The 288,358-nt window shown below is 43.4% G+C and overlaps 2 long non-coding RNA genes and 1 pseudogene across 4 annotated transcripts; 1 reads left to right on the forward strand and 2 right to left on the reverse strand.

The window, feature by feature from the left end:
* Positions 1–53,692: 53,692 nt before the first annotated feature.
* Positions 53,693–195,143, reverse strand: LOC149874347 (uncharacterized). Its single transcript, XR_016443841.1, has 4 exons — positions 194,988–195,143; positions 193,081–193,246; positions 72,310–72,432; positions 53,693–53,802 (listed from the first exon to the last, which is right to left on the reverse strand). It is a non-coding gene; the product is annotated as an uncharacterized LOC149874347 (long non-coding RNA).
* A 10,668-nt stretch (positions 195,144–205,811) lies between these two features.
* Positions 205,812–254,246, forward strand: LOC149874348 (uncharacterized). 2 transcript variants are annotated; one of them, XR_016443843.1, is made up of 3 exons: positions 205,812–206,252; positions 251,791–251,874; positions 254,114–254,246. It is a non-coding gene; the product is annotated as an uncharacterized LOC149874348 (long non-coding RNA). The 2 variants fall into 2 exon arrangements; XR_016443842.1 differs by lacking the exon at positions 205,812–206,252 and adding an exon at positions 250,732–250,908.
* LOC149874349 (uncharacterized) lies at positions 206,251–222,917 on the reverse strand (annotated as a pseudogene). Its single transcript, XR_016443837.1, has 3 exons — positions 222,638–222,917; positions 221,642–222,293; positions 206,251–206,578 (listed from the first exon to the last, which is right to left on the reverse strand). The product of XR_016443837.1 is annotated as an uncharacterized LOC149874349 (transcript).
* Positions 254,247–288,358: the final 34,112 nt, after the last annotated feature.

Raw genomic sequence — 288,358 nt, forward strand, 5'->3', positions numbered from 1 at the left:
TCAGTACTTATATGAGCCTGGCATGAATATATACTATTTTTAAAGGATCACTCACATGCTTCTTCTTGAATACACTTTAACTCATGTGAATCAAAATAAATAAATAATCCTGTCATTGAAGTTTAATTTTCCCATCTTCATTCATTTAAATTAAGACTCCTAGCTAATGTGCTTCAACATGGCATTGATTAGGGTTTAGCAGCTTTTTAAACATTGCCCTTAATTTATGATGCTTCATTACCCCAGAGAAAGAAATACATGCAAAGTGACTTAAAATATAGCAGGCAGATTAAGTGAACATTGATCTGAATACTGAAACAAGACCTAGGCATTACACTTCTATTCCCTGGGTGTGGCTACATGTACATTTGATGCAGGACCAGTTTACTTGTGAGTCAACTATTCATGAGTAAATGATTGGGCAGGCATCTACACCTGCAGGGAAGTGGAAACAAATTAGCTATTCATGTCAGCAAACTGCTCCCACTTCCTGGGGCCTTGCAATGTGCCTCTGCCACCACCAGGGGAGCTGGAGGCTCCAGCCACAGCTGCCTCCAGCCAGAGCACCACTCCCTGATAGCTGCATTTTTGACCAAGAGCAGCATGCAGAGCATGGAGACAGCACACAGCAGCTCTCTTCTTACTGCCTCTGCCTCCCCGCACCATGGCTGCTCCAGTCCCTGCCCCCGGCACCAATGCCCAGCACCTGTCTCCTGCTCACCACCATGCTGACCCAACTGGCCTGCCATGACAACTGCTAGCTGGCGCATGGCCATCTAGGCCCTGCCAGCTCCCCCACATGCAATGACCATCTGCCTGGCCACACCATGCCATTCTACCACCACACAGCTGCTGCCTGGACCCTGTCCTGCCTAGACAGCCACCCATGGACCCCCGCCCCCCTGCTGACCCCAGCACCATGTTCCCTGCATACAGTTCTCAGAAAAACACTTTATTACCCTCACAAGAAACAGAACCCCCTCTCCATCCCTCCTCAACAAGAGAGCCTGTCCCCCCCCCCAACTTACCTAGCCAACAATAAAATACCCTCTTCCCCAGGTGGGCTATTTACAATGTGGTTTGTGTGTGTTCCTCCTGGGGTAGGGGACAATGGGAGTCAGATCCTGGAGACAGGCAGCCAGCACTTCAGCCTCTGGCTGTTACCCTGCAAGTGCACACAGTGCAGTGATTCCAGCAGGTGGTGGGGCTAACCCAGGGATGACAGCAGCTGCTGATTCTCCAGTGGTGGCAGCTCCTTCTCCAGCAGCTGGTGGCCAGGGGCATCTGGGCCAGCATACAGTACTGGCCCACACTGCAGGCAGCTCTGGCTTCACACCCACATGGAGCTGGAGTGAGCAATGGTGCTGGGCCCACATGGTGCAGGGTGCTGGGTGGTGGGGGACCCAGAGTGGGAACCAGGGTAAGGGCTCCTGGCTGGTTGAGCTGGCCTGCTGCTGGATGGCTGGTGCCCGTCAGGGGCCAGGTAGGGCTAGGGTTGGGGGCAGGGTAGTGGGCAGCACAAATCAACCACCAGGGTGAGGATGGTGTCCAGCCCCTAGCAGTCATCCTCCATGGCCTGCATTGCTGCATGCTGAACTCCTGGTAGGCATGGTCCTGCACCTTGTTGCACCAATCCCATGCTGTCTTGTGCTGGTCCGACGTATCCTTGCAGGCAACCTCCTCTGCCTGCCATGTCCACACATCTGCCTGAAAGTCAGCCATCACCAGCCAGTCCAGAAGGTTGGTCTGATCCTGGATCCTCCTCCTGCAGAACTGGCATATACACAGGGCCCCAGCTGTGGGTGGTGGTGACCCTGAAGCCACATCCCAGACGCCAACTGTGGCCTCTCCCCCACATGCAATTGCAGGGCCTTCAGAGCCATGAGAAAGAAGCATTTTGTGAGAGTTGTCAACACTTCTGAAATGAGATGCTCTGTACCAGGGCAGCCTTTCTCCCCCACAACCTTTCCAAACTGGGACATGCCAAGCTTCTGGCAGTACCTGCTGCCATGGCTCCACACCCCACTGCCCCCCTTATGCCACCACCTGGGGTCCCAACTGGCCACAGGAGGAGACTGGTGACCTCATGTTGCTGTGTGGTGATCAGTCACATGTTCAGGCCAGCAGGGGTCTGGAGGACTGAAAGGTAAGAATCCCCCCGACTCCCATTCTGGGCTTCCCCCTACTACCTGGGGTTCCCTGCTCCCTGCCCCCACTCCCACAACATTACTTATTTGTGGCTGCCTGCATTCTCTATCCAAAAGAAGCAGGCATGAAAAGGTTAACCTGCCTGCTCAGCCACTGCTGCTGCTAGGCTGCTGCTCTTCTGGCCCAAAGCTCAGCAGCAGTGGTGCCTGGGCAAGCAATTTAAACTTTATGTGCCTGCTCCCCCAGGACAGACAGTGCAGGCAGCCACAATTAAATGGTGGAGGGGGTTACGAGCAGGGATCTGGGGTGCTGGGCAGCAGAGAGGCAGGAGGCTCAATCTAAGCTGAGGGAAGGGGGTAAGTGGAATGTTTGCACTAAGGTGCAGCCTAGAGTGCCTGCACCTTAGAGTAACATGAGCTAGATAACATGGATCAGACATAAACCTCCCCTGAGGTGGCACAGCATTGAGCCACACAACAAGTGCTTAAAACTAATTCCAGGTGTTAATGTGTGAACAATCCAGGTGTTAACAGCTCCACAAGACTCCCAAAATCACCATATAACAAGGCCCTTAGCCAGTCTGTTTTCCATCATTATAATCCCACAACTGAGTGGGATTTCTTTCCTCCCAAATACATACTATATGCCATCTAGTGCTTAGCTTTCTGGCAAGAGAACAATTGCTGTATTAATGGTAGATCAGAAGCCTGATGCAAGAGTCAAGTGGTTAAAAATGTCTGGAGCAAGATGCCATTGCGATTAAAAATTCTGCTAGTTCACCTCTACTAGACTGCTGTACTGCAGGTTAATAAATTTGTGCCACCTTATGGCTAGCAGCACACACCAATTAGGCTGCAGCTCAACAACTAAACCTGTAGGATTTTGAATTACTTTAACATCTTCCCCCAGCATGTGTTCAGTCATGGGGATCCTGCATTTGACCTATATATAGAAATCCAATGACTCTAAGCTTTTCCTCAGAAACCTTTGACAGGAGAGTTCCTACTGAAAAGTGCCCAAGACAGACCAACCTCAAAAGAAGTTTGTGGAATAAGGCAAATCTGTATTTTCTCATTGTGTATGGATACCACACTGCTGCTGTAAAAACAACAGCTGGGGCAGGCTGGCCACCTGGTGGAAATGGTAGCAGCACTGGCCAGGGAATTTTGGAGTCCCAGCATAAATAAAACTCCTGAGTCCCTCACCTTGCCTCCCTGCAGACTTGCAATCCCTTCTCTAGTGGTACTCAACAGCACCTCCTACCCTCCACTCTACCACAGGGTTTGCCCAGGTCATAAACCCTGCTCATTATGCCTTTGCCATCCAGATCTCCTTCATGTAGGAAGGAGGTCCATAGGAATGTAGGGCCTTGATTATGGAGGATGAATCTGAAGATATAGGAAGATCTTGGGAATCCTAATAGAACTGTGGAAGACTCCCTCCTGTAATGAAACTGAAACCAATAAAGCCTTAGAGAAATAACAGTGACATTAATATGTGAGGAAAAATGCCACACAAAAAGCCAAGCATATAGACTGGATGAATGCTGGGCTGAGTAAACATATAGGGCCACTATGTCTGCTCTCAAGTAGTATGAGCTGGTATACATTAACACATAGATGTTAACTGAATGCAATGAAATGACACTGATACTGATACTGAGCAGACAATGTATGAAGATTAGAACATTGTATAAACAACTATATCCTCTAAATATAAGTGCAGGGCAAAAGAATATATTGCATTTTGTATAAACGTACCACCAGTCATTTTAGCAACACCGGCCATGTCTAGAAGAGATACTAACTGCACAGTAGCTTGTGACTACTGCACAATAGCATTGCATGGCAGCAAGCGTGATGCAATGCTACAGCGCAGTAGTCTCGGGCTACTGTGCAGCTGGTATCATGGAAAGTCTGTTCAGCAATGCTTCTGTCATCTAAGTGCTTGTTTATAGAAGTACTAAATAACTATGCAGTCAGCATCTTGTGTAGACATGGCCAGTAACACATATTTCTGTGCTTTACAGAGACACTAGTCAATCAAAGGAGCTCAATTTGCCTTTAATCAGTTCTTCAGTACTTTTTCCCTGGTGCAAGACCATGCAGACAGTTACAATGTAATTAATACTAACTGATTTAAATGTCTGTAAGTTTATACTGTGAAGCACTGGAGTGAGCAGCCTAGAGCAGGACAATATTTAGGTTTGATGAGTAAGAAAGACTTGGAGATTTTTTCATTAAAGTTAAGGGGAGGAATATTTTGTTTAAAAAAAAAAAAAAGGAAGAAAGAAAAAGAATTACGGCAATAGATGTGGCAGGCAGTTAGGCCCTGATCCAAAGCCTATTGGAGTCTTTCCAGTTACTTCAGCAGGCATTAGATCAGCTCCTTAAAGCTGGAAGTGTTAAATATAGTTTTTCTCCTTCTTTGATTCTGCAAGGAACACCTTTAAACACTGTAAACCACTCCCAAACACATCAAAGAAGAATTGGGTTGTATGTTCTTACAGCACAATGTTTTCACCTGTAACATAATGAGACATTTGTAACTGGGACTCCTAGAAGCCACTGTACTATCAAGAAAACACCAATAACTTATTTATGGCAGGCAGAGAGTGCTATTCATAGTAGCTTCCAATGCAGCGGATGTTTCCTTTAGCCACAGTTAAGTGACACAAAGGAAATCATTCTGAGCCTTCAAAAAACCACTGTTTTTAGGAGCTGATGTTAGAAACCCTGAATGAGGTGTTCTGTTGCACAGCCTCTGAAAGCTTAAAGTATGAAAGAGAAGGCGCTACAATACAATATCCTTCTCTATTTAATTAAATAACATGGGGCAGTCACCAGCCAGTATAAAAATCAGGGTTGCACTGTTGAAATCAACCAAGTTATGTTGCTCTACACCAGCTGAAATTTTGGTGTCTGAACCAAAATTCACACATGCTTATTTTTCAGGGATAATTTACGGGTGTCTTTAAGCTTATAGCACCAGATATTCTAATATGGCATTTTCTTTAGGCCTGATCTTGTGAGAACTCCCACTAATCAACATCTCAGCACCTTGGGATCTGAGCATTGCCAATTGTTATCCTTTTTGCAATGAACTGTAGACTGTATTAGGATATCTTTACTCATGCAAGGGGGCAGAAACAGATCCTTTAGCAGCTGAGAAATGGTTTCATCTTTCTGAATAAAAATATATATAATTCACTTTCTTTTTGCGATATGTTCTTTTTAAGGTAAATGTTCCATAAATAAAATATTAGCTACATTTAATGGAAACCAAAGCCTGCTTAATTTATTTTATTTCCGCATGTAGCTCAAATCCTTTTAAGCATCTATTGCTAACTCCAGGCAATATTACAATTAAAATATATATATTGTCTGCATTGAAATGCCTGCATAATACCACAATGTGTCCTGTTTGGGAGGGAGAGCATTTGCCTTCTAGAGACCCTTTGAGTACACCCCTCTGCCATGCTGCATCTATAAAGGCACTGGAGCATCCAGTAGGACATTCAACCCACTCAACCCAAGACTGTGCTGGGGAGATTTTAAAATTAAATACCAATAGGAGGTTTCAGATTCAATTTATAGAAGAATTATCAGGTTCTGGCTACACTAGAGAATTAATACATTGGTAAATATAATAGTTCATATACCAACAATGCAATATGTGCACACTATCTGTCCTGTTTCAGATACAATTCTGCCTGGAGACCGCAGTTAGGGTCTCTTACTTTGTTGTAGATGGAGTGCATATATTGTAATTCCTGGCATTTTGGCTGTGGGGTTTTTGGGGGGATGGGGAGACTCATTTGTTAATTTGTAATCGTGGCTTGTGGGACACCCAGAGAGATGTGGGGAAAAACTCTTGACATTCACTGACAAATGTCCATGAATCCCTGCACACAAGTGCTATTGATTAATCCTTTTCTCAAAGTGGGGATGAGGGTGAATGTTCAGGTCTTGCTCCATGAGGAAAGTTTCCACCAACACTTTTGAAAAGCAGTCACAAGATATATATGTTATCACTTCATAACCCCGGGCTAATTAAGACCAAGTTTTTCTCAAGATGAACACTGGTGACTGCATATCAAAATGTGGAAGAATTCTTTTCTGTATTTGTGAAGGCTGCTAGCACTGCAGCATCAAAAGGCAAGAACTTGACACATCATGTTGTGAGTTAGTGGGGAAAGGGTAGAAGTAACATCCTACTATGGTCTTATCACTTGCATAGCCTACGTGATAAAGAATCACAGTATCCTTTGGTGATTTCATCACCATTTACAGCTGTATTTGTTTGAGGTTCCTTAACTGCCATAGTGTAATTAAAGTGCCCACCTATACTGATGAGTGGTCATACTTCTGGACTGCAATACAGGCTTTAAATTATACAAAGGCACTATCCTATTGATGCATCCATATACATTTTGTAACAATGCAAATGTAAGACAGACTCACCCAACTGCTGTGAGAATCAGAGAACACACACATATAAATATTAATATTACTGTTTTCCCTTGACTGACTGTTGTTAAAAAGGGAAATTAATGTCACTTCTAAAAATTTGCTGATGTCAAGGGCTTTTTTTTTATAACATTGCTGTAAAACTGTGGAAGACAGACAGCACATTAAATATTAGTGTGCTCAGCAGCACTGACTTCAGCCTATAGTAAAAGCTGCACCAGTATATTCACATCCAATTTTTCACCACTCCAAAACTACAATAGCGTACCCATGATAGGCTTATTATTGAACATACCTTATGAATAATACAACTAGAGCATGAATACCTTTCATTTTTGTTTAGTACTCTCTGGAATGGAGCTACCAGCAATACAGCATGAAAGAAAAAAATGTTATTGGATGCATTATATTCTTGTTCATAGTATGTGGACATACAAAAGGAATTAACAGATTTACCTCATGAAAGGGAGTGTATTCTTTCAAACATATAGAATACTTCATTTAAAAATATAAGACATTTTAATGTCAAAATATTTTAATACACTTATGGTATCTAAATTCTTTTCTAGATTTTCAAAAGAAATGTCATGAAATCCATGTTAACTAGCTTACCTGAAGGGAATTATAAAGAAATGGAGGTTTTTGTTCATTTTAAAGACCATAACACATATACAAAATACTCCCAGTTGTTATCTATCGCAGTGTTTGCAGCATGAGTGCATTAGTGACTCAACATCAGGTATTAAAACCAGGTTCTGATATATCACAGAATGTGGTGGCAATTGATAGAGGCTTTATCTATAATGGATGCAATTGATTCCTCACTGAATTCAATTGAAATTTTTTCCAGTGATTTTAATAGATAATCATATCTTTCAATCTACCCTATCGAATGTCAACACTTTGAGTTTTCATATCTACCAACCCATGGGAATTTTTCTGCCCTGACATCAGTGTGATTTTGGAGCTGCTAGGAAGAGGATCTGAGATCCCTAGCCAAGTGCCCAACCTAGCTCAAACGTAAGTTGTTCAGCAATCACTCTGAAATATCACAGAAGAGGAGAGTGAATTCCATCAGGAATGAGAAAAATAAGGTGGGTTTATATGTGTTAATATTATTTAACAGTGGTTCAACATTTGGCCTCTCTTGCAGAGTTACACAGTGGTGTTTAGTTGGCTAGGGTCAACCCCTACCATATTCTAGGAGCTAGCAGTACTTAATAGGATATTTGTTAACACCTCGCCTTTGCTGAACGCTGTTTTCTCAGCACAGACACGATAAATAGGAAAAAAAATCCTGAGAGAAACAGATCTTGAACCATGGGTTGGTTTTTGTACTATAAAATAATCCAGCACAGTTTTCCTCCTGTCAGCTTCCTAAGACAGCCTAAACAACTCATTTATTTCTTGCCCTTTGGTGACCCCTTAAGTCAAGTCTCCACTTAGCTAATTTCCAAAAAGCAGAAAAGAAGACATAAATATTTTCATACATGTCGCCTTTTCCATGGGCCTGCATTTAATTTTGTTCCCTAGCTCCCCTGGAAACAGCGGTCACTGCTGTCAAGCTCCCTATAGCACTTGATCAGTTTCCCCTCTCTTTTCTTTATTTTTCATTTTAAAAAGCTCGGTAGCTTATCCCTACATTTGCTAGAAAAAAAACAGTGTCATGAAAAATAATATTAAACTTGTTTCAAAGTAAACAGGGAAAGAGAAGTTATTATCTCTTCATTTATTTCCTATATTTAAAATCTAGGTATTAAAATAAGGAGATTACAGTGTTATTTAAGGATGTGCATTTTGCAATCAAAATGTCCTCAATCCTCTTTCACTATTCTGAACCCTACTCCTAGAAATGCTTTTGAATTTTTCCATATGACTATCATGATAATTATATATTTGCATATGGTTTACCAGCTCCATTAAATAAATACAGGATTTATACAGGAACTTTAAATGGGATAAAGCTTTCTGAACACTACAGAGGAAGATTTTCAGGACTAAATGTTATTCCACTTCTAAATTAGGAATGCAAATGCACAAAGTCAAAGCCCAGCAGAAATGTCCTAAGAGAACATGCCAAGACTACTAAGTTGTTGCTGAAACACATCTCAACAATTATTCACTGAGATTTGACTGGTAAACATAAACACGCTTATCAGTCTTTTAATTACTGTAACAAAATGTCTAGACCAAATTTCATTAATATCTCAGCAAAATAGCTCTCCAGTAAATGCTGCAGATCAACAATGTCAAAATCCACAGGGTTCAAATTTGGTCCTCTCCATACTGCTGTAAATCAGGAGCAGCTTCAGTGACAGCTGGCAGGGGGTAGAGCTTGGGAGTGAGGCCGCTCCAGCAGCTTCCTGCCCTCCCAGGACTGCTGACCTTGGCCAGTACAGACACACTCTGAACCACCCCACCTCCCAACCACCAAACAGTAAATGTCTGTTCTGTTTGTCCTGCTTTAACTTGTAATGCTTTAAGTAAAGCACAATAATTAGAGTGCTTCCACCAGGGGCTTTTTGAGCATCTATACTTAACCAAAATTGGAAGACTTAGCAAGTTCCTATCATTGTTGACAATGATGTCCCTTCATTTAGCTCTTCCCCTGTCTCCAAAATACTACCAAAGGTTATTGTTATTCTGCTCCCTCACCCATGAGTTTTGATGTGATAGGATATCTCGTCTCAAACTTTTCCTCAACTGTAAACAAGACAAGGAACAAATGTACATTTTTACTTTACCAGTAAACCTAACAGAAAGTTTTGAAAGTTAAATTCAACTCATACAGTTAGTATCTCACATATCCTAAAAATAAGTTCACTTTCCATTACTGCAGTGCCTCTAACAATCAGATGATGAGCTCTTTAAATGCTACTGCATTTTGTCTGAGGGTAGGTAGGCATTGTAAAGCTCTCATCTTATTTTCCTCCTCTTCAGAATATGAAATGTATTTTCTCAAATTCAATTCAGAGTACTTCAACTTTTGATAAATATTCTTCATTCCCAAATGCTTCACTGTACCAATATCTATTGGTGATTTTTATAACTTACAGGAAAAGGCTTCTGATTTAGATCCATTTTTTTTACTTAACTATGAATAAAACAAACTTTAACTCTGATGCCATTTAAAAGTAGATAAACTTCAGCCGACTTGCAGAAAACCCACTTAGTTTAACATGACAGACAACTGAGCTAGTTTTGTTCACTATCAAACCTCTGGAATTTCTACTAAGAGCTGAGGAAAGGAACATAAATTCTAATAACTCTAATGTATCATCAACTATTTAGGCCATTTTTTGCGGAAAGCAAAACAAAACAAAAATATGTGTTGTCACTGAAGCATAGGTGTCAATACTTGTATATAACTGTTTCACAGGATAGGTTCTGGCCTACAAGGTAATGGAAATCATCAGCTCTTATTGACTTCAATTTTATTAATCTCCTAAGAACTTTCCCATTAAGCTCAGTGTGACTATGGTAATCAACATACTACTACAAAATGAGTACATTAACACATATAACTGTTTTATTTCTATCTCCGTATTTCTGGTATTCTGTATCAAGCCCTATGCTATTAGCCAACTTTCATAAAAACAATCTCAGCCAATTAACTTCAGCAAGCATGTGCTTAGGTGCTCTTTTAAATGGGCATGCTTTCCTGAATGGGGTTTTTTCATCACAGAATAATGAAAACACTGATGAAATATAATTTAGTTATTTAAAACAAGTAGATTACTTTTAAGCTCAGTCAAATTTAAAAGTATTCTTTAAAGAAAAGTAATCAGTAATTAGCAGAACAGCCACAGACATTTTGCCTCATATATAAGATAAATAGAGCTAAGTATAAGGTAAATATACATATTCCCTGGTAATAAAGTCCTTCTTTAAATGTCATCAATAACTCAAGAAAATAAATAATGTATAACCACATTCAACCCACTTGCTATCCTTTGTACATTACATGGTTGCTGATCTCTCTGATGACATTTATCTTCACTCTTGAGGAGAGATAGAATAACTCAGGAGTAATGTTGATACTTGAGAGTTATTTCTCTGTCCCTTCCCAGCCTAGGTAAATGTCATCACAGACCCACTATTATGTATTCTAGTAGGGCACTGGAAGGAGAAAGCTATCTGTATCTATTTTGCATTTTAAAGGAGAACCACATTAATATGGATGGCACTTATTATCCCCCTTTCTCCTGCTTAAAATATTTTTCTGACCTGAGTTTTTCAAACTCATGCCATATAGCAAAGCAAGAATAATAATAAAACCCAGAACTTGGGTATGTTTTTTGGTGCAACCTTGCATCTCTGTTCTAAAACTCATTTTATCTGGTGCTATACCCAAAAGCTCTGTAACTGATTCTCTAGCTAGGTTTCCTTGCTCCTTTGTCTGTTTGCTTGTATGATGTGTCAATTCCTTCTCAGCCACCTACACATAACTCCTACAAATGTCACCCAACTTAACAGGGTGATCTAGCCATATAAGGGAGGCAGACAGCTTATGGTAGAGGCCCAGCTGCAGAGCAAGGTGGAAGTAGTCCACAAGCAGGAGGTGGACTGCAACCCAGAGAGGATTGCCACCAAGAAGGGGCCAGATGAAAATACCTTTCCTGCAGCAGAGAATAGCTGCAAGTTTAAATTGCTTGTTTGTGGGAGCAAGGACTAAGTTTACATTCAAAGAACCAGCTGATCAGACCCCTCAGGGAAAATGCAGACTAGGGGCATAAGGCTCCCCAGCTCATAGAAAGACTGAGGGTGCATACACAAGGGACATTTTTCACATGATGGGGCCCCCTAAAGCACTCTACAGCTGTGATGTAACACACATGTACCATTGCAGAATGCTTTTAGAAGGGCCAGTCATGAGAAAATGTAACCCTGGTCAAATGAGGTATTACATTAAGATAGTCTAAGGCAGAGCACCTTAGGGAACTTATGTTCCCTCCAGGGTTCATTTTTCATGTGGGGGGTGGCACCGACCCAGCTCTGCCTCTGCCCCCAGGCTGTCAGGGTGGAAGGGAAGGGGAAGTAGAAGAAGCTCCTCTCTGCTTTGAATGGCCAGAGCCCCTCCAGCCAGAGGTGGGGGAGGGGAGAAATGGAGCCCCCTCACTTTGCTCCCTCAGTACCCCAAACAGAGTAGCTGGGGTAGCCCACCAGATGAGGGGGCTCTGTGCCCCCCCCTCCAATTCTCTGGCTGTCCAGCAGCTGGCAGCTGTGCTAGCTGCTCCCCCTCCTATCCCCTCCCACCACTGCTGATGGCCCTGGAGCTGGGGTGGGGGCTGGGGAGAGAAGAGGTTCAGCACCACAGCCGGCACCATGGCCAATGCATGTTGGCTTCAGCCCCCCCCCCAACCCAACAAGTAAAGTGGGGGTGGGGAGAAGAGGGCTAGAGTGGGGTTTTAATATCTGTAGGCCCTGAGTTTGCATTTAAGGGACCGGCTCAGGAATGCCACCCTTCTCACTGAGACAAAGCTAGCCTCCAAAAAAAAAGGCAGCTTCACTATTTCTCTTTCATCGACTTTGCCCGTTTACTTTGACTCATCAATGAAACCCAACAAAGCACAGATACCAGACTGTCACATATTCTGTGTACAGCTGGGCACAACATAGAAGAATCTTTGGGTTGCTTTAAACTGTGCTAAGGATCAAAGTCTAAGAGGATAATTAAAGGGCAAAGGGAATGTGAAGCCATCTTGGCTTTTTGGATCCCTCGGCAAAGATATTAAAACTTTATGACAAAGAACATAGTCAAAGACAGCCCTGGAGTTTAAAGGTCACTTTAAAGAAAAAGTGGTTGCTAACTTTACAACTGAGGGGTTAATGTATGGTATCTGTTTGCAAGTAATGAGCACTATAATTCCACTGAATTCAGTGGAGTTACACCAAGAATGAATTATGGAGACAATTTGCAATTCAATGTACCATGTAATTCACAATTTTCAAGACTGATTTAGGGAGTTCAAATAATCCAGAAAAGGATTCCACATTACATAAAATCTCTTATTATTTTCCTGGAGTCTAAAAATACCTCTAAATAGTGTACAGCTGCATCCATTTAGGCAGTGGGCTATTCTTTTAGCATAAGTACAGATCAATCTTTAATGCCAAAGCATAATTATTAGACTGATTATTAAGCATGACTTAATTATTTTAACCCATTTTTAAAGTATGCTGATAAGTTGTATAAGTTGTCAGGCACTCAAAGAGCACAGAGATATAATCATATTGAATATGAACCTTTATTTACTCCCTACTTTACTGCAAAATGTTCTTGGCTACTTTAAAAAATGTTCAGCAATGGGGCTGTGTTGGGTCTTGTCTTAAATTGATTATGGGTTCTGAACTTGAATTAAACAGCTGTGAATGTGACTTCCTAAAAATGTAAAGGGTTTATATGAACATGAAAGACTTCACAGAGCTTAGTAGGTTAAGCAAATACAACTTTGGGGGCTATAGAAAATACTGCTACAACACAGTTTCCTATAATTCAACTAATTTCAATTCTTGCCTTTACATCCTTTTTGTTATCTCTAATGAGCACCTTCTTCCAAGAGATCCTTGAAGATCTAACTGGCATGATCTTCAATGGCCTCTGATTCAGGGCTTAGATGTGCTTCTGACTGCAAGAAAAGTGGTTTATATTTATGCATTCTCCTTCCTTCTCATGAGGGCAGCAAAAATTATGACTTTGTCCCAATTTTCTTGAGTAAAGCTGATTAATGCTGAACAAATACACTCTACAAAATATTTTCCCTGACCAAAAATGCTTATAAGCGGTGCCATAAAATAACAGTCAAAATCAATATTTATGATAATTCTAACTGCAAACCAGGGCTGCCGTTGATCATTTTTATGTGTGATAAGTAAAATAGAAATCTCTTAAAAGTGATCCAAACACATTTATAACTAACTGATTTGTAAATAAAAAAAAACTGTCCAACCTATAAAAAACAAACCTCTAAGTCATCATCAACTGCAAAAGAAACCTAACAACAGGAGAAGCCAAAAGCTAAAACAAGAACAAATAAAAAACAAATGATGAAAGATGTGTGAGAAAGAATACATTAATTTTTTGTGGTGGGAAACTTATTTTCAAGTTGAGACTGACTATACAAAGCAGAATCAACATATTTTCATACTCAAATCTTTACTTTCTTCACAGTGATTATAAGGGTAATGCTTTTTTCTATATGGGGTGAATAGTCCAGTTTCGTTAGTCTATCTCCAAAAGTCAATGGGCCCAGTAGCATTCTAGAATTACCTAAGGGAATATTAAGATTTTCAGACAACCCTGTTATTATCCCTGATGGTCATAACTGGTGCATACAAGTGTTACATTTCTATCAGTAGAATTGTGTTTAGTCTGGCAGAGCATTTACAACACTTAGTGTGGTCTAAAAATGCCATGCACAGTGAAAATGTAAACCTCATCTAATAAGATTTAAGTTAGTTTGATTGGGTAAAGTTAGACTGGTTTAACAAAGATTTGTACAGGTCCCCTACTGATAGACGTTCACCTGCTGTCCTCTGACAGCCCTGCCCTTCCCATTACAACCACTTTCAATGGTAGATGCACTTGGGCCCATTTTACTATTCAAGCTGAATGCAGAGCAAAGTCCATTTCTTGGCTGCCTCAGGGGCCAAGAAATCTCAAACTCTCTCCCCAGCCCTTCCTTGTGCTCTGAGCTTCAGCAAGATGCAGAGTAATGAGACAGCTGTGTTCAGAACACCAGAAACCCCAAACCCTCATGCCCCCAAGAGGGAACCTACCCTCCCACCACTGCTGCTGCCACTATCCCCAGCTGAACCCATCCCCCATGCAGCCTGGATAGGACAGGCAGGGATAGCTTTAGATCTTCCCCCAACCCCCAGAAAGCAGGAAAAGCGGCAACTGCAGGTGGGAGAGGAGGCAAAGGGTAGGGGAGAGGATGTACCTCTGAACATGGAGGGGAAGGGGGTTGCTTAAAAAAGTCCCCAACTGCTACATGGTCTTGTCTGAAAGGGCAGTGCAACCATGCTATTGCAGCACCACTAAATCCATTCCTGGGCTACGCTATCAAAGCATGCAGCATCCTGCTGGGGCTCAAGTGATCATCTTCCGTAGAAGGAGTAGGGCATAGAGGCAGCCCCTGCCAACACAGTAATCAACGTCCCACCTCCAGCGCTGAGAGACTTTCACCATGGAGGTACAGAAGATTTACCATTTCCAGTTCCTGCAACTGTGACAGTGCCTGTCTGAGATACAGCAAGGGCAAAACTTCTTCAGTTATATCCCATGTCATCAAAATCAAAAAATCCCAAAAACCCCCAAACTGGTACATTTCACAAAGCTACAGGGACAACACCTTCATGCAGGAGGAGAGCCCATGACAGTAGCACAAAGACAAGCCACTGCACAGCTGTGAGGTGCATGAGAGATATGTGCAGGGGACATGGCAATGAAGCAGAGATGAGATGCTAAAAGCCCTAGCAGCCACTTCTGAGTCACTACTGCACCCACTGCAAACTCTTGGCGTTACTCACGAGAAAAGATTGCAGATGTGTAGGCTGGGGAATGCCTATGCCTGGTCTGCAAGATTCAGAAACAGGGACTTGAGATAGCCACTTGATGCTTCAAGGAGGCCACCTACACCTGGGCAGAACTGGGAGGGTCCCAGCAGCAGGAGAGGGAGTTCACAGACAGGGCCTTGTGTCACCTTCTGACTCATGACATTCCTGGCTGGAATCAATGCTGTTTCTCCAGAACACATGGCAGCATCCTCCACCCTCCATTCCCTGCATGGCATGAGAGCCTTCACACCAGCCCTGGTTGCTATGGTGTGCCCCACTCCAGGGACTCTTCCCTGGGCTGTGGGAAATGGGGCTCATACCTGTGGCATAGTACAAAGGGCAGGAGGTAGACCAAGGACAGGAGGGGAGGACCCAGGAATTCAGTGATCGTGGCTGTTGGGGCAACAAGACATGCCTTCTCTGGAGGATGGATGGCATGACTGGGACTGGAGCAGCACAATCCTCCCTGGTTCAGCCCCCCTGCCTCCCCCTGCAACAGCCCTGACATTCCCTCTGTGTACACAGGCCTCGTAAACAGAAGTGGGTCAATTCCAGTGAGGTGCCAGACAGACACTGTCAAGCAGATGGCTGCAGCCTGTCAACCCACCCTGCCAGACTGTCACTGGGACAGAGCCTAGAGATGTAGCATGGGGCCCTGATCTTCTCCCTCTGCCATGTCTGGAACCTGTCCAGGAGTATGCCTGAGCCCTAGAACCTTAGTCCTGTTGCATAAGAGCCTCCCCTGGTGCCTCTGCTTTCCAGAGAAGCATGGAGCCCCATTGGCAAGTCCCAGATTTCCAATTCTACCAACCCTTGAAGTTTATCTCCTCCTTTCTCCACCTTCCTGTTCTCTGATTTTGCACAAAGAGAAGAGGAACCAATTTCTAACATGGTTAACATTCAACAGTTATTATTACAATAAGGCAAACTGAGGCACATCTCTTTCCTGTGCTGTATCCCCCTGCATCCATGTTTCCACATGCTGAAGCTGTGGTCCATCTGGCTGAGGTTCTCTTCAACCCCAACAACATTGTGAAGGCTTGCAGAAAAGAGTGGCTCTATGATCTATACATGTGAGGAAACTGAGGCAGGAACCACATGACAGACAGACCCCCCACACAGGGCTATGGTTCAGCTGCTCAGAGCTTCCAGCCTCCTAAGGCCTTCAGGCATATACCTTTTTGGAACCTCCCCCCTGTCCTGGCAGTCCAGGAAATAATCTGTCAGGGCTTCCTCAACCAGGACTCCCTGCTCATTAGCCTGTCCTAGGTGCACATGTTCTGGCAAAGACATGCTGTGGCTTGCCTCCAAGTACTGTACTTTCCCAGTGTGTTGCACTTTGTCAGAAACACCACACCTTCTCCACCTACTCCTCACTGAAGACTTCCCTCTGACCTTGCAGACTGCAGCAAATACTCCTTAACTGAATTGGGGCACATGCCCAGAGCTGTCCCATGCACCCTAACATGTCAAAAGGCACACTTGGTGGTTATGCAGCACCTACTGAGTTGGAGGCTGAAGTGTTCTTTCCTGCAAGTTCTTCATGAGGCAGGAGAGGACAGGATAGGTCAGGTTCCCAGTTATGAGGGATGATGAATCCACTGACCATGATACTAGGAGCCCCAAGGGTATTGACTACATTCTCCACCAACTGGGGAGGGTGGAGTTGCAGAAGACCTAGGCACCATGCATACTACCTGCCCAGCTGGCAAGGATGTAGGTGAAATGACTACGGTGTTCAAAAATGCCCTGCAGCACAACAAAGAAGAAGCCTCTTCTTCTCTGTTGTGGCAGAAGCTGAGGAAGCTGTGGGTTCACAAGATAGGTGAAGTGGTTCACCAACACATCGTGTGTGACCCTACGCCCCTTGTAGACCACCACTCTGGCCATGGACTTGCCAAAGCCAGACTGGTTGGTGATGGAATGGAGGCTGTTGGGGATAGCAAGCTTTCAGATGGTGATGATGACTCACTTCTGCAGTCACAGATTGCTTTATACTGATGTTCTGCCACTTGATATGGGACCTAGTTAGGTGATGATGTCAGTGAAGGTGGCCCAGCACATGCATCATTTCTGCAGCTACTGTTCGTCATCCCAGGTTCACAGGACAATATGCTCTCACCAGTTGCTGTTAGCCTTGTGGCTCCTGAACCACTGCTTGATGGTCTCAAAGTGCTCCCAGAGCACCCCAGAGTCAATGACTTCCAAGAGGACCTTGGCTTCATCAGTCAGATAGTAGTCAGCTGATTCCAGGATATTTGGTTGCTGTAGGGTATTAGCCTCTCATGGGAATTCAGGCTGCTGGATCCTAGGTTGGAAGAAGCAGGACACTGTGATTATCTGTGGGGCCACCTTCAAATGGGCATGTGTAATCCCCCACAGCCTCTAGTGAGAGAGGTATGGGGTGACAAGAAGGATGTGCCTGTGCTCCTGGGTTCATAGGCTTGTGTGCAAGGGACAGGAATCCATGGCAGGATGAGTGCAAGGAAACTGATACGCTTGCAGTGAACAAGAACGGAGCATGCTCAGGGTATTTCTCTGAGAGCCTCAGAGCAGGGAGGGATCGGGGAGGGGTTACTATACCTGGGAGTCCCCCCCAAGTCAGACATTTAGGGCTGCCCTGTGTGCCCAGTTGCTTTTGGCAATCTCTGGCAGCCCAGGATTGCAATTTACTGCCAATGCAGGCTGCCTTCACACTTCCTCCCCACGTCCCAAATGCTTTTATGGTGATCTGTTGATGAGGGTTTAGGCCACTCAAACTAAATCCCACAGCTTGGACTGCTTCACTATGAGCTACAGGTGGCTACAGGTAGCACAGGCCTCCTGGTGTGGCATGGAGCAGACTGGGGAGGGGGCAGAGAGCAGAAAACAATGCAGAAGTTTGATCCCCTTCCCTTGGCCTGAGTGGAACTCAGGGAAGGTGTGAGCTTTAATTAGTGGCATGCCTGCTGAAAAGGTTGACCCCTACTGATCCACGACAATAGATTTAACAGCTTGCTCCATCCTCACAAGACACTTTAATATATGCGCTTCTGAATTGGGACAAGCTGAGCAGTTGAGGTGGAGGCAAACACTGGAAGATAACCCGTGTCTGTGTATGCCCCATTGTGAAATAGGTACTAGAGTTCTTGCAAAGGAGGCTAACAGGACATTTTCCTTCACTGCAATGCCTGAAGAGTTGGACCAACTTTGCTCCTGAGGAAAGTTGGCAGTTTTTTGTTATGAAGATAATTCTACCTCATTAATGCACTGATGTACAATCCCTCTGGGCTTCAGAAAGTTATGTAGTAGAGTCTGGATGATCCATTGGTCCATTTCTTAACAAGGGTAAATCAGCATAACACTGAGGAAGCTATATTTCAATCAATACCGTCTGAGAATCCATTAAATGAACCCTTGTCTTTTGGGATAGAGGAAAAATAACGGGGGGTGGGGGGGAGGAATAAGCAGAGAGGGAAGAGGAGAAGAAACATTTTTAGAAATAGTTTCCCTACAGACAGTCATCAATGCTCTGGATCACAACAGAATCAAAGGTATGTGGGGGGAGGAGGGCAAGGAAGTAGTTTTGCTTTGATTTTTGTCTACTGCTGCATTGCCAGTGATGACTGAAGGCAATCAATAGCTGCTTAAAATGCGAAAGGTGTTTGTCTGCCCAAGGCTACAGATTTCACACCACCAACCTTTATTTTCCCAGAATTTCTAAAATTACTTTACAACTGCCTCTCTCTTCAGAAGTAGTACTTTTTGGCATTAATTTATATGGAAATCACTTGGCCCTTTGTAGATGCCTTATGTTAACAAGTAATTAGAGAATGCATGAACTGGTTTAGAGACCTCTGAACATGATGTTAACTGCTTCTAAATGGGCTTTTTGGAGACCTTTCAATTACTGTAAGAGACTGAGGTCCCTCAATAGTGACTGTGCACAATATGTAGTTCTATCCTTGAAACCTTCTGTTCCCCTCAGCTAGGAGGAAAGCAAAACAGAATAAGAATAATAGAGAAACAAGATACCACAACAGGTACAATAAAAGAACCTCAGATCTAAAACTTGCTCCCTCATTTCTTCAGAAATTGTGTTAACTTCCCAGACTGCCATGCTTTTTTGGTGCAACTTCTTTTTTTTCTGGCAGGTCCATATCAAAACCCTACTAACTTTTCAGCAAATAGTTATATAGAAAGCCATCTCTCTGAACAACATTCATGTCTGTTGAAGACTTGCAATCTCACTGGACAAAATTATTCAATATAGCAGTTACTTGTGAGACTGTGGCTAGGGACTGAAATTAAGGGCAAGCCAGTATAAGTGTTTGGAAATCAATCTAAACCTGTAACAGAACAGAAGTGCACATAGACCAGTTTCAAAATGGTTGAATCTGGTTTAAGATAGATCTAGGTTAAGGAAGTATCAGATATAATCAGTTTTGGTTAGACTGCTCTATCAAACCTCTGTCCCAATCCCTTCCCAACTCAAGTTCCCTTGCAGTCCCCCAGCCTCCCAGGGTGCTGTGTGGTCCCAACTAATGCCCCTTCTCAGAACAGGCAGGCTGGCCTCTGCCAGTGCTCCTCTGCTTCTGCCAAGCTGGGCTGGCCCTGGCAAGGAGCCCCACACTATTCACCAGTGCTATAATCCAGTGCTAAGGGATTTTTAAAACACAATTAACTCTTATAATGGAATGTGAAATATGAATACTGACAACTCAGTGTCCTAAAATCAAAGTCTAACTTTATTAGTACAACAAATATTACCTTAACAGTTTCTGTTTTCTGAGACAGAAAAACATTTAGTACAATAATCTCACCCAACAATCCAGATGATACACTGCCCTGCAGAAACGATAGCCCATCATTTCCTGAACGCAGTGGGTGGCATCAGTGGATAATCTTTATGGCTGTCACAGACAGATGTTTTCCTGAATTTATGACAACACACACTTAAATTTCTCGCCATTTCCTTTTATGCTTTTCTTTAACTTCACTCCTCTGATGTCTCTGCTTTTGGACTGGTCTCTCCGCAGTCAGCATACTGTCCATATTTTATCCAGTCAGCATATTTCTTTGTTTAACAAACCCATTACATGTGCACCTCTTAATTTGGTCTTTTTCCATGTCTTACTTTGGTATTGTCCATTGGTCTCCCTCATCACCTTTCATTAGCAAATCTAATCATTTCATCCCTCTGATTCAGCTAGTTAGTGCCAAATTCAGTTAATTTAAGCTGGTAAGAAGATTATTACTGTGTCACGTTAAAAGAACTTCTCACATTGGTATAAAAGAAATGATACAATATATAAATGAGCACTACGAGATGTGCAAAAACAACTCAAGGCCAGCTGATAAGGAAAATGAAGAGTTCAGATAATAATGAGGCTATACAGAACTTAAGCAACAATTAAATAAGGCTGAAAACAAAACAAAAAAAAGTTTAAACAATATTGTAATTCACCACTCTGTAAACAGGTGCAACCTTAAGCATAAAATATGGCAAGCTACCCTAACAACACCATGGGGCAGCCAACACTAGGATGAGGGACTTCTTCTTCTCTCACTAATGTGGGCCAGAGACTAGTAGGGGGCAGGGATGAGAAACCCAAGCATACAGCAGGGAAGCCACCATTGGTGCAGGACACCACATAGCTAAGCAGACCAGAGCTTAGGAGGAGCCCAGGCTAGTCTGGGGCTCCCCCCACATGGACAAATGCCTGACTCAAGGGAGTTGGCAATGGTATGGGACTCAGGCATGGCTGATGAACTTAGACAGGTGGGGCGGGTGGAGCATCACACTGTATTATCCAGTTTCAAAACTTTTTTTATTTTATTTTTTCAATTTTTGTTTGTTTATGAAAACAATTCTATAAAACATGATGTATTTTTTTATGTTTATCAAAACTAAACCCCACAGGTCCCCAGCTGGAAACTCCCAGCTCCCCAGCTGCAAGCCCCCACTCCCAGGCGGGGTGCCTAGTGGGCTGCAAACCTCCCCACTCTCTCGCCCCTCAGCCAGTTCCCACCCACCACCACAACCCCCTAGCTCTCTGCAAACTCCACTTACCTCACAGGGTCCAGAAGAGAGTGAGCCTTAGCCAAGCTTTGGGTGACGACAGCATCAGGCTTTGCCCTTTCCCCTCTCCCTCCTGCTCCCCTTGCTGTTCCAGGCAGGGTTGGGGGGTTTCCGTGGCTTCCTATGTAACGGGTCTTTACCCAGGCTGGGACATCAGTACAGGTACCCTGCTACTGGCTTAAACAAATGATGATTGCCATCCATTCAAATTGTTCAGGTGTTTTTACTGCTCATGCACCACTTGGGCAGTAAGAGGATCACCCCAAGGTGCTTACTGCATATACTCAACTTTTTGTTGTGTATGGATAGTGGACAAGAATAATCATTGATTATGTTACTAGCAGACATAGGCAAGAAAAAATTATTACTTTTGTTTACATTGTTAATTCAACTGATGCTGTTTCCAATTAACAATACTATTATTTATTTACTTAGTGGACGCAGGTTTTTGTTGCATTTTGAAACTGGAGGGCCAGTGCCCAAGCACCTCCTGTTGACCAGCCACTACTGATGAGCTGGGATCCTGGTTTTTCCTGATAAAAAACCACAAATTCTCTGATAAAAAAATTGCAGATCCTCTGATAAAAACTCCAGAATCCATGATGAAAATTAAAGGCCCACAGCCTTGCTAGTTCTCCTCACTTCCCCCATAACTGCCCCCAAGCCCCACAAACACAGGCACAAACACACAGGCACAGACACTCCAGCAGGTACGTGTATGCAGTTGAGGGGAAAGAGACTTAACATTAGGGGTTTACTACAGACCTCCCAACCAAGGGGAAGAGCTCAACCAGGAATTCTTAGGTCAGCTCACGGAGGTAGCAAAGTCTAAGGATGTGGTAGTCATGGGGGACCTGAACTTCCCGGACATTTGCTGGGAAGAGCAGTCAGCCAGAACTGACCGCTCACATAGGTTCTTAGCCAGAATGCAGGACCCCCATCTAACCCAGGAGGTGCAAAGCCCCACCAGGGGAGACATCTTGTTGGACTTTGTGCTGGCCATGGGAGAGGACCTGGTGAGGGGGCTGTGAGTGCTCGACCACCTGAGTGACTGTGATCATTGCCTGCTGGGATTCACCATCTAGTGTAAGGTCGCAAAGGCCTGCAGCAAGGCAGCAGCCCTAGATTTCAGGAGGGCACACTTCAATGAGCTAAGGAAAATACTCAGGGAACCACTGAGGTCCCAGAGGGGAGGGGAGCCAGGTGTCCAAGGAGAGAGGTCACTCCTTAAGGAGACAATCCTCCAAGCCCAAAGGGAGGTAATCCCAACACAGATCAAAGGGAGCAGGAGGGCACGCAAGCCCCCATGGCTCACCAAAAGAATGTCTCCTAGCTAAAAGGGAGGTGTACACCCAATGCAAAGGAGGGGACATCACCAGGGATGACAATACTGCAGTTGCTTGGGGATGTAGGGGGGCAGTCAGGAAGGCCAAGGCAGAGATGGAACTGGGACTAGCTTCCCAGATTAAGGACAATAAGAATTCCTTCTCTAAATACATAGGGGGTAAAAAGAAGGTTCTGGGTAATGTGGGGCCCCTGCAGGACACGTTAGAAAATTTGGTCATCACACCAGACGACAAAGCCAACATGTTTAACAATTTCTTTGCCTCCATTTTCCTAAGCAGGGACCGGAACAGTCACGCCCTCGCTGGGCCCCCCTCAGGCCCCAGGGGAGGCACACCTAGGTCAAGAGTTAGTGAGGAACTAGTTAGGGAACTTCTGTAGGGACTGGATGTATTCAAGCCAGCTGGTCCAGACGATCTCCACCCTAGAGTACTAAAGGAATTGGCTGAGGTCATTGCAGTTGCCCTGGCATGGCTTTATGAGCACTCATGGTGCTCTGGTGTGGTGCCAGAGGACTGGAAGAGGACCAACATGGTTCCCATCTTCAAAAAGGGGAAGAAGGAGGACCCGGGAAACTATAGGCCAGTTAGTCTTACCTCAATCCTAGGCAAGCTGTTTGAGAAAATTATTCTGGCACATAACCACAAGGGACCAGCAGGGGTGGTCATGCTTAGGGGCAACCAACATGGGTTCATTACTGGCAGGTCCTGTCAGACCAACCTGGTGGCCTTCTATGACCAGATCACCAAATCCTTAGATGCAGGGGTAGCAGTGGACATAGTCTTCCTGGACTTTCGGAAGGCCTTCAACACTGTCTCTCACCCTGTTCTCATTAAGAAACTGGGGGAGTGTGGTGTTGACACCCACACAGTCAATTTGGTCCCCAACTGGCTGGAGGGCCACACCCAGAGAATGGTGGTGGATGGGTCATTTTCAACCTGGAGGGATGTGGGCAGTGGGGTTCCACAGGGCTCGGTCCTCGGGCCTGCACTGTTCAACATCTTCATCAGTGACTTGGACGAGGGGGTAAAAAGCACCCTGTTCAAATTTGCTGATGACACTAAGATGAGGGGGGATGTGGGCATGCTAGAAGGGATGAATAGGCTCCAATCAGACCTAGACAGGTTACAGGGGTGGGCAGATGAGAATGGGATGGGATTCAACACCAACAAGTGCAAAGTGATGCACCTGGGGAGGAACAACCAGTACCATACCTACAGGCTGGGGAACTCCCTTCTTGTCAGTACAGAGGTCGAAAAGGATCTTGGAATCATCATTGACTCCAAGATGAACATGGGCCAGCAGTGTGGGGAAGCAGTCAGGAAGGCCAACCGCACCTTGTCATGCATCCACAGATGCATCTCGAGCAGGTCCAAGGAGGTGATACTCCCCCTCTATGTGGCACTGGTTAGGCCGTAGCTGGAGTACTGCGTCCAGTTCTGGGCGCCGCACTTCAAGAGGGATGTGGACAGCATGGAGAGGGTCCAGAGGAGGGCCACTCGCATGATCAGAGGGCAGCAGGGCAGGCCCTACGAGGAGAGGCTACAGGACCCGAACCTGTTCAGCCTCCACAGGAGAAGGCTGAGGGGGGATCTAGTGGCCTGTTACAAACTAGTCAGGGGGGATCAGCAGGCACTGGGGAAGTCTCTGTTCTCCCGAGCACTGCCAGGAGTGACCAGGAATAATGGTCACAAGCTGGCAGAGGGTAGATTTAGGCTAGATATCAGGAGGCGCTACTTCACGGTCAGGGCTGCTAGGATCTGGAACCAACTTCCAAGAGAAGTGGTGCTGGCTCCTACCCTGGGGGTGTTTAAGAAGAGGTTAGATGACCACCTTGCCGGGGTCATTTGACCCTAGTACTCTTTCCTGCCATGGCAGGGGGTCAGCCTAGATGATCTACTCAGGTCCCTTCCGACCCTAGAAACTATGAAACTATGTGAGGGGAAGAGGCGGTGCAGGGGAAAGGGAAAGGGCTGGGGGGACAGATCAAGAATAGTGGGGGGAACAATGTGGGGGTATGCACGGGTGGGAAGGTGGGAAGGGACAGACTTCACCCTGTGGCACAGAAGCAGCATCTCCCTTGGCACCTTCCCATACTTTCCTTCTTTCCCAGAGAAGGGGGGGCACGCCAGGTGCCTCCAGCCCCATGTACCACACCACAGTGCCTCCACACCCCACACCTCAGCTTGCTCTCTGTGCCCATTCCCAGGAGCAGGATTGGGGAGGTGAAAGCAGCAGCACCTCTCTGTGGGCCACACATGCACTGCTCAGCTGGATCCTCAGGGGCTTCATAAGTAGCAGCCACCACTGCCCCCACACCACTGTCATCACTGCTGTGCTGCTTTCCTTCAGCCCCCATCCACCACTGGCTGGCAGGCACTCCTTCAGGAAGCTGAGGTTTGCACATGGCAGCTGCCACTGCACCACCACTGCTGCTGCTATGCCTCATGCTGCCTTCCTGTAGAGTTGGACATGTGACTGGCCACAGGAATGCAGCACAGGGGGCAGTAGTAGCAGTGCAGTGGCAGCCACCATGTGCAAACCCCAGCTCCATGCAGGAGTGCCCGCCCACCCGGCCAGCAGTAGATGGGGGCTGAGAAAAAGCAGTGCAGAGTGCAGCATCAGTGGTACTGGCCACCACATGCAAACCACCCCCCCACCGCCACACCTGGGGTCATAAATGTGTGTGTAGACAAATGACACCTGATAAGCTAACTATCTGGATATTAACTTCCAGTAGCAGCCTGACCAGAACTGGGCCTGAAGTATAATTTCTTCTCACATGCACCTCAAATGAGTGTAATATTCAATAGAAATAAGGTAACTCATAATTTTGGAAACTTTTTTTTTTTTAGGGAGAAATGGAGAATTGGAGTCAATGAACAGAGCTAATATTTACTTTTTGGTAGTGATTTGCATAGTGTTTGAGATATATATACATACAAATTGCAATGAATATAGAATAGAATTTTAGTGAAACAAGTTATAGGTAAAATCTGTGAAAATAATTATTTTTCCATTAAAAAATGATGAAATTTTGCAACTAGAATAAGTCTGTAGTCTCTAGTAAACACTACAGACAATATTCCGTACCTTATTATCAGCATCTAAATGTATGCAAGAGGTAAAATATAACTTGCTCTCCATTAGAAATTTATAAAACTAAAATCATATTCAGTTTGGATTCTTCTGTAGACAGTCATCTTTTTTAGGATCCTCAGGATTCCTCCCCCCACACTTCCACCACCCTATTTACAGGGAATTACTAGACTGATTTTTTTGTGATTGCCACCGAAGGGACTTTCATTTTTATTCCATTTTCATGTCATGTCCCAACAATAGGTCTTGAGTTTTGTACAATATATCCTAAATCTGAAAATGGCATTTTATCACATACCCAGTTACAGGCAGCAGCCAATAAATAAAGTTATATGTAAGTTTTGTAATAAATGTAAGTCTTCTTTGACAAGAAATGTGAGTCGTTACAACTTTGCAGGAGATACTAATATGAAACCTGCTTCAGAGTAAACAAAGCAGAAATTCAGATGATATTTGAATACTGATTTTTCTTAGTAAATCAGCAAAAACACATGTAGATTTCTGGATTTTTTCTTACATTTTAATGGAAGTAGCGTTTTTGGATCTGATCTGTATACTTCTGCACTTATATCACTTGAAAATGACATGTTCTAAGAGTAGCTTCTGACTCAATCCTACAGCTCCCTATTTCCAGTATAAAGCTTATTACTGGGCATAATATAAGTAAAGGTAATGGGGCCTTGGCTGCCTATACACATGCTCATTCATGTCCTAATTAGATTGCATCAAATCAAATGCCACTAATTGAGTTTGCACTATATTTTAATGAGAACACTCCAGCATCACCTTGCCATCATGTGCATTAAGCCCCCACACATCGTAAAATGTTTATGGGGGTGCTTTAGTTAAACCCTCATCAAATGAGGTTTAGATAAAGCATCCTGAAGCCATTTTTAAGTGTGCAGGGGCTTCATACATGTGATAGTGTGCTGTTCTAATTAGAGTCACTGTCCAGGAACAGCTCTAATTAAAATGCCCCCCCCCCCGCTCCCAATCTCAGAGCATGTGTATAGGCAGCCTTTCTGTTTTTGATCAATCTTTTCCTCACAGCTAACAGTACTATAGCTGCAATTAAACACTCTGACTGTTCATATTTCAGGGATCAGATGTTTAGTTTTGGGAAGTATATCTTTCATGTCATATAATCACTTACAGCATTAATGTACCAGTGGAAAAAAAATGGAAGAGCTAAAATGTAACTGTGATACAAACTACAAAGTATCTTTTATAGTTATTTCTTTATTAGCTTTGTAACTTTAAAAGACATTTGAAGATAGCTAAACTGGTCTGGAATATTTTTTTGCTGTATGTTTGTTTATTTTCCAGGGGTGTAACAATGCAGCTGGGACAGCAATGATGGTACAGAAGCAGCAGCAATTTCTGACAGCTAGCAGCATGGCAACAACAGCAGCTGTTATTTTTCCACCTACTTCCTTAGCTAGCACTAAGGGCTGCTTCTCTATGGATGTGTCTACACATTCATTAATGCACTGTAGTAACTGCACATTAAGTTTAGTACTTGGTTAACCAAGTACTAAATTAATGCTCAGTAACTCACACTACTGTGTAGTAGCACCAGCACATGGCTATTCGGTGACACTTATTGCATAGTAGCCTAATACTACTTTGCAGTAACTTATTAGCTCAGGTTTTGCCCAGCACGCTGTGAAGTGTTACTATGCTACTGCTCAGTTAACGTCTTGTGTAGATGTGCACTGTCTCTCCCATCTTGGTTACACTACTGACATTGCCTGGGACAATGGGGAATTAGGTGTCTCATGATAATGGAATATAAAAGAAGTGCAAATTCCTTTCACTACAGATGAGAATCATTGGTTCATAAGATAATTGCACATGGTACATGTGATACAAAGATAGATTTCTCCTGTTCCCAAGAATATACACCTAACACTGTACCTTAACTTATATAACAAAGGAAATGCTGGTCATTATATTCATTTTTGCATTTAAATCGATATCATTTTCATCATTAAAGTACAATTCAAATGTACTAGAATGCTACCATTCTTTCCTGTCCTTCATGTTTGCAAAAGGAAAGATAATAATATTAACAGATTAGCTGTTCAGGATGAGACTGGAAAGCCAACACTTAAGAAGTAGAAACCTGCTATACAGATAACTGCAGGAATAGTTTTTAATGGCCACTAAATTGTTTCCCACCTTATGCTGGTAACTAGAATCCCTACCTTAAATAAAGACCACTTTTATATTTATAGATACAGCGATCACATTTTTTAATAATATGTAAAATAGTATTTGAATAATCATAAAGTACTTTGAGATTTACAAAAAAGAAAAAACAGACATTTTGGCCCCTGTGGACACATCCAGATGAGCATGCATCCCTGCACACGTGCTTTGGCATGCAGCACATTGCCCTGGGTGGGGTAGGGAAGGATGGAGTCAGCACCTGTAGTCCTGGGGGCCTGCTGGGGTGATCCAGGAAGGCAGAGCCTGTCCGGCAGCCAGAGCATAGCTCTGGAAGACTAAGCTCCAGTTTCAGCTGGTACACACTGCCATGATGTGCACTGCTGCATTTTTTCTTCCACATTTTTTTTTTTTTTGACACCAGGATGTCCCATTGTCATAAAAAACCTGCCACACTGACAATTAGCAGTGCAATGAACACACAGACATTTCTGCAGCACTGCAAACTACATGAAGAGTATTTGAACCCGAAAGCCTACAAAGAAGTATTTTTCCAACTATATGAGTTGGTCTAATAGAAGATATCAAATTTACCCAAAAAAACCTTGTCTAGTCATCTGGAGACACCCTGTCGGTTTAAATTCTAAATTAGAGAGCAAGAGGGAGAGAGAGAGAGAGAGAGAGATGATCTACTGAATGACAGACCAGGCTGGTGTAAATGCATAGAGTCCATGAAAAAAGTGTGTGTTTTAAATGGAATTTGCATATAGGAAGTGGGAAGGTAAATTCATATAATGCAAAGAAGTGAATTACAAGAAAAAAAGGAATTCTCCAAGAGATGACTGTGTAAGAACAAGATAAAACATGTAAACCATTATGGCTGTACATAGGGCCCCATTCCATAGTACGGTAGAATGCTAATGTACATTTCCAGTGTAATGTAAAGTAAATGTGTGTTTAATTGAATACTGAAATAATGTAGCAGGGAAAGAATATTTCTGCAGATGGAGTGCAGTCAGCTGGCATTAACAGAAGCACACTACAGATTTCAGCATAGTGATAGGTCACTGATTTTCTCCCCTTCTAGACACATCTTCTTTATTTCAGGCATCTATCTTCCTTTTCATTTACTGTTTGATGATAATTGACTTCTTAGTGCAAGAGTTGAATAGCAAATTATTCCTGGAATATAGAAAGAGAATCTATACTGAAAAAAATAAATAAAAAAAGAATCCGGATTAGAGTCCTTCCTCAGTTGTTGTGCTTCCAGAGTAACATAATAAGTATTCCTCATAACAAATACTTTTGAAACATAGTGAAAGAAACATCCTAAAGCATAATTGCCTGAGGGCAGCAAAAACTAGTGAACAGGCAAAAATCATTGCAACCACATCTTCTGATCATGGCACTGGAGAGTCATGCTACTTGCATCCCTGAGAAGATTCTAGGAACAATTTGCAGGTGTAGTCCAGGCCAAATTCAGTCCTGATATCTACCATCTCCTTGTAAGTGAACCCAGAATTCCTCCACCAGTATTAATTGAGAGCTAACAAGAAACTGAGACCTGATCTAAAACAGTTTTCATAGATTTCATAGACATCAGGGCTGGAAGGGACCTCGGGAGATCATCGAGTCCAGCCCCCTGCCCAAAGGGCAGAAAGTCAGCTGGGGTTATAGGATCCCAGCAAGATAAGCATCCAATTTACTCTGGAAGGTGTTCAATGTAGGTGCTTGAACCACCTCCGCTGGCAGGCTGTTCCAGACCTTGGGGGCTCGGACAGTAAAGAAATTCTTCCTTATGTCCAGCCTGAAACGGTCTTGCAGGAGTTTGTGACGATTCGACCTAGTCATCCCTTGGGGTGCTCTGGTGAACAAATGTTCCCCCAGATACTGGTGGTCACCCCTGATAAACTTATAGGTGGCCATCAGATCACCCCTGAGCCTACGCTTTTCCAGGCTAAAGAGTCCCATATCTCTCAGCCTATCATCATAAGATCTGTTTTCCTGACCTCTGATCATGTGCGGGGCTCTCCTCTGGACTCCACATACTTTTTGAATTGTGGAGCCCAAAACTGGACGCAGTACTCCAGCTGTGGCCTCACCAAGGCCGAGTACAAGGGGAGAATGACGTCCCAGGATTTGCTCGAGAAGCATCTATGGATGCAAGCCAACATTTTGGTCGCTTTACTAGCCGCAGCATCACATTGCAGGCTCATGTTCATCTTGTGGTCAATGATGACCCCCAAGTCTCTTTCTTCTGTAGTGACATCCAACGTAGCGCTGCCAAGCCTATAAGGATGCTGCAGGTTTTTCCTCCCAAGGTGGAGAACCTTGCATTTTTCGGTGTTAAACACCATGAGGTTCTCATCTGCCCATTTGCTGAGCTTGTCCAGGTCAGCCTGGATCACCTGCCTATCTTCTGGCGTGGATGCTTTGCCCCAAAGTTTGGTGTCATCGGCGAACTTGGCCAGTCCACTCCTGACTCCTATGTCCACATCATTAATGAAGATGTTGAACAGTATGGGTCCAAGGACAGAGCCTTGAGGGACCCCACTGGTCACAGGGCACCACGATGAGTGAGTGCCATCAATTACAACCCTCTGGGTCTGACCACGGAGCCAATTTCCCAGCCAGTGGATCGTGGTGGAGCCAAGGCCACAACTGGCCAGTTTAGCCAAGAGGTGATCATGGGATACCAGATCAAAAGTGTCACAGGATCAAGGAGATGTCCTGTGACTAATATGGGGTTAAGGAGCTGCCAATCACTAGGGGCAGCTCAGGTGCCGGTTGCCGCAGCAACTAGACAGGTCAGGTGACCAGAAGGGGGCAGGGCCAGGCCTTTATAAACTGCCCAGGCCAGAGCCAGAGTAGCAGTTCCCCTCTGGCAGTTGCAGGAGCTGGAGCTCTGTGGGAGAGCTGAGCAGCAGAGTCAATGGAGGTAGTTTGGCTGGCTGCAATGATGTGAGGGGAGAGAGAGAGTCCAGACAGCAGTATGACTGAGAGTCAGCATTGTGTGGAGTTTGGATTATAAGCCGATAGGCCTTTTGGTTATGTTGTAGCCGGCTGGCTGACTGTTTGGTTTATTTATGGCTAGAACCAGAGGACCGGGTGAGGCTCTAGGGACGTGAGGAGGCCTCACAGGAGCACCCCAGTGGCTTGGGGGCTCCTGGTGCCCAGCAGGGGGCACGGAGTGTGTGATGCAGTCGGCACAGCAGACGAGCGTCGGAGAGGCGCTCAGCGAGTGGGGGTTGTAGCTCCAGCATGGGAAGCGCGGCAAAGGCCCCGGAAGGGGGCAGCAGGGCGCGTGAGGCACGGCACAGGCCCTAGAGAGGGCAAGAGGCGCGGCACAGGCCCCAGATATGGGCAGCAGGGTGCATGAAGCATGGCTTAGGCCCCGGAAGGGGGTAGTGGCTGCGAAGAGAGCGGCATAGGCCCCAGAGTGGGGCAGTGGGCTGAGTGGTAGCTCAAGGGTGCAACAGACCCAGGGGCGCCAGTAACAGGGCGGCGGCTATGTGCCAGGCCCAGGGGCACCAGTAACAACAGAAGTTCTAGAGAAAGGAGCCAGGGCGGGACAGCCTCGGGGCGCCAAGAGTGTGGTAAGCCCGGGGTGCCAGAGAGGGGCACCAGGGTGTGATAGGCCCCAGGGGCACCAGAGAGGGCACCAGAGGGCAAGGGAGCAAACAACGTCCAGAGAACAGCTGCGAGGCTTGGGGCGTGCTAAAGGGGAGGTAGGAGGCATGCATTGCCCATAAGGCTGGGGGCGTTGGGGCACCCCACGTGGAACGGAGGTAATACCAGTGAGGTGTCAAGGTGGAAGTAGGCAGTCTCCCATAACTGAACTTAAGAACAAAGACGTGGCGGGTGAATAGAGGGTGCTGGACCACCTAAATTGACACAGCAGGGGGCACTAGCGGGCTCACGGCTGCTTGCAGGCCCCACTCCGTGACAAAAAGCTTTTTTTGAAGTCAAGATACATGACATCAATCTCTTCTCCCTGGTCCAGGTGATAGGTCACCTGGTCGTAGAAGTAAATGAGATTGGTCAAACAAGACCTACCCGCAACAAACCCATGCTGGCTATCCCTTAGGATGTTAGCCTGGGCCAGTCCATCAAGGATGGCCTCTTTAATAACCTTTTCTAAGATTTTCCCCAGTATAGAAGTCAGGCTAATGGGCCTGTAGTTAGCCGGATCCACTCTCCTCCCTTTCTTGAAAAATCGGCACCACAGTGGCCTTCTTCCAGTCTTTGGGCACTACACCAGAGCACCAGGAGTTTTCAAAGACCCATGCCAGGGGCTGGGCTATGACACTCGCCAGCTCTTTGAGTACCCTGGGGTGCAGACTGTCAGGGCCGGCTGACTTGAAGGTATCCAGCTTCTCAAGGTGTTCCTTCACGAGGTCAGCATTTATGGAGGGTAGGGGATCCCTATCACCCGGATCTCCCTGTCCCCTAGCAGGCATGGGTGTCCCGTGGGACTTATGAAAGACTGACGCAAAGTACCTATTTAATAGGTTGGCTTTTTCCTGGGCGTCAGTTGTCAGTTGCCCCATCTGGTTTATCAGGGGTCCAGCGTTGCCCTTGCTTTTCCTCCGGCTCCCCACATATCTGAAAAAGGACTTTTTGTTGTCCTTGATGCTTGAAGCTAGTTGGAGTTCAGTTGCAGACTTGGCTTTCCTGGTTTGCTCCCTGCAGGACTGGACCAGTGCAGAATAATCCTCCTTGGAGGTGAATCCCGTCCTCCATCCTTTGTAGGCTTTCCTTTTTAGCCATAGGAGGTCTGCTAGGTCCCTGGAGACCCAGGGGGGCTGCTGTGCCTTCTTGCTGCCTTTCCTCTGTGTTGGAATAGTTTTAGCTTGTGCATTGAGGATCACTTCCTTGAGAAGCAACCACTCTTCTTGAACTCCCATCTCCCTGGGGTCATGGTCCCTAAGGGCCTGACCAACAAGCCTCTTGAGCTTATCAAAGTCAGCTTTTCTGAAGTGAAGGATTTCTGTGTTGCTGACTGACTTGCCAGCTTTATGGCAGATGGTGAAGATGATCAGCTCGTGATCGCTGTCACCCAGCTTCCCATCCATCACTAGGTCACCGATTAGGTGCTAACAAGGAATCAGTTCCTCCCACCCATGATACTGAATGATTATCCTGAGTGTTTGATTTATGCAGATGATGCATTAAAATGTCAAAAAAATCTCAGACAGGCCTCCAGAGATTATTAGATATTTTTTACAACAATATTGTACCTCAAATAGCTTGGAAATAAACACAAGGTATTGTTTCTTGGGAATGAAAGGAGGAAAGGAGTTCAGTTTTTATAAAGAAAGAAAGTAGAGTCTTCTTTTAAATGCCTTGGAATCTATTTTAGAAAATATCTAAACTGGAATAAGCACATTGAAAATGTAAACACTAAGAACTCTACCCAAAGTCTGGCTTGCTTATCCTTCTATAATAAGAAGGGCAGCAGAGTGGCTCTGGTGGCACTAAAAATTTATATATCTATGGCAGGGTCCATTTTATTGTATGGAGCAGAACTTAAAGGCACTGGCCCTGCAGTCCACCCAAAGCTCATAAAAATATTTCCAATTATTTTTAACTGACTTTTATCTCTGCCCAATTCTATGATGACTTCACATACCCTGAAATTGGTCTGATAAATGTGAGCACACTTGCTCAATGAAGCACTCTTAGGCACTGGATGAAAGTTAAATCTTTTACATCTATCAGATACTGTAAGAAATGAATTCTAGAAGCCCTTCCTTTTCCAAATAAACCCCTTTTTGGATGGTTAAATAATTTCTGCCATATTTGCCCAAATCAAAGACAACTTTGAATTTATTATGCATATTATCTAATTATTGGAGGGTTGCCTTAAATTCACTCCCTTACACACACCACAACTGCATCTGAGAAAACAGCAGCACAGAGGCAAAAAGCAGCAAGGGGGCTGGTAGTCTGACCCGCTACTTCTTGCCCCGCTACTTCTTGCCCCTTGCCTCCTGTCCCCTCTGCCAGCTATGTCCCCCCATTCTCCCCACAGGGCTAGTGCCATCTGCCACCTATCCTCACCCCCCTCCATGCCAACCCCTCCCACCCCATGCTGGCACTCCCTGAAGCCTGCACTCCTGATGCCTGTGCCCCACCTCACTTGGTGCCTGACCCTCCCCATCACAGCTTACCCTCCTGGGGTATGGCTCAGGTTCCAACACCTACATGGCGAAGGAGAAGTGGTTTTGGTAGCCCTGGCCCCAGAACTGGTCATAGTTGGACCCAGACCTGAGTAAGAGCTGCTTCCGCCACCAGTAGTGACAGTGCCACTGCTGGGCTGGAGCTGCAACAAGGGTAAGCCAGTGAAGAGGGCTGGGGGCAAACATAGCTGAGGGTGCAGAATGAAAGAGGCACAGGGCAACAGTGGCAGTAGGGCAACAGAGGTAGTGGCTGCAGCTCTGACTAACCCAAAGCCCCCCGAGCCTAAGCCCAGGCTGGGGCTTTCTCCTGTCACTCTTGCTCCTATCCAAATCCCATCAAATCCAAGATGAGGGATTTTTCCCCTCTACCATGTTGAATGCGGGACGGTGGAGGGGAAGGGGGAACCCTGATCTTTGATTTGAGGAAATAAGTTATATTCTCCTCCAGACAAATGGCTTGAGAAATTCACTGACAGTCACTGACCCAGTGTTTCCCCTATATTTAAAACAAAACTTATATTTAAAAATTGATGATGCCAGCCTGCAGACAGTCTCACTGAAAGCATATCCGTCTCAGACTTCCCTTTTTTAAAATTAAAAAAAGTACTCCTTTGGCTACAAACCTACCTGTCTGTGGTGCAAAACTGCAAACAAGAGGCCAAAAATAGATTGAGATTTTTTCCAATGAGATCTGCAGTTGTCATGAGCAGGTGGCATCAAACCCCATATTCAGACAGAATCTGTTCTCATGGGAAGAATGAGATAGATAAGTCACCATTTATGATCTTGTTTCTTCTTTGGAGAAATAAGTGGAAATTGGTTCCAAGATAATGACGATCCGGCTTCTTGCTAACAATTCAGTTTGTCTTATATTCCTTAGGTGCATTTGCACTACTTGCACAAAGAATAAAGGTCAAAATCAAGTAGAATTCTGCTGTTTTGTTTTATTGCCCACTTCTTTATTTTATCCCTTTTTATACCTTCATATTCTACGTTCTGTTTTAATTTAGTATAAGGTGGCAGAAAATATAATTTTATTACATGTTTTTAGCAAAAATTATAAACTATACAACTACTATTATACATAAGATTTATTTCTCATTATATCATATTATTGTGGTGAACATTGTAAGTAAACTACAACTACTGATCCTAGCACTGGATAATCATACTACTTGTGCCCCTTAGAAATCTCCAGAAGCCAGTTGCAGGTATATTCTAGGCCTAATTCATTCCCTAATATTTATCTCCCCCTTTGAAGTGAACCCAGAATTATTCTGTGAAGCTCTACATTAAGAACCCAATCCATATCCTATGAAATTAGTTTAAAGACATCCATGGCTTTGCCTCAACTGGAAGAAACCTCATCGCAACAAATCAGTGGATATCAACTGGTATGCAAGTGTTAAATACAGGAAAATTCACTATATTAACATCCATAAATCAGTAAGAAAAGATAAGAAAGACCAATACTGTTTAATGTTAAAAAAAAATCAAGACAAATAATTTGCAATGACCTTACGCTTGGGAAAGATAATTCATAGGTTTTTTTGTACTTAAGGCAGGGTAGATATGCACCTTTATAGACTAACTAAATAAAAATTATAGAGAGCACAAGCTTTCTTGAATTTGAGTTCACTTCATCAGATGCTTTGAAAAGATGTGCAGAAAGCAGATTATAAGGAGAGAAGAATTAGAATACAAAAGACAAGTGGATGGGGGAGGGAGGAAGACAGAGACAGGGTGAAGGTGGCAGTGCTGAGAAAGGAAGAATAGCAGTAAACCCATAGGAGCAAGAGGGTCACAAAAGCTAATCCAGGTAATAAGATAAGAATTATTCTATTTAGTCAGAGATGTATTATCATAATAAAGGAATGAAGTTGAGGAAATCTAAATGTTAAACGGAATAGGGATTGCAACGGTAACCAAATCCTAATCTGCAGTGCAGGGACAAATCAGATGCATAAATAACAAACTGCAAGGCAGGAAACAAGAACTCATGTTCAGTCCTAAAGGCACAACTTGCTCTTGATCTAGAAATGGAACACAACTTTTACTAGTGCTTTTATATGGCAGTGGAAATGTGCAGAATCAGTTACAAATGGCAAAAGTTGGGAGACTGCATCCAAAGCAAGTAAAAACATGATTCTTAATAAAAATATTTTTTTGAGTTCTTGTGTCGGACAAGTTAGTAAGGAGTACATCAAACATTTGTTTTTTAAAAAACATTGCATTTATCATTTTCTGAATTGAACTAAAAATATACAGCTGTCAACTGTATCTCCTGCCACTGACCCATGGGGTCTGACATATTCTAATTAAAATGTGTCAGAGCAGACTTGTTTAATTAGAATGCATTAGCTTGCTGTAGCGTCACGTGTATTCAGCACCCCACACTTCAAAATGGTGATGGAGTCACTTTAACCAAAACTTGTTGAATGAGCTTTAGTTAAAGTGTTCCTATGGCCATTTTGAAATGCTGAATACTGAATACACATGACACTGAAGCATTTTAATTAGAGCGGCTGTCCAGGAGCTGTTCTAATTAAAACACCCCCCGACCCACCCATGTTTATAGACACCCATACAGACTAGTTCTATTTGTGTTTGATAATGGGTTATGGCCTCTATAATGGCTTTTAAATAATATGTGTTTTTTGTTTAATTGCATAGGTATCACATATAGGTAGTAGGTTCACATGTAAGAAATTATTCTAGTGAGAAATAAATGGGGGAGGGGGGAGGGAATTCACCAGTGTCAGGCAATAGTCTCTAAAAACCTGCAAACCTAAAATTAGCATTTAGCAAAATCCAACTGCCTATACTCTGAAACAGATTTTGTTTACACTAGATGTAGGAACACCACCTGGTGTTTCCCAAAAGTCTTAAACTTAACTCACCATCAACACTGATAAAAAGATCAAGCAAGAAAACAATTTTATGAAACATTTTCAGTTGGCTTCGGCTGTGTAATTTACCCAAATTTGTAATCCCAGGGGTGTCTTTGCTAAAAATGGGTTACCATCCGGACTGGGGTCTTTATGCTTCCTTTCCTTCTACATGGATCAGTGATGAATTAAGCTGTTTTACAAGTCAAAACAAAAGGCTTGCAGGTGCCCTTCAAGAAGGAAAATGCCTAACCAGTATGTTCTCCAGTATGTTCTAAACCTTCTGCAGATTTAGGCAGCACTGCCTTACTGTTATTGCCTTATGAAAGATGGCTATCATGCAGCCATCTCTCGTAGAGTATATCATAGTTGGTGAGGAAATGGAAACCTTTCCCTTCCATATTACAAAGTTCCAGGTCCTTCAGTTGCACCTTTTCCCTAGAACTGTTTCCTCAATCCCAGCAGTCCCCTCTACCCTTTCCTAGGTCTTTGTCTAATCCAGAACTTCAGGAACTTTTTAGGACCATACCACAGAAAAGAGTTTCACTGGGTCTTAGACCTTACTTTTAGCTGGGTCTTAGACCTTACTATTGTTACAGAGATCTACTCAGCCCTCAACATCTTCCTATTTTTCGTGGTTTTAAGGCCTATTTACATTCAGAAATTTAACTAATAATTTCAGTCCCCTGGCCAGAGATGCTATTGAACCCTTGCTCTCTAATGTTTAAAGTGCTTCAGGATGCTGGACACCTTCTAAATTCCAATTTAGAGCCTATGGTGATGTCCCTATTCTAGAGTTTCGTGGGCGCCATCTCGTTCGGCTTGAACTAGCAAGTTTAGCAAATTCCTAGTGTTTTTCTTTAAAAAAACAAAAAAAAACTGAACATTACCTCAGGATCTCCATGCCTTATGTAACCTATGAGGTGAATGTAGCCTCTACAGTATTGGTCATATCATTTACCATATTCTAAATATCAAGAATGTATCTTCCAGCCTCTTGATTATTTAATTTGGCTTTTATCCAGTTTAAACTGGATCAGAATTCTTGACAGAGTCACTTACCAAAGGCCATCATTTAAAAAATTCTGGGATCAAGAAAGTTTTGTCCATGTCATAAGGTCAGTGAAATATTTCAGCAAATATTACTCATTTCCATTTCAAGACCTCTCTTTTTGTTTCAAAACTTTATTTCATAAACAAATGGTTTATTGATCATCCTAGATCTGTAGTCTTTTTAGATAATCTAAAAGATTGAGAGATCTATAAGCAAATGTAAAAAACATTTGAAAAACGCTAGCAAAAATGCACGTCTATATTATATAGAAAAAACTAGAACTTTTGGTTCCAAATTATACCTTTTATTAGACCAACTGGGAAATTGCAAAAAACTGTCCTTTTCTGCAAGTTTTCAGGATCAAAGTCCCTTCATCAGGCTCTGAGAAAAGTATAAATAATATATGCATAATTACAAACATATGCATGTAATACACATGCAGGCAAATAGTATTGGATTGTTGCAAAAGGAATTGAAAGCTTATTTTTCATGCAGCACTTTACATTAGCTATTTTCATGAAAATCTTAGCATCCAAAGAGATATTTTAAAATGTATCTTAGTCTGTTATTGAAGTTGTTTAAATCCACAAGGAAAATTGCCTTTGTTTTTACTTTGATTTTGCTGAAGATGATAGAAAAGATCTAAAAAAGACAAGTGAACAAACTATCCCCCATCATCTGCTTTTTACCTGTGGGAGGAGGAAAAGAACAAGAAAGTCTGAAACTACTGCTGTATAAAAATGGCAATAGAATAGTAATTGTTATAAATTAAGCTGCAAGTAATGTCAGCTTCATAACATAGAGGGAATAGCATAAAGAAAAAGCCAAGAACAGTGAGGAATCATATTAAAGTTATCAGTTCTCCTTTTCATAGATATAACATTCTTAATATTGCAAATAAACAGTTTTTTCTTCAGTTCCAGAAAAATCTTTAAGTCTTTCGATAACTTTTAAAATTTTCACAGCAGAACAGAAGCTCAGCTGGAGATATAGAATGTTAAGTATTGTTACTGAACATCAATTTGATAGTATCATAGGAAAGTAGGGCTGGAAGGGACCTCAGGAGGTCATCTAGTCCACCCCTCTACAGATAGCTGAATTGGCTCTGATTAAACCATGCCAGTCAAGTGTTTGTTTGATTGCTCTTAAAAACTTCCAAGGATGAAGACCCCACAACTTCTCTGAGAAGCCTGTTCCAATACTTAACCGCACTAATAGTAAGAAAGGTCTTCTTAATATCCACCCTAAATTTCCCTTGCTGTAATTTAAAGACAGTTGCTCATTGTGCTTCAGCACAAAGAATATTCTATTACCAGCCTCCATGTAACCACCCTTCAGTTATTTGAAGATTGATCAAATACTTCCTCAATTTTCTCTTCTTCAGACCAAATAATCCAAGTTTGTTCAGCCTCTCTCATAAGTCATGTTTCCCAGACCTCTCATTTTTATGGTTCTCCACTGTTGAACTCTCTTCATTTTTTCCTAATCTTCCTTGAAGTGTGGAGCCCCAAATTAAACACATTAGTACTCCAGCTTATTCCACTTCCCTGTATTTGCAAATGATGCTTTTATTAATACAACCCACTATGCTATTTCCAGTTTTTGCAACAAAAGCAAAATCTTCACTCCTACTCAGTTTATGTTCCACTGTATCCCCCCAAACCAAAAGATTCCCAATTCCAATGGTATAAAAACAGTAATAAAAAACAGGTGCTATTCATAGATATAGTTACAGTTCATAAACTATTAATTCCAATGTAAAACAGTTTTAGCATTTTAATTCAACTGGAGTGTGAAAAAAAACCCTAACATTTCAATTTCTATCAGGTCATGTAGATTATAGATTTCATAGACATGAGGCTGGAAGGGACCTTGGAAGATCATAGAGTTCAGCCCCCAGCCCGAAGGGCAGGAAGTCAGCTGGGGTCATAGGATCCCAGCAAGATAAGCAACCAATTTGCTCTTGAAGGTGTTCAATGTAGGTGCTTGAACAACCTCCGCTGGCAGGCTGTTCCAGACCTCGGGGGCTCAGACAGTAAAGAAATTCTTCATTATGTCCAGCCTGAAATGGTCTTGCAGGAGTTTATGACCATTCAACCTCATCCCTTGTGGCGCTCTGGTGAACAAACGTTCCCCCAGGTGCTGGTGGTCACCCCTGATAAACTTATATGTGGCCATCAGGTCACCCCTGAGCCTGCGCTTTTCGAGACTAAAAAGCCCCGTGGCTCTCAGCCTGTCGTCATAAGGTCTGGTTTCCTAACCTCTGATCATGCGCATGGCTCTCCTCTGGACTCTCTCAAGCTTCTCCACATCCTTTTTGAATTGTGGAGCCCAAAACTAGACGCAATACTCCAGCCTCACCATGGCTGAGTCCAAGGGGAGAATGACGTCCTGGGATCTGCCTGAGAAGCATCTATGGATGCAAGCCAGTGTTTTGGTTGCTTTACTAGCCACAGCATCACATTACAGGCTCATGTTCATCTTGTGGTCAGTGATGATCCCCAAGTCTCTTTCTTCCGTAGTGCTAGCCAGCGTAGCATTGCTGAGCCTATAAGGATGCTGCAGGTTTTTCTTCCCAAGTTAGAGAACTTTGCATTTTTCAGTGTTAAACACCATCAGGTTCTCATCTGCCCATTTGTTGAGCCTGTCCAGGTCAGCCTGGATCACCCACCTGTCTTCTCGTGTGGACGCCCTGCCCCAAAGTTTGGTGTCATTGGCGAACTTGGCCAGTTCGCTTCTAACTCCAATGTCCACACCATTAATTAAGATGTTGAACAATATGGGTCCAAGGACAGTGGGGGACCCCACTGGTCACAGGACACCAGGATGAGTGACTTCCATCAATTACTACCCTCTGGGTCTGACCACGAAGCCAATTTCCCAGCCAGTGGATCGTGGTGAACCCAAGGCCACAATTGGCCAGTTTCACCAAGAGGTGATCATGAGATACCAGATCAAAGGCTTTTTTGATGTCAAGATATGACATCAATTTCTTCTCCCTTGTTCAGGTGATAGGTCACCTGGTCGTAGAAGGAAATGAGATTCGTCAAGCAAGACCTACCCGCAACAAACCCGTGCTGGCTATCCCTTAGGATGTTGGCATTGGCCAGTCCCTTAAGGATGGCCTCTTTAATAAACTTTTCTAAGATCTTACCCAGGATAGAAGTCAGCCTGATGGGCCTATAGTTAGCTGGATCCACTTTTATCCCTTTCTTGAAGATAGGCACCACATTGGCCTTCTTCCAGTCTTTGGACACTACACCAGAGCACCAGGAGTTTTCAAAGATCCGTGCCAGGGGCTGGGCTATGATGCTCACCAGCTCCTTGAGTACCCTGGGGTGTAGATTGTCAGTGCCGGCTGACTTGAAGGTATCCAGCTTGTCAAGGTGTTCCTTCACGAGGTCAGCATTAATTGAGAGCAGGGGCTCTCCCTCACCTGGACCTCCCTGTCCCATAGTGGGCATGGGTGTCCCATGGGACTGACGAAAGACCGATGCAAAGTTCCCATTTAATAGGTTGGCTTTTTCCTGGGTGTCAGTTGTCAGTTGCCCCATCTGGTTCAGCAGGGGTCCAATGTTGCCCTTGCTTTTCCTCTGGCTCCCCACATATCTGAAAAAGGACTTTTTATTGTCCTTGATGCTCAAAGATAGTTGGAGTTCAGTTGCAGCCTTGGCTTTCCTGGTTTGCTCCCTGCAGGACTGGACCAGTGCAGAATAATCCTCCTTGGAGGTGAATCCCATCCTCCATAGGCCTTTCTTTTTAGCCTCAAGAGGTCTGCTAGATCCCTGGAGGGCCAGGGGGGCTGCTGTGCCCTCTTGCTGCCTTTCCTCCGAGATGGAATCGAATTAGGTTGTGCATTGAGTATCATTCCCTTGAGAAGCAACCACTCTTCTTGAACTCCCCTCTCCCTGGAGTCGTGGTTCCTTAGACCCTCACTGACAAGCCTCCTGAGCTTGTCAAAGTCAGCTTTCCTGAAGTCAAGGACTTCCGTGTTGCTGACTGACTTTACAGCGGATGGTAAAGGTGATCAGCTCATGGTCACTGTCACCCAGCTTCCCATTGATCACTAGGTCACCGATTAGGTTATCCCCAGTAGCCAGTACCTTCTTGAGTCAGGTAGAGGTCATCCACGCATGAGAGGAAGCTTTGCGACTGCTCAGATTTTGCTGAGTGTTCCTCCCATGAGATGTCTGGGTAATTGAAGTCATCCATGACAACCATGGTCCTGGAGCATGTGGCCTCAGCCAGTTCCCAGGTGAACTCCTGGTCAAGCTCTTGAATTTGGGTGGGAGGTCTGTAGTAGACACCCACCGTTGTGTCCCCTGTGCCATGGTCCCCATGGATTTTAACCCAGAGGGTCTCCAGTCATCCACCCTGTTCCCAACATCAGCTTGCAGGGACATGTAGCTTTCCTTAACATAGAGAGCTACACCCCTGCCCCTTTTATCCACATGATACCTCCTGTACAGGGTATAGCCATCTATACCTGTGGTCCAGTCATGGGTGGAGTCTCACCAGATCTCTGTTATCCCTATGACATCATAATTATTTGCGTTGAGCAGGAGGACGAGCTCCTCCTGCTTGTTCCCCAAGCTTCTGGCATTTGTGTACAGGCAGGCAAGTGTCCCCTTGGGGGCTCTTACCTTGCCCACAGATTGTAACCAGGGCTGGGGCAGGGGTGGGCTCCCTTAAGTGCCTTGGCCTGCTGGCTTTGCAAGGGATGTTTAGTGGGCCAGTAGTGGTGGTAGTCCCCCCATCCCCCAGCAGGTTTAGTTTAAAGCCCCGGTGGAGCAGGTCAGCCAGTATGGCTGAGAAGTGCTTCCTCCACAGGGGAGAGGTGTGGAGGCCACCTCTTCCCAGCAGCTCTCTGCCTCGCTCGCCAAAGAGTGGGCTGTGGTCATGTACTTCTGTTCAACATTTAGTCAGCTCCCATCATGTATATCTTTATAGTTTCATAGTTAGTAGGGTCAGAAGGGACCTGAGCAGTTCATCAAGTCCGACCCCCCGCCATGGCAGGAAAGAGTACTGGGGTCAAACAACCCCAGTAAGGTGATTGTCTAGCCTTGTCTTTAAGACCCCCAAGGTAGGAGCCAGCACCACTTGGAAGTTGGTTTCAGATCCTAGCCACCCTGATGATGAAGTAGGTTGGAAAAACCAGTCAAATCATTCATGCAACTACGAATTCCATCCAAAATCCTGTGAAGTTAGTTGAGGCCTTTCCATTCACTTGAAGTAGAACTGAAAACCCTAATAGCAGCCACAAATCGCAATCACAGCTCAAACACACATTCCTAACTTTTAGCAACACAGCTGAATTCAGAATTTCCTCAGTTATTATGCTGTGGTGCACATGGCATTTGTTTTCCAGTTATTCTTTTCAAATAATAAAGTAATGGTGCATCCCAGATATTGTGCCATGCTAATCGATAGTAAACATTGTAAAGCTAAATAGGTTCACTTGCACAGCCAGCCCCTCTAAAACTTGTGGCTGCTGTTTACTTACAGTACTTGAGCTATTCACAGTACTTTGAATAGGGAATGAATGATCATAAACACCACTTAAGGCATGGACAAATGTTCACTTGGAGCAGTTTCAAAAAGGGAGGAGGAATTGCTGCTGCTCTGAACCACGCAGCTGCTGCTAACACCAACACCTGTTGCATGTGAAGGAGCCTGTGGCAGTACAAATATAGCAAAAGTGTCTGATATTGAACTCTGCTTCATCTAAGGTTAAAATGAGGATGATTTAACTGACTTGTATCACTGCAGGCTCATGTACACATAGCAGCTGGAGCATACAGCTGCTGCATGCTCCTGAGCAGCAGCTCCCCTTCTCCCTCTAACTCCAAGCAAATATTTGTCCATGACCTTGATGAGTATATTGATAAATGGCAGATTTTAAAGGAAGCCTGCTGTGCATCAGAAATGATAGTCTTCTTTAGCCTGCAAGCTCCATGGAGGTAGGCTGCTGGGTGAGTCAAGAGACCTAGTTTCAAAGTTCTCAGATCTGCCACCTGCTTACTATATGAATTTTGGCATGACACTTCACTTTGCTTGTGTGCATGTGCATTCCCATCTGTAAGCGGGGGATAAGATGCTTAATGCTGTCAGTACAGCACAGTGATCTAACTAATGCAAACTCCTGGAGATACACAAAATATTACCATGCCTTTTCCCAGCATCATTAACCCATTGGGCAATGGCATTATCCCTTTGTTGAGCACATATGTAGATTTGCAGGTCATGTTCTCTACTGCAGAATGCAGTCATGACATGGAGTCTGGATATAGTCAATTGTAATTTATTTTATTTGCACATACACATTAGAAGCATGGGCAAACTGAATGCTTTTTAATACCTTCTGTTAGGAACTGGGACATGGGCAGGAATATCCCAATTTCCTTGCTGCCAGGGCAACCACACTCACCCAAGGACTCTGCCCTCCCTTGCACTAAAGGGGAAGAACCACAGCATAGTTGGCACTGCCAACGGCTTATCTATTTTACTTACAGCCTGCAATAGATCCCTGCCACCTCTGCACTTCTTGGCGCCTGATTCAGAAGTACCAGCAGGTCCAGGGTGTGCCATACTTCTCCCAGCAAAGTCAAGGCCTTCTACCACTTCCTCAGAAAGTGCTCTCAGCTCCTCTGAGGAATTGTACATAGCACCATGTACAACTATGCAGACACCGCAAAGCCCTTGCCAAGCAGTCTCCAGTATAGGTAAGTCTATAGTGAGAGAGACAGTGTGGGAGGTGTTTCTGGTTATCCAAGTATGTGCTGACACTGTGATTTGCCTGCTTTGAAAACCCACTAGAGCAGTGGTTTCCAATCTGTGGTACATCCACCACCGGTGGTATGCAGACAACCCGTCACTGGTATGTGTTAACTGATTCATTATAATTACTTTTTATGACAAAAATCTGCTGGTGGTACTTAAGGTTGAATGGAAAAAAATGCTGGTGGTAAAGTTGTATTGTAGCAAAACCCCCAGGTTTTTCTTTTTTTAACTTAAAAATGCATTCCCTCCCCTTCCCCAACCATTTCTTTCTTTCTGCCCTCTCTATCCCTTATAAGTGATTACAAGTAGTGCTAGGTATGATAAGTTCTTATACTCTCTTATAGTAACAAGCTGCTTTTATATTGTAAATAGTGTTCTATTATGTTTTGTGTTGATTTTTACTGTTTTATATTGAATTTATATGATTTAGGCCTGTGTCTGTAAAGTAATGTCAAGTAATGTCAAATTTCCAATTTCTATGTCAAGCCCCCATCTTGTATCCTCTGCCGGGGTGTAACCTATGTTGTAACTATGACTTATGTCTTACCAGTCTCATGTAAACTGGTTCCTAAATGAATGGGAATGAATGAGGGTGCTTGAGGTACAATGGTAGCAGGCCTCTACTGAATGATCAACTCAATGACAGGCCATTGCCTTGCATTGACTCACCCAGAAACCGTGGACCTTACCCAGTAACAGAACAGAAACCCAGCATTTGAAAGACAAAGAACCTACAAAAACCAGCAACCCCACCACTGTGTCCTACCAGATGATGAGGACACCTGGATCTGCACATATGCATGTGAGCAGGACTGTCCTTGCCTGGACATGTCCCTCCCACAGGAGACACTGGTAGCCCATCCCTCTTCTGTTGCCTTCAGTCCCAGCTCCACTACTCCTTTCAACCTGTCTCATCTCCTGGCTTACTGCTCTACTGCCTCTGGTCTCCCAGCCAACTTTCTCTCCCGACCCCAGCTTCCTCCATCACCTTCTGCCCCGGCTTCCCAGCTCATTCTTTCTCTTGCTCTCTCTTCTTGGTTTACTCTCCTGGGGCACCATGACCCCAAGTAACCCCAGGGCACCAGGTTACCCAAGCACCCCCTCGTGTCAACACACAGCCATGAAAGTGCATGTATGCATATGTGTGAACTCATAGTAGTGCTTGTATGTTTACATAATTTTGTATCATGCCCTTCTGTCTAACAGTGCAATATTGCAATGGGATCCTGAGTGTTGATCTGGTGTTTCAAGTCAATAGTATCATTTTAAATTGATGGTGCGCAATCTTTCAGAGTTTGGGAACCACTGCAGTAGAGGTTGGCAGTTGCGGGAGGGTATTCTGGGCCTCACATATGTTTTGCCACCCAAGGATGCTAGGTTTGTGTACTGTGGCAACCCCTGAGGCTCAGAACTTATAGTAACATGCCTCTCTCTACCCCAGGCATCACTTGATGGAGTGGAGCTGCATAAGGCACAGACATACCTCACACCTCATAGCTGACACTTCCCTGCAGGATTCTGACATTCCCTCTGCTTCAGGAGAGGGGCCAGAGAATCTCCCTTTTGCAGCAGCTCTGGCCTTTGCCAATTACAGCAGCTGGTTACTACACAAAGCCTGTATACATGACCTGGCCCTTGGCTGGCACCACCTTACAAGGTTCTGATGCCAATTCAGCTTCAGAAGAAAGGATGATGGGTGTCCCATTTGCCCTAGATGTAGCTTGTCAGAATTACAAAGTCAATTACCATGCAAAGCTCACATGCATTTCCTGATCTGATGCTCCCTCCATTTCAGAAGTGCTGAAGAATCTCCCCTTTGCCCCAGCCATAGCATTTACAAGTCATAAAAGCTTTGATTCAACTTTGAATAACCCCCATGTGTACAGGTGTTACATGTGGTACTAGAAAACTTCACACTGCCTAGAAGTTGATGTTGGAAAGGGTTCACATTTTGTCATGAAATTGTCTTTCCCCCTTCCACCCCACCCCACCCACAACAGATTGCTTAAATGCATGTACACTTCTGTTTTTCTTCTTCTTTTTTTTTTTGCAGTGCTAAAAGGGAATATTTCTTGCCAAATATGTAAGACCTGTACGTGGCCTATTTCCAAAAAAAGCAACTTTGCCTCAAAAATGGACTCTTATGAGATATCAAAATAGTTCATTCGGTGTAAAGATGTTCTGAACCTGCCTGTACATGAAAGCCTTGCATTGCACATGAGCATGTGCACATGCACGCATACATAAAAACCTTCATAGTATATCTGCCTAAGATGACATTTGTTTCCTTGTGGACAAATGGAAAATGGCATGCCATAACAACACTTAGTGACACCTTCCACAAAAAGCATTGATGTTGGAGCAGGTTACCACATATATTTTTAGAGCATTCAGTTTTTTAAAAGTGTCAGTGGGTTAGAATAAGTAGCTATGGTAAAATAGTTGTGGAACATCCCAGAATTTCCAAACTTGCTTAATTCTACTTTTAACTATTGATAAGTTTATGTGAAACTCCTAGGTTCTGTGGTACTGTTTTAGCTAACCAGAGGCATGTAAAGTTTATTCAAATTACAGAGAGAAAAAAAAAAGTCACAGTGCAACTGGTTGTACATTCTCTTTGGTATTGGTACCAAGTGATTTTTTGGGGGGTGGGAAATAACATAAGGAAAAAGAATGAAACATGAGAACTGATTAACATTTTTGGATGGAACAATTTTCTTCCCCACAGAAAATGAAGTTTTGCTGAAACTTACAATTTATTATGATTTAATTTTTAACTCAAACTCCAAATGAAGCAACTCAACCTTTTCGATTCATTTCAATAACATCAAAACATTTCATTTTATCTCATTCAGAAATCTATAATTACATTATCAGTTACATTTATATGTATGTGTTACATTTACTATTTTATGCAATTAAAGTCTCAACATAATCAAAGCAAAGTGTTTATATGTTTCAACATTGAATTTATGCTCCACAGAAAATTTTGGTGTTGAATTTTCCTCAGAATGAAGACAGAATGGGGAAAGGGGTTGTTTGTTTGTTTTACAACCAGATTTTAATAACATATCAGAAGGTGGACTTGTAGTCAGCTAAATGCATGACTGTATATTTCCATGTGTGTGCGCGCACACACACACACACACACACACACACACACAAATATTTGGAAGCTAAGAAGCAGCCCTTGTGCTGCAAAACCTTTGCCCCAATCCCTTTTAAGCTAGGGCAGACATTACACAGACTGGCTTTAGTGATCAGAAACTGGTTTAAACCTGTACCAGAACAGATGTTCAGTGCTCATAAAGCAGTTTGAAAATGGCTTAAACCAGTTTGAAATAAACCTGGTTGAATATAGTATCAGATTTAACTGATTTAAGTCAAACTGGTTTATGCAGTGTCTGTACCATACCCCTTCCTGGTTTAACTTAAACCAGAGTCCCCCAGCATCCTAGATGCCTTTCAGCCCTGGGTGGGCCTCAGCTCCAAAGAACAGGCTGTTCCCATTCCTCTGCTCATTGGCTAGAGTTCCTGCGGAGACTACAGGTAGAGCAGCATCTGCCTAGTTTCTCCCTGGTCCATCCCCTACCATTCCCTGCTCAAGCAAGAATGCCTCCCCATACCCTCTCCCACAGCATGGGCTGTATCAACATGTCGTATGGTAGCTAATGACAAGAGGTGTTTGTGTAAGGCAGGCAAGACAAAGGCAGATAGGATAGTCTGCTTAGGGCTTTTTGGAGCTAATCAACAGGTCAGCTGGTAATGTCCCTCCATTCCTTCCTTGGAAAAGGTTGTTTAAGAAGTGCATGGACTGATGGGAGGCTTTTGTTTTCTTGATGGGGTGCTAAACATTGTGTTATCAACTCTCTGCCAAGGCCTGGCCATGCCCCGCCCTCAGCTCAGCACTGTGGAAGGGAAGCAAGGGCTGCTCTAGCAACCCCCGGCTTGCAACCTGAGCCACTATAGGCATGTGCCTGCATTTTCTCAATCCAGAGGTAATTTCTGTGCATTTGCAAACAAGTTCAGCCTGTTCAGGTGTGACAGGGGGCCTTCCTGGGGCTAGATCTCATGTTAGCCCTCCCACATGCCTAGGGCAGCCTGCCCTAACTCACTTGCCAGGACTTGGGCAGCCTCCTGCTTAATGTATCAGAGTAATGTTCATTCACTACCCCAATGCCAGGGAGCACTATCCACGCCTCTGAACCATCCCTACATTATGGCCCATGCCTCACAGATGGCATCCAGATTAGTATTGCTCCCCGTTCTGAGGTTGGAGCAAACTCAGTCCTTTTTTGGCCTCTTTTACCAAACTCACTCATGCTGTCCCCCTCTCACAGGGGCCTCTTGCACTCCACCCATTACTGGGCCACACTCTACTGCCCTTGGACCCATTGAGTGACCCCCTTGGGTTTTCAGGCCCTGCTACTGATACTCCAGTACCACCACACAGCAACTTCAGATCTCACAAGTTCACTTACTCTACGTGGCATCACCTTGTGCCAATACTGGGCTGCCCTAAGCCACTTACCAGGCAACTAGTTTATACTCATACACTTGGGATTGGCCCACGCAGTGCCTTTCAAGCCACCCCTGCAGCCTTACTCAATACACCCCTGGTGCAGCCCTTCAGGCTGCCCTCTGCATCCCTACACTGCACCCCACTAGCACAGTCCTTCAGGTGCCCCACTTGCACCATACTCTGCGCAGGCCCTCAGACTTCTCACAACAAAAGTCCCTGTAAGGGGCTTCCGGGATCTCACACCCCTGTTGGACTCAGGTACTTCCCTATAAGCATGCCTAGCCCTTGCTACAACTCTCTATGCTACCCACCAGGTGGTGGGGGCCAGAGTTAAAGGGCCCCTAACCTTCTTTCACTGGGTGGTGCACCTGGTCTGATATTTCTTGGGAGCTGTCCCACCATAGACAGTTCTGCCAGAACCTCTTTCCCTGGCAGGGTGCAGTTTCAGGTCATGCCCAGGACCAGGAGCCTCCAGCCATCACCATAGCTCCTGCCCCTACCTCCAGGTTGTTCTGTGAGTAGCAGCTCTGCCTGATGTTACCTCCTTGCCTGTTAGCAGCAAACTTCTGCCTAGCCTTGAGAGCTGGGTTTTAAAATGGCTGCCTTCATCAAACACCAGCCAGCTGCTTGCTCCCAGCCCTTAAAGTGGCAGGCACCAAAGGTGCACTGCTACACCAGGTTAAACCAATCTGCAAAAATTGAATCAATTCAGGCTCAGGCTTTTGGAATGGCTGTCCCTAGCCCTAAGAAAGTAGAAGGATCTAAAAGTCCCATTTTGTTTCCTCTAGATTGTGGCTGAGGAAAAGGAAAGCAATTGCCAGAGAGATCTGGACCTTTTTCTGGGCTGACTGCCGACATGGTGTGGGGATCCAACAAACATAATAGGACAAGTCTTCCTCTTATGAAAAGGAGGTACCCATGAGATACTCAGTCCTTCCTATTCCATCAGGTATTGGTACTGCTCTGATCACGGGATAAACTGTTTGTAACTTTATAAAAGTCCATATAAAACCATATAGAAGTTGCTCTGCAGATACTAGGTTCCATGGTGGACCAGTTCTGATTCTCTTGCCTTATAAATATACATCATCAGGCAGAAAAGAGATGCAGCTCAAGTGTAGGAAAAGAGAATCAAGAGAAAATACTCGTCTGGGTTTAGGAAAGAAGAGTAAGCTGGGCTCCCCTTTTTAATAAGTCCTGGTAGCAGTAATGGGATATGGTGTATTAATTAAAGAGAAAATTGTTTTCTGGTTTCAATTAAATGTGACAATAAGCAGCTTATTGGGCTGTTTTTATTTAAAATGTCATTTGTCTTTTCATAAATACTCCAAAAATACTCTTCAATCTAATAAAGAACATGGGGTAGGGGGAGGAGGCAAATGAGATTTAAAACTGATAATGAATATTATAAACCTGCAAGGTCTGTTTTTAAGTGTTAGGAATTGTTGATTTCTATGTTGACATTCCTAAGTAAATATTTTGCTGAGGGTGCTGGTCTAACCACGCGGAACCACTATATTTGCATGTATTATGTAGATTAGATTGTAACACTTCTAGATCACATTTTTCTCTATTGAAAATTGGTATTTTACAGACATTATGTAAATAAGATGTTGCAGGGAAAGTCCATTTCTTTTTTCCTCTAGAGAAATATATAAAACTTTTTCACAAACCTGGAAGGCGCTTTCAAACAGAGTTATATTTGAACAATTCACTATGAGGAAAATATTAAAGATACTGGTTTTCTTTTTCTCATAATATTTTAACTGGTTTCTGACACTGCAGGAGACATAGCTACAAAATACTCCTCACAACCATTTCCTCTTAAAGCTAAATCCTGAATCCAGGGTAATTGAAAACAATTGTGTTGAAATGGTTTCTTTTTTAAATTAACAATATTCAGGTAGTAAAACCCTATTCCTAAATGCATGCACAGATGCACAGCCTGAGCATGCACCCAGAGTCCTTCATGGTCTTTTCCAGCCTTAACTGAAGCCTGGGATGCTGCATCTTCTCTGTTATCATTGCCCAAGCTAGCAAGATTACAAATAGTGTAAGCACGTGTGCTGCAATGATACCTCCCCGTACAGCATAGAGGTACTTCCAGTTGCATCCCCTAGAGTCCCTGGTAATGAAAACGATATAAGATATAATATTGGTTAATTAATTATGCAGTTTAAATAAATGTTGTAAACCAGTAACCTTTTTATTAAAACTTAAGACTATTCAATTTACGCTTATGGAAGATTCTGAGGAAGGCAAACAGAAAATACTTCTACCCTGAAACTTACAGACCTGAGTGTGTACAGACATGGTGGGGAACTTACTACTTGAGTGCGTACAGACATGGGGGGTGAGAAAGAAGTGCTTTACTTTCAACTCGGTGCGCCCCAGTTCCAAGCTCAGTGCATGCCCATCAGCTATTTGATTAAAGTGCCAAAAAGCCTCACTAAAGTGCTCAAGCTATACAGACATTAGGGAGCTGGGTCAAACTGATTCCTCTTCTGGTAAAGCCCAGGGGTTTTTTTATTATTTTTCCATGTCTTGTCAGCAGCCTCAGTTAATTATAAAATTATACCTCTTTCCACTCCAACATATAGCAGAATCAAACAGCTTTTCTCCTCAGATTACAGCATTTAATGCAAGCAGCTGATCAGTGTGTTGTAGAATACAGTCACATTTCTACACATTTTCAAAGCAGCATTATCAAAGTGCTTAAAAGCTGCCTTTACATTATGATAGGGTTTTTTCTCTTTTTAGTTATATAGCAAATGAGTCAATGTTTTCTGAGGGATAAGAAAGCTTTCAAGTTTTGGCAGGTAGATGTAGCAGCAACAGCAACAATGGTAGAGAAAGTATACGCTCTTTGAAGGTAGTTATGTTACATCTCTAGCTGTTCCTATTGTTTCAGATCTAATTCAAATATTTCAGATATTAAAAATCAACCTTGGCTGAGTTATCTCTATATTTGTGACTCAGCAACCAGTTGCTCAAATTTGGTTTATGTCTGCAGACTTATTTTTATAAAAAAAATCTAGATGCAACTAGACAAATTCAAATGAGAAATTAAGCAGTCATGTCCAACAGTGAAAGTAATTAAATATTGGAACAAAACTATGAAGGCAGGCAGTAGCATCACCATCTCTTGAAGTACTGTATTCAAATCAAGTTTAGATGCCTTATTTTGTAAATACTTCAGTATTACAAACCGTTTGATTTATTTGGTATGTATGTCATCACGGCTGAGTGCTTTCCCAGTCTTCAGTCCATTAATACCAGCATTCAGCTCCATCATTAGGTAGGGGTTTGTAAAGCCCAGGTCTCTGGGGTACTTGTACCTTTCCAGTCTGAGGTTTTGTTGTGTTTGTTTGTTTTGGGGTTTGGGGATTTTTCTATTGACAGCATTGGGTGAGCAATTTGGTTAGCCATGACATTATGATGTTGATATATAGTATAACCTCATAAATCCAGCATGCTCAGGACCCAGCACCTGCTGGAAATTTGAAAATTCTGGATTTTTGAAACCAGAGAAGCAGCCCGCCATGGGGGAAAGGGGGGAAGTGGGGTAGCGGCAGCCAGTCCCCAGGGCAGCAGCTTCATGCGGAGCAGCAGCACAGGGTGGTGGATGGCAGCTGCAGCCTCCATGTGCAAGCTTCCCCTTCCACTGTTCTGGAACCAGACACTGCTACTCCCAGATGTAATGTATTTTTAAAAAGTGCCAGATTTTCAAGAATTCCAGATTTTTTATATTGGGATTTATGAGGTTGTACTATACCTTGTATAGGTTGTCACTTAGCTTATGTATTTTCACCCATTCTTTTTTACTATTATGCATTAGATTAATTAACTCAATACGTGCCTGCCAGGATTTCCTGTGTTCTTCTGTGATAGCTAACATGAGCTCCTCACCTTTAATGATAGCATTTGCAGAGAAAGGGTCTAATTAGTACTGTCACCTGTACTCTTTGTATAAGCCAGTGCTTTGTGGAGTGAGGCCTGGGATGTAATTTATGCAGCAGCCCTGTGAGGTGTTCTTCTTTGTAGATTTCTGTACAGCTTTAATGAACTGGTGATAGTTCTCAGGCAATGTTTTGATGATTCTGACTGTGGGAACTGCAGTAGAACAAGAGACTTATTTCTTGTCTGCTGTGCTACTTGGGACATCAGTAAACTGTCCCTCCCCTCTTTTTCTTTGAAGAAGAAAACAACCCCTTTCCTGGAGGTGACCAAAAAGAAGTACCCTCTGAAATAAGGGTGCAACAGATTGCAGGGAAAATCTAACATGGAGAGTAAATACTTGCTGAAAGTACTAAATGACTGTGCAGTAACAACAGCACCACTGGGCACACATGTAGACACACCCACTAAGATTGTCTGAGTGAAATAAGAAAGTTGAAATGAAATAGTTCCATTTTGATGCCAAATCGTTTTGAAGCTGAAGGGGCTACTACCTGGTGTTAGACCAGTTTATGCCTGTCCACCGTTTTTACATGGCCCTCATTCTCTTCCATGACCAACAGGAGTTTTCTGCAAAACAAAATAAAGAAAAAAACTGTATTTGTACACTTCCCTCATATTCCAAATTACACAATGTATCTGCATTTGTTCTAGAAAGGAGGTCTGCTATACAGCAATGCAAAATAAAGATGTTTTAACCCCAAATCTTTTCCCACTGTAGTAATCAAGATTTGTGACTAAAGGCTCTTGGAATAATACTTTTTTAACTCAGATGAAAATAAGTGAAAACATAAACTAAGATGCTGCTTAATGTGAATACATGTCTTTAACATTTTAAGTATCCAGAATGAGGTCTATTCTGTTTTGCATTTAAAATGGCTACTTAAATACTGCTTACTAATACAGTTTACCTCTCTTAGAATTTACAGTTTATGTATTCCCTATTAGGTTATGAAAGAGATTTTTTTTGTCTTTTACATTTCCTACATATTTCAAAAATCAGTGGGGGGGGAGGAAATGTAGTTTCTAATCACATTATAAAAATTAGCTTTGCTACTTCTTATTTAAATTCACCCATCACTGAAAAAATATGAATATATTCCTTTCTGACGTAACTTTGATGAAGCCAATTCAGATACTCTTGGAAGGAATTTGCCATATCATTTGTATGTTTCCCTAATTTATTTAGGTTTTTATTATAAAGAGAAAGCTAGTCTTTTTTTGTATGCTATTGTTCGGTGATCTTATTGGGCAATTGTAGCTTAGAGGTTATGGATCCACATGTATAAGATAAAGTTCAAATAACTACAAACACTTCTTCCATGGCAATTAAATATTACAGATACAGTTTTCAAAGTGCAGAAGGTGCTCAATCTCACTGCTGTTACACTTGCCAGCTGTTCTTCACCTTGTAGGAACAAGTCCAGTTTAACCAGACAAGTTAGATGCACTGAGAGCCTCATCCATAGCTCACTGAAATGACTGACAATCTTCCAATGAACTACAGTAAACTTTGCGTTGGGCCCTTATGCCCTGATCCAACAGTTCACCCATTTTCAATAGTGCACTTAAACATGTGCTTTAGTGCTTTACTGACTAAAAAGAGCTTCAGTATATGTTTAACGCTTTCTGGAACTGCAGACTTAAACAATAGCTGAATTGGATCTCAGGATTAATTTGCTGTGACTGTCAATCCGCTGTGGTAAATTTTAAAGGTACTCTTATTTGTGCATGTCAATGGAGATGAATGTTATAATAACTAGTAAAGATAATGAATCTCCTCTGATGTATTGCATAATTTGACACATGCTATTTTCTTTTCAGAAGTTAATTTTTTGAGCACAACACTATAAAGCTTAATGGCCAAGAACACCATACTAACAGTTCCAATATTTTAAAAAAATTCTTCCTGTTTTCTATCAATGAATTCAACAAGGTAAGCCATTACAATAAAACATCTTTAATTGCAGCAATGGGTAATAAGCCATAGCTAATTAGCCTTAACTATATAAACCTGCCCTCATTAATGCTTTTATATGCAAAGCATAAAAGCTACACTACAGCAGTATCTTTAAAGGACTCAAACTAAAATACCAAAAGGACATCAATGCAACACTCAGTGTATCTTCCATAATCTAACCTCCCCCTAGACAGTCTCCAATATTTTAAATATTTTAATATTTCTTGTGGTATAATTGAAAAGTTCTAAAGTTGGCAACAAATATGCCAGCATCTGGCCATTTGAAAGAAAAAAAGACTATCTGGGTATTTAAAATGTGTTCTACCAAAGAGTTAGATACTGTGCAGTTTTACTTGTCATGCATTTTAATACTATTCAGGTATTAAGGTCTTCTCTACCTTGTTTATTCTGAAATATCTACTGTTGAGCTCATGAGCTGAGTAGTAGGTAAAACATGACTTATTTTTGTTTCACAGCAGCATTTACTAGTCTCAGTTAGAGACAAGGATCCCATTGTGCTATCTAAGGGTGCATACAAGGTTAGGCTGATCTAAATGGCCAGTTGTGCAGCATCCACAAGGCTTAAATCTCCCGAAAAATGACATACCTGACCTAAAAGTTAGTTCAACTTAGGAAGTGAACTAACTCTAGATTGACCTGGGTTAACCCAATATAAAATGGGTTAACCCTGTCTAGTGAATGCCTGTATGCATACAGCACAGCCCCAGGGTTCCTACCCACCCAATCCTGACTGGGCTATTTTCAGCCCTCTTTCTCAACCTCCCCTCCCCCCCTTGCAGACCACCAACCCCTCCTGGACCTATCAGTCCCAACTTACTTACCTTGGTCTACCCATACTGCTTATAGCAGCAGTAAATGCCTGCAGACTCCTCTCCCAGCTTAGGTTTAGGCCTCTTAAAAGCAAGCTCCCTAAACCTAAAGTAGGTCCTGCAAACACTTGTTCACACCCAAAGTAAAGAACACCAGCTACAAAGATGTAACACTGAACAGCTAATTTCAATACTCCACATAAGTTCAGGCAAAGAAAGGATTTCTTGCCTATAAGGTGCCACCCTACCCTTACTCTTGCTTATACAAAAACCAACAGAGAAACTGTTATTGTGTGAAGAACCACGTGCTCTGACTTGAGAGGGAGGACAAGTCTAAAGCATAGTTTCATAGTTTGTAGGGTCGGAAGGGACCTGAGCAGATCATCTAGTCCGACCCCCTGCCATGGCAGGAAAGAATACTGGGGTCAAATGACCCCAGCAAGATGTTCATCTAACTTCCTCTTAAACACCCCTAGGGTAGGGGCCAGCACCACTTCTCTTGGAAGCTGGTTCCAGACCCTAGCCGCCCGGGCTGTGAAGTAGCGCCTCCTGATATCTAACCTAAACCTACCCTCTGCCAGCTTGTGACCGTTATTCCTGGTCACTCCTGGCAGTGCTTGGGGAAACAGTGACTTCCCCAATGCCTGCTGATCCCCCCTGACTAGTTTATAACAGGCCACAAGATCCCCCCTCAGCCTTCTCTTTTGGAGGCTGAACAGGTTCAGGTCCTGCAGCCTCTCCTCGTAGGGCCTGTCCTGTTGTCCCCTGATCATACGAGTGGCCCTCCTCTGGACCCTCCCCATGCTGTCCACATCCCTCTTGAAGTGTGGCGCCCAGAACTGGATGCAATATTCCAGCTGAGGCCTGACCAGTGCCACATAGAGGGGGAGGATCACCTCCCTGGACCTCCTCGAGATGCATCTGTGGATGCATGCCAAGGTGCGGTTGGCCTTCCTGACTGCCTCCCCACACTGCCGGCCCATGTTCATCTTGGAGTCAATGATGACCCCCAGATCCCTTTTCGCCTCCGTGCTGACAAGGGGGGAGTTCCCTAACCTGTAGGTATGGTGCCGGTTGTTCCTCCCGAGGTGCATCACCTTGCACTTGTCTGTGTTGAAACCCATCCTATTCTCGTCCGTCCACCCTTGTAACCTGTCGAGGTCTGATTGTAGCTTGTTGCATCCTTCCAATGTACCCACGTCCCCCCACATCTTAGTGTCATCAGCAAATTTGAACAGGGTGCTTTTTACCCCCTCATCCAAATCGCTGATGAAGATGTTGAACAGTGCAGGTCCGAGGACTGAGCCCTGCTGAACCCCACTGCCCACGTCCTTCCAGGTTGAGAAGGACCCATCCACTACCACCCTCTGGGTGTGGCCCTCCAGCCAGTCTGCAACCTATTTGACTGTGTGGGTGTCTACACCACAGCCCCCCAGTTTCTTAATGAAAACAGGGTGAAAGACGGTGTCAAAAGCCTTCCAGAAGTCCAGGAAGACTATATCCACTGCTACCCCTGCGTCTAATGATCTGGTGATCTGATCGTAAAAGGCCACCAGGTTGGTCTGACAGGACCTGCTGATGAACTGATGAACCCATGTTGGTTGCCCCTAAGCATGCAGTCCCCTGCTGGCCTCTCCTGGTTGTGTGCCAGCATAATTTTCTTGAACAGCTTGCCTAGGATCGAGGTGAGACTAACCAGCCTATAGTTTCCCGGGTCCTCCTTCCTGCCTTTTTTGAAGATGGGGACCACATTGGCCCTCTTCCAGTCCTCCGGTACCTCACCAGAGCACCACGAGTGCTCATAAAGTTGTGCCAGCGGACTTGCAATGACCTTGGCCAGTTCCTTTAGAACTCTAGGGTGGAGATCATCTGGGCCGGCTGACTTGAATATGTCCAGTCCCTCCAGAAGCTCCTCCTCGCTAACCCATGGCCCACGTGTGCCTCCCCCAGGGCCCGAGGGGGGCCCAGCAGGGAGGTGGGTGTTCTGGTCCCTACTTAGGAAGACGGAGGCAAAGAAATCGTTAAATATGTTTGCTTTGCCGTCTGGTGTGACGACCAAGTTTCCCATGTCGTCCTGCAAGGGCCCCACATTACCCGGGACCTTCTTTTTACCCCCTACATATTTAAAAAAAGACTTCTTATTGTCCTTAATCTGGGAAGCTAGTCCCAGTTCCATCTCTGCCTTGGCCTTCCTAACTGCCCCCCTACATCCCCGAGCAACTCCAGAATAGCCCTCCCTGGTGATGACCCCTTCTTTCCACTGGGTATAAGCCTCCTTTTTAGCAAGGAGACATTCCCGGATTCTTTTGGTGAGCCACAGAGGCTTGTGTGCTCTCCTGCTCCCTTTGATCCTCGTTGGGATTACCTTCCTTTGGGCTTGGAGGATTGTCTCCTTAAGGAGCGACCACTCTCCTTGGACACCTGGCTCCCCTCCCCCCCGGGACCTCAGCGCTTCTCCAACTATCCTCCTTAGCTCGTTGAAGTCTGCCCTCCTAAAATCTAGGGCTGCTGCCTTCCTGCATGCCTTTGCCACCTTGCACTGGATGGTGAATTCCAGCAGGCGATGTTCGCTGTTGCCCAGGTGGTCGAGCTCCCGCAGCCCCCTCACCAGGTCATCACCTGCATGTTTGCACCTGGACTCAAAATGGCATCATTCACTTAAACACACTCTTTTCATATATTGGAGATTGGATTTTTTTTACAGTGAATGGTTTTGAGGACAATAATGTTAAGTGTTGCTTAAAGTTTGTATGCAATGACTGAGATGCAACTCTACCCTGGCAATTATTTTTATATATGAGGCAAGTTTCCTTTCTTCCAGGTCAGCCCTGTCACAGAATTTTAGGGCTTTATGACTTTTTCTGGGCCAGATCCAGTTTATGGTTATGTATATATCTAAGGAAATTCCATTGACTACATTGGAGTGACTGTTGATTTATAAAAGCATAAGGTAGAGAGCCAAATGTTTCCCTACCTTTTTAAATATATTGCTGTATTGAGTATTATTCTGCTGCAAACAATCTTCTGTTTTTGAAGAAAACTGTGCATGTGTAGCAATTTAATGTTTTATTTTCCAGTAAGTGGTAGCGAAACGGTTCGCAAGATGGTGTTAAGCCCAATAAAGAAACAGGAAAAAAAGTAATAAAAGTTTACTATGTGTAGGTACTACAGTTGCACTTCCATTACAACAACTACTTTTCCTGACATTTTCTGCTTCACATAGCATTTTATGAAGCCATTACAATACTTGTAAGTGGATTCCATGGAAACCATGTTTAAACTGGAAGGAAAAAGACGCTTTTGTTTTTACTAAATTACAGGAGCACTGACAGGGAATTGACCTACTGCATGTTCATAGCAGTATTAAAAGAATCCTGGATGCCACTCATGATTTATGTGATTGCTAATCCATCTTGTCAGCGCACATACATCAGAAAATTAATTTCTTGTCTCTCTTTCCTTTTTGGATGAACTTTAGCAGTGCTGATGCATACAACTTAATGTTCTTTTCTGATATTCCATGATTGTTTAAGGCAAACTTTAATTAACTGAAATTTCTGCATCTCCACACTGTCATATGAAATTTTCTCCTGTAGTTGAAATGCTTCAATAATTTACTGTTGCACTTGCTTCATGACAGGAAGCTTTTAAAGTGTGTGTGTGTGTACGTGTGTGCCTGTGTGTGCGCGTGCGCATTTCATGCGCGAAAACGCAGAACAAACTGAAGAAGGTACAGAGAAAAAGAGATCCAACCAAGAAAGAGCAGAGAACATGAGAGTCAAAAGTGGAAAAAAAAAGAAGATAGAAAAAGGCCAGGTAATCTTGTTATCATTTTTACTTTTGTGGTAACTTAGCAAACTGACTTTTCTAGGATTAGAGGCCCTTTTTCTTTTTCACTCATTTCAGTTTCCTCCCTCCTTTTCTCCCTCACACTCCTTTGGATACTGGGATCAGCAGCTTGGCTAATCTGTTTTAGGGCAATTTTCTCACATTCTGCAGTTGTTGATGAAGACTAATTCCTTCAGATCAAAGGCTGCATACAATTTGCAGTTGCTGCTCTAATTATTCGTTCTGAAAATTATTCCCTCCTTATTCCACGCCTGCATAACAAATATGTAGTAAGCAATGAGAAGGGGTAAACGCAACAAGAATAACAGAAAAGGTATAGAGAAACATATTTCTCCTCTGCTAAAGCTAATCTACCCTATATTAGGAAGCTGAAGATCAATGGGCTGCAAGAACTCACTCTTGATATTGCACTTTCTTGGCCATACAAGGGGTGTGTCCATTAGTGTGCATGTGCCTCTTGCAGCATTTCGAACCCCTTTGAGATGTTGCAAAACACACGTGCGGTAACAAAAGAAAATATTTTCCGTGCTGCAACTTTGAAGCGCAGGGGTAAAATTAGACCCCTGGATATTCAGGGGTGAAAAAAAACATGCTGCGAAACAGCAGAGCAAGGCACAGTCCCAGACCATGTCCTGAGGCAACCAGATGCCTGGGTCCTCCACAGAGACACTCTGGTAACCACCCAGAAGGTCCCTATGGCTGGCCCTTGCCCTGATGCTGAAGCATGCTGCCTGCCAGTGCCAGGCAAGTAGCATGCCAGCTACAGGGATCTGGACCCAGGCTCCATGAGGGGTAAGCAGGGCCGTCTCTAGGGGGGAACAATCGGGGTGGTGACCGCCCTGGACCCCACACTTTGGGGGGTCCTGTGGAGTGGACTGGACCAGCGGTGGTGCGGAGCTGGTTGGAGCAGTGGCTCCACAACCAGTCGCTCACTACTGCCTGCCTTCCCCATGCCGCCAATGGTGGCAGCAGATTTTTCAGGTCTGGGGAAATTGGAGCTGGGGTGAGGCCCCTTGTCAGCTGTTTTGCTCTGAGCCTTGTACCGTGCTCGGGTCAGCTCTGGGGGTAAGGGGTGGGGGGGGGCACAGGGGGTACTGGAGGAGGGGGATGAAGCCATGGGGGGACCCCTGCCCAGCCCCTATTGCTGCCCTGCCTGGCCCCATCCCCTGCTCATCCCCCAGCCTTCCTAATCATTCCCCCACCTGGTCCCAGCCCCCAATCACTGCCCCACATAGCTCCAGCATCCCAGCACTCAAAAAACAAAACCCCACACTCACTGGCTATAGCAGAGGCTGTCACAGCTGCTAGGGCCTCATGGCAGAGCCCCACTGCATAGTGGAGGGCAGTGGGGAGCGATCAGGGGAGTGATAGGGGGAGCTGAGGCAGGGGGCAGGCAGGGGACCTACCCCTCCCGAGATGACCCCCATGATCTCTCCCACTCCTCCAGCCCCACCCACCTCCTGCTTACCTGTCATGGAACCTGCATCCAGTTCCCTGCAGCCTGCACTATTACTTGTCATGCACAGGCAGGCAGATGCTCTGGATGGCTACCAGAGTGACTCTGTGCAGGACTGGAGCCTCCAGTTGCCCTGCTTTTTCCCCCAGGGTATTTTTTGATACCTGGAAATGTTTCTTTTGTTCTCAGCATGCATCTTACAGGATCTCAATGGAGTTCTGTCCATGGCTCTGGGAAGAAAGTATGGTCTTATGGCCTTTCCTTATCTTACATCATTTTGCATGTCCATCTATATGTGTGGATGCCATGCTCTAGTCAGATATAACTAGTGTGGGAATCCTGATGCCTTTTTATTCACCTGAAGATCCAATAATCTACTGAATTGACAAATGCTGTGGTTGCATTTCTAATCCTTGTCCAAGTTGTGCTAGCTTCTGAAAACATATGCTTTATTTAGGATGACTAAGAGAGTAATCCATTTCTCTTCACCAGAACTCTACTTTAGGAGTGACTCTTATAGGTACAAATGGCCATTAGCAGTTAAACAAAGCCTTTGCTATAGACCATACAGTTATCTACATCCTTCCTTTTCTGTCAGCTGAAGATGGATGTATATACTTATTAAGAACCTAATAAATACTAGAGTCTATTTCATTTGACATCTGAAGTGTACACAGAAGTATATAGGGTATCGTACTTTAAGCTGTATATTTGCCAAGCACATAAACCGTATAGTCACTGAATGGGATTTCTGTATGGCAATACAAAGACTGCCCCAGCAGATGAGTTAGACTTAGGGGTGCACTGTTAAAGATTTTTTGGACCAATACCAATGGCTGATTATTAATGAGCCATATCAGCTGATACCAATCTGATTGCCAATATGTAGTTCAGCAGCTTGGAGAGCAACATCTGGCTGGTAAGTCTGTTGGGAGGGAAAGGAGTAGAGGAAGGGAAGGGGTGTGGCGGGGGGTGGCAGATAGAGGCATCTGTGGTGAGGGAGGGAGTAGGGCTGTGGCTGAGGCAGGGACAGGTGCTACATAGCTGGGGTGGGTCGGGGGATGGAGTCACAAATGGTTCATCTGGGGGTCACAGGGAGGTGAAGGGTAGATCCTGCCACTACGTGCACTGCCAGGGGGGCAATGGGGGTTGTGTGCACATGGGGTGAGGGCAGGCTGCTGATGTGGGCTAGCACCAGAGGCAGTGCCAGGCTCTTCCCAGAAGGAAGTTTGAGCCATGGCTGCGCTCAGGGCAGGCAGAAGTGGTGCCAGGATTGTGGGGGGGGGGCCCTAGGATGGGCTACAGCCAGCCCAGAATTCACCATAGCTCCCCTCTCCTCCTCACAGTGCCAACGCCACCCACCCCAAATGTAGCACTGGTCCAAGCTCGTGGCTTCATCTTGTGCTCCACCCCAGCTTGGCAGTATTTCCTCCTGCCTTAGCCACGCTCCCTTCCTCACAGCAGGGTCATCGATCTAACTCCCCCTACCCCTTCCCTCTCCCCTGCCTCTTTCCCCCACAGCAGACTTACCAGCCGGGCACTACTTTGCAAGCTGCCCAGCTGGTTGCATGCATGTTGCAGCTGAGCACAGGCACACGGCATTTATTGGCAACACTATCAGCTACATCAGGCAAAAAAAGCCAATTGCTAATAATGTCAATTTTTCTTTTATCGATGCTGACACAATACAGACCAATGTATCAGTGCATCTCTAGTGAGAATGGAAACTCTGAGAAACAGGTAGAGATGATCTGTCAGGATGCTATCTATCAAAATATTGATGTAACCACTGAAACAAATTTTCATGTATATTATGAGGGCAAGGCATTATTACAAGGTTTGGTTTTCTTGTGCCTGGTGGCTCCCTCAGCTGAGAAACACAGCTATTTTTCCCCTGCTAAAATTACAGAAGAACATGGAACCATAAACTAGTATGGCTTGAAAGGACCTCCAGAGGCCATCTAATCCAATCCCCTCTGTCTAACATAGAATCCTACCTATCCAAACCATCCTATACAATCTATAATCAAATCTTTGTAAATTTACCATCATCCCTGACACAACTCAAGACACACCTCCCAAGCCTGCCATAGATAAAGCAGGTAGCCAGAGTCCTGCTTCTATAAAAGGTTATGAATGTAGGCTCCAGAGATCCTTAGTAGAGGGCCATATCTACTTGCCCCCCTCCCACTACAGAGGAAGAGGAAAAACCTCCAGAGTTCATACTAATCTGACCATGGGGTAAAATTCCTTCCTGACTTCAAATATGACAATCAGTCTGACCCAAAATGGAGGGGCAAGATCCTTTAGCCAGGAACCTCCAGCCTTGATCCCAGCAGGAGCATTGGCATATCCCAGTCAAAATCCCCAGCCAACACCCAATGTCTCTGTGGAAAGCATAAAAAACACCCTGATGTGGGCAGGTGGAATGCAACCAGAAGCACGGAAATTACCCATTGTAGGCATAGTAGGGCATATAGGCATAACTCCTAAATCATCCCCATTCAGTGGCTGTCCAATCTCTTCTTGAATACCTCTAGTTATGGAGAATCCACAACTTCCCTAGGTAATCTATTCCACTGCCTTATGCTTCGAACAGTGAAGAAATTTTTAATGATATCCAGCCTAAAACTAGTTTGCTACAATTTCTACCTATTGATCTGCATCCTACTTTCTGCAGCAAAAGAGAAAAGATGCTTTCCCTCTTCTTTATGGCAGGCCTTCAAGTATTTGAAGACTTCTATCATGTCCTTTCTAAAGCAACTTTTCTCTAAGTTGAACATGCCTAGCTCCTTCAGCCTCCCCTCATATGATTTGCTTTCTAATCCCTTCATCACTCACCTCCAGAACATCTCTAACTTCTCCACATCCCTTTTAAAATGCAGAGCGCAGAACTGAACACAGTACTGTAGAAGAGGATTAACCATTGCTGAATAGAGAGGCACTATCACATCTTGCAGTATGTTCACAATGTTTCCCAGTTTTGTGTTGTTTGCAAACTTGCTCAATAAACTTTCTGTGCCAGCATCTAAATCATTAATAAACATTTTGCTTCTTCTTAAAGAGGGGCACTATTTTGGCCTTTTTCCAGTCCTGTGGCACTTGGCCCATTTCCCATGACTTCATGAAAATCATTGTCAAGGGCTCTGAGATCTCCTCTTCTAGTACCTTCAGTACCCTGGGATGAAGTTCATTGGCCCTTGCTGACCTGAATTCATTCAAACCCATCAAAAGGTCTCTGACTGTCTCTTTTGTTATCTCGTCCCTTGGCTTGCCCCCTTATTAGATACCTGGCTGCAGCTTAATTTTTTTGTGAAGATTGAAACAAAGTTGCTGTTGAGTAGCTCCACCTTCTTTGCATCTTTTGTTAAGATTTCACCCAACCGAGTTCACAATGGATCTACAGCTTCCTTGATCCTTCTTTTCTGACGAACATATTTATAGAACCTCTTTTTGTTGCCCTTAGCCTCCCTTACCAGGTGTAGTTCATTCATTATCTTTGCCTTCCTGATTTTGTCCTTGCAGGTTCTTTCCATTTCCAGGAATGCCTCCTTGGTACACTTCCTCTGACCATTCTTCCATTTGCCTGTATGCTTTCTTTTTGTATTAGAGGCATCCTAGAAGCTCCTTGTACAGAACTCTTGCCATTGTTCTCATGCTTCCATCATGTCAGGACATTTTCTTCTTGGGCTTCCAATATTGTGCCCTTAAGAAGCTCCCAGCCCTCCTGTGTGCCTTTAGACTGTTTTTCTTCATATGAATTATTTTCATAATGCAAAGGATTTTTTGTGTGATATCTTTAACTGGACCAACCTCTGGTTGGTGGAGTTTTAGACAAAATTTGAATACAAGACATTAGTCCTTACACTGTGAGCAACTTTATTGTGAAGTATTTGAAAAAGGCCAGGCACACTGTGAGTGTTATGGCAAATTAATAAAATCAATATAAAGCCAAAAAATATGTAGGACTTGCAGTACTGCTGACACAAATATGGCCCCAGAAAGATTTTTTTTAAGTAGATAAGAACATAATATAGGTAGTTCCTGGCTCACAGGGAATCAAAATTACCTTGGTTCACCCACTATTGAAGATGTTTTCCCTCTAGCCATGCAGAATCATGTCCATTTTCAAAATGAAACTTATAATGTCAGTTTTTCTGTCAAGCAGCTATGACACCTTAGGAGCAAACTAATGCGCTGAGGGCAGGGCATCTCAGCTCTCTTTCCAAAGTCATCATGGAGGATCTGATTACTGGTAAACTTAAACATCCACCTCTAATTTCATGCACAGCTACCTTGAATAATCTAGTAGAAAACATCTCTGTTTGTAAAGCTGGCCAGCTGACTGTGTTTCAGGCATGCAGATTAGTATCTGTAAAAATATACATATGGAAATAATGATTTATCATACATTAATATTTAATGTGGATATTTAATTATATTTATTAATGAGAGAGATGTGAAAGCACAACACAGCCAGCAATGTAGGCCCAGATTTTTTAAGAAGGTTTCAAATTAATGCATATGCCTAAATCCTATTTTTTTACTGCAACCCACACCATTACATATGCAAATACTTAAGTAATTTAATTTTTGCACACATAATAGCTTTTGCAAGAATGCAAATCAAGGACTTTTTAAGATGTGCTCCATGAGTTTATCCCAAAAATAAATACAGCTTTGTGCTGTAGTTTCCTGAAATAAGGAGAGACAGGCCAGATACACTATAAATAATAATAAACGTAACAAGCCATTTGTCTGTGAGCAACAAGCATTTTCATCTCTTGGCACTCACATTTGCCAATAAGCGCTAACTATTTTACAGTTCAACTGACTACTGAGGACATCAATCTGTCTCTTGACTCCCTACAGTATTTGCCCATTTGAAGCCTCTTCCTGAGGCCAGTATTAATCCTGGCTTCATAGGTTGAAGGACAGATCCTATGGGGCCTGATCGTTCTCCTACTGAACTCATTCATCTTCATTTCAATGGGAATAGGGCCCTGCCCTTAGATTTTTTACAAGAAATCCCATTTTAGGGGGAAACCAAGTACTTTTCCTGTGCATTTTACTCAACATGGTATATTCATGAAGGACCTTGCTTTGGCAGCATTGACTATGGTGTTGGGCTCAGTCCCCTGACACCTTTAGGCATAGTAGAAGTGAGACGGTTCCAAAATAGCTATATGTGACTGTTGTGGAAAAGGCTGGGGATGATTTAGCAGCAGCCTAGCTTATAGCACCCTCAGGATTGTTGCAGCTGTACCCTGGCTGCAACAGCCATCTGAAAGCAGTTTCATGGTATCATAGAATCGTAGGTTTGGAAAGGACCTCAAAGCTCGTCTGGTCCAACCCCCTGTACAGATGCTATAACTAAATCAGCTCTGTCTTATGCTTATCTGGGCACAACGTGCCAGCTGCCTGATTAAATATCTCCAGTCCTGATTTCCAGGAATCCTGGTTTCCTTTGATAAAATATCGCAAATTCTCTAATAAAAAAACCCTCAAAATCTGTGGTTAAAATGAAACACCGCTATATACAGGGGTACCAGTTAAACACAATATTTTATTGATATATTTACAATTTTAAAGGAATTTGGAAGCCTACTGGTGCCTCAATCACTATAGTGAAGTAAATTCCAAATACAGTAAAAGCTGTGTTATCCAGCACATTAGTAACCAGCATGCTCTATTAACCAGCATGCTGACTGATGCAGCGAAAGTGAAACTGGAAGTCGCACCATGGCACTTCCGGTTTTGCCAAGTCCCAATTTGCCAACTTTGGACCATGGCCTGGGGCAAAGCAGTCTACATGGGGTCCCCCTCCCTGTCCCCCAGCAAGGAGCGAAAGCCCTAGTGCACCAGATGTGGTGGGAGGCGCGGCGGCCTGAACAGGCAAAGGTGCCTCTCAGATAATCGGCATATTTGATTAACCGGCACTCCCCATAGATGACGGATAACACAGCTTTTACTGTACCTATAAATTGGGGTATTTAATTTTGGGGTTTTTTTATCATGGAAAATTAGAGTTCCCTCTGCCGCCTTGGCTCACCAGGATGCAGGTCCAGGACCCTCACTCCCAAGCCACAGCCATGCAGCCCTCCTGGCACCCCTTACCCCCCATCTATAGCTCCTTGGTCCTGCTGGTGCCCCTCACTCTCCACCCACAGCCCTGCTGCTGCCCCTCACACCCCCCAACATTATCTCTCAGCCCTGCTGGTGCCCATCACACCCCACCTACAGTCCCCCACGCTCCCAGCTGCCAGGGCTATGGAGTCACAGACTCAGGTCCACAGACCCCTTCCCCCTAAAGCAGCAGCTAAGCCCACAGGAGTCAGTGGCTGCTGCAGCCTGAGTGGGCAGCCCAGCTCCCCATGCATCATGGGCAGCATGGCTGGAGTGGAGCCCGTCAGGGGAGCAGGTGCAGGCTGCCTGCTGTGGGCTCAGGTGAGGCATAGGGCTGGCTCCCAACCATTTCACATACTTCCAGAGGGGCAGAGAGGGAAGGTACGGGCTGCCTGCTGCAGGCTCAGGCTTCCCACCTGCTGCCTTCCCACAAGGCCTTTGCATCCCTGTGAGTGGGATGCAGCAGGGCAGGGCCAGGTGGGGAAACTCATTGCAGCTGCTGTGAGCCCCATGCTGCCCTAGCAGCATACCCCCTACCTGCCCCAAAGTAGCAAGGGGTACTACCCCATGCCACTTCCCCTGCTGCTCCAGGACAGGCAGGAGATGAATTGCCAGGGTAGCACAGGCCTCACAATAGCCACAACAAGCTTCTCCACCTGGCCCACTGCACCAGGTCCTGCCCACTGGGCTGGGGAGGCCTTGGGGAGGGCAGTAGGGCAGGGAGCCTGAGCCTGCAGTGGGCAAACCTTACCTGCCCTGCATAGAGATCTGGGGGGCATGTGCTCCCCCTGCCTCCCCCCCAGGAGCACACACAGCAGCAGGGAGCCAGCCCTGCCCCCTCCCCACCCCATGGATGAGCTGCCTGCAGCTCTGTCTTGCTCTCCACTGGGGCCCTATAGTATTTGCCCATTTGAAGCCTCTTCCTGAGGCCAGTATTAATCCTTTCTTCATATGTAGAAGGACTGATCCTTTGGGGCCATGCTTCGAGGCCCCAAGCCCCATGCATCACCTGGCTGGTCAGCAGCCCCAACCCTAGCCCTGCCCAACTCCCTCTGCCACCCTAACCTGCTGTGGGAACTGCTCTCTAGGCTGCTTGGTTGTATGTTTCTCTGTTAAAATGAAACATACACATTTTTCCTGGGTAAAAGGGAAAATCCATGTGGTTTTTTTTTTCCATGGGAAATGGAAAACCCAGATCCCTGCTGATTTCCAACTGTCTCTAGTTCCGAAGCAGCATAATATGTTATACAGGGCCTAACAACTGTTTGCCCCACATTTCAGTATGGTAGCTTTTATCCATTCAGATTTTCTTCAAAATATCATTGTGTACACTTCTAACATATTCTTACAGCTTTATATACTTAATCATTATATATATATTACACACTCTCTCTCCCTCTTTCTCTTTCTGTCTTATTAATTACCTTTACATATATTGTTTTTCCAAAAAAATTCTAGAGACACATGCTCATTTAAATTCAAAAGTAAAAACACTAAATCTGAGGAAATAAAAAAAACAAGTAATAAATTCTTTATTGCTGTTGTTAAAATGCTCTCTTACTAGCAGTACAAAGCCTGTGCCTTATTTCTAAGATGTAAATAAAGAGCAGTCTCTTAACTAGCAATTTCCATAGAGTACTATGGCTGTAAAATGAGGTCCAAGCCTGAGAGAATCCATTTAATTGACCCACAACTACCCAAAGGCAATTATTGCTGAATATTTATAGTCTTAAAGGCATACATCATGGAAAGTACCACCAAGGAGTTTCCTTCCAATCTTTGATGTGATATTTGGAGGAGCAAGTAAATTATGTGAATTTTAACTGACTGATATATTCAATCAGACCAAGTCCACAGGACACATCATTTAACTTTAAAAATATGAAGAAAACACAGGGAATTAATATTCAAGAAGAATACAAAAAATTAGATAAATAATTATCAAAATAATGATACCCTGAACATTTATGGCTACCAAAGTAATTCTTGAGCAGGGTTCCACAAAATCCTTTCATGGGTGTTGTGATGCCTATGCCCAGGAGTAAGCAATCACTCCTCTTCCTACTAAGCACCAAAGCATCGCACAGACCTGCAACATCCACAACTGCTGCCCACCTGCTATCAGTCCCAGCACCACACTCTTCCATGCCTGTGCCATAAATTCTAAGAAGTTATGGAGGGTTGCCTTGAAGCTAAAAAGGTTGAGAACTATTGGTCTAAAGCAAGCAGAGTGAAAAGATAAATATTTAAAAACTAAGATGCATGCTGCTAATATTATACTCACAGAGTAAGGGAATAATAAATCATATAGAATGATGCAGCCAAATGGAAAATAACACAAATGTCTAAATCTACAACTGAATAAAATATTTTTGGATAAAATGGGAGTAGCACCTGCCACATGTCCCCTGAGTATTCTTGTAATGTGTACTTCAAACCTTTTTTTGTCAACATCAAACCAGGGGAACTTCACAAATATCAAGACTGTTTAAGCATCACTAAAATTTGACAATACAAGATAAAACCAGATGTGTTAAAATAACAGAGTAAAAATCCGACATGCTGTGAGTATAACAAGTATATCAGGCAGTACAGGCAGTATAATCCATACTGATATTACCTGTTATATGATTTAGGATCCATGGTTGGTAAATCTGTTTTAAAAAAAGTCAAAGAACAGTTCTTTGCCAGAAAATACTTTTTTCTCAATTTTTTTACTGGAATGTCCTGGTTTTGATAAAATTTTGGACCAAAAAAAGGGTTCAAAGTATTTAAAATAGTAAAAAGATATTGTGTCATTTGTCCTGTAGTCATTATAGTTGAACACACACCTCTTTCTGATGTTCATAAAACAAAATCTAGCCTTTATGAGTGCCTTGACAGTCTATCCTGTACTTCACTGTCAGTTGTACACCTGAGTAAATAATACCACACCTGAGTTAAGGTCTTCAACTACAGCTAAAAACAGGCTGCGGGACTGTGAAATAAAGAGAGACATTACTATGAGTAGCTAACAGATAGCAAAATTGCAGAAGAAAGGACAGTTTGAAGAGTGGAACATCAAGATCATACAAAAGGAAAGGAGGTCATTAACATCTGTGGCTTGGAGAGAGATTAGCAGGAATCAGGAGGTGATAATAAGCCATGAAGTCAATTCACTCGCTTATCACTGCTCAAATGGAAATGCCACTGCCCCACCCAGGCAATTGGTTTTAAAGTTTGGGAGGAGAGGGAATCAAAGGGGGGGTGCAACTGTACCACTGTGTCCCATTCTCTGCAATGTCTGAAAACTAAAATACCTTATAGTTATACTAATTTGATGAATGAACATTCCCATTCTCACTCAGATTCCTGAGTAACCTAATCAATGGCTCTGAGATTGCTCAATTATTTTAGGTATTATGATAGTTCCCCAGAATCCCAGTTCTAGACCAGGATCCCATGGTACAAAACAAAAAGACAACAGTCTGGGCCCCAAATGGCTTATGATCTGAGCATAAAATGGAAACAGAAAATTGCAGAGAGTACAAGAATTTAGATTCAGTATTGTTCAGCATGATAAGAGGTGGTCCCAGCACATCAATTACTTTTGTGTTAACTAAAAGTTGTTGTCACAACAAAGTAGAGTTTTAAGAAGTAGCTTTGAAGATGTTTTAAAGAGTTTTGCTCAAGCATAAGGGGACTGTGTTGTTCTCAAAAGATAAAGGAGCTGTACCCTTCTCCAACCCCGGAGCATATGCAACAATTTATACATAACATTCTTAAAGGTATCCACACAGGGATCATGGGGGGAAAAAAGCCCTAAGCTACATGTAGAAAATTTAACCAGTGAATGTTGCCAGAGGCTGGTATTCTGTATCAGTCAGCAGTGGGATTGATCTCTTGACAACAGGAAATAATGAGTAGGGACAGGTCATGAAGAGCCTTGAAATGAAAGCTGGTAGCTCATGTTCAGTGTAACAGAGAGAAGGAAGATAAGTGCAGGGATGACAAGTAAAGGTTGATATGTTCAATGTTATAAACATTATATTTGTAGTAGCAATCTAACTGGATAGAGTGGATTTTTTTTTACACAGATTACGTGGATAATCAGCAATAACTTAGCTACTTAATCATTAGTCAAAGTATTATAATGCACATAGTTCCTACCTGCACTGCATTGAAGCCAAGTCAACAGAACCACCTTTCTTTTTAAACTTAATTCTAGCTACCATTTCTTTAACAAAAGCATGTGGAGCATTAAGAAAAATAAAGGTCAAATAAATATCTTTAGGGAGGAAATAAATTCCATTTCATAAGGGAAAACAAGTATTACTAATTCAATTTCTGTTTTTAAAATCCAGATCAATAGTTGTTTTTTTGGTGTTGTTTTATTTTAATCAGCATGCTACAGAATTGCAAAATGTAATCATACTAGTGGCATACTGCAATAGCAAAGGAACCACAGTCTGACATTTGTAGTGAAACACTTAGAGATTCTATGAAAATAAAGTGAAAGATATTTTAATTTTAAAAAGTGAATGATCTAATCCTGCAGTCTTTCACATGAATCAAAACTACTCTCCAGTATAATGATCATGACATATGCTCATGGTAATCAGAAGATTTGCTTCCAAGTCTGAATATTAAACATATAGTTTATAATTTCAGTATCTTATAATGGCATGACTATTTTGTTCATAATTATACTGTGTCAGGAGTTCCATTAGGTCAGTCACTTATGATGTGGTATTTGTCATGATTGTGACAGGAAAGAAAAGGCTCAGAACCGCTGATATATACATTTAAGGCCCAAATGTACCTGCAACTCAGGAACTTTAGACATTTAAATGATTTTAGCAGTGCTTGTCACTTACCTTAAAAATGGTTGTCAAGCACCACAGCCTCTCCTACTGCATGTTATTCAATGTCCATCACAATACTTATTATCAACTCTACAATAGCAGTTCTTCTGACTTCACAAGGAAAATGACAGTCTCCTAAAAATAAAATTACAGTATTCATGAATGATCAGTCAAGCTAATATCCCTTACCTAAGTGCTTTCATGATGTAGAACTAATTAATCTCACAATATAATAAACATTATAACTGCTGAACTATTGCATATGAAGCTTGCAGTGAGGTAGGGACCAAAGTATATTAATTTTAATATAATCAAAACAATTTAAATATGTTTTTGTTTAGCAGTACATTGCTGCAGTATAAAACACTACAATATTTTCAGCATATCTGTCTTCTTTAAAGTAATACTCCAGTCACTACAGGGAAGCACTATCCTGAGAATTCAATACACACACACAATGCTATATACAATCACTGGACTGCTTTTACAGAGATTTTTAGAATGTGAGACGATCATTTACTTCAAGTGAAATTATGAGTTCATAACTTCTTTAAAAATTAGGCTTAGTACATACAAGTGCACATTTATTTTGTACATACACTGTCATATGAACATTTCTGAAAAACTGACACACAGTGTCCAGGATAGAACTAGCTAGTTATATAATGTCAAATCTTAAAATACCATTTAATTTTATATGCTGCAGGACCCAAAGCTTGCATTGCCCTATCTGTCCAATATAATCCTATATAAGGTTTGAATAATCTTTGTAATAAACTTTTCTTGATTGCTTAATTCCTAGAATGTTCTTCTTTACACTAATTGCAGGAGCCTCTTGATAATAAATTACCCAAAGATAGATATTTAAGGGCAGATTCTAATCATACTTCTTTGGAGTGAAAAGGGTACTGCATTTATAATCAAATACACTGCAATCATTGGACCAGATTCTGATGTCCCTTGAACCATATAAATCCAAAGTAATCCAAGGAGGCAACAGGGTGTTAAAACTTTCAAAGTAGCTCCAGTTTCTAGAAAGCAGCCAGAGTCATGGTTTTGATTGATCTGCCTTCTCACATGGTGCGGCTTTCACAAGGAAAGAGGCACTGTTCTTCTATTACACAGTTTTGCAGCGTTATTCAGGCTGAGTTACAGACAGTCAAAAAGGCCGAGGCTAGATCAATTCAATCTTTGCAGGTTAGTCTAAACTGCGTAGACTGAACTGATAAGCAAATGAATAAACTTTCATTTTATATTCCAAAAATGCAGTGGCCCAGGCCAGAATCTGGGGGGTGCTAGAGCATATCCCCCTGCTCAGCTGGAGCAGACAGCTTGGGCGAAGGCTAGCCCACCCACCTTCTGAGGGGAGATTCATGGGGGAGATGCAAAACATCCTGGGATGTGGGGGCACTGTGAGTTAATTTGAATCTGGAGGGGATCTGGGACAAAAGTTCAATAAACCGATTTAATCTAAATCAGTTCAGTCTGATCCCACATCCATCCAACTTTATCTTAAACCAGCTTCATCCATGTTGAAAGTGGTTTGTGCGCATTGAACTTCTGTTGTGTTTATAGATTTGAACCAGTTTTCGATCACTTAGAGCAGTTTATGTGTAACTATTGTCCTTAGCCTCAGAGGGCATCTCCTTGTTTACTTTCTCTATAAAAAGGGTCTGCAAACTCCTGTTTAAATAATACTAATCTTCAGAGGAAGGGCAGGGTGGGGGAACACACCTCCCACCATAACCACTGCTGCTGCTGTCCTTGTTCCCAGCTGAGTCCTGCCCCATGCAGCCTAGCTGGAGTGGGCAGAAGAATTGAAGCTTCCCTTGCCCTGGGACAGTGAGGAAAGCAGAAGAGACATATGGGGGGAGGGAGAAATGGAAGGGAAAGGACATTCCTGTAAGCACGGAAATGGGGGAAAGATTTTTACATGCTTTGGGGATTTTTTTAAAAATAGCCATAGGCTCCCATAGCATGGTCCAGACCAAATTGGGCATCTGCATCACTGCACCCCCTTTGAAATCTGCTCCTGGAGAGGCAGTTAATCACATTTATCTGAAATCAGGCAGAAGGAAAAAGTTGTACCTTATATATTAACTAAATCAGAGATGCATAAACTATCATAAGCAGTGACTTGCTTTATCAATTGCTAGGAACAGACTGTAGGAAGCAAAGCTTTTAAATAGAAAAAAGTGATTACTATACAAAGGGTAGGGAAGGAGGGAGGAAAGAGGAGAGAACACTGCTGGGAGAGGCAAGGTAGGTAGAAAAGAAAAACAAAGCAGTTAACCCTTTGAGGGACATAATGTTTTTAAAAGCTAGTCCAGATAACGGGATCAGAAAAGATATGGCTGTAACATAAAGCTTGGCTGTAGACAATGGATCTAGTTATGTGCTTAGGATGGGAGTCAGCTGTGCTTGGACAACGAAAACCATTCGTTCAGTACAGTCACAGGTTGGCCCTAAGGGCCTGATCCTTACTCCAGAAATGTCAATGGAAATGTTTTCATTAACATCAAAGGATTTTGGATGAGGCTTTATATCTAGTTAAAAAACAACACTGCAGACCACTCCAGTTGAGGTCAGCTCAAGGTATTAACACTGATTCTTAAATGTATACTTGGTCTCCTTGTCATCCATATAGAACATTCATTTTGGTTCATTTTTTTACTTCAGATATTCAGTAAGATAGGTTTCAAAGGCTGTTTTGTTGACTGTGGCAATTTTTTGTTGGTTGATATATTGTACATATACACGTCTTTTCAGGCTATCTAAGAAGAAAATGAATTATTTCGTACAATGGCAAAAAATGAAGAGGAAGAGGAGGAAGGGAGGGTATAGATTTAATTGTAGATCATTTAGGACTGATTTTTTTTCCCCTGCAGAAATAAACACCACAAGCCAGATGTTAAATCTTTACAGAGGCTTTCTTCCAGATGGGCTTTTTATAGAGCCCTAGATCATTTTTATAGAACAGTTTTGTATGGTTAGTGCCTAGGAAGCCACATGTTAAAAGTAAACAACCAGGGTAAGGGCAAGGAGGAGCGAATAATTGGGTAAGGACAAGGAGCCAGATGAAAAGTAATGATAATTCATAATCCTTTAGATTGAAAATTATAACTCAGATGCAAAACAATAGCCAGAGAAAACAGATTAAAATGGCAGGCTATGCTATGAAGTGCCATGAATAAAAAAGCTCCAGCATCTTTTCTATTCAGGGCACTAGGTAAATGGCACTAGGCTTCATGAACTTCAGATTTGAGAGATATTTTTAGTGTATCTTTTTTAGTGTTTCACTAACTTAAGGTAAAAAAATTGTAGTTGAGCCCAGGCTAAGTTAACAGAGAACAAACTTCCTTTCTAATTTACATTGGGGAGAGACTAATTATAGATATGATCAAATCATAGTAGTAGTCACAGCTGGGAAGAGAATAAACATTGTATTTCATAGAGATTTTAAAATTTGATTTTCCAACTTGGAAAAAAAGCCAAAACAGCCCATGAGTCTGAAATTTATTCTGAAAATATTGCTTGGTTTCAACCTTTTCAAAACACTTCTGAGGCCACTCAAGCCCACAGCTGGATGGCTCAGAGATGCTAGTTCACAACGTTTCCAAACTGCAGAGAAGTAGGGAACCCTGGAACCCCCAGCTGTCTCCTGGTTTGGCATACTTAAATGAAAGTAGGTGGATGGAGCATGCTTGAAACTAAGAAGCATTGTGGATGTGTTGTAGACATATACCAAAACAACATATGCATACAAAGAGAAGCTGTACTTACCCTGAAAAAGTTACCTTTTTGACAAACCATTAAAAGGGACTTTTATTTCATGCCAAGAATGCAAGATTGGTTCTTATGTGCTTAAGCATCAAACACTGTAATTCTCCTGACTTCCCTGTGGCACTTATCTAAAATAAAGAATGAATGAGGGAAGGCAGGTGTTACAACTTCCAGGGACACTTCTCCCAGTCCCAGTGTTGCAGGTTCATGAGTAAGTAAAAAACAGATCGCGTTTATTTCCTGTTAGTTAGCTGGTCAGTGCAACTGACAACCAAAGTACATGAATTCAGAGCCTTTCTAAAAACATACATCTTACATATACATTATTCTTTGACCAATCCACGCACATACATACACGCAACTAAATACCATTCTTCTCTCTTGCATATCAGTGCATTTCTATTTCAATCCTTTTTCCACTTTCCTTGACTGTCTTGTCATCTTTCAGGTCATTTGGAAGCCATACTCTGACTGAAGAGATGCTCAGAGACTTAAGTGTTGACACCTTCCAGTCCTCCTAGGATAGTCACGCTATATTCTTGTTACATTCCAAGGTGGGTCTCACCATCCAACAGTCCCAAGGGGGCATTCCTATCATCCTAAAGCAGTCAACAAAAGGAAGATCATAATCACCTGCACAGAAAAATTAAAAGCAGGGATGAAACCAGGTTCATCCCTGATGAAGCCAAGGATGAAACGTTGTTTCTTATTTTGGTCTCTCATTTAGATAGAAAAACAATCTTTCTAATAAAAATGGGTCAATGTTAAAAGAAGATTGGAAATGGCCTGATATGCCAATACAAAAATCCAACTTAAAAATCAAATCATCCTTTTTCAAATCTGGCTGTAAAATATGAAAAGGAACATTTCAATGATATTTTGGTCTATTTAATCATTTCCTGATGGTGTTGTAAACATCTGCCTAGTTCAAGCCTGACTAGAATATGCCAGAATCACTGGGCATTTTGAAGGTTTAGGGTTCTATCAATCAGTGTTCTCCTAAGGAAGACAGACATTTAATATCTTGATATTTAAACATTGAAGAAGTTTTTCATCCAGAACAAAGAAAGAAGATCAAACAGAGAGGAGACAAGATCAAAAGAGCATTAAGCAGGAGTAATACAGATTAGGAAAACCTTCCCAAATTTTGTAAGTAACCTAATGGGTTATTCTACAGAACTGTATGAAATTATTATAATAATTTTGCTTGTTTTGAAGTTCAAAAAGGCTGCAAAATAAGCCTAGCCTGCTATATACTATGTTCTGCATGATTAGTCTTTTACAAACCCACAATTACTACAGAGTTCCTCAGGCACTGTACAGAACCAAATCTTCAACTGGCAAAATCAGCACAGTCCTAAGTTCTGATAAAATATTTTTCCCATGCAAAAATGGCTCTGGATTCCAAACCATATTTATTGGGAGACACTTCAATTTTCTAACATGCCAGAAATAGCTCCACAATTACAGAAATTACTCCACATGCCAGAAATAACTCCACAATTACAACTGCTTTGAAATTAAATGTAGCCCTTTCAACTGGCTCCTATGCATTTGGTGATAATCATTAAAATTATCACCAAATGCATAGGACTATTGATTAATCAGTTTTCCAGTTTGATAGACAACTCTTTCTACAGTAGAGAAGGATGATGTTTCTACTGAGATGCGCACAGCAAGATTAGGTGCTGTGGATTTCTTCCTTTGCTTGCCTAATTTTGTATGTGTGAAGGATACAGGACTGTCAGAAAAATGCAGTATTGCCGAATTGTGGGAAGAATCAGTTATTCATTTGTATTGGATTGTAAACTTTTTACCCCTCTTAACATATTTCTGTTGACAAAAAATATAAATATTGTACACAACATAAGATAACTTAGCTCAATGCTGCAGTCATTAGTGCTGCATAATCTGATTCATCTGATGTTTTAATAATGCAAAACATGGCTTCTGTTTTATTACACTGCTTTAAATGCACAAATGACATGCTTACAAAAGATTTACTATATTACTATTTGCATACAGGCTTCCTTAATAAATGGGAATATTCACTGCTCCTGTAACATGAAATATTCAGTCTAAATGCTCTATCCTGAACAGAGACTGCCATCTTCTGCCATGAGTGCAAGAAACATCAGTCCCCAAGGTAGTTAAAATGGTTATATATGGGGGTTGTCCCTTTATTTTAGAGTAGCCTGTCCCCTGTTTTCTATTTCACAGAAGAAAATGAAGGTGTAAGAACTAGGCAGTAGTATGTTTCAATAGAGGATTGCAAAAATACTGTTTTTCATCCAAGATGATGCCTTTTATAGTTCAGCATGCTGTTATTCTTTCAATATTTTTAAAGTGCAAGCATGTGAGATATTGAAACAGGATACCATAAGACTTCAAATATATCTATCTAGCACATTAACCCAAGTGGAATTATAATGCATTAGAGCATTATACCTCCAACCCGTAGCCCAACACTGCATAACAGACTCCTTTTATCTAACGCACTGTTGCTATTGATTACTTAGAAAAAGCAAGTTACTTTTTAAGGTTGAATTTGTGGTAACTTAGCAACTAGGAAAAAGTTACATTCAATGCCTGCAAAATTAATGGGAGATCTGAGTTAGTGTTCTGAAATCCCACTAACCCATGGAATGGCATGCTGAAAGAATATTTTGAGTGCTAATGAAAGAAAACCGCATTTGTAGAGCTATGAAAAACTTCACTTATTTCAATACCCATGGACGGGACCTACGTTGAGATTTGGAACTCTGAATCACAGACTGAATTAGACTGTGAAAAAATTCCCATGAATTAGTAACCATTTGGTCTGAAATATATTGTGTGTCCAATATTTCTGAGGCCCAAAAGGTTTCTGAATAACATATACCTTTTAATTAGTTGGGTCAAGTCTTGAATGAACGTAAGAAACAAGCAAATTCATCACTGTGGACACATTTCACCCCCTAAACAGAATTTTGTAAAAGGCAATCAAGACTAGACCTGCTGTACGATTTTCTATCTAAACATTTTTTGGACAGAAAAAAACATTTTCCTGAAATATATTGGTTTGGCCAATTTTACTGAGACAGTTTCCTTCAAAAAACAAGCCAGGTTTCCTGGCAGATCACCTTGTAGGTGGTTGGGGATTCCAGGATTACAGCAAGGAAACTGACCTGAGGAATGTGGTACTCAAAAGCTTGTCTATCATCCACAAATATCCTTCCCTCACATTTTTCCTGGACCATCATAGCCACAACATCATCCGTACACTTAGTCCAACCTGTAATTCAGGGTTCCTAGTCTCTCTGCATTCTGGGAACCGCCCCAGGATTCTCGCAGATGCTCATTGCAAATGCCAGATGCTCATTTCAGAAAAAAAAGAAAGAAGCTATTTCAATTTTCCAAATTTTTTTTTTCCAAATTTTCTTCCTGCAGGAAGGTTCAACATTTTATAGTTTTTTTTCCATTCTAAATCAAAATAAATATTACAAGAAAAGTGTATCAGAAAGTCCTAAATCATAGAATTTCCAAGGTTTGACCAGTTCTAATCAAACCAAGAAAACAAGCAGGATGCTTTCTACTTATAGCATCTAAATTATGTGTTTATTAGCATTATTAACTCTGCTCTGCTAGACCAAATGTAGGGGTTTAACTTGTGTATATTTAGCTCAGGTGCTTGAACTGTGATGCCAAGGTCACAGATTGAATCCCTGGTTGACCTACATGCTCCCTTGCAGCCTTACTTCTCTATATAATTTACAATATTGTTAAAGAACCCACGACTATACTGATAATCCTGTGCAAAGTAGAATCCCTCAGTATTTTTGATCCTTTAACACAGGATTCTAACAAAACGCTCTCTGAGACTGGTATGTAAAATATCCAGCAGAGTAAGGATTTTTATTAGAAATCTAAAAAATCTCTAAAATCTAAAATCTCTTCCAGTATCCCAGGTATACCAGCACATGCAGTCAAATAATGGGAAACCTCAGGGGACACTGGTTCTATATAATAAGGCTTGCAAAGCAGGTATTTTCCCCAGATTGTTTCCCATTGGCCAAGCTGAATCTCCAAAGTGACATGAGATTCTAGAAGATAAACTGTAAGGCAAAGCAGAATTTGTGGGCTCAATGCAGAAAGTATTGGATGAAGTTCTATGGCTTGTGTAATGTAAGAGGTCAGACTAGATGATCATAATGATTCCCTCTGGCCTTAAAATATTTGAGCTTTTGATGCCAGGAGTATGGGTTATGTTCTGCTTCATTCACTATGAGAACAAAAGAAAACAGAAAGGGTTTGGATACAGTAAAAGATATTCTTAAAGATCAAATCAGCCTAGAATTCAGGCATTCTGATGCATCTCTTTTTATGCATGGTGACATCAATGAAAAACATTTCCATTAGCGTTAGTCAGGAACTTTCAGATGAAAAACTACTCAGACGTTATGTCTACACAAGGCGCTGACTGCTCAGTAACGATTGTGTAGTCATTTAGTACTTATTTATACTGAGCAGTCACGCTGAGGAAAGGCTTTTTCATGATGCTGACTGTGCAGTAGCTTGTGACTACTGCGCAGTAGCATCACATCACATTTCCTGCCAGGCAATGCTATGGAGCAGTAGTCATGGGCTGCTGTGCAGTCAGCGTCTCGCAGACACAGCCAGAATGTCCATTCTCTTTCAACTAGGATGGAATCTCTCTTAAAACCAAAGAGAACTCTGCCCATCTCAGAACAACCAATAACCCAAAGATTATGACAATCATTTATTCAGAGAAGGTCTCAAAACTCTCATCTAAGTGCTCTACCCGAGAGACTATAGATTCTCTCATTTTCTTTTCTCTCTATGAAAATGAAAATGTAATTATTTTTTCTTACCAAGTGGAACAGCTCCAGCAGAAGTTAGTCCCCAAAAGGACCATTTACCTAATAGCCAGTGAGACACAACTGGAGCAGGTTCCTGCTATGAATCAGGTAAAAACAAGGATTTGAATCAATGCCTCCCATATCCTACTTTAGTGCCTGATGACCAGGTTACCAGCTATTGGCTGTTCTGGGGACAGATGGACTTGAAATCATCCTACTGGAGAAAAGGAGCATTTTTGCTAATGCATTCAAGGTGCAGGAGACAGGGCAGGGTGACAATTTACAGAGCAGTAATTCTCAACCAGAGTGCCACAGCACTCTGCAGTGCCATGGGATGTTGCACAATATTAGACCTGTTAGAGATGCAAACATGTACACACAATTCATATGATAAACACAGAGGCTTCAAAAGGGAATCCATTATGTTAGAAATATTCTGGCCTCTTTTGTGTAGGGTTTTGGGGGTTTTGCTTGTTTTTGAGATAGTTTCTTTTTTAATTCTTTGCAACATAAGAATTGATCTATTATTTTTCTGTCGTCAAAAAGAGTGAAAACTAATAGTTAGCATTTCATGAGGGGTGAGTCTGAAAAAGGTTTGAGAACCACTTTTATAAAATAATAGGTTCATAAGGATATGCACTTTCATAGACTGTAGACTACTTTGTCAGCTGCTATGAATGGACTTGCAGAGAAGAAAGGAAAAAACAGGTATTTCAGTGGGCTATAACTTCAGTGGGTTTTGGATCAAGCCTTCATACAAGTGGCAAAGACAAAATCAAGAATGGGGAGACAGAGGGTACCTATATGTGTGTAAGTTGACTGCTAATTAGAATCCTACAGCAGCTTCACTGTCACATGTATTCAGTGCTTCTGCCGCCAGTTTGAAGCTCAGGACCCTGAATACTCAAGATGCTGTGGGTGTTTTAATTAGAGAGGTTCCCAAGTGTCACTCTAATTAAAATGCCCCTGCCACCGCCATGAAGCACGTGTATAGATGCCCAGAGAAAACAGCTAAGTAAAAAAAGGAGGAGAGTGGACAACCACAGAAAGAGAGAAAATAATTCCCATTAGGGAGGCAGAGATGCCAGGGAATAAGAAAAAGGCAAAGTACATAAAGCAACCATCTTTCAGCCAAGGCAGAGGACAAATAGACCTATAGATGCTCTAACTTAGACATTTGTGGGTGCATCTACACATGCAGTTAGCATGTAGCAATAAACTCCAGCACAGTTCACACCGAAGTTTATTGCTCCTGGGCTCAGTATTTACACAGGTGCCCAGGGCTGCAGCATGTTGAGCCAGAATGGAGCAGACCTGGCTGGCAGGGGGCCCTGGAGGTCAGCCTGCCAGCCCAGGGCTGCTCTACCCTGGCTCTACATGCCACAGAGGGGTTGGCTTGTGCACAAGGGTGTGACAGTGTGGGGTTAGCCAGCACGCAGCCCCTGCACTGTAGCACCCTCGTGCCCCAGACAGTCCTGTTACTGTCTACACATGCATTTCACCACACATAACTACACCACTGTGGGCAGCACTATCCTACAGATCAATTAGTTTGTTTACTATGCCCTGAATATGTAGGCAGTGATGCTCTACTGCGGAGCTAATTAGTCAGCTCTGCAATAAGGCTTCTTGGGTAGACATGCCCAGTATGGCATAAACTTAGGGTGTTACATCAGCTTTTTTTTCTCGCTTGCCTGATCACTAAAAATAAGCAAATTGGACAGGTAGAGAACAAAGAGAGCAGGCCAAACTTTGAACTGTACAAGGCAAGCTAGGAATATGAAACAAGATTACTTCCCAGTTTCCTGCTGACACTCCTTAAGCAATCTCTTTTCTTATTTAGGAGCTTAACTAGTTTTTCTTCCCAAAGCATTGTGCAATAAAAACTGTAGTTCAAGAGTTCATTATCTGCTATGGGCCAGGATCCCATTGTGCATCTGAACTAACTAAGGCAGTGCGTCATTAGAGTCACAAGACTGAGTGATCGTTCCAGATTCAGTCTAGCTCATGTACCTAGCTCGGGTGAGAGAATTGGAGCATCAGGTACCCAGATGCCAAATCTTGTGCACAACACTGGGGAAAATGTCATTTAAATTCTGCTAACTTAAAAGATTTGGGGTCACTTCAGGAAAACAGAATGTTTGACAAGTTCAAAGTTAAATATTTTGAGAATTTCCCTTAAAATTATTTTGAATTCAACCTAAGATGTAAAATACATGTCAGAATGTTCCATTTCTCGCTTGCTTCTACTACGGTGGTTCACAACCATTTCAGACCTGAGGATACCCTGTTTGACTCAAGAAGCCCATCCTTAACTTTTGTGAATTGAACAGTACCTCATTTTGAAAATTTATGTTTTATAGTTCTTACTCCTTGCATAGGGGCTAGGCATTGGGAGCAGGACAGCAGCCAGGCAGGGACAAGCCTGATCCTGCACTTTTCTACTCACACTTGTTTGCCTTCTCACATTTCACAGAACTCTTCAAAAGATCTTGTGACACCCTGGTTGAGAATCGCTATTCTAGCATACATGCATGTCTCTTGCTTTAAATACAGGTGTAGTGAAGCCAAATGGGATTCCTATTTTCTAAAGTTACTTAAGTATCTTGTTGAACTGTAGCCAAAAGAAAGGGACTTTAATTTCTCAGATCTGGCAAGGTGGCATCTTTAAAAAAAGAGGGGGCAGGGAAGAGTAATATAAATAACTGCTTTTTGTTAAGCACTCCTAATTATAAAGTCAAAATGCACAGAATGAGTAAATAATAAATATATCATACATTAGATTTTGAGCTTTACAGTATGAAATAATGCTTTAATAAGCCTAGCAGAGTGTGCAAATATTGTAAGTAACCAGAATAAGTCTTTTTTTCCCAGCATCTACTGACTACATGCAGTGAGTTTTCAATCATTCATTAAAAGTTACCTTGCATTGACTGAGCTCCTTCAGGGTTGTCAGGCAGTGATAAAGAAGAATGTGATGTCAAAGCCAGTAGTGATTTAACAGAACTGCTGGATTTCAAGATTCACTTTTGTATTAATATTCTGGTGAATTTCTACTGTGGCATTGTCAACACAGATCTTCAAGGTCAAAAATATGGCATCTTTATCTTTGGGGAACTATGATAAATTGTCTGCAGGAACTCTGAAACATGTTAGGGGTTAGCAGTGGAATGAAGAGCAAAAGCAAAAAGAACAGGTGCCCTCATCCTTGACGCTTAAAAGTTGTTGAATAACGGGGTCATTAACAAGTCCAGTGCATCAGTGGAGCTGCATGGGGAAATTTCAACAAATCCAGTCTATAATAGAGTTGAACTTATGCTCCATTTAAAGTTCATGGGAGTTTTTTCATTGATTTCAGTCATGCTAGGATTTCACCCTGTCTTTGTCTTCAGCCAGTGTTTTCATGCATCTTTTTGTACAGGAACATGAATATATTTGCCACTCATCATTCAAGTAACTCCTTTAATTCATTGGAAAAAAATATAGGGACAGCCTGATGGACATTATTTTATACTATGGTATACTATTGTGTACTATGCACAAGTCTCAGCATATTTCAAAAACTTGTACAAGTTTCCTTGTGTAAGGAGGAGCTGGAAGCTCCTGTTACAAAACAGGAGCAGACACATTGTAACAACTGTGGGGCAAGTAAAAAAAACAGGTAAAATAGGATATGCTAGCTAAAGAGCAGGCAGTAGGGAGGAAGAAATATGCTAACTTTTCCATAATCTAAAGACTATCACCTGGGGCTGGAGATAAATTGTCCACAAGTGATAATGGGAAGAAGGAGATAAGAGCTGGCTCGGAAACAGGGGAGGTGGCGGAGAAACAGCAAGCAGAATGATGTACAGCCGTGGGAGGAAGCCCTGTGGAAAAACAGAGCCCTCTGACAAGGCAGGGGAAATAGTGAGACAGTGTGCTGAGGAACCCCAGTAGGTAATTGGACTTTTGGGAGCCTGGCATTGAGAAGCTGGTGTAAATTGCCTGCACAGACTTAATTTTCCCTATTAGACTTGCTAGTTCTGTTGGCTGGAGAACTGCCTGACCCCGAGGAGGTGGGAGCTGGATTTTTAGTGTGTTTTCTACCTGGTGGTTTGGGTTTGGGACTATCAGGGGTTGGCAAAGGTCCCAATAGTTCCTAAGGGCACAAGAAGTTCTGGAGCCCTACTTGGGGATGAGGAGATCAAGACACAGGAACTTACAGCAGACCTAGCCAGAGGAATGGAGCTTAGTAAAAGAGGCTGAAGCCATGCCAGAGCAAAAGCCAGATGGAGCCAGGGGTCCAGCAGCTGAGGAGAAGCAAAGATAAGGGCCAGGGGGCCAGCAGCCTGAGGACAGCAGATACCAGTGCCAGAGGCCCAGTAGCCCAGGAGGGGCAGAGACCAGGGCCATGGGCCCAGAGTAAAAGATACAGGGGCCAGAGGCCCAGAGAGATTTATGAGTAGGGGCTGAGGCTAAGACAGCCACACCCAACTCAGTGAGCCAGGGCTTGAGGCTGAAAAGGGAACCAAAGAAAAGGGACAGAGGCTGAAAGAACCAAGGCCCAAACAAAGGAATGATTATTCAGTGACATCTGTGAGGCATGGGCATGGTATAAGGGATAGTTGGAACAACACAATAGGCTCTGAGTAATGAGGCCAAAGCTCAGGAGTAGATGAGATCTTGTTCAGGGATCCCAAAGGTATCCTCCCTTCCTAATCACTTATTGCCATCAAGGCAAGGCAGGAGAGGAGGAGAAGACAGTGCTTAAAGAACTGAAGGTACAACAAGAGAAGGGTGACCACCAGGGGGCATCCTGGTCACTCTTGTGGTCTTTTCCTGTTATACTTTGTAAATATTACAGTTGTTGTTCCTTGAAATGCATGAAAAATGTAAGAACAAATGAACAGTAAACCAATTACTTGTAACATTTGTCATGTGGCTCATTCTTTGATGAAAAGCTAAACTGTATCATGTCTGTAATTTCTTTCCTTTTCTTCTTCCCTTCTACTGTGTTTTATAGAGTTTGTCATTGATCAATGGTATGCAGGAAACCCATTTAGACTCAGGAAAGTTTGTTATAAACAATCAAGACTTCCTTGAAAATGGATTCCCTTTCAGAATGAAAAAAGAGAGTACAGTTACTCTAAATAATATTAACATTTTAATCAAGTGCATATCCTGGAAGAGGCTTTACAGGCAGTTATGAATCATGCTCATTTCCCTGCAGAGGTTACAGGCTTAGAAATGTAAAGAGAGAAAAAAAGACTACAGGAAGAAAGCTGAGGTCAGATGTATAGGATGGTTTAAACTGATTTTTGCCTATTAATGATAAATCAAAACTTTAAAAAACATAGGAAGGACATTTTTTTGGTTACTCCACTCTTTTTAACTTATTAATGAAATATATATATAAAAAGAAAGGAAACTTCCTGATTCTCCCCAGCTAAAGATACACATAGTATGTGGGGGAGGATTCCCGCCAAATTTGGAGCCAGTTACTACTTCTCCCTCTTCACCACCAATACAAGGAACTAGGGAGGATACAGGTGGTATGAGGAGCATGTGTCCCTTAGAAGAGCATACCCATCTTGTTCAGTTCAGAGCAGACCTGCATCATTCAAATTACACCAGCTGAACATCTTCTCTGTAGCGTGCACCTCCATAGAGATATTCTAAAAACTTTAAAAAGTATGTATGTAACCTAAAACTACACTTTATATAATCCAGTTGCAGGAAGAGATATTCATGTGTACTGGAAGTCAAAGGCTTTCTACTAAAACTGAATGATGGTGGTAATGTACAACTGAAATTACAAAATAGTTTTTTAAAATCTCTAGTACCGAACCTAGACTAATTCAGCATCTTTTTTTTCTCTTGGCTAAAATGTAAGTTCATGCTGATAAGAAAATGAAACAAACAAAGAGTTTGTTGGCTATTCATAGATGAGTTTACTGTCAAAGTGTCTCAGTGATTATTCAGTTATCTAGCAGGTGGAGGATCTGAGTTACATCACATTTCTGGTAAGGATATGATTAAAATGCCATGAAACCTTCATTTAACATCTATTTTTTAAAAATTAAGCTTCCTATCAGTATGGGTTAATTGTGGAAATACAAGAAGACAAAATTATATTAACCTGTATTTTCCTTTTTATTATATTTTAAACATCTTAGTCTTCCTTGAAAGGTAAACCTTATCTGATTAGATGTTCCTGTTTTCCACCCCATTCATACAATCATAAGCATTGTGAAAATGTCCTTCTTCACTAAATGCATTTCAGAGCTATTTTGTAGTTCAACAAAGTGTCGTCATTACCACAGCACAGTAGGAGATTGCTGACAATTCTGTTGACTAAGGAACACTTTAATAAAACACCATTTGCAACTAAAGGAACCTAAGGCAATACAAATGTTAAACTTGCATTAGGGTAATACATTGTAGATAAAAGCTCAGCCTTGTTTTAAGTCAATGGAAAAACTCCTATCAACTTCAAAAAGTTCAGAATTACACCCTAGGAATGTGAAGGTTACATATGTATTAGAAACCTCTACAGTTTCAGGTACCTTGTGTGGAGGTAGGAATTGCTATAATGCACCATCCATACTGGCTAGTTTGTGTCTGCCTATAGAACAACCTTTTCTACAGGCATGTTCCAAATTAGCTCCACACCTTCCCTGAGTGCCACTCCAATCCCTGTGCCCTACCCAAGGGCTTTCTTCTCCTTGCCTTCTTTTCCCTATCTGATCTGATGCTGTTTTCTGTTCCTTGCACTCCTGTGTTGCCTGCCCCTTTCCCAATCAGCTGTGCCCCTTATGCTGTCCTGCAAGTTGATTACAGCTGCTGCAAAAGATAGTACGAGACATCCGCTATGGTCATGTATTTGGAATAATCTAATTTCCATAAAACTTTGGTCCTCAATAATTAGATATTAAGTTAAACCTGACACCCAGTTGATTTAGAACTGTTAGTGAATCATAGTTATTTACATGTAGAGAATGTAGGATCCTTGTATGATAACTAGCAGTGTCTATAGTTGGCATATGTGAATGCAATCTAGAACATGCAGTTAGTCATGCATCCTGCATTAAACTAGAGTATATGGGTTTAAAAGTTTTAAAGCCATGGTATAATAGGGAGACAGGTAAGGCCCCATACCTGGTAACTTCATTTACATCCAGCTATAAAGTGGTAAGACATTCTTAGACAATGGTTTTAGTATGTTGTGTACATTTGCTGGGGTGAGAAAAGTCAAAGGCATTACAAATCTTTGTCAGTTAATAGCATGTGTGGGAGGGATTCAGTCCATTCTTTCACCTTGATTCTGGCTGTCTTAGATGTCTGTCTTACTATTGGCCATGGCCCATCATGTGCTCAATATAGATGTCTCTTGACCATTGGATAGCATTGGATACCAAGAGGTCTTTCACTGGTTTCATGTAATGGCAGAGTAATCTGCAGCAGAGTCCTGCATTGGGTTGGGTGCTCAGAGGTGTCCATGGGTGACCTGCAAAGCAGGTCAGGTTCAGGTGGAATGTGAACTAGTTCACATTTTGCAGTTCAAATGCAGGTCAGAAAAAATATTTTTGAGTTAGACTCAGGTCAGAATAAGCCTTACTATGCTTTGTGTCCAATTTGCAAGTAGGGAAACTCTATGCAAATAGATGGCCAGCCAGGAGGCAAGCCAGTTAATTAATATCTTCTTCAACTAAGTGGATGTTAAAAGCCACTAATGAAGATCAGCATGGTCAACAGCATACCAGTATCACTGGCAACAGCTAGGTTTGGCTACATTTCCCCCTGGCCTCTCTCTTCTCCCTCCTCCCCTCCACCCCCACCCCCACCTTAATGATCAGCATCCCATGCTTTTTTCAGTCCCAGATAAGCATTTTTTTCCTTGATTCCAGCCAAACCCCAAAGACAAGATTCTCCTACCCCCACAACCCTGCACCCCCCCCCCCCGATAAGGCAGCACAGCTCCAATGAGCAGCTTCCCACACTTTTTATCCCCTGAGGAAGCATTTTTTTACTTGTCTCTGGGCTAACTCTGGAGATTTCTCCCCCCACCCCCCACCACCAAGGCAGCACACCCAAAATGAGAAGCTTCCTGCACTTATTGGTGCCTGAGGGAGCATTTTTAATGTGGTATCTGGGCTGACCTCAGAGACTGAACCCCTACCTCCCCCTCCCCCACCCCACAAGGCAGGTCATGTTGCCAGTTTGCTTAAAATAGGTTGGGGTCGGTCCATGGGTAAGAAGTCTTGCTTATGTTAGTTGTGGGTTCAAGTCCAATTCTATAATGTTGGGTGTGGGTCAAAAGCAGGCCTTTAAAATCAGATCCACTCAGGTATCTAATCTGCAGACTCACAAGTTGCTCTTGTTGCTTGGGTCCCATACTCCAAATGTTTCAGTGATCAATGCCTGCAACATTACATTGTACCATTTCTCTCTTTCAGGGTAATAACCAATGCATTTGGTCAGCATTTGCTCCTGGGCTTTGGTGAAGGCCTGCCACCAATTCTACAATAGAATGGTCATTGTCCTCATCCATTACACAGTGTCAGGACTTAGCTGGCTGTCACAGTCTAGAATGGCATGGTTCATGGCTACCATCCCAGTTGATAGTGAGATAGTTTTCACCAGCTGGTTGGTCCTGGACAGTGTTTTGGCAGAGTTCTCAGGCTCTCATATGGAGCTTGCAGCCACACAAAATGTTGGCCAGGGTCTTGCTTTCATACCCACACCTCTTGTCTTAGTGTCAATAGCAGATGGTGCTAATAAGTGGGAGGCAGTTGAGACAGGCCTAGTGGATGAAGCACTGATCTGCAAAGTGCATCAAGTTCCCATGGGTCATGGTGTGATTTCTGGCATTCCACTTCGAGGTAACCTCAAAAGTTTTGTCCTGGTCAGGTTTTGCCTTTAAGTGTACTTGGTGTACTTGGCTCACATAGCATCCTTCAGGAACCTCTGCAGGGAGTTCCTGAAACAGGGAGTGACAATGTTGCAACTGGTGGTTGGGACAGGGAGTAGCAACAACCCAGCAGAAGCTCCCACAGTTTTTTGCACAATGTCCAGCAGAAGCTGATGTGCTTAAGCATATATTGTTTCCAAAAACATTAACACAACCTATGTATAATGCCTCTGGAGATCTACTCACTCATGTGATTGTCCTATCCTTTTTGAATTCTTACTAAATTCTGGATCCATTTAATTGAAGTTCCCTTTGTTGTTATTAGTTAGGAATAATAGATACTTTCTATATTCTTCCTGTAGGAAGAATTCTACAAAAGAAATGCATACAAAACTGGCATTAGTCCAGTGGTTAGGGCCCTCACCAGGAATGTAGACTACTGACCACATAAGCTGCATTTCACAAGGATCAGACAACCCCTTAGTTACTGTCTGTCACAGCCATATTCTTTGCACAACTAGGCCCATTCAGGTGTCTCGGTTTTGATTACTTTGTTGGTAACACTTTCCTTATGTTGTTATACATAAGGAGTCACCAGTTTAAAAAAATAGATATTGCAAATGTAATATACAAGGCAAACAGTTTTAATCTGAACTATTTTGAGGCTTTTGTATTGCCCTTAATGACATACAGCATTGTCATTTGCAACAGAAAATGGTTCTTAGATACCTTGCTGGGAGTTCAGAGTATTCCCTTCCAAAATCTCTGCCCCTTATGCAATTTGGAGCTTTCTTTGTCTCTCTGCCAATTTTACCTACAGCTGCCTATCTCCTGACAGGAGTCTCTATAAACCAAAGCCAGTCTTTCTTTCTTCCAGCCAGTTACTTTATAACGCATACTTGCAAAAATCTTTGAAGTCTACTTTTGATAAAACTTCAAAGCAGCTACCCCCATGCCTAGAGGGGTAGACAGGAGGATGATGTAAAAGCAATATGTTATAACAATGAGGTTTGCCTGTAGCTATAAGCACAAGGAGAACATACTCTGGCTAAATATAGTCTTACTAATTTCTTGACTGCACATTTCTTAGAGGTACTATTCACAGAAGACAAAACAAAATAAATACATTAGTGTTTGTATGTATAGAGAAGCCACTAAATACATTATTTTCTAGGACTATTTCACATACCTTCATTTTCAGAATATAATTTCATCAATAAAAAGACTGAATTTTGTATTTTAAATGAATGTTTTTAAATTCAAAGATTTTTGTATCCATTATCACAAACCTGTCCACAGGGTACCCCCTAGAACCTCAAGTTTCTCCCTGATGATTCCCTTTTTGTCCCAAGGAAGAGAACAAGGTTTTTCCTGAGATAATACCTTACTCCACAAGCCACAGCTCCATTGCCTTATATTGGATATCACAAATCCAGCAGGGGAATCTCTGCCAGCCCTGGGAAGAAATTTTAGGTCCTTCACAGTCAATCAGTATGGATATTAAACAAAAGGATGTAGAAGAAAATAATACAAGCAAAAATGACCATAAGTTTGAAGGTAGAACAAAAAGACAAATTAAATTTATGACCCTCTCATCCAGTACCAGCTAGCCCCAAGAGTACTAACGAAGTTTCCAGGGATCGGCCTTCCTGTTGATCCTGCCAGCCCTGGCTGCAGGGGACCTGAATTCCTCCACAGCCTGAGAAAGTCCAAGACACCAGCCCCCTCACAGATAGCTACTAAATTACCTCCACGCCAGTACCCTGCCATCTCCCTACCCATTTGCATTGTCCTGATTGTCTCATTATCCTCTAGAAATGTTTCACCTGGGAACACCTGGCATTTCTCTGGTTAATGAGCCTTTTCACTCAGATGCCTTTTCTAATAAGCAATATTATGTTTTTTCTATTACAATCAGACAATGACTTCGATGCCCATCTTACCAGTGGCTCCTTCTCTCTGCAATTGGGAGTGGCAGTTGTCTTTGCCCTAGAAGTTTCACCTATTACCTTTTCCTTTGATTAAAGCATGTCCAAAATCCTAATGCTATATGCAGATAGCATTATATAATCTATACAGCGACAAAGATGACAAAGGAATACAGCAAAACACTGGCTTTTCACCAAGACCTCACATACCATATCAGTGCAACAAACTAAAGAAAATAAGTATGACACCTCATCACTCCTTGCCCCTGCAAGATTTGGTCAGGTTCGTCACTCCTACGGTAAGACTGTGAAAGTCCATTAAGGAGTGACCTTGTGCTATCAAAGTTATTTATTTCTAGTGTTATTACTAGTTATTAAAATTAAAATGCACCCCTTCTGCAGGGATGTGCTCAGGGCTTATGTGACTTATGCACAACCTAATAAGGTTAAAGGACTTAAAAATAATCTTTATTAAGCCAAACACAGCAAACTGTCCTGACATGTAGGAAAGATAGGAAGCATAGTAAAAGACCACTATAACTAGCAGGGAACCTACTACAAATGTAAGACAATGACAAAGGAGAGGAAACAGCCATAACTTAACAAGAAGGCAAATCAGTATTTGATACCAAGAAGCTGGAAGCATTCAATCTTTTCTTTAATTTTGTCTTAGCACAAATTGTAATTGCAATCAAATGCTTCAAATAATTAACTTTAGCAAGTGGATTGGAACATGGGTCAGATTGGGGAAAGTTGAGTTGAATATATTCAGGGCAGCAGAACCAATACAACTCACGCAAGGATGTGTAATAAATAGCTGAAACAATCTCTGAATAATGCTTATTTTTGAGGCTACACAGGAGAGGCAATAGAGGAGTGGAGAAAGGATACCTAGCACCTACGTTTAGAAAGGGGAAAAAGGAGAAGTTAGTGGATTATAGTAACTTCAATACCTGGAAACACATAAGAGCAATCTGACAAGTAATTTATAAGCACCTGAAGAATAAGCTGATAATCAACATGGATTAAAAAAAACTAAATAGGTTAACTGGATTAGTAAATAAGAGAAAAAGAATAAGGTGTGGCATGTATAGACTTTAGTAAAGATCTACCCCAAATTACTTTGTTGTATACAAGTAAGATCTAGATCACGGCTATACAACTGGTGGCCCATTGGCCAAACCCAACCCTCAAGGTGCTAATATATGACCTTTGGGCTCCTGCTACTGTGGTGGGAAACAATTCCAGGGGGGCCTTAATAAGCTTGCTGCTTATGCAAAAGTCTCAGATGGGTAAGTGTGCATGGGGAGGTGAGCTTATATTGCTTTTGGGGTTGGAGGCTTATCCACACAGCAACAGAGGGGAGTTCATGCTGTTAATTCAGCAGCTGGGGTGGGGGCGTGGGGTTCTCCCAAGTGACAGTGGCAGCAGAAGGATCACATAGCAAGGGGCTGAAAACCTTCAGGGGCATGTGGCCCACACATGTGCAGCCCAGGGCCCATGACTAGTGTGACATGCGGCCCCTGGATACTCTGAAGTTGGCTAACCCTGGTTTAGATTAACTTGTAGGTTCATTTCACAACTATTTAAAACAATGCATTCAAAGTTAATAGATTTGTCATGAAGACTGGAAACCATGTGGAAAGGGAGAGAAATAGAGAAAAAACTCATTTAGGGATATGTTCTGGGCTTAGTTGCAAGCAGTTAGGAGGCCAGGGTCAGAAATCAATATGACCATCTCCAAAAAAATCAATAAGGTAGTTATTCAGTATTTGTGAGCCTTTAGATTGTAGCACAGCATTTTTTTTAAGCTATAGCTAAACTGCAGGGCAATCCTGAAAACATGCAAGGAAAGAGTGAAAAATCTGAAACGGCTTAATCTGGAGAAGAGAAGGGCAATGATTATAGTCTTCAAATACATAAACTGTTGCCATAAACAAAAAAGTCAAACTATTCTGGATGTTCACTGGGCACAGGAAAAGAAATAATTTACTTAAATTGCAACAAGGAAAATTTAGACTAGAAATGAAGAAGAACTTTCTAAGTACTGTACTGGGAAAGTGAAGCACAGGTAGATTACCTATGGAAGCTGTAGGATTTTGTTTATTGGATTTTTTAAAGATTATGTTAAAAAAACATCTGTCTAAAATGAAATAGGCATATCTGATCCTGCCTTATATTAGGAAGATAGTGTAGGTGATCCTTAGGCCCTGTGAACCCCTCCAAGTAAATGGTTCTGCCTCCGTTCAGATAAGAGTGATTTATTCTAAACATAACCTCTTTAAAATAGTAAAGAGACAAATGTAGCCACCTCAGCTGGTCATGGGTGGATACAGATTCTTGATTCCAAAATATAATTGATCACTCTGAGCAAAAAATAAATAAATAAAATAATCAACTGATCAGTGAACTAGATGCTAAAAGGAAAGGCAATACAGATGTTGCAGATGTTGCTCAAGGGCAAGAAAATATTAGGAGCCATGAGCTTATTTCTGATGCTGGACAAAAGTAGGAGTACAGTATTTACAGACAATACAGTCAGGTACATGGACCTATCACATTCATCCTTCAAAAATATGTGATTCTGTATGAGAGTCAGATGGAGTTTGATTCCCAGCTGTGGTAGAAGTGATTTGTGTAGTCTCTACCTAAAAACATTTGTCTACCTCCAAAAGTAGAGGAGCATGAAGCCCATCCCAGCAATGAGAGCAATGAATAATTATATAGAAACTGGTCAATTTGTCACTCCAACAGGTTTGGTAATGACAACTTTATCCATAAGAGACTAAGCATCAGTAGTTCTCCATTTTCAACATGTTGCCAGTTGTATGTTATATGCCCTACCCACTGTAAATATTGCTTTTTTACACTTATAATGAAGCAAAATATAAAAATTCCAAATGCGAATGGCACAGACTCTTGCTCATTACAGAAAATTTTGCAGTTACACAGATAAATGCTTATTGTACAATTTCTGGTTGTAAAAAATTCTAACTGCTCACTATTTAAGAATTACATAATTATGATGATATAAATTAATATTCAGATGTTTTCTCTTTGCTGTCTTCCATGAACTTATTACCATAACAGAAAATAGTTCTAGGAAATGGAACAGACGCATCTGTATCTTGGCAAGCTAAAACAACTGAAGAGTATCCGATGTTTTGTGAACATCAGCTGTATTGACAGGTGCTATAAAGGGAATAGGTTAGTACCTTTTAAAGCAGCTAATTTATCGGGAGCAAATTCCATTGTGATTTACTTTATGTGCATATTTGGAAATGACTAATTATGCTTTAACAGATAACTAATTAGCTCAAATGCTTTGTATATAAGTCAACAGGAACTGACGAGTTTTCAATGAACTGAGTGATAAGAATATAGTACCAAGTTAGCCAGATTTCACTGTAGAACTATATAGAACTTCTCATGCATAAATTTTAAAAAATTACCAAAGAAATCATTGTTATTATTCCTGTTTTAAAGGCTGGGAAGTTGAGCTATACATAGGGCAAATAATTTGCCAAAGATCTCCTGAGGCAATCAATTATAAGCAACAGAAGACAAGAGTTTATAATAGGAAGTTTAATGCAACCTCAACTACAAGTTGTCACTAAAAGCTCTGACTTTAATACAGCTCTTTTAGTACTTGGGGTAAAACAAAGAAAAAAATATTGTTGCATTAGAAAGGGGGAAAGAAGAAGCAGGTGTATTATAGACCAATCGAGCAAGCTTCAATGCCTGGAAAGAAATAAAAACAAACTGAATAAATTGATAAACATTTATAGATAATCAACATGAATACATCAAGAACAAATAAAACAAATTGGCTTTGTGAATAAGAGAAAAGCAGAAGGTGTGATATATTTTGACTTCAGGAAATATTTCCTCCATGTTACATACTATGACACCACCTTCTAAAATATTAAGACCCCAAACCGTACAGCTAACCAAATATAAGAAATGTAGGAATCTAACCGTTTACATGTGGCCATAACATCTGTTTTGCCTCACGATTTAAGTTTGGCCAATTTTGTGCAATTTTCTACTCTACATCAGAGAATACAATTAGAGCTGGCCACAATACAGGAGTTCCAGCCAGTTTATAGGGATTTTTTTTAAATGTGGTTTCTGTCCAAATCAAACAGAAGCTGTTTCTAAAAAATATCCAAGGAAATGGAAGACTCCCAGATCATGTCTTGTCTAAACATCAGCAATTTAAATGACAGGAATGTCAAGCCATTACAAAGGATTAGTAAATAGAGAGCAGACTTTCAAAGTGATATTGTCCTGGGTTCATGGACAATACAGCTTCCTGGGACCCCAGGCTTGGACCCTAAGAATCCAAGTAAGACGCTTTCAGAATCCTGCCTTGAATTAAGCACACATTCAGAACATAAGATATTTCTAATGAAATAGTCTAAATGAACTGCCATTTTCTGATAATGCCAGCTGACTTCCAGGATGTTCCACTGTATCTTAGATTTGTTTCTGTTCCTTACTTGATATCATTTCTGCAGATAATTCAAGACAGAAATTCATGACCAATCATTTCCTAAACCCAAAACCTAAAGAGCAAATAACAACCTAAGAAACTTTAATATCTCTAGTTAAAGGCACATGAAAAACTGTCCTTTATTCTATAATATAAGAATTTATATTGTGTGCGTCTATGGGCACACCAAGTAGATACTGTGATAATATGCATATATGCTATATCTAACTAATTACAATAGAATCCTCAGAAGATTAACCAATCTATGTTACATCTCATTTTAAAAGTTTACATTTAAATTATGCTAGTGATTCCTTAATAAACTAGAAAGGTGTTAAAAATGACATATTTTAAAAGTAATTTTTTTACAAAGGTGAAATCCCTAAATGGAAAAATAGCAGTAAGTGTTGATTAAGAATTCTATTAATGCAGATTAAAATAAAGTATTCTGATTTAGTTGATTAGAAATTTGATATCACTAGAAGGGAGGCGTTTCTGATTTGTCAATAATCCCTAAATTGATTAAGCATTTTGAAAAGTCTAATAGTTAATCTCAGAACAAACTCTCAGCTAGTCTAAGTCATAGTTTTTTGGGTCTCAGATGAACAATTGCTGGTAAGAGATCCAGAAGTGTTAGGAAATGTCAACGTTATGGACCTAGAAATGTTATGAGACAAAATTTCTAATCAAACTGACAAGGCACCTACATCAGAACAGAAAGCTGCTAATACACTTTCTTTTGAAAGCAAGACTTTACAAAAAGTTACACAGAATTACTTGCCATTGTATTATTTTCCTGTTCAGAAATGAGCCAGGTTTTAATGATTGGATGACTTATTCTGGTTGCAATAAGAACCCTACAGTTCAAATGATAATTTGTATTTTTATATTTATTAGAAGTGTCTTTAAGATTACGCCTCTCAAATCCATAATAAATTCTTGCAGATAGGCCAAAAATCTGGTCTCACTCTTTGTCTTTTTTCTTTTTTCCTATACATAACCTTTCACTATTATATGCAAGTGCTGTGTAGGAGGAACACACATTTAAGAGAAACAATTGAAAAGCTCTCCATGAACACAGGAAAATGGCCATTCCCCAAAAGTGTTTGTAGAACATTTTGGAATTTTACACTTTAGAAATTAACTTTCTGATAGTGATCAAAACACTAAAAGCACAAATCAAGCTAATGTCTAAGGTAGTAAATTGGGACTGTGGATATCTGGAGGGATCAGAAGAATGTCTTCCTTTTAAAAACCTGTCTAACTTTACTCCAGCCATGCAGTTGTTCCAATAAAAGATAATCAGCCGTCTCCCCATCCTTGTAATCCTTGCCTCTTTTCTCTAGGGCCACTTTTGTGTGATCTTGGATAAGTCACTTAGGTCCATAAGGTACTTAGGTACCTAACCTCCACTGAAAAAAAATGGTATTTTGTATTTGTAGATTTGGTTTTTCTGTATTTGAGTCCCTAACTGTTAAATAGGAATACTGCTGCCCTAATTTACAGGCTTGGTGAGACAATAAAGACATTAAAAATCATTGAGTTTTCAGATACTATGTTGACAAGGTCTATATAAGCACTTAGGATATATTTATTTTTAAATTATACTATTAATATTTTAAAATAAAATATCAAGGAGTTCATGTAACCAATGGGTAATTTTCCATTTACTTAGCGGGTATGGTGGAGTCCCTGAGATTTTTCAAACTCCAAAAACAGCTGTATTTTGACACTCAGACTGAAATTTCTTATTACTTTGGTGACACTCTTTACTGTTCTTTGGCCACACTCTTTAAAAGAAAAAAAAATTAACTGTTGAAATTTTACCCATTTGATCTCTCTTAAATGTTCTTTTCGGAAGACTACAGCTTCATTCTATGCTATGTTCTATTGATATAGGTCAATCATGTCATATTACAAGGATGTAACAAGATGTACCCAAAAAGTGAATCATCAAGGGATGCGTGAAGAGACACAACATGTTGCACTGGATAAGCAAAACAAGACAAAATTTAAATTTCCACTTAAATTAAATATACTTAAGGAAAAATTAGCCTCTAAATTAATTATAACGAGGTCTTTTAGTTTGTTGAAAAGAATCCAGACATGTTTCTACTCCCTATTTTTTTTTAATTAGGCAAAATGTGAAGAATTCTCACAAATCAAAACCATGGACCTATACTAGAGGTGTGTGAAGCTTCAGTCACCAATTTGATTTGGAGAAGATTCAGCCCAATTCAGAGGCTGAATCACTGAATCTGAATCAAATCAAGAGACCAAAAAACTCCTCCAAATTGATTCCAAGCCTCTGAATCAATATGGAAGAGATTCAGAAAAAGATTCAGAGATCTAGAGATTTGGAAGGCAGTCTTTCAGGGGAACAGAAATTGAGAAGAGGGAGGGGGAATGGGGGGGGGAACGAGGGGACAGACTAACATCTGTAGCTGGCCAGTGACTGTGATTTTTCCCTGAGTCCTCTTCCAATCACAGTGCTCTGGGGGTGGGGACATAGAACCAGCACATAAGCTTGTGTCTGTAGCCTTTCTGTGCCTTTTGTGAGCTGTTTCTGCCTGAGCACCAGGAAGACACCCTGTTACAGGCTACCATCCCTGACAAGGGGCGTATTGGGTAACTTGGTGCTCGGGGTTACTTAAGATCAAGTAGCCCCGGAGTTACTCGGGGTCACCTGGATTTGTTCCCTACCATCTAGTGTGTTAATTTTACCCCATAATTTGGTATCAACTGTGAATTTGGACCAAGTGCTTTCCACACCCTCATCCAAGACACTGATGAAGACATTGAACAGCACAGGTCCAAGGACAGAGCCTTGTGGGACTCCACTGCCCACATCTTTCCAAGTCAATATCGACCCATCCACCACCGTTCTCTGGGTGCAACCCATAAGCCAATTTGCTGACCTGACTGTGTAATCATCTACATCACAGCCACTCAGTTTATTTATGACAATAGGATGAGATACTGTATCAAAGTCCTTCTTAAAATCCAAGTAAGTGACACCTACTTGTATATGCGTCTATCTCCTTCACTGGTAGAGATGATGAAGGATCTTTTTTATGTTATATTAGTGATAAAGGCCACCATTTTCCTATCCGGAATCATCTTTAGTTTGTATTCTATTCCTTTCAGCCATACAGTATCATATGCAGCTGTTAGATCTACCAGCACAGTATCTACTTTTCCCCTCCTTTGAAAAGCATCTTCAATGGCTTAAGTAAGCCTTACTACCTAGTCAGTGGTGCATCTATTTTTGTGGAACCCTGTCTGTTCCGGTGGTAACTATGAATCAGTTATGTCAATGATCAATGATCCTATTTGTGATCAGTGTTTTCAGCAGTTTGTAGGCAACTGATAGCAAAGATATAGGCCTGTAACTAACAGGGTTGTCAATATTATTGCCAGGTTTAGGTTATCCAATCACTTCAGCATGTCTCCAGAATTTGGCTATTTTGTTTCTTCACATACATGATGACAGGAACTCCATCAACCAGTCTCTTAGGCAGGGCACCATATTCATTAGGAAGGACCCTGTTTTTCTCTCATAAAAAATCACAAATTCTCTGATAAAAACCCATGGACTCTTTGATAAAAACACCAAAATCTGTGATTAGAATGAAATTTTCTGTGTATATATGTATATGTGTATATATATATACATGTATGTATCAATTGAACACAATGTTGTATTGATATAATCACAATTTTAAAGCAGTTTGAAAGCCTACCAGTGCCTCAATTGCTGTAATAAAATACATTCTAAATATGTAAATATGTATACATTTTGGTATTTGATTTTGGGTTTTTTATCAGAAAAAAATTAGAGCTCCCCCTGTCCCCTTAGTTCACAGAAGGCATGTCCAGGCTCCTCATTCCCCCTCCATGGCTCCCCAGCCTTGCTGGTGCCCCTCACTCCCTCTCTACAGACCCCCAGCACTGCTGGTACCCCACACTCTCCCCTAGAGCCCCCTCTCCCTGCTGGTGCTTCTTGCCTCCCACTCACAGCCCCTCAGCCCTGCTGCAGAGGCCCCCCAGCTGCCAAGAATATGGTCTGGCCCCAGTGGGAGATGACAGCTCCTGCAATGTAGTGGAGCACTGAACCCAGCTCCCTCTGCTCCCAGGGTGGCCTGGCTAGCACAGGTATATGTGTGGGCTGCTTTCTATTTGCTTGAGGTGGGGGCACTCCCCACTGCTGCATGCAGTCCCTTGTGCCCCCCAGATCTATGTGCAGAGTGGAGGCAGGTGCAGGCTGCCCGCTATGGACTCAGGCTTCCTGCTGTGCCACGTTCCCCCTGGGGCCTCTGCATCCCAGTGGATGGGACTCAACATGGCAGTCAGATTGGGGCTGGGCTGGGAAAGCTCCTTGCCAATGCAAGCTCCACACTGCCCTAGTGATGTGCCCCCCTGTCTGCTCCACAGCACTGAGGGGTGAAACCCCATGTTGCTGCTCCCTGCTGCTACCAGATGAGCATGGGACACCTCACCAAGGGGATGAAGAGCTCTCAGTGGCAAGGATCTTCCCTGCCTGGTCCTGCTCTGCCCTGCCATGCTGGGTCCTGTCTGCTGGGCTGCAGAATCCCTGGAGGAGGGCAGCAGGGTGGAGAGCCTGAGCCCACAATGGGCAGCCCACACATACACCTGCCTCATGCACAGATCCGGAGGTCATGGGATGCTCCTGGTCCCCCCAGAAGCACACACCGTAATGGGGAGCCAAGCCCACTCCTCCCATCCCCCAAATGAGCCACCCATATCCCCATCCTGTGCCCTGCTGAAGAACTACATCTTCACATTCCAGCCCCAGGCCCCAAACCCCATGCACTGTTCAGCTGGGCAGCAGCCCCTGCCCCAGCCTAAGCCCTGATTAACTCCCTTCCTCCCTCCCTATGGGGACCTCAATTTCCCACCCCCACAACAGACTTATCTGCAGAAGCTGTTCTCCAGTCTGCCTGGTGGCCATGTGCATATATATGCACATGGTGCTCCCTGGCTGACCGCCCTCCTTCCACTCCCCTCAGTCCCTTGCAGGCTGTAACTCTGCTAGCCTAAAGAAAAGTCTTTCCAAAAGTGGAAAATTTCAGTGTTTCTTCATTAAAATGAAAAATCTGCCTTTTTCTTGGGTAAAAGGGGAAATCCATATTTTTCTCCAGTTTCCATGGGAACTGGAAAACCTAGAAACCTTTTCATCAGAAATTCAACCTACCTAACATGAGAGCTGTCTTCAAATAATGGACTCATCTACATTAGAAGCAGAATCTACTCATCTGCATTAGAAGCAGAACTCATTTCTTATAGATTGCCACATAGCTGTCAGATGGTAACACATTTGGAGCTCAACCAAAATATTCACTTTGGATTCAATAATTAGGAAATACTTAATAGAAAAGTGTGGGTGCAGAAGGCCCACATAAATAGAGAAATTGAATGGCTGGCTTGGCATATGACTGTGTTCTTGACAGTTCTTTGGCATTGTCAAGATCAAATAAAATCAAAATATTCAAGTAAAAATCAAGAATGTTATCTGGTAAACTAAACCTTCCAGTTTTGTCTGTCTAAAAAGACAGACTAGCATTAAACAAAATGTGATAACAACCCACCTCTCAACTGGTGCTATATTAAAAATGGGTATCTATATTTGGACAGTTGTTTTTCATTACTAATTTGTGATTTAGCAGTGACACCAATACAGAAAATTTTAAGCACAGACTTGCAGGTTATATATAAAATACCAAGTGTGTAATATTTCTAATCTCTAGGATCAGGAATATATCTGTACTTTTGCAGTACTTGATAACATAATGTAAACAGCTGGAAAGACACATTGTATAAAGTCAGTTAGGAATATTCAACAAAATGATTTTTCAATGGGCTTTTTCATTGGAACATGAAATATGTTTGAACATATTTCATTGGAACATATTAAAAGTGATACTTTCTACAGGAACTCACCATTTTTGATAAAGCCACTTTCATTGGGAAAGGTTGCTGAGATCCAAGATTGTGCGTTTGATCAAAACCAGAAAGCATGCACAAATCACAGTGAAGTGTGATGCTGGAGTCACTGACAGGCATGTCCGGCCCCCTTGGGTCACATCGCACCTGGGTCTATTTTCCTGCCACCACTTGTTGTTCATTCAGGATGTACTTTTGCTTGCCTGGAGGTGCTGATCAGTAGTTCTCTGAGGGTCTAAATGAGACTATTGGCATGCCTTGTGTGGGGCTCCTCCTCCACTATACCCTACCCTTTTCTACTCTGGTGTTACAATAAGCTCTAGCAGCATCCTGGCACGATGAGGCGTTTCTTCCTGTGCTGGATGCCCAATGAGAGTGGAGACCATGAGGATCCTTGGATACCTTGGCAGCAGGCTGTGTGTGTGCCACTCCCCCAGGCTTGGTGGCCCTGGTGGAAGTTGCTGAGTCCCTTCTGGCAGTGGGGAGAGTGTTCAACTTCATTTCCAGGAATCTAGCGTACTCTTCCCCTACTTCTACCTCTAGGCCTGCTTTTAGCCCATTGCCTCCAGGACACAAGCCAATCTGTAGTGCTTCATTGGCTGGAACAGTGCCAGCTGACTTGATCTTGGCTTAGCCACTTTGACTGTAGTGTCGAGGTGAGTCAGGCAGGGGTCTATCACACACAGAAAATCCAAGGGCCTAAGATTCTGCCATTGCTCTATCCAAATCAGATCAGGGACATGTATTGGGTCCCTGTGTACCTGGAGACTTCCTAGGCTACTAGCTATTCTTTGCTAACAAATGATTTCTCCATCTTTTTCTACAGTACATTTGAGAGAAACTTGTTTTTATTCCAATATGAAATTTTTAAAAAGTCAAAATTTCAACATTTTCAGGAAAATTTTCCCACCCTCCTCTTTTATTATATCATCAATCCACATTGCTTTAAATAGTTTTACAGAACACTGACATCTTCCTTGAAGGCAAAATCTAAGGAGTGCTCTCAGGAAAATAAATTACAATATAATATGTTTCTTTAATACTTACATAATATCTCTGAACCCTTTAAATGCACTCAAGGTACCCTGGATGACCCTGGATCATTCTTACCTATGTGGTTTGCAATCCACTTAATTTTCAACAAGTTACTGAATTAAGGTGACGCTCTCTTGCTTGCTGTGGCTTTTACTTCAAGGACGCTGCTTTTCCATTCAGCAGAAGCTCAGTGGTCCTGGACAGTTCACCAGAGAAGCAGAGCCCTTTGACATAAAAGATACAGCAAATGCCTCAATTGGACTCAGTGGTCCTGTACAGCTGTTAGCTGTAGATTTGCATGTCTCCAGATACTTCACAAACCCTTCGTGGTGGGTTTATAAATCTAGCATTGCAAAAAGCCTGGGTTCTAACTGGGTAAAATGGACCATGTGTAAACAAAATGTGATGGTGTATTGTATTTACTAGACTGATTGGTAGTTTCCCCAAGTCCTCTTTTGTAACCTTGGCAGAGAAGAAATAGATACTGCTTTTAAGTCAATGGGAGTTAGTATGTAAACCTATGCTCTGTTGAATTAAAACTTCGCTCTAAAATTCCTCATCCAGGAGACATGAAAAAATGAACATTTCTTAAAATCTCAGGATTTGACAAGACAATTCTGTATGCCAGATTTCAGACTGACACAGTTTGCATCATTCATAAATGGAGCAGAGACTATAAATCACCTCTAAGCAAGCAAGACTGTTTTTCTATTATATTGTACATATTCAATTTCTGTATATCCTGAATACAAGGGGATATATGTGCACGTTGATTGGCGGGGGGGGGGGAAGGCAGGGTAGGTAGGCATAGCGAAAGAGAGTTCAACCATTCTACTGAACATATAGCTATCCTTTGCCTGGCTTAACTTTTTTAAATGTGATAGGTGGGATGTGACTTGGAAGAAAACTATGTTCATATCTGGTGATTATACTCAGCACTTTTGGGAAACAATTTATTCTGAACCAGTTAGGTAGTTTAAAGTTATATTCCCCACTGACTTAGTTATATCTTTGCTAGGTCTAGTCTTCAAGGATTTTTGATGGATGAACTACTGATTTACCCAGCAGCACATTTCCAGCATTCCCTTGACAGGAATATTGTTCACAGATCTGAACTGAGAAACCCACACTGCTTTTAGAAAATGAAGTTGAGTACTCTGGCCACACGTTAAGGCGTCTGATTGTCACTATGGTTCAGGAAGACTGCAAGAAATTCATTGCCACATTCCCATGGGCCCTTTTATGCTCTGCTTTTTGTTCCTGAATTTGAATTAACAAACCTTACTGATGTTTTTTATAGATTTTTTTCCTGAGGTATTGTTCATATAGTTTGTCTTTGTGGCTTTGTTCTCGTCAATGTCTTCTTAACTTTGAGCCAGATTCTGTTACCCTTACCCATACCAAGGGGCACCTTACATTAGTTGGTATCACTGGCATCAGTAGAAGTACTCAACAGAGATGTAACTAGCAAGTTTTGTATCCCAGGCAGAGATACCAGACAACATTGAGAGCAGGGGGAGGGAGGAACAGTTGCCAAGCCCCAGATGTGGGGAGGTGTGTGTTTGTCAGTCTTGCCTCTGGCTGCTGTTGCTAAGGTACATCTTTCCAAGGCTGCCATTTGGTGTCCCTATCCTCCTCTCCTTGTTCTGCCCAATATCAGGGCCTGCCATTAGTGCCTTACTCTCTCCCCCATAGTTACACTACTGCTACATAACATACTGCAACAATGGAGCATGATATTGCTGTACTCAGTAAGAATAAAGATAGTAGAATTTGGTATAAAATTTGTGAGTGCTGTATAAGGTGTTTATTCCAATACTCTTAGGACATGTCTATAGTTATTGCACCAAGCAGTAACCATGCTTCATGTGTACAGCTTCCTGGACCCCAGAAGCAGTATAGCCATGTTTACACAGTGCTGTACTGGCACAAATTATCTCTGCCTCTCACCACTACACTAAAGTAACCACTACTTCTAGTTCAAGAGGTACCAGGCACAGTGTTTCAGCACAGTACTGCCTGCTGCTATAAGCAAGTGGTACGGAGATGCCTTTATTCATTTTGAATTGTCCCTTACTCTACAAGTAGTCACACTGTAATCAGTGACACTATGTATATCAGACCCAGGAAGAGTATCTGAATATGACCCAATGCATTCATATATATTGTATTAATTTAGATTCATTCTCTTTAAGCATGTGTTACTTGTCAACCATATTAGATTTAATATATACATGCATTTTCTGGTTCTAAGACTGTATCAGAAACCATCAATGGAAGGTAAAAGGCCTGGGAGCTATCACCATACACTCCTGCAGCTGGGAGCCCCTTCAGCTAATTCAGGATCCCAGCTGCAGGTATACATGGTGCAACTTTACAGCTAGGAGATCAGAGCAGCTGCCAGGGCTCCCAGCTGCAGGAGTTTTCTACCTTCTGGTTCAAGGGGAGCTTGGGATTGTGATCCCAGGTTGCCCCTGCACCATCAGTAAGGTGTAATGGGGTCTGATGTTCAATTCCACAATTGTGTCTCCTACCATGCACATGTGGCATGGCAGGAAACACAGTTGTGGGAATCACGCATCGGGTCCCATGGCATACTTACACATCTGCCAGGTGCCTTAGGTCCATTCAAAACCAAAAGTTTGTACTAAAATAAATCAGTTTTTACTCCCTTTGAAGTACAAACAGCTTCCTATGGAAAACTACTCCCATTTTCTTTCAGCCCGTCTTTTGGGATCCAGCTGATAGGAAGCTGGGAATCTAGAAAGCGTAGGAGTTGCAGTTGAGCCAAAGTACATGCAGTCTGGGCTGCCTGACTCAATTTGCTTTCAAAGTATAAAAATGAAATATTTTAGTTATTTCAAAATTTTAAACATTCAACTTTTTGTTCCAAAACCAAACTTTATTTTGTTAGATTTATATTTTTAGAGTTTCCTGTGGAACAAAAATATCAACTTCTGAGCAGCTCTAAGGACAAGTAAATTATTTGCCTTCTTGATTGAGAGCGAAGTGTAGCAAGATGGGGAATCTTTTATAGAAGTGTAAAGAGAATTGGCCTCCCTATCTAAGGGTTGAGATCATTACAGAGTGTGAGCACTGGAGGTAGCTCAGGTAGCAGTAGCACAAGAACATATGCATTTCAAGTGCAAACACAGACAAGGAGGAAATATTTAACTGTACTTCAGATAAAAAATGAACCATAAGTGTTTCCTGATTTGATTCATTTGAATATGAATTAAAAGTTCAGCTCAATGTTAAGTGTTACAAGAAAATAAGCAATGAGTTCTCTAAAATTGAAAATAAACTTTGCCAGAAGACCGAAGTGGCTATTCCCCATACAACTTCCGTGATATTCTTAGACTACCCTTGAGTTCAGGGTTGAATAATATTCAGGTACAACCATGCTTTTCCTTGAAATGCCTCCATATTTAAAAACATGGTTGTCATGTTTATGGTTCTTTCCAAGTACCAGGATAGACTGTAGGTATAGACTTGGTCTTGAACAGGCTGTGCCACCCCAACAAACACTGTTCCACAAGAGCTTGTCCGGTGACACAGTTGCCCCTCTCATGCTTTATCTTATTCCCTGGAGGAAATAGTTTACTGAACTCCTTGACAAGGTGGCTCTTACATCTGACAGCATGTTCAGACTAGTAAATTGGACTCAAACCCCTCTCTACCATGTTAAATGATTTAGCTGCCTAGGAAACATGACTTACAAGAAAAGGTTGGAAGGACTGGGATTATTTAGTCCAGAGAAAAGAAGGCTAAGGTGGGATTTGATAACTGTCTTCATATTCCTGAATGGGGGCTATTTGAAATATAGAGGCAGTCTATTCTGTAGAGGTCACAAGGGGCAGGACAAGAAGTAACTATCTTAAACTGGAACAAAGGAAATTTATGTTGAATGACATGAAGAATTCTCTCACTTTGGGTGCATATGGATATTTGAGTCAACTGATTGAAGGTCAACTTTAAGCCATTTGAAAATTCAACCAGTTGAAACAGGTATGGAAGTACAAATGGCTGTGTATGCTCTGCAGACAACCTGCAGTACTAAGGGGGACCCAAAGCACACATCCCAGCCTGCTTTGCAGGCTCCCCTGCCTGTGTGGTGACAGAAGCCAAGGGCACAGGTCAGCACTGATTGGCTGGTGCCCCACAGAATCATACCACCCTCCTCACCTATACCTCCTCCCGCTCTTACAGCTGTCAGACAGCAGATCCAAAGTGGGTTTGCTGTATTTCAAGCCTGTTAATTTCTCCTCCAACATCCTAGTGGCTAAGACTGTATCCCTGTGGTACCAGCTGAAGCATTGGACCCAATTACCTAGAAAGGTGGTGGAACCTCTATCCTTAAAATATTTCAGATCTGGTCAGACCATATGGATGGTTTCAGACAGGCATGAGGGTTGAACGAGATGAGGTTTTGAGGTCCCTTCCAGCCCTATGTTTCTAGGGAATTCTAACCCAGAGAAGAAGAGGTTGAGCTCCACAGCAGCCTAGGACTGGACTGTACAAAGCAAAGGATAGAAGGATCCTTTTCTCTGTCCCTTGGGCAAATTAAGCAAAATTAAACTGCTTTTGTATTTTTGGAAGGAGACTTTTCCCTCCTACTCCTACTCCTCTCACTCCTTTTAAATGAATAAGATCCTTGATTCTGACATGTTATTCTGCTACTAACTTTCCTCAGGACTGAAAAGCGTACAGCCCTGTGCCACATGCATCTTTATGAGTGAAAATGCCTGCTGTGTAAAGGTTTAGTGTTACAGCATGCGTATCTATAAATTAACATAAATTGCCATGTGGAAAGTCACTAAAGCAGTTGTTCTGCTTTGTTAAGATTGATAATTGGACTCCAAGCTATTCAGTAATTCATGGGATAAATTGAGCTACAGCCCAAATACTGTACTTGTATTGAAAATACAAAATTGACTTTTATCATGTTAACCATTGATGCAGTTTTTAGAGTTAAACTATGTCAGTTAGCTTCACTGTACTGAGTAATGTACTGAAGAAAATTTAAGGTTAGCTAGCCTTACCAGTGAAAATATTAGTAAGTGCCTGGCATGATAAACAATATAATCAACCTATTCATTCCAGGATTGCCCTTTCCAGTCAAGGAAAGCTAAACTGTCCTATCAGCATAGGGGAAAAGGGAACACTCTGACTGTCTCAATAGAAACAGAATTATCCCCAAAAAGATTTCTATTCAAAAGCATCTTTGGTTTGTAAGATTATATAAATAAAAACAAAACAAAAAATAAAAAGAAAGATATACCTCTCCACAGCAAAAATAACCAGCTGCCATGTGGGAGGACCTTCATCTTTACCCTACACAATATTCCAAAAATTATTTGTCTCTGCTGGGAAAAATCAATTCAGTTACCAGAGACTCTGTTAGTATTATTCTTTTGCGTCAAAACCTCATGTGCATTGTCTAAGAGTTGGAAGCCTTTCACCTGAACTTGAGGTCAGATTTTAATTTAGGAGTCAAAATGCTGTTGTAATAAGAAAGATCTTATAAATAAGTTTTGGAGAGATTCTGGATGCTGATGTCCACTTATTGAGTTAGCCCTTTTGAATGTCTGGTGGAGTCCCCAGACAACCTATGACATCCAATACTTGCTTAGCCTTTCTTCTCTACTTTCTTTCCAATTTTATTCTTAGAGGTTCATATTTAGAGATTTTTTCTGCCAAAGATTCAACCCATTAGGAAAAAGTATTCCATATTTTAGAATGTTTAATATTATTTAAATGGGAGTGGTACTTAGAAGTGCTAGACCTAGACTGAAATTCAGAAACCAAATCCTCAGAACCAATCTAAAATTCGTTTTACACACAAATCTTATCAGTTTGTTTTAGTCTCTATAATCCCAACACCACGTTTTACTTTCCTGCAGCATGCCACAGATCAAGGACAGATAAACTGCATGCACTAACACTTCTCATTGTTTATGTTGTTTAGTAGAGAAGGAGTTTTAAGCACTCACACCCACACCCAGAAAAGAACAGATTTGTGACTGCTGTTTCTTTGCACTTGATCTTCCACTGGCTTATTTCTTTTTCAATTAGTCAAGTGCTTCGAGAGGAAGAGTTTCTCTCACTCCTCTTCTGCCTCCATCCCTGCAAAAGTTGTGGGAGGTTTAAAAGCAGGCAGCAGAGTTTCACCAAGGAACAGAACTCATATGAGGGCCAGCACAGTTATAGGGCCAAGGGATGCTCAGATGTGAGGTCAGAAAGGGAAACAAAGAATAATAAATAGGGCCACAACAATAAAGATTTTCATGGCCGATACCTATAGCCAATGATTAATTAACCATATTAGCCAATGGTGATCCGATAACCGATATTTAGTAAAAATGCAAAATATTTTAAACTGCTGATATAGGTAAACCTTTTGTTTGGTTTTTTTCATTTAACACACATGCATGCACATGCACACATGCACATGCACACATGCAAATGCACACCTCCTCCTTGCTCCAGCCCTCAATGAGGAAGGCAGTGACCGCCTTATTCCCATGCGCATCGCCCCCTTGCCCACAGTTCCTACCCACAGCCCCACTCCCCACATACCCTGTGCTGCTGTCCCAAGCAAGCAGGGCAGACCCTCTCACAGAAAGCAGCCTTTCCCAGCTTGTAGTTTCCTGGGAGTCCATTTATTAAAGCATTTTTGTAATTTAAATAAAATTTGACTTGGTAGGCACTGAAAGAGAATTCAAGTGGGAGATATATCCTCTCATCTCTCATAAGCACACATTCTCCCTACAATGTAAGAATTATTTTACAAATAGAATGACACATTACTCAAAAGGTACTTCCTATTACTTCTAGCACATAGCTGCATGCAGCTTCAATTCCTCCTCTGCACACCTGTCAAAAGGGTAATTCTGCCTTGGAATAAACTTAAGTATTGGGAAAAGCATACTGGGAAAAGCAGACGCTATAGTTTATTCACTTCAGACTTCAAAATAAGGTTTGATTTACAATACTGAGGCTTTTAAGACTTTTCACTTAAGAATATGACCCCTTCTGCTCTGACAGTCTGCCAAATGCAGAGCTGAAATGGGGGAGGGGGGGTGATATATTTGAAAATGACAAATTTAAAAAAATTTTCAGGGGTATCAATAAAACCTCAATTTTCAGAACAGGGTACAAACCATGTACTATTTCTTACAACATGCCAGCACTGAGTGTAGTACAGTGGAGTTTTAGAGTTAATATTTTTTCAATATTTTGCCCTAATTCCAGTGGCTTCTCTATTACTGCAACAAAGGTCCAATAAAAGGGCCAATAACAAACTAAAAGACAATTAAAGGTCAATAGGGAGAGAAACTTTATTAGACTGCATATACTCAGCCATGGACCTCATAGTGATGATCAGTCAATTGCAGCAGATATGTGGCTATATACTTTTATGATTATTGACATTTGCATCCATCCAAGTGAAAAGAGCATTGAAACATGCACCTCATGTCAGAACACAAGTTGGTATCTTGCCCCTTTTCCAGAATCCTAACACCCTCCTAAATCCAATCTTTTCCCCAAAATACATCGAGAAAATACCATCATCATAGTTTTGTGTGAATACTCTTGCCAATATATATTTGTGCCAATATCTATAATACTTGTGTTAAAAATAAAGTTAATTAAATGGGTGGGGATAGAGAGCTGATTTTAAGAAATAATTACTTACTAAAAATGCAGATTTAGGAAATCTACTTGTGAATTCAGGTTAAATTCAGAGAAACATTTTAGAGAAAATATTTTTTAGAATTCTGAGATGTTAAAAGTTTGTTTCACCATTTCTGAATACTGAAATGTTTCTACTTTGGGACGATATTCACCAAGGAACAAGCTTACAATTCACAAAATGGGAGTTGCCTACCTCTTTAAGAGAATGAGAAGGAGCTCATCTTGTACCTTGGAGCCTAGGTTCAAATCCTCTCTTTGCCAGGTTCAGACTAGGGACATGAACTTGGCTTTCCCCATCTCCAGAGTTGTCCTTTGCGGGGGGGGGTGAATCAGGTGGACCACCCCAGGCCCCATGCTTTGAGGGGCCTCATGGCATGTACCAAGGGTGCCACCAGTCTGAACAACCACCACATGCCAGTGGCTTCCCGCTCCAGCTGCTCTCACCTTCCCCGCCACTCCATATCTCTTTATCTCATAATGCTTTAACCACTGGGTTACAGAATATTCTGTGGTGGACTTCTCTTGGTAACTTCTCCTATGACTGTTCCATTTTTGTCCAATTTATATACAAATATTTTACACAAACTGTTATGGGATGGGAACAGAGCAATAGAGAATACTGCTAGAGCCTCATGAGGATGGCACTTGGGAAGGAGGACTTCTTATTTTTTCTATTTTCTTTAATTTCAAACATTGTTTGATCCATTACCCCTCTATTTTTTTTCCAGTAGAAAAAATAATATATTCCTACCAAGTTTTTTTTTTTTTGGGGGGGGGGGGTTAGTTTTTCATAGATTTCATAGATTTCATACTCTTCAGGGCTGGAAGGAATCTCCGGAGATCATCGAGTCCAGCCCCCCGCCCAAAGGGCAGGAAGTCAGCTGGGGTCATAGGATCCCAGCAAGAGAAGCATCCAATTTACTCTTGAAGGTGTTCAATGTAGGTGCTTGAACCACCTCCGCTGGCAGACTGTTCCAGACCTTGGGGGCTTGGACAGTAAAGAAATTCTTCCTTATGTCCAGCCTGAAACGGTCTTGCAGGAGTTTGTGACCATTTGACCTCGTCATCCCTTGGGGCGCTCTGGTGAACAAACGTTCCCCCAGATCCTGGGGTTCACCCCTGATAAACTTATAGGTGGCCATCAGATCACCCCTGAGCCTGCGCTTTTCCAGGCTAAAGAGTCCCATGGCTCTCAGCCTGTCATCGTAAGATCTGCTTTCCTGACCTCTGATCATGCGCGTGGCTCTCCTCTGGACTCTCTCAAGCTTCTCCACATCCTTTTTGAATTGTGGAGCCCAAAACTGGATGCAGTACTCCAGTACTTTGTTGTTGTTGTTGGGTGTTTTTGGTTTTTTACCCCTTTGGGCCACCAAATGAACAAGAAATCTATTTCCACAGTTCCAGTTATGAATTTCCTCCCTTTCCTGTTTACCTCTGTTGTACCACAGGCAATTTCCAATAACTGTGATATTTTATAAATATACATATGAATTCTCAAGGCTTGGAACAGCTGACAGAACATAGATGAGCATTCATAAGTTTCATAGGGTGCAGACAGAAGTTATATTTGTCACACAATCAGCCCCTTCGAAGTGTTCTACAGCTGTGCCCTAAAAGAAGTGTATGGCTGCAGAGCACTTTCAAAGTCCCTGATCACATACAAATTAACCCTTATTATATGAGGGTTTAAATGAAGGCACTCCAAAGCAAGCACTTTCATTAACTTGTGTCTGATTGAGTGGCTGGGCCGATGCACATTGGGGTGGAGTGGAGAGGGGGAAAGAAAGGGGAGCTAGATGGGGGGTTGGTGGACAGGAGGCCTTCCACCCGCAGGCAGGGGCTCCAATCCACCCACTCCCACTCCAGCACAGGCAGAGCAAAGAACACCCTGATCTCCCTCCCATGCTTTCTCCCCCACTCGCATCATCCAGACAGCACTGGCACTGGGAATGAGGGGGTGGAGCTGGGGGAGAGAATCTGTATATCTGCAGCTCTTCGGCTAGTTCGTCTCCAAATTGGAACTTGATCCCCATCCTGACCCAACAGTGAACGTCTGTAAAGCACCATAAATTTAACTGGAGAGCTGCACATCTGTCAGCACCTGTAGTTCCCTCTTCTGAACCTGATCTCTTCCTTTTTTAGGCATCCTACAGGAAGCAAAAAAGGAGTTTTCTTTATGTATGTATCTGTGTTCAAAACCTGAGTTGCTTTGACTCCATTGACTTGGATTTTTCTTATTCTGTTTATATTATGTTTTATGAAGGTTTTAAAGGCACAAAGAGAAGGTGGATGCCCAAACTCTATTGGCTTATGCCTTCAAAAAAAATATCTGCCTGTATTATTGTAAAACATCATTGGAACAATTTATTCCCTATCAGCCACACCAGAATCTAGCCCCTGCTCCAGCCCCTTGGCACCACACTCCAGCAGCCCCAAAGATTGAAACACTACAAGAATGATAAGGGGGTCTAGGCTATAACTGCCTCAACCCGCTTGGTCCTCACACTGCATACATCATATCCAAAGCAAAACCACCGCTACCAAATACCACTCTATATACTGTAAATACTAGAATACTAGGTATATAGTGCTATCTAGGAAGAGAAAAGGGGAACTAAAAAACAAAACAAAACTCTGTCATTCCTTTTTTTCTCTTCAGAGAGTAAAATTCTATGCCTGGAATTCCATATTTGGATCACTTCATGAGACTTCGAAAAATAACTATAGGATTTAGGTAAATCTTCCCTCAAAACTAAATAAAAACCCCTAAAAATTCCTATTTAATCCACTAAACAGCTCTACAATCTCAACTATTAAATTACTCTAAAGAACTTGAAGATGAAAGAAAACCTAGTTTAAAGAATTTGAAACTAAATTTGACATAAGTTTATGAAACAGAATACTTAGAGTAAAGAGTCTTTTGGCAGCTGATGTATTTTTTAAAAATTAAAAGATTCATCCATTTCTGCAAAGGACACCATTTACTTGGCTTGAAGACTACATCAAGGTTAGCTGTTTTTCCCTAATATATTAAGCATAAAGAACAAATGTAAAGCAATACACACACACACACACACACACACACACACACACACACACACACACACACACACACAGCCTCATATAAATAAATATTTACCAAACAAACTGGGAATATTCAAGATCAAGTCTGAAAGAATCATGACTGACATCCACAGGGCAAAGCTGATGAAAAGCTTACTTTGCTGCCAGATGATTTACTCAGTATCTTCATCAAAGAGACAGAACCGGGGAGAAACTCAGCTGTATCTCAGCACTCTGAGTGCTGGGGATGTGCAAGGTCAGACAAGAACAGGTTCCCACTAGCACTTGTTACTTTCTCCAGTCTTTTATCTTTATGAAAGGAGTTTAAATGTACAGAGAAGCAAAAGGTTAGCACTCCAAAAATGTTTCAAATATAAAAGATACAAAAAGACTAAAATGATCAATTTGAAATGCACATGAATACAGTTTTTCATGTAAAATTTACCGTATTTTTTGTAGGCACTGAAAATAAAATATATACTGATATTTAAGTGCAGTCTCAGGCATGCCCAAGTGGCTAGTAATGTAACTTCCTGATGTATTCAGGATAGCTAAAAAGAATTCACAAGCAATTGCAGACCAACCATTAATATCAGTCAGCAGGACACGGTGACGTGGCCAGTCCCTACAGACTCCATGTAGGTCCTATGACAACAATGTCAACAAGATTGCTCAACCTAAATATAAGCCTAACTACATTGCAGAACAGTAGTTCTGCTGTTCTATGGTGCCACAGAACCCATGCTTCCTGGATGGTAGGGTTTATCAAGAAGGAAAACTCTCACTTTTAACTGACAACATAAGGCCTAGATCACTGATCTTGAAGCTCTTTCAACATATAAATATACTAATGTTCATGTCAAGTGCATCACAGGAAGAGGACTAAGGGAGCAGGTGGGGGTAGATCAGAGATGCAATATATTTCCATGGCTCACCTATGTATCTGTGCTTCTCTGGGACAACGCAATTTCCCAAATTCTAAATGAAGAGAGAGTGTGAAAACCAAAGATGGCGGTGATTTGGTTCAGGTTACTTAGCTGTGCAAGAAGTTTCCATGGTTATATAACATAGTTACATGACCATATTTACTTGAATCCAATACGAGGTTCATTTCCTCATTTCACATGTTGTGGGGAGGAAGAATCTCTCATCTTGGATTTGAGTACAAACCAGTGTGGGGGGTGTGAGAGGAGGGAGCAGCTGCTGCTCCAATTGCAGCCCCTACCCTCAGAACAACAGCTGCTTCACCTTCCTGCCCCCTACTCCCTCTGCTCCTCACCACTGCCTCTGCCCCGCTCCATCCCACTGCAATTTACTCTGGACAGCTCCAGCCTTGCTACAGCCCAGAGCAGAGTATGTGGTCATTCTAGCCCTGGCCCAGACATGTAAGCAGCCCTTGCAGTGGAGACAACTCTCACCCTGGTCACGGAGCCAGGCTGGAGCTACTTTCATGGCAGGGCCAAGGCCAGAACAACTATGTGTTCTGTGCCCCAGGATGAAGTGGGCCTCGAGTTGGCCAGCCAGAGCCAGAGCTAGACATTGGCCAGGAGTAGGGGGTGGCAGAGATGGCCAAGGGGAAGTAGTAGGGGAGGGAGGTGCCAGGGGATCCTGGCAATTCAAGAAAGGGGCAAGTACCAGGTGGGGTAGGTGATGCAGTGTGGGAGAAATGAGCACTGACTTAGAGGGGACGCAAAAAAGGCAGTCACTTTTGTTCCTGGCTTGGCCACTGCAACTGGTACTGACATCTCTGCTGCTCTGAGCATTGAACTTCCTTGTTTATGTCTCTGTATTCCACTGTCAGAATGGTGGATACTACATGACAAGATACTGAAGTAGAGGCAATGTTTTCTGAATAAAATATAGTAAAGTTAAAAGTCTCCTTAATAACTATGCTAAATCATCAAGAACATCATAGGGTGCATACAAACATTACATTTCTACCGGTAGAATCACAGTTCCACCAGTAGAAGTCTTTAGTGTACAAGCATTCAAGCAATTTCTACCAGACCAAGAATGAAAGGTTCAGTAGAAACTTCTACCACCTCCAACAAGGTAGAAGTTACCTCTGGGAAAGCCTGTATCAAATGAAGTGATGAAGTACTGAGTCCAGTTCTGGGTGCCGCACTTCAGGACAGTTATGGAGAAGCTTGAGAGAGTACAAAGAAGGGCCATATGTATGATTAGAGGTATGAAGAGCAGGTCATAGAAGGAGAGGCTGAAAGACATGGGCCTGTTCAGCCTGGAGCAAAGAAGACTTAGTAAGTATATAAGGGGCAAACATCAGGGCCTGGGTGAGCATCTGTTCACCAAGGGACCCCAGGGGAAGGCAAAAAATAATGGACACAACCACTTGAAGATCACTTCAGATTGGACATAAAGAGAAACTTCTTCATGATTCTGGTCCAGACCCTAGGCACTTGACTCCCCCCAGAAGTGGTACAATCACCTACTTAAAAAAATTGTCTTTAAAAAATGACTTGATGCACACCTTGCTGGGGTCTTCTGACTCCAGCAGTCTTTCTTGCCCAAGTGCAGGGAGGGCTGGACCAGATGATCTCATGAGGTCTCTTCTAGCCCCTAATATCTATTATGAATCTATGAATAATTACTTGTACACTTACTTCTCTGACCAAAACCCCTACACTTTCCTCCAGCATTCCCAGCATGCCTTGCTTTGGCCCTTCCCTCCACAGAGGCAGTCTGACTCAAGCTGCATCGTTTGCTGTAGCCACTGCAGCAAACCATTCCCCTTTATGGCTGAGAAACCAAGACCAGGCTCCTCTCCACGGCCCAGGGCTACAGAGCTGTCAACCCCATCACCCTGAGCAAACAAGAGGAACCAACCCACAAGCCTCTCTTCCCAACCCCCTAAACCTCCACCCTCCCCCATGCATGTACCCAAAAGGTATAGAAAGGGCCTCTGCCAGAAATGTAGCCCAGTGATATCTAACCTCCGCCCTGGCCCCACACCACCATGGACCAGCTCAACCCAGATCCCGCTGGGAGTGGAGCTCTCTGACCCACTCACTCCATGATAGAGCCCAATCCCAAACTGTTAGCACTTGACCAGCCAGCAACTGACCTTGACCAAAATCACCCAGCCTGCACCAGAACTAGATCTGTCAGCTAGTACTTGGGGAGTAGGCTGCTGGAAGAAAACTGACAAGCCTGAAAAGACAGCAAACTCCCTCTGCTCTACAAAAGCCTGACAGCTGGGAGGGAGAGAGGACCAGGGCATTACCCGGCATGCTTCCCGGAAGCAGACAGCCAATCTGCCTTAACCTGTGCCCTTGGATGCTGTCAGTTGTTTTCAGGCAGAAAAGGGTGCCTGCAAAGCTCACTGGGATGCATGCACTGGGGACCTTTGGCCCACTGCCATCAGCAAGATAGGCTGCCTGCAGAGCATACAGCTGGACCCTATAATGTTTGTACAGTTCTCTCAGTAGGGTTTCCAATCACTCAAAGCAAACTGCTAAACTGCAACTAGTTCGTTTGAATGCTTGTATGCACCATAAAACAGGAGAGAAGAGCACTTCACTATTAGAAAAAAAAATCATGTAAAGCATTCCAGTTAAGCTTGGAGTCAGAATAATGAAGCAACACTGTAGACTTGGTTTGATATTACTTTTCCTAGTGGGGATAGCATGGTAGAAGTTAGAGATGATGATCTAAAAACATTAACAAGTGTGGAAATGTCACTGCACAATTCAAAGTCTGAATGATCTGGTCTCAAGAGTGGATGCAGCAACACTTGCATTTTCACTGATATTTTTTACTTATCTTCCTGTTTCTATTATCTCATCTCAGTAATTTGTGCTGATTTTGTCATCTTGCAAGAAGTTAAAATAGATCCTGAATCACAAACAGAATGAATCAGCAAAGTAGTTTGTGTACTGTACAACACAACCTTTCCAGTCTCTGAGTTCAGTACATATTTGCATGCTATACAGTCACTTTTTACAAAAGGCTAGTTTAATGAGTGTTTTTTAATTAGTTGTGTGCTCGCATAGACATTTTTAACTTATTAAAACTTGTCTCATTTGTTGATATGATAGATAGATTGATAGATCGATAGATCTATCTATATCTATATCTATATTGATAGCTAGATAAGATTATTAAAACCTTTAACTTCCTAACTACTGATTGTCTTGATGTATCACTTCATATCATCATGCAAAGGTCATCAATAATGTAAGAAAGTAATAAATGTGCACACTTATAGTTACTTTATTGCATTAACAAGATGACAGAACAAGATTGATAATGCAAATTCAAATCAACCCTCTTTTCCACTTCTCTGAATGTTGTCAAATATTTAAGTGCAGCCTTTCAGGCTGACATTTTTCATGCTTGTTGTTAGTCCTGAAAGGATACACTTTCCAAAAAAAATGTGTGTTTGAACAAAAATGTGTATGTCTGGTTTTGATGTATGCATATGTAAATAAAGACACATCTTCCATGAATTTGTATTAGAATGCATGCATAATTCAATAGCAACTGAACAAATACTGTTCAAAACTTGACTTGTTCTCTAGATCCCATTAACATCTATGAAATGAGTTTTCCATGTATACATACACACATGAGTACAACATATATTAGCAGGGAAAAATATACAGCTAAAGCATTTTTTTGCATTATTTCTTAAACTGTTCTAAGTACATGTCTAAAGACATTCTGCACATTTCCTCTCTGTTTTGAAACAGCTATAACACTGTGTGAGTCAGCTTTTATTTTCACAATGTGGTTATAAATTCCCCAATTCAGCCAGTCAATTGTACTTGTCTTTTGGTACTGGTAAATTAGACAGCCCTTTCAGCTTCATAACAAAAGGTGGACAACGCAACAACTCAAGCAAATTATGAACAGCCATAAAAGAAAATCATAAATGGTCACTGTCTTTATATAACCCTTATATTAGTAAAAATGCAAATGTAAGGCATTAAACAACATAAATTCCACTGAACAAAAGGCATTGTAGACTCTCTCAATAGAAGTGAATGCTAACAGTTCTTTGGACCCAAACTGTTTTAATATTTGCATAAATATATACTATATATTTTTAGGTACATTCTGGATGCACTTCAGAGCTTAACTGAGCAGTATGTTCTGCCTTCTGTGCAAATGCCAGCATTGTATTCATTATTGTTGTATACAGATTAACTCACAGAATAATTCTGATTAACAAAGATGCTATCTTTTTATCTAGAACTTGCATGGATGGGAGGTGAAATCATATTAGTGAAGATTCAGAAAGCATATTCACACTGAGAAAAAGAGATGTACTGAGCTCACAGCAAGTGAATCTCAATAAACATTCCCCTGATCCTGCTTTTATTCAAGTAAGCAGGAGTTTTGTTATTGACTTTACCGTGAGTCTTGGCAGGACTTAATGGAATGGTTTTGAATATCCAGGAGTTATAGTAGATGATGAAAGACACCTTTTTCAGCTTCCCAGAAGAAGTCTTCTCTCAAGCACACCCCACTAGTCCATGTTCAGCCACACACACACACACACAAAACCAAGGAATGAGGCAGTGAAGCTGCTCCACAAATGTTTCCCACCCTCATTCTTGATCTCTGTCTCCAGCATGCTTGAGTGTTGGGCCAGGGGTTGCCCTCAACAACTTCATTTGCTCATTATCAGTTTGGCTTATGGGACCAGGAGGAAGGAGTGGGGCATACTTGAGAAAGGGCCACCCAGGAGCTCCAGGGATGAGATATGAGTTAGACATTCCATCACTAGCTCTTCCATTCCCTAAAGATGTCTAAATAAGCATCAGCAGGGTCCTTTCCTTTTTCATGCCCTTGTAACAAGGTATTTAGTGGAATTTTCAGATTTGTGTGTGCTTCTGCTGTGGTCTCAAAGTTGCAATCTCTAGGCTGTCAACCATGCACCTTAGCACCTATGTCACCCCAGCCCATATCATCAGGGTTTTCAAATGGAAGACTCTCTTTCCATAGACTCAGTGGAGGTATGTCATGTCCATTGATATCACCCATGGATCTTGTCAGAGAAGTAGAAAATGTAATTCAGTACATCACATTCACTCTTTAATTGAGTACGGTTAAACACAGCTACATGTATTTTTTTCAGTTGAGATATTTTAAAACAGTAGTTTTAAACTATGTCCTGCAGAACCCCGGGGTTCTGCAATTGGTCATCTGGGGATAATGACCCACCATACATGCAAAGACAAGCATCTGTGTGTGTGTATATCTAACAGATACCTGTGCAACCGCAGAGATCGGGGTTAATGGCAAAGCAGACTGGGAGGTCTGGCTCTACATCAGACCTTTAGCACTGGGGCAGGGGATTCATGGGGAAAGTAGAAGTATGAAATGTTTCCATGACTTTAAGAACTATGAAAACTACAGTTTTAAGATATACCTACTGTATTTGAGTAGGCTTGCAACATTAAGGGTATCCTGTCAAAAAGCTCTAAAATCAAGTGCAAATGAAGAATTTTTTTTAGTTCAGTTGAATGCTTAACAAGTCATTTTTATACCTTTATTATTGCAGCTATAAAGCACAAGTAAATATTATGTTTGCATCTATTTTAAAAAATAGTCATGTAAATTAACTTTAAAATTGGGCACAGTCCTCAGATTTTTTAAAGTTACTTCCTCATTTTCACAATATCTATGAATGTCTACTGTAAATGCTAAGAAATATCTCATTTGACTATGAAATAAAGATATCTCTTTGTGCACGTATGCTAGATCTACTAACAGATGCCACCTTTGCACCACCTTAAAAATTTTATGGTAGCACAAAACCAGTGTGAGCAGATGTCCTTGCCCCCTGTCAGACCACAAATGCCTACAATGATGAGCACACTGATTCCTAGGAATATCTTGTGCTACATTTTCACTGTGGACATAAGTGCCCATAGAAAGCCCACCAGTGCTCCTGGGGTTTCAGGGGCCAAATTCTTCAGTACAATGGTCCCAGCCCAGGGCATGCATCCCACCTCCCCATTATGGGCATTCAGAGGCACACCCCAGGATGCCCCTATAGGGGACTTCTTAGGGCACACATCCACAAGTACAGACTGGTGAAACCCAGAGGCAGATGCACACCAAAGGAGTGGCAGGGGCCAGATCTTGTAGGACGATAGTTTTGCATGATGTCCTTCTCTGCCCATCTCTCAGATCAGCTGTGCTGGAATATGTCACATCCCAGCATAGCTACTCCTACCACAAAGATAACATCTCTTTGGGCACGTATACACAAGACACGTTACTGTGTATTAGCCTAGTTTACTGCATAGTACAGGCATGCATCTGCACATGCATGCACATACTGTACAGTAAAAATGGCTAATAGCACCTAAATTTGATACCTGAAAATGCAGGAATCAAATTTAGGTACAATTAGTTAATGGACAGTAATGCACATGCAGACATGACCCAACACTAAGTTTAGTGCCAGGTATGCCCTGCCTCTAGGGGGCTGGCCTGAGCCCAGCCCCAGGGGTCCTGGGAGCTTCTGCTGCTCTAAGGCTGGGCTGCCTCTGTGGCAGCCCCTAGCTGCAGGCTTTAAAAGCCACCAGCCACTTAGTGCCCTGGAGCACACATACTAGGAGCCTGAAGGAGCCTGTATGCACCCCTGGACAGGACACAGGCTGCCTTTGTCTGGGAGCCAGAGCAGCTGCTTGGCCACTGCAGAGCCACACAGATGCCAGGGCACCCCCGTCGAGCTAGGTGGGTGCTGAAAAGGGCTGCAGCCTGCTGCACCCCATGGCCAGCCCTAATAGCTCCACAGGGCTGCTTGCTGGCTGCCTCTGGCAGCAGGACCAACACCAGCCCCCTGCTGCTCATTCCCAGCAGCTTTCCCTGCACCTGCAGGTGCTGTTGGGCAAAGCCCTGCAGCTCCGAGTCCCTTGCTGTGCCCCTGTGCTAGGCACTGCTGGCAGCTTCCCAGGGCTGGCAACAGCAAGACATTTCATGCAGGGGCTCAGAGAGCTGATGCAGGGTACACCAGGTCATCTACATCCTTCCCATTGAGGCCCAGCTTCACCCACATGTGCACACCTGTGCCATCCACCCAAGACCCCAGCTGGAGCCAGGATGAGATTGGGAATTTTGTGACACTGGGGCAATGCAGGGGTCCAGAGGCAGTTCAAGTGGGGCAGGAGCTTGAACACCCACATTTATTAGGCTTTGTTGGGCAGGATGCAGGTGTGAAGGGACTCCTTGTTGGCACAGCAGTGCTGCATAAAGATCAAAGCCTTGCAAGCACAGTTGGTGGCGATGACCAGTCACAATTGTTGGTCTAGTCACGCCTTCAAGACCATGCTCTTTATGAAGCAGCTGACCAGGATTTTGGTGCTCTGGGACCCAGGCCACAACCCTTAAGATTTTGCCAGCAGGGGCAGCCTGCCCAAGACCCTACCCCACCCAGAACCCTCTGGTAGGGCCCTTGGGTGCTCAGCACCCCACCCCACGTAGCTCCCTGGCTGCTATACCCACTAGCACTTTGGGGAGCCCTGGCCAGCAGCTGCCTTAGCCCCAAACCCTACCTTGAGGCCATGTCACCACTGGCTGTCACCAGCGCCAGCTCCACCCCAGGAGGTGGCCCCTAGTCGGGCTATAGACACTGGGCATAGCTGAATGCTGTCACCAATGTGGGAGGCCCATGCTGAGCCACCAGCCATTCTAGCCCCAGCTATGTAGTAGATTCTACACTGGGGGGGAGGGCCCTCCCACCCCAGTCACCACCCCTACCCCTTCCACTGCTGGCCCAACCCTGACCCTGGCCCTGGCCCTGGCCCTAGCCCTACCCCTAGCCCTGACCCCTGTCCCCCCACCCCGCTTGGCCTACCCACATATCTCTGGCCCTAGGTTTCCCCCTCCTCCCCCCACAGCACACAGAAAGGTGGGACAGAGTTAAAAACTTTGGTCAGCAGCCTGTGTCCACACAGCTGGGTGGGCACGGACCTCTCACCCCTGAGGAAGATGTTGATATGTGGCAATGTCCTCCCCAGTAGTGGGGAGCAGGGACCACAGATAGCACTGCCACAGGAAGTCCTCCAGGCAGTGGTGGAGATTGTGGGGCAGCCCATGCTTGCCCCCCACACTATCATAGCTCAGGGTCCCAAAGCAAGAGCACAGGTCTGCCCAGGGCACCAGGAGGATCAACATCAGCAAGGTGTAGTGGCTGGGACACCTCTCAGCCTGCACAAACAGCTCATCACACACCGCCACTAGGAAACATGCAGGAGGGACACCCTTGGGGTGCAGCAGTGGCACGGAGAAGACCAACCTGGGGTGCCTTCCTGGAGAGGCCCCCAGAAAAGAGGGCGGGGACATGGCCAGCGTGTCACTTAGGTGTCCAGGAGCCCCATGCACCCCAAACCTGGGTACCATGGTCTGAGCAGCAGCACAGCAGAGCAGTTGGCCAGCAAGTGGGGGTGGAGGGAGTGGGGTCTGGAGCTGCAGCAGCCTGGCCTGCCCCACCCTGGGAAGGAGGCAGGCTACCTGCCACCAGCATCCATTGGGCCACCGTCCCTAAGGGAGCAAGCAGGGATGTGAGGACTCGGCCAGACTTACCATGGTCCCTGGAAACCTATGCATGGCCAATCCCCCTATCAGAGGCCAGGCAGCACATGGCCTCTGATGCAGAGCATCTTATCTCTGAAATACTGTAAATTCTCACAAAAGGCTTTTCTCTCTTGCCTCTGCTGGCGCAGCATTTGGATATGGGGGAGAGGCCACCAGGCCCAGTGGGAATGCCGGCTCTGGATCACTGCCACCCAGTGCTGGAGCCCTCCACATGCGCCGACTATGCCAGTGGCACACATAAGGTTGTCCTGCTCTAGTGGCTGGTGGAGGTGGCAGAGGAGTTGGAGGATGCACAGGGCCAGGTAGAGCAGGAGTTCCAGGACAAGCTCCTGGCCCTGAAGCAGGAGTGCCTCCAGCTGCTCAGGCACCAAATTGCCACCCAGACTCAAGCAGTGGAAGCCATGGCTGATGACTGCCAGACCCTGGACATCATCCTGGACCTGGCTGTCACATGCATGTCCCCCACTGCCCAGCCCCCAGCCATGGCTCCTGGTACATGCCCATCACCCTGAACAGGTCCCAACCTGGGCCTGGGAGGAGGTACCCAGGTGCCCAGCCCCCACCCCACGTCCACTGCCACCCACCTGGGCCCAGGCCTGCTGCTCACCCTGGCTCCAAACAGGAATGGAGCTGGAGGTGCCAGGAGCAACACAACAAAAAGATGACACTGGCCCTGATGGCCTTGCACTCTGGCAGCCAGATTGAGAGCTGGTAACCCCGGAAGAGCCCCAGCCACCATCACCCAGGAATGAGCCCCCCACATGCCATGGCCCCTGAACCCACAAGGGAACAGCAAGAGGCCAGGGTGCAGGGTGCCTACCCTTGGGGTCTTCCCCCTAGTTGGTCCCATCCCAGTGACCCCCACTCCAGGCCTCACAAACAGAGACTGAGACTGTTGAACACAATTTTGACAATGGGAATCAGGTTTTTTTATTGTTGGTGGGTGGGGAGGGCTCTGTGTATTGGGGAAGGAGCAGGGAGGTGGCTCTGTGTGTTGAGCGGGGAGAATGGAGGGATGAGGGTTGGCTGTTGTGAGGGGAATAAGGCTTTTTTCTTGCAACATATGCCTGGTTTGAGAGTGGTGCTGAGGGTAAGCAGGGGGTAGGAGACCTGTGGGTGGCAAGGCAGGCAGGTTAGAGGAGGGAGCACTTTAGAATAGAAATTGGGCTGCCAGAGGCTCCCATACACAGTGCCATGCCCCCTGCTAGCGGGTCCACAACTCTCCTGGGGCCTAGTCAAGGGGACCCACCATTGCCACTGTTGTGTGCTGTCTCTGTGTGTGTGTCACACTACTCATGTGAACACAGAAACTGGCTACCCACATAGCACAGCATGGGATTATGTTTTAAAGATGACAGCCAAATGCTGACATCTGGGTTTTGGCTTCTGACATGGCTTCCAGCATGTGGGAAGAAATTTGGCTGGCATCTGGGGCCGAAGGCTGGAGCTCCTCCTGGTGGCCACAGAGGCACACAGCAGGGCTGGAGGGACCTAACACTAAATTTAATGCTAGGTCCCTGCATGTATAGACACCTACCCAAAACCATTTTCTGTGCATTAGCTTAATGCCCAGTAAATCTAGTCATGCCTAATTGCACATGTAGACATGCCTCTTGTAGCATAAGTATAAGAGGTCCAACTGACATTGCCAGGGGGCAAAGTTGTGCAGATATTCTGAGACAGATGGTCTGCTCTGATTTAAAGGAATTTGTCCTGCTGGTTTTTTTAAACTAGCATAAGGAAAGTAATTATAATTTAAATTTAACTATAATGTCATTTTATATTTGTTTCTTAAGAACCTGTTTAAATGCTTTAACATATGATGAAAAGTTTTCAAAAATTTTTTAAATTATATGGATAAAGCAAAAGAACAAGCACACTTTTCCCCCATGCTACATGAGGTAGTGGAAAGAGGCAGCTGAAGGTACTTTTAGAAAAGGGTGCAGAAATATTTGACAGCTAGGATTAAAGGGAATGGGAGTGGGGTGGGGTAGGGGGGAGGAAGGCAGGGGGGAAAAGTCAATTAATGTACTTTCTCCTTATAAGACGTTATGAAATTTGTAAAGCATAGAGTTGCATTGCATTGTAGGGGAATTTAGCAGGTGGAATGTATTTTAAAAAGAGGTAAGAGATGGGTTGAATCCTTTCAAATTACGTGGTTGCCTAAATCTTTCTGCATCCACATCTTAAGTACTTCTCTGGAGAGAAAGAGTAGCAGTCTCTCATCCTCACCACAAGTTTGACTTCAGCCCATTCTTGGAGGAAGGAAATTTTGTTTTGTTTTGTTTCATTTTTAACCTGTCCCCTTCTGATTCTCTTGTTTTTGTGTTGCCAAACCATTCAGGACACTCTTTATGTTCCTCCAGTTCCTCTATACATACCAAACATCAGCAAGGTATGGAATGCAGTGATTTCTTTTAATGACTCTAACTCAAGCCATCTGGGAAAGAGGGTCATAGTACTTGTAAGCTGCCACATGCTCCACCTCTGAATGACCACACAGCCAGATAATTAGCTTGAAAATAAAAGGTTGTGATTATTTTTAATATAATTACTAAGTTTTCATAATTTAATTAAATAACCCACAACATTAATTTTCTTAAACAATAAATTAGCCTTGCCAATCCTCTCAACGGTGATCATGTGGTTTCATTCTAGTTTTAAGTTACCAAACTATTTCATGTATACATACCTAAAAAGTTCAATGCTAAGTCATAAATTCAAATTTATTACAACAAATCCCCAATAGGTCAGGGAGAAAAGTTTACCAAGGGCTACATTTAGATCAACTTAAAACAGGTTAGGTCAATCTAAGTGGCCAGTTGTGCAGGTAGTCACATGGGCTTAAATCGCTGCCCCTTCCCCTCCCTCCCCCCAGTAGCATTCTGGATCTGAATTAGTTCAACTTGGGAGGTGAACTATCTTTAAACTGACCTGGGTTAAACTGAGCTAAAATGGGTTAATCCAGTCCAACAAATGCCTGCATTCATTCACAGCACATCTCTAGGGCTGAGAAAGGCCAACTACAGCTTGACAAGAGTGCTGTTCCTACTTCTCACCCAGACACTGACCAGGTTATTTTTAGGCTCACAACTACTCCTCCCATGGACCCACCAACCTCCCCACAGACCACCAACCCTCCCATGATCCCACCAGCCCCTTACTTACCTTGGGCTGCCCATGACATTTCTAGCAGTGGTGAACGCCAGCAAGCTCTGTTTCCTAAAACGGGGCTAGTCAATTTAATGCATCATAAATAATGAAAAAATGGTTCCTGCTTTGGGATTGATCAAACTGGAGGCCTGTTATGAAGCTGTACTTTATCAAGAGTCCCTCTCACATCAGAAGACCTTCATCTCCTTTCTCTTACCATCTTTCTGCATTAATTTTGCCTCCCACTACACAAATGGCCAAATATTTTAAGAGAATGGAATTCTACTACGTTTCATTTCCCATTTGTTTTCACACTTTAAGACAGTCTAGTGTTGAACCAAACCAACTTTCCCCCACTTCAATCTAAAAGGCCTTTAATTTGTCATCATAAATTATAGTGCTTGTGATACATGAGACACTTAATATTGAGGATAACCTTGAGAACCTATTTTAATGTGAAGTTTCCTATATTAAGGACCTCAAGGCAGGTCTCCAGAACAATTAGCACCCAACTTGTGTTAATCATACAAGGCATTCTGTTCACTTTAGTGGCATTATTTAGATGCATCATGTTGTGATCAAAAGATGACCGAATATACACATCACGATGTAAACACAAATCATAAACACTATAATTTCTGCTGGCAAATTAGATGAAGGCCTATTAAGCTGAAGTGTGTAATCTTGGTTTGGTTCAAGAAGATAAAGTGGAATGTGAACACAAATGAACTATTTTTCAAGTCAGTACAGATTAGGATTCCTAAACTGAAACAATTATAAAAAGGTCTGATTTTCAGAAAAAGATGAATAACATACATCAAAATTAGGCTCATCCCAAATTCATTCTAAATTGCCCATTCCCTTTGAAAAAAATTATAATGCGTATTTTTAAAATACTAGATTTCAAAAAGAACTAGTAAAATAGAGCCAAAGATTTGTTTTATTATTTTTTTCCCTACAGTACACAGCAGTAGAGAGTAAGGGCCCCTCTAGATGTTCAAGTAAAGGCATGATCTGATGTGTTATCCAAATAATCACTCCAGCTGTCATGCCACACATTAATGGCAAGAAATGTAATTGTAGGATGCAGCATTAGATCCTATCATGCCTTATTGCTGGTATAGGGGGGGCCCAGGATGACCAGCTATGGAATTGGGGGGTCCATTGTGCTAGACCAGGGGCAGGAAATTATTTTGGCTGGAGGGCTGCTTAATGAGTTTTGGTGAGATGTCAAAGGTTGGAAGGGTAGCCCCACCCCTTCACAGGTGCCCCGCCCCCTGGCTGCCATCATGGGACTGGAATTCCTACCCCCTAGCCCTTGACCTTTGCCACTGGAAGTTCTTTGCCTTGCCCCTGGAAGTACTTCTTTTGGGAAGGGAGTTTGCTATCTTGAGAGAGTCCAGAGGAGATCCACATGAATGATTGCAAGGGCCTCTGCAAGATTCTCTGGGCAATCTTGTGGTTGCCCCAGAGGAGAAAGCAGACCTCTTTAACCAATTCTTCACCTCCATTTTCTTGTGCAGGGACCGGGACTTCCCCACTGTGATGCAAGACAGATTTGAGGGGAACGCCTTCAGACCTCAGGTTTGGGAGGACCAGGTTAGAGAGCTTCTGGAGGGGCTGGACGTATTCATATCAGTGGATCCAGATGCTCTCCACCCCAGGGTGTTGAGGGAGCTAGCAGGGGTTATTTCAGGGCCCTTGGCACGGCTCTACGAGTGCTCATGCTGCTCGGGCCAGGTGATTGGAAGATAGCCAATGTGATCCCCGTTTTTAAAAAAGGGAGGAGGGAGGACCCAGGCAACTATAGGCCCGTCAGTCTTACTTCAATCCTAGGGAAACTCTTTGAGAAGATCATCATGGAGCACATCTGCGATGGGCTGGCTTCAGGGATGATGCTCAAGGGCAACCAGCATGGTTTCATTAGGGGCAGGTCATGTCAGACCAATCTGATTGCCTTTTATGATCAGGTCACAAAAGCACTGGATGCAGGTGTTGCCATGGACGTAGTCTTCCTGGACTTCAGCAAGGCCTTTGACACCGTCTCCCACCCCATCCTCATTAAAAAACTAGGTGACTGTGGCATTGATGACTACACAGTCAGATGGATTGCAGATTGGCTGAAGGGTCACACTCAGAGGGTAGTGGTGGATGGGTCATATTCAACCTGGCGGGAAGGGGACAGCGGAGTCCCCCAGGGCTCGGTCCTTGGGCCTGTGCTGTTCAATCTCTTTATCAGCAATTTGGACAATGGGGTGAAAAGCAATCTGTTTAAATTCACTGATGATACCAAAATTTGGAGTGAGGTGAGCACGCTAGTATGGGGGGAAAGACTGCAGCAAGACCTGGATAGGTTACAGGGGTGGCTAACAAAAACAGGATGTGTTTCAATACTGACAAGTGCAGGGTGCTGCACTTGGGCAGTAGTAACCAGCAGCACACTTATAAGATGGGAAACTCCCTTCTTGAGAGCATGGAGGTAGAAAGGGATCTTGGAGTCATTATTGACTCCAAAATGAACACAAGCTGACAATGCGAGGTCACGGTTGGCAGGGCTAACCGGACCTTGTCGTGTATCCACAGGTGCATCTCAAGTAGGGCCAAGGAGGTGATCCTCCCCCTCTACACAACACTGGTCAGGCCACAGCTGGAGTACTGTGTCCAGTTCTGTGCGTCCCACTTCAGGAGGGATGTGGATAACATTGAGAGGGTCCAGAGGAGGGCCACTCGCATGATCCGAGGACTACAGGGCAGATCCTACAATGAGAGATGGGGGACCTGAACCTGTTAAGCCCTCACAAGAGAAGGCTGAGGGGTGACCTGGTGACCATCTATAAACTCACTAGGGGGGACCAGAAAGGTTTGGGAGAGACCTTGTTTCCCCTAGCTCCCCTTGGCATGACAAGGAATAATGGCCACAAGTTGTTGGAGAGTAGGTTTAGATTAGACATCTGTAAGAACTACTTCACAGTCAGGGCGGCTAGGATCTGGAACCAACTTCCAAGGGAAGTGGTGCTGGCTCCTACCCTGGGGGTCTTTACAAAGAGGCTTGATGCCTACCTGGCTGGAGTCATTTGAGCCCAGTTTTTCTCCTGCCCAGGCAGTGGGTCGGACTTGAAGATCTACAAGGTCCCTTCCAATCTGACTTCTGTGATTCTATGAGTCTATGACCCCATCATAGCTATGGACCCCGTCACAGAGGTGGCCACACATTCAATTAATGGCATGATAAGAGCAAGCCACATTCTTTTTTTTTTCTCTTTTTTTTTATGGAATAGCATTGTAGTTTATTTCTTGTTTTATAACACCATTAATTGTTTGAATATGTGATTAGGTCACAACCTAAGATGTGATTAACTGGCTAATCACACCTCAATGTGTAATGTCAAGAGGGGGCCTAAGACACTGAAACATACTTTACAGCACCATTAAATACAGAACATTAAGAAAAATGTTGTTGTTGACATGAACAAAAAACACTTTTCGGTACCATTTTTACAAAACACATATTCTGCCAAACACTCCTGTAATTAAGTGAGCAGTCCCAAGGACTTTTCTGTTTCTGAGTTTATACTGAATATGTAATTTCTAAGTATGGTTTCGTTAACATCCCTCACAACACACTGATATAGTAGCAGTGTTTTGTGTTTTGTAGATGTAACTTATTGCTTCTCAAAACTTAAGAAAAATACCAGTATATAATTTTGAACAGAACTAACCAGGGTACCCAAGATGGAAGCAATTCTTACATCATTCAAGGTGACAGCTAAACCTAAGTGGGAATAAAATCATGTCTGTGTATTAACACAGAAAAAGCCAATAGAAGAAAAAAAGGATCTTAAAACTTAATAGAAAGCCTTTTTTCCTATTTTACCTACTATACAATCAGCAAATAAAGTAACCCCTAAAGTACAAAGACATTAGCAAGATTTAAAAGGCAGACACTATGTACTCAAAGTCTATACAATACCTCATAGACAACTTAGAAATATCATAGATTGAATAATAGAAAGTTTGGGTTGTAAGGGACCTCAGAAGGTTATCTAAGTAACACCCTGCTGAAAGCAGGGCAACCCCCAACTATCGTCCCAGCTAGGACTTTGTCTATGCAAATAAAAAAAAAGCATGCTCTGCTATCAAACCAAATATAACAGCATCTCTAATTGAACTCAGATAAAGCATAACAATCCTCATACTTAGAGAAATAAGCAAACATTTGCTGAACTATAAGGGATAAGCAGGACAAGCTGGATGTCTTTGTACATGTGCAAAATTGTGATCCAACAGGGATAACAGATTTGGTAGGATACTTCACATGTCTGCTTCCTTCCCACACTGCACTCCTCCTTCTCTTCCTCAGGGTGGGTTCCTTGTCATGGTACTGCTGCCTCCAACTTTGCAGCCCTGGGTCTCTTCCCAGGCTCTGAGAGCCCCTGGCCCAGTCTTGCAGCCACTGGCCAACCAACCCTCCAACACCGCCTGTCTGCTATCTTAGTTTGTCTGTCTGTCTCCCCCTCATTCTCTCATTTCCCACTTTCTCCCACTGAGTTCTCAGCTCTCAGTTCCCATTCTCTGGCTCTTTTCCCAAGAGCCTAACTCCCCTCTGTTTGTGCCTTTAGCTATGTCCCCGTGGAAGACTCCTAGCTCCCTTCCCTGGAAACCTTTTAGCTTCCTGTGGCCAGCCAATTATTCACATCTGCTGGCCCAGTCCTCCTAGGCAGCCTGCAATCAGTACCTACTGCCTGCCGCTGGGCTGTAGTCCTTGCAAGTCTGCAGAGTGCTACAACCAAATGTGTACAGGCTGCTGCAATCCTTTGTCAAACAGCCTACTACCGGGACAAAATCAGAAAGGCCAAGGCACAATCTGAGATACAGCTATCAAGGGACATAAAGACAACAAGAGGTATAAAATATAAGAGGTAAAAAATATAAATGCATTAGAAGAGGAAGACCACTTTGTGACTAAAAGGTTGTCTAACATCCCACACAGCTATTCAGTTGGTCCTAAAGATATATATTACCAGAAAAAAAATCCTTACTTTTGACTTTTTTGTATGAATTATCCAGGGATGAGTACAGCTAACAAAGATCAGGGCTAGATAATCAGCCTTCAGTAGGGGAAAGTTATTAACTGTTACTTAGCTAACTAGATGATCATGAACTAGATGAATCATGTAACACTGCTAACATTTCAGGCACCTTACAGTGCCCTTGAAAGGATCCCAGAGCAGTTCAGGGTACTACAGCACCCTGGTGAAAAAATAATTGGTATAGATGAAATTATTATATGATGCTTTCATTAACAAATGGGAAAAATCAGTGTCAAAACCAGGAAGTGGTACCAAATGGGATTCTCCACAGATCAGCCCCCGGAAATTACTTGCGGGATGGAACTGAATATGCATTTAGTAAATTTGAGAATCACACTAGCTGCTGTATATCTCCCTTTGAACTGCAAAGACATTATTTCTGGGGAACTGACACTGGACAAGATGAACCATAAATATGATCCAGAGCTTAACTCATTGTTTTCCATGCTCTGCACAGGGTTAAGTAAACTCTTTGTATTAATCAAAATAATTAGAATCATTTAAGAAATGTATTAATAGAGCATTATTTTAAAATAAGGAATGAAAAAGTATAGAGCAAAAGGAAACACAGTCATATCTAGCTTTTCTTCAAATCCATAAATTACAGTGTGGATTAAAGATGCCAAAGTGATAAAATGGTACTATTCAACTGGCACTTATGCTTCACATATTTATAGTGATTTTTTATGGCTAGAGTACTCTATTGCACAGAATTAATATGCTATAATGAAAGCTGTATATCATAACTGCCCTGAAGCAAACTTTTTTTAAATACAATACATGAACTAATTTAATTATTCTGTACAACTAAATTAATTTTCAAAGCAAAGAGTTTACATATCCATGATGAAAAAGTCTGTCAATGTCTTATCAATTAATATTAAATAATATGCATCTCTCACAAATTGTTTTCATGGTCATAAGATGATGTTTGAAGCTCGTGGTATGAATATTAAAAGTAATGTCTACTTGCTGTCTTTTGAAAACAGTGAAATAAACTAGGTATACCCAGTCACAAAGGCTTTACTCAGACAAAACTGTTATTAACACCATTACAGTTTTTCTTCAGTAAAGGCTTCAAGAATAGATGTCTAGTGCATTAAGTGTACTTTGAAAGAAAGCGAGTTGACTATTTTAATACTTTATTGTACTTTTAAAGCTATTTTCTTTGTTTTCTGCTTTTGAGACAAAATGTACATGTGCCAATCACCCCACAAATTGTTTTCTGTGCATTTAATAGATTTCAAAATATATACCATTAATGAGCCTGCTGTTTTTTACAATCTTCATGTATCATAGACATTGATAAATTTATCTTCAAGAGATCCCCCAAAAAGAAATTAAATACGTGAATACTTTTTTAGACATGAGATTTCTAGAGGCTTCAAAGACATATATGCAGCAACTAACCCAACCACTTACAATATCACTGAGATACCTCATCTGTCAGGAACTACACATCCTTGCAGAATGTATTTCATCTGTACATCTCAAGCCACAATTTTCTCAGATGTGAAAAACAAAACCCTTAATTGCTAATGCCGTTTACATCTTTATTTTTTTTAACCAACTTCTAGATTTAGAATAAGTGTGTTAGTAATCTTTAATATATCACTCTCATAAAACAATTGAAGTCAAATAGAATAATGAGTGACATTACAAGGGATGCAAGTAACACACACTGGGATTTACTTAATCATTCCGTATGTTGTATAATTATACTTAACCAGTAATTTGTCATGTGATCAGTTTAGGAAAGAGGTTTAACTCTATGATGCCAGAAGCTGGAATTTCCTGATATGATATATTATTGCAAATTACATGATTGTTAATGAACTCCCACCTGCACCTGCCACAAGCTGTTAAGAAAGAAGAGATTAACTCTACCACCAGAACCACGGCTGTGTATAAAGGTGTCGTCCCATCTGTAATTATCCTGCAGGTGGTTGCCTTATAATGAACAGGACTAGAAGGGACCTCTTGCATCATCAAATCCAGTTTGCCTATAATTGCAGAATATGTGCTCTATCTTTTTCAATCTCCATTTTCATAACTCCTCTTTTGGAAGGCTGATGTCAGATAGCATTTTAAAACAGTCTGTTTGCCTTGGAATTGGGCTATCAGCTCATCAGTTATGAAGACGGTGCATTAATATAAAGAAATAAAGCAAAATAAACAAAGTCAATTTGGAAACTCATCTGTGCATCAGTCGGCATTCCTTTATGCGTACCATAGTTACACTAAATTTCAAAATCAAAGAAATGAGAAATTAATCAGAATTACTACTACTTATTTTTACATCGAAGCAGTATCTAACAGACTTAGCCCTATTGAAATGGTTGGTGCACATACAGGAGAAAAAGAAGGTCCTTTCTCCCAAACAGGAGCTCATCCATATGTGGGGGTGGATGTGCAAAATAACAGTGAGATACTTATGATCAGTCTTACTAATAAAATTCAAGCCATCTTATGGCATGTATCCAATTCCTCCACTCAGACACAGGACTCATCTACTACTAGCACTTCTAAAATAACCAGCATGTAAAGAGGTTCCAAAAAACAAAAACACTTAAGAAAAAGTCCCATATATGTATATATGTACAATATGAATTAAGGATCAAATGTAGCATCTTAAAAACAGAAATATAAGATGAACAACTAGATTAGTCATGAAAACATATACATGTGGAAGAAAATTGGAGCATAAGGTGGAAAGGACACATACGCTTTTTGTTTGGTTAAAATCAGACTAAGCCAATCAGTCAAACTTAGATCATGATAATTAAATGTAAATATATGGTATTTTTTATTAGAAGGCATCCATACATATTAAGTAATATTTTTCTAATTTATCCACAAAATATTGCAAACTTATTTCTCAGAACATCCACTGGTATAAACCAGCATTCTCCATACCTTTGTTAGCATATCTATGTCACTTTTTATCAGGTCATACCTGATCCTTGCAAAGGTGTCTACCATTGCAATCTCAAAACAATTGTCAGCACGGTTTATGGGGTGGCTTATATTATGCAATACTGGTTTCTTTGAATTGCTCCAAATGTGGCATCTGAAACATTTGCTGCTACAAAAAACATATTGTAGAAAGTCCTTACCTACTGAAAAATATTGATGATTATCTCATCTCACCAATATAATCCTTACATTGCAGACAGCTTTTATCTCAATACTGACTAGTTTCCCCACCACATTCAGAACCAAAAATTTAAATATATTAAAAAAGCTTTGTCTTCAGCAAAGATGCTTTCAGAATGGAAATACTCAAATAAACGATAATAGGATTTTTTTTCCATCAACCTGTTCGTGTATCCATGCCACTATTTTTATTGATGCATTTTTCTTTCTAAACAAGGCTGAGTAGAAATCTACATTCTAATTAACATTTATGATATGACTGTGCTCTGATTAAAACTAAATGGCAACACATAAGAAATTTGCACTGATCATTCAAAATGAAGGTCTAATTGCTCCATGGTGATTAAGAATGGTTTTCAGTTGGGTTTCTTTTGCAATTAGTATATCCATTTGATAACCCTGTGCTTCATTTGAGAAAGGGAATTCCTTTTAAACTTTTTGATGAGATGACAACTTAGGAACACATTTACTATGCACTGCGTGTCAGTCACAATACTGTGTATTGACCCATTATTCTCCATTAATTATCAAAATATGGACTGTAGATCAGATCCTGCCCTCTAAGGCATACATTGGCTTTTAGCATCCTTGGGTAATGCACACATGCAGCTGAAAACAGAATCTGGCTGCCTTAGCCATACCAATTTAAAAGTATAAATCACCAATGGTTGATATTTGTCTGGTGAGAAAGCCTTCCAAGGTGAGTTTAGTGAAGGCTGCCAGCCCTGACAAATCCAATAGGGTCAGATCAGAACTGGTCCAGTAAATTAGCTATATACACACATATATATAGTAAAATGATAGAAGTTTCAATTATCTCCCATTCAGAATTAAATATGGTCTCCAGAATTGTGCTGAGATCATAGTGCACATTAGTACAAAATATTTTGTTGAAGACTAGGACAGCCTACATGAATTCCTTAAAGCAAGGACAGTCTTGAAGCAAGGACAATTCCACAATACTAGGACAGTCTACATCAATTCCTTTTGCATGTTCCTGTACTGTTGGGGTATTAGAAAAGGGCTCGATATACTGTAAATCAAAGGACTACTTGGGCTTAATTGTAGTTTACATAATTAGTCCGCATCAGAGCTCTTGGCCCAGTCAGTGCCAATCATTATCAGGGCAAGTCTGGATTAGTGCTTTAAAGGCTGGGCCCATCCTGCAGTACTTTGTGTAAGTACCTCTTCCTGACCCTCGTGTGCTTCCTTGCTTCCCCTATTGGATCTCTGGTTTGACTTGTGACTCCTGGCATATTCTGGTTTTGACTTCTGGCATATTCTGGACTCCTGGCATAGAACTTGGTTTTGATGCTGACTTCAGGCAAATCCTGACACTGGCTTCTGACTTCTGATTCTAGCATATGCTGATGCTGGTTTTTGCTCCAGATTCTGGTCACAGCTCCTGGCATATCCTGACTCTGGTTTGGCTCCGAATGCTGGTTTTGATGTCTGACACCTCTGGATCCCCAGTTTCCCAAACCTAAACAACCCTGCTGAATGGTCTTCAGTTATTGTCCCAGTTTAGTACCACTTAAATTGAAATCATATATCGAGGTCTCCTTCTTTAACCATATTATGGTGACTGTCTCATTGCTTTCAAGTCCACATCAACAGGTATTTGCACATTGCTTAGAACATCAAGAACCTGTTCACTGTTTGAGCATAAACTGCAATCAATTCCTGAAAATATCAAAGCCAGAAAATCCATCTCTGGGTGTGTACACATATTCAAATGTTCTTCCAGTTTTATTTTTCTGGTACAAAAAACTTAACCAGAGACACCTAAACAAACATTTGAATGCTGAGTTCTTGAAGAGTAGAGAGCTTATAGTCCTGATGTTGCACAGCCTGGGGGGCCCTGTACACATGCTCTCCAGGCTCTCTTAGTCTGCCCAGAGACAGATGGCAGAAGTGTACAGAGCAACCATGATTGGCAGACCCAGACTGCTCAGGGTCAGGCTAGGTCTCCCTGAATTACAATGTGAAGGCGGGGTGTTCTAGTCCCGGCTTGACTGGAGCAGTAGAGTTTAGCTCACCGGGGCAGTGTGGGAGAAGGGAGCAAGACACCGTGGGATGTTGCAATACCGTGCTGTGGCTTCTCTCAGCAGACAATGCGTATGGACATTTGCTCTCCTAGGAAAAACTTTCCTGGAAGGGATTAACCTGGTTGTTCCCAGGTTATTTTTCTTCCAGAACCCTTGCTCTGGGAGAAAAATCTTGAACACCTGTACACATGTGATTTCTCATGGCAAAGCAACAATTTCTCCTATGAGAAGCAGCATGTCTGTACACAGCTGCTGTCAAAATACTATATTATCTCACATACAACACACTTCAAACAAAAGACATGCCTTGTTTTCGAAAGATTGAATGCAGAAAGAAAATTTGCCTCTGAGATCCTCTGCCGGGAAGAGGAAGGGAGGTGAAGTGTCCCCAGGCAACAGCTAGGGAACCCTGCAGGCAGCTTTGCTTTCAGTTTTCCCTGAGGGAGGCTTAAGCCGCAGAAACTGTTATTGTGCATCCTCAGTTATAATGCTCATCCATATTCCCAACAACTGAATTTGGGGTGGGGAGAGGTGCATATGCAGGGGCAGATCCAGGGTTTAGCAAAGCAGGGAGAGGGAGCAGGCACCCACACAGCTGAACCCCTACCTCCAGCCTCCTCCCTGCCCTGCTCACCAGTGTGGGCAGAATGCGCGGTGGGGGCCTCTGAGGACTTTTCTGAATCCCCAGAGCACATAAGAATCTCATCTTTCCCCCCCCCTGCTCAAAAGCATGCCTCATTCCCTCCCATTCAGCCCCACCCATGCCTGCTGCTGCCTTTCACTGTAGCCATCCAAGCTGCTCCTGTCCTCTCCAGCCAGGCTGCATGAGGGCTGGGCTCAGCTGGGAACAGCTACAGTGAGAGCAGCAGCAATGGCTGGAGGCAGATCTCCCTCCCTGCACCTGCTCCTGGGGGAAATAGGCAGCATGGGGGAACCTATCCCCCCGACCCATTACCTCTGCCACTTCTGCTGTCCCAGCTGTGCCTAGCCCCCATGCAGCTGGCTGGAATAGGCAGGGACAGCTTTGAAGTGGGGAAAGCAGTAGTGGCAGGCAGGGAAGCAAGGGGAAGGGGACAGAAGGAGCACTGTGGGGAAATGGGTGGAGGGTTGGGAATTCATATAGGCTTCAGGGATTTAAAAAAAGTCCCCCAAGGCATGGTTCAGTCAGAAAAGTTCTTTTCAGGTTGATTATGTCCCTTGTGATTCTGAAAGCATAAAGCAAGACCCATTTTAAAAAGTAGTGACTTGCATTAGACATAGCTGTTAAATATATTTCAATTAAGTTGCATGAAGTGTTGAAGGAGACCGAAAACAGGAAAATAATTGAGTTTCCAGTTTAATCTCACTCACCAGTGAACGGCATATGGTATTTTTCTGCATGTAATTATAGTGGGTTCCCTGAACAATCATTTACATGTTTTTAAATGCCATATCTATGATAATTCTCCATTTGAAGTATAAGAAAGACTAGAATATGTAATTAAAATGGTAGAAGTGATAAATGACTTTTTTAAAGGTTAATATTTTTAACGGGTAGGAGAGGACACAAATCTTTTCTTTCCTTACAAACATGTTCTTAGTTAGCAATGTTAAAACCTATAGCATAGTGACTAGGTGATGCAGAAGAAACAGGCACAAGTAAATTTACTGGAGAGCAGAGAAGTTACTAAAATAACATTAATATTTTTCTCATTTTAGTGACATCATCTTAAAGCCCTTTAAAGAGTGGTCTCTCACACCTCCACTCCCAAATGGCATTCATCAGAAGCAAGGCTACGCTAAGATATAAGCTAATGATTTTAAAAGCAGCACTCCAAACAAAGCAAAGGGAAAGAAATAGATGCACATTAGAGTCTGTTCTTGCAAATAACATAAGAGGAAAAATAGTTCTTCGAAGTGTAACATTAGATAAAATCCCGCAATATGTGAAAGGATTTTGAAGAGCATGGGGTTCTTCCCAGGTACACCCCATCACAGGACTGAGTCCCTTATACAGAAGTTCTTATAAACTGAATGTGCCCTGATGTGGATGTTTATAAGCAATTAGAGCCATGCAGCATTTTCCCTACATACATAATTGTCATGGCAGCATTTGCTACATTTACAAAATGATTTTAGAGGATGGTTTATTCTTCTAAACATTCAGAGTTCTGTTAGTTATTTGAGCTTAGATTTTAACCAAAGAAAATTTAATCCGCCTTTCTATTAAAACTTATGAAGGCCCAAGAGCAGTGTGGTGATTGGCACTTTGCTGCTAAGGCTTTTTGATATTTGTTATGCAGAAAGGATACTGGAACACTTTTGTCATAGACAGCACTGAGCTGCCAAACAAAGATTAGCAATCATGGCAAAATATTACATTTCCCAGAAGTCATGGACATTGTGACTTCAGTGACAAATGGGATTTATTTCATTTCTAAATGACACTGAAACATTGAAAAGTTTTAAGCTTTGATTGCATATCTTAATGCAGAAAAGAGCAGAAAGTTCTTTTATCTTATTGTAATGAACTTCAATTCATAATTCATAATTTTTAATATTTTAATAGATAAGCTGAACCATGCAAACTGCAAAACCACAGGGCAAGGAATTGCCCTCATTGCCACTTAGCACAATTGAATAAGATTTCATAGCTCCCTGAGCAATGAAAGTTCACTTCAGTAAATTTTGATGTACCCTTTGCCTTCAGACATTAGGGAATTTTTATCAAGGAAACTATGTCACATATGCAGAATATATACTCATTCCATTCTCCTTTTGGTTTTACTTTAAAAAATTCCACCTTGGTGAAAGTTCCTCAATTTCAGCCATGGGTATTAAAAAGTTTTCATAACAAGAAGTCATCAGACAGTACACAGAAGGCACAACAAGCTTATCAGGTCCCAGGCCTTCTGTTACAGCTCATCAGGAATTTTTTGGACAAGCTTGTGTCAGAAAATGTGGGCACATCTAAAAATCATTGCAATAGGTGTGTCCCCAGAAATTCACTCAGAAAAAAGCTTTGTAACCTCCATAAAGAAAACTTGGTCTAAATCAGACCCTCTTCCCAGAATGGCCAGTGAGCTGGTGATTAAAGTGGTTGCTTCAGATATTGATGAATGACACAGCTGAGAGTTTAAACTGAGTCCCTCTTATCTCAGGTAAGCATATTAACTATGAAAGCTATATTAGACTTGATTTATCTCTTTCTAGAATTTATATGAAAACCTTTCTAATTTCTTGGTTTCATCTTGAGTTTAAAAAGGAAATGTTTTGAAATCCCAAAACGGCTTTGAGGACCATGGTAAACCTCTGTCACCCAGCTATATGTCATGCACTTAAATACTTTCTCTTGTAATCCACATCTTTTCCTACAGACTGTCTGTTACAAGGATTTTGTCTACAGATTATTTAGTGTTTTCTCATCTTATACATAATAAGAATTTCCCAGTCCTATCTTATTCCCAAGTGGTAAAAGTGGACGGAAGGAGAATGAGCAGTGAAAGGAGGAAAGTAGACAAAGAAAAATGCTGTTTACATAGGTGAGAAAAAAGGTAAAGAACCATTTCTGCTTACAGCAGATCTGTGCTCCCACCACTAGCAATTATAAAAACCCAAGTTTAGTCCAGTGAAAGATAATAGATTCAATTAGTGCAGAGGTGTTTTGTCTGTCCCTCTATACTGCTACAATTACACAGTTATTTAAAAATAATTTACAAACATCCACAATTACTCTTATTGGTGCAGCATTCCAAATACATACCAGGGCTCATGTTTTACAAATGGGGACTGAAGTAAAGTACTTGATTTGCTCAGGATCAAATTGCAAATTGATTTTTATTTACAAATTGAGTCCAACTCACTAAGGTGCAACCAAACCCTAGACCTGTTATTGCAGCATCTGTGTTTCTGTTTTCTTATCTTTAAAATAAGCCTTCTCAGAATAAGGAGCAGCTAAATGGAATTTTCCCTGCTTATGTCAAAAAAGTTTTGTAAATCACTTCCTCCCCCCCGCCTTAATTTACAAATTCAGAAAGATGAGCCAATAGGAACTATAAAGGAAAGGGGAACTATCTGAAAGGCAAATTATCAACTTGGAAGGGAGGTAACTAGTGGTTATTATCCTCAAGCATCAACACAACCCTATTTCTGTCTTGTATTCATCATCTTGGCACAAATAGGTGGGAGCATGCCAATGAAATTTGCTGATGACAAAGCTGGAAAGCATCATCAGTGCAGAGAACTGGAATATCAACATGAAGATAGGGATTTTTGTGGCTGATATCTATCTTTTATTGGATTGGCTGCATGGTTGGGATAGGCTTAGACAAAATTTCAGATGCAAAGCATTTTTCATTAAGTCTGAAGGAAGAAGTAGGCACAGCAATGATTAAAAAAAAGCAGTGTGCAGGGCTCTGAAATTGGAGAAGAGAGACATTCCTGGGGTAGCAGACAAAAAATAATAGAAGAAAATATAGTTTGATTGGTGGGATATCAAGACCAATGTCATTAACTTATCACAACACTCCCTACCCATTCTTAAGTATCTGTACTCTCCAAAAGCCTAAACTTCTTCCCTGAAAAATAACCTGACAAGATACAAATGTGTAGAGAATTAGAATTATTCTGCAGATTTCACCTGAAAGAATACTTCTACAACCAAGGCAAAACCATTTCTGACAACCTTCCTGACATAACAGATAAAGCAAACAGCAATAAAACATCAGACTGCAAACCTCCCAGTGGATGGAATTCATTGAACTATTACATAGATTGTTTCAGGAAGAATGCTAACAGTGAAATTCTCAACAAAAGTAGGAGCACAACTTCTCTCCCTTTGAGTGAAAAGCCATGCAGCCCTTAAGATCCAACAATGAAACAGTATTTGAACCAGAGGACACAGGTAGAGCTACACTATCTTTAACTACCAAGACTACATCAGTGAGGCCAAAAACGTTACAGCTGCCAAACTTTTCATGTGTTTAATAAAGAAAACCTATTGAATATTGCCTGTATCTCAGCTTGGTCCCACCTCCCAATTAACACAAACCAGCAAACCTTTGGAGGGGAAGGGGGATTGAGAAGGGGACAAGAACCTGGAAGGGGTGATTAGGATGGGAAGGAGAGGAGGGGGGTGGGTCAGGAAGAATGCCACAGGGGTTGAGCTCAACCTCAGAGTGGAGGCATGGGATGGGGGCTTTTGACCTGCCACCCTACTTTCAAGGTTTGTGGGTGAAGACCAGGGACCTCACTATGTAGGAGCTGAACAGGTATGTGATCTTGGAACCACTATTTGTCTGAGAGAGCTGTGATGTGGGAGGCAGCTTCTGGGTCAGGGGTAGGGGGGCTGTGGGGCAGGAGGCATTGCCCCAGCAGGCACCATGAGCTCTATCACAGGCTCTCCCACATGGGACCTGTGACCCCTCAGCCCAAGGTTCTGGGATCCAGTCTCCCCCTTTGAGGATCCCGGACTTACCATCACATCTGGGCTGGCCCGAACCTGAGGGCTGCCTATCCCCACCAAGGCAGCACTGCTCCACCCCAATGGGACCCAGCCCAAGAGTGGAGCCACAGAGAGTGGAAGAGCTCCCCCACAGGCCCCATGGCAGTTGGGTGGATGAGCTGGGGCCAGCGGGCTCTGTTTCCACTCGCTCTCCCAGAAACAGCCTGGCAAAGTGAGCTGATAGGCTGCACACTCACCCGCCTATTCTGAGCACTTCCGCACTCCTTTGAGACTGTCCTGGAACCACTTGGGGAGCCTGTCATATGGGGCAACCACTAGTGGTGTCGGACCTGGAAGGTGGGCAGTGTCACTGATGGCCCTGGAATTGGGTCTTAGGCAGCCCAGTCCATCTCCCTTCACTCACTGCTAATCCCCAAGTGGGCCCTGCCAGACATCTTCCTGACTATTTGGCCCATGGGTCATTGCCTCCCACGTGCCACATCTTCTATCCTAGCATCCCTTCCCCCCCCAGCATTTCCCAATCAGGGCACAGTGAGGAGCATTCCCCCTCAGCTGCCATCCAGGGGTCCCCCTATGGTACCCTCCTTCCTGTCACCCCAGGTGACCTGGTATGGCACCTCACTACTCCTGTCCAGAAGGGCTACAGGCTCTCCACAGAGGACAGCACTGATCAGTCAGGAGTGTCATAGGTGGACCCCAAGCAGTCTATGACCCTGTGCATAAACTCCTTGTCCTGGAGCTATAACTCTCTCATCTCTGCAGTGGCCTGGGGCTATCTCCTCCAAACAGTGGGTGGCCATCTGGCAACCCCATTCATGGGCCTCAGTAGTCCACTCCTGGACCTGGATAGCCCATTTCTGTGCCTTGGCAGCCCAGGTGTAAACATCCCCCAGCCCGTCCATTTCTCCTCTCCACATCTCAATTAGTTCCTTTGCTGGTCCCACTGTGCATGGGAGTCCAAAGTGCATGCCCTTAGCTCAGAAGCTGTGACCAAAATTTATACCATTTCTTCTTTATTTCACCAGCACCTCCTACACATCTCTCTAATGTGCTCTACAGATACCTGTAGAGCACATGATCAAGTGATCATCTTTGAACCACCATCCTGGCTGCTGTGAGCTGGCCTCCCTTACACAAATACAGAGTCTGCAGAGAAAGGAGATACAGAGCCTCTGTGCAAGGTTGCAATTTTTAGGGAGGTTTTGTCACCTCCCTGCCTGCCATCTGATACCTCCAGGGAAGGAATTCTACCTGATGAACACATCAAGGAACTACTCAACACAGCTTACAAAAACATTCTCATGGACCCAGAGGGACAGCCTTCCATCTTCAGCTCCCTCGGTGCAAAAATGAAGTTTATTTCCTACCTGTGGGGACTTTTTACCATCTTGTACCATCTACACTTTTCCCAGAGCCTGGCAAAGGGACTTTGATCCCGAAAGCTTGCAGAAAAGGACATTTTTCTTGCCATTTTCCAGTTGGTCTAATAAAAGGTATCATTTTGGAACCAAGAGTTCTACTTTTTTGTGTCTTTTTGTTTCAGACCAACACAGCTAGCAAGTACACCCCTGAAGTATAAAAAGAACCATTTTGGACCCTCTCACCGGAGCACTCATACAGTCACACTAAGGGAGCTATGGTGAGACCCCTCTCTGGACCCTTCACCCACCTGTGTGTCCTGGCTGTGCTGCAGGTGGGCAGCACCTGCAGTGGGGCAGAGAAGGGTTGACAGGGAGGTAGGGCCTGGTCCCATCTATAGGCACTGAAGTGAGCAATTGCTCCACTCCCAAACTAGGGTCCAGGGATCCTGGTTTCTGCAGGGACTCCAACCATCTCTGGACTGGGCAGGGACTGACCATGCCATGGAATGCCAGTGGGGATCCTCCATCTTCCCTTGCAGAAGAGATGTTTCAGTGCTGGATCCCTACGGGACGGACACTTAGATGAGGCATTTCAGGTCTGCATCCCTAATGACTTGGATCTATACTCCCAACATTCCCCCGGTGAGAGCCAGCCAGGCCCAGAAGAATGAGTTTTCTGGTTCTCCCAGGGGTGTCCCAGCCAGTGCATCATGTTCCAGGCTGGACATGGTCCTCTGGGAGCATCTAGATATAGCTGGAGAGGGGCCATCTGATTTGACAGAATACCAGAGAACCCCAAGTTGCCATTCAATGAGAATCCACCTCAAGTTATACCTGTGCCTGTGCTACAACAAGCTGACACCCCACAGAAGAGTTTCCAAATACCACTGCTATTGACATGATGCTCAGCCCTGACCTGACCCAGACCCCAACTGCCTAAAAGGAGTCCTGCCATGCACTGACCTTGGCTTTCCATCACCATTTCCAATAAGAACACTCTTGCAGGGGATAAGGGGAGGGGTGGCTTTGCAGCCAGGGGTTGCGGGGGGGGGGGGCAGTCTGGGGCCAGGATGAGGCCTTAATTGTAGGAGGAGAGTTTGGGGGTTCACCTAAGCAGTTGGTACAGTGACTGCCTGTGCTGTGAGAATACAAATCAGCTGGTACCCAATGGACTTTATCTATGGATTGGATCAGAGAAGAGGGGGAAACATGCTGGCATCCTTACTTGGGACTTTAATCATCAGAAGTTGGGGGAGGGCTGTGCATGGCTTATGCAGGTCATGCTGACACAGTAGTTGCTACACTAGCAGGAGGCTGGTAAGCACTCCATGCCTCTGGGAGGGGTGCTGTGACATGTCAGAAGAATGGTCCAGCAGCTGTACTCTTGCCCTGTAGCACCTGTTGACCTGCTCCTGGGCACCCAGTTGTCCCATTGTCCCAGGGCCTCCCTCCTCTTCTGGAGGGGGCTCCTCTAGGTCCCCAGTGCTGCTATAAGCGTGCCAGGTATCAATGAAGCTCCTCATAAAAAGGCACTGTCTACCTTTGGCCTCTGGACATTTTGTTGAAGTCAAGCATGTGGTGATACTAACTCCTCTTCACCTTGATCTTGGCACAGCACTGTGGCCAGCCCCTGCTGTGGCCTCACAATTGCATCTGCTGGGTGATGTGTTTGAAGACATCTTTTCTGAGGTGCCCTTTCTAGAACTGGTGCTGGATTTCATCCTCTCCCCAGGTAGCTATGAGATCTCTCCTCTGCCTGTACTCCCAGTTGTGTTCCCAGGTTTGGCTGGTGACAGAGGACAGGGCAGGGTCATCCCTGTTCCATGGCAATGCCTTTGGGTCTCAGCGCCCATCAGTGGATGAAGGTCTGGCTGCGAGGGGGTGGCAGGAAGGCTAGAAGGGTGGCAGGAAGTTTGGAAGAGTGAATGGCTGAAAAAGGCAGGGGACCTGCAGAGGTGTGAGTCCCGTCTCCCTCTCACTTCAGCTGGGTGTGGCCCCTGCTCCAGAGTGACTGGTGTCCTGATGATCAAGCCACCCTTACAACTTCAAACTTTCCAGGAGCTTAAAGCAGATACCACATGATTCTGACAATGCCCTTCAGCCCTGTGCCAAAAAGGCTTTGTGGTACAGCAAGTGCTCATGGGCCAGGTATTTGCCAGAAGTGCCCAAGCTGCAGAGGCCACAAGGTTGCTTCTTTGCAGGCCCAGTGCTGATTTTTTGGCCTCTGCCACTCTGACACAGCAGAAGCGAGGCACCTGGGGAAGGGGAGCCATGACAGGGTCCAGCTGACAGGGGGCCTGGCCCTGAGGCTGCCTGGAAGGGTATGCTGGTGCCAGGGCTGGGATCCCATGAGGCTGTGAAGGGTGATTCATGATGAGATGCAGGGAGGGCACAGCCTGGGGACATGGGTTCCCAAGTGCCGGGGCTGGTAGAGAGACACAGATCCCTTCCCCCTCCCCACTCCCAGCTGGCTGTGGCTCACAGCTGGCCAGTAGGAGGACACAAGGCTGGGGGCAGAGGCTTTGCTGAGTCTAGGAGTGGGGCTGGCCCAGTGCTCAGGTACAGCAGACAAACTCTAACTGAGCAGATGAGCTCTGACTAAGGCTAGAGTGCCACCCTGTGAGGGGGGAAGTTTGCGGAGTGCCAGAAAGCCCCATGGGATGCCGGAAGAATTCAACCTACCTTAACTCACATGGGATTCAGCACAGACATTCGATAAAGCATAAAGCAGTTTAGTCTGATAAATTAATCCATCCAGGGTTAACTTAAAGTGGGACCTGCCACTTTTAAAGCACTCTGTGTGTCAAGACTGGCTGCTTGGTTATGGCTGTAGGGCACTTTCTGTGCAATAAGTGTAACATCTGCACTTAGCTAGTGTTTCTACTGGTTTCTGTGATTCCACTGATAGAATCGTAACAGTTGTATATACCCACAAACTTTCAGAATATGTGGAGATAGTCACTGACTATGTGACTAAGATATTATTAACTGATCATCTTTATTTTATGATCCATTTCCCTAGCAAGTTTAACAAGTCACATTATAGGTTATTTACTATTAGTCTCAAAACTTCATAATTCAAACCATCCTCAGTCACTAGTCACTCAGTCTTTATATCATTAACAATGAAGTGCTGGGTCCCTGCTTTTCTGCAGCTTTATACACAGGTTTTAATAAATGCCTTGTCGTACAGCTTTTGGGTGAAAGGAGATTATCTTCTTTATTTTATAATACCTCAAACACTTTTGATCATTAATGACTTCAAATGTATTAATTTATCAAGACTTTTTTCCCCCTTTTAGATGTATGCTGCTACTGGCTGAAGGTAGACCAGATTTTCTTAACATGAGTATCTGAGATGGGATTTTTTTAAACTTGAAATGACCAAAAAAAAATGGATTATAATCAGAGGCATAACAAATCAGATGGGCAACAGTGGCAGTATGATGAATGGAGGCAGGGACAACTTCTGGCTGTTGCTGTGCTACAAGTGCAAATGTGCAATTCTTGCAGCAGCTGCTTTTTTTTTTGTGCCCCTCCTTCCACAAGTCAGTGCCCAGGACTACTGCCCTATTCAACTTACCACACTTTATGCTAATGGATCATTTTATCATTTCTTCTTCTGAAACAACATATGTACATATTTTCTCATCCAAATGGCTTATATATTTTCTTGAATCAAAATCAAGGAGCATTAATGCATAATGCAAGAAGACTGCAGAATGCATTACTTTGAGAAAATTAGCATCTTTGCAAATCGCACTTAATCAGATATACAATTAATAGCCTAAACTACACTTTTGACATTTTAAACAATGAAGAGAGAAAGCAGAGGCTGTAATGGAGCCCTGGGGACCAAATCTCACTAGGGGGTCTATTCTGGAGACTTATAAGCAGGCCCAATCTCTTCAGGGCCTCTTTCAAAGGTGCATGGAGCATATCAGGGAGCAAGGCCATTCTTTATCTATCTTATATACAGCACTGAGTAAAATGGCTTCCACTTTGCAGATCATTTTTCCCGCTTCCCCTCGTACTAGCCCTTAAAGTAGTCTGAGGGCTGTAGTTAAACACAGCTCATTAGGTCTGATTTTTATGGGTTTGGAGTGACCCCAGCCCTTGCAACACAGGGACATTGATTAGAAAATATTTAAGACATCCAAAAGAAAAATTTTGCAGTGTATGTACATCACAGAAAGGCTATTATGTGACAGCTTATTTGATGGAGTCTAATCATAGACTCATTACTTTGAAAAAAACAAGATTGAAAACTACAGTTGAACCAGTGCACATCTTAGTCATAGTTTCATCTTATGAAAATTAACCAACTGAAGTCCTTCCAATCAACCATTAAATCAATAATTATTTTAAAAGATTCCAGATTAACTCATTTTTGCAGTCCAGATTCTGAATCGAGAACAATAGTTTTAAAAATAACACTGTGTCAGCAAAACACCAGATGCTGCAGTGCAGAGTATTAATTCTAGTGCCAGTACCTGGGTGATGATATTGTACTGATGCAGACTCTGATAATTGTAGGATTTTGATTCAAGATACCATAAACTTTGCTTTGAATTTGTAAGAATCAGGCTGTGCCGTAAAAGCTAATCTGCACAGTATAGCCTACAAGTCACATTAGCACAAATTGTTTTATCTGTTCTCCTTTTATTTCAGAAACCTGAATAATTCATAACTGAAATATTTTAATCAGTTCTGACTTCTACACATCACTAACACCCGCCTTGAATAAAGGTATAGTATTCTAAAGTAATTGCTCAACATTAGTACAGCCAGTGATACTGCAGTATTTGTCAAGTCATTCCAGGCAAGGCTTCAATTCATGGCAGGATATAGCACAAGAAACCAGTCATAAGGGCCACAAGCAAAATAATATTGCAAAAGGCTTTAAATAATAGTCAATCAAATAGTAATTAATGCCTGCATCAGTCTCATGGAGCACCCTCCAGGGGCAGAGGGTGATTGCTTGGGACTACTTGTCTGATCTACAAAACTGTTCCCCAAAGCCAGGCGATATGGCAAGGAGCCTACTCTAGAATCCACTCTGAGAACTTGGACTTTCAGTACCTCATACTCCCTGGCTCTCCATGCCCTGACTGAAGGAGCCAGAATCCAGTTGTGCTCCCAAAAGAGAGACTTTACCTATTATTGCGGAGACCTAGTGCAACCCAAAGTTGTAAGCAGCAACCAGACAGGTCTGTTTCAATAAAGGATTTATCAAGGCAAAGACCACCCAGCCACAGATTCTCTTCCCCCTCTGCCAGGTTAAATACTTCACCTGGCTCCAATTCAGCCCACACAGCTCATAGGACCCACAATGATTGCTCTACTGTTCTCTTCCCATTTTTTCCAGGTTCTGAGCCTCAAATATCCATTGGTGTTCACTGGTCTCCATCTCCAGACCCTCGCCCCAGGAGCTGACAAGGTGCCTGTTCAGTCTGCTTTCTCATTGACATGTTTATCTCAGTCTCCCCTGGACACCTCCTAGGTTTTACCTGCAATCCCCATCTTTTGGTGACCTGTGAACAAAGTTATTTAAATGTCTGTTAATGCTAAAGGTCCATTTTGTCTTGTCCTGTACCTGGCCAGTCCTGGCACTTAACCCTTCATTCTCTATGCACAGGCCAATGAGATAAATTGAGTCAGCCAACATTATAACAACATGAACATGCTGGAAATATTGCAATCACACACACAGTTTGTCATTCAATATGTACACACAAGAAGATGGAATTAAATTGACATGGATGGCCTTAATTTTGGCATTCAAATCTTGAGTGTTCAGCTTTGCCTCCTGAATAATGTTTTTGCACGTAAGAGCTTGTAAAAATTTTAGTTGAAGGTCACACTAAAAATATAAAATCCAGTTTAAACATTTAAGTAGCTATGATATTAATATTGTATATTCTTAACATTACTCTACACTGGTGGTTTTAGAAGAGTCAAAGTTATTCTTTAAGCTATGATCATGCAACTAGGTCCATGCAGGCAGACCTTTGTGCCTATCCAGAGACCTCATTAACATCAGGAGGCTTCCAAATAGATATGAGAGGTGCCTAGCCCAAACCAGCTGCTCCTGATTTTGGTCAGTAAAACTAAATATTTCTGTCCTTCCTAAATCCCTTTTTAATTTCCTCATACACCTTTGATATAACTGAAGTAACAGAGAATTGAGTACCAATATGACATCACGAACAGATGAAAACATACCCCAGTGTGATTTACACTGGCTTTGCATACAGATAGAAAGTACAATTGGATCAGAAATGAACAGACATGCACCTATTCCAGGGTAGCTGCTTGCAGTAGGCAGCTATTACTGAATCTCATCACCAGATGAAAGAGCAGGAAGTAATAGACTGCTTCCCTTCAAACATGTACCCCAGAATGCACAGGGATGGATGACATTGACCTAATTTACACCTTCAGGCATTTTACTTCATTCTTTCAAGAAGAATCCCTGCTGAACAAAACAAGCTGGCATTACACCAATTTTAACTGTGTAGGTGTTCCAATTCTCTGGGACCTACACTTACACGTGTAGTCAAATAAAGGCAAGAAGACCAAAGCTGCTGAGAAACTTATCCACTTTAGGTTGTTAACAGTATCTCTGAAAGCCAAGGTGAATTTGAGAACAAATGAAATTTGAAAATAGGTCAGGGTTTGAAGCTTTAAATAATCAGATACAAAGGAAGTTATGCAAGTTAAAATGGTGTGTGGTAGGCCACTTTCAAGGCAATAGCAAGTATTGATACAGATCATTTTCTTAGTGGACCATCACAAATCTTTCTACCAAAACCCCACAGGAATTCCACTGATACACAGAATCTTGGATAGTTATAGGGTCATTAACAAATCAAACTTGTCCCCATTACTTTCATTCTTTTCGTAGAAGCACATATAATGCAGAACATGAATGTTAGAATAGAATGTTAATCCTTCTATAAAGACATCAGAGAATGCTTTATTTCTTTTTAAGAGCTTCAGGGATACAAAGCAGCTCAAACCATGTTGAGTAATATTGAGTACAACCAGGAAGTAGTACTCTTTTTTGTCATGGTAGTAGTGAAAGGGTATTGTTCCCCTTGTGCATTTAAGAAACAAAATAACTCATTTATAGTGGTTTGAACTGAAGTCTCTCTGTACAGCCAGAACTAATGCTGTTAGGAAACTTTTGGCAGGAGTAAAGTACTTTTGGAAGAGATATTAAAAAAAAAGATTTTCTTTCCATTTGTACTCATTAGAGATCCTGTGGCACACTTCAGGAGAACTGGGATGTGAATGCAGTGCCTGGGCCAAACTTTTAACTGTAGTAATTACATTCTATTACTTAAAATTGCAATTCAGTTGCATGTATCCACCATTTTCACTTTAACAAGTGTCCCTGGTTGCCATTCAAGAATTGCTAAGCTCCATGCCAACATATCTGAATTTCAGCAGGAGGTGAATTTGTTCCTGTGTTGCTCTTTCCCACTGAAGATTACACTGTGTTGCATAATTAGGCATTAGAACACTTTGGGGTTTTTAGCCATTTAAAGTGATAGAAAGCCAAAGAACAGGGAGGGTACATGCTGTTTAAAACATCCAGTGACTTCCCAAGGGAAAAGTTTAAGTAAAAGTAAAAAATTCTTTAATGCCTTGGGGGTGGGGAGGGTACTTCATCCTATTAGGAAGAGAAGAGATTTTAAAAGAAAACACTTTGCTAAATATGGACAAGCTTTTACTTCAACATCCAGAAATTGGGATTTACCTAAGAATTTATTACTTTTCTTTAGACAAAGTAAACTGTAAGATCAGTCAGTAAAACATAGCTTTTCACAATGAAAACCAACAATGCTGCCTTGCAAAAACATTTACGTTTGAAAAAAATTTTTGTTTATACTAACATCAAGGATATTAACATCATTTCAGAAGTTTGTCATGACCTGATAACAAGAGACTTGAGTAATATTTTAAAGGCTTACAGCACACAAGATACAGAATTCCAGTGTAGTCTAAGAGCCGTAGTGGTAGGTGAGCATCAAAATAGTCTGCATTATTTGTATGGAGACAAGTTGTGAGGAAAAGGGTGTACAGTGGTTACCTTGAATTAGTTATACACAAGCACCAAAAAATGATGTATATTAGGGTCTGTCCAACTGCTGTGCTCATACCATGTGTGGCCCATTAGGCATTAACGTGCAGCCCCCAGGCTCTCACACAGCTGCCATTTCCCCCATTGCTCTAGTTGCAATAGTAGCTGAAGACTCCAGGCCGCCCCTCACTCCTCCAGCTACCATTTTCTACCTCCGCCCCAAGAAGTGGGATAGCATAGTGGTGCAGAGAGCTGATGGTGAGTCCAAGACCATGCCCAGGGAGGAGGTGGGAGAGTGACCATGCCCATTCAGGTCAACAATGGCAGGGCATGAGTTGTAGAGTGGTGATCATGTTTGTGTGCTTCTGCAATGCAGAGATGGGGGGTGGTGCCTGTGTGGGTGCCTGACACAGAGGTGTAGGAAGCAAGGGGGCATGCATCTGCACAGTACACCTGCCTGATGCAGCCTGTGTGACATATGAGTCCCAGGACAAGTGGTCCCCAGAGGCTTAGAAATTGACAGCCCTGATCTATATGATTCAGAACAGCTATGTCAGAGGGAAAGCACCTAAAAAAGAGCATTCAAAATGCACATTAACTTTCATTTTAAATACAAGTCACTGTCTTTGAAAGGAGTCATTAGCTATTTTTCTGCAACCAGGTCATGGCTGGGTTACAACAAGGTTCAGACCAGTTTACTGTGATGATGTGTATGCTGTGTGAAGACGTACATAAAAGCAAGTGTGGGAGTTCTTTGCAGATGGTTTTATTATAATAACAGGGATGATAAAAAAGTTGCAAAAGAGATACAGAGTTTAGCAGAAAGGCTGAGAGAGGTCAAGTTTAGGAATGAATAGGAAAAATTAAAAGGTACTTGACCAACCTGAGATGAAGCTGCTAAGATGGGTATTGGGAATTTCACTGGGAGACAGAAACAGAAATGGAACACCAGCTCATTCACTGACGTTGAGAACTTTCTTTAAAAGCCCAGGAAAGCTTGATAAAGATGTCCAAAATATGTTCTTCATAGTGAAGAATAAAATACAATCAAAAGATGGTTGGATATAAAAGGGGGAAAAGGGGAAAGCAAAAGAGGGAAAATAGGGCTAACATTGTGATAGGAAGGAAAATTTTAGACAAGTTACAAATGTCATTGTTTCATAGATTCATAAATTCATTCAAAGATAGATTCATAGACTGTGAGTCTGGAAGGGACCTCAGAAGATCATCAAGTCCACCCCCTGCACCAGGCAGGAAAGATAACTGGGATCAGGTGACCCGAGCAAGGTGACTGTCCAGTCTCCTCTTGAAGATTTCCAGGGTAGGTGATTGCACCACCTCTAGAAGCAACTTAGTCCACAGCCTGGACACCTTGGCTGTGAAGAAGTTTTTTTCCTAATGCCTGAAAGGGTCTTCTAGGAGTTTATGGCCATTACTCCTGGTTATCCCCAAGGGTGCCCTGGCAAGCAGGTTTTTTTGCCAAGCCCTTGATGTATGCCCTTGATGTAGTGGTAAGCTGCTATCAAGCCCCCTCTCAGCCTTCTCTTTTTCAGGCTGAAGAGTCCCAGGTCCCTCAGCCTTTCCTTGTCTGGCCGCATGCAAGTCTCTGATCATACGAGTGGCCCTTCTTTGTACTTTCCTGAGCTTTACCTCATCCTTCCTGAAGTAGATTTCATAGATTTCATAGACATTAGGGCTGGAAGGGACCTCAGGAGATCATCGAGTCCAGCCCCCTGCCCAAAGGGCAGGAAGTCAGCTCGGGTCATAGGATCCCAGCAAGATAAGCATCCAATTTACTCTTGAAGGTGTTCAATGTAGGTGCTTGAACCACCTCCGCTGGCAGACTGTACCAGACCTTGGGGGCTCGGACAGTAAAGAAATTCTTCCTTATGTCCAGCCTGAAACGGTCTTGCAGCAGTTTGTGACCATGTGACCTCATCATCCCTTGGGGCGCTCTGGTGAACAGACGTTCCCCCAGATCCTGGTGGTCACCCCGATAAACTTATAGGTGACCATCAGATCACCCCTGAACCTGCGCTTTTCCAGGCTAAAGAGTCCCATGGCTCTCAGCCTGTCATCGTAACATCTGTTTTCTTGACCTCTGATCATGCGCGTGGCTCTCCTCTGGACTCTCTCAAGCTTCTCCACATCTTTTTTGAATTGTGGAGCCCAAAACTGGACGCAGTACTCCAGCTGCGGCCTCACCAAGGCCGAGTACAAGGGGAGAATGACGTCCCAGGATTTGCTCGAGAAGCATCTATGGATGCATGCCAGCATTTTGGTCGCTTTATTAGCCGCAGCATCGCATTGGAGGCTCATGTTCATTTTGTGGTCAATGATGACCCCCAAGTCTTTTTCTTCTGTAGTGCTAACCAACGTAGCACTGCCGAGCCTACAAGGGTGCTGCAGGTTTTTCCTCCCAAGGTGGAGAATCTTGCATTTTTCGGTATTAAACACCATGAGGTTCTTGTCTGCCCATTTGCTGAGCTTGTCAAGGTCAGCCTGGATCACCCGCCTATCTTCTGGCGTGGATGCTTTGCCCCAAAGTTTGGTGTCATCGGCGAACTTGGCCAGTCCACTCCTGACTCCAATGTCAACATCATTAAAGAAGATGTTGAACAGTATGGGTCCCAGGACAGAGCCTTGAGGGACCCCACTGGTCACAGGGCACCATGATGAGTGACTGCCATCAATCACAACCCTCTGGGTCTGACCACGAAGCCAATTTCCCAGCCAGCGGATCGTGGTGGAGCCAAGGCCACAACTGGCCAGTTTGGCCAAGAGGTGATCATGGGATACCAGATCAAAAGCTTTTTTGAAGTCAAGATATATGACATCAATCTCTTCTCCCTTGTCCAGGTGATAGGTCACCTGGTCATAGAAGGAGATAAGATTGGTCAAACAAGACCTACCCGCAACAAACTCGTGCTGGCTGTCCCTTAGAATGTTAGCCTGGGCCAGTCCCTTAAGGATGGCCTCCTTAATAATCTTTTCTAAGATCTTCCCCAGGATAGAAGTCGGGCTAATGGGCCTGTAGTTAGCCGGATCCACTCTCCTCCCTTTCTTGAAGATCGGCACCACATTGGCCTTCTTCCAGTCTTCGGGCACTACACCAGAGCGCCAGGAGTTTTCAAAGATCTGTGCCAGGGGCTGGGCTATGACGCTCGCCAGCTCCTTGAGTATCCTGGGGTGCAGGTTGTCAGGGCCAGCTGACTTGAAGGTATCCAGCTTCTCAAGGTATTCCTTCACGAGGTCAGCATTGATGGAGGGTAGGGGATTCCCCTCACCCAGATTTCCCTGTCCCATAGCAGGCATGGGCATCCCGTGTCACTGATAAAAGACTGACGCAAAGTACCTATTTAATACGTTGGCTTTTTTCCTGGGCATCAGTTGTCAGTTGCCCCATCTGGTTTAGCAGGGGTCCAACATTGCCCTTGCTTTTCCTCCGGCTCCCCACATATCTGAAAAAGGACTTTTTGTTTGTCCTTGATGCCTGAAGCTAGTTGGAGTTCAGTTGCAGCCTTGGCTTTCCTGGCTTGGTCCCTGCAGGACCGGACCAGCGCGGAGTAATCCTCCTTGGAGGTGAACCCCGTCCTCCATCCTTTGTAGGCTTTCCTTTTTAGCCATAGGAGGTCCGCTAGGTCTCTGGAGAGCCAGGGGGGCTGCTGTGCCTTCTTGCTGCCTTTCCTCCGTGTTGGAATAGATTTAGCTTGTGCACTGAGGATCGCTTCCTTGAGAAGCAACCACTCTTCTTGAACTCCCATCTCCCTGGGGTCATGGTCCCTGAGGGCCTGACCGACTAGCCTCTTGAGCTTGTCAAAGTCAGCTTTTCAGAAGTCAAGGACTTCTGTGTTGCTGACTGACTTGCCAGCTTTACGGCGGATGGTGAAGGTAATCAGCTCGTGGTCGCTGTCACCCAACTTCCCATCAATCACTAGGTCGCCGATTAGGTCATCCCCCGTAGCCAGTACCAGGTCAAGCAGTGCTTTGCCTCTTGTTGGCCTATAGACTTCTTGAGTCAGGTAGAGGTCATCCACGCACGAGAGAAAGCTTTGCGACCACTCAGATTTAGCTGAGTGATTTTCCCACGAGATGTCCGGGTAATTGAAGTCACCCATGACAACCAAGGTCCTGGAGCAAGCGGCCTCAGTCAGTTCCCGGACGAACTCCTGGTTAAACACGGGACTTTGAGTGGGAGGTCTGTAGTAGACTCCCACCGTTGTGTCCCCTGTGCCAAATTCCCCACACATTTTTACCCAGAGGGTCTCTAGCTGTCCATGCCGGTCGCCAACATCAGCTTGCAGGGACATGTAGCTTTCCTTCACATAGAGAGCTATACCCCCGCCCCTTTTGTCAACACGATCCCTCTTGTACAGGGTATAGCCCTCTATACCTGTGGTCCAGTCATGGGTGGAGTCCCACCAGGTCTCCGTTATCCCAATGACATCATATTTCTTTGCACTGAGCAGGAGGACGAGCTCGTCCTGCTTGTTGCCCAGGCTCCTGGCATTAGTGTACAGGCAGGCAAGTGTGCCCTTGGGGAATCTTGCCTTGCCCACAGATTGTGCCAGGGCTGGGGCAGGGGTGGGCTCCCTTAAGTGCCCCCTTAAGTGCCTTGGTCCACTGGCTTTGCAAGGGTCGTTCAGCAGGTCAGCAGTGGCAGTAGTCCCCCCATCCGCCAGCGGGCTTAGTTTAAAGCCCAGTGGAGCAGGTCAGCCAGCCTGGCTGAGAAGAGCCTCCTCCCCAGGGGAGAGAGGTGGAGGCCATCTCTTCCCAGCAGCTCACTGCCTCTCTCTCCAAAGAGCGGGCTGTGGTCATGGAAGCCAAAGCCTTCCCAATAACACCAGCGCCGCAGTCTTTGGTTCACCGCGTGGATCCTCCTCCCCCTCCTCAGCCCATAGCCTGAGACTGGGAGGATCGACGAAAACACCACCTGAGCTCCCAGACCCCTAAGCCCCACTCCCAACTCCCTGTAGTGCCTCATGACCTGGCTGGGGGTGCTCCGAGCCGTGTCATTGGTGCCCACATGAATAAGGAGCATGGGGTAGTGGTCTGTGGGCCAGAGGAGCTGCGGGATCCTCTCTGCAATGTCTCGGATGCGGGCCCCCGGGAAGCAGCAGACTTCCCGGGCTAAGGGGTCGGGGCGGCAGATTGCCCCCTCAGTGCCCCGCAGGATGGAGTCTCCCACAACAAACACCTTACGCTTTGTCTTGGGGAGAGTGGGGCCAGTAGCTGCGGTCAAGCCTGGGTTGCCTGCAGGAGCTGGCAACTGCGTGGGCTCTGCTGGGGCTGCAAGAGGTGCGACCCTGTTGCTAAGCTCCGGCGGGGGAGGGGCCTTGGTGCGGCGGGCCTTGGGGCCCTTGACTACCTTGGTCCATGCCCCTGACTGGGCAGAGCGGGAGGTCCCAGAGTCCTCCTTAGTTGTGGAGGGAGATGGTGCTCTCCCCTGCGGCTCCCGGGGGAGAAGGGCCTGGCAGTAGGAGTCTATCTCCTGCTCACAGTCCCTGATGCCACGCAGTCTCTGGACTGTGGCCTGGAGCTCCTCTAGCTGGCGTGCCAGAGACCCCAGTAGGGAGCAGACCCCGCAAAGGGAAGTGGCCATGCTCCCGGGCCCCAGAGCCTGAAAAAGGGACAGGCAGCCCCCGCAGCCAAGAGCCAGGGGCTCCGTCTGCATGGAGCCTGGAACCATGGGCTCCGTCTGGGCGGCCGTCTCTGAGGTGCCCAGTGGAGGGGCCGCAGAGCCCGAGGGGACCCCCGGGGTGCGGCGCGTGCCCATCCGTGTCATGCCTCTGGTAGGCTGGCTACGGCTGGGGCTGGCTATGGCGGGGGGTGGTCACAGGCAGGGTCTCGTGCCCTCCTGCGCCCTCCCCTGCGCGAACTCCGCGCTAACTCAAGTGCCTGTTTACGCAGCCTGGTCGCGGGGCTCCCTGCGGGGCTGGGCCAAGTAGGGGCCTGGGCGGGGGCTTGACCCGGCCCGGCACCAGGCAGCAGCCTCCTCCCAGCAAGCGAGGAGTTAACCCCTTCCCACCACGAGCCCGCTTACGTCCAGCTGTGCTGGGGGTCGGCTGGGGGCTCGGCGGCTGCTGAGGGGGTGTCTGGGGGGCTTCGGGGGAGTGGGGGCGCAGCGGGCTTCACACGCGCATCTCTCACCGCTCCAGAGCCTACCTGAGTGTGGTTTTTTTTTTTTTTTTTTTTTTTAATCCCCCTGGCTGGCAGGCCCTTTTAAACTACGCGCATGCGCAGTGGGCCTGCCATCGGGGAACGCTGGCTTCTCAGGCCAGGGGGGCCCTGCCCGGGATTTGGGGAGCCCTGCCCTACAGGAGGGGGACTGGTGAGTACCCCCTCCTTCACTCCTCTCTCCCTGGGGGCTGGGCCAAGTAGGGGCCTGGGCGGGGGCTTGACCCGGCCCGGCACCAGGCAGCAGCCTCCTCCCAGCAAGCGAGGAGTTAACCCCTTCCCACCACGAGCCCACTTACGTCCGGCTGTGCTGGGGGTCGGCAGGGGGCTCGGCGGCTGCTGAGGGGGTGTCTGGGGGGCTTCGGGGGAGTGAGGGCGCAGCGGGCTTCACCCACACGTCTCTCACCGCTCCAGAGCCTACCTGAATGTGCACAGTACTGGATGCAGTACTCCAGCTGCAGTTGCACCAATGCCGGGTAGAGTAGAAGAATCACTTCCCTAGTTTTGCTAGAGATGCATTGATTGATGCATGCCAGGGCATTATCTTCCCTTTTGCCAGTGGCATCATACTGCCAGCTCATATTCATACTGTGATCTATTATTACCTCCAGCTCCCTTTCATTCATGGTGCTGGTCAGTTTGGCATTGCCAAGCCTGTAGGTGTGTAGGCAGTTATTTGTCGCCAGATGGAGTACCTTACATTTCTCAACATTGAACTTCACTTGATTCCAATCTGCCCAACTTGCTAGCCAACCTAGGTCCACCTGTATCTGTAGCCTATCCTCAAGTGTGGCTATGCTTCCCCATAACTTGGTGTCATCCGCAAACTAGTAGCTTCCCTGGGAGTATTCTACATATATCTGTCTTAGTTATCTATTCATCATCTTTCGTAAATCAAAGTCCTATGATCCACTGTCTCCAAATAAAGTTTTAGGCAGCAGATTCCTGCAATACATCTTGAGAACCTTAGCCTGTTTTATTTTAGTTCAGCACCAGCAGTCATTGTTTGCTATGGGGCAACCAACCTAGTAATCAATGTGGCTATACTGAGGCCCCCTCTCCACATTACAGGATTATTCAATTCACTGGTCAGTTTGGTTTCATGCACAATTACCTTAAGACCAGATACTCATACAAAAAGTAGCTATCACATCATGAAATCTCCAACCAGCTATAAAGTTAGAACTCAAAAATTCATACTAACTTTATAGCTGGTTGCTATCAAGCTTTAATCTGCATGTATAGCAGGGTCTCCACTGTGGCTGGGAGCCTCCACAGCTGACAGGGATGCAATATACCCAGTGTAAAATCTCCAGACCTATAGGATCGCAGCAGTTGTGATTCCCCAGGGTGTGGGTGTGTGAAACCCCTGGACTTGGGGGATGGCGGCTGCTTGGGGGTGCACGAAACCCCCAGGTGTGGGAGATGGTAGCAGCTGAACTCCCCCAAAGTTCAGGGGTGTGTGAAACCTCTGAGCCTTGGGGATCATGGCAGCCACCATCCCCCAGACCTAGGAGTTTCACACTCCCCAAATCCTGAAGGATCACAGCTGCTGCAATCCCTCAGGCCCAGGGGTGCATGGTGCACTGCTGTGGCTGGCAGCCCCTTAACTGAGAGTGCTCCCAGCTGCAGAAACTTGCTTCTTGTCAGTGCGGGGGAGGGAAGGGGTGGGGACTGTACCAGCAATAAGGCATGATGGGATCGAATGCACAATCCCACAAACACGCATGTGTGACATGGCAGGAGGCACAATTTTGCAAATCCCATTGTGCCTTTACCTCCACATGTAGAGGGGGTCCAAATTACACCCCAATGAAGAAATTGCCTTTTGTGTTGTTTATGCATGTACACATGTTTGTGCATTTTAGTTGGGAAGAAAACACACTGAGTGTGGGAGTAAAGGCACCAGAGTCTCTTACCTCACCATGGAGACTTGAAGACTGCAGCCACTGCTTCTGCCAAAGCATGTGTTCCCCAGGGCCTGCCATTTGGATCTTCCTCTTAATCATTGCCTGAGGTGTATCCGCCATCACCCACCCAGAAGTATGCTACTGCTTTACTCTACCTATTAAAGCTATGCCATTAAGGAGAAAAGGATTCAAGGACCACAAAGTGTGAAGAGGCAAACGTAACTCCATAGCCCAGTGGAGGCCTACTTTTCAGTCCCTGCTCCTAGGGACTGTTCTTCATGGCCTACATTAAACAGTCACTAGAGAAAAACAAAAACACAGTCTCCTAACCATGCAGATAGCCCCATAAAAGATATCAGCCTCCCAAATCCTTATCTGTCTTTGGAACAGTCATTTAGTCTTTGCAGTTTATACAGCACATTTGTTATTGTTGAATTTCCTTTTGATTACAAACAGTTGATGGGATAAGTCATATGATATTATTCCTGCTCACCAATTGACTGTTCTTGTTCTCAGTGGGCACATCTACACAGTATGCTAAAATTGCAGTAAAGTAATTCTACTGCACATTAGCATGGCTGGCAAAAACCATGCTATATGTGCTAATGCACAGTAGAATTAATCTACTGTGCATTTGCATTGAATAAAAACCATTCATCTGCACTAATGCACAGTAGCACTGATTATGGCACATTAATATGACAATGCATTAATGAACGTGTAGATGTGTACAAACCCTTCAGAGAGAAATCTTGCATTTTCAAGTTTAAGATTTATACTCAGGGGTGGCTTTGAAAATTCATAAAAATTACAAACCTTTGTACCAGTAAGATGTTTTTGCTCTAATATAAAACATTGGCTATTTGGTTAAAAGACAGTTGCCAGATAGATTACTGCTTTATGCACAAACAATATTATCCATAGAGTGCAACTTCATGGACAAATGGAGGTATGATTGCAGCAGAGGTATGTACAGTCATGCTAGCTTTAAACTACCTAATGTAGGTTATAATTGTAGTAAAGTTGTGGTGGCTCATGTGTCAGCAGCAGATAGCAAACCAAATGCATATCCACTAAGTCCCAAGTGCACTTTTACAGAACATGCTGAATTTGATGCAACTGTGTCTTAATTGCTATTGTTACCTGTGTTAGGAAGACTGAAATTAGCTCAGGCTTCCCTACCTGTACTGCAATCACAAGTTCACTTTACTATGCAGACATTCTCCAGGGACTAGTAATATGCTGCTGGCCTATACCAAAAATGAGTTGTGCCACCAATATATCTCTGTTCAGCAGAACCTGTGTTACAAAGCAGAAAACCAAGGTTATGCCTACTGCATAGCCACTTGCCATGAGCAGCTGAGGGAGATGGGATCTACCTATCTACTAACCTCTGGGCACATGGGTCTAAGAGCACACAGGTTTTACTGCTTTGCCTGGACAAACACAGCAAGTCATTATCTAACCTCAAGAGGAAAGAACCAGATTCTAGTTTCACTTAATACTTCTGCTACCATCAAAGGGGTTGCACGGATTTAAAGACAGTGAAAATTAAGTCAAAATTTGGAACAGGGTTTCAAAACTCATAAAACTGGTCATTTCTTCCATTCTAACCCATGTTTTAACATACATTTCCATTGCTCTGTGCAATAAATGCTAGCCACAAAAAATGCACTTATTTTACATAGAAAATGCAAAGGATACACCTTCACAAATTATTGATAGATATGCCCTGAGTTAGATCGTACCAGACGGATAACTCTATTTCCTAGATATACTTATGTTTTCTGACCTTTTATGGGCATAAAAGGTCACTAGGATTTTAACCCTCTCACAATTCTTGTCTGTGATCGCAAATAACTCAAGTTACAACTTGTGATTTACTTCCACTAATTTTAAGGTACATACTTACAATTCATACATCAGATTAATCACATCTTCCTTTGATTTATATATTTTAAATTCAAAATGTCACATACTTTCAGGTTTCAGAATGGATACTTGCTAAAACATACTGCAGGAACAATTAATTATAAGCTGAAACTTTACAGTATAGATGCATCTTTCACAGATACTCAATTAGTATTCAGCAGTGTATACATGCACACCTTAATAACTCACATAATACAGAAATCTCTGAGGTCTCAAGCAAGACCATGATTACTCATGTGGACAGTTTTACTGGATATAAAGTGAAAATCTACCCTGCCTACTGCATGACTTCAGACCATCATGGCTAATGACTTGGATTCAGGTAATACAGACAACCCTAACTGTAAGACAACCTTCCCTTCCAATAAATTAGATTCTATACATGGAAAAATTATATTTTTGTTATACTTTTCTATGTATAGAATCTAGTCATTGGAGTATTGTCTTAAGTTTGTTCTCACTGTAGCAGGGAAAGCAGTGGCATGGGGGCAGGCAGTGGGGGAAGCAATAAAGGGGCAGGCTGTATGCAGAATCAGTAAGAAGAGGCAATGAAGGATAAGTGCAGGGCAGTGTAAGGGGGCAGGCAGCTTGCCCCAGGTGGTAACAGGGATGGAGCCTACCAGTGGGGCAGAGCAGAGGGAGACAGGGAAGAAGTGGGCAGCAGAAAGGAAAAGGCAGGGAAAAGGCAGCAGCTGCAGCTTCAGCCTGACCCAAGGTCAGGCCAGAGCCACAGCAGCTTCCTGGCCCCTCACCACCTTGTACTCAATTCTAAGAAAAGCACCCCTATTTCCCCCTCTCCCTCCACCCACCCACCCATGTTAAATGGGGAAATAACTTTATTATTAAAGAGATGAACCATATTTGCTCGATTCTATGAAATAACAGATTACTATAAATAACCATTATTTAAATCATTTCACTCATGGGTCTATTCATTGTGCTTGAAAATGTTTACAGAGTAGGTCCCTTTATTTTCTATTGCAAGGCTTTGAAGCTGAGTCACTCTGAGCTCATGTGCCAGGATCAGCACAGAATTGTAATGTAATTACTGCCTTATCAAACTAGCGATAATGACAACAGGATTCAACTTCAGCAGAATGTAATTGGGCTGGATGTACATTCCTGGAAAGGTGGAGCTAGAGTCTGAGACAACCTGTGATGAAAGTCCTAGGACTAGTCAGTTAGTTTGAGGTTTACATTTTATTAAATTAAATAAAACAAACTCTAGGAAGTAAGTTTTGTGGACTAGTGCATGTACACATTAGGGCTGTGCAAAACGCACCATTCCACTTCGACTACTGATTCAACATTTCAGTGGAACAGTGTTTCATTTCAAGTTTAGTTTAGTTTCAAAAGCACTGTTCCATTTTGCTTTGTTGAAAGTTTCACTGTTTCGACACTGTTTTGATGTTTCGCCCACAGGCTAGAACGGGGAAGCACAAGACTGGAGGAGGAGCCGCCTCTTGTGATCACAGGGAGATCAGGGGCCTGCACCCCTGGGAGGAGTCCGGCAGAGCCCCACAGCCCTCCCGGATGTGCAGGCAGGAGTCTGCTGCTGCCACCTGACCGGCGCTGGGTGCTGAGCCCAGTGGAGGGAGGTGGAGCACAGCCCTGGCACTGTGCCCTGGCTCCCTCCTCCGGGCTCAGCTCCCAGTGGCTGGGCTCTGCTTCCCCCTACTGGGTTGCAAACCACTGGGTGCTGAGCCCAATGGAGGGAGGTGGAGCACAGCCCTGGCACTGTGCCCTGACTCCCTCCACCAGGCTCAGCTCCCAGTGGCTTGTGTCCCCATGGAACTCAGTATAGAGATGGGAGCCGGAGTGCAGTGCTGGCTCTGCCCACCTCCCACCACCGGGCTGAGTGCCATGGGGCTGGCAAAGCCAATCAAAGTGCAGCCCGGCAACAGGAGGCAGGCAGAGCCAGTGCTGTACTCTGATTGGCTCTGCCAAACCCACAAAGCACAGCCCAGTGGCACAAGGCAGGGAGAGCCAGGGCTGCACTCCCCGCCGGGCTGAGCTACATGGGGCTGCAGAGCCACTCGGAGTGCAGCCCTGGTTCTCCCCTACCTCCCACCACCTGGCTGCCTCTTCAAAATGATTGAAAACTTTTGAAACTTTTAAAATGTTTCAACTGTCCTCATTTCATTTTGAGGCTGTTTTGAAGACCTATGTCGCGTTTCAATTTCACTGTTTCAATGCTTAAAATAAGCCAAAACAGCATCAAAACAAAACAGCCAGCAAAGCTTTGCACAAACCTCATGGATAGTATTGTGCTGAGGGAAACAGGAGGGGCACTCTCTGTTCCTAGTAATTAGTTCAAAAGATTTAATATATTTTACACTCTCAGCCCTGTAACACTCCTGGAAATAGACAGCCTATGTAAGGACAATATAATATGATCAGGGCATTCCAGCCTTATGAATTCTTAACTATTCGTTGAAATTTTTATGGAAAAGTTGGATCTAACATCTTTATTGATAGTCTAACACATAACTTGCTGCAGATAAGGTGAAAATTATTTCTACCGCCTTTCGCTTAAAAACAACCTAGAGATTAGAGTCTGCACACTGATCTGTTATTCGTAAGTAAAAGTCATGTTGTTAATGAGTCTCAGCAATTGATTATGTTCTTTCCAAAGTTTCCAAGTCTTTGTCTGAAAATTTTCTTTATCTGGTCCAGAAAGTTCTCTCTTCTCAGCACCCTTGAATTTATCTTTGCAATGTTATCAGAGAAAACAAGCTTGAAGAAACATTTAAAACTGTGCCTTTAACCCACGGGAATTCATAGATATTGCATTTAATAGGACACATGAAATGAAGTTATGCTCAACAAACTATGCTCTTGTGGTATATTTTCCCATTATATATATATATATTAGGTTTATATCCCACCCTTTCCAAAAGGCTCAGAGAAGTTTGCAACAAGCACGGCCCTGAAATTACAAAATGAAACAGGGCGGCAGGTTACAATTTTTTGTTGCCCTGTGGGGTCAGGCCAACTCTCAGGAGCTCAATATTGCACTGTTAGACAGGAAGGTGTGACACAATTGCACATATACAAACACACAAATCAGTTAGGTGCATGCACACACAGACTACCAGCTCAGACACAGACACATCCAAACCAGCCTAGGCACATGCATACCTATCACCAATTCAAGCACATACACACTACACAATAAAAATTAGACAAAAATAATTGTCAATACATACAGGTAAGTTCCTAACTTGGATGGTACAGCGTGTATGTGTGTGCTTAGGGTACCTGGGATACTTGAGGGAACGTTCAGGTAAGAGAGAGAGTTAAAGTGTAGGGAGGGAAAGCTGCCAGAACTGAGATTAGAACCAGTGGACTAGAGAGAAGCTGGGTGAGGAATTGAGGCTTGGGTTTACTTAAGATCAAGGGTTACTCAAGGTCACTGGTGCAAGGGAAAGACAAGAGAAAAAAAAAAGCCTGATGGCAAGGAGGAGATGGCCAGGAAAGAGAGAGAGACAGAAACCTGGGAGCTTGGGTTTGAAAACTGAGGCAGACAGATGAGATATTGGTGGAGGGGGAGATAAGTGGTGGCAAGGAGGAGACAGCCAGGAAAGAAACTCAGGCAGAAACCTGGTTGCTCAGGGGAAAAGGAAAAGGCAGTGGGGATAAGACAATGGCAAAGAAACAGGGGGCTTAGAGGCAGAGAGGAGCTCAGGACAGGTGTTGGAGGCGGCAGTGAGCCAGAAGCAGGAGAGGAAGAAATGAGACAGAAGTTAGAGGGGCAAGGAGCAGAGATTGGAGCAGGGCCAAACCATAGTAAAGCAAAACCCAACTCAGGGGTCCAAATGACAGTTTTATTAAACAGACAACATGCTGCATAGCCCCATGAAGTTATTGGTTCACATAGACACACACACACGGACACACACACATACAAACACTCACAATGACAGCAGGAGAAAGAGACTCAGTGGAAGGGCTGGAGTCCAGGTAGCGAAGAGAAGCAGAGTCCATGTTCTTGGTTGAAGAGAGGTTGGGCGTGATAGCTACCTATCCAGGCTGGAAAGAGGTCCTTGTCCACCAAGGGGTTATCCAGAGGGGGTTGCTGGCAGGGCCTCTGGGAGGATACGTGGTGTGGCATGGTGCTAGTCCAGATGGAGAGGACATCCCAAGGAGTCAGTCTTCACAACCCCTTCTATGGGGCAGACTACTTCTGATCTCCTATGGGGAGGGCCTGTCCAGGCAAGGTCAGTCCTATTCCAGAGGGCACCAGGTGTTCGTACTGAGCATGTGCAGCCTGGCACAATGGTGGGTTGCCAAATCTTTTGTTTCTTGAATGCTGAAGATGGTTCCAAGGGCTAGGTTGTTGGTCCACGTATTGATGTTGATGGTTCGGTCATTCAGAGGGAGCTATTTTTAGAGCTATTGCCATTGTCTCTTAAGCACCCTCATTCATCCCCATTCATTCCGGAACCAAGTTACATAGGAGGGGTAGGTGCGAGTCATGGGTTACACAACCAGGCCTGGGGATAAGATGGGGGATTGACATTACAAGATGGAAACTTGACATGACTTATGCTAACTTACATATATAGGCCTAAAACAGTAATCACACAATATAAAAGCAGTAAAAAAAACACAAAACATAATAATTATCACTTATAAAACAGTGGATATCTATATCAAAATAGCAGGGCACTTATCTGCAAAGAGGAGAGAGAAAAATAAAACTTACTACCTAAAATAAAATGTTAAAGCTTATCCTACGTCTTAGCTTACTTATACTTGTCTATAGGGAGTAGAGAGGGAGAGAAAAAGTCAGAAATAGTTGGGGAAGGGGAGGGAATGCATTTTAAAATAAACTGAAAAAAACTGGGGGTTTTGCTACATGTTGATGCCTCACATACTAGGACCTGCTTTTTCATGCTGTAAATTGGTGGAAACTGTAGTTTATTTTATCTGAAATTCTGAGCCATAAATACATTGAGGAGAACTTGGAGGCAATAAAATAATATGAGAAAAGTATAAGTACCTACATGTTCAACAGACTTAACAAAAAACACGTAAATATTATGAAGACGATAACTGATGATAAATGACTCAGAACTTGAAAGGTAAAGAAGACAGTGTAGAGTGGCACTTTATAAACTAGTTAATTGTCTATATGGTACCATTCTGCTCTGCCTTCTATCTGACATCAGACTAACATTGCTAACTACCTCTCTTGCACCGCTGTCAACTATGCAGTTAAAGGTGTAATAGGATCTGATTCATGATCCCAACAGTTGCACTTCCTGGCATGCCCCACATGCATAACAAGAGATGCAACTGAGGGAGCCAGCATCAGATCCCAATCATTCAATATTGCCAGTGCAGGGAGAGCCCAGAATCATGACCTGAATTCTCCCTGCACAAACAGGTTGGTGCCTGATCGTTGGCTACTAGCTAGCTCTTTAGATCCACCAGGCCATCCTCCTTGTGGTTCCCAGAGTCAGGTAACAATCAGATGATTGTTGGCAGATTGGAATTGTCCCAAGGCAGTCCTAATTTGCAGTTGCCTGGCAGGGATCTCCGCAGAGTTCCAGCCCTGGGGCAGTACCTACTAGCTGACAATCAGTTGATAGTTATGAAACTGGAGTTCAAGCCCCAGGACTGTCCCAATCTCCAATCACTTGGGAGGGACTGGAATCCCAAGCATTTCCTGCCAGCCAATGTTCAACTAATCCGGACAGCTCCAGATTTTGAGCTGTAGGGCTGCCCCAGTCTCTTCTTTGCTGGCAGGAACTGCCCCAGGATTTGAATCCCAGGGCACCCCTTTCCAGATGACTGGGACTGCTCTGGGGCTTTAGCCTCACATAACATGCAGCAAGTTCAAGTTATGGCGTCATATAGAGAACTACACATTTTTCAAGTAATACCTTTGTGACTGGTTCATGATTTTATGGCATCATACATTCTTTGAATGTGTGCCCAGTTGCTCCTTCTGGCACAATTAGATACCTAATCAAACCAGAAAAATAGCATGTGCCAGAGGCCCTAGAAAAGAAAAGTTAGCCATTGGTAATTGTTTAGAAATTAATGACATTTCATTTTGGGGATGCAAATCATACACACACACACTACAAATGATTTGTTCTATTATTCTTTCTTTTATTTTTCTATATGATATTTTGTCCACAGGATTCCTAAGATCTTACAAATTAAAAGGCTTACTCATTCCAAGTGGGACTGGCAGATTATCAGAATCTGGCCTTTAACCAGTATACAATCTTTGTACAGAGATCATTTAACCCAGAATCAACATTCAACAAACTTAGCATTTAAACATAAAACTTATCTTCTCAGTAAATCGATAAATACAAGTTAGATAATAAGCTTTGAAAATAACTGCATCTTGTCAAAGTTTCAGGGGGAATTTATACATACAGGTAGGAAAGTAACTCTACATCATGTCCTCCTCCTTCATGGAAGAAGGAGGAGAAAAGCCAGGATAGGCACTAGATCCTGCCCAAGGAAGGTAAGTGATCTAGTTGCCTGTACGTTTGGTTTAGCTGTTTCTTTGTTTGGTGGGGTGTGTGCTAGGAGAAGCTGGGAGTGACTGCTGACTGCTGAGTGAGTGCTGATTGTTGATTGTTGTTGATTGTTCTGGAATTGCTGCCTGGGCCTGAGTCAGCTCAGGCCCAAAAGGGTATAAAAGGAGACTCCTCAGGTGACCAGGGAGCCTCTGACCAGGGAGTCAGTGAACAGATACTGCCAACAGGGGAAGCAGTTTGCAGGGCAGTTCATGGGTAGGGTTGGCTCACAAGATAAGTCAGAGCAGAAGAGGAGGAGCCTTCAGTCTTCATCCATGGTAAGGACATGATACACAGCAAGGTGACACTACCTTGGTGATGTCTCCCACCCAGGGCTCCTCTGAGGCCTCCACCCAGATGGAGCCATCAGGAGCGTTGGCGGCACCCTGGTGTATGATGACTGACCTTGGAGGTGACCTTCTTCCATTCTGTGGGGGTTGCCTGGTGGTGCCCCTGAGGCCCGGGGGAAGTGGGGGTCCAGCTTGAGGCCCTGGAGAGGCAGGTGAGGGAACTCTAGGCAAAGGTTAGCAGGCTGCAGGGGATCAGGGCTGCAGAGGATGAGATTGATGGGTGCTTTCATTCTCTGCAGGATCAGACACCTAGTGGAGAGACAACATGGGAGGGACTCAATGCCTCTGAATGGAAGAAGGTCACCTCCAAGGTCAGTCATCATACTGCTGAGATGACTGGCTGAGGGACAACTGGGCAGCCGGAGGAAGAGTCAAGTCATCGTGGTGGGCAACTCCCTCCTAAGAGGAACAGAGGGACCCATCTGTTGCCTGGATCCCATGGTGTGGGAGTTATGCTGCCTGCCCAGAGCCTGAACCCAGGACATCACTGTGAGAATTCCTGACCTTATCCGGCCCTCCGACTACTATCCCATGGTCCTCATCCATGTGGACACAAATGATGCAGCCAGGAGTCTGAGCTGTATCATGAGTGACTACAGCGCTCTGGGAGCCAGGCTTAGGAAGTCAGGGCTGCAGGTGCTCTCGTCAATCCTTCCGGTCAGCGGTTGCTATCAGCTTCAAGACGCCTGCATCAAAGAAGTCAAACTGCAGCTCCTGGTGTTGAGTTGGTGTCATCATGTGGGTTTTAACTTCTTTGACCACAATTCACACTTCCATGAAAGGGGTATTCTGGGACATGATGGTCTTCAGCTCTCTTCAGAAGGTAAGAATCTGTTCTCTTACAGGTTGGCTTATCTGGTTGGCTTATCTGTTGTAGGGCTTTAATCTAGGTTTTCTGGGGATGGGGATGCAGAGGACAAAGAGATCCTAGGATCAGTGAGCCATGAGCCATGTGCTGGATCAGTCCAGGTAAGTACTAAGAGGCCCAATAGGCATCAAGACAGGGGGGTACCAAGGGCACCCACTGGGGGCCTTAAATGTCTCTAATGCTAGGAGCATCAGGAACAAGCAGGAAGAACTCGCACTCCTGCTTGCAAGCAATGACTTTGACCTGGCTGGGCTAACTGAAACCTATAGGTTGTACAGATGTTAAGAAGCAATACACATCTTTTATAATCAAGATGGGATCAGAGAAGGGGCAAATTGAGGTATTGTGGGTTAGAATACAAGGGGATTGGGGGAAAGGGAATTGGTAGGTAGTGGACAAGGTTCCCCCTAAGGTGCACACATGCGCGGCCGTGCACAAGTAAAAGTGTGGCTGCGCACAGCCTTTTCAAGCCCGCGCACCAGGTGAGGTGCCTCAGGGCTGGGCAGTGGAGCACTTCCCCAGAGCCAGCAGAACCTTTGGCAGCTCCTCACCCCAGCCTCCATCCCTGTCTTGCTTCACCTCGGGGAGAAGTCACTGCCTGTCCTGAGTGAGGTTCTGTCAGCTCTGGGATACTGCTCTGCTCCCCAACATGGCCTTGAGGGGCATGTCCTGCAGCTGGCAGACCCTCACTCAGGGCAGGCAGCAGGTCCCCCCCATGGTGAAGGTGGGGCGGGGGGGCTGGCATGGGCTCAGCCGGCTCTGGGTAAGTGCTCCACTGCCCAGCCCTGATGTGGAGGAGTGGAGCACTTCCCCGGAGTCAGCAGAGCCTGCACCAGCCCCTGGCTTTGGCCCCCGGCTCCTGGCTCTGGTCCCCAGCCCCAAAGCCCTGGCCCCAGCCTCCAGCCTCCAGCTCCCAGCTCCAGTCCCCAGCCCCCAGTTCCAGGCTCTGGCCACAGCTCCCAGCTCCAGGCTCCAGCCTCAGCCCCCAGCCCCAGCCTCTGGCCCCTGGCCTCTTGGGTCCAGCTCCACCCTCTGGCCCCCAGCCCCCAGCTTCCTTTGATAAATGTCCCATGCCAGACCGAAGCAGCATGCTCACGAACTGAGGTGGCGTGCTCACAGACCGCTACTCCTTAGAGGGAACATTGGTAGTGGGGGTCTACTACAGACCACCAAACCAGGAGGATGAGCTAGACCTGGAATTCTCAAGGCAGCTCTCAGAGGCCATATGGTCAAGGGACTTGGTTGTCATGGGTGACCTAAACTACCCTGACATTTCCTGGAAGAAGCAGTCAGCCAGATCTAACTGCATACATAGGTTATTAACCTGCATAGAGGACCTTCACCTAACACAGGAGGTATATGGTCTCACTGGGGAAAACACCTTGCTGGACTTGGTGCTAGCTACAGGGGATGACCTGGTGAGGTATCTGTGGGTACAAGGTAATCTAGTGACCATCAGTTGATTGAATTCACTATCCAACGTAGCGTGGGAAAAGTAACCAGCAGGGCAGAAGTACCAGAGTTCAGAAAGGCTAACTTCAGTGTGCTCAGGAGATTAGTTAGTAAGGCACTGAAGATCAAGAGCATTGGCAAAATGGGAGTTCAGGAGGACGGTCATTCCTAAAGGGAACAATCTTTCGGGTGCAGGAGACAATCCCTTTGACAAGAAAGGGGGCAAAGGGACAAAGCAACTCTCTTGGCTGAACAGAGAAATCCAGGAAAGCCTAGTCAGCCTTTCTGAAAGAGACATACAAGCTGTGGAAGCAGGGAGTAGCTACCAAGGAGAAGTAAACCTCCTTGGCTTGCACTTGCAGGCAGTCAGTTAGGAAGGCCAAAGCAGCAATGGAACTCAGGCTGGTGACAAAAATTAAAGACAACAAAAAGTCCTTCAGGTATATAGGTGTCAGAACCAAATGAAGGCCTCAAGGTCACGGTGGGCTGGGCGGTGGCTTGGAACAAAACAGGCGGGATTATTGGCGAGGAGTTCTGAGGCACAAGACTCATATGGTTTCAAGTAAAGATGGATTTATTAACTTATGCTTGTGAAGCGTAGGTGATGATGCTTTCTTCAGTTACAGTTAAACAATAAACAACAAAAGGGGTCTGTTGGCCCACGGGGTTCACTAGCGAGCCCTTGCTTTCTGTCCCCTAAGGGATAGGGGAGGCTGCCCACTAGCTAGTCCCAGGGCTGGTCAACAGCTCATGAGTGGAATACAAACAAACAAAACTGTAACTGTAGAAATGATGAACGGTATCGTGATGCCAGTCCAGTGATGGACAACGGATGGTCGAAAGGCAAAGCTGAGGTCGAAAGCCGAGATGTGGAGAAGCGAAGATGCAATCGAGGTAAGTAAGGATGATCCGAGTCGTGGTCAGTAGTCGGTGCCAATGTTAGTCGAAAGCCAGAATATCAGTATGATAAGGACGAGACGAAGTCGAAGATGAAGCAAAAATCCAAGTGGGAGGAGACCAATAGGCCGAGGGGCCTTACTGAGGAACAGTCCCTGATTATCAGCCTCAGTTCTCAGTCAAGCAGGTCTCCCCCCCTAAGGTGGGGTCTCACCAGTCTTTTATACAAATTTAGTAGCCAATCAAAATGCTTTCTCAATGGAAATTTCTGGTCAGATTACCTCATGCAGTCTGTAGACTGAGCATGCGTCTGATAAGGTTCTTTACGTGACTGAGCATGCGCAAACTGAAAAGTAGGTCATACGTGATTGACAGGCCCAAGGGTCGAGCAGGGGGCAAGCTCTGACTGCACTATGGAATTTTCCATTCACTTGGGCTGTCTGCGCATATGTCAAACTTAACTCCTTGTATTGGCAGCTTAAAATTTATCTTTGACAATAGGGAGCAAAAAGAAGGCACAGGGTAACATAGGACCCCTACAAGACAGGCTAGGGCAATTGGTGATGGATAGAAGGGACAAGGCTGAAGTCTTCAATTAAATTTTGGCCTCTGTATTCCTCAACACGGATCAAGACAAGTCTCCCTATTGCATTATAGATAGGCACAGGAGGAACACCAGTCCACCAGTGGTTAACACTGACCTAGTAAAAGGATACTTGGAGGGTCTGGATGTGTTTAAGTCAGCAGGCCTGGATGATCTTCATCCAAGGATGCTGAAGGAATTGACCAGTGTCATAGAAGAGCCACTGGCATGGCTGTTTGAGCACTCATGGTGCTCCAGTCAGGTCCCAGAGGACTGGAAAGGGGCCAATGCGGTCCCTATTTTCAAGACGGGGAGGAAGGAGGATCCAGGTAATTGTAGGCAGGTTAGTCTCACCTCTATCCTTGGTAAAACCTTTGAAATAATTATCAAGGATCATGTTTGTGGAAGCCTAGCAGGAAAAATAATACTGAAGGGGAACCAGCATGGGTTCATAGCAGGTAGATCCTGCCTAACTAACCTTGTTTCTTTTTTATGATCAGGTCACAAAATGCTTCAATGCAGGAGTCGAGGTAGATGTCATCTACTTGGATTCTAAGAAGGCCCTTGATAGGGTAGCTCATTGTATTCTCATTAAAAAACTGAGCAGCTGTGACATAGATGATTACATGATCAAGTGGGTGGCAAATTGGCTTAAGGGTCACACCCAGAGAGTGGTCATGGATGAGTCGGTATCCCAGTCGGTATCCCAGGGGTCAGACTCAATGATCTACTAAGGACCCTTCCAAGCCTAACTATGAAACTATGTTTCCAATGTTCTACAGGTTACAGGTATCACAAAATTAACTGGTTAATTGTGCAGTTAACTGGAAAGATCTCCAAAGGCTTGGTCCTTGGACTGGTGCTATTCAATGTCTTCATCATCGACTTGACAGGTTACAGGTATCACAAAATTAACTGGTTAATTGTGCAGTTAACTGGAAAGATCTCCAAAGGCTTGGTCCTTGGACTGGTGCTATTCAATGTCTTCATCATCGACTTGAATGAGGACATAGAGAGCACTCTGTCCAAATTCACGGATGACATGAAATTATGGGGTAAAATAAACACACTAGTGGAAAGGGATCAAATCCAGGTGGACCTGGACAGGTTGGAAAAGTGGAGAGAAAAGAATAGGATGCAGTTCAACAAAGACAAGTGCGAAGTGCTGCATCTAGGGAGAAGGAATCACCAACACACCCTAACAACTATGAATCTATGTCTCTAATGCTCTACAGGTTACAGGTATTACACAATGAACTGGTTAATTGTGCAATTACCTTAAGATCAGCTACAAATACAAAGTATTTATCACATGATAAAAACCTCTGGCCAGCTATAAAAGTAGACCTTGAAAATGTGTGCTAACTTTATAGCTAGTTGCTATTAAGCTTTAATTTGCACTTGTGGCAGGGTCTCCCCATCAGCTGACAGAGTTTGAGCTATCAGTGTGAAACCTCCAAGTCCTGGTGATCACAGCAGCTGCCATCCCCAAAGGTCAGGGGTATGTGAAACTCCTGGGCCCACATATGCAGCTGGGACCAAGTGTCCTCACACATGATAGGGTTCAGGACCTGGCTGCACCACACATCAGGTGCAGGGACTCTTAATAACAGCTGTCCATGTGGTGTGGGAATCTCAGTCCCAGCTGTGTGTGGCCATGGCTGGGAGCCCCCTCAGAAATGGGTTCCCAGCTGTAAGATCCTGATTCTTGCCAATGCAGAGGAAACCCAGGATTGGGCTACACCAGCAATAAAGTGTAGTTGGATCTAATCCACAATCCCACAGTCACACCTCCTACAATGCATGTGTGACACAATTGTGTGGGTCATGTACTAGATCCAACTGCACCTTTACCTGTATGTGGGGGGGAGGGGGTGGGTCTAGGACTATCAGGAGCACCCACTATTCAGCATGCTATACCAAAGCCAGAAATGAGACAGTGAAACCAGTCTACACATGCCCCTTCCCCAATCTCCCGCCCCTTTATCCTCTCTCAAGGAAAAAGAGGCCTGCAGAAGTGTCCCTCAAGCAGTTGTATCATCACATTTCCAAACTGGGTACATCAGTAGGAGAAAGTGCCTATGGCAGCACTGGTAATATTGTACCAACATACCCTGACTTTCCCCAGACACTTCTAAGAGAAACTTGAAAGGATTCCAAACCAGTTCATAAAAAAAATTAAGGCTTTAATTACTAGACTGTCACATTTGCAGAGCTTGTGATAAGATCCTGAGATCAGTCTGATTCTTCAGTCTGTTTTCCATAGCCACTTCACTGTTTTGACATTATTTTCCACTAACTCATAGGCCTGAGGATAATGGAGTCTGCAAGTTACACGTCTAATGAAAAACTTCCCTGCAAACTGGTTGAACACATGCCCATTCAACTGTGACCCATTGTCATACATTCCTGTGACAGGTATACCATGTCTAGTAAAAAATAGACTTGAAATATTCAATCACTTGTTTAGCAGTAATACCTTCTAGAAGAGCGTGTCAATGAAGAAAGAATAATAGTGAAGAACAAATGCATGGCAAGAAAGGAAAAATAACTAAATATATCTAAGCATATTTTGCTTCAGGGGTTAAATTTGTCCTGTACAATCTGTGTGTACTTTGTCACTTGATGTGCCCTCTATTTTTTTGGCATATGTAACATGACAAATGGTTTCCTCTGTGGCACTGCTAATCTGAGGCCAATGTAATATATCCTTGACCCATCTCTTATCAATTTATGTCTCTGTTTTAACATCTTTCTGTAATGCCTTAGGCATCACCACCCTGAGGCCTTTAAAGAAAGCATCATCTAGTACTGACAGCTCTCCCTCAATGTGATAAAAACACTAAAATATACTGTTTTGAGATAATAGCTTTAATTATATTTTCCAGGTTCTGGCATCCACAGTCTATATTTTACCATAGATAGGGCAGGGTTTGCTTATTGTTTGTTTGTTTTCATTTTTTAAAGTTTGACATGTATGTAAACTAGCTCTGGATTTGTTCCACTATACTTTTGCCAAATCATCTACAGCTGCATGTGTAAAGGGGGTCTAGGACTACCAGAAGCACCCACTATTGAGCATACTATACCAAAGCCAGACATGAGACAGTGAAACCCATGTTTGCATTCAATCTTGAAATAACATTTTTTAGATAAAAAGGAGTGTCTATACTCAAGGCATGAGGAGAGGTGGGATTGTCCATACGCCTTAAGCAATGGTAATAAGTGATTTATGGTAAATTATAGGTAATATCAGTTTCCCGTAAATGAAGACTTAAATTTTCTGTCTCATAAACCAACATCAGATCTGTTTCAACTTAGTGACATTCAGTTTTTCTTAGATCAAATAATACATTGGATAGCAGTTTGCATTTTTTGACCACACTATATTCATCAGAGTACTATACTAGTATATGCTTTGGAGGCACCCTGGATAAACAGATTTGCATTAACTGTCATATAAAATAAGTTCAAATCTTACTTTTGGCCTTACTGGCATACAAACATACAGGCCTAAGGGTTCCTTAATTTATTCCTTTGGTTTCTCAAATTATTTATGGAATGCAATTCTTAATATCCACAAGCCATCTGTTCATAGGAATGCTCTCAGACTGCTCATTTAGACAGCTAGATTCAGCACAAATTTCTATATACTCACTCCATTTATCGTCTGCTTTCTGTACATTCTTTCACAGCATCTGGCTCATGAAAGCTTGTGCTCTACACACACACACATGCATACACGCGCACACACGCACCTTATTTAGTTAACCCATAAGGGTACATATCTACCTTGCCTATATATTATCATCATAGTACCATCATACTACCATCATGCTATAGAATCCTTATATTGATTACTTTGTTGGGTAATCAGGCAGGTAACCAATGGGCCCAACTTTCCTGTAATTCAACAGTACCCTTTGCTACATTAACATACGTAGCAGGGCACTGAGGTGCCTGCTACTTGTGGAGCAATCAGTAAGGATTCCAGCTGCAGGTTGCCAGGGTAACCAGTGGGAGTCAGCTGTCCAGAAGAGGCACGGCCTGGCTGCCATATAACCACAGGCCAAGCCCAGGCAGGGAGTTCCCCACCGGCAGTCAAGGGAGAAGGAGCTCTGCCAGAGCAAACAGCGAGGAGAAGCCTGACTGCACGAGCAGCTCCTGATTGCTGTCGTGGGGTGGAGAATTCCCTGGTAAGGATTGAATGTTGTTTAGCCGGACGGTATAGATTTTATGTTATAGCCCAGGGGCTTGTGTTTTTGTGTTCGCTGTTTAGACTGGAGGACCGGATGAGGCTATTAGGGGTTGGAGGAGGCCTCATAGGGGCTCCATGGTAGTGTGGGGACCCCAGCGCCGGAGAGGGCACAGAGTTTTGAGTGCACTGACCCTGGCGCCAGAGAGGGTGCAACATTTTTGGGTACATGGACACTGGCACCAAGGAAGGAGCCAGGCACAGCTACAGCCCCCTAAGCCCTGAGGCTGAGAGAAGCCCAAGAGCAGAGGGAGTGATGATTGATGAGCCCCAGAGAGGGCGCAGTTGTGAGACAAGGCTACGAAAAGCCTGAGCACCAGGGGGCGCAGAGAGTGAGACTGACCGAACAATGTCCAGTACATCAATAAGGTGTGGGCTGTGGTATAAGGGAAGGAAAGGAGCCACAGATAGTGCCCCCTGGCATCGGGGCAGAAAATGGGCAGCCTCCTGCTTAACTAACATCTTCTAATTAAGCAAGAAACAACAAGGCGTGGCAGAAGAGAAGGCGGGTGGTTGGCCCATAACAGGTGGGCGGGGCCACTAGTGGACAGACCCCGAAGAGACACACCTGTCACAACATATCAATAAGAGAATTTATTTCCATGACCTGGATAAATATATTTGCTCATTTCATTTTAGCGTAGCAACTCTTGCTTTTTCCAAAACTGTTTAGCACGTTTGGACATTCTGCCCTATTGTTGTTTAGCTGTGGGGAAAACCATCTATGCAAATCTTATATATCATAAAAATATTGTTGCGTTTCCCCTTGAAACATTTCCAGTGTCACAGACAATCCAAATGGTTGTCTCAGTCAAAGGGGATACTGAATATCAACAAATGTTTTCTGATGCATTCAACATTTTAAAAAATTAGAATCAGCCTTATTTCCCAGTATTTTTCTCCTTGAAGACAGTGGAATGTCTTCTCTTTATATGATTTCAAGTTATTCTAGATCAAGATAAACCTTTATCTTATTCTTCCAATGACCAATGACATCTGATGAAGGGAGCTCATGCTTACAAAAACTTATGCTATACATCTCTGATTTAGTCAGTCTATAAGGTGCAAATCTATCCTGCTTTCTCAATGACACTGAGTCGTCATTTTGCTTTAGGATTCCAGATCCTCTTTAAACCTGTTTTCTGAAAGTTTCTCTCACTCTAGAATTGTTAATTGTGGAGGCATTTGACTTTTTTAGATCCATTTTGTAGGCCTGTGTGAAGCGGCTAGTATTCACTTCAAATTCAGATTTGGCCGATTCAGGGGACAGTGATTCAATTCGGTGAATCATTGTCCCGAAACAATTCGGCCAAATCTAGTTTGGTAAAGAACTTAGTCAGACTACTATAGTAGACCAAAAGAGAGGTGTAACAGCAGGAAATGGAAAGTAAATTGGGTGTTTGCCTTCCAGATATTTCTGTCTATGACACACATAAAGGACACGTCCAGATGAGCACACACATGCATCTTGCAGCATCTCAAACCCCTTTGAGAAACTTCAAGATGCACATGTGGGAACAAAAAAAAGGTTCCCCACACTGCATGTTATCAGCACAGGGGCAAAATTAGACCCCTGGATACCCAGGGGTAAAAAAAAAATGCATCGCAGAACAGCAGGACAAAATACAGTCACAGACCATACCTGGAGGCAACCTGGGAGTCAGTCCTCCAGGAAAGATGCTCTGGTTTCTGATCAGAGCATCTCTCTGGTGCTTCTGCTGCCTCCCAGCAATGTCAAAGGTAAGCTAGGGATGTGAGATGGGGAGTTTATGGGTATAGGTGTGCATCAGTGGGTGTGAGGAGTGGCAAAGGGATGTCAGTGGGTGTCAGGAGTGGAGGGGGATGTCAGGGGCTATGAGAAGTGGCGCAGGAAGTTGGGGAGGTGTCGGGAGTGGAGGGAGATGTCGGGGGCTATGAGTGGCAAGGGATGTCAGGGGGTGTTGGAGTGGAGGGGGTTGTTGGGAGCTATGGGAAGTGGCAGGGGAATGCTGGGGGTGTTGGAGGCTAAGGGGAGCAGCAGGGGGATGCTCAGGGGATTTGGGCATGATGGGGAGTGGCAGGGGGAAGTCAGGAAGTGTCGGGAGTGAGGGGGGTTGTTGGGGGCTATAAGGAGTAGTGGGGGATGTTGCGGGGGTGTTCGGAGTGGAGAGGGTTGTCAGGGGCTATAGGGAGTTGAGAGGGTTGTCAGAGGCTATAGGGAGTGGAGAGGGATGTCAAGGGGTGTGTGGAGCAGTGGGAGGGATGTCCTAGTGGGTGGGTACATGGAGGGGCTCAAGTGCGGGGGCTGACACATCCCTGCCCCCCCACCTGGCCCCTGTGACACAGGCAGCACCAGGCAAGTGGGGCTGTGTGGAGCTGTGGTTCTGCTTCAGGAGCAGCAGGCAGTGATATGGTGCTCTGAGCCCCAGGCTCCATACTTGCTGAACAGACCCAGCCTGGCCACTAGTGCATGGCCTTGGAGAGGCCAGGTCAGATCCATTCAGCACGTGTGGAGCCCAGGTTACACAGAGCTGTATTGCTAGCCACTATACATGCAACAGAGCCAGAGCCCCACACACCTCCACTTGCCTGCTGCCACCAGTGCTACAGCTGCTGGGTGGAGGGGCAGGCATGTGGCAGCCCCAGAACCTTCCCCAGGGGTGGGCAAGGCTGGGGGGTGGCAAGTGGGAGGGGTGGGGGTGGTGAGCGTGGAGCCAGTGGTGCATTGCAGCCACAGCAGAGATGTCGGCATGCAGCAGGATCCAACCCAGCTCAGCCTGGCACAGCTTGCTAACCCAGCTTTGCACCAAAGTGGGACGCACAGCTCCAGGAGGCATGGCTCCTGTGCAAAGCATGCTAGCTGCACATCCTGGGCTGGACTGGGCGAGCAGGGCATGTTTTCCATAAGGCTCAGATGCACCTGAGCCTCATGGAAAATGCACCTCACTGGTTCGACCCAACCTGATTCAGCCCAGGCTGTGCAGCTAGTGTGCATTTGCACAGAAGCCGCGCCTTCTGGAGCCATGAATCCCACTCCAGTGCAAAGTCCAGCTAGCGAGCCATGCCGGGTCATGTCCCACCATGCACATTCTCTCTGCAGGCACCACAGGTCAGGCAGTACTGTAACTGGTGGTAGGAAATGGCACAGCACACAGGGGCAGCATGCTGAGCCAAGCTAAGTCCTGCCACACTGGGGCAGCTCATGCTGCCTGGTCAGGCCAGTTCCATGGTGGCATGCATCCAGCGCAGCCTGGCCTGGCGGTGTGAGTGGCCCTAGTGCCAGTAGGGCCCGGCTCGGTGCAACACACATTCCTCACAATTGGCACTGGACCCTGTGTGACACCTGTGAGTGGTGCTGGTCCCCAATCTGCTCAGGGCCATGGGCTCTGAGTGGCTCAGGGCCATGCCACACCATGGTGGTGGGCTGGCAGCACTGGGCTCTGAGCGCCCCACTCCTGCTGCTGCTGCTGCTGCTGCAGGGGGTAAGTTGTGGGCCCTGCATGGGGAGGCTGTGGCCCTGCAGGGTGCCTGGGACCCTGTGGGGGGCTGTGGCCCTGCAGGGTGCCTGAGATCCTGCAGGGGGGAAAGTCTGTGACCCTCCAGGGTGGTTCATGGTTCCCTGCAGGGGGGACAATCCATATGCTGTGTGGAGGGGCTGCATCCTGTGGGGGCCAAGGGACACAACCCCCTTTGCTCTCCCCCTACAAGGTCCCCCTACACCCATAGTCCCCCCACAATCACCCCACACCTAGCCACACACAAACCCGCACCCCCATCCCTCCAAACTCACCCACACTCCCACCCGCCTTCCCCCACACCCCTTGCCACCCCCATCCTGCAAATCCCACATCCACTCATCACACACCCATCACGTAAGAAGACAACCAAAAGCACACATCAACACATACATTTAGAATTTATTTTATCATTATGATAGAGACACTGGTAAGCTTCTAAATTGCTTTAACATTGTAAATATATCAATAAATCATTGCCCAACTGATCTCTCTCTCTCTCTTTCTTCATATTATATATATATATACACACACACACACACATATGTATGTTTGTGTGTATATGTGTGTGTGTGTGTTCGGATGTGCATGTGTATTATATAGTGGTCTTTTGTTCTAATTGTGGAAGAACATAGATTTTGGGGTATTTTTAAAAATGGATTTGGGATGCTGATGCAGCAGTCCAGTAGACACAAGGGGCTAGTGTCCTCAGATACCAAATGGCTGGGCCCCAGAAGCTCCTAAGAAGGAGTAGCCCTGAGCTGCTTGCTAGGGCAGGTTTTTTTGCATTGCTGGGGCCAGCACAGGTGCTGGCCCCAGGCTTTAGGTCCCCCTGGCTGCAGATCCGGTAGGAGCCAGTCAGGGTTATTTTGCCCCAAGTGGCACAATTTGCCCCACACCAAAGTGCATGCCTGGACACATGCACTGAGGCAAAAAGCCCCAGCTCAAATTTGCACTTCTATTTGAGCTGCTGAAAGTGCATGTGCTTGCATGTGTGCACATCCCCAAGTTGGCTAAACACTAATAAAGTTTGCCAGGTACTAGCCTCAACCAAAGCCAGACACAAACACTTACCAAAACTATCATCAGAGGATACAAAGAACATTAAAATAACATTTTTCCTGTTATATCCTTTTAGCTTTTTTAATAGAGGTTAGAATTTTGGTGCTTTATAATTTAATTAATCCAAGTAATAATAAACAACTTCCTATCGTGTTACAAAAATGTCCATTTAAAATATTTTTTTCAAAATAAATATTGAGAACGGAAGTTCTGATATGACCCACATACTCACCTTAATTTGACAGCTATTTCTTTTTGTACTGAGGAGAACCCCAAAGGCATTTAAACAATGTGTTTTTTTCCACACATATAACTAAACATTCTGTCTGCAAAGTGCTTCTCCAGTTAGCTTTCACCTTTGACTTGAATACATATCAGCCATTCCACTCGTATACCAAATGCATCTCTTGAGGTGAACCTTTTAAATCCCGTAGCTGTGGTCTTTAAAGCTATATTAATTTTTATAACTGATTTTCCTATATTTTTCTATTATCTCTGAGGGCCCAATCTTCAGTCCCACAATTAGAGCTACTGACTTCAAACATGATTAAGGGTTTTGCAGTACTAAATCCTACATGAGGATACCTTTTGTTTCTCTTTAAAAGAAAACATAATTTAATTTTGTTCAATAAAGAGATCAAACTTGCAAGATATTAAGTGCCCCAAACACCTTGGCTGTGATTCAACAAAATCTTAAGCATTTGGTCAAGCGTATTTAATCTTAGAACAAAATGGAGTCCTAGGGAATCCTAGAGCAAAATGATGACCCAGTGTCATTAAGTAGATGCCAAACAGCATCGCTCTTCAGCTTAATTCTGAGCACGTGCCAAAGTGTCAGTCAAGCCAGTGGTAAATGAAGCCCAAACCATGGGGAAGAACCAAGAACTTAAACACAATGGCAAACCAGATCAACTAGTAACATACAAGCTTTATTTGACTGAAACCAAGTTGTTTTGCCTTGTTATTTAAATAATAACTGACCTGTAGTGTGTATGGAGGAACAGACAACTCCCATGGTGCAAATAATGGTGTGGCTTCACCTAGGTGTTTCAGAGTTGTAGGAGAGATATTATATGAAAGGAATTCCTGCTCCCCTACTTTTTTCAGTCCCTAGTATGATGAAGCACTTCGAGCTGTTCAGCTATCTCCCTCTAATTCATTCTTTTGTTGTTGCTGCTGCTGGTGCTGCTGCCGCCTACAATCTTGGATTTTGGCTGTCTGATATATTTTTTTTTAATACAAAAATGGTCAGAAATATATCTGTGTGATTTATTTGTTGTTAGACTCCAGATGCTTTTATTGACTACTTATTGCACTGAATAAGTAAAGCAATGACTTTTTAATGTCTATTTAATAATACCTGGTCTTACATGTAATGCTTTGTTATTTCTGGATTTAAAGTATTTTATGAAAGCTAACATCATCCAAATTTCCCAGGCACAGAGAGATGAAGTAATTTGTCCAATTCCTTTATCACACAAGGAATCAGTAACAGAATATTACCCAAATCTCCCAATTCCCATTCTGATATGGTCTCTTAGACCATACTGCCCATGCTTAGGCACCTTATTATTGATGGATCTCCCTCCCCCTTTATTAACTGCATGATTAGGGGACCGGGGATCGGATCCCAATCTTTTTACTTGCCAGGACAGGATAAGCCTGGGATCATGACTGTCAGCCCCAGCTCTGACCTGCTGAATGTTCTATTTAAGCTGCCACACACATCTAAAACATTTGTATGGTTTCTTTGTCATTTTATGGCACCTTTAATTGGGTACACGTATAGCACCCTTGGTATTCATGCCAAGATTAACATGTTAATGACATAAAAATAATGTGTTGAGGGGGCCTTTATTTCTTGCATCAATATTTTCAAAACATTTATATTGATTCTTTGTTCTCTAGAAATTTCACAGTTAAGTCACTAAGAAGGGAGGATATGAGATGAGGAAGAGAGGACTTTCCAAATATCTGTTTATGTTAAGTTAAATTTCAAGTTTTTGTAATATTCTATTCCATTACATGTTTTAATTAGAAATATAAGTCTGCCATATTCCAGACAAAAAGGAATAGATATATGTTTCTGGCAATTTATTCTCCAGATGTTGACAGTAGGACCAATTCCGATCCTTCTTGAATATTTAGAAAAAACCTGATAGAAGCATTAGTTATGTCAGTGTAACAGTGTAACATATATTCCTGTGGGAACATTAAATCAGGCCCAATATATTAATTCTACTCTCATCTCACTGACAGTAACACCACTGACATCAGCTTGGCCCAATACTTCTGTCTCTTCCCCTGTTCACTTATTAAAATCAGTTAGTTAATGCTGATGTAAGTATCTTGTGCAAGTGAGATAAGAATCAGACATTTACTGTAAATACACTGTAATTTTAGCTTTAAATTCCATATTTTGTGTTCAAAGTTTATAATGGTTCCCTAATGAACTCATAAACTCCTGATATTTACTGCATTACCTGCTGTGAAGGAAAAATTTGCATGATACTAATAATGATTTATATTATAGCTCTGTATAGAATAGAGGTTCCCTTAGAAAGTCTAATGGGTAAAGATACACGTTTTGCTGAAATCAGTAGTATCACCTTCTTTGTGTATTATACCAACTAATGGTATCTAAAGTAGTTTTGCTTTCACTGCAATTTTGTTCTATTAACTTTCCAAAACTTAGTGTGACACATAATGAATGCTGAGGGTGACAGTCACTACATATAACCACCAACGAGTGTTTGTATCACCTATCTTCTTTGCACCCAACACTTTGCTCCCTCAAATCTCAGTGTCAAAAATTTTTGTTTACCAATAATATCTTTGTATTCTGGACTCCTTCAGGTAAGTATTGTAAGCTGTAAAAATACTACGAGTGTGCTGTAGACAGTTTTGTCATGCCTTCAATGGCATAAAAATATCATACCCCTTTGGCACACCTATATAAATGAACCTTACTTATATTGGGAAAGACCTTTGTAACATGGTAGAGGCAAGGCAAACTCATCAAGAGTTGGGTTCCACCTTGCCACACAGGACAGCAAAAGCCTGTTTGCCTTAATTTAATTCTCTATACAGCCCCAAAAACCCTACCTAGAATGCGAGTCCAAGTGAAGTATTAAAACATAGAAAGAGTGTGACGCATAGAAGGGACGAAATAGATAAAGCTTCCTGTCCATTGTTAGGCAAGTACTCAACTGCCTAATATATAAGGTAACAATGCTAGTTAGACTTTAGGTAGAAGCGAGGGTAGAATATGTGTTTGTAATGAACATGTATGCAGCATCATCCACCTTACACAGATACTCAAAATATTGTGACTAGAGGAATCAGAAGAAAAATGAATCACAATTACTTTCTGGCACTTCACTGTCCCTGAATTCTCAGGGCCGACATGTTTACACTGGTATAACACATTACACCAGTATAAAAAGTAGTAAAAAGATTATGAGCCCTACACTACAACAATTTCACTCAATTTGATGTAGAATTACCCTTGAAAGAATCAAAGATAAAACTCCACCAGCCTAATTTCTGGTGATTTAAATGTTATCTGTCTATGTTCATCCAGACCACTGCTTGGCAGATGCAAAAAAGCTTTTACTTGCACCTTTGCCACTTACCGACAAAATGCACCATGATCTGCTATCACATACAAGTACTCCAGGATAGCTCCATGTCCATCTATTCTCAGTGGGCACATCTATACATTCAGTCATGTGCAGTGCCTACTGCACATTAAATTTAGTACTTGTATAATCAAGCACTAAATAATTGCACAGTAGGCTATCGTACTGAGCTTTAGTGTAATCACACGCTTTTTGTATGACACTTAATGTGCAGTAGACTAATACTACTGTGCATTAGCGTATTAGCACAGTTTTTGCCATGCATGCTAAGATGCATTAGAATTAATCTACTGTGCATTAAGCATCTCATGTAGACATGCCCAGTGTTATTTACTCTATCATACACAACTAATACAAATAGCACTGGGGTTTGTGTTCATCTTGAGATATATGTTCATCACGTTCCAGTTTAGCCTAAAAGTAGTAAGTGTGATCAAGTGTTAGACAGTTGGATAATCATAAATTGTTCAAATTTATCTATTAAATTCCTTTTGTGTGCTATTTTTCACCTAACTCACAAAGCTTTGTTTGAATTTCTAGATGTTGATCAGGACAGCAGACAACATACCTGCATCATGATTATTCATAGCATTCTATGTTCCAAGTCATGGAACATTCAGAATTTTCAAACATTTTCAAATGTATATGAAGACCAACAGAATAGGTGTGATCAGTGAATGATAGGACTCTATAAACCTAACTAACGCTTTTTTTTAAAGAAACTGGTTGATAGTTATTTTTAATATTTGATTAGTCCTTCAAAATGATAGCATCTGCTGGTTATATACACTTTAAAATAAGAAATCTATTTTTGTCTATTCTTTGTATAACACTGTACCCCTACTCATTACCCCTGTCTTTTGCTTGCTGTACCAAATTTAATGCAAGGTTGACAACCTATTGTCTGTCACATATACACACTGAGCCATAGATCTTGTCCTTTTTATTAGAATTATTTGGCTGCCTATTTTAGTTTTCCATTCAAAACAGTCAGCTTCAGCTTTTTTTATATAAAGCTTTCTTAATCCTTACACAGAGACATTCATCTCAGAAGCAAGTAAACAAGAAAAAGACAGATTTCTTTTTAAACCTACAGACTATATGGGGTCTGTTCAGACTGTACCTCTGTTTTTTTTGGTTCTCTAATCCTTTATTCTACTTTTAATATAATATGAATTCACAGACACAGTTGGCAGAGATTTTGTTATATTTGTTTTTCTTTAATGCATTATCCTAAAAGACTGGATGTGTCAAAGATTGGCAATGGGATGAAGAATTTTCTCTTTCTCTCTATTTCACTGATAGATAGATAGATAGATAGATAGATAGATAGATAGATAGATAGATAGATAGATAGATAGATAGATAGTGGGGGGAGTGAAATGGGCCATATTCGATTCAGATTCAGGCCAAATTGGGGACAGTAATTCAATTCCTTTGGGTTACTGTCCCCGATTTGATTTGGCCAAATGCAGACTGGAAGATTCAATGTTGATTCAGAGAATCAATGATTCAGCTATAGACACAGCTTTAAATGCTCTTTCTACATGCCTCCAGGTACCAGCCGTGGCTCATGAACACTGTGATGCTGCGGTGGATGGAGCATCTCACACGAATGCGGGGGGACCCCCACGTGCTCAGCAGTGAACTCAGAAGTGGACAGGAAGTACTTCCAGTCCACTTCTAGGTCTGCCGCCCAATGCGCTGGGGCACCCCCTCCTCCCCACCCCCCCACACCCAGCTCAGTGATCAGCCATGGGGGAACCATGGGTGCCCCCCGAGACCCAGGAGGCATCAGTCACTGAGCCACAAGCGTGCAGAGAGGCCCCCTCCGCACACTCCCTGGAGGACTTGGAAGTGGACCAGAAGTGCTTCTGGTCCACTTCCATGTCTGCTGGCGAGTGCACTGGAAAGCCCCAGTGCTCCTGTGGGATTTCATAGACATCAGGGATGGAAGGGACCTCGGGAGATCATCGAGTCCAGCCCCCTGCCCAAAGGGCAGGAAGTCAGCTAGGGTCATAGGATCCCAGAAAAAAGCATCCAATTTACTCTTGAAGGTGTTCAATGTAGGTGCTTGAACCACCTCCACTGGCAGACTGTTCCAGACCTTGGGGGCTCGGACAGTAAAGAAATTCTTCCTTATGTCCAGCCTGAAAAGGTCTTGCAGGAGTTTCTGATCGTTCGACCTAGTCATCGCTTGCGGCGCTCTGGTGAACAAACGTTCCCCCAGATCCTGGTGGTCACCCTTGATAAACTTATAGGTGGCCATCAGATCACCCCTGAGCCTACGCTTTTCCAGGCTAAAGAGTCCCATGTCTCTCAGCCTATCATTGTAAGATCTGTTTTCCTGACCTCTGATCATGCGCGTGGCTCTCCTCTGGACTCTCTCAAGCTTCTCCACATCCTTTTTGAATTGTGGAGCCCAAAACTGGACACAGTACTCCAGCTGTGGCCTCACCAAGGCCGAGTACAAGAGGAGAATGACGTCCCGGGATTTGCTCGAGAAGCATCTATGGATGCAAGCCACCGTTTTGGTCGCTTTACTAGCCGCAGCATCGCATTGCAGGCACGTGTTCATCTTGTGGTCAATGATGACCCCCAAGTCTTTCTTCTGTAGTGCTATCCAACGTAGCACTGCCGAGCCTATAAGGATGCTGCAGGTTTTTCCTCCCAAGGTGGAGAACCTTGCATTTTTCGGTGTTAAACACCATCAGGTTCTCGTCCGCCCATTTGCTGAGCTTGTCCAGGTCAGCCTGGATCACTCGCCTATCTTCTGGCATGGATGCTTTGCCCCAAAATTTGGTGTCATCGGCGAACTTGGCCAGTCCACTCCTGACTCCAATGTCCACATCATTAATGAAGATGTTGAACAGTATGGGTCCAAGGACAGAGCCTTGAGGGACCCCACTGGTCACAGGGCACCATGATGAGTGACTGCCATCAATTACAACCCTCTGGGTCTGACCACGGAGCCAATTTCCCAGCCAGCGGATCCAACTGGGCAGTTTGGCCAAGAGGTGATCATGGGATACCAGATCAAAAGCTTTTTTGAAGTCAAGATATATGACATCAATCTCTTCTCCCTTGTCCAGGTGATAGGTCACCAGGTCATAGAAGGAAATGAGATTGGTCAAACAAAACCTACCCGCAACAAACCCGTGCTGGCTATCCCTTAGGATATTAGCCTGGGCCAGTCCATCAAGGATGGCCTCCTTAATAAACTTTTCTAAGATCTTCCCCAGGATAGAAGTCAGGCTAATGGGCCTGTAGTTAGCCAGATCCACTCTCCTCCCTTTCTTGAAGATCGGCACCACATTGGCCTTCTTCCAGTCTTCGGGCACTACACCAAAGCGCCAGGAGTTTTCAAAGATCTGTGCCGGGGGCTGGGCTATGACGCTCGCCATCTCCTTGAGTATCCTGGGGTGCAGATTGTCAGGGCCAGCTGACTTGAAGGTATCCAGCCTTCTCAAGGTGTTCCTTCACGAGGTCAGCATTTATGGAGGGTAGGGGATCCCCATCACCTGGATCTCGCATGGGCGTCCCATGAGACTGATGAAAGACTGATGCAAAGTACCTATTTAATAAGGTAGCTTTTTCCTGGGCATCAGTTGTCAGTTGCCCCATCTGGTTTAGCAGGGGTCCAACGTTGCCCTTGCTTTTCCTCCGGCTCCCCACATATCTGAAAAAGGACTTTTTGTTGTCTTTGATGCTTGAAGCTAGTTGGAGTTCAGCTGCATCCTTGGCTTTCCTGGTTTGCTCCCTGCAGGACCGGACCAGTGCAGAATAATCCTCCTTGGAGGTGAATCCCGTCCTCCATCCTTTGTAGGCTTTCCTTTTTAGCTGTAGGAGGTCCACTAGGTCTCTGGAGAGCCAGGGGGGCTGCTGTGCCTTCTTGCTGCCTTTCCTCCATGTTGGAATAGATTTAGCTTGTGCACTGAGGATCGCTTCCTTGAGAAGCAACCACTCTTCTTGAACTCCCATCTCCCTGGGGTCATGGTCCCTAAGGGCCTGACCGACTAGCCTCTTGAGCTTGTCAAAGTCGGCTTTTCTGAAGTCAAGGACTTCGGTGTTGCTGACTGACTTGCCAGCTTTACGGCGGATGGTGAAGGTAATCAGCTCGTGGTCGCTGTCACCCAGCTTCCCATCGATCACTAGGTCGCCGATTAGGTCGTCCCCCGTAGCCAGTACCAGGTCGAGCAGCGCTTTGCCTCTTGTTGGCCCATAGACTTCTTGAGTCAGGTAGAGGTTATCCACACACGAGAGAAAGCTTTGCGACCACTCAGATTTTGCTGAGTGATCTTCCCACGAGATTTCTGGGTAATTGAAGTCACCCATGACAACCAAGGTCCTGGAGCAAGCGGCCTCAGTCAGTTCCCGGGCGAACTCCTGGTCAAGCTCAGGACTTTGAGTGGGAGGTCTGTAGGAGATTCCCACTGTTGTGTCCCCTGTGCTATATTCCCTACAAATTTTTACCCAGAGGGTCTCTAGCTGTCCATGCCGGTCGCCAACATCAGCTTGCAGGGACATGTAGCTTTCCTTCACATAGAGAGCTACACCCCCGCCCCTTTTGTCAACACGATCCCTCCTGTACAGGGTATAGCCCTGTATACCCGTGGTCCAGTCATGGGTGGAGTCCCACCAGGTCTCCGTTATCCCAATGACGTCATAATTCTTTGCACTGAGCAGGAGGATGAGCTCCTCCTGCTTGTTGCCCAGGCTCCTGGCATTAGTGTACAGGCAGGCAAGTGTGCCCTTGGGGGATCTTGCCTTGCCCACAGATTGTGCCAGGGCTGGGGCAGGGGTGGGCTCCCTTAAGTGCCTTGGTCCACTGGCTTTGCAAGGGTCGCTCAGCGGACCAGCAGTGGCAGTAGTCCCCCCATCCACCAGCGGGTTTAGTTTAAAGCCCGGTGGAGCAGGTCAGCCAGCCTGGCTGAGAAGAGCCTCCTTCCCAGGGGGAAGAGGTAGAGGCCATCTCTTCCCAGCAGCTCGCTGCCTCTCTCTCCAAAGAGCGGGCTGTGGTCATGGAACCCAAAGCTTTCCCGATGACACCAGGTCCTGAGTCTTTGGTTCACTGTGTGGATCCTCTTCTCCCTCCTCAGCCCATAGCCTGAGACTGGGAGGATCAACGAAAACACCACCTGAGCTCCCAGACCCCTAAGGCCCAGTCCCAACTCCCTGTACCGCCTCATGACCTGGCTGGGGGTGCTCTGAGTCGTGTCATTGGTGCCCACATGAATAAGGAGCATGGGATAGTGGTCTGTCGCCAGTGGAGCTGTGGGATCCTCTCTGCAATGTCTCGGATGCGGGCCCCCGGGAAGCAGCAGACTTCCCGGGCTAAGGGGTCGGGGCGGCAGATTGCCCCCTCAGTCCCCCTCAGGGTGGAGTCTCCCACAACAAACACCTTTCGTTTTGTCTTGGGGAGAGCGGGGGCAGTAGCTGTGGTTGAGCCTGGGTTGCCTGCGGGAGCTGGCAACTGAGCAGGCTCTGCTGGGGCTGCAAGAGGTGCGAACCTGTTGCTAAGCTCCGGCAAGGGAGGGGCCTTGGTGCGGCGGGCCTTTGGGCCCTTGACCACCTTGGTCCATGCCCCTGACTGGGCAGAGCGGGAGGTCCCAGAGTCCTCCTTAGTCATGGAGGGAAACGGTGCTCTACCCTGTGGCTCCCGGGGGAGAAGGGCCTGGCAGTAGGAGTCTATCTCCTGCTCACAGTCCCTGATGCCACGCAGTCTCTGGACTGTGGCCTGGAGCTCCTCCAGCTGGCGCGCCAGAGACCCCAGTAGGGAGCAGACCCCGCAAGGGGAGGTGGCCATGCTCCCAGGCCCCAGAGCCTGAAAAAGGGACAGGCAGCCCCTGCAGCCAAGAGCCAGGGGCTCCGTCTGCGTGGAGCCCGGAACCATGGGCTCCATCTGGGTGGCCATCTCTGAGGTGCCCAGTGTGGGGGCCGCAGAGCCCGAGGGGACCCTCGGGATGCGGCCTGTGCCCATCCGTGTCATGCCTCTGGTAGGCTGGCTACGGCTGGGGCTAACTAGTCTGGGGGTTCACAGGCAGGGTCTCATGCCCTCCCACGCCCTCTCCCGTTGAACTCCACGCTAACTCGGGCGCCTGTTTACGCAGCCTGTTCGCTGGGCCAAGTAGGGGCCTGGGCGGGGGCTTGACCCAGCCCAGCTCCACGCAGCCGCCTCCTCCCAGAGAGCGAGGAGTTAATCCCTTCCCACCACGAGCCCGCTTACTTCCGGCTGTGCTGGGAGTCGGCGGGGGCTCTGCGGCTGCTGAGGGGCTGTCTGCGGGGCTTCGGGGGAGCGGGGGTGCAGCGGGCTTCACCTGCACATCTCTCACCGCTCCGGAGCCTAACTGGATGCTCCATATGCCCCACCATTGCAGCATTCATGAGCCACCTGGTACCTTGAGGTATGTAGAAAAAATATTTAAAGCTGTGTCTATATTTGAATCGCCGAATCTTTCCAAATCTCTCCAAATCAATTCAGAGGGTTCCAATTTGATTTGGAGGGCTCCTGGTTCAATCAGATTTGGAGATTCAGCCACCAAATCAGACGAAATCTCCACCAAATCAAATCAGGGACCGAAGTTTTGTGCAGCCCTAATAGATAGATATATCTATCTATAGTTATAAATTTATAGATATAGATAGATATAGATAGTTAGATATCTATATAGATATCCCCTAGGTTTTTTTTTTTTTTTTAATTTCATATGCCTGGTAGCAACCAAAAACTTATCAGGTTATAGTTGGCGAATGATTTACTTCAGACTGATCCTACAGAACTAAGTGGTAGTGTTCTATTTAGGGACAACAAAACACTGTTAATGCAAGAACGAATTTTCACCCTCAGCATAGTGGGCTTGCTGGACCACTTGGCACAAATATTTTTCTTCTGTTAATAGTGGCAACACACATTAGAGTAGTTTATTAGCTTCTCTAACTTGCACCAGTGGCCAGTGTTGTCCCCCTATCCAACTTTGATGGTTCCACAAGTAGACTAATTACTAAAGAGATTTTTCCTCACTAGAAACCATTGCATAAAGTATGCTATCATGCTTGTGCATGCATACAACCTTAAGATACTCTGTTTAAAAACAGTGTTGGAAAGAAAGGAGAAGTGGTCAATAGTTCTAACCATTTTTTAACTTACTTACAGACCATACTTTATGTAGGACAAAGCAACATGATAGGTTACTTTAGTCTTTTGTGAATTTCTATGTACTATTCCTTAGATAGTATCATTTTTCACCTGGATTTGCACTGCCCTAGCCTTGAGATAGAAGGGCATTATTTCCAATTTATTTACTTGGTAAATGTATTTCTCAAATAGTTGGAGGTCAACCTTAGTTTGTGCTAGTTCTCAGGTTAAATAACCTATTCATTGCAACTATCAGCACCTTTGACCACTGCAGAGGTCTCTGCAGAATTCATTTGCATGATGCTTTCAACCAGAGAGAGAAGCTCCAAGATTACTTTTGTCACAAATAAATATGTATTGCACATGAGAGCCAAAAAAAAAAGCAGTAAAGAGAGGGAATAGCTAAAAAATAACACTTGTAATTTAGGTAGGTAAGTGATACTATTGAAGGATTTTAAGCGTTATGTCCAAATGAACCAGGGATCACTGAAATATTTGTATGTCTTTATGTTTTATCTGTTTTTAACAGCATGCCCATTCACAGCTGGGTTTTCCTAGAGCAAGAACATACACATTTTTAAGTAAATCAGAGCTACAGTTTGGACTGAAGATGTCAAAGTTTGATCCTATGGAAATTTTTCCACCTATAAGCATGAGCTGTGCTACTGAAGGGAAGGAAGTGCCCTATCTGAGTCACTCTGCTTAAAAGCTGTTATTAGTAACCTTTAAGCCAACTAAGAACCATTCCACATACATCAATGTGCCTTGGAGTAGGCCTTAAAGTCTTTGAATAACAGAGATCTGATGGGAGCGATTGCAGGGTTGCAACCAATTTAGCCAAAGTTCAGGAGGCATACCTGGGCACGTCACATCCTGGGGAGACAGCCCCAGTGACTGGGTTGATGGTGTTAGTTATTCCAATAGCAGTACCACCAGATATTTTGCTCCCTCACCCAAGTTGGCAACTGGCGTTGGTTCCCTGGTTGTCCCCCCTCCAAGCTTTGTCATGCCAATAGTGCTATCCTGTGCACAGGGAACAGAAAAATGGTAATGAGTGGAGAGAGAAACCATGCTCTTATGCAATTATAAAAAGAAGCAACCCTTCACACAGCCATCCCATCTTCTCCCCCTGCTTTTGGAGAACAAGTATTACTGCCCTAAATGCTTGTATGGGTACATAAACATTGTGAGAATGTTACAGGTTCCCCTTCTGTGCCCAACCCACTAAGAATGAGTCTGTTAAAGTCCTAAAACATAATTCTTTGGTTCTTCAACAAAAGCTATAGAAGGTTATGCTTTTTGTCCTGGAAGCTTCCAGCTCAGTTCCCACAGGCAGAAAGGTACCTATACATAAGCAGCAAGGTTGCTCCAATGTGCTGTAATTATTCAGTTAATTGAGTCTCCTGGAGCATGTTAATTACCATGTTCTAGCAGTCTCCAGTATCACATGTATCAGCATTTCCACACTTAAAAATGAAGGCAGGGGCACTTGATCTAAAGCTCAGGGACAATGACACACAAAATGCTCCAGGTGCTTTAATTAGAACAGCTCTTGGAGCTGTTCTAATTAAAGTGTCCCCCACCTCCACCCCACTCCCAGAGCACATATATAAAAGCCCAAAGGTGGCAACCGTAATAGGTGAATGGCAGGCAGGTGTGAGAAAACCTTCTCCTATACTTCTGATGGGTAAAGGAGCTTTACACACCCCATGTACATGTTTCCCTTGTATGTAGCACTGAAATCTTGTTTTGCTACCCTAATTCTAAGTGACAAACACAAGAAACTTGTCTATTGTAACAAATCAGCCTTCCCCCTTGTGGTAAAATCATAATGCTCTGGAGAGATATATAATAAAATCAAAGCCACCCCCTCTAATGTGCAGCTTCTTACAATTTGGGGAACCAGTGATACAGAGATAGATTAAGGAAAAACCTAAACAAATAAAACCAGCAAATGGGTTTCCATGTTTAACAAATGAATGGCCACAAAAGTGGCAACCTTCTTACACAGAAGTTAAGACAAGTTTCACAATACAGTATATTAATCTAAGAAGTAGGATAAGTGAGAGGACTGCAAAATGATGTTGAGTTATGAACAAGTGAAAACTCCTGTACCACCAAGATATTCCTGACAAATGCATTCATTCATTAATCATCATTCCCAGGGGAGGGGAGTTTTGGTGGGGGGGTTGGCAGAATAGTCTTGCTTCATAAAACATTTTTAAAGGAGCATATTCTGGCCATTATACTATAGTCCATCATGATGAAATCAAGCATGATGTTAAAAGTCAAGCTAGGTTAATATCCTAAAGAAAAACTTTTGGCTTAGTCACTCAGGGATGCCTGACAAATACAATATGTCTATAGCAAACCTTCCTGTTTTAAAACTCAAATATGTTCCATAAAAATTACACTGATATTTTTACAAGCTTCCAGAAAAAGTATTGCTCAACTTCAAATGAATTTTCAGCAATGCAAATATTTCACAGAGGCTCTACAGACTTACAAGAGGGCACATTTTTAACTATTTTCGAAGCTTGCAACAAAATACTTTGAATGGCTCTGCAGATGAACAATTAGCTGCTCTCCAAAGTAAGAAAATACAGTTTGTTTCCTGTTCTGAGCAAAAAAAAAAGTAAAAAAGTATAGGGCATTTTCTAGTTTGGTGATTTTTTTTAATAATGAGATTTTGGTAGGACAGTTTTCACTTATGTTAATAAAAAGTTTAGTAGCATTTCAAATAGAAAATGTAATTCAAACTTACGTCTGCTCTTCATTTCCTATCCTGCCCCAAATCCTTTGTTTACATGGCTTTAACAGCTCTACTCTCAGGGGAAAGGCCAGCTGGATTTAATGATAGCCAAAAGGAGCTTGTCCTCAAAGCTTAGATTTTCTAAAGAGAGAGTAAAATAAATCAACACAAACAGAAAGTTAACAGCAAAAGTTCACAGCTTGAAACTTCTCTTTTCCATCAGCTGTGTGTGAAAGGGCCAGGACAAACTAAAGAAATTTAACCCCAGGTATGCTCAAGTGGGCGTCCTCTCATCTAATTTGTTGCATCATAAATTATTGCTCATGATTCAGATGCAACAGTAATAGTATATTTAATTACAGTGTCTATTGTTTACTTAAAACAAAAGCTTCACAAACAGCTAACATATCATTCTGATTCACAGAAAGAATCTATGATTCCCGCTTCAACAATATCTGTGTTATTGTTGCTTAAACTAATGAGTTTTTACTGGTTGCAGATTGAAAATACTATGCAAAATCTGACCTCTATTTCTGCAAACACTTTTGCACCCATAATATAATTGAGGCTTGTAAGTATTTCCACTGCAGTCAATAGGCCTGTTCACGTGCTCAATGTGAAACTTGCACTAGGGCTTACAGGGTCAGGAGACCCATTGAGAATCTCCCAAGCTTGACCCTATTGAATTCAAAGTAATTATTTTTCTCAAAAATCCCTGGATTATCATGTAACTGTTATTAAAGACCTATCTGTTGCATTTTCCAGTAAGTATACTCTCATAGTCATTTTTGCATCACAGAAACATGTTTAATTAAAACATACATTTCTCCCTCTCCAGTGCTTTGCCTCAGAATGCTGCATTGTATGTCCTGATCTTGCAAAGGTTTTCACATATGCTCTGAACAGTGACACTATAATGCCTCCAGTTCATTCTAATATAATTCATTGCAGCATTGAGGCCTTAACAAGTATGTTTCCTGGCTCAGCAGAAAATGTATATTTACCATAAAATGTTAACACCTTCATTTTCTATGTTTTCCCAGTATAGTGGTATTTTTTCCTCTTAGAGTACATGGAAATAAATGTGCTTTTTAGAACAATGAATAAACAGTGCCATCTTCAGTCTGTGTTGTTGTAAAAGACAGAGATGTGGTATAGGCTTAAGTGACATGACTATGATGTACCCAGGCTGAGAAACTATATGGGCAGTCACATGGTGTGTTTACTATCTGTGTATAATACTCTATTGTGAGGGCAGCTTCAGGGATTGGAAGCCTTTTCAAGGCAACTATATCTTTAAAACACTGCTGTATGAGTAACTATCTAGAACATTTAATTATTCCACTTATCATAGAACTATATGTCAAATCACAGTTTATTGCCTAGGTTTGTATGTATTGACTATTTAATGATACCATTCAAAGGAACAAATGCTTTCACCCTTCCTGTATGTTCCTTATTATCTTTCTTCAAGTCATTTTCATCATACTCTGCTTTTGCCGAAATGTTCGGCAGTCTAAACAGTATTTAGCATTTCTTCCATTTATAGGAAAACAAAAAAATATATACATGCACACACACAGCCCCCCTCCCCTTTTGAACAGGAATAACCCCCTGTAGATTATGGGAGTCAGCAAGGTGCCATTGCTCAATATAGAAACATAGAGGTACATGTTCATTGCTGTTTTTTCAGCTATGAAATTTTGTGTGCACACACATTTGTCTCTTCACATCAAACTGCGGGAGAAAAACTCATTTAGTCTGAAAAATAATCACATAACTACTGAACTAATGAAATCTTGTGGCAATCTTCATTACACCTGTCATTATCTACATAAAATATCCAATTACATTACTACTATTACACATTTATGAAATACTTGTCTAAAGGGCTAACCTTAAATGATGCCTGCTGCTCTCCATAGATCACAGTTTGATTCTTATGGACATTACACGCTCTAGGAATAATAAAGGTTTATGATTTTTAGTATGCCAAGCATGAAGTCTCCTTAAGGAGCTCTTCGGAGTAGTTGTTAAGAAGAAAAAATTAAACATCTTTAAGTATCGTGAGGTCAACACATATTGCAGCCTCATATCACCGTCTGAAGACGTGGAACTGTTGAAAGGTGAGAATTGCTGAGGTAAATAATGTGCTATGGAAAGGGGAATCAACTTTGGACATTAAAAGAAGCTAGTTATGTGGTTATAGTATTGACTATGCATGTGTACACATGCACAATTACTGTGCAATATGTGAAATTACAGCACAGTACGGGTGTGCGTCTACACGAGCACACCTGCACTACACAGTAAATATGGCAACTTATGCCACCTTTCATGCAGGTATCAAATTTACATCTGACTACTTACTGCACAGTAACACATGTGTAGATGCCTTACTGTGCAGTAACACTGTGTGTGGACTGACTTGGGACTAACTTCAGTCACAAGTCAGTCCACACACAGCATTAATGCACTTTAATGCCTGCATGTGTAGATCCCAGCCTAATCTCCTGCACAGTAAATTTAAGCAAGCTTAAATGCATGTGTAGACATGCCCACTGGGTACATCTACACAAGACATTTACTGCAGAGCTGCCTAATTAACTCCACAGTAAAGTCTCCATGTCTAGACACGCAGTAAATATAAGTACTATCCTAGTGGTGTTATTTACTGCACAGCAACACATGTGTAGACACTGATGGTACAGGTTGGGGAATATGGGTGTTTCAGTGCAAGGGCTGCCCACTGGCTAGTCTCACACTGGACTACCCTCATGCCTCAGCCAGCTCTTCTGCAGCATGTTGAGCCTAATCAGAGCAGCCCCAGGCTTACAGGCTGACTCCCTATGTCCCCTGCCAGCTGGGGCTGTTCCAACGTGGCTCACCATGCCATGGTCCTGGGCACACATTCAAATGGCATGCCCAGGAGCAATAAACTTTGGTGCAATATGCACTGCAGTCTATTGCTTCCAATTAATTGCACGTGTAGACATGCCCACTGAAATTCAAGTAATCTGAGTTCAGTTTTCAACCATACCACAGACATTCTCAATGACACAGATAAGTCATTTGAGTATATTGTACCATAGTTCCCCATTTGTAAAACTGAGGTTAAAAAAAAAATTATTATACTTAGACTATAAGCCCCTATGGCTTGTACTCTGCAATACTTTTCACACTGCTTACAGCAATGGTTTCCTGACTTTGCCTGGGTTTTCCAGGCACTACCATAATTAATAGCATATGCAAAGAAAAAACATTTCACAAGAGTATTCCTAGGTAGCAAAGCAAGAACTTAAAAGGTAGGTAATACCAGAATTGAGATTTTTCTGAGCAACCTTAATTTAGACCCTTGGTACATAAACTTTATGATGCAGTCTTTAATTACATGATTAATTTTTACACAGCACTGTTACCTGTTCGACAGCAAAATGATGACACTCAAGGATCTTGAGTTCCATTTCAAACTCTAAAGGGGAATGTGCTCCTATAGGCACAGATTTCTCTGGACATTCCCCACAAGCGATATGAACTTTGTCCATCCCCTCTAATCTGTCTCTTTTGTACTTAAGCCTCGATTCCCAGTCTCAATCTGTACTCCTATAACTTTTCCAGCCAGCCTACCTTTTCCCAATTCCCATTTAAGTTTGCCTTTTCCTTCACAGCCTCTTCCACCAATGGAGTCCCAATCCAATCCTCCTTGTCTTGGGTCCTCATCTAACTTTAGTCTCCCTTAATCCCCTCCCGAAGTCCTTGCCCTAATTTTTCACTGCTCTAGATCCTTGCTGTGGTTTCTTTGCCAAGCCGGTAACAGTTTTAATAGCATACTCTGCAGTGAGAAAATTTATAATTTAGAGATGCTCCCTCATTCAAAATATTTGGGAATTGGAAGAGGGCCCCTCAGTAAGGTAGTAGCCATTTAAAGATAGAATAGGGGTTCACAGAGGCTTGACTACATTCAGGCATGAATGAAAACTAGTTGTTGTTTAGTTCTTCTTATTCATGCCTGACTGTCTTGTTGAACCTAGTGATGACAATGATGATGATGATAATGATGAAGCAAGTGTTACCACACTTGTATGTTGGACCCAGAAGGGCCAGAAAGCCAACAACATATACAATGGTCAATGTCAGTAAGACTTTGGGCACTTGAAGAAGGGCCATAAGAGCATTTATAGATGATGTGATTGGCTGTCTGAGCTTGAGCACCACAGCTGCAGCTAGTGTTGTTGGAGAGGCCCTAAGAGTATATGCTTTCTTAAACTATCCAATGCCCATTCTAAAATATTTAAGAGCAGTCCAGACTCTTGAGGGCAGCTGTCATCCTGAGGGGCAGAATCTGGTGTTGGGAAGGAAGTTATTTAGCTGCAGTTCTTGTGTAGCATACTTCCTGCTCCACTGATGTTTGGTCCATGCAGTAGTTGACATACCATCTTCAGATTTGATGAGCTTATTGGCCTGAGTGGACAATGAGTTCTGAGACTTCAGTAGGGGGTTTTCTGGCTTGTGGCTACCAGGCTGGAGTGCAAAAAATTGTCTGGATCTTTGTAGAGCCAGGGTAGCAGCTTGTCTCATGATGTTGGGAAAGGGAGAGAGAGAAATGCCTGAGACAACTGGTAAGCTGTCAAGTGGGATTGGCAGAAGGTATCCGGTAATGGTCCTCATGATGCTGTTAAGGCTGGAAGCCACTAACTTAGTGTGCATGCTTCAGCCCCACACTGGTGTACAGTACTCAGCAGGAGCTTACACAAGTGCCAAAGTGGAGGTGCAAAATGTTTAGAAACTTGCACCCCAGGTGGTACCAGCAGGGTGACAGATAAGAGCTCCTCTGCTGTTAACCTTACTGTGGACCTCTTCTAGATGCTGGCAGTAGGTTAGGACCTGGTCCAACTTGACTCCTAAATACATAACAGTGTAACAAAGTTCAACTGTCTGGTCACCAATCTTGACTTTTATTTCTTTCTTCACTTGGTTGTTACTTAGGTGCCATTTATGGAAGTAGTCGGCAAGGGTGCTCATGTCTGATATCAAAGTGGATTCAATGGCTTCCCACTGCTTGCATGACTTGAAGCTAGTGATTATTGCACACCCTACCTCAGATTTGTCTCCCCTTCCCCCGTTCTCTCCTATATTAGCTCCTAGTCCCAATTTCCATGTCTAGGCAGTCACTCTCCCCTCCAGCTGCTTTTCCAGTATCGATACATTTCTTTTCTCATTTCCCAGTTCTGTTGCCCAATCAGTTCCAGCCTCCCTATGGCTCCCTTCTACTCACTTTTACCCACCCAGCTCCTAACACTTGTTTCCATAACCAGATAGTCCTAGTTTCATTCAGACCTCTTATCCTAACCTTTTAAAATCTCCATCCCTAAAGCAGCTGTTATTTTGTCTGCATTTAAATCAGGCAACTTTCTTCTCATAAGGCCTGGTTGTCAACAGGTAGATCATTGTGAGTACAAGAGAGACAGAATCTCTCCTCTCAGTTCCAGTGCCTGGCCAGGAGCCAGAAACCAATGGGGAAAGTTTAGCTTCATAACTGAGTCCTTAGAATGGGAGGAATATGATTAGCTAATCTGTGGATCTGGCACATAAACAATCCTATTGTGGGTACTAGGTGAAATAAGTACATTCAATAACTCTGTATGAGTCTCAAGCATGCTCCATTAGAATAAAATTTTCACTGATTTTAGTGCTAAATCAAAAATGTCTATATAGTGCATGTGTGAACTGGAATTTTTTTCCTTTGTCTCTCAGATCCACAGCTTTTATAGGAAGGAGGTTGTCAATTGTTGACCATGACCAAGGTTGTTTTATTGTATTTTATTTTATGTTATACTGAACAAGGTGGTATGGTACAAAACACTCAAAATCCAACCTGCAATATGGCTGTTTTACTTTAGCGCAGAGAAATTATTTTATAATGTGTATCTGAAATACTATGCTACACTTCCTGAACAGCATGACCAGAATTCTACTGCACCCTGTCAATTTGTATCAAATGTAGTAGTTCCTTAGGGTCAGTGACAACTGGAGTGAATTAAAGCAGCCCTTAAGGTGCTGTAGGTTATGTGAGGAGACCAGAGTGGAATACAGGCAACCCTAGAGATTTCAAGGCTGTTTTAAGTCCTTTTGCTCCCAATTTGCTCTATGTATTTGAGATCATGGGACATAGCTCTCAGTGGTGCCATTTATGGTAAGGTAACTTACAATTTCTCCATCTTAGGGCATCTTTCAAAGTATAGCTAAAGCTGCTTTAATTAAAATATCAAAACCTTGTATTTATCACAACAATTTATTAAATTTAAAAGTAGATATATAACAGTTAAGAGCAAATTAATTTGAAAAAAAACCATTCGCCTACTACCCTGTGATGAATCTGGCTGATTGTTAGAAAACAGTCACGTTTTCTTAGTGGAGAAATTTTAGCACTAGTTTAAATATTATGGAAGTTGGCCTTTACTCAGGCCTGTCAATAAGGCAAACTAGGGACCTGATTCAGTAAAAGAATGCTTGTCTCCAGGCACCTTTGATGCTTCTTTAATACAAAAGCAAAGCAACAAACTCCTTTTTATTTCCCAAGCTATGCTTGAATAAAGTAATTATGATTTGCAACTTCATTTTACCAAGAAGAGCTTCAATATGAACGAATTATAGCCTTCCTCACTGATAAAAGTATAACCCTCTTTAAATATTCAGCAGAGTCAACATTTCATTATTTCATTGTGCCAGGTGGTCATTATGGAATATTATGGGAAATGATGACATGATGGGAAGAATTATAAAATGATGGCTCCCTGCTGGAAATGTAAAAAGATATATACTTATTTTCCACTTCGAAGCCTGCATTACTTCATATAGTGCCTTTTTTCTCTCTTTTTTTGAAACAACGGCTTTATGTAAGGACAGCTCATTATGTCCATGAAGCAATTATGTGAAAAAAGCAGCAACTAAGTCAATCTTTCCCTTTATTTTGAAGACTATTATTCAAAATAATACTGTATACAGTTATATAAACCAAATGATAGACCAGCTCTGTGCAGCAGGAATTTACCACTTTGTCTACTGCATATCAGCAAAAAGTGAAATAGATTCCACAGGCGTCTTAGCAAACATGTGTGAGCTTCTAATGACTAAAAACTTCTTAGAACATTAGCAGCAGCACAAGCAGAATTCCTTCCCTTCCCAGGTCATAAGAAACTGTCAAAATACATCATTGTACATATTGAGGAGCATATTTTTCCTCCTACAATGTAGGAGCCTCAAAGTTCTTTTAATTTTTTTATTTTATTTTTTGTCCTGGCTTATCAAGCATGTAGAAAGGATGGAGTTGACAATTTTCTATCAGAAAGATTTTCTTTTGGGAGAACTGACATGGCAGCTTCCCAGCTGCCCACCTGGAAGGCCTTTGTCAACTTGATTTTTAAAACAAATGTACAAAAGCCTTTAAGGTAGGCTTCCACACAGCTGATGCAAGGGTAGGAGAGTGAGGCAGGGAGGCTTAATGCCTTTGAGATGGAGAAGCAGATTCTCAGCAGAACAACCTGGAAAATGTCTCAAAAACCTTCCAGGCACAAACCCAAAAGACAAAACATTCTGTTCTGGTTGTCCCCATGACTGAAATTTTCACAAATTGTAGCTTAGGAAAACTATAGTTTTATTGTTTGAATCAAGATGATTTTCCCCCTACTTGCAAAGAGTTTCTATGGTAGTAATTCTGTATTTCAGCCAGCTCATTCTTTCTCCACATACCCAACTGTATGTGTGCTTACATTCAGAGATAGGTAAAAGGTGAGCTTGTGGGATCTTCCTGTAGAATTGATTGTCAATGTCTTAGTCATGACAATGGTTTAATTGGATACATCTGAATAATTTTCTTCTTGTTTAGCTATGGTTGAAATTGTTTAGAACATTTTATCTCTGCACCACTTTAACACAGCACTAAAATATATTACTCACCTTGCTTAAAAGCAATGAATAAACCAGAGATGAGGATCCTTGAGGAACTTCATGAGCATAACATAGGTATTGACATAAAAAAAATAAGATGTTAAATTAGGAGATCCCCATATATCATAATGGTAATATTTGTATATTACATAACAAAACAATGACATATTTAGGCAACTTGGAAAAGTTTTGCTTGCCTTTGAGTTCCTTTTGTTATTATACAAAGGAATGTATTGATTAGAATAACTATGATCATTCCCCTTATCATCTTTTCTGAATACCCCACGTTCACTCTCACAAGATGACCTCAGAATTCATAGGGCTTCCCTAAAGGCAGAATTTGTCTATCTACATTACTTTACACACTGTGCAGTGTTTACATTGATTCCTTTTGTGAATTCCTATTAAAATTGAGAGAAGTAAAATTTGACTAAGGTTTGAGAGAGCTCTAGGGATCTTGTCCTACATTTCTAAGCCATTTAGTATCAAAAGGAATGTAGGATTAAGAACTTGAAACTCTGGTCCTGCAATTGATAGTGTGAAGGTGGACTGGCACCTCAACACTGATTTCATTATCTTCATGTGTGGGTCCTGCAGTCTGCCCACATGCTGTCAACTGCAGAAGTGATGTCTTGTTATACAGGAGCTATTTAAACATTGAGTAGCATATGTCATTTTAAAGATTCAACTCATTAATTTGTCCCTCATTATCTCAGAATACTGTTAACATTGTTGGTTCACTATTTTGGATAGCTATATTCCAAAATATTGCCAGAGTATGTATTTTAATCCTAAGGAAGTCACTACACCCACTTGTTCCAGGATCTAACACTGGAACAGCATGAACTCTGTTTACAAAAATGAGGAATGTAATTCCCTTTTGCATCCAGAATATTGCTATTGCCTTTCTGGCATTCAAGGATATCTTGAGAGTCTCAAGGAAGTGACAGCTAGGAACCTCCGTAAGAACTATAATAGCTTTATATGCAGGACATTTCATCTCAGAGGTCTTACAAATTATCCCTCAAGAGCCTTAAAAGAAGTTTTCCTATAATAATTATAGATTTGCTTTGTACAAAAATTGATAACGATTTTCTTTCCTATTACAACTCCTTTCCTGCCAAGGTATGAAAGGGAAACAAAGGGAAGGAGTCGTGAGTCTTGGTCTCCTGCTGAACTGAAAATAAAAGCTAAAGAACCTCATATCTCACACATTCAGCATTTTTATGTGGCAGGTGAATTGTCATATAGTCTTGACAGTTTTACTATTTAATGACTTTTTAAAATGTAGACAGATCCTTGTAGTGCTCCTGCGTAAGCGCTTCATAATCAGGCTTGAATGGGGATTTAGTTTCTTGTTACCTACATTTTTTGAGTAAAGGCCCAACCCCAAGACTAAGCACGTTCTAAGTTGTTAAGGGACTGCTAAGAAACTGAAGACACACTCTTGTAACAAGTGTTTTATTGAAAAACATATATACACATAGCCTCAAAATGCAGGCCTGGGATTCACATGTGATTGTTACAAGTGCTATGAGTTAACACAGGAAGAAACTAGTAAAGCACCATTATGGTGAAACATCACTGGTTTGGGAACAGCTAACTGCTGCTGCCATAAAAGTGCCTCAAAGTAGTGTGGGGGAGAAATAAATTCAAGACTTCCAGGAACCTGACTTACATTGCTTACATATCCTTCACAGGATTTGTGATGTACATCTCCACTCAAAATATCAAGTCAAAGGTAAGAGTGTTCTGATATGGGCTTTGCTTTGAAACCAACCCCAAACTACATGATTCAGCAGGAAACTATATTGATCTTGTCTTTCAATACATGCATGGAAGTGTATATTTTGCATACTCATATGCCACATAAATACAGAGTCAGGTAACCATTGTAACCAATATGCATTAAAGATTCTCCTTGACTACTGCCATTCATTTATAAAAGTATTAATTCTGGTACAAGGTATCTATAGCTTAAAGCTAAATATGAGTGGGTTCCTTCCTGTTCCTTCCTATGGTCAAAAGCTGACACATAATTTGAGGCAAGGGGACTTACAAAACACAGAGCCAGATATTATGGCTAGTACATGCGTTGACCCAGATTCTCCAGAGTACACAAAATAACAGTGAATCCTAGAGGGAGCCAACTGTCTGGGGAGCTCTGCTCCATGTCCCCAGCTAATGCACTTCTTTAGACCCTGTGGCCCATGCACACACCCTTTTGCTTTTGTTGCCCGCCAGAATCTGTTGCTTCCTACCCCAATGTCTAATATGTGATTTGGTGGGCTAATCCAATGGTTGAAGGGACCAAATAGGCCTACAGGGAGCCAACTTGCAGCTTTCTGCTGTTCAGCTCCAGCAGAGGTCAGACCATTGGAGGACCTTCTCTAATTTCCACTTGGGCTACCTCGAACCTCATGCCAAAGGAGATCATCACTAACGGAGCTTCACTCCACCATTCCTTATCTCTTGACTGAAATGCTTCCAGTGTACTACCTTTCCCTGCTTTGGAACAAGACGGCAATTGGCATAAGAAGTTGTGATGGTGGACCTTGCCTCTCTGTATCCTTTTATAATCTCCCAAAGAGCTGTAAGTACCCCGACTTTCCCGCCTGCCATGTCTTAGATGTTATTATATGTCCTGCTTTATGATGTCACTTGTTGGGAGGGTTGTTATATATATATATATTTGTTGTTTTATTTTGTTCTTTGGGTGTCTTTATGAGGAATCTCAGTATTATAGAGGAAAACTTCACTCAATTATTCCCACACACTCACCAATATATATATATTCACAATCAGATGCAGTTTAACACAAGTCTTTATCTTTATTCTTTATAACACTATACAAACTTTTGTTATCTTTAAACAGAAGTGGTCCTTTTTTCTCTCTTTTTTTTTTAAATAGCAATTATATCAGCTTCGTAATTCTATCTACATACTGTTCTTATTTAACCTTTATCAGTTTGGTTGGACTGAACTTGGTAAACAAAGTCCCTTTAACTCTGGGTTGTCTGTTTATTTCCTTTTTTTTCCCTTTCTTTTTAGAGCAGGGTTTTCTCTTCAAGCCTTGTTATTTCTCTCTCTTTACTTTTGTTATCCTGAGTGTGTACCTTTCATCTGGTGCGTGCCTGAAGCCTTGAATCCTTGTGGTCAGCACTCAGCTGCTTTCACTAAGCTTGTGGGAGTGAGTCAATTCACTCTTCTCTTTTTTGTTTGTTTGTTTACTTCTCAGCATGGCTGCCAGCCGCGTCTCCGGCGCCTCTTCAGGGATCCACCCCCCTTTCTCAGAGCTTCGCTCTCTCCAGCAGCAAGAAAAATCCTGAGGTAAGTATCTTATCTCCTGGAGAGCTTCTTTCTCCCTCACTTTCTCCTTCAGACGCTCTTATTTTCTTCTCCTTTCCCGAGACTCCCTTCTCTTTTTCCGGAGCTTCTATCCTAATATGGTAATAGCTCCGGAAGCGGCGTTCTCCGGCTCTTTTGGCCGCGTCGCTGTTTACTCTTTCACAGGAGGACATAAGAGTACCAGATTTCCACTCATAGAAAACTCCCTTATGGTATGGAATCCAATCTCCGGCCCCCATTTGCACATGACGTACAAAGAATCCTTCACATGACAAAGAATTCAGCCCGCTGAGCAGTAGCTACACTCACTGTACAAGAGAATGAGATGGAGGTTGCTCTCAGAGACCATAAAAGTTATTAACGTCAGGTAAGTATTAACTTGTCCCAGTCACCTCTCTGTTGCACCTGTAGAACCATCCTTAAAAGTGCAGTGCTAAGAGAAAGTATCTTTTTTTTTTTTAAACATTTTATTAGAAAAACTGACACTATGAAACACATTAAGAAAAACTACAAATAAACGAAACCCACCTGAGGTTTCACAAAGTAATACAAACTCACTTTCACAAAATTTCCTAACATTCACAGAAGAAATAATATCACTTGTGACTTGCTGAAAACCCATTTAGAAATCATTTAACTTGTTTCTTATATAATTCCCAAGTTCCCTCACCCAGTCTTGGAGCCCCTTATCCATTTTATCAGAGGGGAAAAACAAAAACAGGCACTGTTAAACACATTGTGGAACCAGAATCCCACCTTATTACATAATATTCACATATTTAATGTCACCTTCGACCTGCTAAAAGCCCCCCCCCCCACCCTTGCTGGCAAATATGCTGTCCCTTAAACTATCCTATGCCTACGCGGGGCTGAAACAACCCTCTGAAGTCCAGCCCTTCCCAGGGCGTTGTATCCCCTTCTTGCGTTCTCTGCTTTCCTCTACCGCTATAGAAATACAACTCGTGCATAGCTAATTGCAGACACTCTACCGTTGAAAAGCACGAGCCCTTTAGTGCTAGGAGGGAACGCACTTTCCAAATTGCTACTTTATTTGCTAAGAGAAAGTATCACATCTTTCCCTAGCTGGAGCAGTAAGGGCTGGCTGAAAAGGAAGTGGGGACAAGCCCAGTCTGCAAGGGGGTGAGAGGACTTCCCCCTACCCAGGCAAACTCTGACTGGGAGCTGGGGCCAGGGAGCAGAGTTAAACACCCCTTCCCCTGCTCAAACTTACTGCTCACTGCAACTGTGGACTACAAAACCCATAGGTACCTGGAAAAGGAATTGCTGAGCAACTCTGCAGTCCTGCTGCTGTGTTTCTGGACTGCAAATTCCAGGGACCTCGGGGCAGCAGGAAGAGGAAGTGAACACACAGCCCCTGCTGGCTACATGCCAGAGAATCATGCCCTAGTGCTCCCAGCCTTCTGACCTGAGCCACTGCAGGCATGTGCTTGAATTTCCTGAATTAAAAGTAAATGTCTGTCCAGTTGTTTCTCAATTTATTCTCTGCAGCTTAAACAAAACTGCAAAGCCTGAATCAATTCAGCCTCGGGCTTTTTCACTGTTTTTACTTAGCCCTTTTCTTCTTGTATTGCTCTTTTTTCTGACGAGAAGAGTTCCACCATAGAAAGGTGTCATATAAAGCTTTGAGGCAATCATGACCTATTGTATTTGACTCTTAAAAGGAAAAATCAGACCTAGTTCAGTCCTTGTACGTAAAACTATTCTTCTGTTTAATTCTATTACTTCTAGTTCCACCCATGTAGTTCCTTCAAATTTGGCCTCATTTGTATTTGTATTTTTATTTCCTTCCCAAATTATTTTTTATCTCAGGTCTGTAGATACCAGGTATTGAAACAAGAATCAGTTTGTCAAATGATGGTTCCAGATGCAGTTCTATAAATTGTATGTTCTCCTTGAAAGTGGAAGTTCCACTTGCAAGCCCCACTGATCCCACTAATTCTCCTCAAGCAGAGTTCAAAATATGGGGGAGGGGGGGAAGAAGGGCACTCGGGGGGGGGCTATGCCCCCCCATAAAACATGAGAGCGCCCCATAAGAGATGAGAGCCCACAGCCCACCTTTCTAAGCCACTCAGGTGATAGTGTTGGCAGCAGTGGCTCCTTCTGGCTTCCAGCTGCCAGTGCCACAGACTTTCACAAGAGTCGGAGTGTAATTCAAACCCTACCCCCAAGGACCAACTAGCCTCTTACAAGAGGAACGTACAATTTATAGAACTGCATCTGGAACCATCATTTAACAAACTGTTTCCTGTTTCAATACCTGGTACCTATGTGTCTGAGGTGAAAAATAATGTGGGAACAAAATAAAGTAAAATACAAAAAAGACAATCTTAGAGATTAAAAATAGCAAGATAATGTATATTTGAACTTCAGAATAAATTCCTACCTACACTTTGATTTGCAGTTCCCTGACTGAAAGAACTAAGAAATAAATAACAGACTCCATGACCTTGAGGAAAATTATATTGTACTAGAGCATTTATTAAAAGCATATAGCACACTCTTAACTTGCAAATTTATAAATAATAAATTAGACACATTTTTTATGATTTATTTTACACTACAGTAGAGTTTGGCTTTGAAGCTGGAGTGTACAGATACCTCCCAAAGAGGAGAGAGAGTATGGCATTAATTAAGAATAATAGACTGAAGGCCTGAGTCTCTATTATCTAGCCCCTTACATGATTGTTTACAGCACTGGGCATATTATTTGTGTACAAAACACTACCATATAAGAATACTTCATTAAGCTAGGATTTCACCTGAGCTCCTCTCAATTTGAGGGCAAAGCCATGCCAGCAGTGCCTGGCTTATTCCTTACTGTAAAGATTATTCCCATGAAAAGTAAATTTCTGGGATTATGATCATGAAATGTACAAAGTATATATAGACATTAAACATAGATCAATCAAACTGGAGTTAGGTCAACCTCAGTGCTAAACTGTGCACAAGTTAGAGGAGGTTAGATCAGGCAAAAAAATGTCTGATCTAATTTAGTTCACCCACGTACTGCTCTTACACTTAGGTTGACTTAAGTAGGGTTAGGCTGACCTGAGTGCTGATCTGTATAGACATTCAGAAAGGTTAGATCAGGCAAAAAATATTCAGTGCAATCTAAATATAATTCACCAAGGAGATGAGCTACATAGATTGGGCTAGCCCATGACCAATCTAACCCTTACATGTGTACCAGGGCAGCCTCAGACACCCCCCTTCCCCTCCCCCGTGGACCCATAAACCCCCTCATGACACAGCCAGCTCCTCCCACCACCAGTCAACTAATGCCCCCCCACCCTGACATGCTTAGATCACATTCCCTTTATGACTCCTGCCAACAGCAAATGTGTACATATGGGACATAATCAACCATCACACAATTTAAAGTGAGCCATGTGATTGTAGATCAGGTCCTGGGAATGTAAGTACACATCTGAAGCACTGCCCTGAGGTGGGGCTAGCCTAGCTACTCAAACCAACCCCAGGCCTGCACTTTTCTTTTCCACCCCCTCCACCCTTAGAGGGTTATCTTTAGGCTGCTGACCGGCCCCCTCCTTCTGGACCCAACAAACCCTCCCCCATTGACCCTCCTGATTCCACCAATCCCCGCCACAAGGACTCAGTAATTTTGTGAATCCCACTAACCCCACCACGGACCTGCCAGCTGCACTGATCCCACTAATCCCCATCAGGGACCCACTCTTCTCTACAACCCTGCCAACTCCTCCATCCACTCCCCCATCCCCCCATATCCCACCACTCCCTCTGATCCTACCAACTCCGCCCTGTGGACCCACTAGACCCACCCAGATCCTGCCTGCCCCCCTCTCCCTACCCCATCTTACTTGAGTTCCAAGGACCAGCAAATATCCCAACAGCCAGCACCCAATATTAAAGTAATCCACATGATTATAGGTGGGATCCCAGGAGCATCGGTGTATGGCCACCAACGTGCAAGTTACTTACCATGGGGCAAGGGTGAGATGCTTATTAGTAAATGTTTAGGATTGGGAATCCAAAAAAAGATAAAGCTGGTAGGGAAATACAGATCGCCCGAGCGAGGGACTAACAATAGAGGGATGGCGTGAGAAGGGAAATGCAACTAGGTTACAGGAGATACAATGTTAGCCAACTAAGCCTGGGGGTGGGGGTAAGGGGGAAGAGGAGGGAGGGGGTTTGCAAAGCTGAGAGAGAAAGTAGATATGCACAAACCCATTACAATGGTCCTCAGTGGTGGAGGAAGTGGTTTGAAGCAAGTGTCTCAGTCCATATAGATTCTCATCACAGGGGTCTTCTTCAGGTGGAGCTGGATCATCCATTGTTGAAGAATCCTCTCAAAAGTGAAGGATTGTGAAGCATGACAATGCTCAACAAAAACTGCCCATGTGCCACTCTTATCCTGTGATAGGCTCCAGGCAGACATTCTATATGATCTTGTGCAAATCATTTAGGCTTGTAAGTGCCTAAATCTGTCACTGAAATCAACAAATTGATTTGAAACCAAACCAGTACAACTAGAGTACCTGATGTTAAACACTTAAATCCAAATTTAGGATGTTAAATAACTGGCCTAGGTTTCAGATGCTGATTACCCATATTTCTCCATGGAACTGTGATTGATCAGCATCTCTGGGTATAGACAAACTTTAACCCAGCTTCATTCAAGTTCAAAGGTTACCTGTACACATGATGGGGATTTAGTCCACTAAGTTGAAATGGTGGATTTTTAATTGTGATGAATAAAAACCCACCATTTCTATTTAAGGAGCTTCCAATGAGCATTATGGGGGGGGCGGCCTGATCCTTTTTTTTTCCCCCTGCAGAGCCTGCACACATCTTCTGCAGCTGGAGGGAAAGCTGCCAGCAGCCCAAGTGGTCCCTAAGCTATGGGGGGCTCCCAGTCCTTCCCCTCCTTGGCAGGGTGCCCCCTCGGGTTGCCTCGGTGGACTTCTAGCAGGTGGGTGCTACCCAGGGGTGCTGCAGCCATGGAGGGAACCCCACAGCTCAGAGAACAATGGCAGTTCACCCCCCAGCTGTGAGAGATGTAGGCAGGCTCTGCAGGGGGAAAAAAAAAGGATCAGGCCCCTTGCTGCTTTGTTTTTTCCTCAGAGGAGCCTGCCTGTGTGAGCTGCCACCAGGCCATGCAGCCCCTGAGCCTCTGCAGCTGTGGTGCCACCTGGGGCCACACAAGTTGGGTGCTAGCTGCACAAGTGCTGCCCCAGCTCACAAGCAGCACCCACCAGATCCAACTCTTCCCTGAGCCCTCGCGCTGGAAGCCTGCTGGGCACTGCTGCCCACACGGGCTCAGGGAAGAGTTGGATCTGGTGGGTGCTGCCTGCAAGCTGGGGTAGCACCCATGCAGCTAGCGCCCCTCCCAGGTGGCCCCAGGAGCTGCCACCACCATGGAATTAAGGACCAGGTCCCCCTACATGGACTGGTGGCAGTTAGACCAGCCCCCCTTGCATAGGCTGGGGCTGCATGGGCTGGTGGCAGTTAGCACAGGCAGATGAGGAAGGGAAAAAAAATGTGTTGAGGGGGATGATCTTTTTCTTTTTTTCCCCGTGAAGCCTGCCTACCTCTCCCACGGCCAGGTCATGTGTACAAGCACTCAAAGTAGGACAATTTAGCTAATTTGTATCACTACAGTATGGTGAAGATATAACTGTTAGATTGTTACAGCTGATGTGCCCACCTAAGAAGCAGTTCTCCCTACTTTTTTAAAAGAGGGTAAAAATGTAACTCTGTGAAAAATCTGGCTTTTTCTTTAATCCAATTTAGGCAAGTACAGAACTGATCCAACTTCATTCAAGTCACTGGCTTTTATGGTCTCTGGACTAAATCTTCATTCTTAATTATAAGGAACCAAACCTTACTCTCACCTGAAAAAATGGAGTCTTGTGAAGTTTTATTTCATATGAATATTTGAAGTGTCTTGAGTTCATTAAATTTCAGTTTTCCACACAGAAGTGCAAAGTATGAGTATTATTTAATTACTGTCATTTTTCAGCATGTAAAAATTAAAAAAAAACAGAAAATGCATACAGCTTATTGTCAAACTACTCAGGGAGAAAATTTACTCTCGATTTAATCTCTAAATCCTACCTAGTGCTATTGGCATAATTAAACATTGGGAATAACTGCAAGCATACTGCATCCATACAATTTAAATACTAATTTTGTTTTCTGTTTGGAAAGATATTGTAAAATATGTATACTGCATGTAACTACATGCAATTATGCTAAAGGTGAAAGAAAAATGTAAGGACCAAATCAGAAATATTATTCACCGTTGCCTGGAAATTCCATATTCTTAGAAAAGCCGTGGACTTTTTGGGGCCATCATGGAACATGACCAGGCAGTTAGTCCCATTAAAGTTAGAATATCTTGCACTTGACAGCTTGTCTAACTTTATCCCAACCATGCAGTTGATCCAATAAAAGATATCACCCACAAACATCCTTGCCTCTAACATAATTCCTGGGCCATCATGGAACATCACTCTAACACTACCATATTCTTGGAAGTCATTTTTAAAAAGTAACAGATTGGCAATATGCCATTTTGCAAAATGTCTGCAGATAGGAGGCCTTAAAAGAGGTTCAATTACTAAGCAATTGTTAAAGACTGACATCCTACTCAAAGGAGGAGGACTGAACAGATGGGGTAGTGTTTAATAGAATAAAGAAATACAGCAAACTGCATCAAGACACAGCAGTGTGAATGGTTAAATGAAGCTCAAAAGCAGTCACATGAGAACCAGTCAGTATAGGGTAATCCAGAGGTCACAGTGAGAATACACTAGGATAAAAATGTCTCTCTCCTTGGTGTGCATACAGCCTATTGACTGAGGAACACCTTTTCCCATATGTGGATACCTCACATGACAGATGTAGACAATAGTCTCTGTGCTTAAAGGCAACACAGACTACTCATTCAGAACACAAATATTACTTCATAGTCAGGAAAGGTTAAAAAAGTTAAAAAAGGAAGAAAAGGCATAGTGTCTACCCATAATTAGCTCAAGGAACTAAGCAGCCTAGCACAATGAATGTGCCATGAATTAGTACTGGGTTGGAATCAGTTACCTCTTTAGTAAGTATTCACATAGGCAGTATAACAGGTAGCCAGGGGAGTAGATGCAGGGAGCCTTAAGTGCAGGACTACTGCTCTTTATGGACTGCAGATGTGTAAGCAGCAAGAACTCATAGGCTGTGAGTGCTTATTGCAGGGCTAGCAGCTCAACAATAGGACAGACCCCTGCTTGAACAACAACAATACTACGACAGAGAAGCAGCTGTAAGGTTCCCTGGAGGCTGTTAGGCCTAAGTGGAAACTCCTTGGAAACAGGGGAGTTTCCTGACATGAAGGGGCAGGGCTTGTAGATTGACCAGGCTCATGAGACCAGGTGGTCAGTCTGGCCCTGCAAACCAAGGAAACAGCATTAAGCCACCTGCATTTGGATTCTAAGGGAATTTCAGGTGTTTGTATTATTTAGCATCAGGTGGATCCAGGAGGGTGCACTCACAACCCCTTTTGTTTCCTGATCAATCCAAAATGTAAAGATAACTGCGTAGCAGGGGCAGCAGCAGCAGCATTTCTATTCAGGCACCAGTAAGGGAGTCAATTGACTTAATGGCTCATTAGAATTTGTTTCATTCCTTCTAAACTCCTAATTCCACAGGTGTTAATAACCCTTGTTCCTTTGAAATGGTCTTTAATGGTTCCACTACTCCAGTTATCCCTGCTTCTGCAATGCTGCTCTCTGTTAGCTGCTCCTAGTAACGTAGCCCTGCAGACTGTTTTTAAATCTATCTAAAAACATTAACTCACATGTGGAAATATTAACTCAGGTCAGCATTAGCTCAGCTGTGGAAATCACTTTCTATGAAGCACTGGGGGCACTGTCCAAATGGTCAAGAAGGCTTGATTTTGTTTTATGAATTAGAAAAAGAGACATACATTTAACTATAATGACTTGAGGCTAATGAAAGGTCCTTTATATTATTTTTGCCTAATCTGTTGTGTTTTACACACATGCACACAATATAACAAATTAATGAATAATTGAATAAAGGATTTTTTTTTCTTTTGCTTCAATATTAAATGGAATAATATGGCTCTAGGCCCCTACTTATTCATGAAGCTTCTAGTTCCTTGTTCACTGGAAAAAATGTGTTGCTTTATATGTAATGCTGTACTATATTATCTGCATCCCCCTTTTCAAAAATCTTAGATCTGCCTGTGGTAATTGACATAAACACAAACTCAAACTAAAACATAATAGCATTGCTAATGATCTGTCCTTTAGACTTCAGGACTAGTTCCAACAATTCTTATTTGTCTTGAGAGACTGCCTACAAGCTTAAGACTTTAATCAGAAGCAGATGGTGCTAGGTGTTGTATAAGCATAGAACAAAAGGATAGTCCCTGCCCTGTGATGGCCTTTATGCTTTGCACAGGTATCAAATACTGTCCAAACAGCAATCTTCTGTTCCACATTTATGTGTCACCAACTATTCTTGTTTGATACTGACTCTTCATTCAGCTATCACCCAATCTCCAACCTTCCCTTTTTAGGGAAGATCACTGAAAAGGTAGTTACACAACAGTTCTAACTACATCTAGACACTATAGTCTTCTCAGACTTTTGTCAGTCAGGCCTTCATCCCAGACACAGCACAGTGATATCAGGCAGAGATTTGAAGTAAGGTGCCATAAGAATGCTCATGACACCCAGTTTCATTTCTTTTTTCTCATCTGACCCATGTCCCACAGTCTCGGTCCTTTTCCAGTACCTGGCTGCAGCTGGGAACTGGATGCAAGTTACTAGAAACTAGAGCATGGGTAGTAAGGACAGGTCACCTAGTGGTCAGGCAAAGCCCAGGAACTGGGTTTAGAGGGAGCCAGGAGTCAAGGCCAAGGTCACAGTAAGCCAGAGTCTAGACAAGATTTCCAGGTAAACCAGGAATCAAACCTAGATAATCAAGTCAAGGAATTGCAGAGGGATCACGAAAGAGCACCAGAGACTTTACTCGGATGGTGAATTACTGTCTAGGACAAGTTTTTAAAGGCTGGAATGGGCGGGGTCTATTTCCTGCGGCCTCAAGGGGTTAGTTGCTCTCATCGCCTACTTAGGACTGATTGGGTCCAGGGCACTGAACAAAGCTTGTTGCAGGTGAAACCTGTTTCCCTTCCGCCTCAGGTGACGAACTGCCCTAATCATTCATCTGGGACCAGCTGAGCCCTGATCTGAGCTTATTATAAAAGTGAACCAGTTGAAGTTGAATTCAGACATAGAAGATGTTGGCAGGCATACTGCTTAACCTGGGGAAAATAGGGAAACCTATCACTTAAGGAATTCAGATTCCCTTGTCAGTCCGATTTATAGCCTTGGGACACTCTTGGACCTTCACATAATGGAAGTGGCTAAAAGTGTCCTTCGCCAACTCCAGCTGTTGAGAAGTCTTTGATATCTTCCTTCAAATTCATACTTGGATACTATCTTCTATACTTTTATAACCTTAGGACCACACTATTGCAATATGCTCTATATAGGGCTGTCCTTGATGACCATCCAGAAGTTGCAGCTGGTGCAGAACACAGAGGCACATCTTCTGATAGGGACAAGTCTAGAGCCTATACTGGTTTCCACTATTTTCCAGATGCAATTTAAAGTGCTGTTTTTGACATAAACATTCCTAAACAGTCTTGGCCCTATGTACCTAAGACCTCACCTTATACTTCATCATGATCCCTAAAGTCAGTCAAAAGAAACCTCCTCCAAGACCTATCAATGCACCAAGCTCTCATAGCAAAAAAACAATGGGAGGTTGATAATGGTAGTTGCTCTAAAACAGAGGGACTCCTTTCCCCTAAGGCCCACCAAAGCCTAAGCCTGGACTTCTTCCAGAAATGCTGCAAGACTTTCTTATTTGGGCAGGTGTTTAGCAAGCAAGGCTATGCTAGGATATGTTGGCGGGGAGGGGGGAGTAATTTTTAATATTATATTTTCTTTTTTAAATGGTTTTGTATTCTTCTTTTGTTCTCTTACTGTAAGCTACCCTGAGTCTTTGTTTTACTTATCAATCAAATAAATAAACAATATCTTTAAGCTTGTCTTAGGTGATTAAGCACTTCACTGAAATGGGGGCCATCATTCTGAGACCAAACTAATACTTCTTAAATTTCCTGGTGTACCTTATTTTGTGTAGCTTGCTAATCATGTAACTGTTCCTCCCTTAAAAAAACAGTGAGATGCCTGGAAAACTATTTGTTTTCTGTCTTTAGATTGTTTCTGCAAGTAGTTTTTGGGTGGCACATTGAACTCACATAGTAGATTTACTCTTAAGAAATGGAACCTCAGAACAGAGTCTGGTAGCTCTAATAACTACATATTCAATCTACCAAGCAATTTATTTTTTATTTCGTCTCAGTTGATCCTGATTCCTTTTCACTTATGCAAGCCATACACTAGTGAGACTCCATTGACATATAGGAGTTATCCCTGATTTACACTGGTAGCAAAGGGAAAAAATATCAGGCTCAGTCCATCTTTGTCAGTCATCCAATCCATCTGCCATTGCCCATGGGGAAAGTTTCTAAATCAAGCTTTGGGCCCTTTTCATTTCCATTTTGCTGTTCTTGGGTATTTCAAATTGAGATCTACAGTATTTTGCACATGAAAGGAACACTTGGTAACAGATAACCTCGAAAAAGGATGCTAGCAGTAGGATGGCAAATTGTATAGCCATGTAATCTCTGGTGTCTTGTGTTGAGAGTAAAGGAGTTATGTATAATGGTATTTTGTCTTGATTTGTTTTTTTATAAGAAACATATGCCCTACATGTTAACTTAATGATATAAACCTGACTGACTGTTAAATGAAAGACAGCTGTTTAGGGAAAGTGCAACAGAAACCAAAATAATGACAAAAATAACACTCCCAGTAAACACAATTTTGAGGGAGTTAACAATGGATGGACCATCATTTTAAAAATAGTAACCCCTCTGGCAGCTTCCATGTAGAATGGTTTACTCTTCAGAGAACAGGATGAAGAAAATCCTAAATAGAGATAGGACACCATTTTTTAGCAAATTCACTAAAAAAATTGTAGCATCAAGGCAACCAAACTATTCATAATTTGAGGTTGGGTTTTATGCTGAAAAAATATGGAGAAAATTTGACATTTTCAAATAACTTTTTTGACTTATTTGTAACAATATATGTATTTCAAAACTAACAATTAGAAACCTGAAAACAAAATGAAATGTGTTTGTTTTGGCTGATGGTATGCTGACACCCCTCCCCCAAAAATGTTTATTTTTAAATGTGTTTTGGTTCATCAGCAAAGCAAAAAATCCATTCATTCTCCTCCTAAATCTTAAAGACACTGGCTACAACAAGAGAGAGGGGTACAGATCTACATACATATTAATGTACCTTTTCTAATGCATATTAAATTTAGTACCTTCAATGTGAGGTACTAATTGAAAGTGAGGTTGTGCTAAAGTGCAGTAGTGCATTTGCATGTTTTTTTGTGATGCTTAATGTGCAGTAGCCTATTTTACTGCACATTAGTGTAATGCCACAATTCTTTACATGATGCTTTAATGTGCAGTAAAATAGTCTACTGCACATTAAAGTGCACATGTAGGCACACCCACTGGGTAGTAAGCAGATTGAGGTTGACATTGGGTTCAACTGAGGTTAGGAGTATGGATGTACAAACAATACACAGTGATATAAAAAAAGTAAAGGGGCTTTACCACATGTCAGTTCTTCCATTGTAACCATCTGTGTGCTTTTACCCCATGGAAAGCACAAACAAAGTGCAGTAGGCAGAGATGTAGCTGATATGGTTACACCTTGTCAATAACATTCTGCTACTGAAAATAGCTGCTGCTCTGGGGTATCAGCACAGCCAGTACCTGGGGATTTAGCACAGCAGCTAGTAGGTATATAGACCCTCTCAGACCCCCTACTGCAGCTGCCACCGCCACTTGCCCTCATCATCAAGTGTCACCAATTCTTGTTGCCAGCAAGAGTGGGGAAAAGGAGTGGGGTGCAAGAACTACCTCTAGCAGTTACTACTTTAAACCACTGCATGCTGGCTACACTGACACCTCCCTTTGCAACAGCAACTATTCCCAAAAGCAGGGCACCTTCCCCTGCAGAACACTATTGGCAAATGTCAGAGCCTTGAGCCTGTTTCTCCAGAGAAAGGTTCCCCAGGCTCTCTGTTCTGCACCTCTAAGTCTACATGAGAGGTTCATGCCTCACTTACCATGCATAGTTACAGTACTGGCAGTGGCTTACTTCTCTTCCAGTGGGAGCTAATCTACCATGATTGTGTGAAATACCATGTAGGTATTTGTGGCAGTGCACTGGTTGTGCCTGCCACTTTTAAGACCACCAAGCAGGCTGTGGAGCAGCAGGCAGGTGGGTTCAGGCCAAATTAGGTAGTCACCTTACTGCAAGGGTCCACCTGATCGGAGTAGGGCTGGGTAGGGAGAGTTTAAGCCCAGACCCTAGGAGCAGGGCCAGCAGTTACAGCTGGAGAGCTGGAGAAATAACATTGTACAGTCTGAAAACTGCAGCTCCTAGAACACTTGGAGGTTAGGGTAGGAACTATGGGGACGTAGGAGGTTCCTCATAGTCCTGGGTGAGACTTGAAACTGTACCCTGCTGGGATTGGATGGTGTGGTGGGGCTGCCTGTGGTGGGGCAGCCCCCAGGAAATGCCACATTTGTACTACTCCAGTGAAAGGCAGGGATAAGGCACTGGAAAACCTCAGCCACCACTGCCTTGTGAGTCACCCACAGAGGAGAAAGGCTTGGGGCCAAGGTCCACTGGCAGCACAGGCGACTGGTAGAGGTGTATGGGGGGGAGCACATGCCCCCCCCGACATTGGCCCCCAAAAGTGCTGGGGGGCATGTTGAGGATGGCACTGCTCAGGATGGGGCCAGGCAGGGAGGAAATCCCCAGTGGCCCAACTGTATGGCTGGGGACTGTGCTCTGCTTCTCTCCCCAGCCCCACCTTCCCTGACAGTGCTTTGGATCCCAGAGCATCAGAGAGCACTCTGGCCAACCAGAGTGCTGCCCCGCGTCCCTCCCTCACATGGTCCCTCCCTCCCCCTCCCTACCTGTAAAGAGCATGCTCCGATCCCCCAGTAGAGGTGCTGTTCCTGCTGCTGAAAGAAAAGCATGCCTGGGGCTCTTGTGAGGGGGGGGTGGCCCAGAGAAAGGCAGCAGGCCCTTGGGGTACTCTTGCACATATAGCAGTGGATATGGGGCTTTGGGCCCGCTCACAAATTGTGCCCCACCAGACTCAGGAGACATCAGTTGCCCATGATCGGGAGGGACCTACGGCCTACAGAGTGTGAAATGATGGCCCATTACAGTATTCCACAGAGAATAACCTTGTGATTAAAAAAAAAAGTATCATGATCAAGCTCAACCTGAAACTTTTTTGGTTCAGTGAACGACAGGTAAGAAAAGTATAGCTATGTATTACATATGGCCCAATCCTGGAAGGAGCTGAGGACCACCAAATTACGTTGATTTCTTTGTGAGCTGATAACATCTTACCAGGGTGGGAAATGGTTTATCAGACATTCATAGATTCATAGATGCTAGGGTCGGAAGGGACCTCTACAGATCATCAAATCCGACACCCTGCCTAGGCAGGAAAGAGTGCTGGGGTCAGATGACCCTAGCCAGATGCCTATCCAGCCTTCTCTTAAAGACCCCAAAGGTAGGGGAGAGCACCACCTCCCTTGAAAGCCCATTCCAAATTTTGCACACCCTTACCATGAAGAAGGTTTTCCTGACATCTAGCCTAAATCTGTTCTGTCAGTTGTAACCATTGTTCCTTGTTACCCCAAGAGGCGCTGTGGTAAACAGAGCATCTCTGATTTCTTGCTGTGTCCCCCTAATGAATTTGTAGGCAGCCACAAGATCACCTCAGGCTTATCTTCATCCTTATTCAGGAACACTGAGGCAAAACACTTGTTGAATATCTCAGCCTTGTCCCCTCTGTCTGTCACTAATTGCTCCGTCTTGTTCAGTAGGGGTCCTATGCTGCCCCACTCCTTCCTTTTACTTCCTACATACCTAAAAAAACCTCTTTGTTGTCTTTACTCAGTGTTGCCAGCCTCAGCTCTGTAGTTGCTTTGGCTTTTCTAGCTGCATCCCTGCAAGCGTGGGCCAAGTAGGTATACTACTCCTTGGTAGCTTCCCCCTGCTTCCACCACCTATATACCTTCTTTTTTGCCCTTACAATCCCCTGGATTTCCCTGTTTAGCCAAAGAAGTTTTTTGGCTCCTTTTCCCTCATACTGGGATAGTCTCCCTCTATGCCTGAAGGATTGCTTCCTTCAGAAACAGCCACCCTTCCAGGACTCCCATTTCACCAATACTCTGATCCTGCAGTGCATCATTGACTAGACTCCTAAGTACACCGAAGTTAACCTTCCTAAATTCAAGCACTTCCACCCTACTAGTTATCTTACCCACACTACACTGTATGGTGAATTCGATTGATTGGTGGTCACTGTCCTCAAGGTGACCATGAATCTGCAGCTCCCCTACCAGTTCCTCTCCCATAGCCAACACCAAGTCCAGTAAGACATTCCCCCTAGTGAGACTGTATACCTCCTGCATTAGGTGAAGGTCCTGCATGCAGGTTAAGAACCTACGTGAAAGGGTGGATTTGGCTGACTGCTCCTCTCAGCATGTCAGCGTAGTTTAGGTCCCCCATGACAACCATGTCTTTAGACTGTACCGCCTCTGAAAGCTGCCTCAAGAATTCCAAGTCTAGCTTTTCCTCTTGATGTAGTGGTCTGTAGCAGATCCCCCACCACCAAGTCCCTTTCCCGTCAACCTCCTAACCCACAATGACTCAACTTTCTCCTCCTCTGATCCCATTTGCATTAGGGTAGATGTATAATGCTCCTTTACATAAGAGCAACTCCACCCCCTTTGCTCCCTACTCTGCCCCTTCTGTAAAACCTGTAGCCTTTAATGTGTACCACCCAGTCATGGGTAGGGTCCCACCAGGCTTCTGTTAGCCCCACTAAATCAAAGTTATTATCTGCAAGCAGAAGTGTGAGTTTGTCCTAATTGTTCCTAGCATTAGCATAGAGGCACTTGAGCCCTCTGAATGGTGCCTTTGGTGCTCTCCCCCCGACCCCATTCTGATGCCCAAAGGGCCCCTTGGTACTTACCTGGGATGCACTGCTGCATGTCTCACAGTTTGTAGGTTCTAGACCCTCTCCATCTCCTGCCTCCCCATCCTCTGTCATACTTAGTTTAAAGCCCCACGTAGGAGGTCAGCCAACCTGTAAGAGACTCTTACCTTTTGTAGACAGATGAAGCCCATCACATCCAAGGAGGTCCCTTGCACGGAAGGGCAGATCATGGTCCAGGAAGCCAAAACCCGCACAATGGCACCAACTCCGGAACCACGGGTTGACTTTCCTGACACAGGTGACATGATACCTACTGCAACCGCTGACCAGGAGGACTGACAAGAAGACCACCTGTGCCCCTATCTTCCTAAGCCTGGTCCCCAGATCCCTATAGTCACTCATGATATGGTCTGGACTACTCTATCATTTGTTCCCACGTGGATGAGGACCATGGGATAGTTGTCAGAGGGTCAGATGAGGTCAGGAATTCTCATTGTGATGTCCCTGATGCTGGCTTCAGGCAGGCAGCAGACCGCCATGGGATCCGGATGACAGATGGGTCCCTCTGCTCCTCTAAGGAAGGAGTCGCCCACAACAATGACATGGTGTCTCTTCTTCTGCTTACCTGGCCAGCCTTCAGCTCGCACTTTGCCCTACCGCACACTCTTCCAGTGTAGCCAGGGCTTCATATTTGTTCCCCAAGTGTACCAAGGGAGCTGTCTCTGTGGCAAGAGGTCTGGTCCCTGAGGTGACCATCCTCCACTCACCAGCATGTGCTTCAGGGCATTTCCTCACAGCTTTTTCTCCAGGAGTCTTGTCCTGCAGAGAATGCAAATAGCCATCAATCTCTTCTTCAATTGCCCTGATACCCTGCAGCCTGCTCACGTGTGCCTGGAATTCCCTCACCTGCCCCACTAGGGCCTCAGTCTGGGCACATGTGGGACAGACAAGGGAACCCCCAGTCCCCACACTACCCCCAGACCTCAGAGGTCTTGCCAGGCAAACCCTACAGACAGGGGGACAGGGCACTGCCGACCCATCCAAGCGGCCTGTCTGGGTTAAAGCCTCACAGGAGCTCCGGGCCAGAGGCAGCAGCAGGGCAGGGGCCCTGGTTGCACTCCATGTCACCACCCCTGTAGTAGCTGCCCTCCTCATTCACTTACCTGAAGTCTGTCAGAAGCTCCTGTGTACTCCTGCCCATGACTGGCCTGTGAACTGCCTGCAAACTGCTCCCTTGTTGGCAGTCCCTGTTTGCTGTCTGACATATTTCATTTTTTTTTCAGTTGATGCTGCTACTGGGAAATGATTCTCTGCTTTACCAGGCATTGCAGTTCTTGAATGCTCCTATGTAGTCTTTCAAAGGGCATGCCATGAAGGGGTATGCATAGTTTTTTGTTCTTATTTTTTGTTTTAAATAAGGAAATGTTGTGTATTTTGAGAGAAGAGAACCTTGAAATTGAAAAAAGACAAAAAAAAGAACACCCACTAGATTAACTGGCTTGTTGCCTGTGTCTTCATATCGTGTGCATTGGCAGCCTATGAAGCCAGAGCAAGTAGTTAAAGGAGGCTTTACAAAATTAAACATTCTTGAATAGAATAAACATTGCAATGGCTCAGTTTAAACTTATTGGCCTTAAACTTCTCTTAATTAAATTTTAAAATCTTTACTTCCCCAGTTGTTAATTTGTTCTGACTGTGGTGGTAAAGTATTTGAAAAGTATGGGAAATACTTTGTTGATCATCAGCACATCTGTTTTAAAGTGCAGAGTCTTAACAGGAAACACTAAGCAGAATTAATTAATTGTCTTCAAACAATTGCCCATGAAGGAGGAAGCTGACAGACTGTGGACAAAAGTAACAGGCCTTGCATGGCTTTAAAAATTTACAAGCTGGTACATGTTTAATAGATAAATTTATGAAGTGTTGGATGATTTCAAAAGTAATCCCAGAGAACAACTATATCAAGTTCATTTTATGTGTATGAGGTTATGCCTATATAACCCTTCAATTCAGCATGTCGCAAAGATTATTATGCACAAGGAATAAACATTCACTCCTTTCAAACAGATCAGTGCTAGTCTTATGTACCACTTAAATCCTAATTAGACCTATTTGGAAAGTTAGATATCTATGTAATATTGGCATAAATGTTTAGGCGATAGAAGTGGACCTTTCCTCCAGAAAAAAACTACTGGTGCACCTAGTCAATATGAATCAGAGCTCACTTGTAATTTGGAATCTCAAATTTCATAATAGAAATTTCTAGAGATTATTTTTGCATAAAATAATTCTTCCTAATAGAACTGAATGTAAATCTAAGTCTGTGGCCAGAATAAAATAAAAGTTCTGAGTAGACCTGGGCAGAAATTATCTTCTTGTTCTAAAAGTGTTTTTAAGATTTCAAATTTTACATCCCAAATCAAAGACAAAAAAGTTAAAACATGAAAATTATTGTAAAACAATAATTTGAGAAAACCAGTTCAAACTGGTTGAATATATTTTCTTTCTCTTGCTTTGAACATTTCATTTTGCATTAACTTTTTAACTTCTTTTAAAGGGAAGTTTAGGTTAGACGTTAGAAAGAATTTTCTCACTAGGGGGCCTAATAAAGTGCTGGAGCAGGTTACCGAGAGCAGTTGTAGAATCTCTATCCTTGGAAGTATTTAAGACCTGGGATAAAGCCTTGGTTAGGAGAATATAGTTGGAAACTGTCCTCCTTTGGTTGGACTACATGACCTCCTGAGGTCCCTTTCAACTCTAATTTACTATCATTCTATGAAACAATTGATATTAACCAAACTTTCAATAATTAGTTTGCTATTCATTTATTCTTTCCTTTTCTCGTGGGCTGTAAGCCTATCCCGTGTGTATCCATCCCCCACCCAATAAGACCAGGCAGATAAGGAGAAGTATAGGATATAAGCCTCTCCTCTCCCATTCACCCTTCATGCTCCAGCGTGCCATGTCTCACATTTGTCTACCAAATCTCCCTCTATCCCCTACACATCACATTCTCACTTTGTTGCCCTTCCTCAGTTTTTTTCTGATGGCTCACATTCTCTTAACTTACCTCCTACTGTGCCTCTTATTCCCCACATCACTGAGTCCTAATATTTCCTTTTGCATTTTCCTCACACTTTCTCCTTCCCTCCTGCCCTAAATATCTTTTCTTACTACACCAAATTTTCTTGACCATCACATGAAGCCTAGTCATACATATCTGGACCAAATGTGTGGTGGCTGGCATTTTCCCTAAAGGGAACATGTTTTCAATCCTACTACAAACAACAGGAGATAAAGGTTATCTTTTCTTTAGCAGCTCTTTCAGCATTTTTTCATTGACATCAGTGTAGTCTGTATATGGTATACCTTATACCAATGTCACACAAAGATACCTTAGCTAGCTCTGAACCAGATACCAGAGGTAATATAGCTTTCCTTTGCTGTGGCATTCTGTCCAGGCTAGCTAAGGTATTAGCTATCCTGGACTAGATGCTTTCCTGAGGTCCCTTTCAACCTTCATTTTCTATGATTCTTAAACAATTCATATTAACAAAACTGCTTCTTCAGTCAGGTTTATGCAATTCTGTTACACAAGCCAGCCATGTAAATGTATTCTAAATGCTACAGGGAAATGACATCCAGTTTGTGTAGATTTAAAACAGAAACAGGAAAACATAAAATGCTTTAAACCCCCCAAATTTTGCAAGGTTTATATAGCTCTACCCCATCAATGGATTCTGCTACCAGAGAAATCTCTAAATAACAGCTGGCAAAATTACCTTTAACACAGCCTTATGTTCAGTATCCTTTATTAGGAAAGAATAGTTCAAAGCTTATAAAGAGGTAGAAGAGCTGTTTACCAAGAAATTTTTCAGAATATGGAAGCAAAATTAATATAGTTTCACTTCAAGGAAAGAAGAATAACAAGTGCCTTTTAAAGAGCTGTATTTCTTTTTCCCAGACGCACCCCAGTTTTTTACTATTTCAGTAAAACACATTTTTAAATGACATCTGGTTTTCCTCTTGGGCATTTAGCAACTGAATCCTGCCAGTAAAAGGAAATGATTTAGCTCTGTATACTCCCTATAGAAATCAAGCGGCAGCAGCCTTCACAGCTAGAAGAGCTCACTTTGGAATGTAAATAGATTTTACGCTTTTTTCTCATATTGTGTTGCAAATATATTAACTATTTTAAAGCCACTGTGCTTTAAAATATTACATATCATTATTAAATTAGGATGATCTTCTGCTCCTAATAAGCCTGGCTAAATGAAGATGAAGGATTAACAAATATTCCTTGCATTTGACTCAGAAATGACAAGTATTTAATTTGCTGCATTTTCTTTCTACTGATAATCCAGATCCAGTATTTGCAATCTTGACATTGAACAAAATATTATGTGACTTGACTGACATTTATTAGCTCCTGGACTCTCAAACTAATGCAAAGAAAACTTTCACTTTGGCATTAGAAATGTATAGTCTGCAGGTAAATTGATACATGTGTGATGTGCTAGAGTGTTTAATTTTTTAGTGGCTTCATTTTTATAGACATTGGCAAGGATTTCATCGAGGACTTTATCAGCCCACTGCTTGATTTATTTATTAAACTGAACATGCTGAGATAGCCATCATACTGTTTGTAATGACACTGCTACCCCAAATGATTATATAACTATAAACCTACAGGGTTGGAGGTGATAGATTAGCCAGTGTGTATAGCAATCAAAAATTGTTAGTTCTACCTCCTGAAGTACACAAAATGTAGGTTGTGTGCAGATGTTTATTGCTACCAGTGGAAATTTGTGAGAAATTTCCATGGGTAAATATCCTTCTGGGACAGATGTTTAGTCTGCAGCTTCTCCTTTCCCCTGCGTTCTGTGTCTTCCTGAGCCTGGGGTGATCCCAACCCAGGGAAGATGAGAGGAGCAGTGTCTGCTGCTTTCTTCCCAGTCCCCAGGGGGAGCAAAACAGCTGGGAGTCCCCACACCTCCCTCACAACAAATTCTGGGGAACTTTGAGGGGCAGCATCATCCACTCTACTTCTGGTCTCCAGGAGCAGAGAAGAGGGAGCACTGTGGCAAAAGCCTCAGCCCCTACTGTAAATGGGGTAGTTCCAGCTTGGGGAAGAAGCACATCAACCAATCACATAAATAACTGCAGAACCAGCTGGTTGCATTTCTCTCAAATGTCCAAACCTTCAATTCCTGTCTCTGATAACTTCTATATTATTTTAACATGTTAACAGTTCTCTTGATTTGAATTACTAAAGGCAGCAAATGCAGAATTCATATACAACAGTTTCAGGCTTGGACTAAAGTGGGGGGTCCTTTCAAATTTTGATCTGTTCAATTAATTGCTGATGACAGCTAAGCCAAATCCATAAATATGAAGGCTGGTAAATGTAATTAGTTATATCATTCTTTAAATAATGTGAAAATCAGAGTTGAATAGTCTGGAAGCCTTTTGGCTGACAACATAGGACAAGTATTTATATAACAGAATTCACTTGAATGAATTACTTAAGTGAAGCACAGCTCCTACTAAAAAGTGGGCTGTAAGTCCCAAAGGATATTGCAAGTGAAAAAATGTCTACCTCCATGTTAATGTTAACTTTTCTTTGAAAAATCAAAACCCAACAACTTTGGAATGAAAACTGAATATCTGATTCAGAAATACAAGCCCAGTGCCTCATGTTCCTTTTCTTCTCTATAAATTCCCTGGCTGGACTTTGGCCATGTCTGTATAGCCACAGCAGCAGCATGTCCTGGTAGGAAACCCTCCTACACCTATACTCAAATGCTTGCATGCACCAAACCTGGAAATATGCCAGGTAGGCTGACTTGGGGCTGGTCCCAATCTCTCAAGCACATCAGAATTGCCAGGGTTGGTGCAAGTGAACTGGAACAAAAAGTTAGAGACATGATGCAGGGATGTCTCTATGCTTTATGTCCCATAATGCACTACAGTCCTTTCCCTTTATTAAGTTTGTGCAGTGCCCTTTGGAGGTCCCTAGATACAGCCCACCACTATGTTGTACAGCTGGTGCACACCTCACAAACGATAACTCCACAGAAGTTTGATAGTGGCTTATCAAATTGAAATTGTTTTTGCTTTAATGTGAAATCTGATTTTAATCTTAGAGCTAAAAAACAACAGTAATGCTTTTAAACAAAGAAAAAAAAATTCAAATTTTCCATGAGAAATGGATATTTTTGCTGGGATGGGGAGCGGGGAACAGAATATTTCAGACTATTTCCAACCAAAATGCGTATATCGGTGGTTATTCACTCTACTTCTATGGAAACTTGACATTGTTTGTGTAACCCTAGTTAGAGGGCGGGTTGGTCACATGACCCACTAATTTGGATACCCTCATTAGGTATGCAAAGGAGGAGACTCTGGACATTTGGGTGACAGTTGCGTGACAGTTAGAAGAGGGAGGGACCCTGAAGAGCCAAAAAAAGTTTCAGGGCTCTGACTGAGGAGCCCAGACAGGCTCCAGACCTGCCTCACCCACTGAGGCCAGTAAAGCCTCATTAATGAGGGACAGCTGAGCCTAGAGAGTTGAACCCCAGAGGGGCTCACACACTGCTGACCCCAAGTTTTGAGAGAGTGGCATTTCCCAGGGGCAACTCCCGGAGGTGCTCTCTATGGTACACTGGCCAACCAGACAGTAGTGAGTGGCAGCAATGGCAGGTGGTGTCAGCAATGAGAGCAGTACACAGTGACAGTGCTCTCCACACCATTTTCCAAAGCTGGTGACAGGTGGAGCCCTAGATGGTGCTCCATTAAAATGGTAGCATCAGATGGCACTCTTTAAAGTGGCTGTTACCAACACAAAGCTAGCAGCAAGTAACAGCCCACAGGGGTAGAGATTATAAGCGACAACAATTTTTTTTTTCCCAGAGGACTTGGAAAGCAACCAGGCTTTTGTCCCAGGCTGGCCTGGGCAAGGTGCAACTTCCTGGAAGGAATGGAGCATGGCCACTCAAACCTCTAGCCGCAGAGGCTAGATAACGTATAGATTAAGTGTTATTCAGTTTATTCTTGAATATTTTAAAGTGTCTAATATTTTAAGTAGCTGACATTTTAGGCCTATTAATATCAAGGCTATTTGATATTCAGGTAATTAATATCTAAGAGGCAAATATTTTGTGGGGTTGGACATATTGGGATTGTTATTTGGGGAGTGTTAGGTATTTGGGGTATTTCTTTTTGGGATTATAATACCTGGGTGGTTTAAGGATGAATTATTTTATTTTTTCTACATTTTAATAAGCCATTCACTTTGATAAAGTTGATTGCAAGTAGGGAAGTTGTTCCTTTCAGATCTCAGTAGCATACGTTTTCTCCTGGTTTCAAAGTGGGAACTTTAGCCAAAACCCCTTGTACAGCTGAAGGCTTACATTAAGTGGAGTTTTATTCAACTATAACTGAGCACCAGTGTGTTAATTAATTCACTATTAAAGTAAAGAGCTCTATTTTAAATGGGTTATTGCTCCTACTCTTCTGTTTTGTTAAATAAGAGGAGGAAAAATGGGGGGAAATGATGTAGACAAACCCATTTTAACTACTGCAAAATGTTATCACGTAAGACATCATTTCACTTAAAAAGGTTCCACTGTAGTGAGTGCCTCAGAACAGATGACCTAAAAAACCTATAATGTTTCTATAGCTCTAGCCAAATAAAAAGGAAGAGAAAATAACATTTCAGTTTAAATGGTACCTCCGTTAATACTGTAAAGTTCACTAGAAGCTTGTATTTGAGTCTTGGTACTTAAGTCCTGTCTAAAGTGCACTGTGATCCATTATCATTTTCCCTAAATAGAACTCAATAGATATCCTCAGAGTATAGATAACCCACACTGTCAAAACTAAATCCAGCCCAAAATAACCAGTGTTCATGTCCATTTGTAGTAGACTAGCTTATGGTTAGATTTTTTTTTATCTTTGACTCAGTTCTTTTAATTGAACTGAAAAGCAAAAAGCAACAAAATGGCAAGGCTGGACTGGCCACTGGCTACAGAACACCCCAGCTCCCACCTGGATTGACCACTGTCTACCCAAGGCTTGGTGGGTATCTCTGATCCAGTGACTGGCCTGGAAAAAGCTGCTTGGGACCTCCCCAGCACCATCTACACTGTTCTACCAGCTGCAATGAGGCCTGGAGGTCAGGGGCACCATTACATGGATACGGACATTGGCGGGGAAGGGCACGAGCCACACTGAAGAGCCAGATGTGGCACCAGAGTTACCAGCAGGCACTACTGATCCCACATCATGCCAGCCCAAGGGGGGATGGCAAGATGCACCACAAGCTGGACAGCACCTGAGCCAGGCAGGACTGAGAGACCCACTGCCTCCATGGGCTGCATCCAGCCTGCAAGCCATATTTTGCACACCCCTCCAGTTACAGAACCCAATGATAGTGGTGCACTGAGCCAGTTTCCAATATTAGTTTTGTCCCCTCTTTGTTCTCAGTATAAAGAGATCAAACCAGAGAACAGAGCCAGGTTAATACTATGAAACACTGGGGCAGCCTCCTTAAAGGATTGAGCCCACTGATAGCAACTTCAGTAAAGTAATTGTTCTTCCACTGTCAATAAGTTAACAAAGGACACATTTTACTAGTGGCCGTGAATATCACTTTCTCCTGGTACTGTAGGTGGAACATGGAAGCAGGCTGAGATTTTGCTTTTCTGCTATTTGCCAGGTCAAATATCTAATCCACTTGCACATTTTATTATGAAATTAGGTATTGGATCATGAATGTAGTAGGATCCAAGTACAGATCAACTCTTACCAAAACCTACAGACTATCTTTGTTAAAATGGAAGAGAAGCCATAATCTTCCTCTCACAGGGTTTCTGAGATACAGGCTTTTCAGGAGGCATCAGCAATTCCAAGCATTTCACTGAACAGCCAATTCAAGTTGGTGCACTAACACCCTTGGGCAACAGTGAGCAAAGTTATATCCACACAGGATCTAGAATTTTTCCTTTACCTTTTTAAATCTGTCTGAATAGAGATCCCTTGCTGCAAGCCAGGTTTTAAAGGGCAAAAGACATGTAACTTGACAGCAGTCTGCAGGGTTTGGGCCCAAGTCCTTGAAAGGCATTCAGGTGCTTGGGTTTATGCACCAGTGACTAGGGAAGGAATACTGAGCAGATTTACACTAAGGGGGCATAGAGATGTTACATGGCTCTGGTTCTTCTCAGTTACTTTTTATGTAGAGCAAGTAAGGAGGGAAGCAGTCTTCCAAGAGCCGCTGGGACAGGTGAAGGAAGTTGCTCTAATTAAATACTTGGGCCATGTCCAGAAGAGCATGGATCTTTTGTTTCCCAGGGACAAGTAGCAGCAGCACGCGTTGCGGTGCAGCTACTTGTTCCTGGATAATGCCTGTGTCATGCGTGCTTTCATTACCCGAGCAGTGGTAGGGAAGGCTGGGGCCAGCACTGAGCTGGTCCCAGCAACCTTCCCTGGGTTCCTGGGGGACTCCTGGGGCTGCAGCAGCAGCGATCCTTCACTTTTTAGCAGCACGCACTGCCCATGCATGCACTGCTCCATTTTTTTCCCCACGGGTTTTTTTTTGACTCCCTGAATATCTAGGGTTCAAAAATACCTGTGGAGAAAAAAAACAGAGCAGTGCATCCATGGACAGCGCACCTTCGCAGTGCAGAGAACATCTGACTGTGCAGTGCGTGGCACCGCAGATGTGTTTGTGGTGCCACATACTGCATGGCTGTGCTCATCTGGATGTGCCCTTAGAGTGCAGACAAAAGTACAGCTCCCAGCTGTAACTCAGAACAATGTTTGCAAGGCATTCTGAATTACAGCATTACCCCCACACCAAGTGTTCTGAGTTGCATCCTTACCACAGAACAAGCAGAAGTTCACTGTTGGTTCCAGGGGGGAGTGATATCTAGCTGGAGCTGGGAGCCTGCAGTCAGGATCCCATAGCAATGGCCAGGGCTCTCTGTCAGTGCTCCCTGTTGTCAGAATGGGAGGGGGAATTGCCACTCTGCCAGTGTTTCCTGGTTTCAGAAGGGAAAGGCAACAGAGGGAGCTCATTTGTGGGCCTCCCCAGCTGGTGTTGAAGGGTGGGTGAATTTGAGCCCCTCCACCTTGGGAGCAGGGGCCTCCAATACACCAGTTCTACCCTCCAGACTGAATTTCTGTGGCTCCCTTTCCCCCCTCCCATTCTGAAAACAGCATCAGGCTCAGAGCTTCATAGATAAAAGTTACGGAAGACGCTACATTTTGAAATGTCTTTACCTGATACCTCATGCAATAAGGAGTCAGATTTTCACCTGATCAGCCATTTTCACCTGATCAGCTGTTTGCAGCTGTGTGTTTATGTTTAGTCACAGCTATAAACTGTTTCCTGTGGCCAGATGAGGCAAAAATTATCACTTCTGTCTGCACCTTAAGGTATTAAGACTTTTTTGGGCAAAATTTGTCTCCCTAAGGGGATGTTGTATATCTCTCTCAAAGAGACATTTTGTCTAGGGGATGGGGTTTGGAAAGAAGCTGGGGGGAGGGGCGGGGAGCAGAGCAGCTGCCCCTACTTTCCAGACAGTTGTTCATAGAGCTTGGGCACATAGGCACATGAGCAGTGAGACTGCTTCGATGTGCTGTAATCACTGTGCATTGGGCACTGCTGAAGCATGGTAATTACAGCAGACTCGATTACTCAGTTAATTGAGTCTGCTGAAGCATGGTAATTACAGAGCTCCAGCAGACTCCAGCATTTCATGTAGCAGTGTCCCTGAACTTAAATGGCCATGGGGCACTGTAGCTAAAGCTCATTTAATGAGCTTTAGCTAAAGCGCCCCGCCACCATTTTTAAGTGTGGGGAGACTGATACACGAGATGCTCTGGATGCTTTAATTAGAGTGTCCCCCTCCCCCCCGACTCCTGAAGCATGCGTATAAATGCCCATAGTCATCACATTCTGCCTGGTAGGACATGCCTGCCACTGGAACTCCCAGCTTGTACTTGTTGCAAAATAAGGCCACTTGGAATTTTCCACAATAGTCATCAGATTGATGAGATAAGATGAGCTTATCACAGCTTAGCTACTGCAGCTGCTCATAAATTAGCAACCCATTGGCGAAGACCTGCTTCTTTGGGAACTCTGGAGCCAATATAGTCAGATAGGACTTGTCCACTTTTGATGCCATTTCTTTTCATTTTGGTCACCAGGAAACATCAGGTCTCTCAGAGCATCTGGGTCAGTAAGAACCAAGATGTAGAGTTTCTACAGATCGCAGCCATCCCACTCAATGCTGGTTGGGCAGTTCTGAACCCGTGTGGGCCCAGCTCGTCAATCTCCATGATGCATGCTTGACATGGCACTGTATCTTGGGAAGGCCACTGAGACCCTCTTAAGCATGCGTTGTGAGAATGAAACAGACTGTCCTTTTAAAAAACACTATCTGATCAGGGCTGAGTGAGCTCTGTCTTCTGCTGGCAGAAGCATAACAAATTTAGGAACTGAAAGTTAAGGGGGATTTAAATAACTTCTCTCAACCAGAGAACTATGCACCCAGCTCTAACCACCTGCTGGGAGGAAGAAATATAATATGTGTGTTGGATCCATCCAGAGGAGGTGAATTCAATCTGCTCTGAGAACAGCTCTAAGAGGTATGAATAGCCCAAGTAAGAGGGTGATGAATCCTGCGTAAGCAAGAGTTTCAGGTGTGAACACAAAGAACTGAGCATTAAGACCAGAAGCAAAGTGGAGTTTTCAGGGACAGTGCAGCTGGCTTGTAGTTTATTCATCACAAGAAAACAATAGGGGGGGTGTTGTTTCTTTTTCTCCAGTTTTCATTTATTGTTTGTTAGCCATTTGCTGTTGTCGTAAAAAAAAAATTTTGATAATTTTGGACAGGTTTTTTTTTTTGTTTTATTAGTCACTGAAGCAACTTTAATGCCATGTACCCCACATGGTGTCCTACTGATATATAGTGAACTCAGAGGGGCTGTCCATTTAATTGTGCAAAAGCCTTACACAAGCTTGCTTGCCTGGCACCTAACTTACAACAAGCTAGATGGATTGTGCCCAAAACTAAGCCTTTAGCCTAGTGGCTAAGGCATTCACAAGAGAAGTGGGTTTCCATCTCTCAGGATGAGCATAGCCTAGAACCCACTCCTAGGGATAGCTCCAAACACTAGACTATTAAGGAGAAAGTGGGCATCACCACCAGCCAGTAAAGTACCTAAGCTTCAGAGATTGATGAGAATTCAGGCAAAACCCAGTGGCTTAGCCTTTCTTATTAACCACCTAAGGCGCCTCTGGGATTTCTGGACTAACTACCCTGTGGGCATACCAACTTCTCACCCTTCTCTATAAAGAGCACTGGACACCTAAATTCAGTCCAATTGGATCATTCTGCTGGGCTGATATGTTTAGGTTTTAAGTTTTGGGAGACATGAATAATATATGCACCTCCAAGATGAGGCTGAATAAAGTCTCAATTTACTAACTTTATGAAAGACCCAAGTGAGTTAAAGCTCTTTTTTTTCTCCCTTGTGTTCCAGACACTACTAGAAATCTTCAATATATTCTCAGCATGCTGTATGTACTGATCATTATTTTAATTCCATTATTCTTCTACTTAGAGTTGAAGCCTTTGGTGAGCCCAGTATACAACTATTGGATTATTTCAGCAGTGCAGGAGGTATAACCCATTCAGCCTCAGAGAAGGAAAGATCAATAAAGACCATAAAGTTCCTCAAAGGTACTCACTGTGCACTTGAGAGCTGTGATTTGAGAATCTGCCAAACCCAAAATATAACTAAATGTAGCAAAAATGTAGGGGGAGAAAAATCAGAGACATGTTGATTTGGTATCACATAAGCAGTTTTCAGAACCTGCAACAGAGCTTCCACTGAAGTCTAGACTTTGCAGTGGGGGGGGAAATGGTTGCATCCATTTGCTGTGATGACCACAGCAACCCAGATAAGTATTTGTCACCACCTCAGGAAAAATAATACATTCAGGGTTCAACATCAAACTGAGGTCAGCAGTCAGTGTTTTGAACTTGCCATTTCCATCAACAGACAATGAGGTATTACCATAAATGAGAGAGAGAGATGCAATGGACACACTATGGAAAACCAGCTCTACAACTGCCACAGAGATACAGTACTTGATGAAAACCTTTGCATGATCACTGAATAGATCCTAAGTTAAGATCTATTACTGAACCATCAACCTATGACAGCATTAAATAAAACAGGAATATATTCTGTGAGCTCCACAGGGGTAGATGGACACCTGCTTTTCCAGGTCAGCAGCAGAACCAAAAAAAGGCGGGAAAACTCTCTTTGCTTTACCTCTGAGGGGTGATTTGTTTGTATTTTTCATTTTTTTTCTCTGCATCATATGACAAACAGGACAAACAACTTATATTCTGCTATTAGCACAAGAACAAAAAATATATATAATTTCTCACCAAAAAAAGCAAGAAACATCACAACAGGCTTTGGTAAAATGGTTTCAGTTCCACAGATTTTACTTAGAGCTTTTCTCCTTTGTTGACTCTACAAACAGACAGTAATCCCTAACAGGCAAAACTTCTGGTTTTCCCATTTGATGTTAACCTATCACAGTAAGTGTGACTTTACATCCATTTCTTGCTTGAAGGCAAAAATAGGTCATTTAATCTTGTTGTGAGGATGAGGTTTGGATGTTCACAGGAAATACTATAAATGTAGAAAGTGGAGCAATGTATATGTTATCGATTTATCAGACTACTATATTGAAACAATTTTGGATACTGACATTTTGCAATTGTCCACTGATTCAGCAGGCATTCATAATATGCAGTAATACACTAATCCATTCTAGCCTAGCTTTACCTTTAACAAAATGTCTCATAAGAATGATCTGTAAATAATGTCTGAGAAATTGTGAGAGACACTACAAAGTTCCAGCAAAGACTTCTGTGAGCATCATGTCTTTGCTGATAGGATATTGGGTCTATATTTTATCCAGCTGTGACTTCAAAGGAAAATAACATGCCACAAATAACCCTAAGATTAATTCTGTTGTAGCTGCTTGAATTTGGCAGGCATGCAGAGAGAAAAAGTAATGCTGAAGAATGATCCACCATTAAATCTTTTTAGGGGGGAAAAAGCAGCTTTTCTTTATCAGAGTGAATGAATATACGTCTCCATTCATTTATGACATTTGTTTTAGTTTCAGGTGTGTTATATTACCTACACTGTAACTGTTAAGGTGACAATATTTGGATCTTAGGAAGCACTGGATTTGCAGCTGAATACAAGGCATGACCTGTGGCCTAGCAAAGCTGCTGACCACAAGGCACAGTGATAGCTAAGCCAGCCATTTGCTTATGCTAAGTAACCATCTTAACTGTGTCAACTCTTTTCTGAGGAAAAGGCAGCAAGTAAATCTGTGCGAGTCTGTGTGCTGTGAATGAGGTGATGTTTTAGGAATGTGGAAGATAGTACAACATGAGACAGAAAAACAGATTGAAATGTGGAAAACAACACTTAATTAGTAACAGAATCCAAGATGAACATATGCAAAAATGTGAATGGTGATTGGTAAAGAAGCCTCCAGAAGCTTCCAGGTTTGGATCAAAGTCCACCAATTAACCAAAGAAAAGGAGCCAAAGTCTTAGACATGCGCTCATAGCAAAAATGAATGACATGCATAGGCAACTCCATGCTAATGAAGCAAACAGTAAACAGAGGCTGTTTGAGATAGGAGGAGAAATGGGTGAAACATAGGAGGGACAAGAGTAGAATGAATGTTAATGAGTATAAACCAAAGAGTATGAATGTGGGAAAAAACTATTGTTTAGTGCAGGTCCCCTGTTCGTTGGTTTTTTGGGACCTGCCCAAAGCTGTCTCCATTCTGAATAAACCTGTTGCAAGCAATATGTGCTGGTGTTTGTTCCCTGCTTGCTCTAGCTAATGAATAACAGGACCCATGCAACTGGACCATCATCTCCCTAGTTGTTGGGCACCACATGGAGTCAGGGTCTAACAGTGACTTTATAATACATCACTTAAATACAATAAAACACACAAATGCACATAAATCATACCTTGTATTCTAGTCATTCATTTATCATTCAGAGGTGTACCAACTGACTTCACAGCTAAGCAGTGAATGCAGAAAACCCTCTTATTAGATACTCCTTCAGATCAAGTTCAATTGATGAGGACCTACATACTAAAAAGTACCATTTAGATAGATGTAAGAATAAAATCTGAACCTGTTAGATTAAGATACCATACAAAATGAAACCATTAAAACAAAAAAGCCTACAACAACAAACTACGTGTGTCAGCAAATCATAATTCCCCCAAATAGTCTTTACACACCAAAACACTTGGTTCACTACTGCAAATGAGTGTTTATATAGATTTAAATGGGGCTCACCAAAGTGTATCTGGGAGATTTTTTTCCTATAACCTTGTTTTTTAGCTCTGGAGACTACATGGCTCAATCCAGATTCATTTTCACATTTAAGGTACAGACAGAAGTGACAATTTTCACCCAGTCTAGCCACAGAAAGAAGTTTATAGTCATGACCAAACAAGTGCACAGCTGCAGGCCACATAAAAAATGGCTGATCAGATGAAAATCTGAACCCATGTTGCATGAGGGGTCAGATGAAGACATTTCTAAACAGAACTTCTTCTGTAATTGCTTACTTCACTGCCTCCCAGCCTCAAGCTATTTTCAGAATGGGAAGGGGGGAATGGAGCAGATAGAGTTTGGTCTGGGGTTTTTTCAGCCCATGCTGGAAGGTGGGGAGGGTGTATTGGAGCCCCCCGGTGTATTGGAGCCCACCCACCAGTGCTGGCTGGGGAACCCCTAGAATGAGCTCCTCTGGTCCCTTTCCCCCCTCCCATTCTGAAATAGGGACAGGTTGGGATGACAGAGGGGCCATTGCAGGCTCTGAGCCAGCAGCTAGATTCCTTCCCCCCCTGGAACCAGTGAACTTCTGTTTTGTCCATAGAATCATTATAACTCAGAACACTTCGTGCAAAACATTCTCAGTTACAGCAGGGAGCTGCACTTCTGTCTGCACCCTTAATGGCATCACAAGAACCCCTCAATAAATGGTCAAGACCTGTAAGTGGTTGTTTCTCTTTGCTTAGTATTATATTTTTTGGATTGCTCTTCCTCTTTCTATTATACCAACTGATACATTCCCTAATTGAAAAAGTGCATAGTTTTACAAAGTAGCCAACAAGTTTCCTGCCGCTACTGAGCCCTCCATGACGTCAGAAATCTAATTTTAAATTCCAAAATCTAGCTAGATTCCAAAATTCCTCACATGACATTGACTTAATTCCTCTGTATCTGAGCAAATATCTACTGTGTCATACCAACCAAAATAGATGTACTTATTGTCAAAGCAGAACTCTGTTATTAAAAGTGTTCCAGCATGGGACAATCTAGAAAAAATGCTAATCTTTATATAAAACACAAAATGTACATAATAGTCAATCTTTATAGTAAAGTGGTTTAGATGATATACTTTTATTTGAAAAAATATTTTTATCTGTTTTCACATCATCTATCATTGTTGGTTTGTACAAATATATTTCCCCCTCAGTTCCAGGCTTTTCTGTTTACCATCAAGATTAGAGTCAAGATTAGAATCAGATTAACATTTAATGATACGTATTGCTTAAAATTGTACCTTTCTTTCTCACTGTGTCCTCCTGAATTCCAGTGAGAACTCACTTGATGGAGGGCAACTAGCAAAACTACAATTTCCCTTTTTGAATTTTTCCAAGAGGGCAATTCATAGTTCCCCCAGAAACCCTGAAGGAAGCACAAACCCTTAGCACATGTTGAAAATGGGATATAATTATTCCCAGCCTCACCAAACTGTCCTAGCCATGGATTTCTTTGGGCAACTTGGGTGCGTCCACACATGCAAGCATGTGCGCTTTAAGCAGCTCAGATAGAAACAGTGCAAATTTGAATCACGGCTTTTTGCCTCAGCACACATGCTTGGACATGCACTTCATTGTGGAGCACGTTGTGCCACTTGGGGTAAAATAATCCTAGCTGGCTCCTGCTAGATCTGCAGCCATGGGGAGCTAGAGCCCAGGGCCAGCACCTGTGCTGTGCCCAGCACTATAAAAAGCTGCCCTGTCCTGGCCCCAGCAGTACAAAAAGCTGCCCTAGCATGTAGCTCAGGGCTACTCATTCTCAGGAGCTTCTGGGGTCCAGTCAATTGGTACCTGGGGACACTATCCCTTGTGCCAGCTGGACTGCTGAAGCAGACCTGAGAGTTCCCTTCACCCCTTTACCCACTGCAGCAGTCTGGCAGTGGGGACTGCTGCCTGGCTGTGACCTGCTGCACATCTGCCAGACTTGGATGATGCATCTGCACCTCTGGGCCAGCTCCCAGGGGGCTGTGGCTGCAGAGTTGGCCTTTGTCTGGCTGGGCCCCAGAATTTCACAGATTTCATAGACATCAGGGCTGGAAGGGACCTCGGCAGATCATTGAGTCCAGCCCCCTGCCCAAAGGGCAGGAAGTCAGCTGGGGTCATAGGATCCCAGCAAGAGAAGCATCCAATTTACTCTTGAAGGTGTTCAATGTAGGTGCTTGAACCACCTCCGCTGGCAGACTGTTCCAGACCTTGGGGGCTTGGACAGTAAAGAAATTCTTCCTTACGTCCAGCCTGAAACGGTCTTGCAGGAGTTTGTGACCGTTCAACCTCGTCATCCCATGGGGCGCGCTGGTGAACAGATGTTCCCCCAGATCCTGGTGGTCACCCCTGATAAACTTATAGGTGGCCATCAGATCACCCCTGAGCCTACGCTTTTCCAGGCTAAAGAGTCCCATGGCTCTCAGCCTGTCATCGTAAGGTCTGTTTTCCTGACCTCTGATCATGCGCGTGACTCTCCTCTGGACTCTCTCAAGCTTCTCCACATCCTTTTTGAATTGTGGAGCCCAAAACTGGATGCAGTACTCCAGCTGTGGCCTCACCAAGGCCAAGTACAAGGGGAGAATGACATCCCGGGATTTGCTCGAGAAGCATCTACGGATGCAAGCCAGCGTTTTGGTCGCTTTATTAGCCGCAGCATCGCATTGCAGACTCATGTTCATTTTGTGGTCAATGATGACCCCCAAGTCTCTTTCTTCTGAAGTGCTATCCAATGTAGCACTGCCGAGCCTATAAGGAAGCTGCAGGTTTTTCCTTCCAAGGTGGAGAACCTTGCATTTTTCAGTGTTAAACACCATCAGGGTAAATAACCCATTTGCTGAGCTTGTCCAGGTCAGCCTGGATCACCCGCCTATCTTCTGGCATGGATGCTTTGCCCCAAAGTTTGGTGTCATCGGCGAACTTGGCCAGTCCACTCCTGACTCCAATGTCCACACCATTAATGAAGATGTTGAACAGGATGGGTCCCAGGACAGAGCCTTGAGGGGACCCCCTAGTCACAGGGCACCACGATTAGTGACTGCCATCAATTGCAACCCTCTGGGTCCGACCACAGAGCCAGTTTCCCAGCCAGCGGATCGTGGTGGAGCCAAGGCCACAACTGGCCAGTTTGGCCAAGAGGTGATCATGGGTTACCAGATCAAAAGCTTTTTTGAAGTCAAGATATATGACATCAATCTCTTCTCCCTTGTCCAGGTGATAGGTCACCTGGTCATAGAAGGAAATGAGATTGGTCAAACAAGACCAATTGGACCATCATCTCCCTAGTCATTGGGCACCACATGGAATCAGGGTCTAGCAGTAACTTTACAATACATCACTTAAATACAATAAAACACACAAATGCACATAAGTCATACCTTGTATTCTAGTCACTCATTTATCATTCAGAGGTGTGCCAACTGACTTCACAGCTAAGCAGTGAATGCAAAATCCTAATTCTATATACATGTTTCTCTTAATTCTAAATGCATGTTTCATAAACTCATGAATACATAAACATACGTTTTGCTGCCCCCCACAAGGGCTACAGCCCCCCAACATAAGCCATGCCCCCCAACAGGGGTTACAGCCTCCCACAGGGGTTACATCTCCCCCACAGGGGATACCTCCCTTGCAGGGCCCACATGCCCTGCCTCACCCCCACTTGCTCCCCCAGCCCCCTAGATTGCTGCCCCACCCAGCCCCACTCCTGCCTGTTCCCCCAGACCTCCCAATGGCTGCCCCACCAAGCCTCATCCCCCACATGCACCCCCAGCCCCCAACGGCTGCCCTCCCACACTTAAAAAAAAAAAAAGCCTGTAGTTACCAAGCAGGGGCTGTGGGGGTCTGGGGACTCCTGGCAGAGCCCACCCCTCTGGGCAACACAGAGCAGCAGGGGGAAGCAGGGTTGGAGCCACTGGGGCTGTCACTCTGCCCTGCGCTGTGGGAGAGGGGGCCCAGTGACACACATGGCAGCTCAAACTGCCGATAAGTGCCGGGATTTGTTTTGAGGGGGAGGGTTCTCCCTGGATGCTGAGGTGGGCGGGGCAGGGATCTGGAGAATCAGGGGCCTAGGGAGGAATGGGGCCAAGTGGGGAAGGGATCAGGAGGGCCCAGGGGGCAGGTGGGGGATGAGGCCAAGCAGGGAAATTTTCCATTGGGAAAAGCAAATATGGACCCTAAGTATTGTCCCAAAATTATTAAAGAGAATGCAAACACTTTCCTGTTTACCGGAACATTATTTCCTCTTTGGAAAAGAAGTATTTTAGAAATCATGGTTTGGGGCAATGAGCACAATCAAGGGAAAGTTTTAAAAAAGAGCTATTTCATATTCCACATTTAAAATATATACATCTTGAAGGTATGACACTCAAAAAGGGAAGCAGGATAATATGAGAAAACTACTTAGGTTTTAGTACTAAGCTAACACTGGGGAGAAATGCAAGAAAAAATTCATAAATTATTCACTAGAAATGCATTTATAAGGAATTCTGCTTCCAAAAACTAAAACATATCAAGAGAATATGAAGATATTGTTTTAGGCCTACAGCACTGAGTAAATGGAACTCTTAACAGAAAAGGCTACAATACCCTACAGAGTATTAGAAATGAACACTGTGTTGCAAATACCACTCCAAAGAGAAAAATCTTGCAGTTGAGCATGAAGTAAGTGTCTGAAAATTACATTTATCTCAGCATTTCTATAGTATATGCTAGTACCGTAATGTTTTTACAGAGAGTGCTAAGTTGTACTGAATTTGAGACCAGATATGGCTATCCTGGAATGATGGAATCATTGTAAAAAATATTTTGTGATATACAAAAGTTATCCACCCATACTACAAGCCAATCCTTAAAATAAATGCTGAGTGTTAACTCAATAAGTCTTATGTAGACCACACAAATTAAATCAAAAGACAATACCTTTGTGGTATTGTGGTACACAGGTAAGAATTTGCTAGGCTGAATTCCTAGACCCCTTATTGTGCAAACATTTATGCACGTACTTAAATGTAAGCACTCAGGAGTCCCATTGACCTCAACAGAACTATTTGCACCCATGCATAGTGTTTTCCAGGATGAGGGCCATTTTTGTAAGAAGTAGAAACTGGGCAAACTCACTACCTGGGGTCCAAAATGTATTAGTTCCTTATTAGTATCTTAGCGGTATAGGGCTGTCCAATTAGCAGCTTACAGGCTGCGTGTAGCCTGCAAAGGGCTAAAATGTAGTCTGCAGACTCCTGCTGTTGGCCAGTGTTCCACCCCTTATTTTTGCTGCCATAGCAGCTAGGGTCTTTAGGCTCCTGGGCTAGGAACAAACATTAAAAAAGCCTGACCCTGAACTGATTCAACCTTTGCAGGTTAGTCTAACCTGGCTAGGCCGAATCAGTTGGAAACTGGACAGACATTCTCTCTGGACTTAGGAAATTCAGATACATGCTTGCAGTGGCTCAGGCTAGAAGCTGGGGGCACTAGAGTGGCCCTCCCTTCCCTTCTGCAGGCAGCTCTGCTGAGGGGGGTATGGCCAGGCCCTGGCAGGACTTTCTCATTAGGGAGGTCTGCGCATCATCCCAGGCTTTTCCCCACTGGCTGCTCAAGGGGTGAGAGACTTGTCAGCACCCAGACCCTTGCTAGCACTCTGAGGCAAGGGGGGAGGAGGGTGTGCTGTTGATGATATGGAGCTTTTCAATCTCCCTCCCTGCTTGTCAGACTGTCTGCAGCAAACTGACAGGTGAGCAAGGTAGCCCAGAGCTGATAAAAGTCTTTATCACCCAGTTAGGCTCCGGAGCAGTGATAGACGCGCGGGTGAAGCCCGCTGTGCCCCCACTCCCCTGAAACCCCCCAGACACCCCCTCAGCAGCCGCAGAGCCCCCTGCTGACCCCCAGCACAGCCGGAGGTAAGCGGGCTTGTGGTGGGAAGGGGTTAACTCCTCGCTCCCTGGGAGGAGGCCACTGCCTGGTGCTGGGCTGGGTCAAGCCCCCGCCCAGGCCCCTACTTGGCCCAGCCCCTCAGGGAGCCCCGCGACCGGAGCCGCACGAACAGCCTGCGTAAATAGGCGCTCGAGTTAGCGCGGAGTTCGCACAGGGGAGGGCGTGGGAAGGCACGAGACCCTGCCTGCGACCCCCCAGAGTAATCAGCCCCAGCCGTAGCCAGCCTACCAGAGGCATGACATGGATGGGCACGCGGCACACCCCAAGGGTCCCCTCAGGCTCTGCAGCCCCGCCATTAGGCACCTCAGAGACTGCCACCCAGACAGAGCCCATGGTTCTGGGCTCCACGCAGACGGAGCCCCTGGCTCTTGGCTGCAGGGGCTGCCTGTCACTTTTTCAGGCTTTGGGGGCCGGGAGCATGGCCACCTCCCCTTCCAGGGTCTGCTCCCTACTGGGGTCTCTGGCGCGCCAGCTGGAGGAGCTCCAGGCCACAGTCTAGAGACTGCATGCCATCAGCAACTGCGAGCAGGAGATAGGCTCCTACTGCCAGGCCCTTCTCCCCCGGGAGCCGCAGGGGAGAGCACCGTCTCCCTCCACAACTAAGGAGGACTCTGGGACCTCCCGCTCTGCCCAGTCAGGAGCATGGACCAAGGTGGTCAAGGGCCCGAAGGCCCGCCGCACCAAGGCCCCTCCCTTGCCGGAGCATAGCAACAGGTTCGCACCTCTTGCAGCCCCAGCAGAGCCCACGCAGTTGCCAGCTCCCGCAGGCAACCCAGGCTCAACCACAACTACTGGCCCTGCTCTCCCCAAGTCAAAGCAAAAGGTATTTGTTGTGGGAGACTCCATCCTGTGGTGCACTGAGGGGGCAATCTGCCGCCCCGACCCCTTAGCCCAGGAAGTCTGCTGCTTCCCGAGGGCCCTCATCCGAGACATTGCGGAGAGCATCCCGCAGCTCCTCCAGCCCACAGACCACTATCCCATGCTCCTTATTTATGTGGGTACCAATGACACGGCTCAGAGCACCCCCAGCCAGGTCATGAGGCGCTACAGGGAGTTGGGAGCGGGGCTTAGGGGTCTGGGAGCTCAGGTGGTGTTTTCGTCGATCCTCCCAGTCTTGGGCTATGGGCTGAGGAGGGAGAGGGGGATCCACGCAGTGAACCAAAGACTGCAGAGCTGGTGTCATCAGGAAGGCTTTGGCTTCCATGACCAAAGCCCGCTCTTTGGTGAGAGAGGCAGCGAGCTGCTGGGAAGAGATGGCCTCCACCTCTCTCCCCTGGGGAGGAGGCTCTTCTCAGCCAGGCTGGCTGACCTGCTCCACCGGGCTTTAAACTAAGCCCGCTGGGGGATGGGGGGACTACTGCCACTGCTGGCCCACTGAGCGACCCTTGCAAAGCCAGCAGACCAAGGCACTTAAGAGAGCCCACCCCTGCCCCAGCCCTGGCACAATCTGTGGGCAAGGCAAGAGCCCCTAAGGGCACACTTGCCTGCCTGTACACTAATGCCAGAAGCCTGGGTAACAAGCAGGAAGAGCCTGTCCTCCTGCTCAGTGCAAACAATTATGATGTCATTGGGATAACGGAGACCTGGTGGGACTCCACCCATGACTGGACCATGGGTATACAGGGCTATACCCTGTACAGGAGGGATCGTGTTGACAAAAGGGGCGGGGGTGTAGCTCTCTATGTGAAGGAAAGCTACATGTCCCTGCAAGCTGATGTTGGCGACCGGCATGGACAGCTAGAGACCCTCTCGGTAAAAATTCATGGGAAAAACGGCACAGGGGACACAACGGTGGGAGTCTACTACAGACCTCCCACTCAAAGTCCTGAGCTTGACCAGGAGTTCGCCCGGGAACTGACTGAGGCCGCTTGCTTCAGGACCTTGGTTGTCATGGGTGACTTCAATTACCCGGAAATCTCATGGGAAGATCAATCAGCAAAATCCGAGTGGTCGCAAAGCTTTCTCTTGTGCGTGGATGACCTCTACCTGACTCAAGAAGTCTATGGGCCAACGAGAGGCAAAGCACTGCTCGACCTGGTACTGGCTATGGGGGACGACCTAATTGGCGACCTAGTGATCGATAGGAAGCTGGGTGACAGCGACCATGAGCTGATCATCTTCACCATCCGCCGTAAAGCTGGCAAGTCAGTCAGCAACACAGAAGTCCTTGACTTCAGAAAAGCCGACTTTGACAAGTTCAAGAGGCTTGTCAGTCAGGCCTTCAGGGACCCCAGAGAGATGGGAGTTCAAGAAGAGTGGTTGCTTCTCAAGGAAGCGATCCTCAATGCACAAGCTAAATCTATTCCAAAATGGAGGAAAGGCAGCAAGAAGGCACAGCAGCCCTCCTGGCTCTCTAGGGACCTAGCAGACCTCCTGCGGCTAAAAAGGAAAGCCTACAAAGGATGGAGGACGGGATTCACCTCCAAGGAGGATTATTCTGCACTGGGCTGGTCCTGCAGGGAGCAAACCAGGAAACCAAGGCTGCAACTGAACTCCAACTAGCTTCAAGCATCAAGGACAACAAAGAGTCCTTTTTTGGATATGTGGGGAGCCGGAGAAAAAGCAAGGGCAATGTTGGACCCCTGCTAAACCAGATGGGGCAACTGACAACTGACGCCCAGGAAAAAGCCAACCTATTAAATAGGTTCTTTGCGTCAGTCTTTCATCAGTCCCATTGGACGCCCATGCCTGCTATGGGACAGGGAGATCCGGGTGATGGGGATCCCCTACCCTCCATAAATGCTGACCTCGTGAAGGAACAGCTTGAGAAGCTGGATACCTTCAAGTCAGCTGGCCCTGACAATCTGCACCCCAGGATACTCAAGGAGCTGGCGAGCGTCATAGCCCAGCCCCTGGCATGGATCTTTGAAAACTCCTGGTGCTCTGGTGTAGTGCCCGAAGACTGGAAGAAGGCCAATGTGGTGCCGATCTTCAAGAAAGGGAGGAGAGTGGATCCGGCTAACTACAGGCCCATTAGCCTGACTTCTATCCTGGGGAAGATCTTAGAAAAGTTTATTAAGGAGGCCATCCTTGATGGACTGGCCCAGCCTAACATTCTAAGGGATAGCCAGCACGGGTTTGTTGTGGGTAGGTCTTGTTTGACCAATCTCATTTCCTTCTATGACCAGGTGACCTATCACCTGGACAAGGGAGAAGAGATTGAGGTCATATATCTTGACTTCAAAAAAGCCTATGATCTGGTATCCCATGATCACCTCTTGGCCAAACTGCCCAGTTGTGGCCTTGTCTCCACCACTATCCACTGGCTGGGAAACTGGCTCCGTGGTCAGACCCAGAGGGTTGTAATCGATGGCAGTCACTCATTGTGATGCCCTGTGACCAGTGGGGTCCCTCAAGGCTCTGTCCTGTGACCCATCCTGTTCAACATCTTCATTAATGATGTGGACATTGGAGTCAGGAGAGGACTGGCCAAGTTCGCTGATGACACCAAACTCTGGGGCAAAGCATCCACGCCAGAAGATAGGCGGGTGATCCAGGCTGACCTGGACAAGCTCAGCAAATGGGCGGACGAGAACCTGATGGTGTTTAACACCAAAAAATGCAAGGTTCTCCACCTTGGGAGGAAAAACCTGCAGCATCCTTATAGGCTCGGCAGTGCTACGTTGGATAGCACTTCAGAAGAAAGAGACTTGGGGGTCATCATTGACTACAAGATGAACATGAGCCTGCAATGCGATGCTGCGGCTAATAAAGCGACCAAAATGCTGGCGTGCATCCATAGATGCTTCTCGAGCAAATCCCGGGACGTCATTCTCCCCTTGTACTCGACCTTGGTGAGGCCGCAGCTGGAGTACTGCGTCCAGTTTTGGGCTCCACAATTCAAAAAGGATGTGGAGAAGCTTGAGAGAGTCCAGAGGAGAGCCACACGCATGATCAGAGGTCAGGAAAACAGACCTTACGATGACAGGCTGAGAGCCATGGGACTCTTTAGCCTGGAAAAGCGTAGGCTCAGGGGTGATCTGATGGCCACCTATAAGTTTATCAGGGGTGACCACCAGGATCTGGGGGAACGTTTGTTCACCAAAGCGCCCCAAGGGATGACTAGGTCGAACGGTCACAAACTCCTGCAAGACCGTTTCAGGCTGGACATAAGGAAGAATTTCTTTACTGTCCGAGCCCCCAAGGTCTGAAACAGTCTGCCAGCGGAGGTGGTTCAAGCACCTACATTGAACACCTTCAAGAGTAAATTGGATGCTTCTCTTGCTGGGATCCTATGACCCCAGCTGACTTCCTGCCCTTTGGGCAGGGGGCTGGACTTGATGATCTCCGAGGTCCCTTCCAGCCCTAATGTCTATGAAATCTATGAAATTAGCAAAACAATAGTTTCTCTCCCATTACTTCAGACTCTTCTTAAACAGCTTACCAGGGTGACCTGTTGATTAGTTCCAGAAGCCCTTCTTTGTCTGCCTGCCTGTCCCAGTGAAATTGGAGACACACACACACACCTCTCTCAGTATTACCTAGCATACCACATGCCTAGGGTCTGTGAGGATGGGGTCTGTGCTGTGGGAGATGGAATGAAGGGAGAGGGGGATTTCCTGCTTGAGCAGCGAGGAGAGGTAGGGTAGAGGAAAGCCAGAAGATCCTACTGTGTCTGCAGTCTCTGCTGGAGCCTTATACAGCACTAGCTAGCATACCACATGCTGGCCACGGTGCTGTGGGAAGAGGGGAGAAAGGGATCCCTGCTGAAACAGCAAGTAGTGAGAGGGGAAGGAGGAGGGTGGCAGGGAGAAGCCAGCAGACCCTGCTGTGCCTGCAAGTGTCTGCTGGAGGAGCTGTACCCTGGGAGCAGTGAGAGGCCAGCCCTGCTGTGGAACAGAGAGTCCTTCCCAGCCCAGAGAGCATGCTGGGATGCTGGGGGGCGGGGGTTTATCTTAAAGCAGCAAAGGGTCTGGGACAGACATTGCATAAAACAGTTAGACCCAAATCAGTTAAGTCTGATGATGACATTCAACCAGTTTCAGCCATTTTCAAACTGGTTTATCTGCACTGAACATCTGTTCTGTTACAGGCTTAACCAGTTTCTGATCACTTAAACCAATTTATATGTAATGTCTGTCCCTATCCCTGGACTCTCTTCCAGCTTCTGCTTCCTGCCCTGCTCCTGGGGGCAGGGTGGCAAGGTGGGAGGGGATCACAGGGAGTGGTCTACATGCAGCCAGGCTGCACTCATGACCAAGAGTGCTAGGCCACGAATACAGCCATATGTGGAGCCAGGCTGCAAGCAGCAAAGGGAGAAGCAGGCTGCCTGTGTGATGGGAAGGGACCCAGGAGAGCTGTCTCTATGTTGTGCACCCATTGCCATGTGCAGTCTAGGGGTTTTCAGCCTCCCACTGCCCACACATTGAAGAGACCGATTAATAGGTCTTGGGAAGAAAATGCAATAAATATTTCATTTGTCCCACAAGAAATATTGAGTTTTGTTGCCCAAACTATGGCACAGTTACAAAAGTCTCTGGCCCTCTAACTACAGCCAATAGCAGGGGGCTACATTTACATTTCAAAGTGAGACCTGTGAAAGCCAGAAACCAACAGACAAGCATCCTGAGATGTGGGAGACATGGAATACATGAAAAACATGCCATTGTCAAGGCATCCAAAAGGGAGAAGGGGGTACAGACTCCTTACAAGAACCCAGGCAAAGATGAAGCCTGTGGGACTGCCCTTAGTAGTTAAGACCTGCAGATGCCCCAGAAAAGCTTCTGAACACCTGGCCACAGACTCTGTCCTCAAGATTACATAAGACTTATGCAAAGTTTCTGTTCTGTCATGACTTAAGATATAGTAACAACACATAACATAGCTTATGTAGCTGCATCTTAGCTTAGGCTATTTTTTTCTTTTGTCTCTTTGTCTTATGTTTGACATAGCAAAGTGAATAACATTTCCAAATTACTGTGCTCAATAAACACTTTCTTCAGAAAATGGACTATTCTTGTCCAAGCATTTGATAACTTCATTGCCACTGCCTGAAGTCTAATATTATGTCCAGTAACTATTTGAAACTACTTGCAAAATCAGGTGAAGCGTGCCATGTTTTCATGAACAGACACTGAGAATGTGTACTCAAAAGGTCAAGATTAAATGTTTCAGGGTTTTGTTTTGGGAGAAAAACTGCAGATTTACTAAACAAGTTAAAGATGAAAATTATAAAGCTTATTCTCACACTTTTCTCATATGAAAAACAAAATGAAAAAAAATATCATTTTAGAATTACCCCAATTATTGGCGGGGGGGATTGGTACATACAGAAAAAACGAAACAAAAATTAATTTTGTAGTTCTAGGGTATGGAGATGGTCAAATCCATGTAAGAGTTTATGCAGCTATGACTCTCACTGATTTGAATAAAGGTTTGAATGAGTAAGCCTATTATTGTTATTTCTGAAGTGCCACTGTGATATACAAGTCTTTATAAACCAATAAAGGAATAAAGTCTCAGCAGGAGGTATTTGTCATCTCATTCAGACAGCAAAACACCAGAAATAAAAACAAAGACTTAGGAACAACTGTAAGAAGCAAAGGGACTGTTTTGAAAAAAGGGAGGCTATCTGATGTATAGGAAAGGAATGACTTTTTCATGGGTAAAGTATAAGATTAAGAAAGTGTGAAGTTAAGGATAGGGGAGAAGGAAGTAAAGCAGTAAGAAGACCTCTGGGCTAGGCAAGGTCAAGAAGTGCTTTTACTCGATTAAAATATTTTTAAACTATAAAAACATGATGTTTTACCATGATTTTGTATAATGTCCAATGCAAAGGAACCCAAACACTGTATTATGCTATGTTACTGTACCACAAATAATTAATCCAGTAGTATTCATGGCTGAGTACAGAGGTTCAAAAACCTAGGGAGGAAATTATCTAAGTTACGCAGTTTTCTGTAAGCAACTTGTTTCAGATCAATAGTGAATTGTATACATGTGTGCCCTTTAGGGGTGGAGGAAGGGGGGCACACAGGCTGCCTCCACTGGCCAAGGCCTGCAGGTTTGGGGTGCTCCTACATGCCTCCCAATATGCCCTGTAGGCTCCCTGGGCCACCAGAAACTACCAACCAAAGCACTTGGGCCACCCCTGATTTGCTGAGCGGCATGGGCAAGCACACCCCCAAGACCCTGACATGTCATCATGGACCCTCCCCCAGCTGTAGGCTTCCAGAAGACCTCAGAGTGAGCACCCTCCATCATAAATTGCATGTGCCTCCATATCCCAGCCTGCTTACACTCTGACATGGTGTCCTGCCACTCCTGCTCAAATAGGGAGACCCAGGAGCTGTGGTGTGTCCGGCCTGACTCTCACTTGAAGCTGTGAGACAGCATGCATGCCCACCTAGAAATTATGGGACAGATGGTCATCATGGGATATGGCTTTGTGCCCCATAGGAAGAGGTTCAGCACAGAGCCACCTACCATACACTGCTCCAGCCAAGCATTCCAGACTGGGCAGTGGCTTCCAAGTGGCCAATAAGTACAAGGCCACACAGGACTTCATAGACACTGAGGTGCTCTGGCACTAGCTTTGGGCCCACGCCACCAGCAGCAACTGGTGGTAGTGGATCATCCTGGACATCTAGGATAATGAACAGTGGGTCCAGACCTTCTGCATTCACTGGGTGATCTTCATGGGCATTCTTGCCCAGATGACCTTCCCATATTGCACACCAGCATGCAGCCACCCATTACTCTGGAGAAGTGGGTAGCCATCAGCATCATGAAGCAATCCCCTCCCAGCAGTCTTCATTACATTGCTAACCAGTTTGGCATGGGCAGGTCCATGGCCAGAGAGGCCAGTTGGGACATGTGTATGGTCATTCAGAGCATCCTGGCCAACTTTTTCATCTGCCTCATCAACCCCCAGGAGATGCTCACTGTCTTCCACTGCATGGGCTTCCCCAACTGCATGAGGGCTATGGAAAGCACCTACATCCCCATTTTCTACCTGCCCAAAGGTGCTCGTGAGTTCGTCAACCACAAGGACTGTTTCACCATCATCCTGCAGGGCCTCACTGACCACTAGGGCTGCTTCACCCACATCTTCACTGAATGGGTGAGTAATGCCATGATGCCCACAACTCACTTCCCAAGATGATGAAGTGTGGTAGATAACAATACACTCCTGGGGTACCCAATTTCATCCTCTATACCATCATCATCCATCCACTCATCATCAGGGACCCACCCCCTCCTGCCTTGGCTGATGAAGCCCTTAGAGTAGGGTGACCATACGTCCCATTTTGGATGGGTCATTCCCAGCTGGCTGGTCAAAAGTCCCAGACTGGAGATCTGGCAGAGCAGCAAAGTGCAGTAAGCAGATGGGCAGGTAGGCATCACTGCCAATATGCAGGAACAAGATGGGAGGATATATGGTAGTCCTAAGATGCTATATACAAAGTCCCTACATTCCTGCTTGCCTGCCCACCTGCCTGGTGCACCATACCACTTCTCCCCACCAGACTCTAGCTTTGGACTTTTGACTAACCAGCTGGGTCCAGTCTCCAGAATCTAGGACCATCCTAGTCAAAGTGGGACATATCACCCTATCTATAGAAAGAAGCTGGACTGCTGAAAGAAGACTTCAACTATTGCCTGAGCAGGTGCTATGCAATGGTGGAATGCACCTTTATCCACCCTCTTCACAGGACTCCATCATCCCTGTACCCTGCCCTTACCACACCAGATGTTTCAGTGCAGATATTTATTTCATATTTTTTCTGTCTCATTAGTTCCCCCGGTGGGGATCATTCATTTATGCCCCTCTATTCATGAGTCCAAGAAACAGGTCCTCCACCCTGGGGCTTCCTATTAAGTCTCCACCCCATAAGTCACAAGTATGAAGTCACACAAAACCCCTTAAGAAAGGAATATCACAGGCTGGAGGCAAGAGTCTCTGAAACTCACTCTCTCAGTCACTGTTTTCTTCTCTTTCCAGATACCAGGAACAAAGATTGCACACTCACCGGCCTTGAGCACTCTAGGCTTCCGTGCAGCAATTCCTCTTCATCCCTGTTCTCAGGTAAATTGATCTAAGACATGTAATTCTCTGCTGATCTCCAGTCAATCCAGCTAATTACTATGCCCCCATGAAATTCCACAATCTCCTACTTGTGCCACTCCCCTCTCTGGGGAACTAGCTGTTAGACCATCCTGGCTTTAACTTCCAGGAGGATCAGATGGGTGTCCCAACATGGCTCCCAATTCACTGCCCCACTGACTCCTTTAGCTGGTTGTTTTAATTATTATCCAGGAACCCCTGCCCAGCTCAATCTCCATCCAGTCTCACCGCTGTAGTAAATTTCTCTTCCTCTGCTGCTCTTCGTGCTTCTCGTGACAAAGTGTACTTGCTGCCCTGTCACACCAGCTCATGGCACCAACAGATGCCACAGCCAAAACCACCACCTGCCCACAGGCCAAATAGAATCAATTTGTGGGCCATGGGCAGTGGCTCCAACTCTAGCCTCAGCTGGCATAGTGTAGGATGCTAGGCAGAAGCAGCCCTGCCCACCCACCCAGTACAACACAGCAGTCCAGGAGACAGAGTCCAACCCCATGGTGATGGGTGGGTGGGCAGGGCTGCTTCCACCCACCATCCCCCATTGTGCCAGCAGAGGCCAGAGCCCCACCCACCTGCCAAGCACCATTGTGGAGCTTACCATGTGGATGGTACTGGCATGCCTGGTGGCTCTGGTCAGTCCCAGCTGGTGGCGATGGTGTGCAGCTCCCAGCAAACTCATCAAGTGACAGGGTGCAGCATACACATGCGTAGGCCAGACCTCCCCCGGGGAGCAGCTGTTGTTGCTGGCTACTGGAGGTGACATGGCCAGCTGTGCCTCATGGCTGAGCCTGAGGCTGTAGAGCTGTCAGGGCAAGTACTGGCCCAGGCTCTCCAAGCTGCTGGTGGAGGCTGGGGGTGGGAAGCTTGGTGGCATGGGCTGCTGGTGCTCAAGGGGTCCTCCCCCAGTGACATGTCACTGTGGGTGTCAGGCCAGGGCTGGGACTTTGGCAGGTCACCTGTGCTGCTGTACACAGCACAGCTTCAGCCTGGATCCCAGGGTGCAAGGATTGCATCCAGTTGCTACATAAAGGTCATGGACTTGCAGGGCACTCCCTTACCAGCCCACTGTGCCCATAAGGCCATGACCTTTACATAGCACTACCACACAGACCAGTTGTACCTGTGCTCCTGCATCTGGCCTGACATCCCCTCATGGATTTGGATGTTGGAGTGCCTGCCCCACCCAAACTGCAACTGCACTTCCACCTCACCCCACAGCACCATGAGGTCACCAGTCTCCTCCTGCAACCAGTTGGGGCCCTAGGTGGCAGGTAGCCCATGACCTGTGCAGGGGCAACAGGGGCCAAGAGTCCCCACAGGCTCCCTGCTGTTGTACCTCAGGGCTCAAAATGCCTGAAGGCTTTTAAAGGGCCTGGGGTTGGGGTAGGAGAGGGTTCTGAGGTTGAGCTGAAGCTGATCCCCTAGTGGCAGAGCTGACTGGGAACAAATTTGCTCCAGGTTAGCATCTACACATGTGTTCCTGTGCAATAAGTACTCACAAATAAATTTTCTATTTGCATTTGCAGGTAGAAAATTTACTTTAGAGTACAGAAGTTTACTGCATGGTAAGCTTATACATGTGTAGAAGCACATGCTTACTGAGCAGTAAACTATGCTACTGCACAGTGAAGCATCTTATGTAGATGCACCATGTGTGAGTGAGTTAGTGAATGAATGAGTGCGAGAGTGTGTGAAAGTGAGTGTGAGTGTGTGAATGTGTGTGTGTGGCTCTTCAACATATCAGCAAAACTTGTTAAATGGTCATTCAGCCCAAATAAAAAGCAAACTGCCTGCATGATGAGAAAGGACCCAGGAGAGCCCTCTCCATGATGTGCACCTTGCCATGGGCAAATTGTCCACCCCTGTGCTATAACATTTCCATTTAAGAGTTAATATACCCTAACACTGTGTATTAGAGCTACATTACATATTTTGTGCTCCATTTTAAGGTTTTGAATTGCGCATTAGAATGAAACCACAATTTTTTTGTGAAACCAGAACCCCGTCAAAACATCCTTTTTAAAACTGAAACTCAGGGAATTAGAATCAGTCGCATGCTGTTTGGGGACTGGGGCGCAGGCCTGAGATTAAGAAAAACCAGGTTCAAGTGTCTTCTCTGAGAAATGCATAACAAGAGTTTTCATTCCACCTCACTCTGAATCAGGCCTAATGGGCATTTGAACATATTCCTCCCTCAAAGTTATTCACCAGAACATCAAGTATACAAGAGACTCTTTCATCGGCCTGGAAAATTGCTGCAACGTGTGAACATTTCAGCTTCAGTGGGACAAGAAGCCATAGAATGTTTTGAAAATTCAAATGTATAATTCTTCAGCCAGGTTTCTCCACTGTGGAGACTAGACTAAACCTAAGCTAGCTTAGCTGTATCACCACCATGCAGTTCAATGCAAACTATTTAATTCCTGTCAAGAAACAGTTTGCTATGTAGGTATCTCTTTGTTTCTTTGCATAAAGTGGACAGTGATACCTCTTTGATAAAATGTTTTGTGATCTACAGATCAAAAAAGCTATACTGTAAGTAGGTATTATTTATTCCTGTGGAGTAAAGGAAAAGTGTTTTCCTAGGATCAACCCCAAAGTCCCTACATTGAGAACTTATTCAAATAAGGAATTATATCTAGACTCTGTTATATAATCTAAATACCTTGGGAAGTTATTTTCAATTTCAGGAATATAAATTAGTTTAACAGAAATACTGTGCTAGACAGACAAATTTCCTGGCCAGACCTGAGGAATGAGATAGTAGCCATGAATTTCACAAATATGTAAATTCTGACCATCGACCAGATTTAGAATATAATCTTCCTCTGCCTATCTTTGTAGTACCTAGTATGATATACTGGTTTTATATGCAATATAATTCCAAAAAACAGTACACTTTGTCCATACTGCTTTGGAGTTTGACAGCATATAAAACCATATTGCATAGACATTTTATTATGTAGATATTATATCATATATTACTCTGTTATAGATCAATGTACCTTGGGCAACAAAATCAAATCCCTTACTCTTAGTGTTGAAAAAAATAATGTCAGACTATATGCATATAAATGATCCTTTTGTATCTTCAACTCTACTAAGTTTTTTGTTGTTTTGTTCTGCCTTTCAGAGCTAATAAATTATCCTTTTCTCCCTTCTGATGTTCTAAAGCTATTTTCCTTGAAGAACACCTAGTTTTTGTTCTATTTCTCCAATTATTGCTTTCATTTGATTTCATTAGGGTGGAAATCACTAATGGCTAGCTTTACAAAAATCTAAATTCTAGGAATTGGCAAATAATAAAAATTTACTTCTTTTAAATCCTGATGGCTAATAATCAAAACAATACTTATTCTATTCTCAGCACTTATCAATCACAAATGTATTGAATCCAGTGTACTGAAATGGCAAGAAGCACTTCAAGCATTTTTTTAAAATCTAAAGCTATATTTAATATGTCATCACTGCACTGATTTAAATACCAATGTAAATCCTGCTATACAAACTGTTACTTTTCTCACTTCGTATTCCTTATTTTTATTCATATTTCTATGCAATATATTTTCTCCTATCTATAAGACTCTGTATTGTGCTTGCCATTCAGAAATGCAGCATTTGTACAGTATTTTCCTATTATAAAGGACTTATCAAATCGTGCTCATTCATTAGAGGACTAGTCAAAAACTTTGCAGTGTCCAGTTAGCTAATAGTGCCCTGTGCCTGCCTTCTACTCCAACTTACTGAATAGCCTTACTCAGCAATGACATATAACTGTAGTTAGAAATATAGATAAGAGTGCAGATACTAGAAGTGTCATACCAACCTTCACGTTCAAGGCTGTGCCACTAGTTTTAATATCCATAAATCTGACAGATCAAATATAAATATAACAGCTAATCAAAAAGATTCTAAGGAAACCTTCCTCCCCCATGAGATTTTACTTATTCATTACAAACAACGTGTTCTGTGAATACTCTTCAGTTTCAATGAAGTTGTGATAGAGGCCTCATCATCATACTCAAAGGGTATGTCTACACGTGCCCCTAATTGTGCATTTGGTACTGTACAGTCCTAGCGGCACAGTTATTTTTAGACTCTACTTTGTTTATCACTATGGTGATGTCCAGTTCGCATCATGGTTTGTGCCTGCCAATCCTAATCATCATAGCAACAAGCCACATTACTATAGTTCACCACTACAGCAACGCAGCATCTCTTGTAAATGCACCCAATGTGTAGTCCTCAATGGCTTAGGTTGCAACAGACTGTGTATGATTTTGAGACAGAAAATCAGAAAGCATTTGGGAAATCACTAATTGTGTGAGCACTTTTTAAATAAATATGCCACAAAAATATTTCTAAAGGTCCCCAAAAATTATAATGAAAATCTGGTTTTCAAACATTGAAATCATCAAAACGTTTTTTTTTAACTCTTCCTTTGGGTGGGAGGGGAGTTGTTTCTTTATTTTGTGAGGAACACAAATTTGGAATTTTCACCAAGAAGAGCCATTTCTGTCCAAAAAACACGAAGAATTTCCAACCTTTTTCCTTTTCAGAGGATGCCATTGATTTTCTGTGAGGACTTGACTTCTCAGTTTTCCTATCAGTTAAACAAGGAAAAATAATACTTACCTACCTTTTCAAAATGGCTAGGGTAAATGGCATTTATCCTGCAAAGCTACATAAGCACTTCATTTTTTTTCCATGTGTGATTTTCAGAAGTGTGAATGAAGTCAAAAAAGGTGAAACTCTAATACACAAATAATAAGAGCTGATTGAATTGGCTGTTACAAGAAAATTATCCAAAAATAATTGCCATTTTTTCTGTTTGCGGTTATTTGCCAAATAATTTACATGCACAACTCATGAGGTGGTAGGAAACCATGCATTACATGTAATTGTTTTTCATTATCTGCTATCTGAGGCTGATCACCTAAGTCACAAAGGAATATATCTTCACCCTGATAACGGAAATATAATAGCAAGTAATAAATGATGATGAGAGCTGAAAAGTTAACACTTACAATGGATATTTTGTCTCCTGCCCCCCTCATCTTTTCTCATTCCTATGCCAATATGGAATTCAAATATACATTCAATATCTGTGCAAAGAAAAATAAATGTTGCATACATATGCATATAATTAATATAATGATTAATATGGTTAAATCAAATAGTTCTTGGTTATCAAAGAAATGTCTATAAATACCATTTTGAGAGATTCATTCAGCTCTTGTTCATATTCATTGACAATATTTAAGTGCAACAAAAAACAAGCATTTTATTGAGAGCCATATACTAACCAAAATATCAATAGAGACTCAAAATAAGAAATCTGTACAGATACCTACAAAAATAAATTATACTATCAGGCCAAATCAAACTGGGAGTGAAAAGCTGGCCCCATTGACATCAATAACATGGCCACTGACTTCAGTGGGCCCAGAATTTTACCTCACGTCTTTATAGCAAAAAGGAGAATTATACACAGTAGGAGAAAAGGAGGAATTTCTATCAATAAAATGATGAGAAAGTGAAGTTTGTGCAGCTGTAAAATCAAATGAAAATAATAAATAATGCAAAGACCCTCAGTAACCTTAATCCTATAAACAGCCTGAAGAATAAAATACTCCATTTGAAGTCTGAATTCCCTTAAACTTTGAATAGATTAAAGAACTACACAAATATACCATACCTCTAAAACATATAATTCCTCTCTAGATGATGTTTCAGTATGGTAAAGCAGCTAAATAAACTGCAAAGTCTTCTGAGCAAAGCTGTTTTTGGAGAACAATACAGTTTAGGCATTTGTCCAGATTCAAACCACTAAATTTTCAGTGATAAAGCCATTAATACATGATTTTTTTTAACTTTAAAGCTTATAATATTTTTATTTAAAATCGACCAGGTTGATCAGTGGAAGTGGAAGTGAAAGTTCTTATCTTTTAATGAAGTACATAAATACACCGATATGTCTCAGTGCTTTCCCTTCTTCTGTACTTGACAATCTTATTAGGATAAGCAAGAAACCTTTTCTTTTTTGTTCATTTGTTTCTTGTGCACTATTTCCATGGCAAGGGTGCTGTTTTCAGCTCTGGAAACACATATTCAAATCCCCTTTTGACCAGAAATGAAAATACATTTTGTATTTCCATCTGAATCGTTTGTGCATACCACAGCTCAGTTTGACTCACAGATCTGAACAATGCTGGAAGCAGAGGTTGTGACTCAACTACCTAATGAGCCCATTCACTGATGTCAAATCAAACCAACTATTTGTGTAGTAAGACACACAACACCAAAGCAGTCAGTCACTTTCACAGGTAAATGTACTTCAACAGTTCTTGGACCCTACACATTCTTTCAATACAGAGCTGCCCTTTTACAGGATTTTTTTTTCCCCATGGCACATGCTTTGGAGGGCCAAAAAACAACAGCCTTGTCATAACCGTCCTGGGACTGAGTGCTTCTTTCTCTATTCAAACCATGGTGCTGTCTTCTGGCTTTCTCCATTCTTACAATCATTTAGAAATCCCATTCTCACAGTAATGAAATTATTTGGTTTAACTTAACCTGTGAGTTGCCTCAAACTCCTATTCAACTGCAAGTGGATTTGTGGGGTAAGTATTGTAATGGGCTTCAATGCAAAGTTTTTATGATAATAATCTTTTGAAGATTTTTCATAACATTCAAGAACACAGTATGTCCAAGAGCAATTATAGCCAGAGAAACACTAGATTGAGTTTTTAAAAATAGTTAGAAGAATCATGTTTCTCCTTTTCAGTAAGAAAAAATTCTACACAATATTAATAAAGACTGCAGCTTAACACTTCCAATGCTATTCATAAAAATAAAGACAGCACCACATATTGTAGCAAAATATGCAACAGTATTCTTTGTTTCCTGATATTACAGGAATATGTCATACTTATTTGGCAGTCATTGTTAAAAAGCTGAGGATTATAGAGAAAGGATTGTGTCACTTAAATCTAATTAAGCTTTTAATACATTCAATTTTTCTTTGCTAACCGTGATGCATTCCTTGTATAATCCAAATTCATTGCCAATTTCCCAATAAAGAAAAATGTTTAGAGAGAGAAAATTGAAAGCATGACACCAGATAAATTAGGTATGTCACAGATATAAGACAAACTGCTGCAAAAGTAGTACATGTCTGGAATATGTTTTTTCACAAATATTGACCCAAGGAAAGTATAAAATTTTGTGTCTAGCTGTTCATGTTTTTTGTGCATTGATCACTACAGATAGGAAATTTCATATTTACCTCTATTTTGCCTTTCCCAATATAGGAAAAAGGTGATTGCTCTATACATATCACCAAAACACGTAACGAAGTATTTATATGAAAATCACCCCTATTAGGTCTCTTTAATGTTAAACATTTTGTTTAATGTCACAAATGTATTAGACAATTAGTATGAACTAAAGCTAGTTATTAAGGCCTGCTGGTTAATATCATAATGAAGACACTCTAAATATGTGCAAATTTAAGCTAGGCCAGGGGATAATCATCTCATTTTCATTTTCATTCAAGCTTAGGACAGAATAGGAACAACAGCCTTCCTATCACAATCACCCATGTCCAGTGTTGCACAGCAGAGGTTGCTGTATTATATGTGTTTTTAATCCTCTAATATAAATACTAATCCCCGGTAGTGTCAATAATTTTCACAGAATCAAGATTCTGAAAGATGATTTCCCTGGTAATAAAGTAGAAAAGCAATGAAGTTAAAGATTAGGAGGAAGAACCGGAAGCCAGAAAGATTGAGTTCCATTCATTCATCTGCTTTACCCATCTTTATTAACTTGTGCTGTACAGCTCAGAGCTGTACAGAACAAAAAGGAGGCAATATCCCCTCTCTCAGAGAGAATGAGATTAGATTTTCTAAGGAATATAGGTGCCTAAAGATTCAGGAAGGCACTAAGCAGAATTTGAGAAACACTGGAATCCAGACACCTCAGCAATTTCTTGAATCTTTAGGCAAATAGCTTTAAAACTCTCTACAGGCCTTTGACCTCTAGAATAGACCCACTGATTTCTTGGGAACTAAGCAACTGAGAAAGCTGTTTTAGTGACTACACATTCTTAGGGGTGATCCTCTGTGCTTACACTCCCAAGATAAGTGCTTTGAAATATAATTAAATAAAATGTATAAAAGCCTTTGAGTTGCTTGGATTATTAATAACATGGAAAGAAAAAATATTAACATAGCTAACAATGTATGTAGATGTTTACGTCCATAGCTCTCACAGCCCAATTCAAAGTGTTGCTATCCCCAATTTACTGAAAAAATGACTGAGTTTAAAGGAGGTAAAGTGCCTTACTCATGGTCATGAACCAGATTTCTGTTTTCATCCTTGCCATTTCTTATATCCAATGAATTCTGGTCATGTGTCCCATAAAATGACTCACACTACCCCTTATAGCTTGAATGGATGAGCTAAACGTGATGTGATAAATAATAGCATGAAAATGAATGTGCTACGTATGTTAGGATCAGTAGTACACTTACCATTTAAGATGTTATCTAAGTCCAAGTATGCCAAGAAACATGAAGGACTTTTTTCTAGTACTGTCACCTTTAATTTGATTGGCAATTTAACATTGCAAATAAAAAGGTAAGCCTTAATTTACTGGCACATTATGCTTTGTTGGAAAATTAAATCATTTGGGAGTCTGCATCTGCATAACAAAATTTATTATCTGTAATTAACTAACCTTTAGAAAAGCCCTTTTTTAATTTCCTCCTGTCAACATATCTGGAAAACGAGACCTTAACCAGCATTAGCATAGGAGCAACTATATTAGAGTAGGAGCTACTGCAAATATTAGATGGATGATGCAGTCAAGCCTTAAATTAATGAAAATTTTGCCATTATATTGCCTGTTTATTTATTTGGATAAATAGGCATCTATTTATTTGGATGCCTACAAATCATTTTTACATATCAATTACATCTGATAAAATTAATCAAACTCATAGCCACCTCATGATTGGCTAAGAGAATTCAGTGTAGGATCCAGCTGTGCTAAAAACCATTTGAAGCATTTTCTCAATCTTTATTTAAAATATAGGACAGAAAAAAAGACATCTAGTGCTCCCCAATCTAATAATAAAAGTCTCTAGGTTTTGTACTTTTAGTCTGAGCCTTTCAATGAGAACAACTGGGGATTGGTAAAGAACTCAAATAATAAAATATCCTCTATCAATCCCTGTTCTAAATTTCTCTATTTACAGAGGTAGCATGAGGCCTTCTAAAAATGTCAAATCACTTGAGAGGTTTTAAAAACATGTAACGTGGACTCTTTTCAAACTGGGCCTGAGGTCTGTGAAATCATTTTTCTAAATGATTGTTTTTCCAACGAGTGGACTTTATGACATACCAACTTCTAACACAAGTCCAGAGAGTACCACTGACTTTTTTTAAAAGCAGAACTCCCTTCAGGAATGATAGGACCAACTAATTTATTTAGTTAGGGCCTTACACATTAGATCATCTCACTTATGCTTTCTTTTTTAAAGTATTTTTAAACACTTATTTTTGTCAAACTATTTTAATTAAAAAAATAGACCACAAAATGAAAGAGCACCAACACATTTCTAACCTTAAGTAAACATATATTTTGAGGACAGCGGTTTGAAATAAACACTGATTTTGCCCTAAGATTAGCATTGCCCTAGCTATTCTGACCTTGGGCTTTTCCCAGAACAGCACTGCCTAAACCACAGGCATCAGCCAATGGTCTCCAGGGTTACTAGAGGCCCTCCTCCAGCATCCCTGATTACACAGTCATCTCCATGGATGTAGGCACTCAGAAACAGACCCTGCTGGGACTTTTACCAGATTAAAAATTTCCCCCAAGTCCTGGGTGGTGTAGATGGCAAATATGTCAGCATCAGGAAACCAATGCAGGACTCTCACATGTTCAGGAACAGACACCACAGTTACACCAGGAGTACAAAAGTTGTCAGCAACACCTACCTCAGTGTCACTAATGTCATAACTAAGTTCCCTGGCTCCAGTCATGACTCCTCCATCAGTTCGTAGTTAGGTCTCCTAAGGCAATTCCACAATGAACAGTTTGTCCCTGGATTGCTGCTAGGTAAGGTCATCTCCCTGTCCCCTTCAGTACCTGATTGACCTTTGCAGCTTCTGACAGCTGCACCCCCTTCCTCTAGAGTGTTTTCTAGGATGACCTGCAGCAAGAGTGGTTTCTCTGTAAGTTCAGCCTGAATGCCTGGGCACTATTTCATTGCTGACTCTGTTATCTTCGCACAGGTGATCAAAGACCCCCTTAAACATGCTGCCTCACCGCTCTGCTGCATTCTGAACTGACGATAGTACAGCCTGAAGCTGCAGTACAATCATGTTTTCCAGGACTGTGGAGAGGTCAGCAGCCTTCTCAAAATGTGCTAGCAATGGCTCCATCCATCAGGTGGCCTATTATGAAAAGGTCAAAAGGATGGTAATGGTATCTTTCATTCAGCACAATATAGAATTTCTCTGCTTGGTGCACTGGACATGGAGAAGCTGGCCCTGAAGAAGTATTTGGCAGCAAAGGAGGGAAATGTAGAACCCACAATATCTGGGACTGCAATCTTTCTGGACTTGGAGGAGGTTAACCAAGAGATAGAGGCTACTGTACTGCTCAGGTTGCTCAAGCAGAAATGGCTCACAGCAATGGTCAAGATCAACTCTGTCCAGGACATAGTCCAATATAGTGGCAGTCCAGACATGTAGGCATGCATAAAGACAAAAATAACTAGTACTTTCAGGAAAAGGTACAGTAACACCTTGCAGTGTTGGGAGAAAAATTCTTCATAGTCAACCAAGAGCCAGACAAATATATTTATATGAATGGACACCTTCAAAGACCTAAGTTTCCACAGGGACTTGTGGTGTTCTGGATCAGCATCTGTGCAGCTCTGTCTGCTCTCATGCTGCAAGGAGCATTGAAGTCTTCCCAGATGGGGCAAGGATGTTCCTGTGAGTTCTTACCTAATAGTCAATGGAACAGTGTATAGCAACAGCTCTATGCATCTTCTGGGAACTGCCTATGAGTGAGTACTTGGAGCTTTAATCAGCTGTGCAAAGACAACAGAAAGGCAGCAAAGAAAGCAGTAATTTTTGTTCATCAATTTGTGGAAGTGTCCTATGACTGTACTTTTCCCAGAGATTAGGCTTCTTCACATTACCACCAGAATCTAGGCAGGATGCTGGATTTTGAATTGTTCTGTGCAGCCACCCAGTTTTTTTATGAGACAAGCTTGGGTGAAATAGGATCTATCCATAGATATGCACAAATCCTGCTGTATTCCTTAAACAGTTGAGATTATGTAGGTACGCAGATGAAACAGGTTTAGTCCCTGACCCTGATCACGTAAATCAGAGAGTGGCTAGCAGTGGGTAACATGGGATTTGCCCATTCTAGTTCACTGCCTGCAGGGCACTTCTGTTGTTCTACTGAAGTCACCACTGGGTACCAATTGATTTACATAAGTAAAGGGTGATATATTCAGAGCTATGAATCAAGCAGGTAACTGTAGCTGTGGCATCCTGAATGGACCAGAGAGGGTTAGGTTGGAGGCATTTACACCAGCGTGGAGATTACATTAATCAAGGAACAAGATGATGATGAGGGCTTGGAGAAGAATTATAGCAGCTTGACAGAATAGAAAAGCCAGATCTTGGAGATGTTATAAGGAAGTGACTCATACTGTTAAAAAATTCATGGTGTTAAAAGCGTTCTGACCTATTGTGGTCTTTCTGAGTTCTCTGAAAAATTGCTATGTAATTTTTCTGTACTCAAATATTGGGTGAAAACTAAGAGCTTGAATGACTTTACTGTGTCAAGGGATGCCTTGAGTCTAAAAAGTTTGTATGTCAAAGATTCTCAACAAGACGGTGTATAAAAATCTGGGACACTACCTCCCACCCCCAAAGCCCCACTCTCCCAGATCTCCTAGGCAGGACACAGCCAACCACAGTCCCCCGCAACTCTTCTAGTCCCCACCAGTCTCTGCCCACCTGGTGCATTATGCATGCTGCTTCCTGTCTCTCCGCCCTCCTTCTTCCTTCTAGCTTCAGCCTCTGTCCTGTTTCCTAGTCGCCTCAAAGCCTGTTGGGGGACTGAAATCCATAGCTGTGGAAGGCAGCTGCACTTGGAGCATGGGGCAGGTGCCCTGCATAGGGAAAGCCCTAGAAAACCACCTCTGCCTGACCACCAGGCTGCATATGGCAGAAGGATGTTGTTGCAGGGGTCCACACTGCTGCCAGGACCAGGATGAGAATACCAAGTTTCCAGGACTCCAACACAGGCCCCTGAGGGTACCACTGGGCAGTGTTCATTGCATAGCTGAGTCATGTGGGGCTGAGGACAGAGTAGACCAGTTTTATGCATAGTCTGAGCCTGTGAGACCCCATGAAGATGACATATATCCAGGTAGGATGGACAGAGGTCAGGTCTGCCACAGGGGGTAGGAAAGCTGGACACTTTGGAAAGTGAGCTGGGGGCAGCCAGGGCTGCCTGGGCAGGATCTCAGCCTGGACCCATCCCCCTGGGGGGCAGAAGGGTGCAGCACCAGCTCCCATAGCCCCCAGCCCTGCTCTGAGCAAACCAGTAGAGACAGGGACTGGAGTGGAGCCCAGAGCCATACCGCCAAACATGGGTGCCCAGTAGCCAGGTGGACAGGAGCAGGGGAGGAATATCTGCTCCCTTTATGGCAGGGGTCCAAGCACTTCCCCTGGCCACCAGGGAAGCCCCATCCTCACCTGGGCTTCAGGCAGTGGTGGCTGTTTGCTGAGGTTTGAGCCCAGACTCACCCACACAATAGGGTCAGTCAGGAGTCAGGTGCATGCAGGCGGGTTCATGCCAATTTGGGATTTCTGCTTCAGTTTTCTCCAGGAATCCCAGCCAGTGGGCTGCTCCTTGGTCTGGACTCTGCTGGGCTGTGAGTGGAGTCAGCTGCACAGTAGAAGCAGTTGGGAGCCAGGTACATGCCAGTCACTTGAACAGTAGTGTCTGTCAAGAGCCAGGTTCACACTAATCTGGGACTTTTGCTTCAATTGTCTCCAATGCCTAGGATGCTAAGACAGCCTCCAAAATCCAGGACAGTCATGGCCAACCTGAGATATATTGTCACCCTAGGTATACAGAAAGATTTAAATATAGCCTTAGGGTAGGGGACAAGGAGAAGACCGCGTCACAGGTAAGGACAACCTTATATGCTTTACCCACAGGGAGGGTAATTCCACAGAAATAGAAAAAGATAGAACAAGCTTTGAGGGAAAGATTTATGAGTATGAGTATATCTTGTACATTTTTTGTTAATATACAGTATGGACAATGTATTAATATAAAAAGGAAATTAATTTAAGGGGAAAAAAATTCCCTAGCATGTTTAAATTCCTCACTTTTATTAAATAAGAAGCACTTAGTGGTGTCTTATAATTGACAATCTAAAGATAACAAAGTACAGAAATCTATGCTTTTAGGTTCCCATTAGTGTACACTTATTCAGTCAACCCAGCAGGTTGAGTGTATGAATATTTCTAACCCTATGATTGTGTTTATACTTTAAATAATCTGGAGGTGTACAAGTACTGAGCTGCTTCAGTGTTAATTTACAGTCAAATGCAGTAAATAAAACTTGTATTTTGTTATTTCCTTTTTAAAGTTTGATAATAAATTTGTTTTTTCCTCTTTAGTGTATCTCTTTGTCAGTATAACTTAATTATGAACATTGTGTTTCTCTTCATACCCTCATCATCCGATAGAGAACCGTTCATGGGACACCATCTATAACATATACGAGTATCCTCCAGGTACCATGTACATTTTAAATTTCCTGCACTTCAGAAGAATCCCAGTACTTCACGAAGACTAAGAAGGCTGACTAAAAAAGCTGTACACTTTCTGTTTGAAACTAACTGTACTTAAAGGCATTTTGCATTTCTTTATTCTCTGTAGCCATAGGAGACAAAACAAGGAACAATGGCCTCAAGCTTCAGCAGAGGAAATCTAGGGTGAGATGAGGAGGAACTTTCTGACCATGAGAATGGTCAAACATTGGAACAGATTACCTAAAGAAGTTTGTGGATGACCTTGCGAGGCGTCTTCCAATCTATTTTCCTGTGATCTCATGTTCACCTACCCTGTAAAAAGCACTAGAATTGCAATATGTGAAACATTAAAATCTGTCAAACAATGATGAAGCATGGCATGCACTGCACATGAAAACCTTGTTAAAGCAGATCATGTAGGTCCATACCTACAGCATATACATAATTAAGGACACCCACTCTAGAAACTGTTACAGACCAGGACATTGGCAGCTGGGGAGGTCACCTGGTAATCAGGCCAAATCCAGGAATTGGGTCACAGGAAGCCAAGAGTCAAGATCAGTAAGTCAAGCCAAAATTAAGGTGCACCAGGATTCAAGGCTCAAGTCAGATGTGCCTGAAATCAAATAAAGTACCCAATAAGCAAGTCAAGGAACCTCAGAGGGGGTCAAGAGCAAGCACCAGAGTCTGCTGGGACAGTGTATTGTTGTCTGGGGCAAGCTCAAGGATGAATCCAGGGAGGGGTTCAATGGTGCACTTGCACCCAATTTCAATTCCTTGTCTCCCCAAAGTTAAATCCAGCTGCCTGGAAGTAACAACATCATTTCTTTCCTCCTGAGAGAGTTGTTGATGAGAAAGTCACTCAACTTCAAGCCTTATTATATTCTACCTCATCCCCTCTAACCTTTTCATTCCACAGATGTTAACAAGATAATGATCCCCTCTTCTTTTTAACATTCTTGATGTTCCACCAATCAAATTATCCATTGTTTTGCAATTCTGCTCTCTGTTAGCTGTTCCTGGCAATGAAGCTCCTATTTCACAGCCCTGCAGACTGCTTTAAAGTAATTCCAATGAAGTTATATACGTTTTTGCGTCAGTCTTAAACTGAGTAGTATAGCCCTAGGCTCCAGTGTATTAGTAAAGTTTCTAGTTTATTTTTAACTGGAGAAAAATATGTGCTGTTTTATATATGATGGTGCACCTGGCTATCTGAAACCCTCTTTACAAAATTCTAAATCCAGCTGTGGACACACTTTTAAGGGTTGGAGTGTGTGTAACCTGTTTCCTGTAGCCTCAGGAGACTGGTTGCCCTGATTGTTCAGTTTTGACCAGCTAGGACCAAGGCACTCATCCAACATTACTGGAGATGGGGCCTGTTTCCCTACAGCTTCAGGGCATGTACAGATATTACACTTGAACCAATCTAAGTGAATGTAGATTGATATAAACCCATAATTGTCCAAAAGTTCAGAGCACACAAACATGTCTAAAAATAGTGCAAGCAGTCTAAGATAGACCTGGTGTGACATTCTCTCAATTCAGATTGGTTTAGGTTAGACTGATGAATCTAACTTCTGTATTCTTTCCCTATCGATTCAAGTTAAATCACTGTCCTCTGGCATCCCAGCCTGTTTTAAGTCCCTGCTACCCCTCCCTCACAGGGCACTTGGCCCACAGTCAGCTGTTTTGGCCAAGCACCCAGCAGGCCCCACCCCCCAATTCTCCCAGAGCTGAGCAAGCACAGCCCTTCTCCTCAGGCTCACCTCCTGCCTCCAGCCATTTGCCAACTTCAGGCAGGCAGTGGAGAGAAAGGAGGCATCAGTGTCTGATGAATGAAACCTGGGATCTGGGCACCCAAGTGCCTGGGCTGTGCCCCCACACCCCCAACACCCAGTCATCAAACATCCCAAGACATGCATACAAATGCCAACACTGAGCCCAGGAGAACCCCTGCATTCAGAGCATAGGCCTATGGACCCCAGTCCTGGCACCTGTATACCTAGCCAGAGACCCTCACACACCCATTCTTGGGCACACCCCCTCAGACCATGATCCTGGCATCTGCACACCAAATCTCAGAGGCCATAGCCAGGCGCCCTGCTACCCAGACCCCAGCACAGATGCTCCACTGCTCCTAAGCAGGAACCAAGGTGGGTGGCTCACCTCTGGTGGGTCAGGGTGGTGAGGAGCAGAACATGGGAACTGGGCCTGCACATAGGTGACCTTGTGACCTCCACAGTGTGGCCATTGCTAACAGGTATCTAGGCCATGTACACCTTCTGTGTTGCAAGAGTTTTCTGGCCTGCAGCCTCAGAGGAATTGGGCTGGGGAAGGGGTGGGCACTGAACATCCAAGATGGGGCAAGTAGGTAGATACCCCTTGGAAACTTCAGGAGCAGGTGGTATGTGGCCAGCTGCCTCAGTGCTTTACCTACAGGACACTGGATGTGAAAGTGGGGTGTGAGATGGGGTATGAGATGTTGCTAGAATTATATGGCATCTGCTGGAAGCCCCTGGAAAGTTCAAGGGCATGGGGTGGACTGGCCAGTGGAGCCCCAGACACTTTGAACCAGCGGCTGCACCCAGGTGGAGTGGGAAGGAGAGCCATGTACGAGGACTCACACCTACATGTATACATCATTCCTTTTATCCATCCACTGACCCCCTCAAACCCAGGCCTTCACCCACACACTGATGCTGATGGTCCATGGGCACTGCCATGGACCATGGAAGATCGTGTCCAGTTCTCCACTACTCAACCCCAGTCACACAATTGGGACAATGGGGAGATGAGGAATATAGTTGCCATCTGGGGCAAGGAGGACACTTAGCACCAGCTCCACAAAGGGTACCAAAACAGAGACATGTTCAAGTGCATTGCCCAACAGATGCAAGCACAGGGCTATACCAGGGGCTGAGTGCAGTGCTGATCCAGGCATCTTGGAGTAAACAGAGGATGGGGCTGTGGGTGCTGTCCAAGGACCCTACAGTCAAGAAAGTCTATGTGGTGGAAGCCAGCAACCACCTCCTGTGGGTTGACAAAGCAGATGAAGCAGTTGGCCAGGACATTGTGGATTACAAAACGCAGTCCTGGATTTTCCTATGTAACCTGGGCAGTACTCCAAGAGGTACCCCCTCTCCAACAAAGGGATCAAAGCAGGTGCACAAGCGCTGTGGGAGGTGTAGGAACTCTCCTCCGCCTATAGAGCAGAGCCAGACCACCAATGGGGACTTAACCATATACCTTTTAATACTGGGAACATAACAGGCATAAATCAGAGGGTATAGTGGACACTACAATGCCCCAAGGGGGCAGGATTCAACAAAGGTTAGACACTTACAATCACTGACAAAAAGCAAGGTTAACAAAATATAAAACACGAACAGCAGAACAAACAATATGGGTTGGTGAAATATAAAAAGGCACAAAATGCAAAATGTCAAATGACAAGGAAATAGAGGGCCTTGGTACCTGGAGGGGGGAAAACACAATGGCCCCTTTCCACTGTGAGAAGATTTGTTTCTTATTATCTCACTCACCTCAGCTAGGACTTGAACCCAGCTCTCCCACATGGTAGGCAGAAACACTACCACACAGGTTGCTGCTCAGATCCTTCCTGGAACAGGGGAAGCTGCTCCTGCTGGCTGCAGCCTCTTGTAGGGGATCCTGGAGCCCAGTGGGAAGCCTCTCCTGCCAGCTGCACGCCACACTGCTGATGGTCCCACTGCTGCCTGCATGTCCTGCTCGTTCAGGCTCTTCCGGGGCACTGCTCCTGCTCCACTGGCTAAGCTCTTGCCAGCTCTGTGAAGCTCCTTCCTTGTTGTCCCTTGCTGGTCTCTCCCCCGAGTCAGCCCACACTGCCCCTTTTATCCCCCTTCAGGTGACCCAAGGGGCCAATTGGGACACGGGGGGGGGGAGGGGAGTCTCTGGGGCCTGTCTGATGCGGAAAGGGAATCCCAAGTCCTCCAACTATCTTTTGCCCTTTCAAAACCCCTGGGCTAGCCTGTCACACCTACACCAAACTGGCTGGTGACATAGCAGATACAGCTGTACATAGCCAGATTTATGACAGCGATGGCCACCCATTATTCTGCACTAAGGAGTATTGACATGCTGACATTCTGGCACACAATGTGGGTGGCCACCTGGGTAACAATTTTCATGAAGGTAGCCCAGCACATACTGAGTGTTTGGATTCACTTTTTGTCATCCCAGGTGTCCAGAACGATCCACTCCCACCGTTGTCTGCTGGTGGCATAGACCCAGAACCAGTGCTCAGTGGTCTGGAGGTGGTGCCAGGGCACCACAGCATCCTGGATAGCCTTGTCCTCATTGACCACTTGGAAGTCAATGGCCCAGTCCAAAACACTTGAAGGTGCAGTATATGGCCTTGTGCAGTATTGCCAGCTGCTGGCTTGGAGGCAGGAAGCTATGTCCCCTAGTGACCAGCTGCTGAATCATGTCCAGATGACCACGCATGATGCCCTGCAGCCTCCTCTGAGAGTCATGCAGGCTAACAAGCAGGACACACAGCAGCTCCTGTGTGATCATGCTCTGGCTCAGGTGGTGGGGCATCATGTGCAGGCAGTCTAGGACATGGAAACATGCAATTCATGAGGGAGGGCGCTCACTCTGGGGCTCTTCTAGAAGCCTCAGGGCAGGACATACAATAAGGTTCACGGTGATGTGATGGAGGGTTTGGGGCCATGCTTGATCACAGCAGCCAATCTGGTAGTATGAGCACTCAGCTGTTCTTGGCAGTCTCTGGCAGCCTAGAGACTTTTCAGGGCATGCAAGAGCACTTCCCACCTGCAGCCCTCTACCAGCACAAGTTGGCTGTATGCCCCCATCCCCAGGGTGAACATATATACTGTTTGCTTCTAGTCTAAACTAGGCTGCTTACAGAGAAAACTGTGTAACTTAGATAGATTCCTCCCCCAGCTTTTTTAATGTCTGTACATGGCCTCAGAGGCTGAATTGCCCTGATCAGTCCCATGATCTGATTTGAGCTCATTACAGAAGCAAACAAAAAACAAAGTGACCTGATGAAAGCTGAAGTGGCATATATTTAATTCTTTAGTAATCACACCAAATCAACACCTTTTCCATCTCAAGGAGTATTTCCAGCCCCCTTAAAGTCTGAGTTGAGCTGAACCCCATATTGTCATATCTTCTTTTTTCTTGGTTATTTTCTTGAGAATCCACTGCTGTATTTATTCAATCAAAAATGAAGGGTATGTCACTCCAGAAAGCAAGCAACTGTCAGATAGATACAAAATATTGTGGTGCACAATAATGAGCAGAGACTGAGCTATAGAGTCCCAGGAGCCCCTTCAGTCATTCCATTTAATAAACACCTCCTAAAAATAATAACTAAAGCTAAGCTATTCTTGGTCACTCAATATCCAAAATATGCAGAGGAACTAAATCCAACAGAACACACTAAATTCTTCAGTATAAATAGGAATCAATAGTGCATGCATGATTACTAAAGTTTATTAGCAGCACATCTGGCTTTGACCACTTCTCCAGAACAATATGGTTGTATTGTGCCATCAATTTATTGAGATCTGAACTTCATTTTTTGCATAGAATTTGGAGGCCTGGGTTTTACTGAGCTGTTTGCTATCTACTATTCAAGTTTTATTGCCATGGAACAAGCTGAAAAAGAGATTATGTTTCAAAACCTGATTTCAGTAGGGAGTTCTGTTTAAATATTGATGGGGTGATATGGTCCCCTTCTCAGACTATTATATCCATTAACTTCATGCAGCAGTTTCTGAAAAACGAGACAGCAAGTTCTCTCCCGCAATCTATTTCAGGGTAGTTTCAGGTTTGTGACAACCCTAATCACATCCCAGCACTTGAGCAATGTATTCCCATATCTTGCCTAATGAGAAGTAGTTTATGCAAAGTAGCTTACAGAAAAACCTGATTCCAAATTCAATGCCAAAACTAGAAGCCTCCTACTTGGACTGTTGCCATACCAACATCAGCATACATATAGTCCCAGGCAGAAGAGTCCCAAAAATATCTGCAGAAATGCAGAGATTAGACCAGGTGTGAGCAAATAATGGATCCAGATGGTAGCCAGACTTCATTTCCCAGCAACCTTTGGCCACGCCACCCCAGCCAGTCTCCAAGGAGACCCCAGCAGTGGAGTGTATGGTGACAGCACTGCACACTCTGGGTCTCAATACAGACCAGACCAAGCAGCACTGGCAAGGTGAGCATCTGGGTGGGGGGCTGCTCCAGATCCAGGGCTGAGATCTTGTGGTGGTGACAGTGTGGTCCAAAGCTGGGGCAAAACTGCAACCTGCTGCCTGCACAGCCCTGCCCACAGAACCTGTGCTCATCACAGGGGCATGCAGGCACCGGACTGTGGCTGTGCACTGGGTCTGGCCCTCGCTGCCATCACTGCAAGATCGTGGCCCCAGAAGAGCTCCACACTCAGCTGCATCCCCTGCCAGCACCGCTTGGGTCAATCTCCATAGAGACCCTGGGAGCTCAGGGCTGTGAAAATGCAACCCAGACTCTGCCCACCCCAGGTTACACTGTGCCATCAGTTTCAAAGCTCCATGGAAGAGGAATTTTGCTTTGTGAACTGGTGGTATTATATAACCGTAGGTATGCTGTCAGAGATCTATACTGTATTTATTTGAATAGAAGACAACCCTGATAAAGACAGACAGACAGATAGACAGACAGTTTCAAAGGCCAAATCCATTCCAGATTCAACTAGGCAAAGCCTAATAGTCAAGTTCCACAATTCAACGCAGCTGAGTTCAACTATCAAGTCTCTATGTGTGGCTCTACAATTGGGCAAGTATCCTCCCTCCAAGACCCATCAATCGGGTCTTTGGATACTCCCTGAGTCCATGGCAGGCACCCTACTTGCAAGTCAGAGGCCCAGATTCCTTGGGGACCAGATGCTCCCTAATATATACTATGCATGGTTTTAGTGCAAAACCAGAAGGTTCACGATTTACCACATAGTTCACTGGGCTGGGCCACTCCAGAGTCAACAGAATTTCAAGCCATGGAAAACTACAATATTGCATACAGTTCACCCAGAATCCCTCCATTGTGCCCCCTCTCAGCCTGGCAGATATGATTAATGTGACCTACCCTCCACAGTGACCTCACAGCTCAGTACTGCTCCACGTATGTGTGTATACTCCCTGCAAAAAATCCCTGTGCTAATTACCCCCACTCAAGGCTGGAACCAGATGTTTTTGTCACAAATCCTGGGATCCTCCAAAAATTTATGTGCAGATGAGGTGCAGTCCAGCTTCACCTTATGAAAGGCAGAGCCAGACTAATCAGATGTATCAGGCTTGGCTGACACAATCAAGAGGAACCAACAGAGGGATTCTGGGTATGCAATGTCATGGCTCACCATGACTTGAAAAAGAGTCAGCAGAGGAGGACTATGCTCAATAGCCACTACCACGTCTTATTTAAACAGGGTGTACTAACCTACCTTTGTGGTAGGTTTCCATCAGGCTACATTACATTTGCCTATTGTAAGTGTTTTATAGTCCTGCTCATTGTTGATTGCATTTAATCAACTTCATAGCTGGGGTCAGTTGCTGAGTACATGCTGCTTTTGGCAGCACTTTAATGATAATCAGTGTATTAAGTGATAGTTCCTTGTATGTGATTATAGGACAAGGAGCTTTTTTCCATGCCAATTGAGGGAAAAAACCTTGTTGTGTATTTGAGTAAGTATGGTAGTAGAAGACCATATGAAACCAAAGTGTCAAAAAGCTGTCTATAAATAGAGGTATGTTATTCCTCTAAGCAGCTATAACTTGCTATTTACAAGAACTTGCACATTAGTGAGAAAAATCTAAAACTTTTCTTGGGTGCTTAATCATACAAGAACCATACTTACAGAAGGCAGAAAGCTGTTATCTTTATCTCAGACTGCAAAATACTTGGATAAATTTGCTTCATATTTCCACAACCCACCATCCCAGATGCTGCCATATATATGGTAGTGCAATGCCAGGCACAGTCTCCAATGCACAGCCTGCAACTTTCGATCTCCTCAGTAAATAGTCCTGTCCAGAACTCCTGATGATTAGTATAATGTACCACCCCACTTTTTTTTTTCTTGATTTTTTTCATGTTTTTCATTTTTCATGTGACTGCAACAGCAAATGGGTCAATTTACATACCTCTGGTCTGTGGTAAGTTATTGAATACTTCATCATTTATCATACCACGAAAAAAAGGGGTTGGGAACAATATTCTTCTACCAACTAGGCTATATTTTTAACTATTTAAAATATCCCAAGCTGTCTTCAGGAAGATAGAACCACAGCAGAGAACTGAGCCTATGACCTATACAAAAGCAAGAGACCATGCAGTTCATTAGCTCCACCACAATCTTTCTGGAATTTTGCAGTCTGCGATAGTTACAGCAGGTGCCCCCCAAACCCTTGCAATATTATTATTTTTAAAAAATCAAACAGAAAAAAAAAAGTGGTAGTATTTAAAGCAGGCAGACTCACCCTTAACACTATACATTGGACTACTCTGATCCACCTGGAAAGAATAAAAATTATCGACTCACAGCTAGCAAAACCTGTTTCTTAAAACAGACATGCGGAAGAATGACAACATGAGGCTTATGTATAGTCCACTAGTCAGAGGCAACTGGAGCAGCATGCAGGGCCTGGGGTAAATCAGCCTGCATGGGGCCCTGCCCCCAGATGCAAGGAAGCCAGCAGCGGATTGAGCAGTGGGCAGGGGGAGTGCGGTGCTGAGCGGCCGGACATGAAGCCGGCAGCAGTGCATAGTCACCACAGATGCTCCACCTGGCTTCATGGGGCCTCCTAAAGTGCAGGGCCCAGGGCAGTCACCCTGATTCACAACCCCCCCAGGGATGGCCATGCCACTAGTTCTTTACAGGGAGCATTTTGAGTAGACCCGTTCATTCTCCTGGCCAGATCCTTAGTAAAAAACTCACAAAGAAGGATTCTTACATTTAAGGAAGTCCTTCAGTGGTCTTCATGGCACCCAGCTGGCTATTAATTTTTTCAAAGAAAAAAAGAACCTATTTTTCAGTTTCCATATGCTGAAGTCTTAAGAACCTTTGGAATATTCAAAACTATTATTACAAATAGGGTCAGGTCAGAGTAGTGCTGTAGCTGTGATGTTACAGTGAACATGCAAGAAATAGGTAGTTTTGGTCGTTTCTTTTATTGGGAAAGATATTACACAAGCTTTCAGGCAAAGAGGGTGTGTCTGTATATGTGCTTTACTGCACAGTAGACTAATTTACTGTGTGGTAAAGCCTCACCATCTACATATGCACAGCAATTAGGCCAGTGTAGACTAATTTACTGTGCCATCAGATAGTCCTGTCAGACACAAGTACTATCCATGGGTATAGTAAATGACTGTGCTTAAACACATCTGTAGATGGTGACAGGGCTGGCTGGGGCATTAGCATGCTAACCAGCAGATAGCCCCCACGCTGAAGCACTCTCCTGCTGCATCCAGCTATTCCACAGTACATGCAGCCCTAGAGCTGTGGGGCTTCACGTGCTGTAAAGGGGCTGCCTGAGGCACAAAGGTGCTTTGGTGCGGTGGCTGCTCATGCTTCAGCAAGCCTCTGCACAGCACATGGAGCCCTATCAGAGCAGCCACTGGCTGGGGAATGATGGTGCTTCAGCATGGGGGCTTCCTGCTGGCTAGCCCCACACTGATGCACCCTTGTGCCTCAGCCAGCCCCTGTGCAGCACGTGAAGGGTGGGAGCAGCCCTGCATGGTCAGACTTACCTCTTGGGTCTCCTACCAGCCTGGGTTACTCCCTCTATGTGCTGTGTAGGCACATGTTCAAAAGGCCTCCCTTTCTGTGTCCCTCCCTCCCCCCCAAAGCAAAATCTCCAGAGAAATAAGCTCTAGAGTTTACTTGTGTGCATTAATTGCACATGTAGATGCACCCAAAGTTCCCTTCCTCATAACTGGGAAAGTAGTAGTTAAAGCCTAAGCTAAATAATGACTTTTGTTTAAACCCATTATGTAAATGAAAATAGTCACTTAAAGATATGGAAGAAGGCTGTAAACCCGGAGCAAAGAGAAGTTATTAAAAGTAGCTGCAAAACAGGTAAACAACAGTTGAAATAGATAACTTCATTAAGTAAAGAGAATAAAATCAGAGAGGTTGGCCTCAAGCATGTAAATTGTAATGAACCATAAAGCCATTGTCTATGTTTACTGGTTTTTAGTGTCCAGGATTGTTATAAATTTTTGTTCCCAGGCCCATCTTTTAAACGTATTTTGGAGGTTTCCCTTGAGTTCAAGGATTGTAAGGTCAGATATGGAGCAGTCATTCTGTGAAAAGTGATCTTCCCCTGGAACTTGGGGGGGGGGTGGTTCTGGGAAAACTGGTGCTGAAGAGTAGTAGCTATTTATTTTCATTGATATACTTTCCATAACCATATTTGGCATAATAGACAGGAATATATCATAATATATAATAATAGAAACATGGATAGAAGATCAATAGATTTTGATAGTTTCATTGTAGGGTAGGGTAAGTGTTGTGTTGGAAACATGTTGACAGGTTTTCCATTTGCTATTTAGGTAGGGTCATGCTCTGCTTGCTGTTTGTTAAATCGGCAGGATGTTTGGTTCTGACAATTAGTTGGGCAAGTTTGGAAGTGGAAAGGCAAGAGGGAGGGATGGAAATATTTCTCTCAAGGTATGGGGGCTTTTTTCACTACAGAAGTTGTTTAATGATCTTTCTTACAGGTTCCAGTGTGGGGGAGCGGTATATGACATGTAAAGGTATGAAACTGTCATTTTGAATTATAGTAGGTTTGTGGGGGGTAGTCAAAGGGGCTCATTCTCTGTGTGTGTGTTCTTTCTGAGAAAGGCAGTTTCCAAGTTGGTGAGGTGGGCTTCATAAGTTTTTTCTGCAAGCAGATGTGTTGGTATCTGAGTGGTGCCTAAAAATAAATTACATATTTCTTTATGAATTTGGCATGATTACTACTTTTGTGGAGGTAAGTAAGGTGGATCATGGAATTTTTACAGTCTTTTGTCGAGTGCCTTCCTGGACGTGTGTTTTGGTATCTAGCTACTTGATTGTCTCATCAGCTACATATACAATGAAAAGGGATCCCAGTCTTTTTTCACCGAACAAGAAACGCCATATTGAAAGTTAATATTAAACTTTAAGTAGATAATTTAACATCTCAGAAGCATAAATATCCTGATAGCTCAATCCCTTCAGGCCTGGTAACGTAATTTCATTAGCACATGACTTTCGTTGTTGTATGGTATTAAGAACATTAAAATACTTTCATTAAGAGTAAATTTTCACGAAAGAGCTTCAACCACATATTTAATGCACAATTTGTTAGGCTCATTTAGTATCGTGGTTTCAGTAATTCGGTCATCAGCATATATACATATAATGCATAATTTAATTTAATTACTTTTGATTGCTTAATAAAAAATTCAATGGACATTTTGAATGTCAGAGCTATATAATGGAATTATTTGTACAGTTTTTATTAACCTTCATAGTTAAAGATGATTAGGTTTTCTATTGTATGCCTGCACCTAAAACAATAACTCTAAATTCAATTTCTCCTTCAGGCAGGAGAAAACCCAGGTATTTCAAATCTGTCATCTCCTTACAAGTAGTTCCTTGTATAAAATTGCAAAGAAAAAGTTGTAGGCATCTGCTGTCTTTTTACCAAATTATAACGCATTGCTTGTATGGATTATTTGTAGTGATACCCCTTTCAACTCTTGTCTTTTCTACCTAATAACTCATAGTGTGGTTCAAAAGGTACTGTTAAATCATCTATGCTGACTTCCTGCATGTCAAGGGCTATTACAGCTCACTTAATTGTCTCCGTACCAAATCTGATAACTAGCATTTGGCTAAGATGCATCTTCTAGAAAGGGATCTAATCTTGATTCAGAGATGTCAAAAACTGGAGAATCTATCCCTTCTCTTGGCCATTTTGTTCAGCAGTTAATCATACACAGTCAAAAAAATATGCCCAATTTCTAATTTGAATTTCCACAACTTTGTCTTCCAGCCACTTATTCTTGCTATCAGTAGCACAACTGATCAGGGGCAGGGGACCAGGGCCACCACCTCTGTCCAGGTGCACAAAAATGGATGCCACCACAGCAGTATCTCACCACGCCACAACCATTGGTACAACGGCAACTGGTCCTGTCCCATGCATCATGACTGTCCTGGGTGCAGAGCTGCTTTGCTACTCACTGCTGCTTGCTATGAATTTGATTAGATTATAATGCCCTGTATTTACCCTTACCTTCAGAATGGACACCTGGCCTCCTCTTAGACCACTTACCTTGGTTTCATAACTAGCAAATCTGGCCATTTTTCTAAATTAGTCTTTTTATCCCTACCTTCCCACACATGTACCTGACACTTGGAAATTATTGACTCAACAGCTGCAGAGTAGATTATCTCACACAGTTTGAGTTTGTACAAACAAGTTTAACATTTATGTTGTTTGAATATAAAAATGCTGCTACTTCAACAAATTAAAATTATTTAGTTTTACACTATGAAATCATCATTTGATCAATAGCATCCAGGTGTGTTTAGTTAAGGAAACAGCTTTTGGTTTTACACAAAAATTTTGAAAAGAAATTATAATCTGTCATCAAGTGACATAAACCTATTCCCTGACAGCTGGAGTATGTTTGACATTTTTAGCTTGTTTATTGTCATCATCATGCCTCAACAACTCAATAATGCAGTATGCCGGGACGTAGACAAGACACACATCAAGTCATTTGGCCAGCTCCTACCTATGATCTTGATCAGAAAGAAAAAAAAAAAGGTCAAGGTGGACCAGATAAACTGACTCTGGAGTCAAATGACACCAATTTTTTTGTAAGGGCAAGGCATTCTCCCATTGAAAGCACCATGCAAAAGAAATTGTTCCTTGCCTTGAGACACACAGGTTGTACTGCTCTCTGCCCCATGACAAGATACAATACCTAGGAAATTCCTATATGGCCATGTTAGTGATGAAGGAGATGGTTACTACTGTTGACACTGGATTTGGTACATATTTCTTTGGTTCCCAGGCTGTATGTCCTTGATGTGTTAGACAGCTGTGATCTCATGTTATGGCATGCGCCATGTGTTAGGGCATGTGTCCATCTGTTGGCCTTGTTGTGCTAGACAGCACATCTGCTTTCAGGGCCATGAGAAGCTGTGCGTGTGTTTCCCAAGCTCTTTAGAAATCCATTTAACCCCTGCTGCCCATCTTGACCCCTTATAATGCATATTAGGGCTGTATGAAACAGCGCCGTTTGGTTTCGACTTCCACTGTAATGTTTCAATGAGGTGGTGTTTTGTTTTGAGTTTCATTTTGTTTTGAAGCACTGTTCCATTTCATTTCGTCAAAACTGTTTTGCTGTTTTGACGCTGTTTCAACATTTCACCCATAGGCTATAATGGGGAATTACAAAACTGACTATAACTTTGTCATGTCTTGCCTGATTCGAATGAAAATCGGCAGGGAAGTTATCCCCCGCTAAGGTTACAAAGCCTGTCAAGTTTCAGGGAAATAGGTGCAGGGGGTTCTGGAAAACTGAACCTCCAGTTGTTCAAAACAAAACTCATGACATGTGTGTGTGTGTGTGTGTGTGTGTGTGTGTGTGTGTGTGTGTAAACAGCAGGCATGGTAGCCCCTTCTGAGGCCATCAAGAAAATAAGAGCAAAATACCTTACGTAAAATTATCAGAACTATGAACTTCATTATTACAGAGTATTTCAAAGAAAGCCTTAAAAATATACGCAGTTGCCTAAGTATCTTGACCTCTTAAGAAGTTATTTATTAGAGTACCTCTTCTACCAGGCCCTGGATGGCAGTAAAAGGGCCAGGTTTAAATTTGGAGATTATGGTTAGACCTCCATCCAGAAACCTGAGAAAAATAACCTTACTGGGGGTCTTAAATGAACAAGTTTCCCACCCACAAGTAATTTACTATCAAACAAAAAATAAAAGTTTATTAAAGGGAAATGAGAACAACAAAAACTTGTCAAAATTTCAGCTTTTTGGAATCTAATAACACAAGCTTCAACCTGACCTACTAAATATACTCACACTTCTCAGCTCTTTTAGAAAAACCTTGGTAACAGGTATCAACCTGAAACCCTTAAAATGATTTGTACATCATAGCTAGGTATAGACATTCAAAAGGCCTGAGGTTGGATTGATCTAAGTTATGGGTTTTCTGTAAGCAGCATACTTGAGATCAGAAGTGAACAGAACACCCATTCACACTTCAGTGGCGGGGAGAAAACCTTGGGGAAGGTTCCGACATTTTTAAAGCATTCTATGGGTGCCAAACTTCTGTTCTGTTACAGGTATAGACCAGTCTTGTCTGCCAAACTTCTTTTCTATACGGGTATAGATTGGTTTCCAACCACCTATACCAATAAAAATGTAATGTCTGTACCTTGTTTTACAGTACTAGCATTGACATCATGCTGTAAAGTCTAGTTTTGAAGACATCAGAGCTTCTTTTGGTTTAATTATTCAGCATTAGACAACTCTAATAGGATTACATGAATCAGGTATAGTAAGAACAAAATAAGAATGTGATACTGGAATATCTCCTAATTTATATGCAACTTTAATAGTGGTTTCCATCCTTAATATTTATTCCATCAACTGAAAATCTGGTGTTGTATGTGTAAAGAGCTGCTAAAATAGTAAAGTGGTGGATAGCACTAAGAATTGTCTTTTTAGTGTCTCTATGCACAGATAACAAACGGTGCATGTTTGTTGTTATTACTGTAGCAAATAATGACAACAATTAATTTAGGGAATGGGTTTGGAAGCATATGAATTATTTTCCACTTATGCTTACTTCTACCTTTCTTATCTACTATGACTGCATTGGTTTGTGGTATTTTTCTGTCAGGGAGGTTAAATATTCATTGAAGCAACACCAGTAAATTCAGCAGATAAAGGTGTTTACAATGTAATTACCTTGTCTGGAATAACATAAATTAAGTGCAATATTCAATATTACTCTTCTTGTTAATGTTTTATTTTATATCTTACAGAGATACTATTGACGGTTCCTAAATTTTCTAAAGAATTTGTTTAGGTTTATGTAGCCAAAGCCTCACATGTTATAAAGCTCCTTTTCTTTCTTTCTTCCCCACCCCTGCCCCTTATTCTTTACTTATTGAATTAGTGCTAGTAGAGAATGAAGTCTTTTTACATATATGGACAGCCTGGACACTATGATCAACTGTGCCGCAAACTTGATAAACCCTTACCTAGATTAAACCCTATTAGTTCTGCAACATTAATTAATACATAATTATAAAAAGTAATGATCTGAAGTGATCACATAAGCAGTGAGAGAATAGCATCCCATTTAATTCTTGACTTCTCTGAGACTAGAAACAAGCACCCTAAACATGGTATAACAGGTTACCATCCCCAGTTGCATTGTAGTGGCCTGTGAGGGGCACCCTTGAAGTCCTTTAATACTTCACTCCTGTATTTTGTCCTGTAGCCCACCTTTACTCACCTGCCACATCTTGATATAAAATATTGTTTAGTTGTTCTTACAAGTGGGAGACTGCCTATTTTACATCCTGATGACTAGGGCTGTCCTAGCATGCTCTTATCATCCCTATACATGCCCCATGCCTCGCAGATGTTATTTGTAATTCTGTATTGGGGTTCTCAGCCACCACCAGCTTTTCACCCTCATCTTTCTCTAGCTAGGCCTACCAGCCTACACCCACCAGACTCTGGTGGGTTTTTGACTCTGAGGCTCTAGCTCCTTAATACTCTCTGGGCCTGTGGCCCTCCTTTTGTGTTCACTATGGCACCAGTCCTTCTGACCCCCTTTCACATTGCACCCCTGGGCACAGAGTTGTTGGGTCTTCTGCCTCCCCAGGCTTGGCCCCTTTCTTATAGCAGTCAGCTCTGGGCCCTTGGCCCTGTACAGCTGCACCCACTAGTGTACTGGGCCCCTTTTGGCCTTTTATGACTGTGCCTCATGGCGCTAATGAGTCCTTCTCCTCCTCCCCTACAGCCTCAACCACAAACCACAAGATTACCAATCCAATCAAAATAAAATTAAGGAAGGCAGTTTGCCAGCTCACGTTTTCCATGGCTTTAAGCTTCTGCTTCCCACCTTATGTTGTGTTCTTTCTTGTGGGGCTGCCACAGTTTCTCTGGGAGTCATCAGGAATCCACCCTCTCTGCAGCTGAGCCCGCTTAGCTAGCTCAAGCCCAGGGTTTGTATAGTTCTGGTCTGCACCCTTCTGGTCACCTGACTAGCTGGCTGGTCCCAGCTTTTAACCCCTACTCTGCCAGCAGGTTGTGCCCAAAAAGTTCTGATCTTAAAGGAGCTAGCCTGATTTCTGGTAACAGGGCTAGGTTTCCCTGTTACAGGTGGTCATGGTCATTCTGGGGACTGAACATTGGTCCAGCAGGAAAGTGAATGGGGCACATCAATTAATAGCATCCTGGTAATAGAGCACCATCAGCTGCTAATAGTTTTCCATCATTAGTAACACACCAAGAATACTATAGAGAAATGAGAAATCTATAAAAGCTGGCATAAAAACAGATTTCTGAAGTCATTCATATATTACAATGCACCAGGTAATTCAACCTGCATAGACAATCCTTGGTGATCTCATCAAATTGATGTTCATCTCAGTAACCAGTAGCAAACTTTTCATAATGGGATTTCACAAGGCTTGGTTCTAGCCACATACTTTTTAAACTTTTATATAAATCACATACTAACTAAAATACACTGTGATTCTGCTTATAGAGATGATTTGGCTTTAGTAACACAAGCTCCAACACAAAAGGAGCAGAAATCTCCAGCAAGAAGGAATGATATTTTTAATATTTGTCTTTAAAACACAGCCCTGCCAAGACAGCAAGATCAGCATTTCATCTCTGTCTGGATGCTAAGATAACATTGGAAACATACTTCTTTGATATAAGACTCTCTCACAAAAACATATCCATCTTTTCCTTGTGTAAAACTTAATAGAGAAGTTTCACCTACCAACTGCATATTAGACTGGTGAGCAATAAAATGAGACCTTGAATGTGTCTTACTACTGAACCTTTGTAATCAACTCCTTTTTCATGGCTGCCAGTGCCAAAGGATATTCCTCCAGCTGACATCAGCTGAGAAATACCAGTGTCGTAGGAGTATACAAGCATTCTAGCTAAGCCTTTCCTTCCTATTCATCAATTTCTTGAACAACTACATCCAGTTTGTCTTAAGTTACATTGACCTTTTTACATTTAACTGAAACTGTAATGGTAACCAATATGACTACAAAAAGTTGGTGGAACTACTGGGCAGATGGGAAAGTAATAAATACAACTCTTAAGTTATGATTGAGAATCTAGGCAGTAGCCATGTTGGTCTGAGCACAAAAGGCAGGTGAAGTCTTTGGGTAGAGACGATATCTTTTAGTAGACCAACTAAATAGTTGCAAAAAAAAAAAAAAAGTTATTTGCAAGCTTTCATCCAAAAATTTGCAAATAAAAACTTTGGTTTTTGTTATGATCATACATTTGAACCTCCTACTTTCTCCCTTCCACAACAGCTATGGGTGAGCTCAATGGTGTCAGGACTTCACAAGACAGATGTGGCTACTTGGAGTTTTTTTAAGATGTTGTTTATGTGCTATTACCTGAATTTTGCAACCTACAAACAAATGATCATATACTGAATGACTTTTGAATGCAGTCCTTTCCTGGAGGAATAATATAATTTCACATGGCATGAATTTCTACTTGAAAGTTTCTGACCAGCTATCAAAAGTAAATCTCAGACAACAGTTGTTGCAATTCCCCAATATAATAAAGAGACTATCAGCATGCACTACACGTCAATCTGTAATCCAGAATCTCCAATTCATTGTGCCATCCAAGTACCCCAGGTCTTTTTTCTTGCTTTATTTTTCCTATGAATACAACATGGGTGGAGAGGTTGACAGAAAAATACACTACTACATAATTTCAGTAGTATCTGCCTTTTAAAGACATTTTTTCAAATAGTCACAAATAGCATCAATTACATCAAAATCTAATATGATTAAATCTGTCACCTAAGCCTTGGTTTTTTTGCTGACTTAAGGATTTTTTGTTTGTTTGTTTGTTTCTGTGAAAGGCAGATTACTTCAAAATGTAATAGTCTTCTATGCAAATATCAGCCTAAATTGGTATTTTTGCGAGTGAGTTCCACCCAAAGAAAAGTACATATAATCTGTTGTACTACGGCACATGCACACCTCTCAGTCCCTGTTAAGGCTTACATGATAGAAATCAAACTTCACTCAGAACAAGATCATCATTTTCATTTAACTAGTTACAGTATTAGTTTGGTACCGTAAGAACTCCCTCATTTCCTGCACTGGCAGTATTTCAAATAATCTTTGGTGTTTCTCTTTCTGTTTCTTGTGGTGGATATAACAAAAGGGAGATATCAGGAAAGCATATGCTCTTCAAAGCAATCTTGAAGAAAGCTTGACTCTGAGATCAACAGAATGAGTGACAGGTGAACCTCAGAAATTTGGCTTGGATAAGACCCCCTTTGGTTCTAGTAGCTTTTAATGATTGCACAGAGGTTTTGACAAAAATGCAGCAAATTCCATTTTATTTCTCTTTTCATTCCTCTATGACTAGATAGCTTTCCTGGACAGATTTCATGCATCATTTCTGCTTATGATATCTTACAATATGTACAATGTATAAATTAATCATCAGTGTCATGGGGCGGGGCCCAGGAGCGGCCGCGATCTCTCCTGCGCCCCTACCATGCCAAGTTGCCCTTCTGGCACCCTCATCTCACCCACCACGTCTTTGCTGTTTATATAATATTAGTGGGAGGCTGCCATTCCTGGGCTTCTTGGACCCAGTGCTCTTGCCCTCTACAGATATCTCTTGGTGCACTCCCCCTAGGGAGTTGCGTGGCTCCTTCTGCCCCCAATACCACGCCCAAGCCTCGCCGGTGTTCCGGACGTTCTCGTGTCTCTATGCCTCGTGCTTCTCGCGCCCTTTCGCACTCTCGCCCCCTCTGGGGCCTATGCCTCATGCTTCTCGTGCCCTCGCCCCCTCTGGGGCCTATGTCCACGCTTCTTGCACCCTTTCGCGCTCTCGCCCCCTCTGGGGCCTATGCCTCATGCTTCTCGCGCTTCCCGCACCCTTTCATGCTTTCGCCCCCTCTGGGGTCTATGTACGCACTTCTTGTGCTTCCTGCACCCTTTCACGCTCTTGCCCCCTCTGAGGTCTATGTCCGCGCTTCTCGCACTTGGGGCTCAGGTGGCCCGTAGCTGTGCCTGGCCCCCGACCCTTCTTCTGGGTCATCCGCCCCACTGGGCTTTACCAAATACCACCCTCACAGGGCTGGGGTCACAACACCCCAAACGCAGCACCACCCCGGTGCCAAACTGCCGTGCCTTGCCTCTGGCACCAATCACTGTGCCCTCCCTGGGCACACCCCAAAACACAGCACCCTCTGCACTGCCAGGAACCCCCCCCATTCTGCTGAGGTGCTCCCCTGAGGCCTCCTCCTTCCCCTACAGCCTCACCCAGTCCTCCAGTAACACAATCATCATCAAAACCAAACTGAAAGCTATGCCAACTGGCAGTAACCCAAAAGTCAGCCTACCAGCTATAACATCCCGTGCCACCCTGGCTCTCCATCAAGCCACCCTGCCATGAGCCTCCATCTCATCAGCACACAGGTGCTCAAGTGCCCAGGCAGCTCTGCCTTGCTCTGCTCTGCAGGAGAGCTCCTGCCTCTCAGAGGGGAACTGACTCCGGCCTCGGCCTGCCTGTTTATAAAGGCCAGGCCCTGCCCCCCTTTTGGTCAGCTGACCCACTCAGTTGCCTAAGCAACCTTCAGCTGTGCTGCCCTGCTGATTGGCAGCCAAACCCTATTACCAATGCCAGTAGCAGGCACCCTAGTGCCCTGCTACAATCAGCTTAAAAACCAAGATGCAATAATAAAGAGGAAACATGATCCATAGGCAAAATAGTACACATCCTGTACACACAAGTTGGGAAATAAGGGAGCACACAAAGCACCCCTCACTACCTGAACCCAAAAGCAAAAGTAGGCTCTGAAGCGGTATTATCTCTTCTTCCCAAGGGTGGTTTGGAGCCTTGGGTCTATCCCCTTGATGCATCAAATTGCACAACTGTGCAAAGTTTTTGAGGAAAAGATGCTACTCATGTCAGAATCAAACAAGAAATGTCTTCCTGGAGGAGGTGGAAGATAAAAGGTAAAACATGATTCTATAATGAAAAATTGCTTCCCTAATTTATCTTGGGTCAACACAATGAACTTTCCTCATACATGACTCATAATAAAACCACATGTAAGACCCTAAAGTTAAAAACCTTACTTATTTACTTGGTTACCATCAATATTTGGTTATTTCTCTTAATGTATCACTCACATGTTTTTTAAGTCAGCTATTAATAGTGGTTGTTTAACTACTGTTTATCAAATAGTAGTGTTTTATTACTATTATTCTAACCTTCCTCTTAACAGATGCTGTGATTAAACAACCCTGGCAGTAACCGGTTTTCTGGTTTCCTTGATATCTTTCCGCCTATGATTCACCTCTTAAATATATAAGTCACAAACCGCAGGACTCATGAGTAAGACTCACAATCACAGAAGAGCAGGACTGGAAGGGACTTCAGGAGGTCATCTAGTTCAACCCCCAGCTCAAGGCAAAATCATCCTTATCTGAACTATCATAGACAAGTATTTGTCTAACCTATTCTTACAACCTTGTGCACTACTACCTGACACTGGCCCAAAACATTAAAATACCCTTACATTTTCCACAAATAAAGCAGGTAGACAAAAGCAATGCCTTGCCACTGCAAAGACAGGAAACAGTTTGTTAAAATATGCTCAAGAGATTCAAGGAAGAAGACCATGCCTCCCCCCCCCCCCACACACACACACTGCTCTGCAAAGGAAGATAAAATTCCCCAGAATACATGCTGAGCTAACTGTGGGGTAAAATTCCTTCCTGGTTCTTAAAGTGGGATCTGACCATGACTCCAAGAGACTCACTTTTTTAAAGGAAAAAATGCGGGTGAGGGGGTTCAATTTCCCCCCCATTTAAAAAAAAATCTTCTTTATTCATACGGCATGAAATATCAACAGTTTACGAAAGGAATTATATGATGTGGTAGCTGCAATAGTTAAAGCCTGGATTCTAATCAAAGTCGTTCCTTCTAGTCCTGTTTCTAACAGGCACAGCAGAGACTTTAAAGGCCAGCTACCAGGATGGATTTCAGAGAACTACAGGTCTAGGAAGGGAATGGTATGCTTCAGAAAGCTTCTAGTTTTTGGTTGAGGTTCAACCAGATTCTTGTTTTTTTCCTAACAGAAGCTTTCTTTTGCTCGGACACATACCATAAAGATCTTAATTATGGCTAACAGCTTGATTTAGCTTGCAAATAAAGGATACAAAGGAACAAAAATCATACTTATAAAAAGATACCAGAACATATAAAAAGGAGAGGAGAGCCTTATTAAAATATTGTTCCTAGGCATTAGTAACAGTTCTGTAATTAATAACAAACAAATCACTGCAGTAAGCAGTACAAGCAAAATTAAATTGCCATTTACGTACAGCAATAATTAGCCATCATAAAAAGATTGAGGGTTGTGTTTTTTTATATTGTGTTTTTCACCCCCACAGAAGATTAATAATTGTCACAGGTTCATATTCAGAAATATAAACACATTTGGATCTGTGGAAAGATAATTCACTGGATTCACAAACAACCCTTTACCCAAGACTGCAATTAGAATATGAAATGGATGCAGTTTCCATTTTGCCATCCTACTAGTCAGAATACTTCAGACATTTCCCATCTAATTATGACCACTGAGGAAAGTAAAAACTTCCCTTTTCAAGAATAAAGTGCAATATAAACTGACAAAATAATTAAAGGTTGTATTTTTAAAAATGCAGCAGATTTCTTTCTTGGCAATAAAACAGCTCAATGTGTGGTTGTCATGGCAGTTGATGAGAGCAGAAGTACAAACAACAAAGACTATTCAGTGTTTTACTGTGCAAAATTGTTTAAGACAAACAGAGCAGTGGGGGTGAAGAAACAGCTTCCAGAAACCTTCCCAAGTGACTAAACCACAACTAGCTTTCCATACATTTTACAGTTATATTTGCCATGAACCCTATGTTCAATCTCATTGTCCTTATTTGCACTTTACATATTATTTCATATACACATACACACACATATACATACGTGTGTATATATATATATATACACACACACACACACGAATAAACTTATGCTACATACATACATGTGTGTGTATACACATACGTGCATGCACGCACACACATGTATACGTAGTGTAAGTTTCTGTGAGCCCAAGCTCACTTCATTAGATGCTGTGAAACAACATGCACAATGCAGTGTCCAAAATGCAGTGAGTGATTTGAATAAAAAAGACAGGAAGAGAGGAAGAACCTCCTGAAGAGAAGTAATCA

The sequence above is a fragment of the Crocodylus siamensis genome, chromosome 1 (genome assembly GCF_052110815.1).
Source record: "Crocodylus siamensis isolate JL-2025a chromosome 1, ASM5211081v1, whole genome shotgun sequence".
Lineage (NCBI taxonomy): Eukaryota > Metazoa > Chordata > Crocodylia > Crocodylidae > Crocodylus > Crocodylus siamensis.